At 39.7% G+C, this 288,358-nt stretch overlaps 2 protein-coding genes and 1 non-coding gene across 6 annotated transcripts; all 3 read right to left on the reverse strand.

The window, feature by feature from the left end:
- Positions 1-3,866: 3,866 nt before the first annotated feature.
- TRNAF-AAA (transfer RNA phenylalanine (anticodon AAA)) lies at positions 3,867-3,938 on the reverse strand. Its single transcript has one exon. It is a non-coding gene; the product is annotated as a tRNA-Phe (tRNA).
- Positions 3,939-51,709: 47,771 nt separating this feature from the next.
- On the reverse strand, positions 51,710-179,572 carry COX7B2 (cytochrome c oxidase subunit 7B2). Of its 2 annotated transcripts, XM_065907548.1 has the most exons (3): positions 179,491-179,565; positions 126,695-126,750; positions 51,710-52,124 (listed from the first exon to the last, which is right to left on the reverse strand). In XM_065907548.1, exon 3 carries the CDS (start codon positions 52,063-52,065, stop codon positions 51,826-51,828), a length of 240 nt encoding a protein of 79 aa, XP_065763620.1. In that variant the 5' UTR covers positions 52,066-52,124; positions 126,695-126,750; positions 179,491-179,565; the 3' UTR covers positions 51,710-51,825. The 2 variants fall into 2 exon arrangements, with proteins under 2 accessions (XP_065763620.1, XP_065763622.1); XM_065907550.1 differs by lacking the exon at positions 126,695-126,750 and having other exon boundaries at positions 179,491-179,572.
- A 31,721-nt stretch (positions 179,573-211,293) lies between these two features.
- On the reverse strand, positions 211,294-286,998 carry GABRA4 (gamma-aminobutyric acid type A receptor subunit alpha4). 3 transcript variants are annotated; one of them, XM_065907317.1, is made up of 9 exons: positions 286,862-286,998; positions 286,355-286,473; positions 271,980-272,047; positions 270,828-271,048; positions 270,580-270,662; positions 268,058-268,201; positions 266,467-266,619; positions 256,639-256,898; positions 211,294-211,827 (listed from the first exon to the last, which is right to left on the reverse strand). In XM_065907317.1, exons 1-9 carry the CDS (start codon positions 286,945-286,947, stop codon positions 211,294-211,296), a joined length of 1,668 nt encoding a protein of 555 aa, XP_065763389.1. In that variant the 5' UTR covers positions 286,948-286,998. The 3 variants fall into 3 exon arrangements, with proteins under 3 accessions (XP_065763389.1, XP_065763390.1, XP_065763391.1); XM_065907318.1 differs by having other exon boundaries at positions 286,930-286,958; XM_065907319.1 differs by lacking the exon at positions 266,467-266,619 and having other exon boundaries at positions 286,930-286,958.
- Positions 286,999-288,358: the final 1,360 nt, after the last annotated feature.

The raw sequence follows: 288,358 nt of genomic DNA on the forward strand, positions 1-288,358 counted from the left end.
GAGGAGTCAGGAAGTGATCCACCAGAGTTAAGCAGTTGTGATGCACTCCTTTGGTGGCAGAGGAGAGAAAAGTAGCCAAGCTGAGGTTATTAAAATGTAAAATAGTTATCTGAGGGTCGGTTAATAAGGAAAACTTCATGGGCGGTAAAGTGGCTGGCTAAGAAGTGTTGAGTATGTTGAAAATTAGGAGAGCTTCTACGGCATGAGGTACAAAAGTGATTAAAGGGGACAATTTTCTCTGCGGTCTTAACCAAAAGGGCAGTGGCTGAAATGTCTCTAAGTAAGTGGAGTGTCCCTGTGCTACAGGGCCCAGGGAGTGACCAGAACACCCTGTGGACTGATGGTGGTCTCCTGAGATTTTGGGTATGTACCCAAAGTATTCCCTTTCTTTTCACATATAAAAAGGGAAAAGGTATCTAATAATTGGGATACCCAGGACAAGTGGGTTCATCAAACTCTCCTTTAAGGCCCTGTAGGCTATGTCTTTCAATTCTTCCCATAAAATTGGATCAGACTTGTTATTGTTGAGTAAAACATATAGAGATTTAACTGTAAGAGAAAAATTTGGAATCTAATTTTGGCAATAATCTACTAGCCTAACGAAAACTCAGAATTGGCATTGTTTTGAGTTTGGGGAAACAGGACACCACGAAGTCTATCTGGATCTAGGAGTAGACTTTGTTCTAAAATTGCCCTAAATATCAAACCTGAGTTTGGGCAAATAGCAATTTTTCCTTGGCAGCGCTATAATTTTTAAGACTAAAAGTAAGCAAGTGGATGCAGTTTTCCTGTGAGGAAGTTTGAGAAGGAAAGCAGAAAAGCAAATCATCCATATACCGCAACCAAGTAGAACCTCTAAAGAACTCTTTGTCATCTGGGTTAGCCTTCAGGATTTGCAAGAAATAACTCTCAGTAAAACCCTGAGGCGTTTCCTTCCAAAATGAAAGCCAAAAGGTATTGTCTGGATTCATCAACTGGAATACTAAAGACTGTGGTGCATGAATCAATTTAAAGAATTTACTTCCAGTAGGCATGCATATTAATTAGTAACATATAAGGATTAGGAACAACAGGCCATCAAAGGATAACAGTGTAACTCATTGCTTAGAGGTCCCGGACAAACGTCCATTACCAGCCCTTAGGTTTTCTCACTGGTAAAATTGGAGTGTGTGTGTGTTTAGGTGGGCAGTGGTTTCATTTCGGAGCCTTCACTTATCGGAGTTGAAGAAGAAATATTTTTGTGATTTTCTTTAGCGATAACTCATTTAAAGCTCCAATAGATGCAAAGAGCCGACTCACTGGAAAAAGCCCTGATGCTGGGAAAGATTGACGACAAGGGGAAAAGAGGGCGACAGAGGATGAGATGGTTGGATGGCATCACCGTCTCAATAGACTTGAGATTGAGCAAACTCCGAGAGATAGTGAAGGACAGGGAAACCTGGCGTGCTGTAGTCCATGGGGTCACAAAGAGTCAACACGTCTCAACTATTGAACAACAACAACATCTAAAGTACAAGAGAGTTAGCTTACCAGATGAACTCAACCTGAAGTGGGCACAATTTCCCATCTTCCCTGGTCCTTTTCACTAGAGGGGAAAGGTCCCAGTCCATTCCATTAATAAACATAGAGTTGAAAGTTACTTGGGTGGAATCAGCATTTGAAGGAAAATCAGAATTTTCTTTAAAAATCATCTGAAGTCAATTTTAACAATCATGACTATATTCATCAGACTTTTGTGTGCAGGCCTGAATTTTGTCCTAATCACCATGCTTTGGAAAAGCTCTAGGAATTTCTTGATGAGATCACTCAGTGCTTGCCTAAGCCTAATTTTATAAGTTAGTCAACTGGCCTCCTAGCTTTAATTCCAGAGACCTTTCAGAACTTTCCCAATTAGTGGTTTTCATCCAGTGCTAGGCTTGGTCTTACAGACTAGTGTGTGAATTAGCTGATATAAGTCCGAGAAAAGAAGCTGATAAGTTTGAGTGACTGTGTTAAATCCCTGAGAAACCTGTGAGAATCTTCTATTACTTTAGGAAAATCTTTGACTATGGCTTATAGTCCAGCTTTAGTCTGGGGAATATAAGAAATTAAGAGTTTAGTCTCTGGAGCCTCAAAAGGATTAACTTTAAATGAATAGGTTCTGACAATTCAGAGGAAAAGGGAATGGGGCAAACTCCAAGAAAAGGGGAAGGTTGGTGAGATGGTTTGGAAGTTTTTACGGGAGGATAACGAAGGCACAGGTGGTGTAGAAGGAGAGGAAGAGGTGGCGTCAGTGATGGTTTCAGGCCGAGAGAGACAAGATGGTGCAGGGGACCGAGCCGGCACGAAGAAGCCAGGAAAGGCCGGTCTGAGGCTTCGGGACTCATTCTACCTTTCTTTAATTGTTTGTTTGCCTCAGTAAATATTAACACCTTATTTTGCAAAGAGGCAATTTTAGACTCTTGATAATGTTAGGAAGTCTCAAAATACCAATCACAAGAAGCATTCCACTCAGTTCTGGAAATTTTTGAGTTACTGTGGTTCAACCTAGTAGTAAGGAATTTAAGTTTGGGGATTTACCAAATTCCCCGTAATGACCAGTGATATTCTAAGTTGCATTTGGTGAGGTTGGTCCATTTAGTTAGAAATGCACGTAAGGAAGGACCACAGTTTTTAAGCATAACATTAGCCAGAGATTTTGTGGTGGTGTGGGTGGGTGCGGTCCTCAAAATATTTAGATAACTGGGGCTCCACTTTCAGGAATTTTTTCTTCTAGAGTAAAAACAATTTTCAAACAGCTCAAACAGCTTACAGCACAAATGACTCAGTTCAAACAGCTTGCAAGTCAACCCCAGGCAGTCCTAAGAAGACTGCTTGGTCCAGCAAGAGCCAGGGCAAAGGCTGTGTTTTGTTTTTTTCCCTCAGTCTGCAGAGAATAGTCTTTCCAAAGGAATAGTCTGAAGGCTAAAAAACTCAGCTAAAAAACTCAGCACAGTTTCTTTTGAAGTAGTTCCTTCCTAAAGGAATTGGGCCAACAGCAATTCCAACCTCTATCAGTTGAAACAGTCTGACCTCAAAATCAGATGGAAATGCCAAAACAGTACTAGGACACAGAACAAGGTCTTAATGAGAGAGTCAAAACCCTCAAATAGACCCCAAATAACACCTGGAGAGCTTCAAACACAAGCAGGTTGTAAACTTAGATCCAGGAGAAACGCATACGTTTGAACCCCAGGGTTGGTAAGAAAAGCAATGAGTGACAAAGGGTTCAGATCTGCTCACCAGTCCCAGGGCCCTCAGAGTATTTTCTAGTTCCCAAATGGGTGACCAAAATGCTGACCTGAAACAAACAGACTGCCAGATATTTCCCCAGCAATGGGGGGATTATACGCAGGATCAGCAGAGAATTGTAATTCAGGTTCTGCAACGTGACAAGCCATGTACGTGTTCCCACGGGGCAAGGGAAGGCATACACCTTTATAGAGGGAAACAGGAAGTTGAGAGAGCGCTAGTAAGCAAACAGCCTGTGGTTTTCATTGGCTGAGTCCTTGCCAGGAAAGAAGATGCGTCTTTCTTCTCCCTGCTGGGCTCTGCTTCCACAGTACACAAGATCTCCCCCTTCTGCTCTTTTGAGTCTGTTTAGTGAAGGTTTCTCATTGTTATTATTATTTTCTTTTTCTTTTCTTTCTTTCCTTTGTTTTATTTAACAGCAGACAGAAAACCAAGGATTTCTGGTTAAAGTTAACAGAATCGAAGAAATAAAGTGAAGTTGCTCAGTCGCGTCCAACTCTTTGGTACCCCATGAACTGTAGCCCACCAGGCTCCTCCATCCATGGGATTTTCCAGGCAAGAATACTGGAGTGGGGTGCCATTTCCTTCTCCAGATCTTCCCAACCCAGGAATTGAACCTGGGTCTCCCACATTTTAGGCAGACGCTTTACCATCTGAGCCACCAGGGAAGTCCCTTACAAACACACACGCACACACTGGTCTACTATTCAATTATCCCTAGAAATAAAGTACTCTCAAATTGGAAACTATATACATATATATAAACTACTAAATTTTGAGTTGCCAAACTTTTCTAATTTGATAGGTAAAGAATGGAATTTCATGTTAATATTCACTTTGGAGTAAAGTTGAACACTATACTTTTTTTTTTTTTCCCTGTAAAATATTTACTGGCTTACTTTTCCATGTTTGAAAAGAGTTGCTGGTATTCCCTCTTATGAAAGCATTTCATGATTAAATAAACCTTGTCAATTATGTTGGAAACACTTCATCTGCCTGTTACCAGAAGAACGAATCACTAGTTTTTTCTTACATATTCTTTCAGAAATCTTCTATACATACAGAGCCAAATCCGTGTGTGCCAATTTCATGAGATGTACACTCTTTAATATACAGAGGAGCTTACAATTCTTCAGTATTTGCTTATATCATTAAAATTTTTTTCATTTATAATATATTTTCATAATATTTTTCCTTGTCAATACTTATTTAAATCACTCTTTTTAAAGGCTGATAAGATTGCCTTTTATGTATGTAATATTTCATTTTAAAAGTCCCTTTACCCCTGATTGTTTGTTTCTGGACTTTTAATATTGTACATATCACACTGTACTTATATTTTTTTAATGTATACCAGACATCTGTAGGAAATTATTGGGTTGAAAGATATGTATTAGACTCTTGAGAGTCCTTACCAAGTGGTTAATCAAAGAAAACGTGCCAGTTTACATTCCATTAATGGTAAGGGAGTACCTGTGTTAATCAAACATTTCCAGTTTTGCCAACATAATAGACCAAAAAATGGAACATCACTGGAATGTTAATTTGCACATCTTTGATTATGACTGAAGTTGGGCATGTTTCAAATTTTCATAAGGCATTCCTGTTTCTTTTTTTTTTTTTTCTTTGTTTTTCAGTGTTACAGCTCTATTTTATTTAGAAGATAGCAGGAGAACGCATCCTGGGAGAAGAGCGTGGAGGAGCGTGCCAGCGCGCGGCGGGCGGGAGAGAGAGAGAGAGAGAGAGAGAGAGAGAGAGAGAATCCACGCCAGAGAGGGAGAGCGCGCTTCCCCCCGGGCCGGTCCTATGCAAACTGGGCTCAGCCAGGAGTGCTGTTTGTTCTACCTGAAGTCTTCACGCCGGTCCTCAGACCTTCCTTTGACCTTCTTCTGTTCTATTTTTGCGGGCTTTTCTCTTCCTTGTCTTTTAGCTATCGTCGTTTTGGACTCCTCTTCCCTACTCTAACTACCTCCCACCTCAGGAGGTGGGAGGCCCAATTCTTTGGGAATAGGGGCGTCGAGGTCTCTCTGGCTACTTCCTGGTGAACTGGGATGGCGAGGGGCATTGGGCCTCCCCCTCCTGTTAGTCTCAAGCCTCAGAGTCTCACAGCGGGGTCCATCTAACGGTGAGTGATGTTTTCCATGGTCGGCTGTAGTTTTGTATCTTTGGTGAACTGGCACTGCATGTTGTAGCTTGTTGACCTGAGCAGAGACAAAACAGGCTAGACAATCGCATAGAGCAATCATAAGCAGCATGAGTATGGTGTAACAAGGACTAGCAGGGGCATTAGCCAATTCTAAATTCTCATCGCCAGGATGGCTCAAGTCCCTCCTTGTTCAGGGATCAGGAGATCTATCTCCTGTCTGTTTTGGAGTACAATCTCCATCAAGCCGTGTTGGCTCTTTAGAGGTATCCTGAGAAATATTATCCTCTGAAACCAGATTTTGGGGCTGTTCATTAGAATGGCACTCATTTGTAGTTCTGAATAGGTATCTGAGATCTCCCAGGGGCTCACAGGTGGATTGAGTGTCCTCTTCTGTTTTCTTCCACGGTTTGACTCGTGAGTAGTGAATCCAGGAGTCATGTCCCGGCACCTTGACCGCTGTGGGGGTAGAAAGCATTACAGGGTAGGGGCCCTTCCATGTGGGCTGGAGTTGAGCCTTTGGGGACCCATCTTTGGGACTTTAATTAGGACTTGAGTCCCTAGAGCATATAGTGGTGACTCCTTAGAGTCTTTTGGGTCCTGGTTGACACTACAAGCGTATATCTGTTAGAATTGCCCAATGGCCACGGTATAAGACTGGAGGGTCTGAATCTCTGGATCTAGGAAGAGGTCATTGACATAAACAAAAGGTCTCCCATATAGCATCTCATAAGGACTAAGGCCAACCTGTTCCTTAGGGGCAATACGGGTGTGGAGGAGAGCTATTGGTAAAGCCTCCTTTCATCCCAGGGAGGTCTCCTGGGTTATCTTTTCTATCGCTGATTTTAAGAATTGATTGTCTCTTTCTACTTTTCCTGAAGACTGAGGCCTCCAGGCACAATGGAGATAATAAATAATGTCCAAATGGTCAGGAGGGGCGGCCGTGAGAAGATACCATTCATCTAAGATAAGGAGCAGCGGCTGCGCTTTGCTGGAGCAGTCATGAAGAGATACCCCACGTCCAAGCTAAGAAACCCAAGTAAGACGGTAGGTGTTGCGAGAGGGCATCAGAGAGCAGACACACTAAAACCATAATCACAGAAAACTAGCCAATCTGATCACAGGACCACAGCTTGTCTAACTCAATGACACTAAACCATGCCGTGTGGGGCCACCCAAGACAGTCGGGTCATGGTGGAGAGTTCTGACAGAATGTGGTCCACTGGAGAAGGGAATGGCAAGCCGCTTCAGTGTTCTTGCCTTGAGAACCCCATGAACAGTATGAAACGGCAAAAAGACAGGACACTGAAAGATGAGCTCGCCAGGTCGGTAGGTGCCCAATATCCTACTGGAGCTCAGTGGAGAAGTAACACCAGAAAGAATGAAGGGATGGAGCCAAAGCAAAAACACCACCCAGTTGTGGATGTGACTGTTGATAGAAGCAAGGTCAGATGCTGTAAAGAGCAATATTGCATAGGAACCTGGAATGGTAGGTCCATGAATGAAGGCAAATTGGAAGTGGTCAAACAGGAGATGGCAAGAGTGAATGTCGACTGATGATGAAGCTGAAACTCCAACACTTTGGCCACCTCATGTGAAGTGTTGACTCATTGGAAAAGACCCTGATGCTGAGAGGGATTGGGGGCAGGAGGAGAAGGGGATGACAGAGGACGAGATGGTTGGCTGGCATCACCGACTCGATGGACATGAGTGAGTAAACTCCAGGACTTGGTGATGGCCAGGGAGGCCTGGTGTGCTGCAATTCATGGGGTCGCAAAAAGTCGGACATGAGCAACTCTGAGCAACTGAACTGAACTGAACTGAACTGAATGCTTTAGAGACCCCTTGGGTGACCTTAGAAGTAAATGATGTCCCATTGTCACTTTGTAATGACTTGGGCAGACCAAATCTTTGGAATGATTTCATGGAGCAGTTTTTTTACTACCTCCTCAGCCTTCTCAGTCCAGGTGGGAAAGCCTTCAATCCATCCTGCGAATGTATGTATCATGACTAATAGGTATTTATACCCTTGAGAAACTGTCGTCTGGGTGAAGTTCATCTGCCAGTCCTCTCCTGGACAGGCCCCTCATCATTGGATGGGCTTGGCCAGCTGGGGTCTTCGAGCTCCTTGGGGGTTGTTTAATTGGCAAGTGGGACAAGAGGAGACCACTTGTCTTATAGTTGTTTGGAGGCCTGTTCCTCTGAAGGACCTTTCTAGTAATCCTTGGAGGGCCTTTTCTCCTAAATGAGTGGTGGCATGTAAGGAGTTAACCAACTTCCATTGGAGGTTCCCAGGCAGAAAAAGGAGTTCCTCCCTTTGGAACCACCCCATATGATCTTGAGAGCCCTCACTCTTAGCGTTAGGAGTCTCACCTTCAGTATATGAAGGAGTTTCTGGCAAGTTATTCTGTGGAACTAAGGTGGCAAGCCCTATTAGGTCATGGCTCTGTAACGCTGCTCTCTTAGCTGCCTGATCGGCTGCTTGGCTCCCTGGTGCCACTTCTGTGCTCCCTTTTTGGTGTCCTTTACAGTGGGAGGCTGAAACCTCAGTGGGCAGATGGACTGCCTCCTAGAGCCTAAGGATTTGATCACCATATTTGATTGGGGACCCTTGGGTGATCAAAGTGGTCCCTTTCTTTCCAAATAGCAGCGCGTGCCTATTGCACCAGAAAGGCATACTTGGAGTCAGTGTAAATAGCTATTCTTTTTCCTTTTCCCACCTCTAGAGCTCGGGTCAGGGCTATGAGCTCAGCTAATTGGGCTGAAGTACCTAGTGGAGAGACTTAGCCTCTATGGTCTCAAAATTGGAGACTACTCTGCATACCCGGCTCTTCTTTTTCCATCCAAGACAAAGCTGCTTCCATCAGTGTACCAGATTTCCTCAGGGTTGGTCAGAGGATCTTCTGACAATCCCTCTCGGGGTTTTGTCCAGTGGTCCAAGGTTTCTAGACAGGAGTGACAGGGGAGAGAGCCCTCCGGGGGTAGGCAGGAGGGTGGCTGGGTTAAGAACCTCACAAGGGGATATAGTGAGTCCTGGATTTTCCATCAGCATTACTTGATATCTGAGGATTCTTTGATCAGACATCCATAAATGGCCTTTCCCATTTAGGAGTTGTTTTACTTGGTGGCTGGTAAAAATACTTAGTTTGCCCCTAACGGAGAGTTTTAAAGCATCTTCTATCATGATTGCAATAGCTGCAAGATTTCGAAGGCTGGAGAGCCAGCCTTGGGTGGTTGGATCGAGTCTCTTGGATAAGTAAGTTACAGGCTGGGGCTCAGACCCCAGCCTTTGAGTTAACACTCCCAAGGCTATTCCCTCTCTTTCATGGACATAAAGTTGGATTGTTTTTTCTGGTTCTGGCAACCTCAAGGCAGGTGCCTGAGTTAAGGCCTGTTTTAGTGTAGCCTCTGCCTTCTTCTGAGGAGTTCCCCACATCAGTGGCATTGAATCATCCCGTCCCTTTAAACTTTCATGTAAGGGCTGGGCAATTAGACCATAGTTGGGTATCCAGATTCTACAACACCCAGGAAAGCTCGCAATTGTTTTTGAGTCATGGGGGAGGGCAACTGGGGGGTTCCTTGTACCCGATCCAAGGACAGCCTCCTGGACCTATGGGTAATCTGAACTCCCAGGTAAGTGACCTTTGTCTCAACCATCTGTGCCTTAGCACGGGAGACTTTATATCCCCTTTCTGCCAAAATGTCTAGAATCTGAATTGCATGTTGTTGGGGCATTTTTCTCATCTGGAGAGCAGATTAGTAGGTCATCTACATATTGTAATATTTTCCCATTAGGTCTCAGGTCCAGATCTAGGAGATCCCGGCTAAGGGCCTGTCCAAACACGTGGGGGCTGTCTCTGAATCCCTGAGGTAATACTGTCCAAGTCATCTGTTGGTGTTTTTCTCCTGGAGCTTCCCACTGAAAGGCAAATAGATACTGGGATTCTTTAGCCAGTGGTATGCAAAAAAATGTATCTTTGAGATCCAAGACTGTAAACCACTTGGCACTGTGTGGGATTTCTCCCAGGAGTACATAGGGACTGGGTACTGTGGGATGGAGGGGGACTACAGCTTCATTTATGATCCGGAGATCTTGACCATCCGCCAGGTTCCATCCTTTTTCTTTACTGAGAGGATTGGGGTGTTATATGGCGAACTGGTGGGGACCAATAGCCCACAAGCAAGGAATTTATTCATTAAAGACTGTAGTTCCTCCCGAGCCTCTCTTTGAGGGGATATTGTTTCCAGTTAGGAAACCGAGTGGGATCTCGGAGGACAATGATGACCGGTTCAGCTTGGTGGGCTCGTCCAGGAGTCCCCTGGCCCCACACCTGGGGGTTAACTTTACCTTCCCATAGTCTTTGTTCCCTCTCTATTGGAGAAGGTGTGATGGGTTCCTCAGTAGTAACCAGGAGCTGTAGGGCTCTGGGGGCTGATAAACTTCCCATCACAGGGTGGGCCCCAGTTTAGTGAGTATGTCTCTTCCCAACAAGGGAGTCGGACACTCAGGGACCACCAGAAACTGGTGGGAAAACATTTGCCCACCCCAGCAACAAAGAAGTGCTTGGGTGAATCTTTTAGTAGTTTCTGTTCCTGTAGCAGCCAAAATGGTACAGTTTTGGGAGGAGAAGGCTCCAGAGTAGGAGATCAAGACAGAGTAGGTGGCCCCTGGGTCAACCATGAAATTCTCAGACCTACCTGCCACATCCAGGTGCACCCTTGGCTCCAGCCCCGTGATGGTTATCTGTGACAGGCGGGCTGGCTGGAGCGGGCCGCTTCAGTCCTCTTGAACCATCGTGAGGGAAGGCTTGGCGCTTGACCTTGAGGCTCTTGGGTCCCGGAGGCAGAGTGCACCCAGTGTCCCAGTTGATGGCATTTGTGGCAAGCAGTTCTAGGAGACTTGTCACGGTTTGGACACTCTTTGGCCCAACACCCCGCCTGTCTACAGATTAGGCATTCGTCTCGTGCCTTGTCCTTCAAGGAGTCAGGTGTGCCATCGGGCCTCCCTGGAGGCGGCCAGCAGCTGGGCAGGCCTTGTCTCTTTCCTTCTCTCCCTCTCCTGGGCCTCCTTCTCCTGTTCTCTGTTACAAAAGGTATTGGTGGGTGTCTGGACCATCTCGTCTAAAGAGGAAGCAGGGTCCTGCTGCTGTAGCTGTTGTAACTTAATTCTGATGTCTGATGCACATCGGGACAGGAATTTGTCCTTTAAAATCACCTGTCCCTCGTAAGAGTCCAAGTCCAGATTGGTAAACTTTTGGAGGGCCTCCTTTAGCCTTTCCAGAAGGGCAGTGGGGTTCTCACTGGCCCCTGAGTTACTGCTGAGACTGGGCCCCGTGCCACTAGTAAGAGGCTTCCTTCTGTTTCCACGGGCGGGCTTCCTTGGCGGTGAGTGTTTCTGAGGCTCATCCTGCCCAGTACTGTTGCAACCCGAGAGCCAGGCGTGCCCGGTCAGGGTGCAGATGCCCCGGCAGGCTGAGGCGTGACCGCCTCCTGGAGCTCGAATCCCGGGCAGGCCGAGTAAGGACAGAGGAGCCCCACCGGCCTGGGCGGCGGCTCCTGGGGCCCCGCAGACGGCGCCCCTGGGACACCCGGAGCAGCCTCTGCAGAGTCCCTCTGGCGCCCAGGCCGCCCCCTGCTCGCGGGGTTCAGGGAGACGGTAACGGAGTTAGGGTTTCCCTAGGCACGTCCCTCCGGCCCTGGGAGGAGGCCCTCCCGCCCAAGCGGAGGCCTTCCGGAGCCCGAGGCTGAGCGCGCGGGCTCCCTGCCGGGTTCGCCTTTGGCTGCCGGCCCTGCAGCCCGGCCTGCCCCGCGCTGGCTTTCTTCCCCGCTTCTCGGCTCCCGCGGGGCTCGGCCTCCCGCGCGGAGGCTGCTTCCGGGTCACACCCGAGTCCCGGCCCCACGGGGTCAGGCGGCGGTCGCGCCTCGGCCCCGCTCGGCACAGCCGAGATTCCGCGCGGACAGTGACGGCCGCGGCGGGCCTCGCGCTCGGGCCTGGGCGGACCGTGTGGCGGCTCCCAGACGGGCCAGCGTCACAGCTCCGCTCTGTTCAGAAGACAGCGAGAGAATCCGCCCTCGGGAGAGGAGGGTGGAGGGCGCGCCGCGCGGGGGGTTAGCCGGGGGCGCGTGTCTGCCCTCACCTGTGCACAGACTGCTGGGTTTACGGATGTCTGCGTACAGGTATGTGTGTTTATATAAAATGTGCATGATACTTTTAGCCACATCTTTCATATTTCAAAGCTTTTGTTCACTTGGCCTTCTGTGGTGTGAGAAATGTAGACAGATCACAGGAGCAGGATGGAGAGCGCAGAAACAGAGGCACACGCACGCGGGATTCAGCGACAGCCGAAGGTGGCGTCTCACTTCAGTAGGAAAAAGATGGATTATTTTTCTTCCTTAAAGTGTTCACAATGACTGCTAGTCACCGGGAACACATAGAGCTATATTTCAACGTTATCATTTTTAACAAAATATACTTTAGATATATCAAAGTAGAAAATATGAAAATCTCATAGGAGATAGAAAAAAATGAGCATGTTTATTCATTATATTAGAGTTGGTTATGACTTTCTTCATGAGAAACACTAGAGAGGAAAGGACCACAAAGGAAAATATTGCTAAATATTTTAACAATCTTTACCAATTTAGAGGAAGCTATAGAGGAAAATGGGTTCCCTGGTGGCTCAGATGATAAAGAATCTGCCTGCAATGCAGGAGACCTGGGTTTGATCCCTGGGTCAGAAAGGTCCCCTGGAGAAGGGAATGGCAACCCACCCCAGTATTCTTGCCTGGAGAATTCCATGGACAGAGGAGCCTGGTGGGCTAGAGTCCACGGGGTCGCAAAGAGTCAGGTACATCTGAGTGACTAACGCTTTCATAGAGGAAAATGTTGTTAAAGTTGTATATAACAAAATTACTAAACATCAATCCAGGAAAAATATCATTAAAAGGTAAACATAGCAAGTGATAAACTAAAAATAGGGCTATGTTTCCTAAAGATATAAAACATTTCTATACATTAGAAGAAAAACTCAATAACCCTACAGATACATATATAGATTATATAAAGAAGAAATATCACCAATTTATAAACCTCTTTCATAATCAATAAGATGCACTTTAAAACAAAAATTTGTTACCACCATTATCTCCCAAGATGAAAAAAGTGAGAATATTTATGAACATTCATCTAAAAATTTCAAATCCTGGTGAAAATTGGCTACGTCTCTTTGGAGAACAATTTGGCAATCACAAAATTTTAAGGGCAGATATTTTCTGATTTAGAAATTCTACTTTTTGGAATCTATTCTTATGTATACATGTGCACACAAATGTATGCACGGACATTTATTAACAATGCTGTTTTCTTTCAATATGTTGTTAGTGAGGAAATTAAAGCACTGGCCAAAAGGCAGGTGAGGTTCCTGTTTGTGTTGATATGTGGAACCCAGACCTAAAATAGAATAGAAAACTTCTTTCATTGCACATGTGTTCAAATGCTACCATTTGAATTTATTTAGTTATCAATAATGCAGGTAATAATAGGACTTTTACTATTTAATCCTGGTACTTCATATTATGATGGGGTTTCACCAGCATCAGTTGGACTGATAATCCAGGAGTACTGAAATTTTAGCCTATACTATATCACCCTTCTCATGAGGCTATACACAATGAACAATGACAAATGGGAGAAAGAAGCTTTGGGCAAAAGCTATATTTGTCCCTGGACCTCAAAGCTTGTAATCATTTTATATTGAGACTTCTGAAGTTTAACCTGTCACCTTCTCTATTTCAAACTCTCCTCCCACACATACCTCCTCAACCTAAGGCAGATTCTCAGTATTATCACTTTCTAATTTCATGGCAGGAAGATACAGAAGATATTCAAAGAAAGAAAAAGAAAGTAAAGTCAGCTCCAGGATTGTTGAGATGGCCAAGTTCATGAACTCTGAGTTAAGGAGGCATGAGAGAGACTCCACAGGGAGCTAGCCACTTGACCCGCTGGTTAACTTCATTCGTCGCTTGTTATGGCCCTTTCAGTATCTGACATCTGATGAGCAGATTTCTCCTCTAGAAGAAAAAGAAGAGTGTGAGGGCAGAATCGTGAAATCTTCCTTTTCCCCCGGAAACTACAAAGCTAACAGCTTTTAAGTCTACATTGCAGGTTCATTCCCATATTCAGAGGCCCAGACTACATTTCTAACTCAGCTAAATTTCTTAGTTTGACTATCCCACCATCTCAAAATTAACTTGTCCCAAACTGAACCTATAATTTTCTCCTAAATCTGTTCCTCTTGCTATGATAATCCCTATCCTGCTTAAGAACCCGCCAGAAGCCTAGACACTTAAGGTAAAAATGTCACGGTGGTCCTCCAAGCATCACTGAGCCAGGGCAAGAGAAACATTTATTCTGATCCACCCACTGCAGCGTTCTGGCCTGGAAAACTCCAGGGACAGCAGAACCTGGTGGGCTACAGTCCGTGGGTTGCAAAGAGTCAGCCACAACTGAGCAACTGGGCACACACATCTTAAAAACATTCCGGGTTCTCTCTCTCTCGCACAAACACTCCCTCCTTCAAAGAAGTCATGGCATCTCTGTCTTCCTGGGTCTGGCACACAGACTGGCACCAGGTGAATTGTGCCACTGATACCTTTTCTCTTGGCTAGGACCCTTCAGTTTCCACGACAACGCTTCACATATCTTTTGTCCTATATTCTTGAAATCAAAGGGAATTACTTCTGAATGATGGGAAGGTGTGAGAACTGTGTCACTACTAACTTCAGAAAGGGGCCTCGCCAAAGAGAACGATGAGGATTTAAGCTGTGGACGTGCTAAGGTAAGTGAGAAGACAAATTAATGGACTTGTCAAAATGTTCCTTCAGCAGGCATGGGTACAGTGGTTTCTCGCAATAACTTCTCGGGCTAAGCATCCATAGTCATGTTCCCTTCATGTTCCAGTTTGCAGCTCCACAGGTGTGCAGGATTAGCATCGAGTTGCTAACTGTTCAGTGGAGACTGTGGAACATTTATCAACGTTAAGAATTCTTAGTATTAAATTTGTATGAGTAAAGGTCTGGAGGAAATTGGCAACCAGGTTGACATTAAATGCTAGAATTGACCTTAAGTAGAATATTCTTTATAATTTACATTCCACATCTTAATTTTAATAGATGATTGGGTTGCTTTAGGTGAAAAAATCCTTCCCCAAAATATGAAAAGTAATTTTTTAAGTTTATAATTTTATCAAAAATATATTAAATTACATACACTTAGAGCACAATTACATTTTAGCTTTTAATCCCTTAAGCCATTATTTTCATGAAAAAATGCTGACAGAAACACTCAGATATGCACTATATAGTAATTAAATTAATTAACATTGATATCTTACCAACACTGTTGTATTAAAAACCATAAATTAGCCCTATAGTTAATCTGTCATTACAGATTTATATTTTTCAAGATGAGAGGACAGGATGTGTTTTAATTACTGGATTGTCAACTTAAATGAATTTAAAAGCCTGTGATTATGTTGACCTACATTGACTCATGCACTGGGCCCTAAATGTCAGAGGCCAGTCTGTTCTTTCTAGTCCCCTCCGATTCTCTCACCAGCCCCTCACCACGTTTTGCAGGCCCAGCTCCTTATTGCTTCTTGAATCCTCTCCCTCTCTTTGTCTACACACTCATGGATTTAATTTTAACAGTTCTTTAACAGTTTAACTTTAAACTGTTAAAGATTTAACTTTAACAGAACTTTAACAGTTCTCTAATTTATTTCATTTCTGCTCCTCTCATCCTAATCAAACCTATTTCTCGTAATACCAAGAGTGTATTTTCTACATACATATCAAATAAGTGATGTCACTACTTTGCTTTAAATACTTGCCATTTCCTACTCCAGGGCATCTTCCTGATACAGGGATTGGACCTGTGTCTCTCATCTCTTGCATTGGCAGATGGATTCTTTACCACTGCCCCACATGGGAATCCCATGACAAACACAGACAGTGTATTAGAAATCAGAGACATCCCTTTGCCAACAAAGGCCCACATAGTCACAGCTATGGTTTTCCAGTGGTCCTGTATGGATGGGAGAGCTGGACCATAAAGAACACCGGGCGCCAAAGAACTGATGCTTTCTGACTGTGGTGTTGGAGGAGACTCAGAGTCCCTGGGACTGCACGGAGACCCAACCGGCCCATCCTCAAGGGAAGCGCCACAGAATGTTCATTGGAAGGACTGATTCTGAAGCTGAAGACTGAGGGCAGGGGGAGAAGCGGGTGGCAGAGCGTAAGACGGTGGGATGGCGTCACTGACTCAGTGGACATGAGTTTGAGCAAACTCCCGGAGACAGCAAAGGACAGGAAGCCTGGCATGCCGCACGCCACGGGTCATAGAGAGTCAGTCATGACTTAGCAACTGAACAACAAAAGCCGGTTTCCACTGCGGCAGCCGCGGTTGTGGTCGTAGTGGATGATGGAGCTATCTTCTGCCACTTTTCTCATATTCATTATTCTCGGTAATGCTCGGTTCTGCCCCCACCCCCAAAGGCTCTATTTTTTACAACAGCTTAGTTTCACAGCAAGTTGAGCAGAAAGTACATTTCCTATATACTCCCCGACCACACACATGCAGAGCGTTCCTAGTCATCAGCCCTCACCAGAGTGGTACGTTTGTTATGATTAGTGAACCTACATTGATATAATATCACCACCCGAAGTCCATAGTTTCCATGAGAGCTCTCTCTTGGTGTTGTGCATTCTCGGGGCTTTACACACATAGAGTGAGAAGCATCCAGCTCTCTAGTATCTTACGGAGTAATTTCATTATCTACAATTCCTCGGGCTTTGTCTGCTCTGCACTGTCTTCCCTAATCCCTGGCAATAACTGATCTTTTTACTCTCTGCATTGCTCCGCCGTTACAGAACATCATACAGTTGAAATCATACATAATGCAGCCTTTTCTGATTGGCTTCTTTCATTTAGTAATATGCATTTAAGGTTCCTACATGTCTTTTCATGGCTTGATTTCTTATTTCCTTTTTAGTCCTGAATAGTATTCCATTTTATAGATTTACCATAGTTTATAATCTGCCTGCAATGCAGGAGACCTGGGTTTGATTCCTGGGTTGGGAAGATTCCTCTAGAGAAGGGAAAGGCTACCCACTCCAGTATTCTGTACTGGAGAGTCCCAAGTACTGTATAGTCCATGGAGTCGCAAAGAGTCGGACAGAATTGAGTGACTTTCACTCGCCATAGTTTATTTTCCATTCACTTACTGAAAGACACTTTGGCTACTCCCTCCCAGGTTGTGACGACTGTGAATAACGCTGCTATAAACATTTGTGTGCAAGTTTTTGTGAGCATGTTGTCATCTCATGTGGGCAATAACCAAGGGATTGTGATTTCTGAATCACACGGTAATAGTAAGTTTAGTGTAAGGTTCCCCCTAAGCCTGGGTCTCCTTTAGTTTTTAAGTCTCAGGCTTGCCTACACTGAAATGCTAGCATTTTTGTCAATTAGTTTAGATTTCTGCTCTAGTAAATTGTGATTTTCTGTGTCCTCTTGTCTATCCTTCTAATCTGAGGGGCAACAATTTGCCCTATGACCTCGGTTCTCTGGTGGATCTAAGAGCAGTGGGTATGCAGTTTGCTCAGCTTTTCATTTGTTTTTAGAACAGAGTGACAACTTCCATGCTCCTTAGATGACAGACCTAAGCCCCTCAAACTGATTTGCCTAATGTGTCCTAGCATCTCTCTTACCTCTATGCCTTTATCCAAGTTGCAGACACGTCTGGGCTTCTGTGCACTCACTGCCACCATCTGCAGTAACCCACACTGGGTGACAAGGGTTTCTTTTTGTTGTTGTTCATTTCGCTTGAAGATGGAATCTACATACTCAGAGTCTGCATAAGGCACCAGCACACAGTTCCTTAACAAAAAAACAGAAACTCAATCCCAATTAGCTTAAGCTAAAACAGAAACCTATTGACTCATTTAATAAGAAAATATATGTGGTTGTTTTTGCTTTGGACTTGGCTGTATCCAAAGGTTCAAATATTATCAAGAAGCTGCCATCATTTCATTCTCAAATGGACTATTCATATCTTAACAAAGATGCATAGTCTGGGTTTGCTGTCTCCTTGTACCAAACATTCCTGCCACAGAAATAGAATATTCCTTTTACTATTAACATCTATATTAATCCTTTGAGAAGTTTTGGAGTAGTTACTGTTCCTAACGGTAAGGTCTGTTCTTACAGGTCAGCCTAGATTATTTTTTTCTTCTGTAGCCAGGAATGCCTCATAGAGAAGAGGAACTCACCCAAAGGAAGGAACACAGGCAAGACGTAAAGATCACCGATAAATTCCATGGTTTGTAGCCAAGAGTCTCAAAAGAATATTTATATAAAGACTTTTGGCAATAAAAATAGATGACTTACATGACCCCTAACTTCATTTTTTAATTTAGTTTTTGCATATAGAGTTCAAGTTCACTGAAAATTTATTTTCTCATACCTAGTTTGAAGTGTCTACAACAGCTTCTAGCAAATATATATCCCATTAACAGTTAGGAAAATGGAATGTAAATTAACAACAGGTGCACTTGCAATTTCCCCTGAATTATCTTTAATATGATTCTAATATTGCTTTTACAATTAAAAAGTTTCAAAGGAAAAAATTCTTGACAAAAGAGAATTTAAAACATTTTGAAGGTTGTTTTATTGCTACAGGAACAATCATAACACCTGCTATTTAAAGAAACACTAACTTTTGCAAGCCTATCTGTCTTGAATGTGAATTAATACTCTTTCCATTATGTGTGATATCTTGATAAGAACTGCCTGTGTTTGCCTAATTCTGTCTTAAAGCGTTCAGACCACTTTTGAAAACATTATCAATCAATGCGTCACCTTGGAGTGTTGTGGATATGATTATTTTCAGCAGTACAGAAAACTGGAACAAAAGGAGAGTTCCTTATCGGCCTTTATACTTATCAAGCCACAGAAAAGACTGACCGGAGGAAGAGATGCCGTCACCAGCTGTGTCTTCAGTCCTCTGCTTGGCCATAACTCCCTGACTCATTCATTCACCAAACATGTATGTGGGGACAGACTCTAAGCAGGCGCTACGTAGAGACTGCACTTCTCTGCATTCTTTGCAATTGTCTTCCCTATTCCTTCGGAGCTAATAATGTAACTAGGCTTCCCTAACGGCTCAGGGGGAAAGAATCTGCCTGCAATGCAGGAGATGTGGGTTCAATCCTTGGGTCAGGAACATCCCCTGGGGAAGGAAATGGCAACCCACAGTGGTACTCTTGCCTGGGAAATCCCATGGACTTGGCAGGAGCTTGACAGGCTACAGTCCTTGGTGTTGCAAAGAGCTGGACATGACTTAGAGACTAAACAACATTTTGTTTAATAAAACTATTATTATCGTTGCTACAATTTTCTTTCCTTTATGCTTCTATTGTGTTTATGATTTAGCTTTAAAATTTGGCAACATGGAAAACCATAAATAGATAATAACAGTATTCACAGAAAACTAAAAGTTGACTGGACATTCTAGGCATGGTCTCCACTACAACATTTCTAAAACAAAACTAGTGGTATGTAGAAGTAGCTTTGATATGGAACACATCTTGATTTATTATAAAATTCTAAAATGCAACCATTACATACCATGATTTCAAAAATCAGCAAAAGATCCAAGCAGATAACTTGTGAAAAAATAAACAAAAATAGACAAATAAAATTTTAAAAATTCAACCTTGTTAATGATGAAAGGAAAGCCAAGTAAAATAAGATGCAGCTTGTATGTACAAAATTGGCATTTACAAAAAGTTAGTATCATGTTATGTGGAGACAATGGTGTGATAGTTCTCTTATATAGCACTGATGAATACATTTTTTGGTAAAACAATGTGGCACATGAATTGTGAAATTTAATATTTTTATAGACTTTGATTCAGAATATTTACTATGAAGATGAAATCCCAAGGAAGCAATGAGGGATGGGGGCAGAGATTATGTAAAGAATTCTCACTGTGGCATTATTACAGTAGTGATTAAGGTGAAGGCGTTTTACACTTTAACCGTGAGGGAACAGTAAATTATATTATGATATATTCATGTACACAATGGAGAAACTTTTCCTTCAAAATTTGTTTATGAGTAATTATTATGTACATGAAAAATCCTTACCATACAATACTGTGGTCAAAGCTGGACCAAAGCTACAGTACAGCTATAGATACAGAAGTAAAAATGCAGATTTGCAAAAAGTAGCAAAATGTCATTATAGTTAATAGTGAGATGATTCTTTATGGTTATTTCTTTCTTCATATGTTCCTGAGCATTATGGGTTTTCTTCAAAGATCGCTGTTGTTGTTCAACCGCTAAGTCATGTCCAACTCTTTGTGACACCGTGGACTGCAGCACACCAGGCTTCCTTGTCCTTCTCTATCTTCCAGAGTTTGCTCAAACTCATGTACATTGTATAAATGATGCCATCCAACCATCTCATCTTCTGTTGCCCCCTTCTCTGCGTGCCCTCACTCTTTCCCAGCATAAGGGTCTTTTCCAAAGGGTCGGCTCTTTGCTTCAGGTGGCCAAAGTACTGGACCATCCGCTTCAGCACCAGCCCTTCCAATGAACATTCAGAGTTGATTTCCTGTAAGATCAACTGGCTTGGTCTCCTTGCAGTCCAAGAGACTCTCAAGAGTCTTCTCCAGCACCACAGTTTGAAAGCATCAATTCTTCAGCTCTCAGCCTTCTTTATGGTCCATCTCTCACATCCATACATGACTGGAAAATCCGTAGCTTTGACTATATGGACCTTTGTTGGCAAATGATGTGTGTGTGTGTTAATTGCTCAGTTACATCCAATTTTTTGCAAACCCATGGACTCTAGTTACATTATGTTCCTCTGTCCTTGGAATTCTCCAGGCAAGCATACTGGAGTGGGTGGCTATTCCCTTCTCCAGGGGATCATCCCAACTCTGGTATCAAACCGGGGTCTCCTGAATTGCAGGCAGATTCTTTACCCTCTGAGCTTCCAAAGTGTGTTGGCAAAGTGATGTCTCTGCTTTTCAATACACTGTCTAGGTTTGTCATGGTGTTTCTTCCAAAGAACAAGTGCCTTTTAATATCATGGCTGCAGTCATCATCTGCAGTGGTTTTGGAGCCCAAGAAAATATGATCTACCACTGTTTCCATTTCCATTGTTTCCCCATCTATTTGCCATGAGTGATGGGATTGAATGCCATGATCTTAGTTTGTTGAATGTTGAGTTTTAAGCCATCTTTTTTTTTGATTACTTGTTTTTTAAAATAAAATGCAGTAAAATTTATTTTAAAAAGTAACATGATTTCTGGTTCAGGACAGCTGATAAAATGCAAACACTTTTCTTCTCTTACCTTAAGATCTTCAACAAACGTCAATAAAGAGTAAAAAATATGTAGATGACTATAATAAAATGAGATAAGAGCTTCAGCAGACAGATTTACCAAACATGGACAAACAGAAGAGGACACACCCACCCTAGAATTTAAGAAGAACCTAGAAAAGCAGGGAGCTGACCTTCTAAATATAACATCTCAGTGTTAATTTTTAGAAATGTCAAAACAATCCCCATTTATCCTGACTTCTAAATAAAGCAAAATCACCCAAAGTGTTGGGGTTAGGAGGAAGAGGACTTCATTCAAGTGAAACTGAAGGGGCTGTCTGTGGGTAAACTGAGATAAGTGGGTATTTGCCTCAAAAGCAAAATTGCTCAAATTCTACTATTCAGAAAAATTCCAGTTCTCTGCTCAATTATTCAAAACGAAGTCTGCCAGTTCACAGGCCCCAACCACACACCTTACATTGACAGTCATTCTCACTATGAAAGAAATATGCTAGAAACTGAAGAGAAATCTGTAGCAAGGGAAAAATCAAGCTAAACAAATTTGAAAATTTTCCCAAAGGAGAAAGACCAATCATCAGGAAACTGAAGTGAGCTTTTTAAAAAAACAAAGAATTTTAACCCTAGTACACAGATTTGAAAAGATTTTCTAATCCCCCAAATGAAAACAGAAAATATTGCTAGATACTCATTTATCATTCCCAGGATACTTAGGGGTGAGGACTCCGCCTGCCAATGCAGGAGATGCAGGAGGTGTGGGTTTGATCCCTGGGTTGGGAAGATCCCCTGGAGGAGGAAGTGACAACCCACTCCAGTATTCTTGTCTGGAAAATCCCATGGGAAGAGGAGCCTGGTGGGCTACAGTCCATGGGGTCACAAAGAGTCAGGGATGACTGGCACGTGCAGCATCCATCATACAAAGATATGCAGAGACAAAGGCTGAAATAAATTAATCAAGAAATATCAATGCAAATTTATGATGTAGAGCTACAAGAAAAATTAGCAAACAGAAAAACAATTAGAAAATGGTAAAAAGGTTCTAATGAAAGAGAAACTGAAGATGGAAGGAAATTGTGTGGGAGACTACTTTTTTTTTAAGCCCTCTACATTGCTAGAGTTTAAAAAACCATGTACTTGTACTGTTTTGTTACAAATAAAAAATAATGTTAAAAAAAGGAAGAAATCAGTTTCACAATGTTCTTTCTCAAAATAACAAGATTTCCAAACAAAAATCAGGTTTCTAAATTCACACTTGTTTTAACTCTCATTCTGAGTAGTGAAAACAGAAATGGAGAATCATCTCTGAAGTTTTAATGGAAATGATTTATTTTGTTGCCGTCACTGAAATTCTTTAGTCAAATATGTACTTGATGTGAGTTAAATATTGGGATTTAACTTTGGAATTTCAGTGCTTTAGATAAAGCTATGTCTCTGAATGAAAATCTCCAAGCATCTTGCTAAATATCTCCTATGCCATCGTAAGACAATGTATGTGGAGGGGTCTGGCTGTTTGCTGCTCAAAATGCCAATAAACAGGCCAAGTTGGTTGAAATGAAAGTTTGCTTTATTTCAAGTGTTAGCAACTCAGTGGGGAGGGGGAGGGCAAGCACCTGTCTAGGGGCTGGGGGGCCACATGCAGAGACGGCACAGTCATCCCTAACAGTCACCTTCCAACTGGTCATCGGCGGTCTATGTTAGGTACAGTCAGTCTTCAGTTCCAGGGTCTATTTGCTCCCATTTCTTGCGGCCAACGCTCAGAATTGTGGCAGCTCAAGTCCTGGGCATAGTCTAGTCAACACGTAGTTAACTTGTCCACCTGGGGTTTCAGTATCTGCAGGATAGCTCACAGGATATGGTTCAGAATATTATCTACAGGTCTTTGTGCTTAATGACTACATTATTATCATTTAGTCTCCTTTGACTGTTTTCCTTTGTTTCCTCATTTCTCACGTCTCTGATTAACTTTTTCTTCGACTAGACAAAAGGAAGATAGCAGACACGGAGCAGGTTAGAGGGGCAAGGACCACAGGATCCTGCTCCATCTCAGCAATGCCAACAAAAATTAAAACTTGCTTTGAAAGTGTTGATTTTTTTCAATTATTTCTCCTCTGTCTTTTCTACTGAGAACCTATTTGCATCCAAACCAAGGGTTCACACTGAAAGGTGTTGGTGATTCTCTCCTCTCAAGCTGAATTCCGCAGCCTTTAGACTAACAGTGCTCCTTGACTCAACGCCAGGAACCTTCCTGCAGTGATCAGGTACTTTGACAGCCAGGATTCTTCAGCCAATTCGGACGACAAAACAGCCTTAGAAGAAGTTGGTCCAGCTCCGCACTGCCTAGAGAGCAGGGGTTACGACAACATTTTCCCAGCATAAATTGGAAAAGAGCTTGGTAGATTCGAGGTTCTGAAAGGAAGTCAGTTGACTAGAGCCTTTGGGGCAAAGTGGAGAAAAATGGCTCAAAACCTAACCCACTAGTGCACAGTCTGTGAATGCTTCTCTGATGTGATCCCCAAAGACTGTCCAAGTGAAAAGGCTCATTGGAAAAGGTAAAAGGAAACGATTGATTAAATAATTACATCAAAATTGAAAAAAAACCATCTCTCAGAAATATCATGAACAAATATAAAGAGCAAACACTAAAGTAAGAAAATATTTGCAGGACATATGACTGAAAATAACTGGTATTCTATGATTATCAGAAGTCTTAGAATTTAAGAAGACAAGAATGTCAGTGAAACAAACAGAGGCTTCCCTGGGAGCTGGGTGGGAGAGCATCTTCCTGTCCACACAGGAGACATGGGTTCCATCCCTCATCTGGGAAGATTCCCTCACGCTGGGGAGCAGCTCACACATATGCCACAACTACTGAGCGTGTGCTCAGGAGCCCAAGCTCGGCATCTACTGAGCCCACGGGCGCAAATACCGAAGTCCGCGCTCCCTGCAGCCTGGGGTCCACAACAAGAGAAGCCACGATAACAAGGGACCCACACACCGCAAGGAGAGAGTGGGCCCTGCTCGCTGCAAGAAGAGCAAAGCCCATGCAGCAGCTAAGACTCAGCACGACCGAAAATAAATAAATCTTTATATAAAAAAAAACAGATGACGGAAACTAATGGACAATACATATACACACATAGTCACACAATACAAAATTATCTTACTTTAAACTGTCTTATACTATTAACAATTAAAGAAATGAAAATTAACATAGAAATGGCATGAAATGGCTCAGGTTTCAACTGGGCTTTTTAAAAACTGAGATTACTGAGTGGAACTCAAGTGGACTGAACTCCACATAATACTGGAATTGTTATGTACAACTGGTGGAAGTTGACCAAGTTTTTCTGAAAAAGGATTATTAACCAATATCCATATCAATATATAACTAAAGTTTCAAATGTTTATACCTAGTAAATTTTTTCTTTTAAGAATCTTCTTAAAAACACCAAAAGTGAAGCTTCAAGATTTGTGTATAAGACTTCCTCATACCATATTATTTCTAATAGGAACACATGAGGAATTTATAGGTCTAACAGAAAATAAATGTTTAAATAGATTCTGCATAGGAAACCCTGAAATCACACAAGCTTTCCAAGCATGATAAAATGCATTTAGCTAATAAAAGTTTTACTTCTTAGAATAGTCAAAGATGTCAAATAAATACTCAAAGTCTTTAGAACAGTGCCTGGTACATAATGATAACAGACAACCATTATTATTTAATAATCATTAAATATTAATATCAAAAGAACTTATTCACTGACAAACTTGAAACTGAAATTTTTATCACCTTTTACCAATAATTAGAATGGCGAGAAGCAAATAGTTGTGAGGATAAAGGCTTTGAAATCAGGCAAAATGGAAATACTTATACAAACATCACATATTTACTGAGGAAATTTAAAGAAATAAAGCATTTAAAGTACATTTAAGCATCACAGTTCTCAAATGAAATGTTCATTGTCATTATTATTAATCACTATGATTATCAGCAAAGATACTATAAACACACTAAATGTATTTACTTTTAATTTTGAAAAATGTAAAAATAATATATAAATATACAAATAGAATAAGAAAATGAACTCCTATGCACACAATTCTAAGTTTTAATAGTTTTCAACAAGTGTCCATTTTCATTTCATTTATGCCTCCCTGCCCCCAGTATGCACACTGGATTATTTTGAAGCAAGTTCTAGGTAGCAGTTTACTTAAAAGTGTCTCAGGGTATATTTCTAAAATACAAGCATTCCTTTACTTGCAACACAACCCAAATATCATTGTTACATCTAAAAAAAAATTCCTTAAAATCATCACATGTTCAGGCCAGTCAGTGCTCAAATTCCCAATTGTCTCGTATATATTTTGTTTGAATCAAAATCCAAGGAAGGCCCATACATTGCAATTTGCAATTCTTTTGCCTCAGGTTTCACTTTATATGTTCCCACCCACTCCCTCTTTTTTTTCTCCCTCTCTCCTTTATTTTCCTTGCCAATTATTTGCAGAGGAAACTGGGTATTTGTCCAAGTCTTGATTTTGCTTAGTGCATCTCCCATGGTGATATCCAAAATGTTTCTCTTATTATTTCCTGTAAATCCGTAGTTAGAATGACATTCAACTCTGGGAGTTTTATTGGCAAGAGTAGTTCAGCGATAGCGTCTGTACTCTCGCCAGTAGGTGTAAACTGTCTGGTTTTCTCTTTTTTTGTGATATAGCAGTCACTAATTACTTTGTTTAGATCCATTCTTCACTGGTTATATTCTAACTCATTTTTTTCTTTACTCATTAGCTAGAATAATATGAAAAGAGACTTCTTGCCATTTGTTTACCCGCTAGTTGAGTTCACAGAGAAGAGGCAGGATGAATACTAAAAGTTTTTATTCCAGTCTTTGGAAATTATGAGATGGTTTCCTGAATTCTCCAAAGGGAGCATTTAGCTCCATTTTCGAGGTTTCTAATTCTCATAGAGGGACATTTACTAAGCTATCACGGATACCAAGCGGCCCATGCCTGCTGCTCTCCCCTCTCTGGAGGTCTGGGTGCCAGCTCCACAGGACCCCGGGATCAAAGACGCCGGCGCCGCCCAAGCAGTGCCCTCTCTTTAGAGGTCTGGGTGCCAGTTCTGCTACCTCCCTTTTCACGCTTCCAAGTTCTCGCAGCTGCAGATTGTTCGCGCCTTTGTCTCCCTGGTCATAGGTGTTGTTTTTCCCTGTAGTTGCTACCTGTGTGGCACAGAAGTGTTCCCATTTTCATCCAGTTATACAACTTCATTCTTAACATATTTAAATCTCAGAACAATCTGGAATCAAATCTTTGGAGAGGGTCATAAATAAAATCAGTTTTATCTATTTCTCCTGTGGTTCACCAGCTAGTCCAACACAATTTATTAAGTCCAGGTTTTCCTGGATGTTATTTGTTCTTCCAAATGAACTGTACTACCAACAAGTGAAGCTTCAGCCAAAGCATCTACCATGTGACAGGGGCAGCATCTGAACCAGTGGGGACCAAGTTCTTGTTGTCAGAGGGAAGAGATGTTGCTGTGAGACGCTCAGAGAGACCGGAGGCAAAGCACCTCCAGACGCCTCGGAAAAGTGAGCATTCCTTATTTCCTCTTCTGGGTTTCTGGTTGTTACAGGGTCCCTGCAGACAGAGCCTCACAGAAGCGATGGAGCAAACAGGACTGTGGTCAGCAGAGGCCCAGACTGCAAGTCTGGTCCGTTATACAAGTGTGGATTTTGAAGCTGAAAATAAATAAATAAGAGTTCAACAACAGGCTATTTTTTTTTTTTCTCTTTCAAAACTTTTCCCATGAATAGCATTCTGCTTATACTTTTTCATGTATTTGTCAGTGCATTTTGAGATCGATTTCTAGAACTGAGATCTCTGGATCAAAAGATAAATGCAAAATATAGCTAAATTCTCCTTCAAGGAATGTTACCATTTTCCATTCCCAATAGCAATCTATGAAAGTGCTTGTTTTCCCTCATCCTCATCAACATTTAGTCTACTTTGGGATTTTTGTCAATCTGATTGATGAGAAACAGTATCTCAGCTTAGCTGTAATTAGCACGTTTCTCTTATGGAAAGTTGTGAATATTTTCATATATAAGAGTTATTTGCATTTCTTCTTCTGTGAACTATCTGTTCATATCTCTCTTGTAAATTGGCCTTTTATCTCTCTACTTTCAGAAGACTTTTATTTTTAAATTTTTATATTGAAATATAGTTAACAATGTTGTGTTAGTTTCAAGCGTACAGCAAAGCAATTCAGTTATATGTGTACATGTATCTATTCTTTTTCAAATTATTCTCCCACTCTGCTCAATATTATGTAACAACCTAAGTGAGCAGAAGACTTTTTTTAGGGATAATAGCTCTTTAAAATGACATAATTTTCAAACAATTTTCTCCTATTTGTCATTGTAATTTTTACTTTATTGGATTGTTTGGCAATGTAAAAAGTTATTTCTTTATATGATTAAATTTATCAGCATTTTTTCTCATTGTATATGGATTTTGACTTATTAAACTTTTATCACTCATAATATAATTTCCCCATGTTTTCTTCTTGATTTATATTTTCTTTTTTTATTTTTTTTTTTTGCATTTACAGACCCAAACCAGTTGGAATTAATTCTGTATTAAGTATCAGAAGTGGACACACTTTTATCTGTTTTCCTTGTGAGTGACTAGTTATCCCAGACTATTCATTAAAAACTCATCTTCTCCCCACTGTTTAAATGCTACCTTTGTCAGATATTAAATTTCCACATAAAAAGTCTATTTATGGATTCCCTATTCCATTATATTGGTCTGGCTTCTATTTATATATGATGGAACAGTGCTTTAGAAATAAAGACTATGAAAAATGTTTCAATAACTAAGAGAGACAGTCACTACCTTCCAGGATATTCATGTGTCCTGATTATTATTTGCTCTGCTAAATGAATTTTATAATTAACTTGCCAAATCCTAAGGAAATACAGTTTACTAATATTTCCTGGAAAATCTTTAATGCTAAAATTATATCAGGGAAGATTAAACTCTATATGACTTTGAGGTTCTCTGTCTAAGAACATGGTATGTGTTTTCATTCGTTCATACAGACACACACATATAGGCTGTACATTTTTCTACATATGGGTGTTCTATGTGCTCATTATTTTTCCATGGTAAGTGGAATTGTCTCAACCACATTATCTTTTCAAATGTTGACTCTGATTTTATAATCTGATCTCACCTGGAATTCTTTTATTGTTTGTAGTTACTCCATCAGATTTTTTCCCCCATTTTCCACATACACAATTCTGTCATCAGCAAATAGGAATTAACTTTTTCCAACTCCTAAGCTTCTAATTGCATTTTTACTAACTGTATATACTACTTCCTGTAATTAAAATTTTAAATAATAATAGAAGCTGAGAACATATGCGCTTTTTGCTTTATTTTAATCAGAATGTCCCCAGTGCTTTTCCATTATGTAAGATGCTGACTGGGATTAAGCATTGTAGGAACGTGTGTGTCTGTGTGTGTGTGTGTTCACATACATGAATATTTGTGTTATTTTTAAAATGAAAATAATTTATACATTGTTCAGTATCTTTATACATCTTTGAACCTGAGGATATCATTTACCTCCCTAGTTTCATTAATATAACATGTTATTTAAATGTCAATATTTAATTATCATTGCACATTGCATTCCTGGAATAAATCCACATGATCATTGTGCATTAATCCCATATTGACATTGAGATTGAATTTTAATTTAGGTACATTCTTTTTTAATTTGAGGGTCTATAATAACTCATTTATTTCCTAAAATGAATTTGGAAATTTCCTTTTTTCCTGTTCTATAATAGTTTAAATAGACTGAGGATTTTCTTATTTTTAAAGTTTGGCAAAATTCTCAATTGGGCCTATTCAGGGTTTTCTTTTTTTTTTAATTGGAGTCATCTCTTTATACTGAGGTAATTGGTCTGTTTATATGTCCTTTAGAATAAATAAACTTTGATAAATTATATTTTGCTAGAAAATTATTCATTTCATTTAGATTTTTAAATATATTGAATATAAATATATATAAATGATATATCTAAATATAAATAATATATATAAACAGAATACAAATAATGTTATTTTTTTCAATTTGAATAAAATATTATCATTTGTAAATTTCAGTATTTGTGTCCTCTCCCACACATTTTAAACAATTCATATGATTATTTATTGATTAGTGGTCGCTTGTTTCAAATGAGTGAGTTCACGTTTGGATTATTAGCTATTACGATGCTTCGCTGCGGTTCGGTTTTAGCGCTGACTTAAGCCTTCTGACTTGAGTTTTATATAATCTCTAAAGTTTCCTGTTTACCGAGCTGCTAGGTGTTTGATTCACTTTTCAGTTTTACTTTTATGAATATTTAGTCTAAAAATTGTCGTCTAATACGTAATCTAGCTGTATCTCATCAATTCTGACACGTTGTGTGCCCTTGAACTCTGAGGCAGATCTGAGATTCGGGATTCTCCTTCCTGGCGAAGCTGAGCAGGAGCCTGCGACCCTCGCCCCCCTCGCCCACCCGAACCACAGCGCCCTGCGCCTGCCTTCTGCCGGTGGAAACCTTTAGTCAAAGAATAGGCTTAATCAGAGAAGTGAGAAATACTGAAACAAAGGAGAACAGCCAAAAGGGGTTCAATAACAAACGCAACATAAATACAGTCACTAAGCACGGTCAGGGCCTGAGTCCTTCCCTGGGTCTGCGGATGACGTTCTGGGCCGTATCCTGTGGGCCGTCTCCCAGACACCGAACGCCAGGTGGAGGAGGTGACCCCACCAGGACCGGCCTGCACCCAGGACCTGAGCTGCCACAACTCAGAGACCTGACGGCAAAGAAACGGGAGCAAGTGGACCCTGCAACCGAAGACTGCTTAACTGTACCTAAAACAAGCAAGACGAGGCGGCTCAGGCCACCGATGCCCGGTTTGCAGATGATGATGGAGATGACAGTGCTGTTTCTGCAAGTACCCCCCACCTCTGCCTATAAAAGCTGACACCCCCTGCTTGTCAGGGGCGAGTCTGCCTGTGCACAGACGTCTGCCGCCCTCCCCCAGCCCCACCCCAGCTGCCAGCATCTGAAATTAAGCAAACGTTCCTCTCCACCAACCTCACACGTTCATTGGCTTTTAAGCAGTGAGCAGCCAAACTGCAAACACATGCTCTTTCAGTAACACTCTGACCCATGAGAGTTAATAGTGTGATAGTTAGTTTTATGTGCCCAGATATTTGGTCAAGTAGCATCATGGTAGGTCTGAGTGGCTGTTTTAGAGTGAGATTAACATTTCAAATTCGAAACTCATAGGTTGAATAAAACTGACTGCCCTCCCTAATGTTTGTGCCCTCATCAAATCAGTTGAAAGTCTGAAAAGAATAAGAAGCTGACCTTCCTGCAAATAAAAACTCCCCTTGTTTGAGCTGGGACACTGGCCCCTGGAATCAGGCTGAAATATCTGCTACCCTTGGGTCTAGAGCCTGCCTGACTTTCAGACTGGAGATTACATCATTAGCTCTGCTGGTTCTCAGGCTGTTGGAGTTTGACAGGAACTACACCTTTGCTTTCCTGGGTCTCCAGCTTGCCCACTCACCCTTCAGATCTTGGGATTAGCCTTCATCATTGCATGAGCCAAACTATCCAATTCAGTTCAGTCGCTCATTTGTGTCCAATTTTACTTTGTGATCACATGGACTGCAGCACGCCAGGTTTGGCTGTCTATCATCAACTCCCGGAGCCTACTCAAACTCATGTCCATCGAGTCAGTGATGCATCCAACCATCACATCCTCTGTCGTCCCCTTCTCCTCCTGCCCTCAATCTTTCCCAGCATCAGGGTCTTTTCAGATGAATCAGTTCTTCGCATCAGGTGGTCAAAATATTGGAATTTCAGTTTCAGCCTCAGTCCTTCCAATGAATATTCAGGAATGATTTCCTTTAGGATGGACTGGTTGGATCTTGTTATACCAAGGAACCAATCTATACCTGATACACATACACCAGGTGGGCAGGGCTTTCTGTTTTAAAATTTGAGGAGTTTTTGTTTGTTTGTTTTGGTTTTAGCTGCAGTATGGTCATAGAGTTTGCACTAATACAATTATGCACACACACACACACAATCTTCCTGCTCCTATAACCACACCATTTTGGGAGAAAACAGGGAACCTGAGCTGCTTTGGGGTAAGAGGTGTGCTAGCCCCTTCTTCCAGTGCATGCTTCCTATCTGTCCTCGAATCTCCAGTGGCTTCTGCTGTTGCTATGGTGTTGCTTACCGCCCTCAACTGTTTGCCGGCCCAGAACCGCAAAATCAGAGAGACACAAATTTCATTTTTCCCGAAACCGCGTTCTTTAAGCTTAGCTTTATTTTATCTAACTAACTACAGACAAATTCACCAAGTTTATAAAGTTTATCTCTGAAGAGAGACTGGCTTAGCAACAGGTTACTTTACAAAACAGTCAGTTCCAACTAACACAAATAAAGTGTGGCATGCGTTTTGGACTAACTCATAAAAGAAGATACTTCTTTTTGTTACTTTGCCACTCTCTTTCCCTCAATCATTTCAAATGCTAATAATTCTGTCCTACAGACTATTTAATTATATTGTATTCTGAGGAGATATACAGTACAACCCAATAAATTGATAATTTTGAAAGAGTAAAATATACAAAACATCTGTCTTAGTATATTCAGGCTGCTATAACAGAATCCCAGAGACTGAGTGGCTTATAAACAGCAGCAAAGCATCTCTCACCATTCTGGAGGCTGAGATGTCCGAGATCAAGCTGCTGTCAAATTCAGTGTCTGATGAAATCCTGCTTTCTGATTTAAATATAGGTTCTTCTGATAAAGTTTTCACATGTCAGAAAAGGCAAGTAAACTCTTTGGGATCTCTTTAGTAAAGGCACTAACCCCATTCACGAGGGCTTCATCATCATAATCTAATCATTCCCCCAAGATCCCACTGCCAAATAACATTACACTGGGAATTAAGTTTCAAAATGAATTTGGGAGAGATACAAACATTCACTATGAGAGCAGTCTATTAATTAAAGAACCATCACGGTCTTGTTATGGCAAAGAAGCTTGTGTGATGCAATGAAGCTATTAGCCGTGCTGGTCAGGGCCACCCAAGGCAAACTAGTCACAGGGGACAGTGTTGACAAAACGTGGTACACGGGAGGAGAAAACAGCAAACCACTCCCGTATTCCTGCCGTGAGAATCCCAGGCACAGTACGAACACAGAAAAAGATATGACACCAGAAGTTGAGCCCCCCAGGTTGGAAGATGTCCAATACGCTACTGGGGAAGAGTGAGAGGCAATAACCCATAGGTCCAGAGAGAATGAAGCAGTTGGGCCAAAGCAGAGATGACACTCAGCTATAAATGTATTTGGTGGTAAAAGGAAAGTCTGATGCTGCAAAGAACAATACCGTGTAGGAACCTGGAATGTTAGGACTGTGAATCAAAGTAAACTGAATGTGGTCAAACAGGAGAGGGCAAGGGTGAACACCAAAATAAGTGAACTAAAATGGACAGGAGAGGGCAAATTTAATTCAGATGATCACTATATATGCTACTGAGGGGAAGAATCCCGAAGAAGAAATAGAGTAGCCATCATAGTCAACAAAAGAATCTGAAATACAGTATTTGGGTGGAATCTCAAAAATGACAATGATCTTGGTTCACGTCCAAGGAAAACCATTCAACATCACAGTAATCTAGGTCTCCAGGCAAGAATACTGAAGTGGTTTGCCACGCTCTCCTCCAGGGGATCTTCCAGACTCAGGGATCGGATTCATATCTCTTGCATCTCTTGCCTTACAGGCAGATTCTTTACCTGTTGAGCATCAGGGAGCCCATAAGACCATTTAGAACCGACACACACAGTTACACTTTTCATCATAGAGGATTGGAATCACGAGTAGAAAATCAAGAGATACCTGGAGTACTGAGGCAAGGCTGAGTTTGGAGTTCAAAATGAAGCAGGAAGGAGGCTAACAGAATTTTGTCAAAAGAAGACACTGGTCACAGCGAACACCGTCTTCCAACAATAGATGAGATGACTCCACACATGGACATCACTAGATGGTCAACACCAAGATCAGACTGATTATTTTCTTTGCAACCAAAGATGGAAAAGCTCTATACAGTCAGCAAAAACAAGCCCGGGAGCTGACTGTGCTCAGATCGTGAACTCCTTATTGCCAAATTCAGACTTAAACTGAAGAAAGTAGGGAAAACCACTAGACCATTCAGTTATGACCTAAATAAATCCCTATGAGTATACAGTGGAAGTGACAAATAAATTCAAGGGATTAGATCTGCTAAACAGAGTGCCTGAAGAAATATGGATGGAAGCTCATAATGTTGCACAGGAGGCAGTGACCAAAACCATCTCAAAGAAAAAGAAATGCAAGAAGGCAAAGTGGCTATCTGAGGAGGCTTTAAAACAGCTGAGAAAAGAAGAGAAGCAAGAGGCAAGGGAGAAAGGGAAAGATACACCCAACTGAATGCGGAGCTCCAGAGAAGAGAAGGAGACACCAGAGGGCCTGCTTACAGGAACAGCGCTGCTAGCGGACAACAACTGAAGGGGAAGGCCACAGGGCTCAAGAAAACTGGCGATATCCAGGGAACAGTTCAGGGAAGAATAGGCATGATAAGGGACAGAAATGGTAAGGACCTAAGAAAAAGAGAAGAGATTAGGAAGAGATGGCAAGAATAAACAAAAAAACAAAAAAATACTATACAAAAAAGGTCCTAGAGACCCAGATAACCATGATGGTGTGGTCACTCACCTAGAGCCAGACGTCCTAGAATGTGAAGGCCAGTGGGCCTTAGTTCAGTTCAGTTCAGTTCAGTTCAGTCGCTCAGTCGGACTCTTTCCGACCCCATGAACCACAGCACGCCAGGCCTCCCTGTCCATCACCAACTCCTGGAGTGTACTCAAACTCATGTCCATCGAGTCGGTGATGCCATCCAGCCATCTCATCCTCTGTCGTCCCCTTCTCCTCCTGTCTCCAATCCCTCCCAGCATCAGGGTCTTTTCCAATGAGTCAACTCTTCACATGAAGTGGACAAAGTATTGGAGTTTCAGCTTCAGCATCAGTCCTTCCAATGAACACCCAGGACTGATCTCCTTTAGGATGGACTGGTTGGATCTCCTTGCAGTCCAAGGGACTCTCAAGAGTCTTCTCCAACACCACAGTTCAAAAGCATCAATTCTTCAGCACTCAGCTTTTTTCACAGTCCAACGCTCACATCCATACATGACCACTGGAAGAACCATAGCCTTGACTAGATGGACCTTTGTTGGCAAAGTAATGTCTCTGCTTTTTAATATGCTATCTAGGTTGGTCATAACTTTCCTTCCAAGGAGTAAGCGTCTTTTAATTTCATGGCTGCAATCACCATCCACAGTGATTTTGGAGCCCCCCAAAATAAAGTCTGACACTGTTTCCACTGTCTCCCCATCTATTTGCCATGAAGTGATGGGACCAGATGCCATCATCTTAGTTTTCTGAATGTTGAGCTTTAAGTCAACTTTTTCATTCTCCTCTTTCACTTTCATCAAGAGGCTCCTTAGTTCTTCTTCACTTTCTGCCATAAGGGTGGCGTCATCTGCATATCTGAGGCTATTGATATTTCTCCTGTCAATCTTGATTCCAGCTTGTGCTTCTTCCAGCCCAACGTTTCTCATGATGTGCTCTGCATATAAGTTAAATAAGCATGGTGACAATATACAGCCTTGATGTACTCCTTTTCCTTTTTGGAACCAGTCTGTTCTTCCATGTCCACTTCTAATCTTTGCTTCCTGACTTGCATACAGGTATCTCAAGAGGCAGGTCAGGTGGTCTGGCATTCGCATTTCTTAAAGAATTTTCCACACTTTATTGTGATCCACACAATCAAAGGCTTTGGCTTAGTCAATAAAGCAGAAATAGATGTTTTTCTGGAACTCTCTTGCTTTTTCAGTGATACAGCAGATGTTGGCAATTTGATCTCTGTTTCCTGTGCCTTTTCTAAAACCAGCTTAAACATCTGAAGTTCACAGTTCACATATTGCTGAAGCCTGGTTTGGAGTAATTTTTTTTTTTTTTTTTTGGATTCTGTTTGCTCTTTTAATATCATCATTTTTTCAGTGTCAAGGAAGTGATTGACATGGTATAGTTCATGAGGTAGCAGTACATTCTTAACACGGTTGACCCAGGGTTTCATTTGGGAAATCTTAAGCCCTGATTTGACAGCTATTAAATTCCAAGTTTGTGCTTGAACAGGTGACTGAAAGAAGAATGATACGACCAACGGCACATAAGCTTTTATTAATAAAGCAAAAAACTAAGTTCAACCAACTGTTTTTTTCTTCCTTGCATTTTAAATCTGACCACATGCCAGAGAAATTACTTTTTATGAGAACTTAGATGAGAACTGTCAATAAGCCAGTTCTGTCAAAAATGGCACACTGGAATATCTAATAAAGTTAGGTAAATGAAATTAAGAAGAGAACAAATTAAATATTAAAAATCTCAGGAATTGCTCCTTCAAATATCAGGGGCCTCCTTTAATAGTCTTCAGTGTAGCTCACTGGCAATCATCAAAATAGTTCAACCATACTGCACAACTCCCAAAGGGAAAAACTGAGGGAACTCATGGGTAATCTTCACAGCCTCATTGTAAAGTCCAAGATCAAAAGGATGATTATCTTCTTTAAACTGGACATAAGATGTACACATAATGGTTGCCTTGGCCGTCACTCTTCCAATTACTTGGTTTGGAGTAATTTAAGCATTACTTTACTAGCGTGGGAGATGAGTGCAATTGTGCGGTAGTTTGAGCATTCTTTGGCATTACCTTTCTTTGGGTTTGGAATGAAAATGGACCTTTTACAGTCCTGTGCCCACTGCTGAGTTTTCCAAATTTGCTGGCATATTGAGTGCAGCACTTTCACAGCATCATCTTTCAGGATTTAGGAAGCATTTAACCAAATAAAGCTAGTGGAAGTGATGGAATTTCAGCTGTGCTATGTCAAATCCTAAAAGATGTGCTGTTACAGTGCTGCACTCAATGTGTCAGCAAACTTTGAAACTCAGCAGTGGCCACAGAACTGGAAAATGTGTTTTCATTCCAACCTCAAAGAAGGGCAATGCCAAAAATGTACAAACTACCATAAAATTGCACCCGTTTCACATGCCAGTAGGGTATGCTCAAAATTCTTCAAGCTAGTCTTCAGCAGCATGTGAAATAAGAATTTCCAGATGTAGAAGCCTGGTTTTGAAGAGGCAGAGGAACCAGAGATCAAATTGCCAACATTCATTGGATTATGGAGAAAGCAAGGGAATTTCAGAAAAACATTCTGCTTCATTTATTATATGAAAGCCTTTGACTGTGTGGATCACAATAAACTATGGAAAACTCTTACAAAGATGGGAATACCAGAACACCTAATTAGTCTCCTGGGAAACTTGTATGCTGGTCAAGAAGCAATAGTTAGAGCCAGATGTGGAACAACAGACTTATTCAAAATTAGGAAAGGAGTATGTTAAGGTTGTATATTGTCACTCTGTCAATTTAACTTATATGCAGAGTATTTCATGCAAAATATTGGGTTGGATGAATCACAAGTTGGAATCAAGATTGCCAAGAGAATATCAACCTCACATACGCAGATGGTACCACTCTAATGGCAGAAACCAAAGAGAAACTAAAGCGCTTCTTGATGAAGGTGAAAGAAGAGAATGAAAAAGCTGATCTAAAACTCAATATTCAAAAAACTAATATCATGGCAACCAGTCCCACCACTTCATAGCAAATAAATGGGGGAAAAGTGGAAGCAGTAGTAGATTTTATTTTCTTCAGCTCCAAAATCATTGGATAGTAATTGTATCAATGAAATAAAAAGATACTTTCTCCTTAGGAAAGCTATGACAAACCTAGACAGCGTATTAAAAAGCAGAGACATCACTGTGCCAACAAAGGTCCATATACTCAAAGCTATGATTTTTCCAATAGTCATGTATGGATGAGAGAATTGGACCGCAAAGAAGGCTGAGCACCAAAGAATTCATGCTTTTGAGCTGTGGTGCTGGAGAAGACTTTTGAGAGTCTCTTGGACAGCAAGGAGATCAGACCAGTCATTCCTAAGGAAATCAACCCTGAGTATTTACTGGAAGGACTGATGCTGAAGCTGAAGCTCCAATACCTTGGCCACATGATGTGATGAGCCAACTCGCTGGAAAAGACCCTGATGCTGGGAAAGTTTGAAGACAAAAGGGGAGAGGGTGGTGGAGGATGAGATGGCTGGATGGCATCACCGACTCAATGGACTTGAATTTTATCAAACTCTGGGAAACAGTGAAGGACAGGCAAGCCTGGCATGCTGCAGTCTATGGGGTAGCGAAGAATCAGACACAGCTTAGTAACTGAACAACAACAACATAAACATGTGACACAGTTAAAGACAGAGCAAATAATCTTGCTTAAAATTTTTATGTAATATACCAGAATAGTTGTGTAAAATATAAAACCTCTTTGCCCAGTTCTCTTCGAAATTGCCTTTTAAAGGCTACTAATAGCTTTTTTTTTTTTCATTTTACAGAAGCAAAAACTGAAAGTACTAGTCGCTCAGTCCTGACCAGCTCTGCGATCCTGTGGGCTGCAGCCTCCAGGCTCCTCCGTCCACGGGATTCTCCAGGCAAGACCACTGCAGTGGGCTGTCATCTCCTTCTCCAGGGGATCCTCCCGACCCAGAGACCAAACACAGGTCTCCCGCATTGCAGGCAGACACTTCTCTGAGCTGCCTGGTTTCTTCACTTGTCAGGTAATAACTCAAGAATTGAACACTGAAGTTGGATAACATTTAGCAAATAAAGAAAACTCTATTTTTTTCTTGTTACTTTCATTCTTTAATTAGTCAAGTTGTAATGCTATTTGTTTCAACACAGTAAAACTAAATTATTGCTATTTTTAAATTTATGGAATAATTATCATGCTCAACAAATCATTCTATGTTGTCAGATTAGGAAAACAACAAATTTATTTGTATTTGTTATAATATTATGAAAATACATTGAAGATTTTCATTCATATATGAAGTGGGTAGTTTCTTACTTATAAATTTAATTTATAAGTAACTTTTAAAAAATAAGTGTATAGTCAGAGGGCTTCCCTGGTGGCTCAGAGGTAAGGAATCCACCTGCAGTGCAGAAGATGCAGGAGATGCAGGTTCAATCCCTCGGTCAGGAAGACCCCCTGGAGAAGGGCATGGCAACCCACTCCAGGATTCTTGCTGGGAAAGTCCCATAGTCAGAGCGGCCTGGCAGGCTACTGAAAACAGGGTCGCAAAGAGTCAGACATAACTGAAGCGACTGGTATTCACTTGTGGTCAGAAGCCATTCTATTCCACCGGGGATAACAGCTTTGAGTGCTGTAATTTTCAGTATCATTAGAGAGTAATTTTTAGAGCTATCAGAACAGAACATTTTCTTGATATCACAATTTAGAGAATGCATGAAGTAAACAAACTTTGGCAGGATGTCACATAATCCTAGCCAGCATTCTCATAACATTAAGTGATGTAAAAATTAAGTAATGTCTTTATTACTGAAGTCCTAAGAGTTAAAAACTCAGATTCACAAATTATTTAGTAGGTAGGGGAGGTAGATATATAAAGAAAAAGAAAGAAATTGGAGTGGATTTAAGGTTTTCCTAGCATATACCTTTTACACATATTAACATGTAAATTTATTTGAGATAAAAAGGTGTGTGGTCAAAGGCAATGCACTGGAAATTGTAACATAACTGAAAGACTATCTTAACCTAAGGTAAGCAAAATTTTTTAAATGTAAGTCTTTAATAAACATGCTGCTGCTGTTGCTAAGTCGCTTCAGTCATGTCCAACTCCGTGCAACCCCATAGATGGCAGCCCACCAGGATTCTGGGATTCTCCAGGCAAGAATGCTAGAGTGGGTTGCCATGTCCTTCTCTATTAGTATACATGAGGTAAATATAAATTATTATACAGCTAATGCATGTTTATTTCCTTAAAAAGTTTGATCATTCTATAATCAATGAAATTTTGTGTGTTTAAAATACTTTTATGAATATCCATGACTTCTTAACTGACTTAACATGCAAGTTAACATGCATGCTCCTTTTGCTTTTCTTATTTTTGGAAAAATAAAATTCTGGACACACCTATAGAAGTTTGTTTTATATCACTCAGCATGTGTTGCAGCATAGGAAGTTTACAACCTGCTTAATTTTAATATCGCTTCCATGGTAACACAGTGGAGTCACATCACACATGTGTTTAATCTAATTAGGTTCAGCTCACAGGCTTGGAGACAGCAACGGAAAGAGGCGTGGGGAGAGGTTAGAGACTGGAGCACAGACACACACAGACACAGGGAATGCGGAGCAGGACACTCCGTCTGCTGTTCTGCTCAGGAAGTCTACGTGTTCCTGAGTGGTTTTTGGTATCACTTTGCTCTCATAAAAGGACACGCCCTCACACTCTGTGGAGGTATATTGTACAATTATATTTGTCCTATATATGTCTTCGTTAATGTGTATTATTGTGTATATTCTTTATGTAACAGACCCCATTAAATGGACACTGAATTTTACATGTAATTTAAGATACTTTTGAAAATATGATTTTTAACTTACGGGCTTATTTTAGGGCTCACTCCTATAATATGATGAAGTCCCTTCTCCACCCCATTCATATGACCCAAGCTCCAAACAGCAATCTTAAAAATAATTGTTTGGAGATTATTCAAATTTTGAATTAGGAGTAGTCATTGTATTATTAGAATTAAATCATGGTCAGAACTCCTGACATTCCTATTTGGTCTCTTTTCACCTTTCATCTCTTAACCATTCATTAAGAGGCTGATATAATCCTCAATCTCACCCTCATCAATACTTCCATCACTCATTTATTCATTTAAACAGATAAAAATTCATAATTGCTTATTAAACATTTAGCATAACCCATTAGCAAGCAAAACCTATAAATCAGGTATTATTTTCCTCAGCTTTATAATAAGAAAATTAGGAGTGAGAAGCCAGACAGCTAAAGGGCAGAGTTACGCTGTGAATACAGATCTTTCTGAATTTGAAGTCCATACTATTTTAGGAAGTTGTCTTTTATGCAAAAATCTAGAAAGAACAATATTTAAATAGAGAGATAGAACGTTGTTTTCAAAACTGTATTTTTATTTCTTTAGTTGGTATCACACTTACCATTTATGTCCTCATTTACGAAGTAGTTTTAAAACTCTTCCAAATGTATTATCTAATAAAAATATCCATGTACTTTTTGTTGGTGGTGGTATATTTGTCAGACACACATCAGTTATGGTTGTGTTTGATTGGAATATCTTTCATTTCAAGAAAATGTGAAATGTTTCCATGGAGATCAGCTTGAGATAGCCCAGTGACGAACTTCTTAGCTGTAATTTCGCATTGGTTTCTATGGTTTCCAGATAGGAGAAAATGAAGTTGCAGATATTTTTTTGTGTGTGTAATGTAAAAGGTTATTGGCAAATAACAAATAACTGCTCAAATTAATGTACACCCCCCCGCACTAAGGAAAGCAACTGCTGTTATTGCAAAACATGAAAGATTTTATGATGTAGGTCGAGCATCTATGCTATTTTCTATGCTTGTAACTAACATGATACTTAAAACAGTTCTAAACTTAGCAGAAATTTCCCTTAAAAGGGGGAATTTTCTACTGAAATCTGTTTTAACAACGGCTGCTAAGAACTAGCTTGCCGTCTCCACTTCATTTTTCTTGCGTCACATCTTTGAAGATGGCACACGTTGCATCTGTTACATTGATTAGTGATGTGAGTGAAAAATTTAGCACAGGGATATCTCTTCACTTGTTCATACTTTCTGGATAGCTTCTGTCATTTCTACTGATTAGTAAATGTTGGTCCTCATATTCAACTCACATTAAAGTGGGTGCGTGCACATGAATTAGACTGATCACACACACCACCCTCTCAGTCCCGTTCTCCAACCTGACTCTAACTTACCAATCTTCCCAATAGTTGGCATGTAGTCACTCCAGTTATTTATCAATTTACCATCATCCCAAGGGATGAGATCAGGGTTGTCTTTCCTTAGAAGCATGTGAAATTCTAATGGAACAGTAGACCAAAGGCCAAGAGATGTGGGTTCTATCTCTATCTTTAATTGTGGATGACATCCAAACTTAACCAACCCATGGCTAATCACGGATATAGATTTATTCAATAGGATACATGACAAGCTTAGGTGTTCTACAAACTTCAAATAAGAAACATATTCAAAGCTTCAACAACTATAAGAGCATGTAGATATAGAAAGCTTTAATTATTCTAGCTTCACTCATTATTCATACTTGAGCCCAGGAGCAAAGTGTAGCCTTACTAGCCCAGTTTTTCAAAATAAAGAGAGAATGTGTCAGAGTGAAGTTCTCCTCCTTTGATGGCAGCAAGCAAATATATTCAGTAATTTCCAAGCAGTATTTTCCTCATAATAATTTATACAAGACGGTGGCGTGGAAGAATGTGTGCTCACTTTCCCCCGTGAGAACACAGAAGTCCCAACTAGCTGCTGAACAGTCATCAGTGGCAAGATGTTGTTACCCACCAAAAACGATACCCCATGTCCGAGGGCAAATGAGAAGCCGCAAGGAGACAGTAGGAATCACAGCAAGAGGGTGTTAAAATCACACCCCATATCCACCAGAGACTCTTGGAGAACACAAACAAAACCTCACACGCACCAAGACCCGGGGAAGGGGGCAGTGACTCCCGCGGGAGACTGGGCCAGACTCGCCGGTCCGTGTCTGGGGTCTCCCGGGGAGGCGTGGGCCAGCAGGGGCCGCCGCAGCCCTGGGAGGGTCGGTGTGTGGGCAGAAGTCCTTCGGGAGGAGGGCGCCATTAGCCCTGCCACAGAGCTGCAAGGTGGGGGACTCAAACTGGAGAATAACTCTACTACAGAAGCTGTCACATACCCGGAGCAACAGGCAAGCTGGCCTTGGATTAAAAAACGAAGCAGAGCAAGGATTAACAGAGTTTTGCCAAGAGAACACCCTGGTCATAGCAAACACGCACTTCCAACAACACAAGTGCTGACTCTGCACATGGACATCATCGGATGGTCAATACCGAAATCAGATTGCTTATTATCTTTGCAGCCAAAAATGGAAAAGCTCCATACAGACAGCAGAAAACAAGACCTGGAGCTGACTGTGGCTCAGATCATGAGCTCCTTGTTGTAAAATTCAGACTCAAATTGAAGAAAGTAGGAAAAACCACTAGGCCATTCAGGTATGATCTATATCAGATCATTTATGATCATACAGTGCAGATGACAAATAGACCCAGGGGATTAGATCAATAGACACAGTGCCTGAAGAACTATGGACAGAGGTCCATAACATTCTAAAGGAGGCAGTGACCAAAACTATCACAAAGAAAAAGAAATGCAAGAAGGCAAAATGGTTGTCTGAGGAGGCCTTACAAGTAAGATGAGAGAAAGAAGTGAAAGGCAAAGGAGAAAGGGAAAGATAAACGCAACTGAATGCAGCGTTCGGGAGATGAGTAAGGAGAGATAAGAAAGCCTTCTCTGGTGAATAGTGCAAAGAAATAGAGCAAAATAACAGAATGGAGAAGACCAGACAGAAATAGCAAGGATCTAACAGAAGCAGAAGATATTAAGAAGAGCAAGAATACACAGAACTGTACAAAAAGGTCTCAACGACCCAGATAACCACAACGGTGTGGTCACTCACCTAGAGCCAGCCATCCTGGACTGTGAAGTCAAGTGGGTCTTTGGAAGCATCACTATGAACAAAGCTAATGGAAGAGATGGAAATCCAGCTGAGCTATTTCAAACCACAAAAGATGATGCTGTTAAAGAGTTGCACTCAATATGCCAGCAAATTTGGAAAACTCAGCAGTGGCCACAATCCTGGAAAAAGTCAGTTTTCATTATAATCTCAAAGAAAGGCAATGCCAAAGAATGTGCAAGTGAAAGTGAAAAGTTGCTCAGTCATGTCTGACTCTGCAACCCTGTGGACTGTAGCCTGCCAGGATCCTCTGTCCATGGAATTCTCCATTCAAGAATACCAGAACGGGTAGTATATCCCTTCTCCAGGGGATCTTCCCCACCCAGGAATTGAACCCAGGTCTCCTGTATTGTAGGCAGAATTTTTATCATTTGAGATACCAGGGAAGCCTAACAATACTGGAGGGGGTAGTATATCCCTTATCCAGGGGATCTTCCCAACCTAGGGTTCGAATCAGGGTCTCCTGCATTGCAGACAGATTCTTTACCAGCTGAGCTACCAAGAATGTTCAATCTACCTTACAACTGTGCTCATTTTATATGTTAGCAAGATAATGCCCAAAATTCTTCAAGTTAGGTTTCAACAGTAGGTGAACCAAGAACTTCCAGATGTTCAAGCTGGACTTAGAAAAGACAGAGAACAAATCGCCAACATCCGTTGGATCATAAGAAAAGCAAAGGAATTCTAGAAAAAGATCAACCTGTGTTTCATTGGCTACACTACAGCCTGTAACTGTGTCGATCACAACAAACTATGGGAAATTCTTAGATTTAGAGATGGTAATAACAGACCACCTTACCTGCCTCCAGAGAAACCTATATGCAGGTCAAGAAGCAACAGTTAGAACAGACATGGAACAACACACTGGTTCAAAATTGAGAAAGGAGTTTGTTAAGGCTGTATATTTTCACCCTGCTTATTCAACTTCTATGTAGAGTACATCATGTGAAGCGCCAGGCTGGATGAATCACAAGCTGGAATGAAGATTGTCAGGAGAAATATCAAAAACCTCAGATACACAGATGATACCACTCTAATGGCAGGAAGCAAAGAGGAACTAAAGAGCCTTTTATGAGGGTGGAAGTGAAAGTATTAGTCACCCAGTTGTGTCTGACTCTTTGCAACCCCATGGACTGTAGCCCTCCAGTGTCCTCTGTCCATGGAATTCTCCAGGCAAGAATACTGGAGTGGGTAGCCATTCCCTTCTCCAGTGCATCTTTCGAAGCCAGGGGTCGAACCCAGGTCTACCGTGTTGCAGGCAGATTCTTTACTGTCTGAGCCATCAAACGGGACAGTGAAAAAGCTGATTTAAAACTCAACATTCAAAAAACTAAAGTCATGGCATTTGGTTCCATCACTTCATGCAAACAGATGGGGAAAAAATGGTAGCAGTGGCTGATTTTATTTTGTTGGGTTCCAAAATCACTGTGTATGCTGACTGCAGCCATGAAATTAAAAGATGCTTGTTCCAAGGAAGAAAAGCTATGACAAACCTAGACAGCATATTAAAAAGCAGAGATATTGCTTTGCTGATGAAAGTCCATACAGTCAAGCTGTGGTTTTTCCAGTAGTCATGTATGGATGTGAGAGGTGGACCAAAAAGAAGGCTGAGTGCCAAAGAATTGATGTTTTTGAATTGTGGTGCTGGAGAGGACTCCAAGAGTCCCTTGTACAGCAAAGAGATCAAACCAATCAATCCCAAAGGAAACCAACCCTGAATGTTCATTGGGAGCCAGGATGCTGAAGCTGAAGCTCCAATACTTTGGCTACCTGATGTGAAGAGCTGACTCACTGGAAAAGACCCTGATGTGGGAAAGAGGGAAGGCAATAGAAGAAAGCAGCAGAGAATGAGATGGTTGGATGGCCTCACAATTCAATGGACATGAGTTTGAGCAAACTCTGGAAGGACAGGGAAGCCTGGAGTACTTCAGTCCATGGGGTCTCAAAAGAGTTGGATATGACTTAGCGACTGAAACAGCAACATTTCAATAATATAAATTAATTTTCTAAGAAGTGTATGAGATACTATAAAAAATTACATTGTGGCTGAAAATTTGATAAATGTATTCAAAAGTTAGTTTTAAGACATATGGAGAATAATAAAACAGCCTGAATCTGATGTTTTATGTATGAACAGATTACAATAATCCAGTGGGAAAAGATAGAAATAGCAAAAATTTCAATATTTCAATTTCTCATAAGCGACCAGTGGGCACAAATTTTAATATTAAAATAAAGCTTATTTGTATGTATGAAAGTGAAAATGAAGTTGCTCAGTCGAGTCCAACTCTTTGGGATCCCATGAACGATAAGCCTACCAGGCTCCTCCGTCCATGGGATTCTCCAGCCAAGAACACTGGAGTGGGTTGCCATTTCCTTCTCCAGGGAATCTTCCCGACCCAGGGATTGAACCCGGGTCTCCCACATTGTAGGCAGATGCTTTACCATCTGAGCCACCAAGGAAGTCCATTTATGTGTCTAGACATTCCTTAAAATAAAATTTTAAAATATGTATGTGTGTATATCAATATACATGTGTGTCTATATCTGTATACCTAAATATGCACACTCCACACACCCCCACACACACATTCCCATTCATGCGTGCCCATACTTACATATGCATATATAAGTCTAAAGAGGTAGGCTTTCATTCTCATTTCAAATTAGAAAATATTCTAGGTGAACATAAAGTAATTGCCATTTTAAGATACAGTATCCATGGCATACTTCATGTATTCCCTATACCCGCTTCCTTGTTGACGTGTGTGCTTGTGTTGATACGTGTTTCAGACACTCAGTCGTGTCCCACTCTCTGCGACCCCCGGACGGCAGCCCACCAGGCTCCTCTGTCCGTGGAACTCTCCAGCCAAGAACACTGGGGTGGGCTGCTGTTTCCTCCTCCACCTTGTTGATATACTCTCTTGATGGTTTTCACCCCCATGTTTTTCACAACAATCTATGATAACTCCCTATCTTCTCTAGCTCCAGTTTGAGCCCTTCTCTGGAACATCCAAGCTGTACACTTTAAGAAACATTGAGAGACAGTGTAACTTGGAAGTAAAATAACATATTCTAAAGTTTGACTCCAGGTTCCACTGTTCACACATTGTACGTTTGGGAAAGTCTCAAGTCACTTCAAAATCTAGGATTTATAGGTTCATAAGCTATTTGAATGAGGAAAAAAGAATTCAGATCTGGTTCTACAAAATATGCTGGCCCTTCCTGAAAGCAGACAGCTTCAGCATAGAGTTTAATCACCAACTGTTCCTGAAGAAGGGAACTCTTCTTTGCAGGCAGTACATGAAATAGTACCCAGAGTTGTTTAGTTGGAGGTACAACCGCACGCCTGGTCGTGGATCCCACCTAACGGTTTGGCAAGCTGGTCAGGGAATGAGAAGCAACACTATTGGAAAACTGGAGGCAAGTCTGGGAATGGGCTATGTAACAGATCTCCCTAAACGAGCACGAATAGGAAGACATTCAGGTCCTGTACAGACGCTCGCCAAAAGGATACTTATCAGAAGTGCATCTGTCTCTACGCTCAAGTGGACAGGGTGCTCCCTTCTGGCGATCACGCTCGGCCACCCTGTGCTTTCACGACGGCTCAGAGACCAAGTGGCCGTGAGAGCAGCGAGGGAGACTGGGCGTGCTCAGCAACGCGCACCTGCGCTCACCAAGGCTGGTCTGGCTGCAGTCACGGCTGAGTGCCCAGATGAATAGACCAACACTGCTCCTGCACTGGACACTGATTCCTTAGAGGAAAGGAAGAAGTCCGCTAGCTATCAGTGCTAGGATTAGACATTTCCATCATGGAATAGGCAGCCTTTTGCTCTCATTTGAGTACACACTTGCTAGCAATGCAAACTCACCTCCTCTCCCTGTGGCTGTCCCGTGAATACCATCATCCATGAACTCACCAGGTGTCTTACTCAGTACCATGGAATGTAAAACAGCACTGATCTGACCGGGAAGCTTCCTTTATAGCAAATGTAGTACAGTAATGGGCTTATGCTTCTGGGAGTCAGTAATATCACAACGCTTCCCGTCATCTATAAAATGGTAACAGAACATTTCTGACGTGTTAGTGACTGCAACAGCTGGGCCACACTACCTCACCAGGCTGAAGGAATGTCTCCCAAGATGTTGGGCGTGTCTAAATAACCAACAAATATATGGCGCTATTTCCCAGAGCTGAGATTCACAGGCCTGGAAATCAAGAGGTGGAGATTAGAGCTGCTTTTCCACGATCACCCCCAGCGTTACACCAGAGAAGCACTTGTTTCTTGTCCCTGCAACTTTAGAGTTTTGCTGGTCTAGGAGTCTTAAGTTTCCAGTAGAGGTCACAGCAACGGTTCCACTAAACTGGAAGCTGAGGGTGCCAGCCTGCCACAGACAAAGGGTCTTCGTGGTGTCCTCTTTTGAGGACAGGATCAGTGTACTAGTTTTAAGACAGACAGTTGCATTATATTAGGTGAAAGCTTAATTTTGCTACTGTCTTTATTTGAAATACAAGTACTGGCACGGATGGCAAGTTGACAAGTGGTGGATTACCGTAGCTTTTTAAATGTCAACTTAGCTAGGATTGAACTACTTTTTGCAGAATTCCCTCCCCTCTATGGTTTCAGGTTAGGACTGGCTACAAGAGAGACATGCTTGAGATAGGGAGAGTGGACATGAACCAGCATCCATTTTACACTTGGAAGATTGGTGTAGAGCAAATCCTGAAAGATGATGCTGTGAAAGTGCTGCACTCAACATGCCAGCAAATCTGAAAAACTCAGCAGTGGGCACAGGACTGGAAAAGGTCAGTTTTCATCCCAATCCCAAAGAAAGGCAATGACAAAGGATGCTCAAACTACCACACAATTTCACTCATCTCCCACGCTAGTAAAGTAATGCTCAAAATTCTCCAATCCAGGCTTCAGCAATATGTGAACCGTGAACTTCCAGATGTTCAAGCTGGTTTTAGAAAAGGCACAGGAAACAGATCAAGTTGCCAACATCCGCTGTATCACTGAAAAAGCAAGAGAGTTCCAGAAAAACATCTATTTCTGCTTTATTGACTATGCCAAAGCCTTTGATTGTGTGGATCACAAAAAACTGGAAAATTCTTCAACAGATAGTAATACCAAGACCACCTGACCTGCCTCTCGAGATATCTGTATGCAGGTCAGGAAGCAACAGTTAGGACTGGACATGGAACAACAGACTGGTTCCAAATAGGAAAAGGAGTACATCAAGGCTGTATATTGTCACCCTGCTTATTGAACTTATATGCAGAGTACATCATGAGAAACGCTGGGCTGGAGGAAGCACAAGCTGGAATCAAGATTGCCAGGAGAAATATCAATAACCTCAGATATGCAGATGACACCACCCTTATAGCAGAAAGTGAAGAAAAACTAAAGAGCCTCTTGATGAAAGTGAAACAGGAGAGTGAAAAAGTTGGCTTAAAACTCAACATTCAAGAAACTAAGATCATGGCATCTGGTCCCATCACTTCATGGCAAATAGATGTGAAAACTGTGGAATCAGTGGCTGACTTTATTTTCCTGGGCTCCAAAATCACTGTGGATGGTGATTGCAACCTTGAAATTAAAAGACCCTTACTCCTTGGAAGGAAAGTTATGACCAACCTAGACAGCATATTAAAAAGCAGAGACATTACTTAGCCAACAAAGGTCCATCTAGTCAAGGCTATGGTTTTTCCAGTAGTCATGTATGGATGTGAGAGTTGGACTATAAAGAAAGCTGAGTGCCAAAGAATTGATGCTTTTGAACTGTGATGTTGGAGAAGACTCTTGAGAGTCCCTTGGACTGCAAGGAGATCCAACCAGTCCATCCTGAAGGAGATCAGTCCTGGGTGTTCATTGGAAGGACTGATGCTGAAGCTGAAACTCCAATACTTTGGCCACCTCATGCGAAGAGCTGACTCATTTGCAAAGACCCTGAGGCTGGGAGGGATTGGAGGCAGGAGGAGAAGGGGACAACAGAGGATGAGATGGTTGGATGGCATCACCAACTCAACGGGCATGAGTTCGGGTAAACTCTGGGAGTTGGTGATGGACAGGGAGGCCTGGCGTGCTGCTGTTCATGGGGTCGCAAAGAGTCGGACGTGACTGAGCGACTGAACTGGCCCTGCACTGTGGCAGCTTGCGTATGCTGTTACGGATCCTCTGGCTTGACTGATGAGAAGCAGCATCTGGGCCTGTAGCCACTTAAACGTCAACCTGTTTTTCTCCAGCTCTTCCGAGTCCCGAGCCAGGTGAAGGTGCAGGTCTGATGTGTAGGGCTCTAGCGTCTCCCAGAAGGCATCCTTGTCATCTTAATCAAGAGACAGTGAGGAAGAGGCGCAGTTTTCAGTTTACAGCCATGGTTTCAGGGCATCCTTCTCAATTCCTGCTGGCTCCACACTCCCTTAATTGATGTTCAGCTTTCCCCCTTTACTGAGAACTTGTTTAGTACCAAAGACAACAGCCTTGTAAAACTTCTCTTCTAGCTCCTAAAGTCTATTCTATTCACACTGCTTCTGTCTCTCTGATTCAATCCTGACTGATACAATCATTAATAGCATGAAGAATATACAAAATTTTCTACATATGATTAAGATAAATAACAGAAAAACAGCAAAAAGGAACATATAGAAAGTTTATATACACAAAAAAAATCCCAAACACAAAAAGCTAACACAAGATGTTTGACCTCATCAATTATCAGGAAAACATAAAGTATGAGCTATGATTTCATGCTCAGCAAAGCAGAAAATATTAAAATGTATGAGAACTCCAAGAGTGAGTTTGGATGTGAAACAACAAGTTGTACATGTCATTGCTTAGAATGTAAACTAACCACTTTGGGGAATAACTTAGTAATACTGACAAAACTAAAAATGGGCATTCCTCAAAGACCTATAAATTACACACTTCAGAAAGATTCTAGAAAACCCTCAAATAGTAATAACGGGGAGGAATGTGTCCTTTATCCAGAGAATGATACCAAGATGCACGTGAGCTTGAGGAACAGTCCACTTACCTTGAAGTTGATCATCCAGGAGTAGGAGGTGGTCCAGTCACTCTAGTAAGAGGTAGTAACTCTCTCATAAGATAGTTCCAGTGATCCTTGCCTTGAGGCAATCATGGCCTTGTAAATTTCCCTCCCCTTTTGTACGCCTTTGATTTAGTGTTTCAGCTCTAATAAACAAAATAGGGTGCAAGTGATGGAATGTTACTTGCAAGATTAGGTAATAAAAAGACTGAAGCTTCTGTCCTGGACACCCTCTCTTATTCTGTTACATTATCAGCTCTATGGAGAGACTGATATGACAAGAAAGTGAGGTGTCTCGCCACAGTCCAGTCAGGCCCTCAGACTAGTAAACAGCCATTGGAGTGAATTTGGATGTGGATCCTCCCTCAGTTGTTGTTTTAAAATAATAACAGCCCTGTCTGATACTTTGAAGAAGTCTAGGATCCTGGACCTGAGATATCCAGCTAAGTCATACCCAGATTCTTGACCCACAGCAACTGTGAGATAATAAATGCTTGTTGTTTCAAATCACTAAATTTTAAGGCACTTTGTAAAGAAGCAATAGATACTAATAAAATCTCCAATAATCACTGCAAACCCACAGTGGTAAACAAATGTATTATTTTCAGACCAAGAAGAAGACTTCGAATTATCTCAAATCAGTCATTAATTCAACCAGTAATTACTGAAGACTTAATTTATCAGGCCCTGTTGTAGGATAAAGTTATGAAAAAAAAAAAAAGTTCCTGACCTATGGTTTTATGGAGTTTTATACACAGACAATAAATAATAAAATATATCTTACATGTCAGATGATGAAAATCCTATAGGGAAAAATAAAGCAAGTAGACAGGATAAACAAAGTTGGTCTAAGCAGGGTTTGCAATTTTCAAAAGTGTAGTCAGAGGCCTGCTCTGAAAAGACAGTATGCAAACAAAACCAAGGAAACGTGTGGTGGAGCGAGCCATACAGGGTCTGGAGGAAATGCATTCCAGGAAGAGAGAAGAGTGAATGCAGAAGTCCTGACCAGGGCTGAGCCGAGCAGTGCAGCCTCCAGGGTCCCGGGTGCTCTGGAGGGAAGCGGGACCTCGGGGTTCTAAAGAAAGGAGCAGGATCACTGCGTGCTGCTCTGTCGCTCAGTCGTGTCCAATTCTTCGCGACCCCATGGACTACAGCCTGCAGGCTCCTCCATCCGTGGGGATGCTCCAGGCAAGAATACTGGAGTGGGTTACCTGTCCTCCTCCAGGAGATGTTCTTGACCTGGGGATTGAACCCAGGTCTCCTGCACTGCAGACAGATTCTTAACTGTCTGAGCCACCACCAAAGCCCACCTAGACTAATGTTTTAAAATGATCACTCTTGCTGTTGTCCTTAAAATAGTGTGTGACTGGGTTGGGGGGTGCAGGGCAGGCTTGGGGGTCATCAAGTGTAAAGAAAAGGAGACAGGCTAGAAGTTTTTATAATAATCCCAGAAAAAGTATGGTGGTTCAGATCAGGGAAGGAAAAATGGTCAATTATAAATTGTTTTAAAGTAAGATTTAATAGGATTTGCCAGACAATTAAACTTGTAAAGTGTATGTGTGTGCTTAGATGCTCATTCATGTCCTACTCTTGCGACCCCATGGACTGTAGCCCAGCAGGCTTCTCTGTCCATGATATTCTTCCAGCAAGAATACGGGAGTGGGTTGCCATTTCCTCAAGATATCTTCCAGACTCAGGAATCAAACCCAAGCCTCCTGCACGCCTGCGCTCGGCAGGGAGATTCTCTACCACTAGTGCCGTCTGGGAAGCCTCGTTGTAAAGTACCTGTGTGTGTATATCTGCTGAAGGATACGTAAATCATTAAAGCAGAAAGTACATGTTTCACTAATTCTACTTTCACATATTTATTATTCATAATGTCCTGGAATCTATACATACCACTACTGCCTTGCTTTCACACACAAGAATGACTATTTCCAATGACTTTTCAAAAGTTTCACATGCATTTTATTTCTTCAAGCATGCTATATTTTAATGAGCAGCAGAGTGCTTAATTAACAAGTCGATCTTGAAACAATTCTGTATTACAGTAACTGTGATGGCTACTCTTCATTCCACTCTTGTGGGGTAACTCTGCCAACAGGGGAACGGCCCCACTGTATGCCAATCTGTGTGACTAGAAATACCCATGTAACCAGACAGAAAGAGGCTCCACTGGCTAGTAGGATATCACCATATTTGTCATGAAAATCTGGTGAGTGTTTCGAGTGACTCTGTCTAATTTGCTGAATCCTTCGGATCCTGAGAGTACTTAGTGCATTTCTGACCAAGGGAAACATCATGAAGGTATGACAGAGTTGAAGTTGATTGAAGCTGCTGGTTTATTTCCTTGCAAAGAAACCTGAAAAAACAAAAAATGGACAATGACATCTGACCTACATTTAGTTCTTCCCAGTTTGAAGGTTCTACCCACACCACCTCTGGCAGTGTGGCCAGGCAGGTGAGTTTTGATGTCATGATGTCTGGGTCTGAGTCTTAGCTCTGCCACTGATCAGTTATATGAACTTGGGCAGTTCATATAGTTCTTTTTGCCTTAATTTCTTCAATGGCAAACTGAGACAAAAATGTCCAGCTGATAAAATGGCTAAGATTTCCAACATGCCCCACTAGTCCAATGACCTGCCTGTGTCTACAGTAAAACTCTAGGTTCCGTCAGAATTATAAGGCATTCACAAGTACGTCATATCTTTTTTCTTGCTCCTCTCCTCCCTTCTAAACCCCTCCTCCTTTCTTCACCTCTGCCTGTAATTCTTGCCTTGCACTTTCCTACAGGGCAACTTCCATTTACCTTTAAATCCTGGTCTAAAAGCCATCGGTTCTACGGAGTCTTCCTGAAACCCCCCTAGGCTGAATAAGCCCCTCTTCCCTGGGCTTCTACACTTCTTACAACCCTTCCTTCATACCATCTGGCATGATGCACTGGTTTAATCATTTTTAAAAACAAACTTAATTTCTTTAGTTTTAGGTTCACAAAAAATTGAATAGGAAGTATAAAGTCTCCATATAATTCCTGACTCCACACATGCATGCCTTTACCATCCTGTACCAACATAGCCCATTCGTTATATTTGCTGCAATGAACCTACAGTCCTTTATCATGTATGTCTTTTGCAAATATTTTCTTCCAGCCTGTGGCTTGTCTTGTCATTCTCTTAAAGAATTATCTTTCTATTCTCCTCCAATAATCTGAAAAATCTTAAAGAGCAAAAAATGTAATTTTGCATACCCAGTAGCTGACATGAAAATTAAGAAAAAACATTTTTGAGTCAATCTGAAATATAAATGAACATTGATTTTCTCATAAGAAGTTGAAACCAACTGAGAACAAGACCCCAAATCATGGAATCAGATGCACATGACCATAATAGCCCTAATAATTCTACTTTTCAAACAGATAGTTACGCTGAACAAGAGCTAGAGAAGCAGAAATGCAAGGAGGAGTCCTTTCTGTTAATTTCTCTTCTCTTTCTTTGTGCAAGCTGTCAAACAGTGCTCAGTTTCTAGCAATGACATATGTTAACTGTACCCCAAACGGAGGCAACACGGATGCAAAAGGGCCTGAGGTCAGCACTTGTAAACTTTTAACTGTTCACTGAGACTTTCCAACTCAAATTATTTTATTCCCAACTTAGAAAACAAGACCCTAAGGTTCTCTTTTATTTCCTACCAGATGGTAAAGTGGTACTCTTCGTGACTGTGACAAACAGTGTAAAAACAGAACCAAACGCATTTCCTCTGATGTTTCAAGCATTCATAGCTTTTTTCCTGTTAGTCATGACTCTCTTCACCAAAAAGCACTGCAGCTTTAATTTGAAAGGCGTTCAGAGAGGTGGTTGAAGGTGGGATGGATCAGAGTATGACAGGCACAGCCTTAACCCAACACAGAAGCACTGGTACCAGACAGAACTTCCAGTCTTCACGAAGGCTCGGAGCTAGAGAAGGATTTGTGCGATCACAGGTGTCTCCGGGGGTCATCAACTCATGCCTGCTGCCTTATGACAGACTGCTTTCATTGTTCCCATCCTCTGAACGCTAAGCTGAAACTCACATACTGTGTCTCTAGTGACACTGGTTGCATCCCTTTGCCGCTTAGTTCATCCTTTGGCTATCACCATAGCTGTGAAACTTTTTTCCATCTAGTCTGAATTTTCTTGTACCAATAAGTGTCCATTATTAAGAATTTCATATTAGGAATGCTTTCTGTAGGAATGCTTTCTGTAGCTTTATGTAGTTATAGTCATTTCATTCTATAATAAAAAACAACTGCCACCTTTTCATTCTTTTTTTTGTTTTTCCTTGTAAGCACCAACTAAATCAAAATCCGTCACTTTCATATCTAGCTTTGATCTATTTTTGTTTATAAAACACATGTAAGGGCTGGGAACCCACTGATTATAGAAATTTTCCATGTTCCTGAACTCCACATGACTTACTTTTACAATAAATTTTGTGTTATCTAAGAGCCTTAAACCTATTACCCAAAGAACTGAAGCTATAGATTCCAATAACTGCATGAAAGCAAAAAAAGGAAAATTCAATAATATAATGCAGGTAAAGAAAATGCTTCTCAAAGTAGATGCTTTTTGATGAAAATGGACTGCAAAGAGAAGGAGAAGACAGATTTTTCTAGGTAATAAAACAAAGTAGAGGTTCTCTCATGCCTGTGGCAATAAAAGAAAAAAAATATGTTCTGAATAAATATAAATAGTTACAGGGAGTGAGGTATCCTGTGAGGATGAGAAGGAAAGATGGATTGTCCCATCTATTGTATACAGTAAAGCAGAAGCACAGCTCAGGAAAAATAACTAATACTGGACCTCAATCTAACCGTAATAAGGAGGTATATAAATTTGAAACTTCACTGCTAACAATAATAATTTTAAATAACTACAGCCCATAAAAATAAGTAAAGCAATAACATAGAAAACTAATATTTATGGCATATTATGCCTGTTTGACAAACATTATGCCACAATTTTGCACATCTGTAAAAAGCATGTGAGACGGTGATTACCTATCTCCATCTTACACACAAGAACAAGTGACAGGGCAAGACGTGAAATCAAGTCCTCTGGTTTTAAATACTATGCATTTTCAGCTATGCCACGTTGTCTTAAAGTGCATTCAGCTCTGAGCATTGGAAACACACATACATACAGAGAAACAAAGCCAGCCTGGTTACCAGAGACAGGTCTTCATTTGAAAATGGGTCAAACCTATGTATTTCTGGAGTGATTCCTGCTGTGACAGGACCTGGGCTAGTGGTACCATCTCTGCTCTTATTACAGCTCTGACAGGGGGAGGGGATGGACAGAGCACTGTCCCAAGGGAGGAGGCAGTTTAGGGAAGGTCGCTGGGTACCCTTAATCCACAGAGGAGAGGCACCTCTCACCCTGGGGTTCTAGAAATGGTTTTAGAGAAGACACCTAGGCTTGATCTTGAAGGATGATTAAGAAACATAAGAAACAAAACTGGCAGCAAAAGAACGCAGACCGAGTCCCACCAGCAGAAGCGCAGGGCAGGGGGACAGGACGGAGCGGGGCGTCTGAGCGCTCAGCAACACCAAGTGATGAGGACTCAATCAGCAAACACCACGGCTGAGCCTGGAGGGAGGAGGGAAGGACCGCAGTGGACACTGAAGACGTCAATGCCTTGCTGGGGCATCTGGACTCAATTCTATAGGTCAGTCCTTCCCATTGTTGAGGAAACAGTGCTCAAACACAAAGTCTTTCCTGTAAGTTAAACAAGAACTCTTAATTCTGTGATTTTTCCCCTTACAATAATACAATATAAAGAAATACAAGAAAATAATATGAGAACTGGCTGATGTAGCTTATCAATTTCTAGTACTTGTGTTTATCCTTGCTTTGCATTTCGATTGCACTAATGTACATTTATCTGTCTTGGGCTAATATGAAAAGAATAGAGGCAGGTTTTATATTTAAATAATGCACTGATTTCAGGGACAGAATAAAGAATTAGATGAACAGAGTCATGCCACAGCTTACCATGTAGCACAGGCACCTGAGAATAATGAACACAAGGCCGCTGAGAGCAATGTTACCATTTCAGGACAATACTAACTGTCTTACTGACTTATATTGCAAATCTGAATTTTCTCTGTTGAACAGTTTGGTTTCTTTTTTAATTTGAAAATTCGTTTTGGTTTCATAGTTGTGTTAAACTTTAAACATAAAGAAGAATTTGATTTTATGTTTATACATAAATACATGTGATTTTACAATCAAATAATTTAAGCAGATACCAGTTGAGATAACATGATTTCTTTCCTCTTTAAAAAGATTCCATATGTAATCCACAATTGAGAAACATTCTATTGATGCAGAGAAACTACATATTGGTTTAATCAGGAAAATTTTAAGGTGGGGGAAAATCCGGAGGAACAAACACTTTACAAAATAGATTAGGTGAAAAAATGGTAAGAAAACAGCAAAAGTGGCAGAAAAGTTAAGAGGTTAGTTAAGTGTTTCTTTCAGTGGTTTACTAAAAAGATGATGAGGATCTGAATTAAGTACTGACAACAGAGACAGAGAGGAAATAGAATTGAGATATATTAGGGAAAAAAATCATTGATTTTTTTGAAATCAAATACTGATTTGAAAATAAGTCACTCTACGTAAATCGTGTATTCTATTCACTTAGCCTTTAGGTTAAGATTATGCCCAAAACTGTCTCAATTTCTGTTAAAACTCAGCAGACACTGACACTGTAGCTTTTAGCTGATCCCATGGAATTAGAATTTGGGTGATCTCGATAAGAATGCAGAAAGGTCAAAGCAGACATAATTGAGGTGTACTAGGAATGACAGGTATAGATATTTGAGTAGATGAAAGAGGAAGAATCCTAAAAGGATTTTACTGCATGGTCCTAAAATTAAAACAACAACAACAACAATTTCACCCAGCCTAAGAATAGCCTGACATGGGTCAATAAATGACCTGCTTAATTTTGGTATAAGGCTTTCTATTTAATTTCAGGAAGAAGATTGGAAACTGTATCCTACTTCTCAAATGTGCCCAGATAGGACTATTAAGTATCTCAAAGGGAGATAATGCTCAAGAAGCAATTAACACCAGGGTTTCCCAACTTGGACACTAAGGACACTGAGGTCCAGATAACTCTTTGCTGTAGGAGGACGTCCTGTGTGTGGCAGGGTGTTTAGGAGCATCTCTGTCTCCATACACTGCACACCAGTAGTACCTCGTTTGCTTTAGCTGTGACACCAAAGTCTATCTCCAGACATTGTCAAATGTCACTTGTGGGGCAAAATCATTCTTGAGTACCATTGTCATATACAGAGTCAAGTGTCTTCCATCACTACTGTCACAATCTTCTAAATAGCATTGTTCTATTCAATATAGAAGGCTTAAATTATAAATTACATTCTCTACTATGAGATGCATGTAAGTTGCCCATCACAACTTTTTTCCTCAACTAATCTCAATTTTTCAAAATATTCTGTGCAGTATAACTTAGATGAATCATTTAATCTATCTAGGCATCTGCTTCTTCATCCGTAAAATTAAAAAGTGGAACTAATTTGGCTTTTCCCAAACCCGCCTTAGTTATTTGGAATCTTCATTACAAAATGTAGATTCCTGGGCCCCATGTCAAATATATTGTAACAGAGTATCCAGGGAAGAAGCCTGAGAATCTCTACTTTTGAAAACAAGTTCTCAGGAGAATCTTGTCATCAGACAAGTTTATGGAACACTGAATCAGATAATCTCTAAGGTCCTATTCAGCCCTAACACTCTAGACCTTTCAAAGAGAAAAACATTTTAGGAAGACATTTCTTCTTTTAGGCCACTGAAAGAGTACAGTACTAATTGAATTCAGCACCAGGGTAATTTAGAAGCAGTACCTGAGTGACCTGAAAGAGTTGCAGGGAACCCCTGGGAACACGTTAGTCAACAAAACATTCGGCAGCATTTAAAAACATTAAAAGCACGAGTAACACGGGCATTCTGCTGTATAGTGAATAATATTCTTTCAAAGTGAAGGCTCCTAGGCTCCATTACTCAGCTGCAACAGTTTTATTTCCACCTTTTATTTCTACTCTTCTTCAACAGCTTCAGAATGCTGACGCAAACTAAGAAACAGTAAAAAGGTAATTGTCTTGAAATGAAAATGCAGCGAATCGGCAGTGTCTTCGTTCATTTATGTATTTCTCAGAAAATTAGGCTGCTCAAGGAGGGATTAAATGTACACGATGTGGTGTCACCCATCAGAACTACTTAAGCCTTCAGCCTTTTTGTGACAGATCCGGGAACCCTACATGAAGCAATGCCACTGAAGGAAACGCTGAACAACCGTTCGACTTCACGTGTAATGACATCGTCTCCTGAGTCACTCAACCAGTGGATGGTGCAGCCATTCGTTTAAGGGTGTGGATTATGTCACTGTATTAAGCCTAGCAGTGACACAGATGGGTGTCACCTGAACAAACACAAAGGCAGATGACAGTGGTGGATGATCGTGCCGGGAGGGAGACATGAAGATTGGACAACTTGCCAGTCGATGCCCGCGAACGGCAAACGTTGCCTGAAGAGTGAAGGGACGGAAGGCCTGTACTCTCCCCCAGGTGGTACTTCTCACAGCCAAAGTGAACAGGCTGCTTCTGTCTTATACAGGATGCTGAAAGGATTCAGTTCCACCCATCCTCAGAACAACCACAGCATCCATTCAGGCAGCTCCTTTTGTGTACCTGATCTCATTAGCGCGCTTCACTCCTGGAGCGCCCCTTATATTCTCTGCAGTCACAAGCCCTCTCCCCCACCCTCCTTCCTCCCTTTCTGACAGCTACCTGTAACAACAGGCTGCTGCAGAGGGGCCGGCGGCTCTTCTCCACGCCACCCAAGTCAGTGGCATGACTGTTCTCTGCTAAGCTTCATCTGGTTTTCTTATTAAACTTTAGTGGGTTGCAATTTCCTCTTCCAGGGGATCTTCCCAACCCAGGGGTCAAATCCAAGTCCGCCACATTGCAGGCAGGTTCTTTACTGCTGAGCCGCCAGGGAAGCCCTTAACCCTAGTAGTTCCAGAAAAGTCCCATGGTATTTTTACATTACGATCCATTTCAAACATGGAAACAAGTGACCTTGCTATTTCTGGCAATGTATTAATGTTAGAAAGAAGGCTGCTGTGCTTACTCCCAAAAGATTTTATATTAAATGCATTCCAAGGCTTGTAGTTTGCTGTAGAGTCAGGTCCAGCTAAAAGAGTCTATGGATTCAGTAAATCAAAACATCTGGAGAAATGTGTAGCATTTATCCAACTTAATCTTGGAAAAGAAAAAGTGTGTTTTTTTTTTTTATGTGGTTTTAATAAATTCCAGAAACTTTGAAAATTTTATCTAGAAAATGAGCCACTGAGAGACAATGGGAACATGAGTTCTGGGGTCAAATTTGCACCTTAGACGTTACTCTGGTGTGGGGAAGAGTCTGCAAGGGGACAATGCAAGTGTCAGTGATGATGATTAGAACTTGGACAGTTCACCCGATCAAGACCTTAAAACAGGCCAGTCCCTTGCTTCTGCAAAGCCACCAAACTTCTGTACCCAACCCTTCGCTCTGCAGCTCTAGACCACAGTTCTTTCGGTTGCAAAGGCTGGAAAGATGAGCGTTCACCTTATGCCAATGGAACTCCCAGAACTTGACAGAGAAACCGGAATGTGAGAATTTATTTTCTAAACTTTAAAAGAATATTCCAGTCCAGTGACTGGAATACATAATTTATCTTTTAACTCAACTTGCCTGACACTGATTCCAGTAGTAAAGTGACCTTCTATCAGCATTTCCCCAAAGATATGCCGATTTCAGTAGCTCTGATGCTAGTGAGTGTTATCTATTTAAACAACTTCAGTGTCATCTAAGTTTGGTAAATATGCAGGTAATAAAGTCGAACTCTTTTCTTACTGAAGTATTTCCTAAACCTGCATGGTGCTAACGCATACCATGATTCTCTGAGAGGAACACCATGTGGAGATTCCCAAACTTAGCTGAGCCAGCCATACTTTCTTCCTCTGGAGCTTATTTCCATACTAGTGTTTTCCAGAACACACTTTGGGGAACACCAAAGGATGTCTCTGGTTTTCAGCTGTTACATCACTGTCCTCATTTTAAATGGTTTAATAGCTTCAGGAGGCACCTTGCAAGCTAAATCACTTCCTTGTGGGGACTTACAGCATATGATTCAGAGAGTATAGAGTTTGTGGTAAGCCTGGGGGTATCTTAACACTCTCAGCAATTAACTCTAGCTTTCATTATGTGAGTCTGACTTCTGCAGTTTTAATATTTTGTGTGTATGTTTTTCTCCTTTCTACATCTACCTTTATTCATTAAACGTTCTATGAACAGAAAGATTGTTAAGATTCTTAAATGGCCATTAGAGTTGCATCAATGACCCCTCTTTGCATAATGTGAAACTTTCATTTAAGTCTTGAAATAAAAACTTGCAAGGTATTCTTGTCTTTATTTATTCATATTCACGTAAAAGTAGAGAAAAATTAAAATCTTAATGTTTAACTTTTAGATATCAACCACATTTTAATTTTGAAAGAGTGTCTCTATTTTTCATGAAAATTGTTTTCAGCTACTGGTCAAAAATTAGGGCAGTAACGGTCTATTCCAGAAGTTAATTCAGATCATATCCACATTTAGATTGGAAATATTGAGTGCTGCGAAATAATCCTTTCATCCTTGTTTCTGAAAAATCCAGATTTTATTTCCTACTTGGACTATCTCTGTCCTCCTAAACTCTGTTCAAAATATATCTGCAAATAAAACCTTTATGAAAAAGACTTTTGTTATTGCCATTACCTGGGCAACTTACGGAGCATTTGCAGAGAAATATCATTTGATGAGAAGAGTACTTCACAGCCCCCAAGGAGTAACTGTGATCACTCTGCAAGTTGTTTTTTTTAACCAGTCCTTTCAGTATTATTTATTTTTGCTTTCATAAAATTTTGGAAACTTTTAACAAGATGCTGGTATTCTACTTTTTTCCCTTTCCATTTAGAATTCATTATTTGGAAGTGAGAAAGACTTTGACCAGAGGGGCTGACTTTAGTAAACTGATTTTTTTTTCCCCTTGCAGATGCCTCAGAAGACAGGATGCATTTTGCCAAAACTTGGGGCACGGTGCCTGCTTTAGTGAACTGATATTTCATTTTAGTTTTTCTTTTAAATCCCTGAAGGAAAAAGGCTAAAGAAGAAAGCAAGTCAAGGAGGTTACCCATCTAAGCACATGCAACAGAAATTCAGAACACAGATTCTTGTTTTGAAATCTAAGGTTTCCAATTAGAATTCTGGTTTCAAAGAGGTTACTTTCACTTTCTTTTTCTTTAATCTAACAGAGTCTAAAATTTCATAGACTAAGTGGGCATTCTTAAACTAACCTGGGATAGTTTAAATTATTTGAACATCTGTTAACTCGAAAAGTAAGATTAATATGCAAATAGGCCATAATTTGATTATACATATAATTTATGTGGGCTTCCCTCGTGGCTCAGCTGGTAAAGAGTCTGCCTGCAATGCAGGAGACCTGCGTTCAATTCCTGGGTTGGGAAGATCCCCTGGAGAAGGGAAAGGCTACCCACTCCAAAATTCTGGCCTGGAGAATTCCATGGATTCTATAGTCCATGGGGTAGCAAAGAGTCGGATAGGACTGAGTCACTTTCACTTCCATAATTTATATATAGCTTAGAACCTAGCTGATGAGAATCTGTGGGCTTCTTACATAGACTATGTATTTTATCACATTCATCGAATCCAGATCATAAGATCTGAAAGACCCAGACATCACTTTAAATTGATATTTAATGCTTAGAGTCAGCTTTTGGTGATTGGTCATTCATGACTTAGTACTATAAATAAATGTTAAGGAAAAACATGGGTAGAAACAGGAAGACAGAGTGGAGTAAATACAGACATTAAGCTACTCCTTTCCTGAATCCACATCTAACTGAGGGAGAATAAACACATGTATGCATTTTTCTAGTGTAAGCTATTTACAAAAGAGGCACAAAGATCAAGCATAGACACAGGAATGAATCCTTTGCCCTCCCTTAGATCAGGACACTGAGGAGGCAACGGGATGCTGTTACCAGAAGAAGGTGGAATGCATACTGAATGGGCAACGGCACACCGAAACAACAAGCAAACAAACCCAAACCAAACACCACCTCCACTCGGCTGAGAGAAAACCTGGTCCAAATGCAGTCCACGGGAAAGGGAGTGGAAACAGCAATGTAGTCATTAAATGGCAGGGATCCATGGACTAGATTCTCTCTAGCTTTTTCCATCTATAGCATTTTATTTCTATTATCAAACGTTTCAAATAAGTGTGTTGCACTGGCACAGAGAAGTCAGTGAAAGGAGCAATGAGGCTGTGTGAGGACGGGAGCGTGTACACTCTTCTTTCTGCTGCTTGTTTACAGAACTGAAAACTTCCATTTCAAGATTTCTGCATAATGAAATGATCCTCTAGAAAATCTTAAATAGTATTACCACTATTTTGTGCTTAAATATGATTCAGTTAAGCTCCTATTATGTGACTGCAGCCTGCTATACACAGGAGTTACAAAAATGGATCAGAAAGGTCAATTCTTCCCAAGAATGCTCAGTGGGAAAGACAGATAATGATAAGGTTTCAATATGAAAAGTTCTATAACAGATATGATCAAGATGCTAAGTCACCAAAAAAAAAGGCATCGACGCCAGCCAAAGAGCTCAGTAAAAGCTTCCTGGAGTAATGGACGAGTGAGCTAAAATTCATAGATAAGCTCAACTAGATGTAAAGGATTGGTGGTAGAAAGCTTTATTGAGGGTTTTTCTCCAACTAGCAAGACTAAAATTTAGTTTTCAAATACTTCCTCTTTAAAGGTGATCTTCAGGTCTGATCATATACAGATTAAATTCCATGGAATAAAGATCTAGTTTCAAACAATTAATGAACCCTGAAAAATTCCTGAGTTTCCAGTTTTTTCTTTTGTACCCCATCCGGTTTCCCCTCATTCAATATAAATAGATATTACAAAGAGCAATAATGGCTCCTATGTCTCTAAAATGATCTAGTAAATCCCCTTTCCTGACTTTTCTGCTACAATAAAATCCAATGATGCACCCCTCTTCTGAATACCTTCTCTTTCATTAGCTTCTATAATATCGCTTAAGTTTTCCTTCTATTTCTATGGCTATTTCTTCTTTACAAACTCGTTGTTCTCTAATAGGTCCTTCATGAAGGAGTACTTCAAGGATCTATATGCTCTTTCTCACTTGCGAGGTACTCCTAGGCACACTAATAAACATACCATCAACGGGCCATTAGATGACTCCCAAATTATGTCTCCACATATAAGCTGTCTTCTTAGATACAGGGCAATGCATTAAACTGCCTTCTTTATATCTCTCCTAAGATAATTCAAATTCAAAGATATTATGAAATAATCCAAAAATAATTTGATGTCTACAAAATCAACAGGTATAAATGTATTCCCTTCCACACTCAAACCTGGTCTTTATTAATGCTTTTCCTAACCTAGCAAAGATTACCTCCACACATGTGGTGGCGCAATTTAAACTTAGAAATGAGTCTTGATACCTTCAACTCCCTTGAAACATTTAATACAGCACAGGATTCTTTTAAATTTTCATTCTAAAAACATCTCAAATTCATTAATTTCTTTCTATCCAAACTGCCTCTATCATAGCTCAACTTTTCTTCATAGGATCTCCATAAACGGTGTCTCCACAATGCCTCTGCCATCCCACATCCTCTGTCTATTCTCCCAACTGCTCATAAGTGATTTCTTTCTGCTTGAGATTTTTTTGTGATTTTGCCTTCCCCCATTTTATTGAGGTGTAAGTGACATATGGCATTGCATAAATTTAAGTTACATAGTGTGACAATTTGATGCATGTATACTCTGTGAAATGAACTACAATAACGAAGGTTGTTAACACATCCATAACCTCACATGGTTGTCATTGTGTGTGTGTGTGTGTGTGAGAGAGAGAGAGAGAGAGGAAGAGAGAGAGAGGAGGGCATTTAAGACCTACTTTCAAATTTCAAGTTTACAGTACAGAATTGTTAGTATACACAACAAGCTATCAATTAGAGCTTCAAAACTTACAACTGGAAATTTGCATCCTTGAATACACATCTTTCAATTTCCCCCATCCCTTGTCCCTAACAACTACCAATCTACCCTCCGTTGCTACGAGTTCAGTTGTGTGTGTGTGTGTGTGTGTGTGTGTGTGTGTGTGTGTGTGTTTTCCAGTTTCCACTTATAAGTGAGAATATGTCTGTGTGTGTGTGTGTGTGTGTGTTTTCCAGTTTCCACTTATAAGTGAGATTATGGAGTATTTGTTTTTCTCTCTCTCGACTTACTTCATTCAGCATAATGCAGTCTAGGTTTATCCATGTTGGCCCAAATGGCAGAATTTCCTTTTTTGTTATGGCTGAACACACAACATGTTTTATTTATCTATTAATTTGTCAACAGAAGGGTTATTTCCACACTTTGGCTATTGTGAATAATGCTACAGTAAACACAGGGGTACAAATCTCTCTTCAGAATACTAATTTTGTTTCCTTTGGACGTCTACCCAGAAACGGGGCTTGCTGGGTCATGTGGTATTTCTACTTGTATTTCCTGAGGAGCCTCTATAGTGATTTCCAACCCAGTGTGTATCCCCTCCACCAGTGCGCTGGTGCTCCCTTCTCTCCAAATCTGCCAAGACACTGGGTCTCTGCTGCCCTACTGACAGCAGCCATCCTAACGCGGGGCTTCTCTGGTGGCCCAGACGGTAAAGCGTCTCAGCAACTTCTCTCTCCTCCTAACATGTGTGAGGTGATATCTCACTGTGGTTCTGATTCGCATTTTCTTGAGTAGCGACGCTGAACACATTTTCATGTACCTACTGACCATCTGTACATCTTCTTTGGATAAATGTCTATTCTCATTCTTTGCCCATTTTTTAACTGGGTTATTTATTTGCTATTGAATTGCATAAATTCTTTATATATCCTGCGTATTAATCCCTTATCTTGTATGTGCTTAGTCACTCAGTTGTGTCTGACTCTTTGTGACCCCATGGACCGTAGCCCGCCAGGCTCCTCTGTCCATGGGGATTCTCCAGGCAAGAATACTGGAGTGGGTTACCATGCCCTCCTCCAGAGGATCTTCCCAACCCAGGGATTGAACCCAGGTCTCCTGCATTGCAGGCAGATTCTTTATTAACTGAGCCACAAGGGAATCCCTTATCCTGTATATTATCCCTTATATACATATAAGGGATATACAGCCTTTCATTTTGTTCCTTTTGCTTTATTAACTGAGCCACAAGGGAATCCCTTATCCTGTATATTATCCCTTATATATATATAAGGGATACACAGCCTTTCATTTTGTTCCTTTTGCTTTGCAGAATCTTTTTATTTTGATATAGCTGTATTCTTTTAATTTTGTTGCCTGTGGCTTGGTGTCAAAATTTAAAAAGCACTGCCAAGACCAACAACTTGGAGCTTCTTCCATATGTTTTCTTATAGGAGAGTTTTATGATTTCAGGTCTTACACTTAAGTCTGTAATCCATTTCAAGTTAAATTTGACAAGTGATATAAAATAGGGTTCTAGTTTAATTCTTTATGATGTAAATATACAGGTTTCCCAATACCATTTATTGAAGAGACTATCTTTTCCCCAGTGTGTTTTTTGTGCCCTTGTTAAAACTCTGTGATCATATATGTGTAGGTGTATTTCTGGCTTCTCTGTTCAGTTCCCTGGTCTGATGTGTGTTTTTATGCCAGTACATATTGTTTTGATTACTATAGGTTTATAATACAGTTTGAATTAAGTGAGTGTGATGCCTCCAGTATTGTTCTTTCTCAAGACTGCTTTTGGTAATTATGGTCCTTATAGTTCCATAAAAATTTTAAGATTATTTTTCTATTTTTTTGAAAAATACTATCGGTATTTGGGAGGGATTGCCTAAATTATATAGATCACTTGGAAGGGCAGACATTTTTATAATATTAAGTTCTTCCAATCCATAAACATGTGATATCTTTCCTTTTATCTGTGTCTTCCTCAATTTCTTTCTTCAATGACACAGTTTTCGGAGGTCTTTCACCTCTTTAGTTAATTTATTCCAAGATATTTTATTGTTTTTAATGATATTGTAAATGGGATTGTTTTCTTTATTTCTGTTTCAGATAGCTCATTTTTTTTTTTCATTTTTAATATATAGAAATGCAATTGATTTTCACATGTTGATTTCATATCCTGCAACTTTACTGAAAAAAAATTAGGGGAGAGAATGTCAGAGGCTCAATACAAAATACTGGATGTTTCATGAAAGTTTGAATTCATGAATAAATCTTTTGCAAGTACTTCAAAAAAAAAAATTAGGGGAGGATTCCACAGGATTTTCTACATGAAGTACCATGTTATCTGAAAATAGAGACACTTTTACTTCTTGGTTTCCAACCTGGATGCCTTTAATTTATTTACATTTCCCGTCAGATTGCTTTGGCTAGGACTTCCAATACTATGTTAAATTAAAGTGGCAAGAGAGTGCCCCCTTGAGCTGTTCCTGATGATGAGGAACACTTTCAGCTTCTCGCCTTTGGGTGTGACAGCTGCGGGCTCCTCATACATGGTCTGTATTATCTTCAGGTACATTATGCTATACTCAATTTTTTGAGAGTTTTTGTCATAAAATGATTTTAAATTTTGTCAAATGCTTTTTCTGCATCTATTGAGGTGATCATATGATTTTCATCTTTCATTTTGCTAATGTTCTGTATCACATTTTTTTACTTGTTTATGTCAATCCCTCCTTCACAAGTGATCTCCTAAAAGCAGGAACACGACTGGAGCACATCCACACTGACAAATCTTTATTATACTCTCAGATGATTTACTTTTAAAATGTCTAAATAATAATAGTATAATATATATCTGAATAAATTAACCTCAGTTTATATCCAAGGGATGTTATCATTTGAACTGTGTTAATAATAAATGCATGGGCTTCCTAGGTGGCGCTAGTGGTAAAGAACCCACCTACCAATACAGGAGACATGAGAGACGTGGGTTCGATCCCTGGGTTGCAAAGATCCCCTGGGGGAGGACATGGCAACCCGCCCCAGTGTTCTCGCCTGGAGAATCCCATGGACAGAGGAGCCTGGCGGGCCACAGTCCACGGGGTCACAAAGAGTCAGACACGACAGAAGTGGCTTAGCATGCATGCAGTCAGAAATGCACATTTCAGGAATAGTTACATATGCACCCGGCATATAACCACAGAAATGTATATCAGAGGGCTTATTTAGAATAAAATATATTAGAAATAATTTTTCAATAAAAATATGAATTAGACAGTGACTGCTGCCATGAAATTAAAAGACACTTGCTCCTAAGAAAAGGTATGACAAACCCAGACAGTGTATTAAAAAGCAGAGACATCACTTTGCCAACAAAGGCCTGCAGAGTCAAAGCTATAGTTTTTCCAGTAGTCATGTACAGATGTGAGACTTGGACCAGAAAGAAGGCTGAATGCCAAAGAATCAATGCTTTTGAACTGTGCTACTGGAGAAGACCCTTGAGAGTCCCTTGGACAGCAAGGAGACCAAACCAGTCAACCTTGAAGAAAATCAACCCTGATTATTCATTGGGACAAGTGATGCTGAAGCTGAAGTTCCAATACTTTGGTCACCTGATGCAAAGAACTTACTCATTCGAAAAGAACCTGATGCTGGGAAAATGGAGGGCAGCAGGAGAAGGAGGTGATACAAGGTGAGACGGTTGGATGGAATAACTGACTCAATGGACATGAGTCTGAGTAAACTCCAGGAGACAGTGAAGGACAAGAAAGCCTGGCATGCTGCAGTCCACGGGGTCACAAAATGCTGGATAGAACTTAACGGCTGAACCACAACAACAAGACACACGGTTCACTAGAAATGTTATATTAGGTCTAATAATACTCTTGCATTGATGAAGAATGAAATTCTGGCACACACAGTAGCCTGATAAACTGGAAATAGTCCTTTAATCTTAAGAGTTCTATTTGCCCTGACTCTATCTACTGTATACAGAATTCTCTTCTCTAATTAAACTATCTGGTTGGCTGTTCCCGCCTTTAAAAAGACTATCACCCTTGTTTTAATGTAAGAAGTGTGCCAAAGTGCCTAAGGACATTGCCCTGAATTTCTGTTCTCATAGCTTCTTTCTATTCAATCCATATATGAGAATATTAAGTTAAAGAATTTCTTTCCTCATAATACCACCCATGTGAACAACCTACTGAAACTATTAGTGAATAGAAATATTTACCAAAGGGACCTGACAGTAGGGAGGCCCAACTGTCTTAGGCCAGAACACAGTGTCAATGGCCACTCACTGTTTTTAAGATAAAGATTTACATTGGATATGACTATCCCAGCCTGCGCAGGCTGCCATGAAAAATACCACAAACTGCCTGACTTACGCAGAGTTTTATTTCTCACAGTTCTGGAGGCTGGAAATTCTAAGATCAAGGGCAAGCAGGGTTTGTTTCCTGGTGTGGGCCCTCTTCCTGGCTTACAGACAACTGGCAGAAAGAGAACAAGCTCTGCTATCTTTTTCCTCTTCTTATATATATATATTTTTTTTTTTTTTTACTCTCTCTTCTTTTTCCTCTTTGACCAGTTTGTTGGTATGCATGTGAGCTCATCCGCTCAGTCATGTCCTACTCTTTGTGACCCCATGGATTGTAGCCCGCTAGGCTCCTCTGTTCATGGAATTTTCCAGGCAAGAATACTGAAGTGGATTGACATTTTCTACTCTGGGGAATCTTTCCAACCCGAGGATTGAATCTGTGTCTCTTGCATCTCCTGGATTTGGAGGCAGATTCTTTACCAACTGGCCATCTGGGAAGTCCTTTTATAAGGACACCAGCCTTATCATATGAGGGCCCCACCCTTATAACCTGATTTAACCTTCTTACCTCACAGGTCCTATCTCCAAAAACAGTAAAATTGAGGATTAAGGCTTTCATGGGACACAAGTATTCAGTTCATAACAATGACCTATAAGGCTAGTATGATACTTGATTATTTAATCAGCAACATCTCACATCACTGCTTTATCAACATCTTCTATTCACTGCTTGCATTCCAGTGACACATAGACTTCTTTCATTTTTTTGAAACTCCTATTCATTCTCTCTACTGAGTTTCCTGATTTTTCTCCTCTTACTTCAGGTAGCCAGTTTTAACTCATCCTTCTGTTATAAACTCAAAGTATCCTCAGAAAGACCTTTATATTTTCTCACTGACCATTTCAACTACTTAAAAACAAACAAACAAAACTAGCTCTGTGATATGACTCACTGGAATTTTACTGGAGCACACATGCATCTGTGATTGGTGGTGGAGTTCATGGCAGGCCATTTCGTGAATATTTGTATGTCTCCTTTAGAATCTACTCCTTATGCCAAAATTTTCCTTTAACTTCCACTAGAAAATGTAAAAGTTAATTATTACTATTGTTTTAGAGCATACAAAACTGAAATTTTATGCTATGCTGTTATCTGTAAATTTGAGTATTTATTGAAATACCAGTAAAAAACTGACACATTATCTGGCCTCAAGGAGCTTACATAAGTCAATGGGAAAGAAAATCATTAGACAACTGCAATCAGATGTGATTTTGATATATGATGGATCCTATAAAAATGCAAAGTATTAATAACTTAAAAGTTATTTTAAATCGGTGGGGAGGAAAAATGTCTGAGCAAAAGACATTTATGGCGAGACTGGACAATGACTGGAAATGCTCCAGCAGAAGAGAGCCAAGGGAATTCTAAGAAGGCTCAACATACATGGAAGCCTAAGGAGGAGACTGAAAGCTCAGGGTGACTCGAGGATTGTGAAGCGGGGGAAACCAGCACATGAAAGTTAAAAAATGCTGGCAGAAGCCAGTGACGCAGAACTCTGCATGTCTCAAGGGGATTTTGAATTTAATTTATATGTACAGTATTTTATTTTATAATGTAACCATTTGCTATAGTATTGTTCCCCCCAAAAATGGGGTACTATTCAATCAGAATTCAGCGATACTTTTCATATAGCAATTAAGATAATCTAATCTGAATACACTGCTATCTAATGTTCTAAGTTGAGAGCTATAGCACACAAAATATCTAGAGAAGGGGTGGCTGTCAGGGCCCTTGGAGACAATCAATCTTTCTCAAGAAAGCCATTATCTCAGCCATTTATTAATATTTGCCAGGAATTAGATAACAAGTCCATTCATGTCTCTGCATTCAGGCAAATGCCTAAACATACAACTAGTTTGTATGTGTTTTCTGATGAAACATTAATATATTCTCATCTCTAGAAGTAGAGATAACAAAGCTGAAACCACATGAAGGAAAGAATAATGAAACATTCTACTTCAGCAAAAGAAAAGGAAATTATAAAAATAGATGCATGTTGAGTCAAAATTTCTTTCACAGAGTGTTTTTAATTGATTCATGTTTTCAGTAATATGGCAGGATACATGGAAATGTATACAATTCAAAGCAAAGGTTTAATGATAAAGGAACTCAGTCAAATAAGCACAGGAGGTTGGGCAGCATTTATTCTGAGATCTTTTCCCCAAAATGTGAATTTGAATTTCAGTTTTTATGGTTTCACTGTGTATGGAAACTCATATTCAAAGCCCAAACCTGTCCCAGGGAGAAATTTATCTTCTTACAACTGAGATTCTAAAGGGTTTTATATTCAGGGAAAGGGTAGGCCAGAAATAATCCACACTGCTGAAAACTAAAAGAAAACTAACTCACTTAACTCTTGAAACTAGAGGGCACTGGTTAGAAATGGTGACTAGGATTTCAGAACCACAGACTGGCTTCCTGCAGGTTTACAGCCCAGTTTCACATGGTCTTGGTAGTCTGAAAGTCCACAAACTGAGCATATAATTTAGAGAGCCGAGACTCATACAAGTAAATATAAATCCTTTCTGGAAGAACACACATGTCTCCCAGATCCCAGAGGTTTTTCACAATTAAAAGTCTAAGGAAAATGAGCAGTTCATAAACAAGTACAAATCACAAAGGAAACAAGGAATCACAGGCAAGAACCACAAGAAATGATAGAAGAAACTGACTCATGAGCACTTCAGATGAGGGAATTATCAGAGACCGTCTCCATGGTAAACATATTTATAACACTCAAAAGAATTTTTTGAATCTTCAAGTATATACTGTGAACAAGAAACTATGTGTTGTAGGATGACTAAGAAGATTTGAAAAGAAACCGAAAAGAATTTCTAGAAATATAAATGATTAAAAACCCAGTGTATGGATTTAATGGCAGTTAGTCACAATTAAAGAGAAAATCAGTGAACAAGATGATAACTATGAAGAAATCATTCAGAATTCAGCAGAGAGAAACAAAGAAAACAGTATGAAGAAAGGTTTTTTATCTGTTTAGATGCCTAGAAGAGATCTCAGAACCACACTGGTGAGTGTACAAGCAGTAAATTGTAGTAGAATACATCTCACAACTTGGCCTCTCAGAAATTTGTTCCTTCTTTTGACCCTTAAAACCACTCTGACCCTTAATTTCTCAGTCACTTGAGCTGCTTGCAAATCAAACACAGAAAAACTTCTTGGAAGGAAGGTGAGTTACTTATATAGCAAACTAAGTATTCTCTTAGCAGGGCCTTAGCCTTTCCTCAATAAGAGCTTTTTTTTTTTTTTTGCCTTTTTTTTTTTTCCTTTTAGGGCTTCCCTGTGGCTCAGCTGGTAAAGAATCCACCCACACCGCAAGAGACCTAGGTTTGATCCCTGGGTTGGAACGATTCCCTGCAGAAGGGAGAGGCTACCCACTCCAGCATTCTGGCCTGGAGAGTTCCATGGACTAGAGTCCACGGGGTCGCAAAGAGTCAGACACGACTGAGCGGCTTCCACTTTCACTTTTTTTTAAGTGACTAGAAGCAGCTTTAAAAAGAACACTAAGCCGACAGAAGCCAGAGCTCCCTGAAAAACAGCCCTTCCTTCTCTGTACACAACTTGCTTGTCAAGAGAACCAGCAGCAGGGGGCCAGCAAAATGGTGGCATCTGAGAGCAGTCTGGTCCCTGCTGCTCTCGCGGAGCCGTGGTGTCCATTAAAGCTCCGGGACAGCTCCCAGAGGCACATTAGAAACGGCCTTCACTAGGCACAGCCTCCTCGTCCTTCCACGTATAGATCACACTGCTTTAATCGGTCAGTCATTCCAGCTGTGCTCTCCTGGTCCCAAAGAGGGGAGAGAGACGAACTGTTCCTGTATGCGTTTTCATACCACTGCTTCTTGCTGAGAAAGTATGCACAGAATTAAGGCTGAGAATGTATTTTCCAGAGACTATTAGTTCCTTTTAGTTTTACGTCTGAAATCAGAATGCTTGGACTCAATATGCCAAGCAGTTTGAAACTCAAAACTTCATTGTTTTGCCCCAGGGAAATATGGATCTCTGCTGGCCAACATGATGAATTGCTTTCTGTTATGCCCTTCTCAGACCTCTGGAAGCATTCAGGATTAAAAATCGCGAGCACCCAGGAGAGATCAGAAATTCTAACTATAGGTCAAAGTTGTTGAGAAGAGTGAATTATAAAAAACCTAAAAATTCCATCATTTATTAAGGCACCTTACTGATATCTTTAATCATGACTGTCATATATTTATCTACTGCCTATTTTTTTAGACTATCTTGCTGAGACTGCACATAGCCACATGAATAGTATGATTCTGGATGAAGGATTCAGGAAATTCTAGTCTCAACTCTGCAACTTTATTAACTATGTGACCTTGGGAAGGTTGTAAACTTTCCTTGCTTAATTTTCCTAATATATAAATAAAGATAATAATAACTGTTGCAGTCTTAGTGGAAAGAGTTTATAAGAGGTTTAATTAGCATAGAAATAGGTGACAATGGAATACAGTGTCCAACAGAGAACAACAAGGCTCTTAGTTCTATAGTTACACATTCTAAACTTTATTAATAAGGCCTGCCCTCTGGTATTTTCCCACTTAATAATAAACTTACTGATAATAGGTAGTTTTCAACTCATATCTGAATTACTACCACCTATGGAGTATCTTGCATATAAAAGTTCTCAATAAACCCTTGCTGAGTGAATAAATTCTGATAGAGTTAGGTCAATAAAGGCGTCCAACTATAGCACCTTAACAGAGGTGACCAGAAGTGGGGATGTATACATCACAGTTTACATGCCATATCAGGAAAATGGAAACATGCGCATACAGACATATATAACAGCTTTCTTCAGTTTCCTTTTCTATAAAGTTTATAAGTTCATGAGCTTAAAAAACATGTCCCATTTCCTCCTTTTTGTGCACATGTGATCCGTTATACCAAATGGTCTTAGAGTAGACCCAAGGACAGAATCTTATTCCAACCAACAGTGACTCAGGTGGTCTAGTTGGACTTCAAACTGTCTTTGATATATTTTCTAAAGGACTACAATATTTACATCTTCAAGGACAAAATAAGGTCTCTCATCCTTCTCCTGACCATTTCTATCAGAGTCCATGAACATGATCTTAATCCAACCAAACTTCACGCTAACTTACTCAGACTCCATGTGTACCTCAGTAATTATGTCTCCACCCCTGCCAAAGCATAGGAACTTAAGAGGCAAAATATTCAGCCCAAGACAGGTATGAGGTGTACACACTATATGATTTCTTAAATGGAAAATCAACATTTCAATTACATGAACTAAATATGAAACCATCAGAGAATTCAAATATCATTTATATTTGAAGTTACACTCATATATGGGTTTAGAGTTAAAACATATTAATACATGCATATACACATACAAACAAAATAGATAAATGACTAATGACATCGGCAACAAATTGATTCTCTAGCCAAGTTATATTTGAGTGACTATCTGAATGTCTTCACATAGTCTGAATATAATTTGGCTACACAAAGAAGGTATAATTCAAACACTTGTGGTATGTTAGGGAAGACAAAATAGTTTGGAGATAAAAATATAGCCAATGATAATATCTCAGGTCAGCCTCACTCAGGAGTAGGTAACCATCTACATAATTGATTTAAACTGCTCTGAAAGATTACCTTTCCAAAAAATGTTTCCTTTTTTTAGCTACTGCTATGTCAGAATTCTTTAGCATTTTTTTTTCTTACTATTTAGGATCTTTAAGTGTATATATTAAGGCAATGAGCATTTTTATAATTTCCTCTTTGCTTCGATGGTCATCAAATTCAATAACAATTATTTAAAGATTAAAAACAATATTGCCACATCAAATGTACACATTGATGTTCAGATAAACTTAAAATTCAAAACATAATATGCATTTTTTTTTCACTTAAAGAAATGTCAAGGAACAGAATAACTGTCAGCTATATTATGTGCTTAAGTGGAGTGATCACAATCCAGTACCTTATTTTCATTTGCACAGGTCTTTTTTTTCCAACAACGTATTCAGATTGTTCAGGTTTAAGATGTTCAGGATGATTCATTGCCAGTGCCTCCTTTGTGTACTATTTAGAGTCCCTGACTCAAGGACACTGAAATCACCTAATGACTCTGTGTCGTGAACTTTAAGTGAGATTGTTTTTTAAAACTTTAGACTATTGAGACCACTACACAAGGCATAGACTTAAATGTCCACAGAAGCTAGAAAAATAACGGAAACATGACAAAGAGTCTAAAGATTTTCATACGAATTAGGCACAACAATTTTACATTTCAACAAAAATAAGTGCAGTGGTGGTGGTGATTTAGTTGCTAAGTCATGTCCGACTCTTGCAACCCCATGGACTGTAGCCCGCCAGGCTCCTCTGTCCGTGAGATTTCCCAGGCAATAACACTGGGATGGGTTGCCATTTCCTTCTCCAGGGGGTCGTCCTGACTCAAGGATCAAACCCGTGTCTCCTACATTGCAGGTGGATTCTTTACCACTGAGCCACCGGGGAAGTCCCCCAAATATACATATTCTCCGTTTCCTTGTAACATATGAAATACAATGTTCATTTTTACACTGATTAGATTTTCCATTCTAAATAGAGATGTGGGCACAGAAAAATATTTCTATACTGTTACAAAGAAAACCCATGGTATAAGCATGATTCAAATTGAGAACTGACACCAAGTTTTAGTGTTGCGGAAAAATAGCCTATATTGGAAACCATGGTAAAGTAATGAAATCAAATCCTTCCCACAAATGGAAACTGTATTTCACTGTTGCCTTGTTAGGACTTGAGATGGTTTTCCAGATCTCCTTTTTTTAAAGAGAAGCTGAACATCCAGATTATGAATGTGAAATATTCTGACTTTCAAGAGTAGGTTTAATTTTTAAAAATGAGGTGTAGGGCAAACAAAACACATTGGCGGGCCATATTCAGTCTATGGACTGCCTCCGTAAGACCCTATCTAGAGAAATGTTGCTATGGTCTATGTGCTTGCATCCCCCAAAATTTCATGTTGAAATCCTAACCCCCCAAAGTAACAGTACTGTAAGATGGAGCATTTCGGAGGTGCTTAAAACATGAAAGTGGAGCCCGCATGAATGGGATTAGTACCTTACAAAAGAGTCTCCAGCAACATCCTCAGCCCTTTCAGTATTTGAGGACACAGCAAGAAACTTGCAGTCTGCAATGCAGAAGGAGGTCCTTACCCAACCATGCCTGTACCCTGATCTCTTACTTTCGACCTCTACAACTGTGAGAAATAAATCTCAGAACTTCTGGTCTCCAGAACTACTATTTATAAGCTACGCCATGTGTGGCCCTTTGTCATAGCAAGCCGGATGGACTGAGATGGATGTTTCAGTCAGACAGCGAGTAAGCTTAATTTCATGATCCTGAGAAGGCTATATTTCCTATAGTAAGTGGAAACATGTACCCTTCTAATTTCCTCATCCAGTTTTTCTCTTTGAACCAATCTGGATATTTGCTCTTAAGCATTGCTCTTTCAGGAATCTAGCCCATTAACAGTTTCTAAAAAGTCTGTTACAGATTTGGTTAGGTTATGCTTTTCATGGCTGTTTCTCAGTTAAGGCATTCACCTTTTATTGTTTTCAATAGCTCAAATAGCCAATAATCCCTTCTTGAAAGATGCCTCCAATTTTTGCAGATGATTTTCTTTAAAAATGCATCCTTCCTTACTTGCATTGGCAAACCACACAATTATAACTCATTATTTTAGGACTCAATTCTTCTATTAATGGCTACTTTCAAAGATTCTGTACTGGATTTCAAATTTGCCTTACCATGCCCTCATATCCAGAGAAATTATACTAACACCCCATTAGTCTATACAAATGATTTGTTACCTCAATTACATAATTAGCCCTACTCTAGATATTATATGTGATACCACTTGATACTTAAAAATATACGGCAAATATACATGGTTTGCTAGTCATTCTTTATTACTATTAAGGACAATGAGTAAGACAAGACAAGGTATATTCTTTATAGGAAAGTACCAAGAGGATTTCCAGTGTGTTACGCAAAGCCTACCTTGTAAGACTGTATTTTGCAAACCAGAGTGTTGGGCCTTCTGGAGCTAAATGTTGGCACCAGAGTCATGTACTGTTAAAGGGATCATCTCTATTCAGTTTGGTGCTCTGATGCAACTGCAAAAAGCCACTGTACTTTAGGATGACTTTAAATCTTTCATCATGGAAATCATAATGTCCATTTTTCAGAATCTTACATTTCCCCCAAATATACTGCACACAACTGTGCACTACTTTTATTAGCATAACCTCTTACTGTTCAGTGACAAACATGCTATTTAAATGCTTTGGTCTAATTGGGTCATCCTGCAATGAACAGTCCCGTGCATTACGTACCAATGTACGAATGCTCCTGAATAATGTCATTTTCTCCACATACAAAGTAAAATCTGTTACAGCAGTAAGATACACAGAGAGCCAAAACCTTCCATTATTTATGAGGTCTGCAAAAACAGTAGATGGGCTTCAATGAGGAAAAAGTAAGACAAATTAGAACAGAACTTTAGAGATAGATTTTGGCTCAACACAAGGAAGAGAATTATAAACATTAAAGCTATCTTATGAGGAAACAAGAACCTTGGGAGGTAATGAGATCCCTGTTTTCTAAGGTGTTAAAAGAAGCTTGAAGTTGATGGAAAACCCAAGCACTAAATAGGACAATGGCTATCACTATTTCCAAGTTGTGGCAAAAGACAAGATGCAATTATTGGCAATTTTAGAAAAGACAGTAGAATATTTATATTATCCAAAGATATATTTACTTCCCGTTAGGAATTCTCCCGTGCCCTGAAGATAAAACAGTGCTACAAGAGAAAATAATGTGAAACCTTCTTGCGGGGACGCAAGGAATGAGCGAGTGAGTGCAACAGTATAGTGTTTCACAGATTGTATATTTGCATTTAAAAATCAAGACTGGATGAGATCATCAAACGAGTGCAGCAAAAGAAGTTAAATTCTTAGGAACTGAGCCCAGGCTCATGTTACCATTAGAAGGATGGCCAGATGAAGAAAAACGGACACAAGAGACTGAAAAAAGGCTACCACTGAATAACAAAATAGATGAGTGCATTCAACTGGAAACTAACTGTAGAAGGAATTTCAAGGAGAAGAGAGTTATTATTTGTGTCAAGTGTCAATAATTTGTGTCAATAATGACACAAATGTCATTGTGTCCCAGTCAATGGGAACGGACAAATGACAACTGGATTTAGGAATTTGGAAGCCTTTGGACTTAACACAAGGACACTTCAGTGTGAAATAAGAGTGATAGCTTGAATGTGATGGTTTTAAGAAAATGTGGAAGAAGTGCAATTGAATACAACTAGTATGGATTACTCAAGAGAAATTCTGCTTTTAACAAAGAACAGATAAATGAACTGGTGACTGAAGGGTAAACTGAGGTAAAGAGAATGTGTGCCCATGTGCATGCATGCCCATGTGTTTTAAATAACAGAAAATAATAGAATTTATGGCTTCTAACTGGGAACGATCCAGTAGACAGAGAGAGAGAGAGGAAAACACTAGTGCAGGAAGGGAGGGGAACTCGTGAGAACAAGGTCCCCAACCAGACAAGAGCAGAGGGCCCTGGGCACACGCAGGGGCTGGCCCCAGACGGCCCCAGAAAACTCATCTCTGTCCTAAGAGTGCAGACAGAATACGTGAGCAACAGATGCTGCCAGGGAGGAACTGCAGTGTTCTCAGGAAACCAACAGGGCTGTAAGGGACGAAGCAGTAGGCGAGGAAACACAGAACACCATGGTAGAGCAAGGCGCCGCAGGGCTTCAGTTCCTGCGTTCAGTCCTAAGACAGCCACTGCCTGAAAGATATGCAGAGCACATCATGAGAAACGCTGGGCTGGATGAAGCACAAGCTGGAATCAAGACTGCCGGAGAAATATCAACAACCTCAGGTATGCAGATGACACCACCCTTATGGCAGAAAGCGAAGAAGAACTAAAGAGCCTCTTGATCAAAGTGAAACAGGAGAGTGAAACAGTTGGCTTAAAACTCAACATTCATAAAACTAAGATCATGGCACCACTTCATGGCAAATAGATGGGGAAACAGTCACAGACATTATTTTGGGGGGCTCCAAAATCAATGCAGATGGTGACTGTAGCCAAGAAATTAAAAGATGCTTGCTCCTTGGAAGAAACATTATGACCAACCCACACAGCATGCTAAAAAGCGGGGACATTACTTTGCAAACAAAGGTCCATCTGTCAAAGCTGTGGTTTTTCCAGTAGTCATGTATGGATGTGAGAGTTGGACTCTAAAGAAAGCTGAATGCCGAAGAATTGATGCTTTTGAACTGTGGCATTGGAGAAGACTCTCGAGACTTCCTTGGACTGCAAGGAGATCCAACCAGTTCAACCTGAAGGAGATCAGTCCTGAATATTCATCGGAAGGATGGATGTTGAAGCTGAGACCCCAATACTTTGGTCACCTGATGCAAAGAGTTGACTCATTTGAAAAGACCCTGATGCTGGGAAAGATTAAAGGCAGGAGGAGAAGGGAAAGACAGAGGATGAGATAGTTGGATGGTATCACCACCTCGATGGACATGAGTTTCAGTAAACTCCAGGAGTTGGTGATAGACAGGGAGGCCTGGCGTGCTGCAGTCCATGGGTTCACAAACAGTTGGACACAACTGAGTGACTGCACCAAACTGAACAGAACTGTATCTTGCCATCATTCCTACTCTTTGGGACCCCACAGTACAGCTACAGGCCCACCAAGCTCCTCTGTTCATGGAAATCTCCAGGGTAGAATATTGGCGTGGGTAGCTATTCCCTTCTCAGGAGGTCTTCCTGGCCCAGGGATCAAATCTGGGTCTCCCGCATCACAAGAAGATTCTTTACCATCTGAGTCACAGCACTGTGGGTTTTTTTAAACCTCCATTTCTTCAGTGGTAGAAGAAGATAATACTGGAGCCAGATGAATAATGCTGAGAAGGATTACATGACACAGCCATCTACTTTGCAATAAATTCTCAATGAAATATAAGCTCTTTGAGGACATGAATTTCCATCATTTTTCCTTTTTTATGTTATATTCCTAGTTCTTAAATGTCCAAAACTTAGTAGGCACAGAACTAATGAATAAACAACACCTGAAAAGTGCTTACATAGTACCTGACATACAATAAGTATTCAAAAAGGGTGACCTATTACTATTACCACCAGTTACTAATTTTAACACTATCTTCATTGATTCAGAGTGAAATGATTCCTTCCCACAACAAAGACAAGGGACCTTCCCTGTGGTTAAAGTGGCTATGAGGTGAGGGGAGAGCAGGTGTGAGAGATGTGATCTAAAAATCAAATTTTGTAATAGATTGAAAAGGTCCAGACTCCTTCTCAGGAGTATCCATGAACAAGGCTAAAACCTTTCCGATCACTATCCTAGTGTTCGTATTTCTTCTAAAGGGACTTGCAAAATCTGCTATTTTCAATAATTTTTCTCTCTCAATATAAAGTAACCATGACAATAACTTGTATTCTGAATCCTCTGTGCTATCAGTATTTTCTCCTAGTAATACCATAGTTACAGGTAAATGCGTGCAAATTTTAAGTTCCATTATTTTTCATGACTACCCTACCAAAATATTTGTTGACTAGCAGAACAAGAAAAATAAGCACTATATATCAAATTCAATTATGAATGACATATTTAAACAGCTTGCCACTGTAACACTCAAATTTAAAAATGTGTGGTGTTAATGTGTGAGATGAAGCATATAGAATTAGTAGACATTTTTAAATATCACTTACATCTTGCATATTTAATCACATCAGCTGATGATCCATTGAATAGTTTGATATATCAATTAGCTCCATCAGCATTAAGATACCTGCTAGTATTTATAGCATCTGTTAATTCAGCTAGCAGAATAATCAGTGAAACCAAACTTTCACTGTAGTAGTTCAGTGGTCCCTGTGCCTATTTTATTAAATTACAAGACTCATTCTTCTTATGTAACAATATTTTATGCAGTAGCATGTGTTCTCATTCAACAACACTGCGTTTTTATAACTGTATACATTCAAAAATACTATATCACACACAAGATAATACTCTTGCATTGTAGATACTGGAAATATTTACATTCATTGATAAAAATTTTTAGACCAAAAAGAAAATATGGCTTTTACCAAGAAGAATTAAATAACCATTCACTTAAGAAGCCAAAAATGTTTATGGGATAACCAATACTACTAGCTATATTTCATCTAAAATTTATATGTCAAAACTGTGATTAGAAATTTATTTACATTATCACATCTAATTCTCACATTACCCAAAGAGGCAATGTTATTCCCAGATCACATATAAAGATCTAAACAGACATTTCTCCAAAGAAAACATACAGATGGCCTACAAACACATGAAAAGATGCTCAACATCCCTCATTATCAGAGAAATGCAAACCAAAACCTCAATGAGCTACCATTACATGCCAGTCAGAATGGTTGCTAACCAAAAGTCTACAAGCAATAAATGCTGGAGAGGGTGTGGAGAAAAGGGAACCCTCTTACCCTGTTGGTGGGAATGCAAACTAGTACAGCCACTATGGAGAGCAGTGTGGAGATTTCTTTAAAAACTGGAAATAGAACTGCCATATGACCCAGCAATCCCACTTCTGGGCATACACACCGAGGAAACCAGGTCTGAAAGAGACACGTGCACCCCAATGTTCATCGCAGCACTGTTTATAATAGCCAGGACATGGAAGCAACCTAGATGCCCATCAGCAGACGAATGGATAAGGAAGCTGTGGTACATATACACCATGGAATATTACTCAGCCGTTAAAAAGAATTCATTTGAATCAGTTCTAATGAGATGGATGAAACTGGAGCCCATTATACAGAGTGAAGTAAGCCAGAAAGAAAAACACCAATACAGTATACTAATGCATATATATGGAATTTAGAAAGATGGTAACAATAACCCTACATGCAAGACAGAAAAAGAGACACAGATGTATAGAACAGACTTTTGGACTCTATGGGAGAAGGCGAGGGTGGGATGATCTGAAAAAACAGCATCGAAACATGTATATTAACAAGTGTGAAACAGATCACCACTCCAGGTTGGACGCATGAGACAGGGGCTCAGGGCTGATGCACTGGGATGACCCAGAGGGATGGGATGGAGAGGGAGGTGGGAGGGGGGTTTAGGATGGGGAACACATGTAAATCCACGGCTGATTCATGTCAATGTATGGCAAAAACCACTACAATATTGTAAAGTAATTAGCCTCCAACTAATAAAAATAATTGGGAAAAAAATAAAATAAAATAAAAATGAAATAAGCATGATTAGGGTCAACAATTTACCCCTGGTTACATGGCTTGCACATGGTAAATCCAATAATCAAACAGCTTTCCCTAAAGCCAAAACTCATGTGGTATGTCTGTGACCATTATGTTCTGTGTTGTCACATCCTGAAGTAAAGAGCAGATTATGAGATATATAAATGAATGACAGTCTCTGCCTCACTGTGTGGTAGGGGGACAAAGAACATAAAACCAAAAATTTCAGAACGAATACAATAAATTACTCTAAGGAAAAAGTACAGAATTATACAGGCATATAATCTCTGGCAGAATTTTGTTGGTTCCCTAAGAATTAAAACATCAGATCTATGATTACCTATACCTGAAACATAAATACAGCCCTAACTGTTTTGAGTTTTTCTTTGTCTTCAGGTTAGCATGCTTACACAGCTATGTGCTATATAGAGACCCTCTTTTGCTCCCATTTATCATCTAGTTGAACAACTGCAAAATCTTTGTTTATACATTATAAGTAATTTGGAGGCAATCCATACTCATCTTCTCTATAAAATTAATAAAATTAAAATAGCACATTACTCCAGAAATTCGTATCATTTTTATTATGTTAAGTCAATGTCTTCATTTATTACACTTAGGAAAATAAACATAAAACATATGAAAATATTTTTACTGTAAATTATCCTTCCAAAGGAAATTTTATAGCTTATGATGAATTTCAATATGATAGACAAAGGATGACTATTATCATTTTCAAATTAGAAACAGTCACCCCAGTAACAGCCAGATTTGCTTATCAATAGCTCAGATCATATGTTCAACCATAGAGCTAGGAGAACAGACTTTCTATTATTAAATGATTGGCAGCAGGGAAAATGGGAGACACAAAGGAAACATCCTGAGGAAGCAAAAGTAATAGCTACTACAGTCCAGGCCTTGGATGCCTGCTATTTAATACACTTCTTTCTCCCCACATTTCTCACAGGAGGAAGCACAGACCCACACTAAGCCAACCAGATTCTCCCCTCCAGAAAGGTTAGTCTCTGGAAAAACACACACACAGAGAAACCAGAATTAGAGCTGAGACTCTGATGACAGTGCCTTAGAGATTCAGTCAGCATCACCTACTGTAGACAAAAACAGAACTGCTCTAGTTTCTGAACATCTCAAGGCTTGGCTTTCAAGTCTTCCCTTCAATCCTTTCCTACATATTCTGTTTAGTTCAGTTCAGTCACTCAGTCATTTTCGACTCTGCAACCACATGGACTGCAGCATGCCAGGCTTCCCTGTCCATCACCAGTTCTGTGTTCAACTTAGTTCTTTTTGCACTACTAAAACAGCTATAAGTTCTAACCTGGTACCTCAAGTGGGATTCATGAAAAGACTAGGGAACCCAAGGCCTTGGTCCACTACATCCCTTGTTCCACTGTGAAGTGAAACAGAAGATGAAAGATGATTTGTGTGGAATATTCTGATAATATTTAGAACATTCAGGAAATCCATGAATAACGGATCTGACAGAAACATTACAGGTAGGAAAACAAAAGCAAATTCAAAATACGTATTTTTGAGATTGTAGATTGTTGGCATTTTAAAATGAAAGAAATTCAATGTAGTTGACCCATAACTAGGTAGCTGGCTGATCTCCTAGAAAAATCATTTCAAATTAGGGCCCTGATGCTTGTCAACAATTTGGGAAAATTAGGCTCTCTCAGTGGTTTGTATCCAGGTCAGTCTGGGTAAGGGGTAAGTCCGTATTACTGAGCACACCAGTGTCTCCATACTCATTCTGTTTTTCCACTTTGTAAATGAGCCTACTGATAAACCCCGAGGTGACAAAGGAAGCAGAATGACTGCACCTACAAAGTAGGTCATTCTATTTACCTTTCTTTGAAGCAGGGTCTTACTAATGAAAAGTCACATATATCGGGGATATTTAATGAGGTCACTCACATTTTGTGTGCAAATAATATGAAACAAGCTAAAAAATAAATTACCAATTTACTTCACTGGGAAGGTTAGAAATGCTACCTATATCAGACACAGTGATAAGATAGAAATGCCAGGTCTCAGAGTGTGTTAGCTTTGCTTCTCTCCTTAGTTTCCGCACTCTTTATCTTTTCTACTAATGGCTGGAATCCTCTCTCTGGCAGGACATGACTGAGACAATATCATAACTTATCTTCTATTTCCCTGTGTTTGTATATTGTATCTCATTCAACGTTAGGTTAAAATTGTCCTCATTGTAATCACAGCCAGATCTCCGGTACCTGACAAGCCTCCTACGCTATCAAATTGCCGTGGAGAAGAGCAGTCCCCTCAGAACCTCATGGAGCAGAGTGGTAAAATACAAAGACGACGGTGCCAGTATCGGCAAAGCTGATACTGGGTAGACAAAAATAGAACTGGGGATTAAAAAACATACTACACTGCAAAGTTTATACTTTACTGTATAGTATAGTATAAAGTATACTTAAACTGCAAAGTATACTTTATACTTATAGTACCGTATAAATTTAGGCTTACTCTCACACCCATCCATGACTGCTGGAAAAGCCATAGCTTTGACTATACGGACCTTTATTGACAAATGATGTCTCTGCTTTTTAATACACTGTTTAGTTTTGACATAGCTATTCTTCCAGGGAGCAAGCGTCTTTTAATTTCGTGGCTGCAGTCACTGTCCACGTTGATTTTGGAGCCCAAGAAAATGAAATGTGGAAGGATTGATGCTAAAGCTGAGTTCCACCTGATGAGATGAGCTGACTCACTGGAAAAAAACCTGATGCTGGGAAAGACTGAAAGCAAGAGGAGAAGGGGGCGATAGAGAATGAGATGGCTGCATGGCATCACTGTTGTAGCTGTGAACAACAGCAGCCGTATAAATTTAGGCTCAGGTAGTAAAGATAGCTTGCATCACCGGCTCACTGGACATGAATCTAAGGAAACTCCGGGGGATGGCGGAGGACAGAGGAGCTGCGCGCTGCAGTCTGTGGAGCTGCAAAGAGTCAGACACAGCTTAGCAGCTGGGCAACAGCAGTGAAGACTGAACAGACTCAGGCAATAAAATGAGCTGTGCGCATCAAGTAAATGACCTATTTCTATATATGAAAAACCAGCTGGAGTGAAATTTTCAACTCCAAGATCTACGTTAGATATACAAGGATCAATTAGACCATGACAGGCTGTAATTCTCATGACTCAATGGGTATCTTATCCATATGCCTTCCCTTCTCCAGGGGATCTTCCTAACCCAGGGATCGAACCCAGGTCTCCTGCATTGCAGGCAGTTTCTTTACCATCTGAGCCACCAGGGAAGCCCAGTATAATATGCTTATTAAGGTACATGAAAAGAATTTGGCATAAAATTATAAACATAAAAGAAATTTAAAATATTGCAATAAATTTTCAGAATCTATTACTCTTATTTTTAAAAATCTATTTCAGTAGAATTAAAAATCATCAGTTAAGGCGCATACTTTATCACTTTATGTCTCACTGCTTGTGCGGCTTTTTGATTCTCCAATCAGTCCAGCTTCACTCATATGCCCACTAAATGAGTGGATGATACATTGGTAAGGAAAGTTATACCCATCACTGATTCAGAAAATACCGCCAAAGGTGTAGAACTAACACAGTGCTGCTTTCCTGAGAAATCTATCCTCTTGCTGGGAACAAACATACATGAATTCCATAAAATCTAATGCAGCCATTGGTGTGGAAATTCCTCCACTATTAAATTTTTAAAAATTAGACTTCTTCTTCTTACTCCATACTTGGAAGTCCATTTGCTCTCCCTTCATCACCACATTCTACCCAAATTACAGCAACAGCAAGTATGTTAAGATAGAAATCATAGAGAAAGGAGAAAGGAAAGCCGTGGGTGGAGGGTTCTTCAACTAACCACATGGATGGAGCAGAGGAGGGGTGGCCTGTGACACAGCAACCCTGCCCAGAAGTAAACAGGGCTTTCCCATCTACCAGTCTGATTAATAACTCCTCTTCCAGAAACAAATAAAGGAAATGAACAGGAAAAAATTCCATTTTATACCAATTCTTAACACTGGGGACAAACAGAACTAATCTATGTAAAGTGCCTACCAAAGGGACCACACACAATGAAGAATTACTAGATGGAAGCAATTAGATCTTTTTGAAATTCAAAATTGTTCATTAGTTTAATTTTCATGGTTAAGAGAAAATACACGTTCCTTGGAGAAAAATTTTTAAATGCAAGAAAACAAAAAAGAATAAAGCTGAAAACTGCTGAATTACCACTAAATGGACTACTTAGTCATAAGCACTGGTGTAACATGGGTATGTATCTTGTCAATCATATTCTTTGTAAACTGTATTTTGCATCTAAATATATATTTCATTTTCTAATGTCAATATCAACATCTCTTTAACGCCCATGTACCCATGCAGTACGTCCTTTTACAGATATCACTATCTGAACACTCTCATTACTGAGCACTGATATCTATGCCTTTTTCTCACAAGTGACTCTCTGACAGGCACGCCAAGCCGAGCATGCTAAGGCTCTTCCGCTGTGCCCCCTCTCTGTGACCCCTGGACTGCAGCCCACCAGGCTCCTCTGTCCATGGGACTTCCCAGGCAAGAACACTGGAGTGGGCTGGTGATAGACATAAATGTAACTAAATACTAGTGTGTGTGATTGCTTGGGGGAAACAAATCTTCCAAATTTATTGGGTAGCTATAACTAAAATTATTTTTCTCATCTATAATAGTCATTTGTTCAATATCTGTCTGGCAAGAAAATTTTTGAGAACTTCAGCTATATTTTCTCTTTTCTCTTCCCTCATTTTACTGAGATAATCTGGCTCTGTAATTCTCCCCCTCAGGGTTTACATCTGGGTAGAAAGTAGAAGCAACCTAAGAAGTCTGTCCTTTATAAAAAGCCTAACATCACTCAGGAGACTATATGAGATACCCTAGGGTGGAAAACATTAAGGTAAGAATACCTGCTTGTAGAAAAAGTTGTCTGTAGCCATAAATTAAAAGACGCTTGCTCCTTGGAAGAAAAGTTATGACCAACCTAGACAGCATATTAAAAAGCAGAGACACTGCAAACAAAGGTCCGTCTGGTCAAAGCTATGGTTTTACCAGTAGCCATGTACGGATGGGAGCGCTGGACTCTAAAAAAAGCTCAGTGCCGAAGAATTGATGCTATTGAACTGTGGTGTTGGAGAAGACTCTTGAGAGTCCCTTGGACTGCATGGAAATCCAATCGGTCCATCCTAAAGGAAATCAGTCCTAAATATTCATTTGAAGAACTGATGCTGAAGTTGAAACTCCAATCCTTTGGCCACCTGATGTGAAGAACTGACTCCTTGGAAAAGACCCTGAAGCTGGGAAAGAGTGGAGGCAGGAGGAGAAGGGGACGACAGAGGATGAGATGGTCAGATGGCATCACTGACTCAATGGAAGTGAGTTTGAGTAAACTCCAGGAGCTGGCGATGGATAGGGTGGCTTGGCGTGCTGCAGTCCATGGGGTCGCAAAGAGTCGGACACCACTGAGTGGTGAGGTAACTTTGGTATTATAGAGCATAGTCGGTCCCCAAGGTGACCATACCTAAGAGGGTATTGCTGCAGGACAGCATACCTTAGAAACTTGAATCCTCTAAAAATATATGAAAACAGATAAAGTTTCTAGATTTCAAGTGTTTGCTGTGGGCTTGGAAAAGAAGATGATGCTAACAATAATGACAAAGAGATCAGTCAGAAATCTTCTTTCATTTTCTAATAAGTGCAAATTCTCCTTTTTGATGTTAGGAGGGAACAATGTGCATGTGTACTCGGTCATGTCCAACTCTTTGTGATCTCATGGACCCTGGCCCACCAGGCTCCTCTGTCCATGGGATTCTCCAGGCAAGAATACTGGAGTGGGTTGCCATTTCCTCCTCCAGGGGATCCTCCCAACCCAGGGATCAAAGGTCTCCTGCATGGCATGCGGATTCTTTACCACTGAGTCATCTGGGAAGCCTTAGGAGGAAATGGGAATTCAATAAAAACTGACAAAGTATTTCCTAGCACAATGTCTGAAACATTGTAGCCACTCAATATTTATTAACCTGAATTAGAAAGTGAAAATACAACGGGAATATTGGTGGAGTGTTGAGGGGATATATTAATTGTAGCTTAGGGGATACCAAAGAGATTTCATCGAAGAGAAACCGTCTGAGATGAAAATCGTAGAAGGCAGAGTCTGGCTGAGCCAGATCTCAGTAGAAGCAGAACTCGGTGCCTGCTCGGCAGGACTTCACTGAGCTGCAGGGACGCTAGAAATGAATTCTGAAAGTACTTTCACACCCTGCGCTGGCTCCATGCATCTGGTGTCCTCCCTATTTTCTTTCCTGGGATTTTAGTTTACTCTAGTTCTAGTGGCTTCAACCTAGCCAATTCCTGACCACCTAGGTAATTTCATCACTCGAAGTGTATCTTTCTCTTTCCAACACTCTTGAATGGTTTTTTAGTCCTGACATGTGATCCCCAAATCCTTTTTTTTTAAAACTCTCTCCCTCCTGCTTTTTAAAAACTACCGTGCTAAGAATATTTAACATGATATCTACCCTCTTAACACACCTCTATGTGTACCACACAATATTGTTTACATATGATGTCAACTCTATTCTACAGCTATCTCTCTTATAGCTTAGGACTTCAGAGACAAGGCTTTCAACAAATTGAGCCGGGTACTTGGACTTAGAATATGCCCAAATTGTGAAAACAGCACAAACAAAAGCCCAGGAAAGAAAAGGAAAAGTTATCAACAACACTGTAGAACAAAGTATCTGATAAGAGAGAAGCCCCCAATTCCACAGTTTAACATGTTCCATATTCTTGGTCACATATTCAGTCTAGTTATATTTAAATCAATACATATGAAACCAAGCAAGGCTGGATAGTACATAATACTTAAAAACTGAACAGAAAAACCAATTTTATTTCTATGTCATACAGTAAAAACATTATACATAACAGATAATAAAATGCAGAAGTTGCCTTTAGAGAGTTTTGATGATATTAATGTGTCCTTGAAAAGATTTCTCTATTATTTAACGCTATTCTTTAAACACCAAAGAGTCATTTCTTACCTAAAAAATCCATATCAAGTGAAATGGCTGTTTTTAAGGAGTCAAAAATGTAAAATAGGGAGTCAGAATTTCAAAACAGAATTTCTAACCAGCATGCTTTGACATAAATGATACTTTTTAGGATCCTAAGAATCACCAGGACTGATTGATTCTTGTCATGTTAATTAGTAAATAAAACTTACTAACAAAGTCACAAAAAATAATATATTAGCAATCTATTAATAAATTCATATTGTTCCAATATGATCTAAATTCCAAATTGATCCAATATGTTCCAACTCTAATAATAAATTAATATTGTTTCAATTTACTGAAATGATGCTCCCCACCCCCCCAAAAAAATGTGTTCATGGAGAACATGATTTTGCCTATTCCCAGGTGGTGCTAGTGGTAAAGAACCTGCCTTCCAATGCAAGAGAGACGTAAGAAATTTGGGTTCGAGCCCTGTGTCTGGAAGATCCCCTGGAGGAGGAAATGGCAACCCACTCTAGTACTCTTGCCTGGAGAATCCAGGGACAGAGAAGCCTGATGGGCTACAGTCCATCAGGTAGCAAAATGTCGGACACGACTGAAGTGACTCAGCACACACACAAGTGCAAAGCAGAGGAAAGTGGTGACCTAAGTCAGCCCATGAATGATCCATGGAACAAAACTGTTTATCCTCAGGGCTGCAGAGAGACTTTGGTGTGGAGGCTACCATTTCTAATAAGCACTGTGCTGACTCAGCTAGTTTCCCCAAATATCTGCTTTTCTATTTTCTGCTTTGTGTTCTAAGTCATCTCTGGTGTGTTCTAACTTAGTATTTGATTTCTGAACTTCACAAAGTTTTTTACTGGAAAGCAAAAATAAGTTGAAGTTCAGTTAGAAAAACTTTACAGGACTCTATTTCACGCCCTGTGAATCCAATCAACTCTCCAAAATTAGGTGGATGATTAGCTAGTGTATGAATTATCAAGGCCATTTACCTTTCTTCCTCTGGTTGCCTCTCCTTTAACTATTCAATTGTCTACTTGCATTTCCACCAGATAAGACCGAAATACAGAAAAGTCCAAAATAAGTAAACAAGACAACTGAATCAAAAAACAGATCAATACTGGGCCTCTCCTACCTGTTATGTAACTACTGTTAAAAACAATCATTACAAAAAGCAAAATCTCACAACAGAAAAACAGGCTTAAAAGCTGTATTCTCTAGGAATGTTGAAATTGTTTATTGAATAAGAAAACCCTCTTGAGTTACCTGTCAATTTCATTGATCTAACAATGTTTACCATTACTCTGAAAACTCTAGAATGAACTATTGCCAGTGGGCATATATTACTGTTCACAGCTTTAATAATGTCATGATCCTGAAACACTGGGGAAAACTATATAAAAAGAAATGAAACAATATGTTCCATCCAATCCAAGGGGGCAGCAATTGTCATCCAAATGAACCACGGAAGCTTAACCCCCTCACTTTTTCCTGTAAATATTAAGCTGAGTGAAAGAAGACTTGCAGTTTTTCAGCGTTGTTGCTGTTGTTTTCCTCTCTCTCTGTAAACCCTGAATTGGTTTCTGTAAACTAGTTGTAACTATACTCTAGGGGAATTGCTTTTATAGATCCAATTAAAGCACATCCTACTAGTAGAAGTTCAGGTTTAGCAAGCGGAAAAGTGACACTTCTTGGAATTTTAAAGAAACCTGAGGAAAGTGAGACCCTCTGTGTAACTGTCTCTTAGTAACTAAAATAAACAAAGGTTATCATATATTTTGCATCTAAAAACTATTTTTAGGTTTGCTTTAAAAGAGGTAGCAAATAGATATTGGTTTGGACCAATACTATATCTTAAAATCAGATATACTTTTGGTGAAAAGATGTAATGTCTTTAACTTTTGTGTCTGTCATCTAAGCATCCTTTATACATTGTCTACTTACAATCAGGAACATTGGGACGTTTGAGGCAGAAACAGAGTAAACAATTTATCTGTCTTAGGTGTGTTCTTTGCGATTCTATTAACTTACTCTGCAAGTATTTATTAAGCCCTGGCCTACGGCTAAGCTCTATAGATGACTCACAGTTTGTACCCTAAATGTATGGGTTTATTTCATTTGGAGGGGGCAGCTAAATAGCCCCTGAAGAGCCAGATTCCTGAATCTTCTAGGTATATACCTAAAATCTGTAGTGTTCTGAATAACATTTTGATCAGTAGTTTGGTGCTTCATGTTCAAACTCACGTCACATATGCACTGTTTTATTACTGCTGTGCTTGTCTTACTTGCGCTCCTCTTTCACTGTCACTGCTTGATCCCAGATCAAGACTGTGCCATTTCAGACAAAGACAAACAGGGTCACCCCAAACTATATTTCTCTGCCTTTGGTATCCCACTTCCCAATACATTTTAATTATTTTCAGCCCATGTCTGTTCTAGTTCCCTATATCCTCCTGGAATTTCCAATAAGCTCAGACTCTCACTAATTCCTAACAAATCTGTCCAAAGAAAGCAATGCATTATCAGTCTCAATAGGATCTGCTGAGATAAAGTCTACCAGATGAGCTCTGGGCACATGCCTGACCATCTATCATGGTTCCATCTACCATGTGGAACCATCTATTATGCCCCCACTCTATTTATTAACACACCCTATTTTTGTGTGGGAGACCTGGGTTCAATCCCTGGGTTTGGAAGACTCCCGGGAGAAGGGAAAGGCTATCCACTCCAGTATTCTGGCCTGGAGAATTTCATGGACTGTATAGTCCGTGGGGTTACAGAGAGTCAGGCATGACTGAGCGACTTTCACTTTTCACTGTCATTCTTGTTGCTTATTAAGCATCAAGCCCCAGCCTATTCTCATTTTTCTGTTCTTTTTTTTCCCTGAATGTCCTCAGTGAGAGTGTAATTCCATTGTACAAAAAAAGTTCAGTTTGTTTCAGAAGGATACTTCATCCCACCCTCAGTCCAATGGGGAAAAAAAAGTGAGAAGTGTTAGTCTCTCAGTTGTGTGAAACTCTAGACTATGCATTAATTAATTACCGAGTTTTTTAGTAAAAATGCTTCCCCAGTGGCTCAGCAGTAAAGAATCTGCCTGCAATGCAGGCCACGTGGGTCTGACCCCTGGATGGGGAGGGCCTCCTGGAGTAGGAAGTGGCAACCCACTGCAGCACTCTTGCTGGGAAAATCCCAGAGAGAGAGGAGGTTAATGAGCTACAGTCCACGGAGTCACTAAGAGTCTGACGACTGTGTAACTGAGCACCTTTTCCAGTGGAAACAGAATCAGGAGATACACATAATGCTTCATAATTCTAACTGATACTACTTTGAACAAGAGTGGTGGATTTTAAGTAGATCTGTAGGTGAGTCTTGACTAACCTGCAGATATCCATTTGTCTCTTTTACTTCATGTTAGATAGGATAATCTAGTGAATGACACTGGGAGGTTCCTCTAGACTGCTTTGCGGTTAGGTAGCTAGGACCAAGTAGCTCTCCTTCTTCCAAATTAAACTCCCAAGGGGACCAGGAGCTTCCTAGATCCCAAAGGACTGGGCATCTGGCTTTCTAACACTCAATTAAATGCCCAGCACCTAAGTCCAAATTGTCCATTTCTTCCCATGCAAAGTTGTTCTCACATTTGCCCAACAGAAAGAAAACGACAGCTGTTAAGAGTCTCTCTCCTGGAATCCAAACCCACGGAGCATTACAGTCGCACTCATACCCAAGTATTCCTTTTCACAGGACTCTGAAAGAACAAGAGACCTCTCTATCTGCTGACCCTCCTGCCTGAATTCCAGCTTGCACCCAGGGATGGTTACTGGTATCACCCAAGTCTTCAGACACAGCAAGAAAAGATGATATGACAACTAACAGCTGTTTTCCACTCTGATTTTAGAACATACCAATGAAATGCAATAACACTGTTCAAATGCATACAAAGAGCACCTCAAATTCCCCCAATATTTCAGCTATCACAAAGATCCAATGAAACATGCCTGATTAACTTCCAGAAGTAGGTTTCAACATGAGAGTCAGAACTCCTATGTGTGCTTGATAGATCAGGGATCCTTTAAGAGGTCAAATACTTTGCTTAGAACCTTCCAGTTTCCCAGATTGCCTAAGACTGTGACCTTCAGATACTTAAACAAGAATCTAGTAAGAGTCTTGAATCTATACTGACCCAGAGATATCATTGAAGTTGCTTCTATATTTTTTTGAACCAGGTGTTTTTGCAAGACATTCCCAAGACCTATAGTTCCTATCCCAGATTCTAAGAAGACAAAGAGAATATGATTTATTAGACATTGTAATCTTTAATATATTGCATGCATGCATGCTATGCATGTATGATAAGTCATCTCAGTCATGTCTGACTCTTCACAGCCCCATGCACTGTAGCCCGCCAGGCTCCTCTGTCCATGGCATTCTCCAGGTAAGAATACTGGAGTGTGTTGCCATTTCCTCCTCCAAGGGATCTTCCGATCCAGGGATCAAATCCACGTCTCTTACACTTCCTGCATTGGCAGGCAGGTTCTTTACCACTAGTACCACCTAGGAAGCCCCATGTTTTAATATATCGCATAACTCAAATGAAGCATTTGGCATGGCCATCACCCAAATCAGATTTTAAATACTCTAACATCCATTGCTCTACCAGATAGCAATGAGTTAGTCACTTTGGAAGTTTAGTGAATTTTCTAACCTTCACCATCCCATCTGACATAATCAGTTGAGAAGGCTGAGGAACAACCCAGGCCCTAAATTAAGTACTTAGTACTTTCGTTGCCTCTGAGTTCCCCATTTGTTTCCTTAACATAAAAGTATTGGGGCCTTTGCCAGGAAGATCAAAAAACTCATACAAAATTTGCCTCAGGAAGCTCTAAATATATCCCTTGTATGCACAGGTCTTTAGAGCTTAGAGTAGATATATTTATTCTAAGCACTGTGAGTTCCATACATGATGTTAATAGAGAGCCCTTTTTTGAATATAGTTCTTTCCTACTTTAAGAGGACCTCTTGACAGAAAACAACCAGCACAGGAGTTACCTCTGTATTAGAGCTGAGAGCTCAGTCTGAGATGGTTCCCATTCATTTGGTTGGAACAAACCAGGCAGCTCTGTCAGTCTAAAGAGCCAGCACTTAGATGGAGAGGAGAACCCCAGGAGCTCAAATGACTGCTGCTACTGTTTAACTGCTATGGCTGTGTCCGACTCTTCTGTGACCCGCATGAACTATATAACCTGCCAGCTTCCTCCGTCCATGGAATTTCCCAGGCAAGAATACTGGAGTGAGTTGCGATTTTCTTCTCCAGGGGATCTTCTTGACCCAGGGATAAAATCTGCTTCTCCTACTTGAAGGTGGATTCTCTCTGCTGAGCCACCAGGGAAGCTCAAATGATTGTTAGGGTTATATTAAGTGATTTTGGCTACATGTTACACGAAAAAGTCTGTTAGTTTAAAGGAGACATGCAGGAGTAGACAAGGGAATTAGGTTGAATGTGCATGAAACATCTTGGGAAGTGTCCTTCAATATGACAAAAACTTGCTAATTTTAGCTAACTTTTATGACTTCTTTCATGGAATGAGTAAAATGGTTTTATGGAAGTGCTGACATTGAAAAAAATCATACATAATAGAAAATTTTGCAGGATATTTTAAAATGTCCTTTTTCAGGCACATGGCTTTAATTATAAGCCAGATTATTCACCCCACCCTCATGCCCAGCAACATTACTATCATTTTATATGTTATTCAAACAACAAAGAATGAATTACATTTTGCAATCTATTGAACAGAGAGGGGAATGGCAACCCACTCCAGTATTCTTGCTTGGGAGATTCCAAGGACAGAGGAGCTTGGTGGGCTAGAGTCCATAGGGTCCCAAAGAGTCAGACACTGTTCAGTCAGAGTGACTGAACAACAACAATCTATTCAAGGGATTCCTCCTTTGAGTCAGTTCTTCAAAGGTTAGCCACAAGAGCGTCTAACCCCAGGAGAGGCTGAAAACCAGGCTGTCACACTTACAAAATGTCCCACGCTTGGGTTATTTTGTAAAGTTGTGGAAAAGGAAATTGGGGGGAAATGGGACTTGCTTAAATTATCCCCACAACTATCTGTAGTGAAGTTACTGGAACTTCAGGGATCGATGAGCTGAAACACTTAGTCCTACAAAACTGTGAAGGGATTATACCTCAGGGGAATTCTGGTAAGGCTTAAAAATAGGCAAAAAGGTACCTGGAAGAGTTTATCTTCCATTCCCACAAGCACAAGAAGGATGAATTTTAAATGGTTTTGAATCATCTACAATAAAGGAGAATCCATAAACTTTCTTAGCAACCAATAACTGTGGCAAACAACTTTCTATATCATTATGTTCTGTCTTGGAGAAGCCAAATCATTCATTTTCCTCTTAAAATTAAGGGATTTTCCAGATTTCACACAGGAGTTCCTTTCAATTTTGTGATTCTAAGGATTCTAACTTAATACACTTGCGAAAATGCCTGAAGTCAAGTCTGTAAGTACTGTTGGGCTGTGCTGCGCTGGTAATTTCTTTATTCCCTATTTCTTGTGCAATAGGAGAGGGGGGGAAATGGACCCAGAGAGTCACTGGGGGAAAAAGGTCTAGAAGAAGGCTTTCTAGGTAAAATATCTTATATATACTTATACTAAAACATTATTCATTGTTTATCTAAAATTCAAATTTAACCAGGCGTCCTGTATTTTGGGGGCTTCCCAGATGGCTCAGTGGTAAAGAATCTGTCTGCCAAGCAGGAGACACAGGTTGGGAAGATCCCCTGGAGAAGGAAATGGCAACCTCCTCTAGTATTCTTGCCTGGGAAACCCCACGGACAGAGGAGCTTGGAGGGCTACAGTCCAAGGGGCCACAAAGAGTCAGACATGACTGAGCAAGTGAACATAACAAACTACTTCAACTTCAGGTCCACTCAATAGTGATATTAACGATGTGACCTTTACTTGAGCACCTCTAGAGATGGAAGTTTCACTACCTTCTGGGCTAGACAACCAGATTTTCAGTGACTGAAAATTTATACCACGTTCCACCTTTCATGGTGCCTCTTTTGGGGTAACTTTTCTACTGGTTCTAAATATGCTGTGTGGAGAAAAGGGATTCTATGTTTCAACCACTTCTACTTACTGGAGAAGATGGAATTCAGATAAAACCATGGTGTTATCACTTTTCGCTTCATGTGTTAACATCATGACATCCATACCTAGAGTTAGAATCCTGTCCAACTTCTCTTATTACAAATAAAACTTCCTGCTTCTTGTATTTAGCACTCTTCTCAAACTGCAGCTCATTCTGAGCTGTTTGGTATTCTTTCACAATGCTGTGTGGTCAACTGAGCCTCCTTTAGTCTTTTCTCTGGCTCTTTATTAAAAATGTGAGTTCAATGCAGTTCCTTGTCCAGTTACCGAGCTTCCCATTTCTTCATCCAATATTTGATTTTGTTAGACTCAACAATTTTAAGACTCTCACCTGACCTGGGTCAGTGTTCCTTTAAGAATCTGAGGCAATGGAATCCTTTCTTTACCTTTTCTCCCAGCGCCCCCTGCTCCAGATGCGCTCAGCGTTTATAAACACGGTACGGACCTTCACTCTCAGACAAGCTGGGCACCTTCTTCCCGTTTTCTCTCTTTGCCCAGTGCTTTCAAGTCACAATCACTCTTGCTCTTTGTCCAAAAATTAAACCTCATTTACTTCACTGCTTTCTCTACTTTCTAAAATATAAAGCTGTCCACAAAGTAAAGTATTCATTATAGTTTACACCCCCCTCGTTTAAAAAAAAATCAGAGTGAGACTTTCTTAAGCTATCTTCCCTGTGAATCTTGCCTTTGTGCTACCTTGGAGGTCTCTGTTTGGAAAATATCACTACACTCCTCCCAAAAAAACTCAAGATGTATATGTTAACCAAATAATATACTCCAAAACCTACCTATGTAAGACTTTGTTATAGGTTGTAAAGTTCTTTGACACCCATTATCCTATTTCACCTTCATTACAATCCTACAAGATACATACACCAAGAATTCTGGTTTCCTTTTCACAGACAGGACTCCTAAAATTAAGAATGGTGAAATCAAAGGTTATATGACCAACAAATGGAAGACGTAGGGGCTAACCCTAGAATTTTTAAGACTTCAAATATTGCAATGGGATATTACTCAGCCACAAGAAAAGAATGAAATAATGCCATTTGCGGCAACATGGATGGATCTAGGGGTTATCATACTAAGTGAAGTGATCCAGAGAGAGAAAGACAAGTATCATATGATATGCTTATATGTGGAATCTAAAAAGGATAATACAAATGAACTTATTTACAAAATAGAAATAAGACTCACAGACACAGAAAATAAACCTACGGGTACTAAAAGAGAGGGCAGGACGAATCAGGAGTCTGGGACTAAGCGATACACACCGCTGCAGATAACACAGATGAGACCCACAAGGGCCTACCGCACGGCCTGGGACTAAGCGATACGCACCGCTGCAGATAACACAGATGAGACCCACAAGGGCCTACCGCACGGCCTGGGACTAAGCGATACACACCAGTACAGATAAGACAGATGAGAACCACAAGGGCCTACCACACAGCCTGGGACTAAGCGATACGCACCGCTGCAGATAACACAGATGAGACCCACAAGGGCCTACCGCACGGCCTGGGACTAAGCGATACACACCATTGCAGATAACACACATGAGACCCACAAGGGCCTACCGCACAGCCTGGGACTAAGCGATACACACCAGTACAGATAACACACATGAGACCCACAAGGGCCTACCGCACGGCCTGGGACTAAGCGATACGCACCGCTGCAGATAACACAGATGAGACCCACAAGGGCCTACCGCACGGCCTGGGACTAAGCGATACACACCATTGCAGATAACACACATGAGACCCACAAGGGCCTACCGCACGGCCTGGGACTAAGCGATACACACCACTGCAGATAACACAGATGAGAACCACAAGGGCCTACCGCACAGCCTGGGACTAAGCGATACACACCGCTACAGATAACACACATGAGACCCACAAGGGCCTACCACACAGCCTGGGACTAAGCGATACACACCGCTACAGATAACACACATGAGACCCACAAGGGCCTACCACACAGCCTGGGACTAAGCGATACACACCGCTACAGATAACACACATGAGACCCACAAGGGCCTACCACACAGCCTGGGACTAAGCGATACACACCAGTACAGATAAGACAGATGAGAACCACAAGGGCCTACCACACAGCCTGGGACTAAGCGATACACACCGCTGCAGATAACACACATGAGACCCACAAGGGCCTACCACACAGCCTGGGACTAAGCGATACACACCAGTACAGATAAGACAGATGAGAACCACAAGGGCCTACCACACAGCCTGGGACTAAGCGATACACACCGCTGCAGATAACACACATGAGACCCACAAGGGCCTACCACACAGCCTGGGACTAAGCGATACACACCGCTGCAGATAACACACATGAGACCCACAAGGGCCTACCGCACGGCCTGGGACTAAGCGATACACACCGCTGCAGATAACACACATGAGACCCACAAGGGCCTACCGCACGGCCTGGGACTAAGCGATACACACCGCTGCAGATAACACACATGAGACCCACAAGGGCCTACCGCACGGCCTGGGACTAAGGACTAAGGATACACACCGCTACAGATAACACACATGAGACCCACAAGGGCCTACCGCACAGCACAGGGACCTACACTCAGTATCTTGGAATAACCTGTAATGGGAAAAGAATGCAAAAATATATATATATGTATATATATAAAATTAACTTGTGTACCCTTGAAACTAATGCCTGAAATATGGCTGTAAAACAACTATATTTCAATAATTTTTTAATTTAAAAAAGACTTCAAATATTTTAATGATGTCATTTTTGTTTCCTTCTCCTTTTTGTCATTTCATGTTATCTTCATTTATCTTCTTGCAATGTCCTCTTCCCCCCATATTTCCAGCCACTTTTTAGATTTTCATAGGTAGATAAGATCTTTTATATGTTCTAACTCTTTTATGCTTCTATTAGACATTGTTTCAAAAAAATAAAAGGAAAAAAAAAACCTTCCATGTCTTCATGTAATCTTTAAATATCTGAAGGAATGGGAAGATACAAGCTCATTACCAGATGTCTTGAATAGCCTTATAATTTGATCACCTGGAGTCCTGATCTTTTTCTTCTGCTTCCTTTATATTTCTATTTCTTCATACAGCATGTATGCTTAATCAATACGGACAGGTAGGTGCAAGCATGCACATATCCACATGTACATACATGCATGCACATATCCACATGTACATACACGCATACACATATCCACATGTACATACGTGCACACACACGTCTCAGAGGCATGCACATATCCACATGTACATATACGCACACACACATCCCAGAGGCATTGTCTGTGCCTTTGTAATTTGCCTCATAAGAAATACTTGTTTAAAAAAAAAAAAAAGAAAGAAATACTTGTTTGGTTCAATTTCAATCTTCTTGTCACTGCGTATTCATCTTATTTCTTTGCTGCTATTTTATGTTACATGGGTTTATGCTAGTCCTTAATGTACTGACCCTAACTATACCCGTGAAATCATTCTCCTTTCATTCATCTCAATTGTAACAGATTATATTTTAATACACCATTTTAATATTTCATGTTCTAATAACCAACCAAATCAAATGACAAGAAGCATGGCTCAGGGCCTTAATTGGAAAAATAAAATCACAGTGCTAATGACTGACATGAAAAATAAAAGGAAAAGTAAGAGGAATACCCTTCCATATTTTCATGTAACCATCATGGGCTAGATCTGTTTGTTGTTATTGTTGCTCCTTTTAATAAATGTGGACTTAAACTGGATGGCTCCCCTATCTTCAGTACTCAACCAGAATAACATTCTATTTAATTACTATAATACATATTTATATAAGTTAGGATAGTCTAATGGCTATTACAAACATACTCCAAAATATAGTATCAGTGAAGCATATCAGAAATTTGTTTCTTGTTCACATAAAAGCATTAGATAGGTAAACAGCAAGGCTGACCTCCCATGCAAAACGGAGTCTCAATTCCAGGCTGTTGAAAAGGGTCATAAGCAGGGAATCACAAACATGAGAAGTTTAATTTCATTTTCAAGTGAGTAAGTGACATGTTTTACTTTTGCTCCCATTCCACTTGGTGGCACTCAGTCACATGGCACGCCTATTCACAAGAAGGTTTGGCAAACACTGCCAGTGTGACTAGAAAGATGATTAAAACATGGATTCTGATTAGCAACCAGCAATGTCTATAACAGTATCATTAGCTACATGTGAATTTTGAGGTTAATTTGATGATATTTCTTTAACCACATGACAAACTTTAAAAAATATTTCTTATTGCCTATTAGTCTGTCATAAGATACCAAACTGGTAGCACTGCAGATTTCAGAAGGAAACTTCCATTTTGCTTTCTGTAGTTCACCAGAGAAGTTGCCGTGTGCAAAGAAATACATCATCTGTTTTCCTTTAGGTGGATCAACCTGGGGAAAGTGACATGCAATATGTATCTTTAAGTGCATCCTCCCTGGACAGAATCATCTTCCTACTGAAAAATTACCACTAAAAATGTATAGCTGATTTCAGTGCAAATTATGGAACATTTATAAAATAACATATTCCCTTTAGGAAATGAACTAAGCCGATAGCGATTTTTCAAAGAAAGCAACTTTAAGAGCTTACTTCTTTAAATGTATGTATATGTAAAGTTCAGCTCAGTTCAGCCGCTCAGTCGTGTTCAACTCTTTGTGACCCCATGGACTGCAGCATGCAAGTCCTCCCTGTTTATCACCAACTCCTGGAGTTTACTCAAACTCATGTCCATTGAGTCAGTGATGCCATCCGACCATCTCATCCTCTGTCATCCTCTGCTCCTCCCACCTTCAAGCTTTTCCAGTATCAGGGTCTTTTCAAATGAGTTAGTTTTTTGCATCACATGGCCAAAGTATTGCAGATTCAGCTTCAACATCAGTCCTTCCAATGAATACTCAGGACTGATTTCCTTTAGGATGGACCAGTTGGATCTCCCTGCAGTCCAAGGGACTCTCAAGAGTCTTCTCCAGCACCACAGTTCAAAAGCATCAATTCTTTGGCGCTCAGCTTTCTTTATAGTCCAACTCTCACATCCATATATGACTACTGGAAAAACCATAGCTTTGACTAGATGGACCTTTGTTGGCAAAGTAATGTCTCTGCTTCTCAATATGCTGTCTAGGTTGGTCATAACGTTTCTTCCAAGGAGCAAGAGTCTTTTAATTTCATGGCTGCAGTCACCATCTGCAGTGATTCGGGAGCCCAGAAAAATAAAGTCAGCCACCGTTTCCTCTGTTTTCCCATCTATGTGCCATGAATTGATGGGACCGGATGCCATGATCTTGTTTCTCTGAATGTTGAGCTTTAAGCCAATTTTTTCACTCTCCTCTGTCACTTTAATCAAGAGGCTCCTTAGTTCTTCTTCACTTTCTGCCATAAGGGTGGTGTCATCTACATATCTAAGGTTATTGATATTTCTCCCAGCAATCTTGATTCCAGCTTATGCTTCCTCCAGCCCAGCGTTTCTCATGATGTACTCTGCACATAAGTTAAATAAGCAGGGTGACAATATACAGCCTTGACGTACTCCTTTTCCTATTTGGAACCAGTCTGTTTTTCCATGTCCAGTTCTAACTGTTGCTTCCTGACCTGCATACAGGTATCTCATGAGGCAGGTCAGGTGGTCTGGTATTCCCATCTCCTTCAGAATTTTCCACAGTTTATTGTGATCCACACAGTCAAAGGCTTTGGCATAGTCAATAAAGCAGAAGTAGATGTTTTTCTGGAACTCTCTTGCTTCTTCAATGATCCAACGGATGCTACCAATTTGATCTCTGGTTCTTTCGTCTTTTCTAAAACCAGCTTGAACATCTGGAAGTTCACAGGTCACATAATGTTGAAGCCTGGCTTGGAGAATGTTGAGTATTACTTTACTAGTGTGTGAGATGAGTGCAACTGTGGGGTAGTTTGAGCATTCTTTGGCATTGCCTTTCTTTGGGACTGGAATGAAAACTGATCTTTCTCAGTCCTGTGACCACTGCTGAGTTTTCCAAATGTGCTGGCATACTGAATGAAGCACTTTCACAGCATCCTCCCTCAGGATTTGAAATCGCTCAACTGGAATTCCATCACATCCACTAGCTTTGTTCATAGTGATGCTTTCTAAGACCCACTTGACTTCACATTCCAGGATGTCTGGCTCTAGGTGAATGATCACATCATTGTGATTATCTGGGTCATGAAGATCTTTTTTGTACAGTTCTTCTGTGTATTCTTGCCACTTCTTCTTAATATCTTCTGCTTCTGTTAGGCCCATACCATTTCTGTCCTTTAGTGAGCCCATCTTTGCATGAAATGTGCCCTTGGTATCTCTAATTTTCTTGAAAATATCTCTAGTCTTTCTCATTCTACTGTTTTCCTCTATTTCTTTGCAATGATCACTGAGGAAGTCTTTTTTATCTCTCCTTACTATTCTTTGGAACTCTGGATTCAAATGGGTATATCTTTCCTTTTCTCCTTTGCTTTTCACTTCTCTTCTTTTCACAACTATTTGTAAGGCCTCCTCAGACAACCATTTTTTTTTTTTTTTGCATTTGCTTTTGCACTTGCATTGTTTTTTTGCATTTCTTTTTTGGGGGGATGGTCTTGCTCCCTGTCTCCTGTACAATATCACAAACCTCCATCCATAATTCACGAGGCACCCTGTCTATCAGATCTAAATCCCTTTAATCTATTTCTCACTTCCACTGCATAATCTTAAGGGATTTGATTTAGGTCATATCTGAATGGTCTAGTGGTTTTCCCTACTTTCTTCAATTTAAGTCTGAATTTGGCAATAAGGAGCTCATGATCTGAGCCACAGTTAGCGCCCGGTCTTGTTTTGCTGACTGTACAGTTTCTCCACCTTCTGCTGCAAAGAATATAATCAATCTGATTTCAGTATTGACCATCTGGTGATGTCCATCTGTCATAGCAAACACCCTCTTTGCTATGGGAAGTTATATTTATACTATTGAATGGTGATATGTTACAAGGTTGTTGCCAATGAATAATTTCAAAGCTTGTATTATGTTTTGTCAGTCGTTTTTTACGACTGTGTATTACTGATGTACTGCCACTGGATTCTTTCATTGAAAAGATATCAGCATAAGTTATGATTTCCTACAGTAGTTATCATATTTTAGACGTTAGGGAATTTGGATGCATTGGTAAAACCAATTCTGCCAATCCTATCGTTCTTCTATTTATTAGTATATAAATTTGGTTTTTAAAAACGTCATTGAGAGGCATATAAATTATTCAGATAGTGAATAAAAATCATCTCCAGTTGGGGCTAAGGGTAGACTCTTCTTTTAAATGATAAATAAATGGTCAATTAATGTTGTAGAATAAGTATGAGTGAATTTATGCCTATTAAAGTGAAATTATGCAGACTCTATTTAGATATCAATGGAAATCATGATAATCACATTATGGTTTCCAAAGTGATCATTAACAACCCTACTTGCTAGCAATTCCACTACAGCCTTTCCCCATTTAGTGTACATTTTGTATATCTGAGCTCTGGCTTCCCCATGTTCCTCTTCAGTGCTAACCAAGAAGATGTCAGAGCTTGGCTTTTGAAATGAAAGACTGCCCTGACTCTAGTAAAAGAAATCTCAGCAAAGTAAGAAAACGGACACGTTCTGCCTTCACTTACAACTGCAGAAATGCAGATTCAGTTCTGCTTAAACAGTGAATTAAGAACTTAAAAATTTTACTTTCTTGTTTAGGTGAGAGGAAGTAATCATGTTCTTCTCTGAATTCTCATAGTATGTTATTAGAAACTTTGAAATGATCTAGTCTGGCTTATAATTATTTAATAGTTATCCTGTTACTATACTGTAATCACCTTGAAGTCATGCTTGGTATCTGTACTTTTATTAACACTCTGTGAAATATCCTGTACATGGCAGAAATGCAAATCAAATGTTGAAAATATCATTTAATTTTAAGAAATATTTAATTTCAAAATAATGTATTATTTTCATTAGGATGATTTTCCACAACTAGAAAAATTAGTTTATTGCATAATAATAAAAATTCATACAATAGCACAGGGTTCCCTTTCAGTAGAATGCTTCATATCTCACTGATCCATCTTCACCATAACCCTGGCTGTGTGTGGGCTGGAAGTGGACCTTCACATGCGGCATCTAGTGTATTATTTGCTGTGCTGTTGTCAGTTTATTGGCAACCTACTTTGAATAGCTTTTTTTGAGCCTCGGAGAATTTTGTTTTTTAAATGGGATTAGATTCAAGATTTTGCTTCACTTTGCCCTTTAGATTTAGTGTATGGAGAGAGAGAGAGAGTGATAAAACCTTAGCTCAAGGCTTTAAGCTCATAACATAAATGGGAAATTAAAATAAGACAAGAAGAAAGGGGATAGAGGGGAAGCAAGTAAAGTTTAAACCTCAACTACACAGATTAAGTGGTTAACTAATAACATGTCATCATTCTTTGCTAGAGTCTTTGCTAGTGTGTGTGTGGAAGGAAGAGAGGCATAGTAAGAATCAGAGAGAAGTTAACATATTAGATATTACCAAGAGCCAGGCATTCTGCTGAGTGATTTACAGGAATCATTTTATTCCATTCTAACATCAGATAGAATCATTTTCCTTCTTCTCATTGTTGAAGAAACTGAGGCACTAGGGATTTAAGTAGACCTACAAGATGAGCAGACAAGCCAGGTTCACAGTTCATCCCATCAGTTCCTCAAGTTCATGATCTCGCTACTACAGTATGCTGAAAAACTCAAGTACAGCCTGAGTGTCGACATTTTCACTATCACTGTGCTTTTTTTCATTACTTCTCTCTGACATTCTTTAATTGGGTGGCTCTAATTCACTAACTGCAAGCTCTAAACATTCTGAATAATCACATAATCAAAGCATAATCCTAGGTCACAGAGTAAAAAGCACTTTCTGAAATACTTTCCCATCTTGAGGAAACAGGATGAAGTTAAAGAAGCCTCGAAGAGGCTTAGAGTCTGGTTGCAGAGTCAGGCTCAATGAAATTTAAAGAAAAAGAGGAGATGGGGGGGACCCTCAAATGGGGCAACTGAAGAAGCCCAGACACTCTAATCATCTCAGCAGATTAGAGTTTCCATAGTGAGCAGAGGTGGAGGGTCATCTTACTGAGACCTTCTTCAAACACATTTTATCCCTCAACTTCAGAACTTGCTTTGCACATGAGATGTCTGAATAACTCTTTGAACCTACGCATTTCTCAGTAGAACAAAGAAAAAGAACTGATTAGAAATTTAAATTTCAGAAAAATTCAAAATTGCAGAAGATAGACTTGTTCCCAAAATAGTGTGCAGTGGCTTCCAGTGTCTTCTTAAGCCCCTTACAAAGGATAACTGCACTGGTACCTGTGCCAGGACAGACTGTTTGAAAACACCCAGAAAGCTGTACAAGTGAGAATAAATAAAGAGAAAAATTATGCCATTCTCAAATTTTTCAATGATCTTGTACTGTACTCAGTAACCTTCTCCAGGTGATCTTCCGACTCAGGGATTGAACTTGCATCTCCTACATTGGCAGGATTCTTTACCACCGAGCCACGAGGGAGGCCCTTGTAAAAAAACACAAGCGCGTAAGGCTCAGCGGTAAAGAACCTGCCCGCGGTGCAGGAGCCAGGAGACACGAGTCTGACCCCTGGATCGGGAAGTCCCCTGGAGGGGGAATGGCGACCCACTGCTGTATTCTCGCCTGGGAAATCCCTTGGGCAGAGGAGCCTTGCAGGCTACAGCCCATGGGGTCGGAAAACAGTCAGACATGACTGAGTAACTAAACAACACCAACATTCTGTACGAAGTTCACTGGAATACTCTGAACAGAGTGGAACTCCAATAAAACAAATGAAAGCAAAACAAAACAAAAACCCAAACTGGCCCTTCCTACCTTCTGCTGGAAGTGCAAAGGACCAATAAGACAGGAGATGCAATAAAGGTTACTGAGTTCTACAAGATCATTGAATAATCTGAGAGTCAACATAATTTTTCCCTTTACTTATTCTCCTTGCACAACTTTCTGGATGTTTTCAAACAGTCCATCCTGGCATGGGTACCAGTGCAGGAGAAACCACATGGACAGAGGAGACTGGCGGGGTTGCAGAGAGTCAGACGTGACTAAAGTGGCCCAGCAAAGCATGGCAGACCTTAAGCACCTTTCAGGGTGATGGAAAACAAGTACACAAGAGTGTCCTCATTACTAGTAGCAGCTCTCTTAGACATGGCATACATATGTGTTATCATCTCTGTGAAGCAGACCACAGATTCCGTATCTGTCTTATCTATGCCATAAATCTGGAGGCTCTGTTCTGTGATGCTTCAGACATCTCAATGTTGCAGAAAGCCTCTCCTTTGCTTTACCTACTCATGTGGCTGTCTTTCTTCCTCCAAACAAGCTTCAAAAACGAAGTGACCATTATTTCTACCTAATAATTTACATGTGTTGATTTATATAAGTGCTCAAAAACTATTTTTTAATGAATGACTGATAAAATGAATACAATGTCCTCAGAGTCACTTTGACATGTTCACAATCACTTCAAATTTGCCCTTTTTAAAACAAAGTTTTTTTAATAGCATGTTAGCTTCTCTTGGCTGACAAGTGATAAGAGTTCCTTGCATAATAGTGATTATTAAATGAGTATTTTTGATAGAAAAAATTGCAAAATGAGGGCAAATTTGATTTGGAAAACTTCTCCATTGAACTTTTCATCAAAAATTCCTTTGGTGGTACCATTTCACAGTCACACCTCATTCATTCTTTCTACATATGAAATTAAAGCTCCCATGCTAAGGGCTGAAAGGAGAACAGTAACAAATACCTCAGTCTCAGGAATTTTACAATCCACAGGTCTAGAAATCAATCTAAGCAACAAATAAGAGTTACAAACCATGATTAAATGCTAAAGTAAAGCAGAGTAGTGATGGAAAATTCTGATCTAGTCCCAGATAGAAACTATATCAGGGTAGAATTCCAGATCTTTCATCTGTCTGCATTTCAAAAGGCAATCGCACTGATTCTGCAAGATTGATTGCTAGCTATTCAGCTTAAAATAATTCTCTATCTAAACTGATGACTTGCTTTTTGTTTACTTGCTTTTGGTTTATACAGAAGAGTAAGTTAGGCAGCACATCTCTAAAAGGTAAAAATTTAGATGCAATAGCCCATCACAGAAAGCCAACCAGAATTACTACAGCTGAAGGCTAGGAATCTGAATTTTAACAGGTCTGTCAATTAAGTTTTCCACATGCTAAAATTACATCCACTACCGTATGCTGACTTTGCTTACTTAAAAATCACCTCTGAGTTTCATACCTAGTTGTTCTTGTTGAGGTTCTTCTGCTCTAAATTCAACTCAAATACAGATTTCTAATTATTCTTTAACAAGATGTCATAAATACAAAAGGAAAATGTGAAGTCAAAGTCATGAGAGGTACTTTGAAAACTGTACCAGAAAGAATTCAGTCACTCTCATCAAAGAAAGTAACATCAGTTAGCATAGATAATCCCTTCTGACAGAAATTACTTTTCCAGAAGAAAATATGAACTGTATTTGGCAGAAACATTCTTTGAAGTTTTCAGTGAATCCTTAAGTATTTTTGACTCCATGTTATAGCTTGTATCAAATGGGCAAATTAAGACACAACGTAAACAGGAAAGAAGGGTGATCACATGCAGCAGTTTTTTAGCAATACCAGGACTGGGTTTAGAATATAAAGATCTGGTGGTTGCTCTACCATTTACTTTCTTATATTAGGGAGATCATTTAATCCCATCTGAACATCAGATTCTCTAATCTTAGATATGCAGACAACAGTATCTTAGCTCACACTTGCAGAAAAGAGAATCAACTGAATGTATAAGTAGTATAAAACCTGAAGTGTTACTTAAATGTAGGAGCTGAATAATAATCACTGTCACAAATATTTATTATCAAGGTCAAATACTTGGGATGATAATGGAATATGGAGGAACCTCTGTTGATTAACCACGTGTGTGTGCCAAGTCGCTTCGGTCGTGTCCGACTCTTTGTACCCTGTGGACCATAGTCTGCCAGGCTCCTCTATCCAGGGGGTTTTCCAGGCAAGAATACTGGGATGAGCTGCCGTGCCTTCCTCTAGGGGATCATCCCACCCCGGGGACAGAACCCCCATCTCTGACATCCCCCGCACTGACAGGCAGGTTCTTTACCAGTAGCGCCCCCGGGGAAGCCCACCAACTGAGCCTAGGAAACAGAGATCACGAAGCGCGTCTCTCCCACATTGCCAAAACAGATGTCAGGTGCTTAACATACTTCAAGAACTCAGTCTCCTCTATTTATTAATAGAAATTACGAGAGATTCTGTCTTTCAAGGAAAAGGCCACTAACATGAACTAGATCCCGTCCACAAAAACAACATGGGATAAGCTTCAAAAATGAGAAGGAAGGATTAAAAGAGCCCATAATATAGCACGAAAACTACAAGAAACATCTAGGGAGACAAAAGATAACATGAAGGAGGTGCAGGTGGAGAGAGGACTATGGGGGGGTAGGGAGAAATATCTATTTATGTGTAATTTTTCTTCCTTATGATGAAATTTTTGCCCAACCCCATCATAGGCAGGAAAACAGGAGCACTGTGTAAAATTGGAACAAAAATAGAAAAACTTACACAAAATGAAATTTTATTAAAAGGAATGCTTTCCCTTATAAAAATTTTAAAAATCCTAGATTTTTCACAATCATATTTTTAAAAACAGATAATATCTATGTCACATAAATTCCTACAGAAAAAAAAAATGATGCTACCAACTTATATTATGGAACGACCTGTAGCCATGAAATTAAAAGATGCTTACTCATTGGGAGAACAGATATGACCAACCTAGGCAGCATGTTAAAAAACAGAGACATTACTTTGCCAACAAAAGTCCATGTGATCAAAGCTATGGTTTTTCCCATAGTCATGTATGCAAGGAAGACTTGGGCTATAAAGAAAGCTGAGCACTGAAGAACTGATGCTTTTGAATGGGGTGTTGGAGGAGACTCTTGAGAGTCCCCTGGATAGCAAGGAGATTCAACCAGTCAATCCTAAAGGAAATCAGTCTTGAATATTCATTGGAAGGACTGAAGCTGAAGCTGAAACTCCAATACTTTGGCCACCTGATGCAAAGAACTGACTCACTGGAGTAGATAGACCCTGATGCTGGGAAAGACTGAAGGCAGGAGGAGAAGGGGATGACAGAGGATGAGGTGATTGGATGGCATCACCGACTTGATGGACATGAGTTTGAGCAAGCTCTGGGAGTTGATGAGGGACAGTGAAGCCCTGGCATGCTGCAGTCCATGGGCTTGCAAAGAGTCATACATGACTGAGCAACTGAACTGAACTGAAAACATATATTCTAAAACAAGATAAGGAAAGTATTTATGAAAGCAAATATAGATTATTGGATATAATCAGCTCAGTTCAGTCATTCAGTCGTTTCCATTGCTTCCCCACCTATTTGCCATGAAGTGATGGGACCAGATGCCATGTTCTTGTTTTTCTGAAGTTAAGTTTTAAGCCGACCTTTTCACTCTCCTCTTTCACTTTCCTCAAGAGGTTCTTTAGTTCTTTGCTTTCTGTCATAAAGGTGGTGTATCTGCATATCTGAGGTTATTGATATTTCTCCTTGCAATCTTGATTCCAGCTTTTGCTTCATCCAGCCCCTTATTTCACATGATACCCTCTGCATATAAGTTAAGTAACCAGGATGATAACATACAGACTTGACATACTCCTTTCCCAATTTGGGACCAGTCTGTTGTTCCATGCCAGTTCTAACTGCTGCTTCCTGACCTGCATACAGGTTTCTCAGGAGCCAGGTCAAGTGGTGTGGTATTCCCATCTCCTTCAGAATTTTCCACAGTTTGTTGTGATCCACTCAGTCAAAGGCTTTGGCATAGTCAATAAAGCAGAAGTAAATGTTTTTCTGGAACTTCCTTGCTTTTTCTATGATCCAACAGATGTTGGCAATTTGATCTCTGGTTCCTCTGCCTTTTTTAAATCCAGCTTGAACATCTGGAAGCCCATAGTTCACATATTGTATAATATACTAGTATATTAAAAATAATAGCTTAGAGTTCAAGAGAACTAGAAAGAGTCTCACTCCTAATTTACATGGGGGAAACAAAAATAAGACAAACAACAAATTAAAAATTATCTTTAATCCACCAAAGAACTGAGGTCTCAACACAAACAGTTACAGGAATACCTCAAATATATTGATGATTTGGAGCCAGATCACCAGGCAAGCAAGTAGACAATAGAGTGATATCTTCTTGTGTTAAGAGAAAACAGCACAAGCAGACAAAAACTTGCCAACAAAGAACTCTATAGCAAACAAAAATATCACATTACGAGTGAAGTCACATACTGCAAGTGCGTGGGCTTGTGTCTGGGTTTTTCATCCTGTTCCATTTAGCTCTGTCATATGGCTGTTTTTGTACCAGCGTTTGCACCTGTGTCTGCACCAGCACCACGCTGCTTTGATGACTGTAGGTCTGTAGTGTCGTCTGAGGTTGGGAAGCTTATCTCTTGCATCTCTATTCTTTTTTCCCAACACTGTTTTGGTTATTTGCAGTCTTCTGTGTTTCCACAGAAACTGTACATTTTTTCTTCTAGTTCCATAAAAAATGCCTTTGAAGCAAAAAGAGTACTCATTCATTGACAGTGGGAATTCAAAATGATATAGGCTTTTTGGAAAATGGTTTGGCATGTTCTCATAAAGTTAAACATATATTTACCATATGATCCCACAAGTGTTAAACTAAACAAAATTTTAGAATTTTAGAATATTACTAACAATATACAAATTTTGAATGACTCTATTAATAAGCTGGGCTTCCCTGGTGGCTCAGAGTGTAAAGAATACGCCTGCAATGCAGGAGAACTGGGTTTGATCCCTGGGTTGGGAAGATCCCCTGGAGGAGGGCATGGCAACCCACTCCAGTAGTCTTGCCTGGAGAATTCCATGGGCAGAGAAGCCTTGCAGGCTACAGTCCAAGGGATCACAAAGAGTCAGACATGACTGAGAAAATTTCACTTGATCTAGATGACATTTATGAAACTTTCTACCTAATCATGTTTTTAAAAATCATCTATTGTACCATAAAACTAGTCATTTAAAGGGTTCATATCACAAATATAGTCAGTTCAGTCCTTCAGTCTCATCTGACTCTTTGTGACCCATGGACTCACTCAGGGACTCTCTGTCCATCATCAACTTCCAGAGCTTACTCAAACTCATATCCATCGACAGTGATGCCATCCAACCATCTCATCCTTGTCATCCCTTTCTTCTCCTGCCTTCAATCTTTCCCAGCATCAGGGTCTTTTCCAAGGAGTCAGTTCTTTGCATCAGGTGGCCAAAGTACTGGAGCTTCAACTTCAGAATCAGTCCTTCCAATGAATATTCAGGAATGATTTCCTTTAGGATGGATTAGTTTGATCACCTTCCAGTCCAAGGGACTCTCAGGAGTCTCTCCAACATGACAGCTCAAAGGAATCAATTCTTTGGTGTTCAGCCTTCTTTATGGTCCAACTCTCATTATTGGAAAAACCATAGCTTTGACTACATGGACCTTTGTCAGCAAAGTAATGTCTCTGCTTTTTAATATACTTTGTCATAGCTTTTCTTTCAAGGAGCAAGTGTCTTTCAATTTCATGGCTGCAGTCACCATCTGCAGTGATTTATGAACCCAAAACATAAAGTCTCTCACTGTTTCCATTGTTTTCCCATCCATTTGCCATGAAGTGATGGGACTGAATGCCATGATCTTCTCTTTTTGAATGCTGAGTTTTAAGCCAGCTTTTTCATTCTCCTCTTTCACTTTCCTCAAGAAGCTCTTTAAATCCTCTTCGCTTTCTGCCATAAATGTGGTGTCATCTGCATATCTGAGGTTATTGATGTTTCTCCTGGCAATGTTAATTCCAGCTGTGCTTCCTCCAGTCCAGCATTTTGCATGATGTACTCTGCATATAAGTTAAATAAGCAGGGTGACAATATACAGCCTTGACGTACTCCTTTTCCAATTTGGAACCAGTCTGTTGTCCTATGTCCAGTTTTAACTGTTGCTTCTTGACTTGAATACAGATTTCTCAAGAGGCTGGGAAGGTGGTCTGGTATTCCCATCTCTTGAAGAGTTTTCCACAGTTTGTTGTGATCCACATAACCAAAGGCTTTGGTGTAGTCAATAAAGCAGAAGTAGATGTTTTTCTAGAACTCTCATGCTTTTTCAATGATCCAATGGATGTTGGCAATTTGATCTCTGGTTCCTCAGGACTACGATACAATTAACTCAAAATTTGTAGTAAAACTAAATAGCCCTATATATACTACGGAAATTGCATTTGTAACTTAATAACTCCCCACAAAGACTACCATAGGATAAACTCCTTTACTGACAATTTTACCAAACACATAAAAAAGAAATAACAGCAACCCTGCCAAAACAGTATTACAAAGAGAGGAAGATTCATTAGGTCCCATTTGTTTATTTTTGCTTTTATTTCCAATATTCTGGGAGGTGGGTCATAGAAGATCTTGCTGTGATTTATGTCAGAGAGTGTTTTGCCTATGTTCTCCTCTAGGAGTTTTATAGTTTCTGGTCTTACGTTTAGATCTTTAATCCATTTTGAGTTTATTTTTGTGTATGGTGTTAGAAAGTGTTCTAGTTTCATTCTTTTACAAGTGGCTGACCAGTTTTCCCAGCACCACTTGTTAAAGAGATTGTCTTTTTTCCATTGTATATCCTTGCCTCCTTTGTCAAAGATAAGGTGTCCATAGGTTCGTGGATTTATCTCTGGGCTTTCTATTCTGTTCCATTGATCTATATTTCTGTCTTTGTGCCAGTACCATACTGTCTTGATGACTGTGGCTTTGTAGTAGAGTCTGAAGTCAGGCAGGTTGATTCCTCCAGTTCCATTCTTCTTTCTCAAGATTACTTTGGCTATTCGAGGTTTTTTGTATTTCCATACAAATTGTGAAATTATTTGTTCTAGTTCTGTGAAAAATACCGTTGGTAGCTTGATAGGGATTGCATTGAATCTATAGATTGCTTTGGGTAGAATAGCCATTTTGACAATATTGATTCTTCCAATCCATGAACACGGTATGTTTCTCCATCTGTTTGTGTCCTCTTTGATTTCTTTCATCAATGTTTTATAGTTTTCTGTGTATAGGTCTTTTGTTTCTTTAGGTAGATATACTCCTAAGTATTTTATTCTTTTTGTTGCAATGGTGAATGGTATTGTTTCCTTAATTTCCCTTTCTGTTTTTTTTGAATCAGTTCTAATGAGATGGATGAAACTGGAGCCCATTATACAGAGTGAGGTGAGCCAGAAAGATAAAGAACATTACAGTATACTAACACATATATACGGAATTTAGAAAGATGGTAACAATGGCCCTATATGCAGGGCAGAAGAAGAGACGCAGAAGTACAGAACAGACTTTTGAACTCTGTGGGAGAAGGGGAGGGTGGGAAGTTTCGAAAGAACAGCATGTATCAAGTGCTCGGGCCTGTTGGGCTGGGAAGATCCAGAGGAATCGGGTGGAGAGGGGGGTGGGATGGGAGACCGGGATGGGGAATTCGTGTAACTCTATGGCTGATTCACATCAATGTATAACAAAACCCACTGAAAAATAAAAAAATTTAAAAAAAAAAAAAACAAAGAGAGGAAGAAATACATCTTTGCTCATTTTTTACTCCATAATTATCTTGAAAATAAAAGTAGATTAAGACATTATTAGAGGGAAAAAACTACATAAAAATCAACATTAATACTTTAACAATATATCAGTCAATCAAACCTAGAAGTACATAAAAAGGAAAACAAATCATATATAAATGGATTTTATACTCGAAACCAACCAATGTAATGCACAATGATAAGATAATAAAGTGAAAAAAAAATTACGTCAATAACTAAAGACAAACTAAACAGACTAGTAAAAAGCTAACAGAGCCCCAGAATCTGAGTATAAACTCTGCACATAAGATATTTGATTAATTACTAAACTGCATGCTCAGGTTAGAGCTGGGAGGTTAGACAAAAAGAGGAAAAAAGAAAAATGAAGGAAGAGAAAAGGAAGAAGAATAACGAGGAGAGAACAAGAGGACAAAGATGCAGTAACAGCTGCTAGAAGCTAAGAAAAAATCAGCTGCTGCTGAACATTGAAGGAGCAATAGATTTCAAAATTTGATTCCAAACAAATTAACTTATAAGGGCTTTCTCCATTTTTTCTGCTGTACAAAATCATAATCACCATCATCATCATCAGGGAAAGAAAAAAAGGAGCTTCTGAGTCATTAAAGCATATTACTTACAATGTCCACTTTTCTACCAAAAATTACTAGGCAAACAATAAAATAATAAAAGCAGGAAACTATGACCCCTGTTCATGAAATATTCATCTAATGTAATCTGACTTTGAACAGGCACAGATGCTAGACATACCAGGTAAAGAATTCAAGGCAGCTATTACAAACATGTTCAAAGAATTAAAGAGAGAGATGGTAAAGAATTCGCCTTCCAATACAGGAGACGTGGAGAACACAGGTCTGATGCCTGGGTGGGGAAGAGCCCCTGGAGAAGGAAATGGCAACCCATGCCAGCATTCTTGCCTGGGCAATCCCATGGATAGAAGAGTCTGGCAGGCTACAGTCCATGGGGTCACAGTGAGTCAGACACGACTTAGCGACTAAACACCATCATTCAGAACTTAAAGGAAAACACACTTCAATGTGTGAACAGATATGGAAACTTAGCAGAGAAACAGAAACTATCAAACGATTGAAATGGAAATTCTGGATTGAAAAGTAAACTGAAATTGAAATTTTACTAAATGTGGTGAACACTAGTTGAAGAAGAATCAATGAATTTGAAAGTAGATCATTAGAATGAATACAATTTGAAGAAATGAGACGAAACCTTTAGAAAATAAATAAAGGCTCAGAGACTCCGAGTAAGTGAAAGTCACTCAGTCATACCTGACTCTTTGTCACCCCATGGATTGTAGCCCACCAGGCTCCTTTGTCCATGGAACTCTCCAGGCAAGAATACTGGAGTGTATAGCCATTCCCTTCTCCAGAAGATCTTCCCAACCCAGGGATCAAACCCAGGTCTCCTGCATTGCATGCAGATTCTTAACTGTCTGAGCCACCAGCAAAGTCCCAGAAACTCTGGGGTAACACCAAATGATTCAGTGTACCAGGAGAATAGAGACAAAAAAAAAAAAAAACAAATGAAAGAAAAATATTTCAAGAAATAAGGGCTGTAATCTTCATAAACTTAATATAAAGGAAAAAAGAAAGAAAAAAGTAATATTAACTTATGTATCCAAGAAGTTTAACAAACTCCCAGTGGGGTAAACACAAAGAAAATCACACTCAGGTACTGCATAGTCATCTTCTGAAAGCTACAGATAAAAAAAAAAAAAGAAAAAAAAAAAACTCTGGAAGCAGGAGGAAAATTGACACATTCATAGATTTCGATAGTGATTCAATCAACAAAGGGTTTTATATCAAAAACAGTGGATTCCAGAAAAGAATGATGGGTCCAAAGTACAAAAGAAAAAACAATTCAGCTAAGAACTAATCTATATCCAATGAAACTACTCTTCCAAAATAAAGTTGAAAAACATTTTTAATGAGTTAGCAGCAGATGTTCACTAAACTCAATGCTAAAGGAAGTCTGAAGGATTAAAAAGAAATGATATATAAGATACACAAGAAGAAATATAAACTGTACATAAATGGATAGTATGTATACATCTAACTCTGTGTATACGTACACACATATATATATATGTATGCATCCATATATATGTGTGTGTGTGTATGTATAGATACATTTTCTTCTTTTAATTTCTTTAAAAAACATTATGTTGAGTATAAGAAGTGAAAAAGAATGCTTTTCTTTTGATCCCATTTACATGATATTCTAGAAAAAGCAAAACTAATCTTTAACAACAGAAAAGAGAACATTAGTTGTCTGGGGCTGGAGACACAAGGAAGAAATTGACTGCAAAGGGTCACAAGGGCAGTTTCTGGTGTGGGGGAAATGTCCATGTCTTCGTTGTCATGGTAAGCACACAGACGTATATACTTGCCAAAATTTCCATACTGTATCCTCAGCATGGGTGCATTTCACTATATATAAATTACACCTTACTAACTTTGATTAAGATATATATAAAGCAAAAAACTACTGAATTTGACAAAATATGCAGAATTTCTGTTCAATGAAAAATACTATAAGCAAAGTTAAAAGATATTAAAGACTAGATGTTTCAAAGTATTAACTGAGAATATATAAGAATCTCCTAAAAATTGTCAAGGAAAACACAAGAAACCCAAAAGAAAGAATGAACAAAGGCTACATATGTGAAAAAGAGGCTCATCTTCACTATTAAATAATACAAATTTCAAAATACCAATTTTCAAAGTGACAAAAATCAGGAAGTTGCAAAGTACAAATGTTAGAAAGTATAAGGGTGAAGTTAAGCTTACAGGTTTTACTGCTAGGCCTATAAACTATTTCAGGAAAGCAATCCAGAAGTACTTAGTAAAATTATATGCACATGTGACCTACAGAATCCTCTTTTGGTAATACAAAGTGTCAATCATAAGAGATAAGATGAGCAAAATGTGGTATATGCATGAGATGAACCAAAGGCAACAATCAGAAGAATAAAATTAGATGAAAACTAATAAGAGGATTAATAAATCGCAAGCAAAAACAGGACTGACCAGAAAACCTATTAAATACAATAAGTAAGTAAGTGAACGTCATTGAGTCTTGTCCGACTCTTTGCAACCCCATGAACTGAGTGACTGACTTTCATTTATTCTCTAGGCCAGAATACTGGAGTGGGTAGCCCTTCCCTTCATTCAGGAAATCTTCCCAACCCAGCGACTGGACCCAGTCTCCAACATTGCAGGCAGATTCTTCACCAGCTGAGCCACAAGGGAAGCCCAAGAATACTGGAATGGGAAACCTAGCCCTTCTCCCGCGGATCTTCCCGACCCAGGAATTGAACCGGGGTGTCCTGCATCGCAGGCGGATTCTTCACCACCTGAGGCATCAGGGAAGCCCGCTGGTGACAGTTTATGTAAGCTAAAAACACACGACCACAGACACACAGAGTAACACTATACAATTTTCAAACGCACATTCCACTCAGAATCTAACCTGAGAGTGGAGGGGAGTGCCAGTGGAGACGAGGATCCAGTAAAGGCAGTAAGAAGAGAGGCCTGACGCGCACCGCTGCTTTAAAGGTACGTGATCTGTAATTACCTACTGATGAGCTTGTTTCTTTCCTACCTGACGCTAAAGCACCCTACAATGGTTCTGACAGTTTGCATCTTTAGCACTACTTTTTTTTAACTCATAAAATTATTTTTTTTTTACATTTGAAACCTATTTATAAAATCATATTTTTTTAAAAAATCAAGTGTTTTTTAAAATAGGTTTATGGGATAAAACGCAAGTCTCCTACTGTTTCTGCCCTGTTCCTGATTCTCACTCCTCTGAGTACACTATTTTGATAATTTTAGTACTCCTTTTTTTAATCTCTTCCATGTTTTAAATTTAGCACTTTATTTCTGAGAGTTCTATTAAGTTTTAATTTTCCTCAAGTTTTAGAACAAGCTTAACTAACAACAGCAATAATAATAATAAATACAGTATGTTCCAGTTGATAATAAAATAGAGCAATTTTGTTTACTATTGCTCTGAACACTCACATCCACATACAAACACACAAACTCATGTCAATTTCACAAATATATCAATTTGCTAGGCTGTTACAGAAACTAGACTATATATATTATACAGCAATGAGATTTTACGTGTATGCTTATACACATTTAACTCAATGCCCAGCACAAAATAAGTATTTAGTACTGCACAGTGGTATGTGAAGAACATAAACTATAGATAGAGCTCCATTTAGACCTCCACTAATTTTAAAAAGTAGTGTGCAGAATCAGGATATATCTTTAAATATTTTAGACTATATCAATCTCCTAAGTCCTCTTTTACAAAATTCTTTGTCTAAATTAATGACTATTATGATGAATAAAAACCTGTAACAGTTAAGATTTAAAAGCTTTTTCAATAAAATCAACTTGAATTATTTATCTAGACTTCTCTATATTCCATTAATAACATAATGTGGCAAATCACACAAAGGTAATGTCAGAGAGTCCCATTACAAACAACTATGGCTCTTAATCCTCATCCCTTGATAGTACTGTGGAATGAGAACCATGCTTCAGGGTAAAGTTTCCAAAAGCAAACAATTCAATTCTGATTACATTAAGGGAGAGCAGATAAGGATAACATTTTACTGATGATAAAGTTGTCAGCAATGACTGAGTCACAAAGGACATTCAGCTCAACTTTTATCAAAGATCCAATTAAATTAGAACAATGTCTCTCTAGGCATTCTGCTTAACTATGTTTTTCCATATTTAAATTTAGCTATAGGATATATCTGCACTACATTTTCCAAACATTCTGTTTCCTAATGGATCATCTTTTCTGTAATGCCTACTACTGGTCGTTTGGTTACATTCTTTATTGAGGCAGCTCTAAGTTTAGTAGTCAACTTTAGTTAGAAAAAGATATTTAAATTTTCAATTTATTTCTGGCTTCCAATTCATACCATATGAATCTGTTCAGAGCACTGTAACACAAAGTACATAGACTGGACTGCTGGAACGACAGAATTTCCCACTTCGGGAGGCTGCAAAGTTTAAGATCAAAGTGCTGGCAGATTTGGTTCCTGGTGCGAGCTCTTCCTGGCTTGCGGTGGATCACAAATCACTGTGTCCTCACAGAGAGCTCTAGTCTTTTCCCCCTCTTATATTAATTATTTTAATTATATATTAATTATATTAATTATCTTTCATTGATAATCTTCTAACATCTATCACTGTTCCCACTATGGGGTCTCCAATCTCATGACTTCATCTAAACTAATGACCTCCCGAAGGCTCCACCTCCTAATACCATCACATTAGAAGTTAAGGCTTTACCAAATGAATTTTGGGGGAACACAAACATTCAGTCCACAACACATACTTTGCAATTATATTTAATTTGAAGTCAACACACAAACCTTAAACATATTTTTAAGTGTCTTCTCATTATAGTTGTCACTCTGCATACTTTTATTGAATATTTTTAAATGTTCTTATATACTGGTGTGCATCAAACTCGCCTGGGGAAGCCTGTGCAACATAAAAATGAGATCCAACCCAAACACACAAGTAGAGGCACAAATAAATGGAAACATTAACTGGGGTTTTCTATAGGTGAAAACTCTTGAAAAAAAATATCTTCCTATATAAATAATCTAAGGAAGATACTGAGAGGTTAAAAACAAAACACTTCTTTAAATAAAACTTCTTTGCAAATTCATAATTAATTCCTGATTATTATATGACCTTGATCTCTTCTGGAAATCTAACATAATTTTCAAGTTATATTCATCAAATATTAATGATTCACTATAATCATAACCTTGTTTATCAAAATCAGGAATATATAATCTGGAGATAGGTTTCATCAGCAGGAAGAGATAGTGCTCTTAGAAGAGCAATGATGATTAAATACCCACCAAGAGCTATTATAACATTCTGGCTTTGTGTTTCTATGCAGCCTCACAGGCTTCCCAGGTGGCTCAGTATTAAATAACCCACCTGACAGTGCAGGTGATGCAGGAGACCAGGGTTCGATCCCCGGGTCAAAAGGTTCCCTGGATGGGGAAATGGCAACCCACTCCAGTATTCTTGCCTGGATATCCCATGTATAAAGGAGCCTGGCAGGCTGTAGTCCATGGGGCCACAAAAGATCAGACATGACTGAGCAACTGAGCATGTATGCACACATACAGCCTCATGCTGTTTGCTGCATTTCAGAAATACTAAAAGCAAGGGAAGGCTTGGTTAAGGACAATAATAATAATAAGCCAGAGAACAGATTTATAAATGAAAAAGACACCACAGGTCAAAACTCCTCATTCTGAGACTGAGGTTGAAATAACTGAAGCTACTGCAAAAAAAGAAGATATGAATAAAGTGAACATAGGCATTCACCGAAATCTGGACGCCTGGAACATAAATTAGAAAATGGTTCACTCTCTGAAAGCGCAGTAGTGTTTCACAGATGGAGCAAAGGGGCCTGCCAACTACAAGCAAAAGAGTTCCTAGAAAACCTAGATGGATTTGCATATTCTAGATAAGCGTCAAATTATGAAGAAAAGGGTAAAAGGTATTCAGGCCAAACCCTTATTCTGTGGCATTTGACATCATGCAAAATAATCATGCTTCCTTAGAGGCAGAAGCACTTTAAAAGTTATTAAAAAAAGCAAAATCATGAATGAACTATCTATATGTCTTACATTAGAAATAATTTAATTTGTAATAAATGATTTAATATATTTCAGATACAAAAACATATAAAAATGAAATACACACACACACACACACACACCAGAAAATCACTCTTGATCAAATTTCATTACACAAGGAAATCAGCATCCTTCATTAGATGAAGAATGCAGATACGATATGGTCATAGAAGCCAAAATATCTGTTATTTTTGTTAGTTATCCTCCTTTTTCTTTTTCAGGAAGACTGGAATTGTGCCACAAAAAAGTGTCTATAATTTTTTATCAGACTCTGGGAGTCATCTATCAAAGCATAACTTGGTCCATTAATCCTGAGTAGAGCAAAAGTGTGGAGCATTCTGTGATCACACAACATGCCTTGTCGCCTTATTGGTATTCACAGCTTCTCTCAAGTGTGTGGTAGACTAGAGAGGGCCAGTCCTCATTATTCAAACCTGGATCACTGGCAGCTTTCCTGTCATTCATCTTCTGGGAAAACCCTGTGTCACAGTTAGATGAAACCGTAACGTGCTCAAATTTCCTTCTGTAGTTTAGCGCAAGACCTGAGAATTCTGAATGGCATTTGGCCCAAGCCCAGAAATGTTATTCCACATTGATTTTTGCCTTTCCTGAACATTTTTTCATTTCAGAATCTGCACCAAATAAACATCACTTCTAGACTGAGCCCTGAAATCAGTGCCAATGCCCCTGGACTCTCTTTTTGAAGCAAGTCCTTTGAGTGTTCAGTGCTTTTCAAAACATTGACTGATTAAAATTTTTATGCTCTGTTTTGAGACCATTTTCTCATTCTAACTCCTTTGAGCTGCTGTAATTTTATAAATAGTGTCCTTAGTATGATCTGCTGCTGGCTTCCCTCACAGACTTTGCCGAGAGTCCCGGAGAAGAGCAGCCTATTTTTGTGCTCTCGAGGAGGCTCGTTCCCTAGCCCTCGCTCATTGTGAGTCTGTTCCGGGCCGCTGGGGGCCTGATGCTTGCATGTCTCTCTCCATTAGCTAACTCTTGCCTTTCAGCCACTGAGCTTCAGCTCCTTGTTTACTGCCATCCTCGTCACAGCTCTTGGCTTACATTCTGCGTCCATGGAACCCTCGGCAACTTCCTGTGTCATTTCTTGCCCCTCCTTCTCCACAGAGGGCTTTTCACCAATTTTGACTTTCCAAAGATAGCCTGTCAGTAATTCAAACTGGGGATTTTTATCTCCGGCTTCATAGACTGTGTTCATTTTAATTGCTAGTTAAGAGTCAGAAGGCAGACACATAAAGGTAAGTAACCACCCACACTGTCCTGTCCAGGGTGCCTGAAATCCCAGATTAGAGGTTCATTTCTCTGATTTCAAAAATTGCAGCTTTATTTTTAGGACAGCTTGATCAAACTGTAAACACTGTCTTCTGTATACACTTAGGCTTTCTACATAAACTGCTGAGGAGTTTACCATATTATATATTCTATTTCATACTCTACTGTCATAAGTCATCATAGTTCATAGATAACATCACAGCTAATTGTGTGTTTCTGTGCACTTATGAGACCGTGAGCCACTGCATAGGAATGGTGTGTCAGACCTTATATGTTAGTGTCCAGGGTAGCACATGGTGACAGCAGGTCTAAATACACGGCTGCTGACTTACCAGATACAAAGCGTATGTGGAATAGGTGGAAAACTTATACTACTAACTTCCAACGCATTCATTTCAACTGTAAAAAGTATCAATTTGGGGACTGAGTCAGTTGATGCAACAGAAAATTCAAATAACAATGACTTAAACACAAAATGGTGAAACCTGTCTCACATAATAAGTTCAAGAAAAGAAAATTACTGATATTGATTTGGAAGTTCAAGTAAGTCATGGCTAAAATTTCAGTAATATTCCTAATCTTTCAAGATAGTAAGGTTCCAGTCATCATGTGCACCTTCCAGGAACAAGGAAGAAAGAAAAGGCCAGAAGGAAGACAAGATAACATCAACATCAAGAATGCAGAAATCTCTCAAGAATTTCATCAGATTTCTGCTTATATTTCATTAGACAGAATTATGGCAGATTGTTTCCCACAGCAACAAGGCGAATGAGATAATGGGGAATTTGTGAGGTTTTTCTCTTTCTCTTGACTCCACAAGTAAGAAGAAGAGAATGAATACTGAACAAATCACAAGAAATTGCTGTCACACAGGGGTACTGAGAAGTGCATGAGTGCTGGGAAAAAGTCAGTTTAAGTGAAAATGTGAAAGATTCAATGTAAATGAAAGAGAGCATATAAACTCAGCGGACGGCTGCTTCACCATCCTGCCCGGCGGACAGAAATCAATCAGATCCACAAGCCCGAAAACCTGACTGAGGCTGGGGATCTTCATGGGAATCCTAACACAGTATTTATTTTTCATCAAGCCTCTTTATGGACTTTATAAAGTAGTCCTGAGCATTTTCTAAATATCTGGCTCTGTGGTATGTTGAGTAATATAACACAATACTTGCTTTAAAGCTGCGCACCCTAATCTAAACTTAATAACAACAGAAGTGAGCATAGTATCTTGCAATAGTCCACCAAAGAAGCATTTAGACTCGCTATGTGCTTGTGGGGTGAGTTTTGAGAGGGAAGGACTGTCAGAGAAGAGAAAGTGGAGCTCACCAGATGAAACGCAGAAGGGTGCTACCAGCATAAAGGCAAATGCATTAATGCATAAAGGCTCAGGGAGACAAAGAAAGTAAGAAGCATTCTGGGATGTGTGACCTTTTCAGTGGTGCAAAGCAGAGAATTCAAAGGGTAAAGACAATGGTAATGAGGCAAATCAGAAGACAGGTAAGCAAGAACCAAAGAGTCTTTTTGAACAATGAGACAATGAATAATTTTAAGCTGCTACTAACTCTAAGTTTTAAGAAAATTATTCTGGTGCTGCTAGGGACAGTTTATTGGAGATAGGTAACAGTGGAGAGAGAATTCAGTTAAAGGAGCATTCTGATTGCTCCAATGAAAAATACGAAAAATAAAGGAGTGTTCGAAGTGTTACAACGAAAAATATGTTCTAGACAATACTAGAGGATTTGGGGGAAAAAAGAGACTGGATTCCATGAACATTAAACAAGTCAAAGAACAAACTCACCAAATGCTGTGTGTGTGTGTGTGTGTGTGTGTGTGTGTGTGTGTGTGTGTGTGTGTGTTGAACATTAAACAAGTCAAAGAACAAACTCACCAAATGCTGTGTGTGTGTGTGTGTGTGTTGAACATTAAACAAGTCAAAGAACAAACTCACCAAATGCTGTGTGTGTGTGTGTGTGTGTGTGTGTGTGTGTGTGTGTGTGTGTGTGTGTGTGTGTGTGTGTGTTGAACATTAAACAAGTCAAAGAACAAACTCACCAAATGCTGTGTGTGTGTGTGTGTGTGTTGAACATTAAACAAGTCAAAGAACAAACTCACCAAATGCTGTGTGTGTGTGTGTGTGTGTTGAACATTAAACAAGTCAAAGAACAAACTCACCAAATGCTGTGTGTGTGTGTGTGTGTGTGTGTGTGTGTGTAATAGGCGGGCAGAGAACTAAGTTCAGAAATGGGACAGAAATGAGGGTAGAACTCTAAAACAACTCCCATTTCTTCACTCATTCATGGATTCAATAATGATGATTTTCCTAGAGACAGTGTTCCAAAAGAACAAGCCTGTTCACACCGTTTCCTTAGTGAGTTATTTAGTAGTCTTCAAAACAATTTATTAGCAAAATGAGAAACTTATATTAGCTTCTATAGCAATTAAAGAATAAAATCTGGTATCTAAAACATGAGGGAAAATTCTTAAACCATAAGGAAAATGATGCAACCTTCACAAAGCCATTCCTAGTAATTAGATACTTAAATACTAATAAGAACAATAAGGCACAAAGGAACAGATTATGGTTCCAGCTCCAGAGAAAACCAGCAGAAATGGTGAGTTGGAAGCAGGCAACAGTTCCTAAATTTAGCATTTATTACTTTATAGTATGCATAAAAGTACCTTAAAGTTCACTAAGCCAATAGTCCTTGTCACTACTATCAGCTCAACCATACTAATAACCTCTTAATGCATTGCCCGGTTTGAAAAATTTGTGTAGAAGAATAAATCCCCAAAGTAATTCTGTTTTCCAAATATGAAAAGCATCCATATTAAAAGATCCAGCTCTTCTTTTTCAAAAGATTGGATTCTTGTACATGTGTATATTGAGAGATAATCTGACCTTAAGGACAATAAAATCAATGAATAAACAGAAGTGAGTAAGTATGATTAAAACAAATACAAAGCATAGTGTTTACAAGCTCATTTTAAGTCAGAAAGACAGCAATTGAAATCTTGGCCTAAGCCTCATCAATAACATAAAAATAATAGCACCCACTTCACAGAATTATTCTGAGAATGAAATGCTCACGAGGCAGCCAGCCTTAAATCTGGCAGATAGTAAATCTTAAATACATATTAATATAAATGATGAATTAACAATATTCTGCAAAGTAGCAATCTGCATTCCCGTTTTACAGAGAGATTAAGGCTCAGAGATGGATACTGACTTATTCGAGGTCACAATGCTAGTAAATTTCAACAACAGATTCAAATACAGGTTGACTATCATAGGTTCACTGTTCCGATTTTTTCTTATTCTATATTTCAGAAAATATCCTTTTAATAGGCCAGGACATAATATAAATCCTGTGCTGAACTTATGACTTCAGAATTCAATGAAAGCAGTACCACATAGAAGAAAATGAAAGCAAAACCAGTCTACTCCAAAGGGTTCAGTGTGAGAGCCCTGTAAATGATCATGTTTAGAACACAGAACCTACAAGAAATGGTTAAAATCATCATGACAATTTAAGTTTGGAGAAGAGACAGTAGGGGGAATATAACTGCAATTACCAAATTTACAGAAATGTAGTTTAGAATATTATACCCATTTTCACTTTGCAAGGATGGTTTAATTATTCCCCAAGGACTAAATATTAAATGCAAGGAAAAATGAACAGTTATAAAACAGACAATCTGGTGCCACATTTGAATGATAATTTAAAGGAGTGAGGGTGATTTCAAGGGACGGGTAAGAGTTCTGTTTATCATTCAAGGATGAATTATTATGTTTACATTTGGAATTTCTATGGTTATAGGAGGGTGCTAGAATATAAAAACAACTTAGAACTTAAGATCAATTTTTTCACACAATGAATATTTCAAAACCAAAATGTAATGTCTTAATTCTCATATTTAATTATAAAACTGTTCATGAGTTTACCAAAAAGAAACCGTTCATAGAAATTTGGCACTTAACAAAGCTATCACCATCAAAGAATTTGACTATCCTGTAAAATTTTATCTCAGTATATAACTTCATATTTACCAAAGCATATACTACTGATCATCAACTTTAACTTAAGGATTTTATGGCTTAGTATTCGCAGATGCTACATTCAGGTTCACCACTGATTCCAGATATAATAATGGATAAGGGGGCAAGGAAAAAATCAAATTCACATTTCTTCAGATAGTTACACACCATACTGGTCTGGTTGGCATAGCAGGAAAAGAAGTCCTATCACCATATAATAGAAAAATGAGATTTAAAAAACAGTATATAAAAAGGTAACAAAGGATATTGTACAGGACATGGAATTTTAAGTTTTATCTTTTAATAACTTATAATGGAGTATAATCTACAAAGATTCTGAATCACTGTACTGTATACTTGAAATTAATATAATATTAAAAATCAACTATGCATCAATAAAAGGGTATGCAATAAAACATTTAAAAATGAAAAACAGTGCCTAAATTTCTCATAAGCATGATTATACAGTCACACCAGGGGGCGCTCTTAACACTGAAATGATGGATGGCATTTTAAATGGTGGTCTTAGCTGGCTAAAAAAAAGATTTTTCTAAGCCTGTACAGTACTTGCAATAAGTGTTTACCTCTCCAAACTGTTTGCTGGCAATAAACACATTTTACTTTTCATCCAATTGCTTGCATTGTTAAGATTATCAAGTTAATCTCTCAAGTAAAACATTTTTGACTGATAGGAAGTAAACTTATTTTGGAAACATTTACCTATTTGCATATGCCCCCATTCTTTCTGTGGTTGGACTACTTTTGAATAATAAATACACTGCTTAGGAGTACATACAACTTTTCACCCTGGCTTTGTTGTCAATTTTATTTGTTTATAATTTCTTACTAGCAGTTCAGCTTTTTTTTTTTTTCCATAAAAAAAATGGGTTCCTTAAAATAATCTAAAATTGATACTCATAGTGAAATTCTAATCTTGGCACTTTGGGCCTTTTCCATATCTTGTCATTACCTGACAGGAACACTGAAGCTCAGATGCTCTCCTCAGAAAGTTCAAGATTCAGATTCCTAAAAATATAATTAGAGAATTAGTGTGAGGTTTCAAGGAAACAGAAAAAGGCAAAAGGTAAAGAGTGAGTTATATTATATAGAGAAAATCACCACAGACTACTCCACCAACAATAAATATTTTACACAAGTGACACCTGATTAAATAAACGTGAAGAAATAAAGTACAAAGAGAAGAATTGCAAAGCATATGAAAGGAAGGGGACATGGTCCCTATCTTCCTATGGAGATACAGGAGGAGTCTGTAAAATTTTCTAAACCCATGTAGTCAAGATCACACTCTTTTATCTGTCAGCTGCCTCCATGAGTCACCACTTCGCTGTGTCCAAGCTCAGACAGGCAGAGTTCTGACCCAGGCTCACCTACCGTGCGCACAGCACACGCAGCAACCTCGTCCACCAAGTTCAAGGAAGCAGCCGTGAGCGCCCCCACTGTCTGTGCCCTAACCAAACTCACCATCACGTGAGTGCCCCAGACTCTAGTCACAGGAACACTGCTCTTCTGTTCTATTAAGTAAAAATACACCTGGAGAAAATGATGCACTTATTCACTGCTTTTGACCACAGTGTAAGCAGATGATGGGAAGCCCTACCTAACCAGAAACAGATAATAAGACAGTTTTCCAAAATGTGGGTATGAAAGAACAAAAAGAATGTTGGAAGAAAAGCAGGAAGGCCCGAGAAAAGAAAACCCTGCAGAGAGAGTATGTTAAACAGGAGGTGTGTGACTCCCACTGCCTGCACCACCTACTCTTTGTACTGAGAGGTTCATTAAGGCAAAAACAGATGTGCTTTGTGAGAGACAACTCCGGCACATTGTAAAATCACAAGAGTTTCCACCAGCAGCAAAGTCAGAAAGCTGAGGGGTTGGACTGTCACATGGTCAGTCCATCCTGGTAGAAGCAGGCTGGTAGAAAACACAGATAGAGGTTACTTCTCACTACGGCTCCAGCTGCCAGAGTTGCCAAGTGACCTGTATTTTAGATCAGGTCCCAGTGCTACCTGAACATAAGGATCAGGCCCAGATATTTGTGACCCCATGAACCACAGCACATGAGGCTTCCCTACCCATCACCAACTCCCGCAGCTTGCTCAAATTCATATCTATCGAGTCGGTGATGCCATCCAACCATCTCATCCTCTGTCGTCCCCTTCGCTTCCTGCCTTCAATCCTTCCCAGCATCAGGGTCTTGTCCAATGAGTCAGTTCTTTGCATCAGGTGGTCAAAGTATTGGATCTTCAGCTTCAGCATTAGCCCTTCTAATGAATATTCAAGACTGATTTCCTTTAGGACTGACCTGTTAGATCTCCTTGCAGTCCAAGGGACTCTCAAAAGTCAAAAAGATTATTCTTAGCACCACAGTTCAAAAGCATCGAACTTCAGTACTCAGCTTTCTTTATAGTCCAACTCTCACATCCATACATGACCACTGGAAAAAACTAAAGTTTTGACTAAACGGATCTTTGTCAGCAAAGTAATGTCTCTGCTTTTTGATATGCTAGGTTTGTCACAGCTTTTCTTCCAAGGAGCAAGCGTCTCTTAATTTCATGGCTGCAGTAACCATCTGCAGTGATTTTGGTGCCCAAGAAAACAAAATCTCTCACTGTTTCCACTGTTTCCCCATCTACTTACCATGAAGTGATGGGACTGGATGCCATAATCTTAGTTTTTTGAATGTTGACCAGGTTTTTCACTCTCCTCTTTCACTTTTATCAATAGGCTCTTTAGTTCCTCTTCACTTTTTGCCGTAAGGGTGGTGTCATCTGCATATCTGAGGTTACTGATATTTCACTCTACAATCTTGATTTCAGTTTGTGATTCACCAAGTCCAGCATTTCTCATGATGTACTGTGCATATAAGTTAAATAAGCAAGATGAGAATATACAGCCTTGACGTACTCCTTTTCCTATTTGGAACCAGTCTGTTGTTACATGTTCAGTTCTAACTGTTGCTTCTTGACCTGCATATAGATTTCTCAGGAGGCAGGTAAGATAGTCTGGTATTCCCATCTGCTTAAGAATTTTCCACAGTTTCTTGTGATCCACACAGTCAAAAGCTTTAGTATAGTTAATGAAGCAGAGGTAGATGTTTTTCTTGAATTCTCTTGCTTTTTCTATGATCCAACAGATGCTGGCAATTTGAACTATGGTTTCTCCGTCTTTTCTAACTCCAGTTTGAACATCTGAAAATTCTCAGTTCACATACTGTTGAAGCCCAGATTGGGAAATTTTGAGCATTCACTTGCTAACATGTGAGATGAGTGCAACTGGGTGGTAGTTTGAACATTCTCTGGCATTGTGCTACTTTGGTATTAGAATGAAAACTGACCTTTTCCAGTCCTGTGGCCACCGCTGAGTTTTCCAAATTTGCTGGCATGTTGAGTGCAGCACTTTTCACAGAATCATCTTTTAGGATTTGAAATAGCTGAACCGGAATTCCATCACCTCCACTAGCTTTGTTCATAGTGATGCTTCCTAAGGCCCATTTGACTTTGCGCTCCAGGATGTCTGGTTCTAGGTGAGTGATCACACTATTGTGGTTATCTGGGTCATGAAGATCTTTTTTGTATAATTCTCTGTATTCTTGCCATCTCTTCTTAATATCTTCTGCTTCTGTTAGGTCATACTGTTTCTGTCCTTTACTGTGCCCATCTTTTCATGAAATATTCCCTTGGTATCTCTAATTTTCTTGAAGAAATCTCTAGTCTTTCCCATTCTGTTGTTTTCTTCAATTTCTTTGCATTGATAAGGATATTAATCAAGAAATGGCCAATTAAAAAGTAAGAGATTTAATAAATTGGGTCTTGGATAAGAGAGAAGAGTTTCTTGATCTGAGAACTGAAAGCACAGAATATAGCTGCCATTCAGTGGGACTGTGACACCACCGGTGAAGCAGGTATTTTTACCATTAGGGGAATGATTATTTTGACTTTGGGTATTTGAATTTTGAGATCTCTACCAGACATACGCCCGAGGAACAACATGCAGAACGCAGAGTCTCATCAGCGTGGTGCTCACAGAAGGATGTGCGTGCTGTGTGCGCCAACTCGGCCACGTGTGCCTCTTGTGGCCCTGCAGACGGCCAGCCTGTCAGTCTCCTCTGTCCGCGAGGCTCTCCAGAACACTGGACTCTACTGCTGAGCTACAGGGGAGCCCCTACAGAAGGATACCAAGCTTTAAATATAAAACAGGGCTGTCAACTCACTGATAGTATAAAGACATGAGATACAAGAGGGAGTGAGCACAGACAGGGAAGAAAGAGGACAGGGACTAGCCTCGGGGGTGAGGAGATTCTCAAGGTGCCTCGCCCCTTCCTGCCTCCTGGGAATCACGCTCTGGTTTGATACCCATCCCTAGAACGCGGGCAGGGCCTGTCACTTGTTTCTACCAAGAGAAAACACGGCAGCATGCACATGCCTGGCACTGTGCCCGCAGTATTACAATGCAGTCTAGGGTGCCCAGTGTGGAGTTCGTCCCTTGCGAGGCGATTCCTGTGAAGCAAGAGCCATGCTGGGGAACCCTCTAGGCAAAAAACTGAGGGCAGCCTCTAGCTGGCTTCTTGTCATGTCTCTAAACTTCAGCCGAGAAATGAAGCCCTCACTTCCATAGCCTTAAGAAAATATATTTTGCCAACAACCTATTTAGCTTGGAAATAAATTCTTCTCTAGTAAAGATTCAGATGATACCTCCACACCAGTTGACACCTTGTCTGAAGTCTTTCAGAAGACCTAGCTAAGCTGTATCTAGACTTCTGACACAAAGAAACTGTGAGATAATACATGTGTGCTGTTTAGAACAACTGGAGAGTGTCAGCTCCCAGTTTTTTCTGAGTCTTTTGGCACACAGACCAAGGACACCAAACAGGGCCCACCATGCTCCTATGTCCACAGAGTTCTCCAGGCAAAAACACTGGAGCGGGTAGCCATTCCCTTCTCAAGAGGATCTTCCCCACCTGGGGATCGAACCTGGGTTTCTTGCATTGCAGGCAGATTCTTTACGATCTGAGCCAACTTTGAGGGTTTTTTTTTATGCATCAGTAGAAATTTCTGCAAGTCCTGAGTTACTACAAAATTTAGAGGCTAGGGAGTTATGAAAAAGCCAGGGAAAAGACAAAGGAAGAGAGACCAGTGAGGTAGGAGGAAAACCAAGAGAAAATCATTACTCCAAGAGAAATTTCTCCAGATTCTTCAGACAAACCTGACATGAAGATAGAGCAAAGAGAAAGTTGAGTCCTCTGACCTACTAGGGGTGCAGGGGTAATCATCACTTGTAGGAACGAGGAAACCAGGTGGAGCCATCTCCATTCCAGCCTTGGAATCCTCTACTTAACCCCTTGCCAAGAGGCAGCGATTCTGTGTGGACAGTGGTAGAAGCCAGTAAACATCCAGTTCCTTCTGCCTTAGGAGGTCATTCACGAACAACACTAAGACCTTTCAGTGAAAGAGTAACAGTTTTTTAAGCAATAAAGAGTGTCCCTGCAGCTGTTTCTGAGGAGGTGGGTCTCAGTGTTCTGGCCAGCTTACAGGGGATCACCACTGGAAGGGACAAGCCGAGTCCCAGCCACGCTCCCTGCAGCCTCGGCTGAGCAGAAGGCGCTACGTAGCATTGCTGGGTAAAGACACTCAGCCTTACTAGGCTCCCAGGAAGGCCCAATCAGTGCCAGAGCTGTGCTACTTCACTGCTTACAGGGCTCTGAAAGTTGGTGTTTCAAAACTGGTCAACACTTAATATTAATCAAAGTCAGTTCACTTTAATTACTAAGTAGCTAACACAACATATTTTTAAACTTCTGCTTTTAGACATGCTTAGATTAGCTTTTAACGTGTTTTTAAAAATTAATACAACCAAATCTAATGAGCATGTACGATGTGAAAGGCCCTGAATTAACTAGGTATGGCTCAGTGAAGAAGCTGCCCTGCCACTTTTTGAACACCTATAATCTGCAAGCAGACTTATACTATTTATAAAACACTGCCACATCATCAAAGCCTATGGCGTGCCCTAGTGTGATCAGTATTCAGCTTTTATCTACATTTATCTACAGGGAGCACCCTATTTTCCTACGATGCTTTGAAAGCAATTTCTTTCTTGTTCATTTATTCACTGAAGATATATTGAGCACTTACTTAGTTAAACAGAGAAGCAAACTGTATAAAAGATACACAAGGACGCCTTATTCCTGTTCTACTAGAACAATACTATCCACAATGTGCAAAACGTTTCCCTTTTCTTTTACATGTTCAATATGTGGTATCTACGTATATGTGTGTATACATGTGTTATGTATGTGGGTATATTATACAGAGTTGGCTCTCTTAACCAACACAGGAGTTAGGGTGCCAACCATCAGCCCAAGTAAAAATTCTTCTATACCTTTACAGTCTGACTTCTGTATGAATGGTTCCACCATATTCTCAATTTCACATCTGTGGATTCAACCAAACTCAGATTATGTAGTATTATAGCATTTACTATAGAAAGAAATCTGCCTATAAGTGGATCTGTGCAGTTGAAATCTGTCTTGTTCAAGGATCATTGATATCTGTAAACATATACATTATATATGCATTTACTCTGCCTAACCTATATATATGTGTGTGTGTGTGTATACATGTATTTATTTATAGCATATTTCTCTATAGATATTCTGCTAAGCTAGCAATACATCTCCCCACCTTGCACCATCAGCTCTTCCTAGGTTTTACTCTATTATCAATGCTAAAAGTTCAATCAATCGCTGATATACTTCATTTTGTTCAGGTTAGCAGGTTTCATTATTCTCAGTAATGTCCTTGGCACTATGAAGCAAAGGGATTTATATCATGGCATGGAGGAGTTTTCAACTTATTACTAATAGATTTCCTAACCTTTTTTGTCCAATCCTCAGTAGAATGTATGTCCCTCCATAGTATTTACTCCTATTAGCTTTCCATTGAAACGCTTTTGAACACACAGTATGCGCTCAGTAAGATTTACTTGACTGGAAAACTACTTTCCAAAATGACCGAGGTGGCTTGCATGAAAATGTAAACATGCATTCACACAAGCACCATCAGATCCCACTACACCACTAGACAAACACATACAGACTACAGCTAAATGGGGGCCTACAGAAGGCTCAGCCCACAGTTTTGTTCACTCAATAATCTGTCTAATGAATTGAAGACAATAACTGTTTTTAAAATTATGCCCATATAATTATATTTGAAAACTAAATCCAGCCCTGTGCCTTCTCACAGCTACTACAAAGACAGAAATACAAGTTCTGTAACCTTATTTCCAACAAAAAGAAGCATTTCATTTTCTGAAAGAAAACATTTTCCCTAGGTGATTAATTCCAAGAATTTATTGCAAAGATAATTAGATTAAAGCAAAAATCACAGCACATATTCCTTAATGATCTAAAGAAAGATGAATAAATGGACATAGCATTGTTAAAATGAAGATGTAGAATTCAGTGGGTATATAGCTTTTTCCAGAAATTCTATCAACTATGTGATTCTATCAACTATCATTCTTGGTGTTAATTACTGATACATCCAGGGGTAATTATTATGTATTAGAACAAGTTAGTGAGCATTTTCAAGGGAAAAAAAAAAAGAACCAGATTGCTAAATGAACATAAGTATCTTGTAAATTTCCCAAATGTAGAATAATCTGTATAGTATAGATATCACACATGGAAAACATATCTCAATATTAAGATCCATTTTCTATTCCCCTAAAATGTAATATGAAGTATCACATGAAATTATAAGTGAACACAATTTTAGCCTGTGAAACACTGCAGAAATGTAAATTAATTACTAACGTTGTAAAAAAAAAAAAGTATAGTTTACTTACCAAGTCATATATTAGTGAGAATAAATTGCTGTTCTCCATAGGCCAAATGCATTGCTTGCCAGTACCACAGTAAGCTGCTAAAACCATTATCCCTGATGAGTGCAATTATTAGGCACCCAGGCTTTGTACCACATTTCCATGTCCCCATAGAAAAAGATGTCAGTGGTCTTGGGCCAGGCATCTAATCCAAGGGGAGTGAATCCATTGGGTTGGCTTGTGACAATAAATGAGAACTGGTTCAAGTTTAAAAAATGCTGGAGTCAATGTACATCTTTCTCTTTGGATTCAAACTAAGAAATAACAAGGAGATTGAGCAGTACCAGAATTGAAAATGACAGAGGAATAAAGAAGCAATAAATGTTACCTGGGAATATAGGCATTAAGGATAGCAGAGCTCCCATTTGAGGTGTTCTGGTTTATGACAGGACCCAACAAAGGAGGTAGCCCCAGGAGCACCTGCTTTGCAGTTCAGTACAAATTTGTCTACCTTCTAATAAGAAGATACCTTTTTCCCCCAGCTTTGCTGCTGCTGCTAAGTTGCTTCAGTCGTTCCCCCAGCTTTAGTGAAATATAACTGACATATAACAAAGTGTAAGTTTAATGGCTACAATGTGCCGATTTGATAGACACACATATTGCAAACCCGGTGTGTGCAAAGAGCTGGAGATGACTGAGCGACTGAGCAACAACAATACCTTGCAAAATGATCAGCAGAGTAAGGCCAGTGAGCGCAGCCATCGCCTCACACAGCTGCGTGCGTGTGGGGCGGAGTGGGTGCGGGTGTGGGGCGAACGTTTAAGGTTCACTCTCAGCAATTTCCAAGCACATGATCCAGTATACCCCCTGATACACTCATCTGCTAACTGGAAGCGTGCGCCTTTTGACCATGATCACCCAGTCCCCTCCCCCCACTGCGACTCCGCTCTGTTTCTGAGTTTATGTTTTTTCTTGATCTCACATATAAATGAGATCATTCAGTATTTGTTTTTCTCTGACTTAAGTCACTTAGCCCTCAAGATCCATCCCTGTTGTTTGAAATTGAATTTTCTTCTATTTATAGCTGAATAACCGTTTATATTATTTAGAAAATATTATATAATAATTATATTACACATCAATGTTTATATATTAATTATGAGTATCAATAATCAACATACTATATTAGTGCATACTGTGTGCTAAGTCGCTTCAGCTGTATCCAACTCTGTGCTACCCTATGGACTGTAGCCCACCCGGCTCCTCTGTCCATGGGATTCTCCAGGCAAGAATACTGGAGTGGGTTGCTATGCCCTCCTCCAAGAGATATATATCCACCAGGATACGTATATATCTCCTGCCTTTTCAAAGGTTTGCTTTACACCACTTGGCTTTCAGTACCAGTTTTTGTTAGTTAAAAGAAATTCAGAGAAGACTTTTCACATATATGAAAAATGGCAAAAAGTGAAAATAGCATTCAGCATCTGCTTTGCACTAAGGCAGTGTGTACCTGCAGCAAGAGGGGCCCCACCAAGCTTCTTCCCCACTAACTACACTCAGTATCTCAGATCAAGTCACCATAGTTTGAACTGTGTGCAAGCATCTGTGCTCTATCTAGATTTATTTCATGCATCTGTTAGTGAGATGTGTATATCGTAAGGTAATTGCTGCTTCACTTTAGGCCATTTCAGCTTAAGAAAGGTTTCATAGGAACATTTTTCTTTCGAGTAGTGAGAGAAACCTATACAGAATATTTTCCTTTTCCATTCATCCATCAACAGATACCTATCTCCATACCTTGGCTATTGTAAATAATGAAACAATGAACATGAGGGTGCAGCTGTCTTACCCTATGGAAATGATTTCTTTCCTTTAGGATATACACCTAGAAGTGGGTTGCTGGATCACGAAGTGAAGTGGAGTCATTCAGTCATATCCGACTCTCTACGACCCCATCAACTGTAGCCTACCAGGCTTCTCCGTCCATGGGATTTTCCAGGCAAGAGGATTGGAGTGGGTTGCCATTTCCTTCTCCAGGTTATATTCCCAACTCAGGGATCAATTTTTAATTTTTTGAGGAATCACTAAACCTTTTACATATAACTGCACCATATACAAAAATAAACTCAAAATGGATTAAAGACCTAAATGTAAGACCAGAAGCTATAAAATTCCTAGAAGAAAACACAGGCAGAACATTCTCTGACAAAAATTGCCGTAATATTTTTTTTGGATCCACCTCCTAAGGCAAAGGAAACAAAAGCAAATATAAACAAATGGGACCTAATTAAACTTAAAAGCTTTTATACAGCAAAGGAAAACATCAACACAACAAAAAGACAACCTACTGAATGGGAGAAAATATTTGCAAATTATATGACTGATAGGGATTAATATTTAAAACACACAAATAACTCATACAACTCAATACCAAATATAAACAGAATAAAAATGGGCAGAAGAACAAATAGGCCTTTTTTTCAGAGGACACGCAGATGGCCAACCAGCACATGAAAAGATGCTCAGCATCACTAACATCAGAGAAACCAAGTGAGACCACACGAGGCGTCGCCTCACACCTGGCATAGGTTCTCATCAGAAAGAATACAAGCAACAAATATCAGCTATGACATGGGCATAAGGGAACCCCAGTACACCGTCTGTGGGAATATAAACTGGTGTAGCTGATACGCAGATGTATGGAAAACAGTATGGAGGTTCCTCAAAATTTATCTACCATAAAAATGAAGCTATCATATAATCCAGCAATTCCATTCAGTTCAGTTCAGTTCAGTCGCTCAGTCGTGTCTGACTCTTTGCGACCCCATGAATCGCAGCACGCCAGGCCTCTCTGTCTATCACCAACTCCCGGAGTTTACTCAAACTCATGTCCATCGAGTTGGTGATGCCATCCAACCATCTCATCCTCTGTCATCCCCTTCTCCTCCTGCCCTGATTAATAGGTATATATTTGAAGAAAATGAACATACTAATTCAAAAAGATACACGCACTCCAATGTTCTTAGCAGTGTTATTTACAATTTGCATCATATGAAAGCAACCTCAGTTTCCATCAACAGATGAATGGATAAAGAAGATATGAGATATATATAGTGAAATATTATTTAGCCATAAAAAAATGTAGCCATTTATAAAAATATGGATGAAACTGGAGGGCATTAGGCAAAGTGAAATATGTCAAGAAAGAAAGATAAGTATTGTATCATTTATATGTGAAATCTAAAAAATAAAATAAATAAATAAATAAAAATGCATTAAAAAAAATAAGTGAATACAGAAACAAGAAGCAGAAACAGAATCACAGACACAGAGAACGAACTAGTGGTTACCGACAGGGAGACAGAAGCGGGAGGGGCAAGGCAGACACAGGACTGAGTGCGGACTATCATCCACGGAGGGACTGAGATACAGCGCAGCACGCACTGCCATTATAATGATTTCAAGTGGAGTACAATCCACAAAGCTGTTCAATCACTATGTCATACAACTAGACCTAATATAACACTATAAATCCACTATACTTCAATTAAAAATGAAGAGAGAAGCTGCAGCAGCAGAACAACAGCACACTCGTCACCACAGAAGAAAACATGGCAAAGACATTAAAAACCCCTTTGAGCAAAATACTAAACACTGAACGTGTGCAAACTCGTCACGTATTTCATGCTCCTCTGACTCCTAGGCTAAGTGAGAAAAAGTGACCTAAAAATAAACAAATCGCACATAAACAATATGACCCTGAGTTTGTTGAACATACAAAGGAAACACAGAGGTGGTCAAACAGTTAAGCACACAGACCTGGGAAAATAATCAACTGCTTGCAGTGAGCTTCTCTGGGTGTTGGACGACAATACTCTGCTTCATACTTTTTATAGTTTTAAATATTCACAGTTAAGTCTGGTTTTGTTTTCTAGTCAGAAAAATAGTGTCACACAAAAGATAGCCCAGAATCTGACTTATGTGCCTCCTCCAATTTCTTACAGATCAGTAAGAAATGAAAGCCAGGCAGAGAACACGACTACAGAACCAGAACCGGACGGTACTTTTTTCCAAAGCCCGTGATTAACATCACCTGACTCAACTGTGCTTCACTTCACATGCTCTCTTTAGAGGGTGAAGAACACTAGAGGACTCAGCACTAGAGGACTGAACGCGGACTTTCACTGCTCACGGTCACCTGATATGGATTTAGGTTATTTAGCCAATTGTTCATATGTTTTAATTCTCAACTGTGAAGCCCAACTTCCAATCCTGTGGTCTCCTACACAGTGCCTCACCCAGCACTGGATATAGCTTTTGTAAAAACGAGGACATTAGAAAGTTACGTGGAAAGCCCGCTCTTGAATACAAAGTACACAGCTTTGCATCCCATCAGGCACTCTTTACATTAAAAAGGGTGAAATTAAAAGTTGAAAATCAAAACTACTTCTACGGGAAATGAGATTTTTTTGTGCAATCAAGAAAAGGCTTCAGGCATACTTATTAAAAGAATTATTTTGCTCATCCAAAGTCATCATAGCTAAAGTGTTTTAGTTTGCTTGTTTTTAAAGTGGTAAACATCAGTAGAGATATTTGCAGAGGAAGAAAATCACCACTATAGCAATTTCAGAATTTCACAGGTAGGTGAAATGGTGAATCAGAACAGTAGAGATACAGTTTGATAGAACTGTGTAATGAAGGTAAAAATTTTTAACTTTAGAAGTTAACATTCAAACAATCACAGATGACTGAAAACTTTGTCGTTGTATCAGTTCTTACACATGGACATGACAAATGCAAGAGAGAATAGAGAAAATAAGCACAAGACAAAGTAGGTGGCGTAACGGTTACAGACGTGGGAGCTGAGGTCTGATGGCCAGAGTGGGTAGCTCACACCCACCATCACCAGCTGTCTAACTCTCAAAGAGTCACTCAGATTTCCCTGCTGTAAGATGAGATAATAACAGTATATTATCTATAGTGAAACAGATCACCAGCCCAGGTTGGATGCATGAGACAAGTGCTCGGGCCTGGCGCATTGGGAAGACCTAGAAGGATTGGGTAGAGAGGGAGGTGGGAGGGAGGATCAGGATGGGGAATACATGTAAATCCATGGCTGATTCATGTCAATGTATGACAAAAACCACTACAACATTGTAAACTAATTAGCCTCCAACTAATAAAAATTAAAAAAAAGAAAGCCATAAAAAAGAAAGAATACACACCCAAATATCTTAGGTGATCTAAGAAATCCTTTTCAATATTTAAATAAATTTAAGCAAAGAAAAAAAAAAGTATATATCCCACACAGCTCTTGTGAAAATAAAACGAAACTACATAGTAAAGCTTAATAAATACTAGTTGATTCAGACTATGAGGTTGAGAACATAACTATTTCAGTGAAATCCATTTTATTTGCTTCACATCATCATAAAAAGCTGAATTACTATTTAAAATGTAAACATTAGTTGGAACAGGAGTCTGGTATGCTGGGCCCTAGTTGAGGCTCTTCAATCTAGAGGTGAGCTGTGGACATTTTCTTTCCAGAGCCCCAGTGGAGTCATGAGGAGGTCTGCTGGTTTACATTCTCTGGCTGCTTTCAAATTCCTATGATCTAAAACAGCTAAGAGGAAAAAAATGTGCTTTAATACCGCTGCTTACAAAATATTTTCACAGTAGGAACTGAAATAGTGGAGCATTTCAACATATTTATGTAACAGCTAAATTAAACAAAGAGCAAGTACAATTTCCCAGTGGGAGAGCTACAGAAGTAAAAACTGATCAAAACAAAGAATTTTCAGAATGTATGCATACTAAAGTTTCAGTGAACAGAATTAAATCCCTGAAAAACCAATCCTGGTGCTGAAAAGAGACAAAAATAAGCTTTTTTCCCCTCTGCATGTATCTTCCTTCATAGTCTCAGAGAGAGATGGAAGGTATACTGATGATAGATAAAATTAATTCCACGGACACATTACATCTTTACACCTTTTAACCTTATACTATAATTTAACCAGTATCTATTAACTTACGATGTGACGTAACAACTAGAAGCTGGTAGAGTTTTGAAGATTTTTTAAAATCTCGGATGTGCCATCTAGGAATTTATTTATGTATGTCTGTGTGCTCGGCACTCGGTCGTATCCGACTCTTTGCGACTCCATGGACTGTAACCCGCCAGGCTCCTCTGTCCATGGGATTCTCCAGACAAGAATATTGGAGTGGACTGCATTCCCTTTTCCAGAGGATTTTCCCGACCTAGGGATCAAACCCTGGGTCTCCTGTACTGCAGGCAGATTCCTCACCATTTGAGCTACAGGGAGGTCATTAAAATTGCTCAGTCATGTCTGAGTCTTTGCAGCCCCATGGACTGTACAATCCATGAAATTCTCCAGGCCAGAATATTGGGGTGAGTAGCCATTCCCTCCTCCAGGGGATCTTCCCAACCTGGGATTGAACCCAGGTGTCCCACATTGCAGGCAGATTCTTTAGCAGCTGAGCCACAAGGAAAACCCAAGAATACTGGAGTGGGTAGCCTATTCCTTCTCCAGGGGATCTTCCCAACCCAGGAATCAAACCAGGGTCTCCTGCATTGCAGGTGGATTCTTTACCAGCTGAGCTATCAGGGTAGCCCCATTTATATATTTATAATATATAACAGAGTAAGGCAGACAATATACATTATATATAACAAGGTACATTAAAATTTATGGTATTTTTATACACTATGATGGGCATCGCCGTTGGCTCAGTAGTAAAGAATTTGCCTGCAATACAGGAGACCAGTGTTCAATCCCTGGATCAGGAAGATCCCCTGGAGAAGGAAATGGCAACCCATTCCAGAATTCTTGCCTGGGAAAACCCATAAACAGAGGCGCCTGGGGGGCTACAATTCATGGGACTGCAAAGAGTTGGACATGACTGAGCAATTGAGCATACATGCACAGACTATGAAATACATATATACATATAGTTAAAGATGAAAGGTAGAATATATTCAAATACAAAAAATAAATGGCTTAACACCAGGATAGCAAATTCAAATGATGATCAGACCCAAGAAAGGCAAGTAAGTGAGCGTAACGGGCAAAGTAGACAGTGAGCTGCACTGAAACGTTCTCTCAGAAAAGCTGCCATGGACTGCTGCCACTTACTAACAGGTCCAGGCTTCCCAGATCTGCAAAGTTTCCAAACAGAAACAAGAATTTAGAGGCTTATTTAAAATATCAGTGGTTTTCTAGTGCTGGGAATTAATGCAAACATTATAAAACAGGGTAAATCAGACAGACAAGCTTTGAGCATACGCATCTTGTGAGCTGCTACTCTGGGTTATTAAGTGGTAGAGAAAAATATGTTAACACTTTGTGAATCTTCAGATGTTTAGCATGTTGTAATATTTTTCTCATGAAAAGTGAGGCAATTATTACACCAGCTTTTATGGGGAAATGGAGGATCAGAAAAGCTAAAATTATCTACACAGTCACATAAATAAGCAGATTTGGTTTCAAACTCAAGTTTCAGTTCAGCTCAGTTGTGTCCAAATCTTTGTGATCCCATGAATTGCAGCATGCCAGGATTCCCTCTCTATCACCAACTCCCAGAGCCAACTCAAACTGCCCATTGAGCTGGTGGTGCCATCCAGCCATCTCATCCTCTGTCGTCCCCTTCTCCTCCTGCCTTCAATCTTTCCCAGCATCAGAGTCTTTTCCAACGAATCAGCTCTTCGCATCAGGTGGCCAAAGTACTGGAGTTTCAACTTCAGCATCAGTCCTTCCAATGAACACCCAGGACTGATCTCCTTTAGGATGGACAGGTTAGATCTCCTGGCAGTCCAAGGGACTCTCAAGAGTCTTCTCCAACACCATGGTTCAAAAGCATCAATTCTTCACTGCTCAGCTTTCTTTATAGTCCAACTTTCACATCCATACAAGCACACTGGAAAAACCATAGCTTTGACTAGATGGACCCTTGTTGGAAAAGTAATGTCTCTGCTTTTTAATATGCTGTCTAGGGTGGTCATAACTTTTCTTCCAAGGAGCAAGTTTTAATTTCATGGTTGCAGTCACCATCTGCAGTAATTTTGAAGCCCCCCAATATAAAATCTGTCACTATTTCCACTGTTTCCCCATCTATTCGCCATGAAGTGATGGGACCAGATGCCATGATCTTAGTTTTCTGAATCTGGAGTTTTAAAAGCCAACTTTTTCACTCTCCTCTTTAACTTTCATCAAGAGGCTCTTTAGTTCTTCTTCACTTTCTGCCATAAGTGTGGTGTCATCTGCATACCTGAGGTTATTAATATTTCTCCCAACAATCTTGATTTCAGTTTGTGCTTCATCCAGTCCAGCATTTCTCATGATATACTCTACTCATGACGTACTTTAGCATATAAGTTATATAAACAGGGTGACAATATGCAGCCTTGACGTACTCCTTACCCAATCTGGAACCAGTCTATTGGTCTATGTCCAGTTCTAACTGTTGCTTCTTGACCTACAAACAGATTTCTCAGGGGTTTGTCCACCTCTAAAGTCCATATCCTTTCTAATAGGCAATATTTTTTAACTAAAAAAAAAAAAAGGATGCATGAAAAAAGAGAACCTTATTTTAGACTCTGGAGAGTAGGAAAGATCTGTGTATCCAAAGGGGAGACATGAAATGGTTTTAGTTATAGGCAATATGTGAATACTGGAGGAAGGAATGAGCATGGTATTTTTAGAGATAAACTTGGAAACTGGACTGGTAGATGTTTCAAAGTTGGAACTAGGAAAAGTAGATTATATATAATACATAAATAAAATTTAATTTAACATTTGATACAAAACAGAACATCAAAAGCTAATAAACTTAAATTATTCTTTTCTATTCCTGCTAATCTTCAGTGTCAAATAATGATCAACAACATATTTTAATGTCATTACTATTTTAAAGTTACATTTCTATATTTCATCTAGCAATTACTCAGTCTCCCTACAAAGTGTCTGACAATGGTAGCTCAAGAGAGTATGATTTTTCCCCAGCCAAAAGTTTAAGAACTGCCTTGATCTCCACAATGAAACAAGTCTACTTTCTTAAACAAATAATGTTAATTTCAAAACCACAAAAAGAAGGCACTGATCCCTTTAAAAATCAAATTATACTATATTCCTTAAAATTACCTAAACTTTGTGTGAAAATCTAAAATAATATTCTCATGAGTAATTATTTATCTCAAATCTAGCCTTGGAGAGATAGTCTAGTGTTGTTAGAACTTCTGATATTCTTCTTAAGAAAAAAAAAAAAAAAAAAAAAACTGGAAAGCAGGGGTTACTAAATGTGAAGTCTCAATTTTTAAAATCTTAGCCCAGTTAAGAAAATAACTTATATGATTAGAAAAATCAAAAACCAAAAGTCTGCAGACTCCCTAAAGGAAATTCAGAAATTAGCCATGGCTGGGTCAGAGCAGGGAAGATAAGGAGTAACATTCAAGCATTGCTATAAGAAACTTTGTGTAGGAATGCACAGGTATATTCTTAGACCTCACCTTATGCAAAGGCACACCTTATACCTTATAAGATGTATATAAGGTGTATACCTTATACCTCACCTTATGCAAAGGTATACCTTATACCTTATAAGGTGTATATAAGGTGTATTCTTATACCTCACCTTATGCAAAGGTGAGGAGGAAAGAGACTGCTAATTACATTTGGGAAACAGAAAAATCACTTGTTAAGCTTCGTTAATACAATACTCTGCACCCCTTACCCAATCTCCCATCAAAATGAAGAAAATACTGTAGCATCACTTAGATTTTAAGATATTTTAATATACCAGTCCAAGCACCATGTGGGTTTCAGGCCATTTTTCATTCATAAAAAGATTAGCTCTGTATTAATACATTTAAAACAGAGAAAGAGAAAAGATATAGACATTATTTTAGAGTTTTAAAATACTGCATCATAAATACAAAAGCAAGACTCATACATATGATATCTACAAGAGACCCACTTCAAGCCTAGGAACACATACAGACTGAAAGTAAGGGAATGGAAAAAATATATTCAATTCAAATGGAAGTCAAAAGAAAGTTGGAGAAGCAATACTCATACCAGACAAAACAGACTTTAAAATAAAGACTTTTGTAACAGACAAGAAAGGACACTACATAATGATCAAGGGATCAATCCAAGAGGAAGACATAAGAGTTGTAAATATATAAGGATCCAACATAGGAGCACATTAATATATAAGACAAACGCTAACAGCCATAACAAAGAGCAACCAGATAGGAATTTAATAAGGAAATGCAGGCCTTAAATGATACATTAGATCAGACAGACTTAACTGATGTTTATAGGACATTCCATCTGAAAGCAGCAGAATACACTTTCTTTTCAAGTGCACATGGAACATTCTCCAGGACAAATCACATCTCCAGGATAGGTCAGAAATCAAGTCTTGGTAAATTTAAGAAAACTGAAATTGTTATCAAGCATCTTTTCCAACCACAATGTTGAGATGAGAAATCAATTATGGGGGAAAAAAACTGTAAAAAACACAAATACATGGAGACAAAGCAATGTTATTTAATGATCAATGGATCACTGAAGAAATCAAAGAGGAAATCAAAAAGTACCTAGATACGAATGACAATAAAAACATGACAACTCAAAACCTATGGCGCACAGCAAAAGCAGTTCTAAGAGGCAAGTTTACTGCAATACAATCTTACCTCAAGAAACAAGAATAGCAGAAAAACAACCTACCCTTACACCTAAAGCAACTAAAGAAAGAAGAAGAGCAACAACAAAAAACCAAAGTTAATAGAAGGAAAGAAATCAGAGATCAGAGCAAATCTACAGTGAAATAGAGATCAAGAAAACAACAGCAAAGATCAATGAAATTAAAAGCTGATTCTTTGAGACAATAAATAAAATTGATAAACCTTTGGCCAGACTCATCAAGAAAAAAGGGAGAGAATACAAATCAATAAAATCAAAAATGAAAAAGGAGAAGTCATGACAGACACCACAGACATACAAAGTATCATAAGAGATTACTACAAGCAACTATATGCCAATAAAATGGACAACCTAGAATAAATGGACAAATCTTAAAAAGATACAACTTTTCAAGACTGACCAGAAAGAAATAGAAAATATGAATACATTCAATCACAAGTATGAAATTGAAACTGCAACTAAAAATCATCCAACAGGAGGTTCCCTGTTACCTCAGTGGTAAAGAATCTGCCTGCCAATGCAGAAGTTACAGGTTCAGTCGATTTGGGAAGATCCCACAAGCTGTGGAGCAAGTGGTCTATGTGCCACACTATTGAGCCTGTGCTCCAGAACCCAGGAGCCGCAACTACTGAGCTCATATACCACCACTACTGAGCTCATGTACCACAACTACTGAAGGCCATGTGCCTAAGAGCCCAAGCTCCACCATGAGAGAAGCCTCAGCAATGAAGAGTCCACAGCGCACAAGCAGAGGGCAGCCCCCGCCCACCGCAACAGGGGAAAGCCCACGCGGCAATGAAGGCCCAGCACAGCCAAAAACAAATAAAGTTATTTTAAAAATCTTCCAACAAACAAAAGTTAGGATTAGATGGCTAATACAGGACTAGATGGCATCACAGGCAAATTCCACCAAACGTTTAGAGAAGTTAACATCTACCCTTCTGAAACTCTTCCAAAAAACTCCAGAACTCCAGAGGAAGGAACACTTCCAAGATTATTCAACAAAACCCTGATACCAATACCAGACAGAGAAATCACAAAAAAGTAAATTTGCAGGCCAATGTTACTGATGAACATAGATGCAAGAATCCTCAACAAAATACTAGCAAACTGAATTCTCCGGTCTCCCATATTTCAGGCAGATTCTTTACCATCTGCTGCTGCTGCCAAGTCGCTTCAGTCGTGTCCGACTCTGTTCAACCCCATAGACGGCAGCCCACCAGGCTCCGCCATCCCTGGGGTTGTCCAGGCAAGAACACTCGAGTGGGTTGCCATTTCCTTCTCCAATGCATGAAAGTGAAAAGGGAAAGTGAAGTCACTCAGTCATGTCCGACTCTTCGAGACCCCATAGACTGCAGCCTACCAGGCTCCTCCATCCATGGGATTTTCCAGGCAAGAGTACTGCAGTGGGCTGCCATTCCCTTCTCCACTTTACCATCTGAGCCACTACCAAAGCCCAGTTGAACCCAACAACACATTAATAGGATCAAGTGGGATTTATCCCAGTTATGCAAGGATTCTTCAACATGCACAAATCAATGTGATACACCACATTAACAAGGAGCATGGTATCGGTAAAACAACAGAACAGAATGGAAAGGCCAGAGATAAAATACAGGTGATTATTATCACCTGATACAAGACAAAGGAGACAGAATATACAACGGAGAAGACGGTCTCTTCAACAGGTGGAGCTGGACCAGACAGCTACATGTAAATCAACAAAATTAGAACACATCCTGACACCATACACAAAAATAATCTCAAAATGGATTAAAGTATATAACACTTTTAGAGGAAAACAGAGAGAGAACACTCTCAGATATAAGTCACAGCAAGATCTTTTTCAATCCACCTCCTAGAATAATGAAAAAAAACAAAAATAACAAATGGGACCTAATAAACTTACAAGCTTTTGCATAAGAAAGGAAACCATAAACAAAACTAAATGAGAACCCTCAGAATGGGAGAAAGCATTTGCAAACAAAGGAACTGGCAAGGGATTAACCTCCAAAATATACAAACACCTCAAGCAACTCAATATCAAAGCAACAAACAACATAATCAAAAATAGGTGGAAAATCTAAATAGCCATTTCTCCAAATAAGATACACAGATCGTTTAAAAGTGTATGAAAAGATGCTCAACATCACTAATTATTAGAGAAATGGCAATCAAAACTACAACGAAGTATCACCTTGCACAAGTCAGAATGGCCATCATCAGAGTCTACAGTGACAGCTGGAGTGGATGTGGGGAAGAGAGAACCCTCCCACGCTGTTGGTGGGAACGCAAGCTGTCACAGCACCAAGGAGTTAACAGAGTTAACTGTGGAGTTAGCAATCCTGTTCCAACAGTATGAAGGCTGCCTTTTGTTGTTCGTCGCTCAGTCGTGTCCGACTCTTTGCAACCCCATGCACTGCAGCAGTCCAGGCTACCCTGTCCTTCACCATCTCCCAGAGTTTGCTCAAACTCATGTCCATTGAGTCAGTGATGCCATCCAACCATCTCATCCTCTGTCATCCCTTTCTCTTCCTGCCCACAATCTTTCCCAGGATCAAGACCTTCTCCTATGAGTCAGCTCTCCACATCGGGCAGCCAAAGTATTGAGCTTCAGCTTCAGCATTGGTCTTTCCAATAAATATTCAGGGTTGATTTACTTTAGGGTTGACTGATTTGATCTCCTTGCAATCCAAGGGACTCTCAGGAGTCTTCTCCAACATCACAGCTTGAAAGCATCGATTCTTTGGCACTCAGCCGACTTTATGGTCCAGCTCTCACATCCGTATGTGACTGTTGGAAAACCAGAGCTTAGACTATAGCTATAGTTAAACTAAGTTAAACTATAGCTTAGACCATACAGACCTTTTTCAGCAATGTCTCTGTTGTTTAATATGCTGTCAAGGTTTGTCACAGCTTTTCTACCAAGGAACAAGTGTCTTTTAATGTCATAGCTGCAGTCACTGTCCGCAGTGATTTTTGAGCCCAAGACAAAGAAGTCTGCCACTATTTCCATGTTTTCCCATCTATTTGCCATGAAGTGATGGGACCAGATGCCATGATCTTAATATTTTGAATGCTGAGTTTTAAGTCAGCTTTTTTCACTCTCCTCTTTTACCTTCATCAAAAGGCTCTTCAATTCCTCTTTGCTTTCTGCCATAAGGATGGTGTCATCTGCATATTTGAGATCATTGATATTTCTCCCAGCAATCTTGATTTCAGCCTGTGTTTCCTTCAGCCCAGCATTTTGCATGATGTACTCTGCATATAAGTTAAATAAGGAGGGTGACAATATATAGCCTTGATGTACTCCTTTCCTAATTTGGAGGCAGTCCATCGTTCCATGCCCATTTCTAACTATTGCTCCTTCATCTGCATACATATTTCTCAGGAGTTAGGTAAGGTGGTCTGGTATTCCCATCTGTTTGAGAATTTTCCATGGTTTGTAAAATCCACACAAAGGCTTTAGTGTAGTCAATGAAGTAGAAATAGATGTTTTTCTGGAATCCCCTTGTTTTTTCTATGATTCAACAGAGTTGGCAATTTGATCTCTGGTTCCTCTGCCTTTTCTAAATCCAGCTTGTACATCTGGAAGTTCTTAGTTCAAAAAGCTAAAAAACAGAATTATCATAAGGAATTGGCAATCCACTCCAGTACTCTTGCCTGGGGCCATGGCCAGAGGAGCCCAGTGTGTTTGCAGAGTCAGACATGACTGAGCCATTATAACCTAGAAATCTCACTCCTGGGCATATACTCAGAGAAAAACCCTAATTTGAAAAAATACATGCACTCTAATGCTCACTTCAGCACTATTTACATTAGCCAGGACACGGATAAATATCCATCAACAGAAAGAAAGAGAAGCCACTCAGTTGTATCTGACTCTATGCATCCCCATGAACTGTGGCTGACCATATTCCTCTGTCCATGGGATTTTCCAGACAAGAATATTGGAGTGGGTTGCCACTTCCTTCTCCAGGAATCTTCCCAATCCAGGGATCAAACCGGGGTCTCCCACACTGCAGGCAGAATCTACCATCTGAGCCACCAGGGAAGCCCCCTCAACAGAAGAAAGGATAAAGAAGACATGGTACATATGTACATACAATGAAATATTATTCAGCCATGAAAAAGAACAAAATAATGCCATTTGCAGCAACATGGATATACCTAGAGATTCTCATATTGAGTGCAGTCAGTCAGACAAAGACAAATATCACATGACACAACTCAGATGTGGAGTCTTAAAAAAGGCTACAAATGAACTTTCCTACAAAACAGAAACAGAGTTAGAGATGCAGAAAGTAAGCTTATGGTTACGAGTTACGGCAGGGACTGATAAACTCAAAGACTGGGACTGACACAGACACACTCCTATCCATAAAACAGTAACTGCTCAGGACCTATTGGACAGCACAGGGGACTGTCCTCAGTGCTCTGTAACGGCCTATATGCGAAAGAATCTGACACAGAGTGGGCGCATGCACATGTGTAGCTGATTCACTCAGCCAGACACCTGAGACCACCACAACACTGCAAATCAACTACACCCCAGGAAAAATCTAACAAAATATAGACCTAAGAAAGAAAATAAAATAAAATGCTACATCTCAAAGTCATCTACTTGTTTGGTCTGGTATAGTTAGACATGCTGTGCTTAGTCACTCGGTCACGTCCGACTCTTCTGTGACCCCATGGACTACAGCCGGCCAGGCTCCTCTGTCAATGGGATTCTCCAGGCAAGAACACTGGAGTGGGATGCCATGCCCTCCCAAGTCTCCCGCATTGCAGGCAGATTCTTTATCAGCTGAACCACCAGGGAAGCCCACACACAGTTAGACGTGCCCAAGGGAATATCTAAGAATTCCCTGGGACCAGGAGACTTTTCCAAACAATACAGCTCTGTTTCCCCCAATTCTTGAAGATTCTGATGGGTGTTGTGTGTGTGTGTGTGTGTGTGTGTGTGTGTGTGTGTGTGTGTGTGTGTGTGTGTGTGTACCTTTGTTTGGGTTCTGTAGGTTGTAAGGATTGACAATCACTGTCCTAGACTTAAGTTAGTCATGACAGCAACTAACATGTATGACATGTTGATGACATGTTGATGACTTTCCTAAAGTCATTTCACAAACATTATTGATTGCTCCTTACTTCAACCTTGAAAGATGAATGCTGAAAAGTGTGTGTTTATGATATTCCTCATTATTATATAGTAGCTGGCAGATTCAGAACCTCATCTTAGATTTGCTGACTTAGGGTGGAAAAAATACTCATAGAGAGTGTGTTGTCTTTAACACATGTGAAGGGCTATGTTGAGGAATGCATGGTTAGATGAATTAGCCCTCACACTGGACTCTATAAAAGGGTGAGATTACAAAAAGCCACTGTCTCACCAGAAATGTCTCTTCCTGCCAATGAGATTTGTCTCCACCCTAACAATCCATATTCCAGATCTATCAACCTCCTCCTTTTCCTTACTGCCCTTGCCACAGATATAGCACCTACCATTTTTCCTAAATCTTTATTCAGCTCCTTTTTTTTTGGACTCAGGTTCCTATCAAAAGGAACACAGATTTCTGGAGTCAGAGATCTGTGTTTAAACTCTGAATCTGACATTTACAAGCACTGTGATCCTGAAGAAGGTATATAATGTATCTGAGTTCTAGTGTCCTTATCTGGAAAATGGTGCTGGGGAAAGAAAATAAGTAAAAAGCTCTTAATTAAGTATGATAACCTAAGAGGTATGTCTAGTAGCTATTGCTGTAATATTCTATGTCTTTAATGATATTTTGTATCCTCAGGTTATCTGATTCTAGGTAATACATATCTGTGTTTCTTATTTTTATCTCAGAAAGGTAATTCTTCACAAATTATGTCAGACAGAGAAGTTCTATAGCATGAGAAAAGAAAATGAACTCAGAGGTCAGAATGTCAGAGTTTCAGTCTTCATCTGCTCCTAGCTGTGGAAGCTTAGACAATTTACTGACTCACTCTGTGCCGAGAATAGCGACAGCAATGCTACCCACCTCATACAGTTTTGGTGCTAATTTAATTAAATAGAAAATAAAAGAATAATGATAATAAAAATGATCCAAAATCTTGAAAACAAAATGGAGTTACAGATAAATAGCCTGGAGACAAAGATTGAGAAGATGCAAGAAATGTTTAATAAAGACCTAGAAAAAATAAAAAAGAGTCAATTAAAAATGAATAAAGCAATAAATGAGATCAAAAACACTCTGGAGGGAACCAAGAGTAGAATAATGGAGACAGAAGATAGGATAAGTGAGGTAGAAGATAAAATGATGGAAATAAATGAAGCAGAGAGGAAAAAAGAAAAAAACAATCAAAAGAAATGAGGAAAATCTCAGGGACCTCTGGAACAATGTGAAACACCCCAACATTCGAATCATAGGAGTCCCAGAAGAAGAAGACAAAAAGAAAGGCCATGAGAAGATACTCGAGGAGATAATAGCTGAAAACTTCCCTAAAATGGGGAAGGAAATAGCCACCCAAGTCCAAGAAGCCCAGTGAGTCCCAAACAGGATAAACCCAAGGCAAAACACCCCAAGACACCTATTAATCAAATTAACAAAGATCAAGCACAAAGAACAAATATTAAAAGCAGCAAGGGAGAAACAACAAATAACACACAAAGGGATTCCCATAAGGATAACAGCTGATCTATCAATAGAAACCCTCCAGGCCAGAAGGGAATGGCAGGACATACTGAAAGTAATTAAAGAGAATAACCTACAACCTAGATTACTGTACCCAGCAAGGATCTCATTCAGATATGAAGGAGAATTCAAAAGCTTTACAGACAAGCAAAAGCTGAGAGAATTCAGCACCACCAAACCAGCTCTTCAACAAACGCTAAAGGATCTTCTCTAGACAGGAAACACAGAAAGGTTGTATAAATGCGAACCCAAAACAACAAAGTAAATGGCAACGGGCCCATACCTATCAATAATTACCTTAAATGTAAATGGGTTGAATGCCCCAACCAAAAGACACAGACTGGCTGAATGGATACAAAAACAAGAGTCCTATATATGCTGTCTACAAGAGACCCATCTCAAAACAAGGGACACACACAGACTAAAAGTGAAGGGCTGGAAAAAAATATTTCACGCAAACGAAGACCAAAAGAAAGCAGGAGTCGCAATATTCATATCAGATAAAATAGACTTTCAAATAAAGGCTGTGAAAAGAGACAAAGAAGGACACTACATAATGATCAAAGGATCAATCCAAGAAGAAAATATAACGATTATAAATAAATATGCACCCAATATAGGAGCACTGCACTATGTAAGGCAAATGCTAACAAGTATGAAAGAAGAAATTGATAGTAACACAATAATAGTGGGAGACTTTAATACCCCACTCACAACTATGGATAGATAAACTAAACAGAAAATTAACAAAGAAACACAAATTTTAAATGACACAATGGATCAGCTAGACCTAATTGATATCTATAGGACATTTCACCCAAAACAATCAACTTCACCTTTTTCTCAAGTGCACACAGAACCTTCTACAGAATAGATCACATCCTGGGCCATAAATCCAGTCTTGGTAAATTCAAACAACTGAAATCATTCCAGTCATCTTTTCTGACCACAGTGCAGTAAGATTAGATCTCAATTACAGGGGAAAATTGTTAAAAATTCAAACATATGGAGGCTAAATAACACGCTTCTGAATAACCAACAAATCATAGAAGAAATCAAATACGTGTAACTCTATGACTGATTCATGTCAATGTATGACAAAACCCACTGAAATGCTGTGAAGTAATTAGCCTCCAACTGATAAAAAAAAATTTTTTTTAAGAAAATTTAAAAAAAAAGAAATCAAAATATGCATACAAATGAATGAAAATGAAAACATAATAACCCAAAACCTATGGAACACTGTAAAAGCAGTGCTAAGGAGAAGGTTCATAACATTACAGGCTTACCTCAAGAAACAAGAAAAAAGTCAAATAAATAACCTAACTCTACACCTAAAGCAACTAGAGAAGGAAGAAATGAAGAACTCGTGTTAGTAGAAGGAAAGAAATCTTAAAAATTAGGGCAGAAATAAATTCAAAAGAAACTAAAGAGACCATAGCAAAAATCAACAAAGCTAAAAGCTGGTTTTTTGAAAAAATAAACAAAATTGACAAACCATTAGCAAGACTCATTAAGAAACAAAGGGAGAAGAACCAAATTAACAAAATTAGAAATGAAAATGGAGAGATCACAACAGACAACACTGAAATACAAAGGATCATTAAGAGACTACTACCAGCAGCTCTATGCCAATAAAATGGACAACTTGGAAGAAATGGACAAATTCTTAGAAATGTATAACTTTCCAAAACTGAACCAGGAAGAAATAGAAGATCTTAACAAACCCATCACAGGCAAGGAAATTGAAACTGTAATCAGAAATCTTCCAGCAAACAAAAGCCCAGGACCAGATGGCTTCACAGCTGAATTCTACCAAAAATTTAGAAAAGAGCTAACACCTATCTTACTCAAACTCTTCCAGAAAATTGCAGAAGAAGGTAAACTTCCAAACTCATTCTATGAGGCCACCATCACCCTAATTCCAAAACCAAAGATGCCACAAAAAAAGAAAACTACAGGCCAATATCACTGATGAACATAGATGCAAAAATCCTTAACAAAATTCTAGCAAACGGAATCCAACAACATATTAAAAAAATCATACACCATGACCAAGCGGGCTTTATCCCAGGAATGCAAGGATTCTTTAATATCCGCAAATCAATCAATGTAATACACCACATTAACAAATTGAAAGATAAAAACCATATGACTATCTCAATAGATGCAGAGAAAGCCTTTGACAAAATTCAACACTCATTTATGATTAAAACTTTCCAGAAAGCAGGAATAGAAGGAACATACCTCAACATAATAAAAGCTATATATGACAAACCCACAGCAAGCATTACCCTCAATGGTGAAAAATTGAAAGCATTTCCTCTGAAATCAGGAACAAGACAAGGGTGCCCACTCTCACCACTACTATTCAACATAGTTTTGGAAGTTTTGACCACAGCAATCAGAGCAGAAAAAGAAGTAAAAGGAATCCTGATAGGAAAAGAAGAAGTGAAACTCTCACTGTTTGCAGATGACGTGATCCTCTACATAGAAAACCCTAACGATTCTACCAGAAAATTACTAGAGATAATCAGCGAATATAGTAAAGTTGCAGGATATAAAATTAACACACAGAAATCCCTTGCATTCCTATACACTAACAATGAGAAAACAGAAAGAGAAATTAAGGAAACAATACCATTCACCATTGCAACAAAAAGAATAAAATACTTAGGAGTATATCTACCTAAAGAAACAGAAGACCTATACATAGAAAACCATAAAACATTGATGAAAGAAATCAAAGAGGACACAAACAGATGGAGAAATATACCGTGTTTATGGATTGGAAGAATCAATATTGTCAAAATGGCTATACTACCCAAAGCAATCTATAGATTCAATGCAATCCCTATCAAGCTACCAACAATATTTTTTACAGAACTAGAACAAATAATTTCACAATTTGTATGGAAATACAAAAAACCTCGAATAGCCAAAGCAATCTTGAGAAAGAAGAATGGAACTAGAGGAATCAACCTGCCTGACTTCAGACTCTACTACAAAGCCACAGTCATCAAGACAGTATGGTACTGGCACAAAGACAGAAATATAGATCAATGGAACAGAATAGAAAGCCCAGAGATAAATCCACGAACCTTTGGACACCTTATCTTCGACAAAGGAGGCAAGGATATACAATGGAAAAAAGACAAGCTCTTTAACAAGTGGTGCTGGGAAAACTGGTCAACCCCTTGTAAAAGAATGAAACTAGAACACTTTCTAACACCATACACAAAAATAAACTCAAAATGGATTAAAGATTTAAATATAAGACCAGAAGCTATAAAACTCCTAGAGGAGAACATAGGCAAAACACTCTCTGACGTAAATCACAGCAGGATCCTCTATGACCCACCTCCCAGAATATTGGAAATAAAAGCAAAAATAAACAAATGGGACCTAATGAAACTTAAAAGCTTTTGCACAACAAAGGAAACTATAAGCAAGGTGAAAAGACAGCCCTCAGATTGGGAGAAAATAATAGCAAACAAAGCAACAGACAAAGGACTAATCTCAAAATTATACAAGCAACTCCTGCAGCTCAATTCCAGAAAAATAAATGACCCAGTCAAAAAATGGGCCAAAGAACTAAACAGACATTTCTCCAAAGAAGACATACAGATGGCTAACAAACACATGAAAAGATGCTCAACATCACTCAACATCAGAGAAATGCAAATCAAAACCACAATGAGGTACCACTACACGCCAGTCAGGATGGCTGCTATCCAAAAGTCTACAAGTAATAAATGCTGGAGAGGGTGTGGAGAAAAGGGAACCCTCTTACACTGTTGGTGGGAATGCAAACTAGTATAGCCGCTATAGAGAACAGTGTGGAGATTTCTTAAAAAACTGGAAATAGAACTGCCATATGACCCAGCAATCCCACTTCTGGGCATACACACTGAGGAAAGCAGATCTGAAAGAGACACGTGCACCCCAATGTTCATCGCAGCACTGTTTATAATAGCCAGGACATGGAAGCAACCTAGATGCCCATCAGCAGACGAATGGATAAGGAAGCTGTGGTAGATATACACCATGGAATATTACTCAGCCGTTAAAAAGAATTCATTTGAACCAGTTCTAATGAGATGGATGAAACTGGAGCCTATTATACAGAAAGATAAAGAACATTACAGCATACTAACACATATATATGGAATTTAGAAAGATGGTAACCATAACCCTATATGCAAAACAGAAAAAGAGACACAGAAGTACAGAACAGACTTTTGGACTCTGGGAGAAGGGGAGGGTGGGATGTTTTGAGAGAACAGCATGGAAACATGTATATTATCTATGGTGAAACAGATCACCAGCCCAGGTTGGATGCATGAGACAAGTGCTCGGGCCTGGTGCACTGGGAAGACTCAGAGGGATTGGGTAGAGAGGGAGGTGGGAGGGGGAATCGGGATGGGGAATACTTGTAAATCCATGACTGATGCATGTCAATGTATGGCAAAACCCACTACAATACTGTAAAGTAATTAGCCCCCAACTAATAAAAATAAATGAAAAAAAAAAAAAGAAAATAAAACAGAAAGCATTTAAATTATGTTAAGAATTCAGTAAATTGCTATTATTTGTTAGTAGAGATATTACTTCCTTGTTTACTTACACCACAGCCACATCTTTTTGGTCAGATTGTCAGGAGACTGATACCCAGTTGGTAAGTAAATTAAAATATTATAAACTATAAAGAGAAAAAATATATTTTCCTTTCAGATTACATTTACTTTGTATCCCAACTCAAACAGAAGCAAGTCTTTTCTTAGTTTGGAAACTGTAGCTTATCCATCTATTTTGTTGCTTTAAAAAAAAAAAATTGGCTTATGTTTCAGAGAAAGCTAAATTCAATGTATAATTTACAACCTACAACCGAAAGCCAACATTTAATTTTATGTTTTATTCAAATAAGAGCAACAGACCCGGGAGGGGGGAAAAGTTGGAATTTGCTTAAATTTATGATACTTTTAAGATTCACAGAATATACTTAAAGCAAATATGAGGTTATTTTAGTTGCAGTCAAGATACAATAAGAACCGAATGAAATGCAGCAGTGAGTAGAATTTCACCCCTAAAATCTTCACTGAAAATATATTTTTTTCAGTTGCAACATTCAATATATATAAAACTAAAAAACAACTGAAAACTAACTAGCCTTCATTTTATGTTTCATTTTATAACTACCAAATAATATATGGTCCATCATATTATTTCTTTTTTTTCATTTATTTTTATTAGTTGGAGGCTAATTACAATACTGTAGTGGTTTTTGCCATACATTGACATGAATCAGTCATGGATTTACACATATTGATTCTTTGGGTGTTATTTTTGTTCCAAGAATAGAATGTATTTTCAGCTATATTAATATTTCAAAATAAAGGTTATGCTTTGATAAGTAGGTTTTATATAGTCCCTGATGCCCTCTGAAACCACAGTACTTTTTGTCTATGTAGACTTCTATACGATGTTTAAAAGAAAGAAAAAAAAAGAGAAAATTGTAAACTTAGCTGAATAGCTGCAAATAAAGAAGATGCTTCTTAAATTTTCTCTCAACACTGATATTTTTCTGTATTTTGTAAGACTGACACATGCAATTCTATGCTGGTTGCATCTCTTCTGTGTTTGTTTGTACACAGTTATAATCATATTACCATCTACCAAAGGGCTCCCGTCCTGATACATCAGCTGGTCTCCTAAGTATTCTCCAAAAATTATGGGTTCAATCCTGCCTCCAAATGCTTATTAAAAATATTTCAGATCTCCCATCTGCTTCTAAGACTATGGCTGGGAACTAAAGCTGCATAATATATCTTGAACACGTACCTCCTATGAGTAACTGCTACACTGCATATAGACAGAACTTCTGTTCATGTATGTGTTTTGGATCATTCATTACTGATTCTTTTTAATTTTCCTATTTTGCTTTTTAAAATGAACATTCTGCAGATCTTCTGGAAAGTCATGGATTAAAATAATTACTAAACAAGGAAGTTAAAGAAAAGCATTTAAAACCCAACAGCAAGTGCACAATGCTAGATGTCAATGTTTCTTTCAGAGGATGCACTGTCCTCTGATGTCTTCCGAAGCTGCTCTCTGACCTTCATTTTTCCATTTGTTTCACTGTGTTCTCAGTTGTTCTTGAAAAGAGCTCTGAGTTGTTTCATCTTTTCCATCCTCAGTCTCATAGCTGAATTTTAGGCTTGGGACATTCCCAATTCATTTTTAACTGCCTAAGTGACAATTTTCCCCAAGTCTAATCCACACAACGTAGAAACAACCTCTAGATTAAATTTCCTAAAACACAACTTTCATCATAATATTGCTCAAGATCCCCCTGTGGTGCTGCTGCTGCTGCGGCTGCCAAGTCGCTTCAGTCGTGTCCGACTCTGCGACCCCATAGACGGCATCCCACCAGGCTCCCGTCCCTGGGATTCTCCAGGCAAGAATACTGGAGTGGGCTGCCATTTCATTCTCCAGTGCTTGAAAGAGAAAAGTGAAAGTGAAGTCACTCAGTCGTGTCCGACTCTTTGCAACCCCATGGACTGTAGCCTACCAGGCTCCTCCGTCCATGGGATTTCCCAGGCAAGAGTGGGTTGCCACTGCATCCTCCGACTGTGGTTCTAGTGATTATGAAAAAAGACCATAGTCTTTATACTGACAGGTTCCAAGGTCTGGGAAATAGCCCCCATTTTAGTTATCAATCTAACCTCCCATGACTTCCTCCTTCACTGTTGCTCCCATCAGAATAAATTTATTTGCATCCCCCATGAGCCATGCTTATTCCACCTGTGATTTTCCTCATGTTCGCCTCTTCTTTTTTCTCCATCCATTCATCACTATGAATCCCATTTACTGTTCATAATCAACTGAAGTGATGATCCTTTAGACATTTCCTATAAGAAAATTCAACTGCTCCAGGTCACAAGTCGTATTTTTCTTGGAATTTACACCATACTTACCAACTAAGTTAGACTAATTAGAAAAGACCCTGATACTGGGCAAGATTGAAGACAGGAGGAGAAAAGGATGACAGAGAATGAGATGGTTGGATGGCATCACCGACTCGATGGACATGAGTCTGAACAAGCTCCGAGAGTTGGTGATGGACAGGGAAGCCTGGCGTGCTGCCCTCCATGGAGTCGGAAAGAATTGGACACAATTGAGTGACTGAACTGAACTGAATCTTTTGAATGCTTTTGATATAGTGGCCTGCAGTAAAGAATAAGAATCAAATTGTAGACTCTGTTCATTTCCTTGAAAAGTCCCATAACTTTGGTTCTTAATCATTTTTTGTATGCAATTATCATTATTATCACATATCTGTACTATTCCTAGTTTTGCAGTGGGGGAAAGACATCTAGTAAATATCCTTTACTCAGGGTTTTATGGGCTTCCCTGGCAGCTCAGACACTAAGAATCTGCTTGCAATGCAGGAAACCTGGATTCAATCCCTGGGTTGTTAAAATCCCCTGGAAAAGGGAATAGCAACCCAGTCCAGTATTCTTGCCTGGAGAATTCCATGGACAGAGGAGCCTGGAAAGCTACAGTTCATGGTGTCCCAAAGAGTTGGACAAGACTGAGTGATTAACACTTTCACTTCACTCAGGATCTTGGGCAACCAAATCTGAATATTATAATAGCATAAAAATTAAAGTCAATTTCCTCTTATTTTTGATAGGTAGTAGGAAATAAAATTTCCATTTTAAATTTTTGGTAAAGAAAAAGTCAAGGGGTATTATATTTTCATACTCAGTTAAATCCTAGATAAGGCTAGTACTTAATCATGAGTATAATTAAATTGATATTACATCTGAATTAAAATTTTCAATTCTAGAAGAAAAATTTTAACCACGTGAAAGATGTTATCAATTGCTGTGAATTCTGTTTATTTTCTTCATGCTTTCTTCAAATTACTTCACAGATTTAATGTCTTGGCATATATCTTGGTTTTTTCACTTAATTTAGAAAATAGTATCTCAGATTTGTTCCTTTCAGAACTCCTCATCATTCCACATTTTTTCATGCTAAAAATTTTTTCTAAAAATAATTCTTATCTACCAATTTATAAACATTTAATTGCACTGCCTGAATATCAGCTTAAAATTCCTGTCAGGATCTGTCTTAGCCCATCTGGGCTGCTACAACAGACTACCATAAACTGGGCAGTTTATAAACACTAAACATCTATTTTTCATGGTTCTGGAGGTGGAAGTCCAAGGTCAGGGTGTGTGGCTGGTTGAGGGTTCTCTTCCTGTTACAAACTTCTTATTGTATCCTCACATGGCGGAAGAGGCCAGGGTGCTCTATGGGGGCCACGTCTATAAAAGCAATGATTTCATTTATGAAGGCTCCACCCCCATGACCAAGCACCCTGCCTAAGGGCCCACATCCTAATACATTCACATTGGGCATTAGGATTTCAACATATGAATTTGAAGGGGACTCAAACATTCAGATAGCATAAAGGTCTCAAAATTTAAATCTGCTTTCAGAATGAAGTTTCCAGCATTATCTTTTTTCTTCTCCCTGTATCATCCTAGAACAGGATTATCATAACTAGTATGGAGAATTTTCTAATCCCTGCTTAAAGTATAGGAAGGCAATTTCAGTGTTATATAAAAGAAATCAGAAGAGCTAGGTTTGAATTATTTTTGTAGCATATTATTGGATAATTTATATAATATCTTGTTCTTGATTATTTTTAAGTATTGTTAGTCCCATTTTAGAAACTGAGAAACCTGAGGCTCCAAGAGGTTCGATGACTTGTACAGGGTCAGGCAGCTAATAAAAGGTGTCATGAGTCAAAACTGTACCCGCCTGTCTTAAATATCTGTGTGTGGGTTTAAAAAATATTCTGTTTCTATAATGACATCCTTAATTATTCTGCTTAATAGAAGGTTCTAATTCAAGTTATTTCAATTTTTGAAGTGACAGAACACATTCTGTTCAGCTATACCTTCAGGTTTGATATCAGATCCTAAGATAAATATAAAGACGAGTAAGATACAACTCTTTCGACAAATTTATAAGCTAGAATAAGACAGCAAAACTGGTCCCGATTATACAGGAAAAAGGTGGTCTTTTCTTGACGGGGCACTCTCCCGGTGCAGTGCGCCTTAACCCCTCCGCGGTCCCAGCCTCAGTTTCCGCTGCCAGCTGGGTGCGCCTTGTGTCTGTTCTGGGGAGCTGGTCTCTAGTTGCGACCTTCCCGGCGGACGTCAACCATCCAGAATCTCAGGAAGTCTTTGGTTAGAAACTGGAAGCCTGTCTGCAGTTTTGTCTTTTCTTTTTCTACTTATCTTTGACATTTTCATCTTTCACTGGAGGTGGAACATATAATATATGTAAAGGCAATGAATTACTAGAGAAATTTGGTTTCAGATCACATGTTATCCTCGCTGGCTCAGTCAGAGAAAGAGCACACAAAGGTTACCTAAATGGAGCTTTTCCTAAATTGGATTTCCATTTCAAAAGATTTCTCTTTCATGTTGACATAAAAGTATTAAACCAACTACTGTAACTTTCATGCATACAACATCTATGTCTATAAGTGCATGATATGATAAGATTTTCAAAGAACAAGGTAAGAATTGAGGGACAAAGAAAGACATAACTTAAAATTAGAATTTGCAGTTGTCCCAGAGGCCATAGAGAAACTGCTAAAAACACCTGACTTCAGATCAGCCTAGGGGCAGTAACTAGTGGAAGTTTCAGGGACTGGCTTAAAAATGACCCAAGTGCCAGATTCCTTGTTGAAAAAAACCATTATAAAAAGTATTTACCGCAGAACAATGTGAAGAAAACAACTATGGAGACTTTAAAGTGATTTAATCTCATAACAAATGTAATTACTAGCCCTTGGTGTCAATTTGCATTAATCATATATTTGCATACTGTGGTGAATATAAGCACAGAAATGCAGTTTAAGAGAATCCAGTGACGATGAAGTTTAGTTACTGCAAAGAAGGTCTGACTTATAAATAAAAAATGTCAAGATATAGACTAAGACAAAAATGAAATTTAAAAAAATAACTAAAGATGAAGTCATTTCTCAACAGGAGTAGGCAGCATACCAGAATCTATTTTCAGCCTTTCAGAAAATAAACTGGTGAAATCAAAAGTTCAATATGAAGAAATGCTTTTTCACAGATTTAAGAAACACTTGATTAGAGGAAAAAGAAAATCCCTATATGTGCATGAAGGAGTCCACCTACTGGACAGAACTGTTAATTGGTGTGGGGAAAAAACTCACAAGTGTCTTATACTAGAGGCAGAAATCCTCTCAGCAACATGAAAATATAATTGGCTTTTAAAAAAACAATAAGCATTACAATTCTAATAAGAGGTAGGAGCCATGAAGTGTACCTCAATTTAGGAGGGTTTAATATACATCAAACTGAGAGGAAGAAAGGGAGGGAGGAAAGAAGAGAGAATAGGAGGAGAGAGGGAAGGAAGGAATGAATCTCATCTCTTCTTTCTAGACTGTTCAAGCTTCATTTTGTTCATTTTTTGCTGAGAAGCATCTTAGGGCATAGATTTTCATGTGCATTTTCCACAAAAAGATACTATGTCCTCCCAGCCCAAGAGTTATTAACAAATAACAACATCAAAATGCAAATACATTCATTTAAGAAGCAAAAGTTCATTCTAACACTAACCAGTTTGACGTTTATGAGAAAAGGTTCTTATGTCCTTCATCTGTACACTGTCTGCCACCTAGGACTCCAAAGTTTCGTCTAAGATCATGTGTGTAAAATTACTTTACAAAGTAAGTATCTCATACAGATACCAGACAGCTGAGGCTTGTGTGACAATTTTTACCAGCTAGGAAAGCAGTCTTACTATCTGACTATTCCCTAATTGCCTCACCAGAGCAGAGTTAGCCTCTGCATACTGGAGGCAGCTTGAAGAATAAAAACAAAGGAAGCACTTAGCCTGGTCCGGGGATTCTTTGGCCACCACTTGGAAACAGCTCACTTCTGTTTGCAACTATTAATCAGGTCAGAACAAGTGGGCTGCCGAGCCCTGCGGAAGGCACTGATGTTCCAAAACGGAAGGCTTGCTTGCTGTGCTGACATCACTCTTAATGACTCAAACGTCTGGAGAACATTCCACAGTGACACTAAGAGCTTCTCCGATACGCAATAACTCACAAGCTGGGTGCTGTGAATTCAGAGCACAGTGAGAGTGACAAAGTGACAAAGTGGCCCCTTAGAAGGCGCCACAAGAGCCCATCGCTTTCCTTTGAGGCAAAGACTTAGGTGTCTCAGAGGGTACCCTCAGGGATTAGACACTGCATTCCACTAAGATTTCAATGAATTCTTTTAGAATTATAGGAAATAAGTAGCATTTAAATTTTGGTCTATTTCCAGCTTGTTAATGCCAGTTTAAGAATTTAAGTGTTTTTTTAAAAGTAATAGATTTGACTCAAATCTCAAACTAATACATAACAAGTCAAGTAGTAGGGATGGACAGGTTACTATATTTATAAAGATGACTGATTACTATTTCTTTCTGAATGATTATATTGCAATGATGTATCTCCCTATTCATTTCTTGTATACTGAAACTTGCTCAGTCATGTCTGATTCCTTGTGACCCCACAGACTGTAGCCTTCCAGGCTCCTCTGTCCATGGACTTCACCAGGCATTAATACTGGGGTGGGTAGCCATTCCCTTCCCCAGGGGATATTCCTGACCCAGGGATCAAACTCATGTCTCCAGCATTGCAGGCAAATTCTTTACCATCTCAGCCACCAAGGAAGCCCTACTTCTTCCAATTTCCAATCCTCTCTTTCTCTAATCTCCACCCTAGACATACTAATATCACAAAGCAAGCACCAAAAGACATTTTCAGATAAGTGGACAGCTACTTAACTGCACTTTCTAGTGTTTCTATAATGAGCATCTATTAATTTAATAAACCCAAGGAGAAAAGTCCATTTGGTAGAACTAGTTCATCTACCTCTATAAAATGTCCCCACATTTCCACTATCCATTATGTTTACTATCTGCATTCTCTCTGGCTAGGACTTCACATCGTCTTTGTTAGGTCTGGCCTTAAACCTACTATCTGCTCCCAGAATTTAGGTTCAGTCACAAATATTCCTTAACATTAAACTCTTCTCCATATCCACCAAGCCTGACACCACAATACTACTTGACTCTTCTTCAAGTCAGCGACACTCTCACATACTTTTCTCCTGTTTTCACTGGAATTCTGTTTTCCAACACTGCTCCAATATATCTGAGCAGGCTTCTAGTGGTGTTACCTGTCAGAGAGGGAGAGAGGATGGATAGATAGATAACAAAAAGGACAAGTGTACATTCAGCACAGGGTAATGATAACATGGAAAGACTAAAGTCTAACTTCATGTGAAAGGAATGCCTCCTGAAGAGTATTCATACTGAGGACAGAAAGTCAAGCCCCTCATTTTTTATTAAGATCATCAGGACAGGGACAGAACACTCTGAACAAATGTGTGTGTGAGTCACTCAGTCATGTCCGGCTCTTTGAGACCCCATGGACTGGGTCTTGCCAGGCTCCTCTGTTCATGAAATTCTCCAGGCAACAATACTGGAGTGGGTTGCATTCCCTTCTCCAGAGGATGTTCCCAACCCAGGAATTGAACCCAGGTCTCTCTCACTGTGGGCAAATTCTTTACTGTCTGAGCCACCAGGGCAACAAATCGTGCTCAGTAAATACTGCTGGCTTACCCCGACTGTGTAAATTTACATACAAACATACACACATACACACACATACACACACAAATATAAACAAACACTAAAATAGAGTTAATGAGAAACACATCAAGTAGTGGAATTTTGAATAATTATTTCTCTACTTTTTTCTACAATTCTTGCTTTGCCAATGTTTCCTCATTCATCTAGTCAGTGTTACTTTTATAACAAAGGAAAATTGATTTACACAAAGGAATAAATCCCAGCAACATTTCGTACAGAAAGTCACCTAAGCCTTGAGACCTCCAACCCACACAGCCAGCTGTCCCTGCTCTGAAACTATGACTTCCAGCTGAAGATAGTAGGACAGCAGACTTAAACCTCCATTAAGAAGAATCTGTAATGAGCTCTGAAGCTTTATGTTACTCTAGTGTGTCTGGGCAGAAATGTAGCCTAAGTCTAGGCCTTCCTCAGTGCATGCCATGTTTTCACAATCACTAGGATTTGGCATCTGTTCTAGAAGAGATCAGCTACTAAAAGCCAGAACTGGAAACTGGCTGGGAATGATAATGGACCTGACTACAGAGCAGAAAGGATGCTGCTCTAACACAAATGGAGCCCCCCAAGAACATTAGTGATGACTTATTCGTTCACTCTCCAGTATTTACTTACTGACTACACTATGCCCGGACATCTGACACTTCGGGCATACAAAAGAAGACAAATCAGACCACAGCTCTTTCCACATAGACCTCACATTCTACTGGGAGATGCAGACAACAAAGATTTAAAGAAAAATAAAGCAGGATGAAGCTGCTTCCTCGAGCAAGACAAGCAGTGAAGTTTTCTCTGACAAGCTGACAAAGACTGAAAGAAATAAGAGAGCAAACCACATGGACTGAGGCCACTCTGGACAGGAGAACAGCGAGCACAGAGGGGCAGCAGAGCTGCTGCAGGACAGGAAGTGAGGACGGAAACGAGGGAGTCTGGAGGCACAAAATGTAAGGCCTCTGGGTGAGCACGGATTTTCCACTTCATTGAGTATGACAGCAATGCACTCAAGGGCTTTACTCAGAGGGTCGTAGCATATTTACATTTTAAATGGAACTTTTGGCAATGTAAGACATATAGCTAAATGGAGGCAAGGGAAGACATAAGGGGTAGGAGGATTAAGTAAATGTCCAGGCAACAGATGATGGTGGCTTGAATGAAAGTGGTGACAATAGAAATGGAGAGAAGTGGTCAGACTCAAAAGTGTGCAACCAACAGCTTTGCTGATGTAGGATATGAAACAGAGTGATGTCAAGGATGATGCCAAATTTTTTGACCTGAGCAACTAGATGTTATCATTTGCTTGAAGGGGAGTACTATGAGAGAAACAGAGTTGGCAGGGAAAAATTGAAAATTCAAATTTGGTTACATTAGGTTTAAGCAGACATTTGGATATGGGGCTGAAAGATTCAGGCCACAGAATGAACCTAAGGAGCCTTCAGCGTCAGAGTGGTAATTAAAAGATCACCGAGCGAGTGACTGTGTCTGACTGTGTCTAAAGAGGTGGCGAGGTCGAGGGATGGAGTCCTGGGACACTTCAGCATTTAAGGCCGGAATGAGGAAGAGGGTCCCAGAGAGGACTGAACGGGGAGAGCAAGGAGACGAGGAGAAGATCAGAAGATGCCCCAGAACCAGCTGAGAGGGTCTAAGAGGATGCACTCTGAATAACAACTATGTGAAACTCCCTTGTCTCATCCTGACCTCAGCGCTTTGGAGAAAAGACAGTAGTTTACATCAAGTCTCAGTTTCCCCCAATTCTTATGGAGGGAATCTATGTAGTAAACTAGTAAATACTGTGCCACCTCATTATGGATTAGTTTGCTTACTCTGAGCTCACTCTTGTTTCTTTCCCTTCTCCTCCTGCAACTAGAGAATGACTCTGGATTCAGCAAAAGCTGAAGAGACCACAGATTTTTCAGAATAACACGTCCCGAAAGCCAAGCTTGATTGTGAGCATTGTAAAACCAAATTAAATTTCAGGCATGTTATTCTGATGCAGTGAAGAGAAAATGAATCTCAGATGTAAGTAGCTTTCTTTTGTTCCAGTTCTGTGCAATGGACCTCTTATGTGTTCATTTTATTTCCTTACTCTTTCACCCTATTCAGTTAAATTTATTTTTAGCTATTGTTGGGCATCCTTTAGGAGAGGCAAATACTAAGGACTGTAATTGAGTACAACCCAAAGGTTCCAAAGAACAGCCTACTTAATGCATCAATGTCAAAGGAAAGAATACCTTTCCTCTCGGGAGGGTCAAGGACTTCCTGCTAACTCTGGTGGCCTGAGTCTCCCTGACTTTGATATTAACTGCAGGGACTGTTGGTATTACTGTTACAGGTTAGAATAGAGGCTAAAAAGAAAAGAAAAGCAGTATCACATGTGGTATCAGACTTAAGTGGTAACTTTTCATAATGTTACTGGGAGAAGTCTATTGGAAATGTCACATATGGGTAAACATATAGGTGAGCATCTTTGAAATCACTGTCATGTTATCATTATTTCTATACTTCTTTATGGACTTTATGATACATCTTACAAGCAGTGTTTATTGGCGTGGCCATGACTCAGGAAGTAAGGCAAAGACATGCACTCCTTGCACAGGAGTTACTTGGGGACTTGCCACCAGCTTATAGGAAAGGTAGGGCTTAGTGCTCTTGAAGAGGTGACTTACTCAATGGCGCCTGACTCATCCCAAATTTTACCCATCTTCCCCACATCAGTTTCCATTATCAGAAAAAAATGACTCATTAGGAGGAGAGAAAATCAAAGTAGTCCCTACATCTTCAGAAAATCAGAATAGGTCACTATATCCCAAGACCACTTGTTATTTTGGGAAGGTATTCTTATTGTTGTTGTCATAGAAAAATTTTTACGGACAAATATGATTGGTGAATGCCCAGTAAAATTTATTTTCCTGAATTTTGTTGCATTTGTCACTTATAAAGTGTAATTATAAATATTCACTTTATTACCTAAATGTATAGACTCCGCTTTGTATTGTTCAAAAAAGAGTCCTCTAAATTGCATAAGCTCAAGGTGTACCAACACCTCATCTCCCTGAGGAAGACATCATTTATTAAAATCACATAGATGGAAAATAATAAAAAGTGGACTTGAAACTAGGGCTGCTTGGTCTCACAGAACCCCCTTAGCCATTTAAACTCCAGTGGTAATGCATCTCATCTCCTCTTGAGAATAAACAATTTTGGAGGGGAGAGAAAATAAATGAGGTTTCTGGAGAAAGAAATATTAATAGGTACACAAAAAGGAGTCTAGAAGCACCTAAAGTTCAACTATTCCTACTTAAAATTTTGCCTGGACTTGTGCTACCCACCTATTACAGGGCTAGCAGTAAAGAATTATTTTGAGTGTACATGACTATGAACTTTTATTTTGCCCTTACCCATTTATTTCTATAAATTTGACTATGGTTTCACAATCATCACGCCCATGAGATGTCTGATGGGGGAAAAGAAAAGTTTGCAGCATGCCCTTTATTTATGGAACTCTCTCTCTCAGAGGCACCAACCTACGTTTACTTTTGGATGCCTTTTATCATTGTGGTGGTTGTGCTATTGGTAAACGTACCCAGTGGCAATTTCATGACTTGCATACCCAATAAATGCAATAAATAATTAAAGCTAGCATTAAGCATGTTAATAAATTTACAGGGTTGTTTCCTAAAATAATTACACCAGTAAATGTAAAAAGGTTACAGTGAGCAGATAGGCAAGGCAATCATACTTGAGATCTGATCATATTTCTGGAAAATTCACAGCAGCTCTGCTGTTAAAGCTGGCGGGAAAACCTTCCTCTAGGGACTGTTTTCGTGGCTCACTTTGCACCATGCTAGCACTGACCCAAAAAAGCACTGAAAGCACAAGGTTCTGCAGCAGGATAAACCATAGCACACCTGATGCATAGTTTTGGGCAACTGAATGTTGTATATTTGCCCCTTTGGCTTTGATTAATGCAGTTCAGCTGATATGAGCAGATAGAATTGAAAAGAGAGGAGAATACGCTTTATCATCTGTTGCCGAATTTCAATTTTCTCTTTCAAGTGCAGTTGAATGCATTTTCTTTGCAACCCAAAGACAGAAGATCTTGATTACTGTTGCTAGAATAATGTCAGCATTCGTGTGAAGAAGATAGGAAAAATAAATATTCTCTCTGGATGATGTGTCAGCTTGTGAACTTACAAAACAAGATATATTATTGGAGGTAGGGAAATTAAATTAAGGTGAAATGGTAGACCCATTAAAATGACAACTGAAGGCTTATTTCGTGGGCCAGGGCTGGCTTCCCAACTGTCCTTTGCCCTTAGCCTCACCCCAGGGGCACAGACAACAAACCAGAAACAAACAGGTCTAGACAGGGGCAACTGTCTGGAAACACAAGCCACTCAAGCTGTGGGCCCTGTTAGGAAACGCTAGCTTTTTTGTAAAATTAGGTTTCCAGCTCTTTTCTCCCCTGCCTTCACCTACCCCCATGCTTGTTTCAGGTCTTTAAAAAGAAAAGGAGGTGATGTCTCTCCTGGCTCAGTTGGCATTTTTTCTCTCTATAACAAGAAAATGCTAAGACAGAAAAATACCACTTGGACTTCTGCTAAGAAACAAAGTAGTTATTTACCTCCAGTAGTACTAGAAGACACTAGTACTAGGAACCAGCCTAGTACTGTCCACTCTCAAGTGATGGGAGTCAAGGCAGGCCATCCCAAAATACAAAATTAAATTTTATAATTTTAATTTTTATAATATTTTAATATTAAAACATTAATGTTTACATAGGGATTTTTCCGCTGTATATAGGCACTGACCAATATCCAAATGTATATCAAGATGAATTTAACTACTCTCTTCCAAATTTCTATACCTTTTTACAAATCCTGAAGCTCTGAATGACCTCTTTCATTCATAAATTAAACCTATAAGAACTACTGATTCTTTTGAATTCTCTGTTGAAAAAGTCAAAATTAAATTAGGTGTTATCATCATTTATTGCTTAGATTATTCTACTATTTCCCTAATTGACTGACTGACTTACGTCTCTCTCCATTCAATTTACCAATGACCAAATTTCCTAAAGTATCATTTTTCATGCTTTCATTTTCTGGTTTAAAATCTTTGTTGATCCTACATAATGCATAGCATCTATCCTAAACTCTTTGGTCTAACCTGGTAGGTTCATTGCTGACAGCATATCTCCTTTGTCCCCTAATCATAGGAATAATCAGTAAATCACAGTGTATGGTAAAACTACCATACTGTAAAATCACAGAAAAGGGGCTGTTCATAACTTTTTGTTTATTGCTCTACTTCTCTACAGCTGGAGAAAAAAGCCATTATATGTTCATGAAATGGCTTTAATTCATACTAATATCCATACCCGATATGCTTTCTTTTTTACTTATAAAAGGCAATGTCCAAATTATGTACCATCTCCTCCAATAAATATTATCAATACTTCAACCTGTATTTATCCTTCTCTTTTTTCAACTACTATAGCCTTACAATATCCTATATTACCTCACCTGAAGTAGCTTTGTTTTTCTAGCTAGACATCATAGTACCCTACTTGAAGAGTTGTCATTATATTACACAGGAATAAAATGAACTTGAAACCTTATAAGTAGAGCTTAAAAAATCAGTCAAGAAAGGCAAGTGAATAAGATATCATCTCCCAACTATGAGGTTTAGCTATCAGTAGAGAATAAAGTCTCAGTGCCTAAGAAAGCACAAAATCCACTGTAATTAAGCTGTACAAAGACCAAAAACCTAAGTGCAATTGAAGGCATGCCCATGTGTGTATAGGTGTGTATGTGACATTTGTACACATATGTATGTTTGTGGGGGTGGGGATACTCTTTTACCAAGGAGAGAAAGTGAGCTGTGAACCAAACAGCAGTCTTCCATGAGGAAAATGTTGATTCCTCTCTGCAGATTTTGAAGCTCATGACAGATACCATTCCACCTAACTTTCAACCATAAATTCATTTTATAACTGAAATAAATGACTTTAAAAGTTATTTCCACTTCAATGATTCCTTCTGCAACATACATATAGGCATTTTTAAGATCTCAAATCAATAAGCATAATTATTCTAATAGCTATCATTTATGAAGCATTTCTTATGCCCCAAGTACAGTATTAACATCTTTATCCAGCAGAAATGACAGAAAAATCATGTAAGGGATGTATGGGGAAATAAAACATTTATGGATTTCTCATATTTCCTATGAAAAGTCCAAGCTTCCTACAACAAGAAAATGAATTCACTATAAAGTTAGAGAACCTTCTTTCATTTTTCCTAGAAACATTTTCATAAATCACAGGATTAAATCTGTAGCCATTATTCCCCTAATGATGGTGCTGCTGCTGCTGCTAAGGCGCTTCAGTCGTGTCCGACTCTGTGTGAGCCCATAGACGGCAGCCCGCCAGGCTCCCCCGTCCCTGGGATTCTCCAGGCAAGAACACTGGAGTGGGTTGCCATTTCCTTCTCCAGTGCATGAAAGTGAAAAGGGAAAGTGAAGGCGCTCAGTCATGTGTGGGACTCTTAGCGACCCCATGGACTGCAGCCCACCAGGCTCCTCTGTCCGTGGGATTCTCCAGGCAAGAGTACTGGAGTGGATTGCCACTGCCTTCTTCTCTAATGATGGTACTAAACTGCCCTTATCCAGAAGGATAATAACACTTATCTTCTCCAAAGCCAAAGGTTACATCATAGGATAGGTATGTAAGTGCTAGATGAAAGTACTGTGGGGACTACTCCTAGGTATTTACATTTCAAGGAGGAAAGAGACCCACTACTTAAAAGACATCACCTCCATGTCTGAGCAGTACAAGGCTATCTGACTCCTGCAGAGATTTTACTGACAGACCAGTGTTTTATAGTTGAGTCAGGCGCAGTAAGTTTCCAAGCAGACTCCTTTAGGAGGGGAGGAAGACAGCTACTTCCTTACATCTTCGTAAGTAGAAGAAGAAACATCTTTTCATGTTCTTCACCTACGGACAAATTGGTGACTTGACTAAAACAGCTAACTTGGCTCTTACTGTGTCACAAATGTTAAGGTCAGGGGTAGGGGCAGTGCTTTTATTATTTACAAAAATCTGTCACTGATGAAAAACATCCAAGTGCTCATTCAGAACAAAATTAATAAAGATGAGTATTAAAAACCCAAAGCTCAACATGATGTGACTTCATAGTCTTGGCAGTTCTAAACACTCAGGTGTACAATATATAACTTACTTTATTTCTACGTCTCAGTATTTCTGCTTCTGAGAATGTAGTCGAACACAAAACTTCAAATTTAGTTTTAAATTTAGACTTTTCTGTTATTTCACATTTCAGAAAAATTATATGCAACATTAAGTCATCAAGGCTGGTATGCAAATGACCCTTGTTCATTTTTCTATACATATCTTATGGAGATATAACTCATATATATTCCCTCCACACAGCTACTAAACAGGCTGCTACTGAGCATGTATTGAGTGTGCTGAATGGTGGTGTCCTTGCTGACTCGATTCTCAGTTCAATTATGAGGCAAAATCCAGCATCTGAAATTTCAGTTCAACCATCCCATTATCTTTATCATGCACTTTTCACCTTGATGGAGTTGGAGGTGAGGAAGGTCAATAATTGACATTTCTACTCAGTTTGTGAAGAATTACAAAAAGGCTTACTGAATTGGCTTAATTGAGAGATCCAAATATTACCTTTGGGTCTGATTAAAGCAAATAGTGGAGACTGCAGTTTATCTATTCATGTTTTCTAGTATTGAATCCAGAATTACGCTGTTTCCCGTTTAGTCTCAGGAATAAGGTATTGGCGACAGTACTTCCTCCACCCTTGTTTCTTGTTTTCAAGAAAGCAGAGCAGCTTCCTGAGGATAGTTCAATTCCAAGAACAAGTGAAAATAAAGGGGTTCCTAGTTTCTCCTTCTCAATTCAACAATCAAATAACTCCCTGAACGGCTTGGTAGAAGTTAAGTTGAAAGATCAGACATGTTATGACAACGGATCTTTTACATAAAGGAAACATCAGAGGTGGGCAGAAAGCATTCTACTGTCCCTTCCATACACCAATATTCTGCAGCATTCTTTCTAAACCTCTAAGCTTCATCATGAAGCTTCAGCTCAGCTTAAGGAGTGACTTTCCCCTAGAGAAAGGAATGAGTATCTTATCAAGACATTCCTGCTCCCACCATTGAGTCACCCACTCCAACTATGACTTCGGGAATCTTTCTAGAGCCACTGTGGCCAATTTAGATTTTCAAGCCCAGAATCCTTCAAAACAAGTCAAAACCCACATTAACTGAAGTAAATCTGTAGTCATTCTAAATCTAAAGCTGCAAGTTTAATCCCAATTCTATTTCTTATCCCAAATTTTGACCAGCACATTCATCATTTTCATCAACAGTCCTGTAATTATATCAAAAGGCTTAAATTCTAAGAATAAAATTCTGACATTATAGACATATTCCAAACTTGAAAATAACCTCTTTAAATTATTAAATTCCCAAGGGTAAATTAAAGTCCAAAAATTAGATCACCTTGAAAATTTAAATACAAGAAATTTTAAGGTTCAAAGAAATTTAATGTCTATGGTCAAATTCTCAGGCCTTTGTGAGCTGCAGTTTGAAAATATTAAAATCAAATTGCTGAATGAAGACAAGACAAGCTTTTGGGAAAAAAAATAAATAAATAAAATAAAATAAAATTGCTAGTAGAAAGTCCAAAACTCATGTTGATGAATTTATTCTACTTTTTCTCAGCCAAAGGTATTCTCAGTGTCTGAAATGGGTATAGTTTCTTCAAGGATTCATAAATTGTATCATGTCAAAGACAGGTAAAAAGACATGCTTTTACTACATACATCTTAAAGAGTCCAAAAAGTAGTCATCTGAAAAAAAATAAAATTGAATCTGTATCTTACTTCATGACGACTGACAAACTCAAAAAGAATCAAAGATTTAATGTAAGGAAAAAAGGAAAAAAGGGAACCATGAAAGTACTAAAGAAAACAAATTTCTTTATAAACTTGGAGAAATACATTTCCAAATATGACTCAAAATTCATAAAAGAAAATATTGATATATTTTGCTACATTAAAAAAATAAGTAGGGTCAAAAGACAAATGACTGACATGGGAAAAACATGTGAAACTCACATCAGAGACAAAAGTAATATCTTCTTCATATAAAAAGAGCAGCTGGATACCAAACAGAAATAAAACACTAAGGTTTCCCTAGAAAAAGGACAAAAACCAAAAGCCAGTTCACAGAAAAATTCAAGTGGCCCTTAAACAAATGGAAAGATATCAAACTCATTTGTATTCTATTATTATACACTGAATGCAAATTAAAACAACACTGAAGTAACATTTTTCACTTATCAGATTGGCAAAAATCTCAACATTTCATAATATTGTTAATAAGGCTATTGTGAAGCATAAAAGCAGAATGCAAAATGTAAAAGTCTTATGAGATTTGGCAATATATAAACAATGATATCTACATGAAAATACTGTAGGAACATCTATGAAATATAATTTTATTGCTCATACTTCATGAGAAAAGTTCAACAGTGGTCCATCAGACAAAAAAATTCATGTGAAGAATTGGATATTAAGTGCTTAAGCGTTGCCAACATTGGTCTCTTGAAATGGAGAGCATTAGTTTCTGAATAAAATTCCATATGTAAGATCTGGATGAACTTGGTAGCCAAGTTTAACATATATCTGATGAATAATGGAATCTGTAACTGATTAGATATATGGTCCATTGGCAATATTTGAAATCGTTTATTCATAGCTCAGTCGGTGGGGAATCTGCCTGCAATGCGGGAGGACCTGGGTTTGATTCCTGGGTTAGGAAGATTTCCTGGGGAAGGAAATGGCAACCCACTCCAATGCTCTTGCCTGGAGAATCCCATGGACAGAGGAGCCTGGCAGGCTACAGTCCACGGGGTCACAAGAGTCAGACACAACTTAGCGACTAAACCACCATCACCAAACAATGTTACATAAGCAATTAACTTCTGATCCAAAAAATCAAGTCTCAGAATTTATACCATAGATAACTTGCCAAAAATGACAAGTATATAAGCTTATTACCACACTACTATTTTTAATTGCCAAAGAAGAGAAATCACAAAAGTGTCTATCAACAGGGGAATATTTAAATAAACTATGATACATTCACATAGCAAATATTCATGCTACAGCTATATTAATATTTTATACCATGAGAAAGAAGCTCTCTACCTATTGATATGGAAGTATTTCTAGAATGAGCAACTAAGGGAAAAAACAGGGTGTAGAACAGCATATAAAATTTGATTTCTTTTGCAGAGAAAAGGCAAAATTAAAAATATGTATTCATATATGCATGCATTTGCATTTAAAAAATGACACAGGAAACATACATAACAAGGGACCTAATAAAGAGTTTAGCTAACTTGTTCAGTCACTCAGTCGTGTCTGATTCTTTGCAACCCCAGGGACTGCAGCACACCAGACTTCCCTGTCCTTCACCATCTTCCAGAGCTTGCTCAAACTCATGTCCATTAAGTCAGTGATGCCATCCAACCATCTCATCCTCTGTCGTTCCCTTCTCCTTCTGTCTTCAATCTTTCCCAGCATCAGGGTCTTTTCTATGAGTCAGCTCTTTGCATCAGGTGGCCAAATTACTGGAGTTTCAGCTTCAGCATGTCTTTCCAATGAATATTTAGGATTGATTTCCTTTACGATTGACTGCTTTCATCCCCTTGCAGTCCAAGGTACTCTCAGGAGTCTTCTCCAATACCACAGTTCAAAAGCATCAATTCTTCAGCGCTCAGCCTTCTATATGGTCCAACTCCCACATCCATACATGACTACTGGAAAAACCATAGCCTTGACTAGACAGACCTTTGTTGGCAAAGTAACATATCTGCCTTTTAGTATGCTATTTAGGTTGGTTATAGCTTTTCTTCCAAGGAGCAAGCGTCTTTTAATTTCATGGCTACAGTCACCATCTGCAGTGATTTTGGAGCCCAAGGAAAAAAAGTCTGTCACTGTTTCCACTGTTTCCCCATCTATTTGCCATGAAGTGATGGAACTGGATGCCATGATCTTAGCTTTTTGAATGGTGAGTTTTAAGCCAGTTTTTCACTCTTCTCTTTCACTTTCATCAAGTGGCTCTTCACTTTCTGCCATAAGGGCTCTGTCATCTGCATACCTGAGTTTATTGATATTTCTCTCAGCAATCTTGATTCCAGCCTGTGCTTCATTCAGCCCAGCATTTCAGATGATGTCCTCTACATATAAGTAAAATAAGCAGGGTGACAATATACAGCCTTAATGCATTCCTTTCCCAATTTGGAACCAGTCTGTTGTTCCATGTCCATTTCTAGCTGTTGCTTCTTGACCTGCATACAGGTTTCTCAGGAGGCAGGTAAGATGGTCTGGTATTTCCATCTCTTTAAGAATTTTCCACATAGTCTGACTCAAACAAAACTGCCTGGGTCTGTCTCTCGCACTTAAAAATTAATTCAACTTCTTTAGACAATCAATAAAATGGGAATTGTAGGAATTCTTACTTTATGGGATTGACGCACAAAAATAATGAGTTAACAACTACAAAGTACACAGGACAACACTGGGCATTCACGAACAATTATCGTGATGTCTGTTAAACAGCTGCTGCTTCTGTGCAGTGGCTAAGTCGTGTCTGACCCTTTGCGACTCCCTGGACTGTAGCCCACCAGGCTCCTCTGTCCAAAGAATTTGCCAAGCAAGAATACTGCACTGGGCTGCCATTTCCTTCTCCAGGGCATCTTCTCTACACAGGGATCAAATCAGGGTCTCTTGCTTGGCAGGCAAATTCTCTGCCACTGAAACACCTGGGAAACCCATGTTAAACAAGTAAATATTATAAGTACAACTTGCAAAGAATATAACAGAAGCGAGATTTATAAATGTATATTTTTTTAGTTTTTGAATTACGAGTTTTTGAGTTTGGAATGTATGATTCAAAAACAATAGTAAATTAACATATAAACTTAAAACTGGCCCCACAGCACTAAATTTTAAATATAAGATATTCCCAGATTCTAGACTAGATATCTCCCTAAAACACTGTGTTCTTAAAAATCAGAATTGGTGGCACAAGTGGTAAAGAATCCACTTGCCAAAGCAGGAGACACAAGAGATGCAGGTTCGATCCCTGAGTTGGGAAGATCCCCTGGTGTAGGAAACGGCAACCCACTCCAGTAGTCTTGCCTGGAGAATCCCCTGGACAGAGGAGCCTAGCAAGCTACATACAACCCATAGGGTCACAAAGAGTTGGGCAGGACTGAGTGACTGAGTATGCACGAAAAGGAAGAAGTACACCTGGAAATACTCTTGGTTTTAGCTTCATCTGGATGCTTGTAAGTCTGTATGAGCAGTACAGATTCCAGAAAACTATTAGTACACTAATTATGACACTATGGGCTCATCAATCTAGGCACAAAAATGCGTTTAGCATACCACTGCCTCTCTTGGACTGACATTTGAGACATTCCTGACTTTCAGAAAAGTTTAAAATTCTTCAATCAAGATCACCAGATTTTATTTGAAGTATAATTTTTCCATCTGCAACATACTTTTAAAACCTCTTCATTTCTGTTCTCTCCTTTAACTTCCAGTTTTTTACACTCTGTTACTACTGGAAGTGAAAACTCTATCTCATGAAATAAGCCTTACTCTCTCCAAAAAGCAGGTATTTTCAATCCTGTATGACAGTGGCTCTTTCCACTGCCTCTTGCCACAGAACGGCTTAGCTGGTGAAACCTGTACCTCAGAGAGGGTTTCCTTTTTATCTTATTTATTTCGGCTGAAAAATCACTCTCAACAGTTGATTCCTGAAGTGAAGCTGCAACTGATGCTTCTGAAGCCTGAGAGCCTAGGGGCCCACTGAGAACTAATAGCCCTTCCATGTGCTCCCGCAGGCAGTACCTTTCATCACTGAAGTGTTCAGGCCTTGAATAGTATTTTTTTTCTGCTACACATTTTTCTACAGCAATAAAATATGCCTCTACTTTTTATTTTCCTATACCTTTCAGAAAGTTGTAGTTAATTTGCTAACCATTTAATCTGTTTCAAAAGCAGAGTTTCTAACTGCTTAACCTGCTTATTAATTTGGTCTCTTCCCCAAAATATAAAGGATTATTGTCGTTTGCTAGAAATGAATACTTGCCTTCCTTTTTATCTTTTCTAGACATCAGGATTTGTTTTTTTTTTCTTTCTCTAATTTCTTCCCCCATTTCTTAAATTCCAAAATCATTTCAACTATCAATGATGAAATCACTATATTGTGAGTTTACTAAAAGAATCTACTGTTTAAGCAAATTTCTTATCCCCCACTTCTCTGAGATGGATAATTCCACAAAAAAGACTTTTCCCCCATCAGACTGATACCAAGTCCACGCAAACTTAAATTTAACTCATGTTCTTGCCTTGCTCCTTGCAATATGCCTTATCTGGCTGAGCCTTGTCTTGAGTCCTAATTCTGGGGCACATTCCTTTAAGGCACAAACCAAGTACATCTCTCTGCAAACCTACAAAGACTACAGTACCTGAAAATCACCTAATAATACTTTGTATATTCTACAGATCTTCCTACTTTTCTGTTTAAGATTCTGTTCTAATGTACTTAACATCATTTTCTTACCTCAATTGTTTCTTGACTCTCTTCGAAGGAGACATTTCATTTGAGACCCTGCCTCTTTCTCTTTTTGATTAATTTGGGACCTGGGGACCTATTTCAATCTAGTAACAACTAAACACCTCTCCCTTTTCCTATACTCTATGGTACAGTATTTACATCCCCTTGACTCTCTATTTCTCTCTTAGAGATGTCTATTGGAACTTCAAAGTGTTATTTTCTATGTCACCTTTGTCAATTCACTCCATAATTTCTCAAGTTTTCTTCCAAAATAAGTTTTATTCTCCTCCAGTTTTTTGTTTCCATGGTTCATTTGTTTCCATTGTTCTATATTAACCTGAACCACAAATTTTAAATTACTTGAATACCTCAAGCTAAGCAAATACAATCACTAGAACCAGAGAATCCCAAGCACAAGCCTATCTGACTTGTTTTCTTAAGACACTATTTTTGCAATAGTTTTATCGAGTTAGTTTTATCGAGTTATTTCTCCTTCTGAATTTAAGAAGTTATATGCTCTTTATCAGCTTCCCTAGTGGCTCTGCTGCTGCTGCTAAGTCGCTTCAGTCGGGTCCGACTCTGTGCGACCCCATAGACGGAAGCCCACCAGGCTCCCCCGTCTCTGGGATTCTCCAGGCAAGAACACTGGAGTGGGTTGCCATTTCCTTCTCCAATGCAGGAAAGTGAAAAGTGAAATGGAAGTCCCTCAGTCATGTCCGACTCTTCGTGACCCCATGGACTGCAGTCTACCAGGTTCCTCCATCCATGGAATTTTCCAGGCAAGAGTACTGGAGTGGGGAGCCATTGTCTTCTCCGTTCTGGTGGCTCAGCGGTAAAGAATTTGCCGGCAATGCAGGAGACCAAAGTTCGATCCCTGCATCAGGAAGATCCTCTGGAGAAGGAAGTAAGAATCCACTCCAGTATTCTTGCTTGGGAAATCCCACAGACAGAGAAGACTGTCACAAAAGAGTTGGACATGACTGAGGGACTACACAACAAGATACTCTTTACAGTAAGGGGTCCCTTTTTTTTTTTTTTTTAATTTTGATACCCATCAACCTCCTATTGGTGGAGTCACAATTTGAATCTCAGCAGTTAAAAGTCATGGTCAGACTGTATGAAATTATCAAATTAAGAACCACTTGAGATCAAGAGATAAGTGGTGGTGGCTTAGTCACTAAGTCCTGTTGTATCTCCCCGAAGAGACAGGAGCAACTTTTAAACACAGAACAAGTCACATGACTCCTAGATTTGTCCCTCTGTTTCCTCTCTTGACTCTGAAGGGGACTCAAAACAATATAAAAAATAACCAGAATTTCAGCATATTTTCTCTGCCACAACCTAAGCCTAGCACTAAATACATCCTGCAGATACTGCTGATTACAGTAGAAACACTTTGAGACCTAAAAAAGGCTGGTACACAAAAAGACTCCCTATAATCAAACCCTTGTCTCTGACAAGGCTACTTAGAAATAATCAAATATGCAGAATTTAAGGTCAAGCAGCAGCAACTATTTGGCAAGGGCGCATTTAATAAGGATATCTCAGTGGTACTGATCAGATGTTCTTGCTGAGTCCTTGAAAGCTTGCCTACCTTTGCTTACACCCCAAAGTATTCAAACTTGCCCGCTACAGAAATCGGCGTCTGCTTATATAAAAGCAGCCACTCTCCTGTAAACAAAATTGCCATAGGATAGAACAGCACCTTACCACTGAAAACATGCGGTCACAGCTCCCTACGGCCGAAAATACGTGGTCAGTGCCTAGTCCAACACTGACCAATACCGCCCACTCCAGCCACGCCATAAGCATGCGCCCGAAGTGTCACTTCATAAACATTCTAAAACACAGAATTTCTCTTTTTCATTTTCTCTTTACTCCCATTCTATATTCTAGATGTCTGCATGTGAGAAGGCTCCCGTAAGTAACGTCTCTCTCGTCCCTTGAGAGAAATGAGGGAAAAAAAAAAAAAAGTGGCAGGAAAACCAAAATATTTGCTTACAACTGCTAGAGAAGGTACTTCATTAAGTGTGGCTTATAACCGTAGGCTTACTGACACTGAACTCCAGAATCAGACTTACCAACCACTGCCCAGACAGCACCCAACGGAAGATGGCGCGGAAGCAAACTCGCCGCCTGCCACCTTCACCGCCTGGGGGCCCGGTGCCGAGTGAGGTGCGAGCCTACTAGAGCTCGCTCCTCCCTAAAAGGAAAGGAAGGGGCGGGTCACATCCCGACTTCCTCTTTCAGGACTGACCAATCAGACGGCTAATTGCTGCAGGCTATACCGGAAGACGCCCGAAAACAGAGAGCCATTAAGGGTGGTGTTCTCGTATGTGTCCCTCCATAGTAAAGGAAACAGCATTGAGACAAGAGTTACTGTTCCTCAGCATAACGCATGGTCTTTCCAGGGGGAATCTTTTCCTTCTTTGTCACAGTGATCTTTTGGCAAACTCTCTGGTTCTTTCTTTCGGTTACATCTTAATCCCACCTGGCCGTGAGGGAAATTTGAAAGTGCCTGTAATCAGAGAATGAGCCACAACTCTTGCAGTGAATCTGACCTCTCCTAAGCATGCCAGGTTATTACCGATGGCAACCATGTGCTTTCCAAGCTAGGACCCCTGAAAGTGAAAGGGGACAATAAAATAAATTTATAATTTTTTGAGATTTTATATTGGTGAATATAGTATAGAGAGCAATTCAAAATTCATTTTTTAAAATAAAATTATTTCTCAAAGTTAAACTATATTTAAGCAAAAACTTTAAGATGTCTTCATTATAATATGAATATTAAAAACAGCAAAATGGTAATTCTTGACAAACCTTAATGTATTTTAATTAGTTTCAGCCTATATAGTCTGTAATACTGTGTCACTAATATTTTACTGAAGAATACATTTTTCATATGGTGTTACTGTTTTAAATTTTTTTAATTGCCTACAGTCTTGTCAAATATGTGTTTTATGGTTGATATATGGGAAATTTTGACATCTTTAATTTAGTCCTCACTGTAGATAATATTTTAAATTTAGAAAATAAACTCAGAGAAATTATGCTAAACAGAAAATCTCATTTCCAGTTTTTCTTAAAATATATAATTTTCAGTCCAAATATTTTCCCAAGTACTGTCTTTTTTGCCTCTACTCAAAGTAACATTCTTCAGCAAACATTTGTATGACACACGCAAAATAAGCTTTCATAAAATAAGCTTTCCATTATTTATAATCTTTTTGAAGGTTTTGCCAAACTTAGATGCAGCAAATTGGAAAGCCTCTTAAATTTCATTTACTTTCTATAAGAATGCAAATTTATCCTGTTTTAATAGGCACTCCATCAAAAGATTCTTCATATGAGTTAAAATATCCCAAGGAATAATTATAGAATGTCAAAATTAAATATTATATTATGCATCATTTAAAATTCATTAGAACTTGATTAGGTTATTCCTTTATCTTGAAGAGGTAAATATAAATGTCTTTCTTGCGTCACAAGCTCTTTTTCAATAACTGTAATATCTTCAAAATCTGAATTCCATTAGCACAGCTTTTGAACTGTTTAAAATTTCTAAATGAATTTTAAATAATGCAATAAAATTTTTAAATTTGGTTTACAGAAAATTGAGTAGCTTTGTAGATAATTAAATTTATTTAAAAATGTATTTTTAAAGAATTAAATATTCATAAGGAGAAACTAAAGAGAGAAAACATATGCTATTGTGTTTGAGTGGTTTTTTTTTTTTTTTTTTGGTAACCAATTCTGATTTTAATCACAAAATGTTTTGCAGTTTAATTCATTAAACTGCTATACACAGTAGTAATTCATGGATGCTCTAGGTCCTCATATAAAATCCCATAGTATATGCATATAACCTAACCTATGTACATTCTCTCATATACTTTAAATTATCTCTAGATTACTTATAATATTTGAAGCAATGTAAATGCTTTATAAATAGTTACCTGTGTATCACAAATTTAAGTTTTACTTTTCATAAATTTCTGAAATTTTTTTTCAAATATTTTCAATCTGTGGTTGGTTGAATCTGTGAATGTGGAATCTGCAGATCCTGAAGGTCAACTATATACAGGCATATCTCAGACATATTGTAAGTTCAGTTCAAGACCACCAGAACAAAGCAAATATCAAATAAATCAAGTTACACACATTTTTTGGCTTCCCAGCACATATAAAATTTATGCTTAAGTACTCTGTAGTCTATTAAATGTACAATAGCATTATATCTAAAAAAGACAATGTGTATACCTTAATTAAAATTTAAAGATACACCTTAATTAAGAAATATTTTATTGCTAAAATATGCTAGCCATCATCTGAGCCTTCAGATGTAGTAGTAACATCAAAGATCACTAATCCAGATCACTATAGCAAATATAATAAAATGAAGAAGTTTGACATATTCCCAGAATTACTGCAATGTGCCACAGAGACACGAGGTGGTCAGATGTTGTTGGAAAAATGTCTCCAATAGATTTGCCCAAAGGAGAGTTGGCGCAAACCTCCAAGCTGTAAAAATCTCAGTATCTACAAAACACAATGACATGAAGCACACACCCACAGAAAAAACCAAGGTATATGTGTACCTAACAATATTTGTGAAGTTTGACAATTAACAGCTTACAAGTCAGTTGCAGTTTGGATGCATTTATGAATTATGTACATACCACAGCCAATTCTGAGGATATAGTCATTGCATATATTTCTCAGTTAAGAATTTTTATCTTTTACTAGGATCTTCTGACTTGCCCAATTTAAATTCATATCATTGCAAATAATTTTATTTTAAAAATAATCCTTTTAATATAAAATAACATTCACAAAAATAGCAGATGTTTTACTTTTGAGGAATGAATTTTCAAGTTTTAATGTGATTCCACAAGCTGAATAGTAAAGAAAAAGCATGGGAATTTACTTATTTTCTACTTGAAGCACCAGAAAGTAATAAAATACAAAACCGGCCTTATGTAATAGCCAATATATCAAACTGCATACACTAAAAAATTTGGGATTAAAAATAATAAAAACTAACTAGATAAATAGTCATTTGCTCTAAAGGAAAATATCTATTTTACAATGAAATGTGTGCATGCACATTCTGAGACCATCTGTGGGTTAATTTTTTATCTTCCAGTACAGTCTTCTTAAAATAACTGTAACTAGACATGGAACAAGAGAGTGGTTCCAAATAGGAAAAGGAGTACATCAAGACTGTATATTGTCACCCTGATTATTTAACTTATATGCAGAGTACATCATGAGAAATGCTGGGCTGAAAGAAGCACAAGCTGGAATCAAGATTGCCGGGAGAAATATCAATAACCTCAAATATGCAGATGACACCACCCTTATGGCAGAAAGTGAAGAGAAACTAAAAAGCCTCTTGATGAAAGTGAAAGAGCAAAGTGAAAAAGTGGGCTTAAAGCTCAACATTCAGAAAACTAAGAGCATGGCATCTGGTCCCATCACTTCATGGCAAATAGATGGGGAAACAGTGGAAACAGTGTCAGACTTTATTTTTCTGGGCTCCAAAATCACTGCAGATGGTGATTGCAGCCATGAAATTAAAAGACGCTTACTCCTTGGAAGGAAAGTTATGACCAACCTAGACAGCATGTTAAAAAGCAGAGACATTACTTTGCCAACAAAGGTCCATCTAGTCAAGACTATGGTTTTTTCAGTGGTCGTGTATGGATGTGAGAGTTGTACTGTGAAGAAAGCTGAGCGTGGAAAATTTGATGCTTTTGAACTGTGGTGTTGGAGAAGACTCTTGAGAGTCCCTTGGACTGCAAGGAGATCCAACCAGTCCATCCTAAAGGAGATCAGTCCTGGGTGTTCATTGGAAGGACTGATGCTGAAGCTGAAACTCCAATACTTTGGCCACCTCATGCAAAAAGTTGACTCACTTGAAAAGACCCTGATGCTGGGAGGGATTGGGGGCAGGAGGAGAAGGGGACAACAGAGGATGAGATGGCTGGATGGCATCACTGACTCGATGGACATGAGTTTGAGTAAACTCCAGGAGTTGGTGATGGACAGGGAGGCCTGGCGTGCTGCGATTCATGGGGTCGCAAAGAGTCGGACACGACTGAGTAACTGAACTGAACTGAACCTTTGAAATAAATGCTGATGATTCTTTTGCAAATCTATCACTTCTGGCTTTGGTAATGATATCACTAATGTTCTCATTATGGATGATAAATGGTGACAAGTATTTTGTGTACTTAATATTTATGAGCTTTCTTAAAAACAGAAATTTAATATTTAAAATCTCATTTAATATGCACTCTCCTTTTTTAAGTCTGATTTTTTTATGAAAAGCCTTATTGCAAATTAAAATTTTACTAAATAATAAAGTACTTTATATATAACTATATATATTTATATATACATATATATATAAATATTTTATATATAATATATAAAAATATATAAACATAAATTATATAAATATATAATATATTATATATATTATATATAATATATAAAGTACTATATATAAAGTACTTTATATATACTATATATATAATATATATATTATATATATGTATATATAATATATAATAAATGACAAAACTACTGTAACAAGAAAATTCAGCTTATTATGCAGGAGCTCAAGAGTAGTATAAGTTAGTCTCAGTTGCCCAGGCTTGTTTTGTGTACCTTATCTGCAACGTTTCACTGAGTACATCCTTTGGCATCTAAGGGAGGACCCCTGTCTCTCAAAGGCCTGTTGAACCAGGTCACAGCAGGATGGTACCCCAACAGAACAGTAAGCAGAACAGCATCAGAAAGCTTGCTCACCATGACCCAAGACCAGAAGAAGTTGGTTCTCTTAGCTGCCCTGAGCTGCTAATGTCCCATATCATGTTGCTTTATTAGTATCTTACCTAATATTCTTAATGGAAAGATGTTGATTATATTAGGTCTAGAAAGACAAGAACCAGAGACAATCTACTGCTGGTTGTTTCTGAGGTTCAATCATGCATAAGAAACAAAATCAGAATTTTGTTTATCATACATGTTTCACATTTCTAAATGAGACCATGGTAGAAGTCAGAAGAATAAGGCTAAGATCTAACAAATCACTGACTTATTTTAGCACAAACAAAAAGACTAATTTTTAATCAAAAATTAAAAATCTGGGATAAACACTATTTTGGACAAGGTGTCATGAAATGGGATATACAGTCTTTTCTGTGGCACACTTCTGCGAGCCTGACACTTTCAGAAAGTCTTCAGAAAAGGTGTGGAAGCAATCCCTTTTGAAAAAATCTTCTCCAACTCAACTACATATATTTTGTGTACGTTCCTCCCTTTATAGTTATTTCTAACCATGTAGATTTTTTGTTCCATCATAGAGCTTAACTTCAGAAGTGAAAATTGGCACCCTGTATTACCTCTCTTCTTTTCCTACATTTTTCTTTTCTCTATCTCTATGACTAACCTAGAATATAAAAAGCAGAGACATTACTTTGCTGACAAAGGTTCATCTAGTCAAAGCTATGGTTTTTCCAGTAGTCATGTATGGATGTGAAAGTTGGACCATATAGAAAGCTGAGCACTGAAGAACTGAAGCTTTTGAACTGCGGTGTTGGAAAAGAATCTTAAGAGTCCCTTGGACAGCAAGGAAATCAAACCAGTCCATCCTAAAGGAAATCATTCCTGAATATTCATTGGAAGGACTGATGCTGAAGCTGAAGCTCCAGTACTTTGACCGCCTGATGGGAAGAACTGACTCGTTGGAAAAGACCCTGATGCTGGGAGGGATTGAGGGCAGGAGGAGAAGGGAATGACAGAGGATGAGATGGTTGGATGGCATCACTGATTTGATGGACATGAGTTTGAGTATGCTCTGGGAGTTGGTGATGAACAGGTAAGCCTGGCTCCTGCAGTCCATGGGGTTGCAAAGTGTCTGACACAACTGAGCGACTGAACTGAACTGAACCGAACCTCCAAAACCAATTAAAAAATATCTTTGTTTCAAATTGCCACTTTAACCGGTTCAAGTGCCCGTTCACTAAGGTCTGGAGTCAGCTAGTAAAACAAAGGGCTGGTTAAGGGGATGGTGCAACAGGAGCAGAAAAACACATCTCCACTGTCGCAATCCCAAACTCTGATGTCCGTTTCCTTAGCTGTGCTGCCGTTTTTAGCTAAGGTTTAGGAAGAAGCCACCCTGCCCCAGTAATTCTTTTCCCTGGGACCTGAATGACCTCTAATTTCTACACCCTGTTGAGAGCAACACATGTGACCCAATTCTCTCACAATCTTGTTTTGTGTTTTAAAACAAAGATAAGTACCCTGGATGGATTTTATGAAAGAACAAGTGTTCCTTCCTCCAGGTCCTCTCTGGAGTGATCTTTAACTACTAGGTATCGGTGGTATATGTAACAGCACTCAAAGATGCAAGCCAGTGGGGAATAGAGCTGGGGTGTCTTCTTCATAGACTGGAATTCTCCAGTGAGTATAACGCTAGCTGGTCAAATGCCATTTCTTTTTAGCCTTGTAATATTGAGAATCTAGGGCAAATGTATCTAAAGTCCACGGAGGTCATCAACTGCCAAGAAGACATGAAATGTTGGGATTCCTTAAATAGGCCCCTGAATAGTGTTAATATATGTGACAGATTAAAGATGGCTGTAATCCTCTGACACAGCCCCCACTGAGAGGCAAGGTTCGAGTCGCCTCTTCTTGAACCTGAAAGGACTCCACTTTGACCTAGAGAATAGGGCAGAAGCATCATATCTGTGCCAGTTTGTAGGATGGAGATGGATAGACTTGCTGCTTCCACTTCCCACCTCTTGGAATGCTTGCTCCAGGGAAAGCTAGCTGCCCTGTATGAAATCTGATTTATGAGACTGCCTTGTCACGGCAAGGCACAGAATGGCCACACACAGAGAGGAATCCTCCAATAAGCACCGTAATCGTGGGCCTGTCAGTGCAGGCATTAGGCCTGTGAGTACGAAAACTTTCCTACGGCCCCATCTCCACCCGCCGTGTGACTGCAACTGTATCTGAGACTGCAAGTGACAACTACTCGGTTGAGCCAAATGAACAGCAAAGGTAAATAATAAGTTGATGTTTTCAAGCCACCAAATGTCAGGGAAGTTTGTTAGCCTCAGTTGATAACTGAGAATAAAACCCATCATTTACTGAGCATTTAAGTATGAACCAGGTATGTTTCAAAACATACTCACATGAATCAGCGCATGAGGTGAGTTGATTCACATCAGAACCACTCTTCAGGTGATTATTCTCATTTGACTGATGAAGAAACTAAACAGCAATGAGATTAAACAATATGTCTAATGTCACACACTACTAAGTGATCCAGGCACCTAGAGCTCCTGAACTAGCACTATATTAACCTACTTCTAGGTAGTAGATTGTCACTTTAAATATCTTAGTTCGTTGTCTCTCACTTACAAGATTGTGTTTGTATGTATATGTGGGTACCTGCTTAATAATTTGTGCCAGCATGGATTGACTTGATTGAAAATATTTTCAGCTTCATTATATCAGAGGACAAGACATATATAAACTCTGAAGACACTATAAATCCTAAATTTAAAAGTAAAATCAATGGTATTAATACAAAAATATATCTATATCGTACACATATGTTTCCATTACTCACATAGTACCAGACATGTTACTTTCCTTAAGTGAGTAGAGTAAGTGAATAAAAATCATGGGTATAAAAGTGCCATCCATATATCATGTAGACTTAAAAGTAATATTAACACATTGAAAGTAAAATACTGGATCAGCCTGGCAAGCTACAGTTCATGGGGTCACAAAAAGACGTGACTGGGAAACAAACATTTCATTCTATTTTCATCTCTGCCCTTCCTCTGTTTTTATTTCCACAGTTTCTATCTTTGTGTGTGTATGTTCTCCGTCGTGTCTGACTCTTTGCGACACCATGGACTAGAGCTTGCCAGGCTCCTATACCTAGGCTTATCCTGGCAAGAATAATGGAGCAAGTTGCCATTTCCATCTCCAAGGGATCTACCCAACCCAAGGATCAAACCTGTGTCTCTTGTGACTCCTGCATTGTAGGCGGATTCTTTACCACTGAGCCACAGGGGAAGCCCAGCTTTCTATCTTTAAATTGTTATTACATAATAATATAAAAATCAATTTGTGTTCCTATAAAGTCATTTCTTGCCAATCAGGCAACAGGTTGGAGAAACTATTGATTTAGTTTTCCATTTATATCCACAAAGCCAACAACACCCAATACAGATAGCTAGGTCAGCAACAAGTTGATTTTTCCATAGCACACGGGCTTCCCTCGTGGCTCAGAGGTTAAAGCGTCTGCCTCCAATGCGGGAAACCCGGGTTCGATCCCTGGGTTGGAAGATACCCTGAAGAAGGAAATGGCAACCCACTCCAGTATTCTTGCCTGGAGAATCCCATGGACGGAGGAGCCTGGTGGGCTACAGTCCATGGGGTCGCAAAGAGTTGGACACGACTGAGCGACTTCACTTCACTTCTTCAAACATCTATATCTCTGTGCAAACAGTTCAGAAATAAGAACAACAGCAAGCTTGAATATATATCATGTTATATTAACTGAAAGAGACTCTTCTCATTTTATCTTCTCCAACTTATTGCTGTGGCCCAAGATTAACTTTTAATTTTGTAAGATTTGAAAATTGATCTAAATGTAGTAGAATGGCATCCCTGCTTTATAAAGTATTTCATTTTGCTCCTGGCCAATTTTAAAAACTATTGTTGAACTTCGTTCAGAATGCTTCTTACCAGTGTTTCTAACTTATTTTCACTCTCTTACCTCTTTGACACCACTTTTCTCATCCTATTCTCATCATAGGAAGGAATTTGGTACACTCAATGGGTAGTGCATAAAGTAAGGTTTTCATAGAATGACAGTGTATATCAGTGTTCTACTTCTAAAACCAGTGGAATCAACCTATTCCACTGTTAGTTAATAGAACATTCATGTGTGTGTGCATGCTCAGTTGCTCAGTCATATCCAGCTCTTTGTGACTCCGTGGACTGTAGGCTGCCAGGCCCCTCTGTCCATGGGATTTCCCAGACAAGTATACTGGAGTGGATAGCCGTTTCCTTCTCCAGGGAATCTTCCCCACTCAGATATGAACCCAAGTCTCCTGCATTGCAGGCAGAATCTTTGCCCCTGTGCCACAAGAAATCCCATTAAAATTTACAACCAAGAAATGAGTGTGAAACTGATGCTCAACATCACTAAACACCAGGGAAATGCAAATCAAAACTGCAATGAGACACCACCTCATGCCTGTTAGAATGACTATTGTCAAAAAAAGAAAAACCAGATAAAACGTGTTGACCAAGATGTAGAGAAAAGGGAATCCTCTTGCTCTGTTGGTAGGAATATCAATTGGTGTAGCCACCATGGAAAACAGTATGGAGACTCCTCAGAAAAGTAAAAATAGAATGACCATATGATCCAGCAATTCCACACCTGGGTATTTATCCAAAGACATGAAAAAAAAATCAGAAAAGACATACACACTCCTCTGTTCTTATAGCACAGTTTATAATGGCCAAGACATGGAAGCAACCTAAATGTCTATCAACAAACAAATGGATTTAGAAATTTGAGATATGTAATTATATATAGATACATATATCAATCCACACACAATGAAATGTAACTCAGCCATAAATGATAAAAAAGAAAGAAATCTTGCATTTGGTGACAACATGTATGGACCCAGAGGATATTATGATAAGTGAAGTAACTCAGACAGAGACAGTGAAAGACAAATACTATATGATTTAATGTATGTGTAGATTCTGAATGACAAAGCAAAAGATAAAAAAGAGAGAGAAAAAAAGCTGTACAGACAGAGAATAAAAAGGTGACTGCCAGAGGAGAGAAACATGGGGAGAAAGGTCAAATTTCCAGTACAAAATAAATGAGTCATGGTTATAAAATATGCAGTATGGGAAATATAGTCAATAACTTTGTAATATCTTTATATGGTGACATATCTTAACCACACTTTTCATGGTGATTATTTTGAAATGTATAGAAATATCAAATCACTATGTTGTATAATAGAAATTAACATGTTTCAGGTCAATTATACTTCAAAACAAGATTGAGAAACAAGATCAAAAGAAGGCAGAAAAAGAGGTCACATTTGTGGTTACCAGGAGTGGAGAGTGTGGTGGAGTGAGAATTGGGTGAAAGCATTCAAAAGGTACAAACTAGGTACATTATAGAATAAATAAAATAAAAAAGTACTAGGGATATAATGTAGAACACAATGAATATAATTAACACTCCTACTAATTCATTATATTTAAAGAAAATTCTTAAAGAGATGGGAATACCAGACCTCCTTACCTGCCTCCTGAGAAATCTGTATGCAGGTCAAGAAGCAACAGTTAGAACTAGACATGGTTCCAAATTGGGACAGGAGTACGTCAAGGCTGTATATTGTCACCCTGCTTATTTAAATTATATGCAGAATACATCATGCAAAATGCAGGATGGATGAAGCCCAAGATGGAATCAAGATTGCTGGGGGAAATATCAATGACCTCAGATATGCAAATGACACCATCCTTATGGCAGAAGGTGAAGAAGAACTAAAGAGCCTCTTGATGAAAGCAAAAGAGGAGACTGGAAAACCTGGCTTAAAACTCAACATTCAGAAAACTAAGATCATGGCATCGGGTCCCACCATTCATGGCAAATAGATGGGGAAACAATGGAAACAGTGACAGACTTTATTTTCTTGGACAAAATCACTGCAGATGGTGACTGCAGGCATGAAATTAAAAGATGTTTGCTCCTTGGAAGAAAAGCTATGACCAACCTAGACAGCATATTAAAAAGCAGAGACATTACTTTGCCAACAAAGGTCTGTCTAGTCAAGGCTATGGTTTTTTCAGTAGTCATATATGGATGTGAGAGTTGGACCATACAGAAGGCTGAACACCAAAGAATTGATGCCTTTGAACTGTGACATTGAAGAAGACTCTTGAGACTCCCTTGGACTGCAGGGAGATCAAATCAGTCAACCCTAGAGGAAATCAATCTTGAACACTCATTGGAAGAACTGATGCTTTAGCTGAAACTTCAATACGTTGGCCACCTGATGCAAAGAGCCAACTCATTAGAAAAGATCCTAATGGTGGGAGAGAAATAAGGCAGGAGGAGAAGGGGATGACAGTGGACGAGATGGTTAGATGGCATCACCGATTCAATGGACATGAGTTTGAGCACGCTCTGGGAGATGGTGAAGGACAGGGAAGCCTGGCGTGCTGCAGACCATGGGATGGCAAAAGTCGGACACGACTGAGTGACTGAACAACACTGCTATTTGTTGTAGATCGACAGTATTAAGAGTTCTCATCACAAGTAAAAGGCTTTCCTATTTCTTCAGCTCTGTGTCTTTATGAGATAATGGCTATTCATTAAAATTGCTGTTGTAATCATTTAATGGTGTATGTAAGTCAAATGATTATACTGTACACCTTAAATTTATACAGTCCTGTACATCAGTTATATTTCAATAAAACCGTGGGGAGAACTTCTCAACATTAAAAAAGGGTGTTTTCATCATAGTACACAACCTTAAGTTGGAATTACATGAAGGAATTTGTTTCATACTATTTTTTTAGATAATTAAATATTTTATCATTATGTATATAAAAAGCGAAATCTACTGTTGGCCTACTGTCCACTTTGGCAATCAACTAATGCAAATTACTGAATGAAAAAAAAAACAAACCTATCAGTTGCTGCGAGGAGCGCTGGCAAATCCCAGGGGTTAGCAGTGACTTCAGCCTCTAGTCTGAGGAGCTTGGCAGACACCAGAGCAACGCTCCTTCATCGCTTAAGTTGTTTGAGTGCTACAGCAACTGCAGCCTCAAGGACTTGAGAGTGAGGCGTGTTTTGTGGCACAGAATGCGGTCTATCTTGAATCAAGCCCTGAGCCTTTGGAGTGGAAGCACAGACTCCAAGACCCTAGACTACCAGAGAACCCCAGAACTAACCCTAGGGAGTATCAGATAGTGAGAACTCACAGAAAGGAAACCACTTGAATACAAGACCCAGCATCACCCAGCCACCAGTAGCACCCTGTGCAGGACGCCTCATCTAAACAACAAACAAAAGCACAAACCCAGTCATCAGCAGACAGGAGTACCACCTCACTCAGCCTTGCCCATCAGAGGAAAAACAAACAAACAAACAAAAACTCAGCACAAATCTCACCCCATACAAAGCTCACACAGACACTGCACCAACCTTAGGAGGGCAGAAACCAAAAGGAAGAAAGAATTGGACTTTGAAACCTCGGATAAGGAGACATCAAACACAATAAGTTTTAAAAAATAATGAAAAGGCAGAGAAATACTACACAAATGAAGAAACAAACCAGAAATACAGAAGTCCAAATAAATGAAGAGGAAATAGGCAGACTCCCTGGGAAAGAATTCAGAATAATAATAGTAAAGATGATCAAAAACCTTGAAAACAAAATGGAAAAAAATGCAAGAATCAATTAACAAAGACCTAGAAGAATTAAAGGATAAACATACAGAGACAAACAACACAATTACTGAGATTAAAAATACTCTAGAAGGAATCAATAGCAGAATATCTGAATGAGTGGAACAAATCAGTGAGCTGGATGATAAACTGGTGGAAATAACTTCTGAAGAGCAGAATAAAGTAAAAGAATGAAAGGAACTGAGGATAGTCTCAGAGACCTCTGGAACAATATCAAATGCAGCAACATTTGAATAATAGGGGTCCCAGAAGAAGAGGAAAAGAAAGGGTATGAGAAATTTTTTGAAGAGATTATAGTTGTAAATTTCCCCAATATGGAAAAGGAAATGTCAGTCAAGTCCATGAGGCATAGAGAGTCCCATATAGGATAAACCCAAGGAGAAACACACCAAGACACACCAATCAAACTAACAAAGACTGAACACAAAGAAAGAATATTAAAAGCAACAAGGGAGAAGCAAAAAGTAACATACAAGGGAAACCCCATACGTTTAATGGCTGATCTTTCAGCAGAAACTCTGCAGGTCAGAAGGGAATGGCAGGATATATTTAAACTACTGAAAGGGAAAAATCTACAACCAAGATTACTGTACCCGGCAAGGATCTCATTCAGAGTTGATGGAGAAATCAAAAGCTTATCAACCAAGCAAAAGTTAAGAGAATTCACTACCACCAAATCAACTTTACAACAAATGTTAAAGGGACTTATATAACCAAGAAATACAAGAGAAGAAAAAAGATCTACAAAATCAACTCCAGTTAAGAAAATGACAATAGGAACATATACATCAATAATTACTTTAAATGTAAGTGGATTAAATGCTGCAACCAAAAGACACAGACTGGCTGAATGGATACAAAAACAAGACCCATATATATGCTGTCTACAAGAAACCCCACTTCAGATCTCAAGACACATACAGGCTGAAAGTGAGAGGATGGAAAAATATATTCCATGCAAATGGGAAGCAAGAGAAAGATGGAGTAGCAATCTTCATATCAGATAAAATAGACCTTAAAGAAGATTACAAGAGATAAGGAAGGACACTACATAATGATCAAGGGATCAATCCAAGAGGAAGACATAACAATTGTAAATACCTATGCATCGAACACAGGAGCACCGCAATACATAAGACAAACACTAACAGACACAGAAGGAGAAACCGACAGGAACACAATAATAGGAGGAGACTTTAACACCCCACTCACACCAATGGACAGATCATCAAACAGAAAATTAATAAGGAAACACAAGTCTTAAATAATACATTACATGAGATGCATCTCACTGATATCTTCAGGATATTCCATCCAAAGCAGAAGAATACACCTTCTTCTCAAGTGCACATGGAATATTCTGCAAGATAGACCAAATCCTGGGTCACAAATCAAACCTCAGTAAATTTAAGAAAATTGAAATCATAACATGCATCTTCTCTGACCACAATTCTATGAGACTAGATATCAATTATAAGAAAAAACTGTAAGAAACACAAACACATGGAGACTAAACAACACGTTTCTAAATAACTACCAGGTTACTGAAGAAATCGAAAGGGAAATCAAAAAATTTCTAGAAACAAATGACAATGAAAACACAACAATTCAAAACCTATGGGATGCAGCAAAAGTAGTTCTCAGAGGGAAGTTTATAGCAATACATTCCTACCTAAAGAAACAAGAAATACATCAAATAGACAAGCTAACTTTATACCTAAACAACTGTTATAGATAGACAGAATGCCTGATGAACTATGGATGGAGATTTGTGACATTCTACAGGAGACAGGAATCAAGACCATCCCAATGGAAAAGAAATGCAAAAAAGCAAAATGGCTGTCTGAGGAGGCCTTACAAAGAGCTGTGAAAAGAAGAGAAGCGAAAAGCAAAGGAGAAAAAGAAAGACATACACCCATTTGAATGCAGAGTCCCAAAGAAGAGCAAGGAGAGATAAGAAAGCCTTCTTCAGCGATCAATGCAAATAGAGGAAAACAATAGAATTGAAAAGACTAGAGATCTCTTCAAGAAAATCAGAGATACCAAGGGATCATTTCATGCAAAGATGGGCACAAGAAAGGACAGAAATGGTATGGACCTAACAGAAGCAGAAGATATTAAGAAGAGGTGGCAAGAATACACAGAAGAACTGTACAAAAAAGATCGACCCAGATAATCACAAAGGTGTGATCACTCACACTCACCTAGAGCCAGACATCCTGGAATGTGAAGTCAGATGGGCCTTAGGATGCATCACTATGAACAAAGCTAGTGGATGTGATGGAATTCCAGTTGAGCTATTTCAAGTCCTAAAAGATGATGCTGTGGAAGTGCTACACTCAATATGTCAGCAAATTTGGAAAACACAGCTGTGGCCACAGGGCTGGAAAAGGTCAGTTTTCATTCCAATCCCAAAGAAAGGTAATGCCAAAGAATGCTCAAACTATTGCACAATTGCATTCATCTCACACCCTAGTAAAGTAATGCTCAAAATTCTCCAAGTCAGGCTTCAGCAATATGTGAACCGTGAACTTCCAGATGTTCAAGCTGGATTTAGAAAAGCCAGAGGAACCAGAGATCAAATTGCCAACATCTGCTGGATCATTTTAAAGCAAGAGAGTTCTAGAAAAACATGTATTTCTGCTTTATTGACTATGCAAAAGCCTTTGAGTGTGTGGATCACAAAAAAACTGGAAAATTCTGACAGAGATGGGAATACCAGACCACCTGACCTGCCTCTTGAGAAACCTGTATGCAGGTCAGGAAGCAACAGTTAGAACTGGACATGGAACAACAGACTGGTTCCAAATAGGAAAAGGCTGTCAAGGCTGTATATTGTCACCCTGCTTATTTAACTTATGTGCAGAGTACATCATGAGAAATGCTGGACTGAAAGAAGCACAGCTGGAATCAAGATTGCCGGGAGAAATATCAATAACCTCAGATGTGTACATGACACCACCCTTATGGCAGAAAGTGAAGAGGAACTGAAGAGCCTCTTGATGAAAGTGAAAGAGGAGAGTGAAAAAGTTGGATTAAGCTCAACATTCAGAAAACTAAGGTCATGGCATCTGGTCCCATCACTTCATGGCAAATAGATGGAGAGACAGTGGGAACAGTGGCTGACTTTATTTTTCTGGGCTCCAAAATCACTGCAGATGGTGATTGCAGCCATGAAATTAAAAGATGCTTGCTCCTTGGAAGTAAAATTATGACCAATCTAGACAGCATATTAAAAAGAAGAGACATTACTTTGCCAACAAAGGTCCATCTAGTCAAGCCTATGGTTTTTCCAGTAGTCATGTATGGATGTGAGAGTTAGACTATAAAGAAAGTTGAGCACTGAAGAATTAATGCTTTTGAACTGTGGTGTTGGAGAAGACTCTTGAGAGTCCCTTGGACTGCAAGGAGATCCAACCAGTCCATCCTAAAGGAGTTCAGTCCTGGGCATTCATTGGAGGGACTGATGTTGAAACTGAAACTCCAATACTCTGGCCACCTGATGTGAATAGCTGACTCATTGGAAAAGACCCTGATGCTGGGAGGGATTGAGGGCAGGAGGAGAAGGGGATGACAGAGGATAAGATGGTTGGATGGCATCACTGACTCAAAGGACATGGGTTTGGATGGACTCCAGGAGTTGGTGATAGACAGGGACGCCTGGCATGCTGCGGTTCATGGGGTCGCAAAGAGTCAAACCTGACTGAACTGTACTGAATGGAACTGAATCAAGGAAAAAGAGAGAAGAATCAAATCAACAAAATCAAAAATGAAAAAGGAGAGTTTACAGCAGACAGTGCAGAAATACAAAAGATTATAGAAGACTATTATGAACAGCTATATGGCAATAAGTGGATAACCTGGAAGAAATTGACAGATTCTTAGAAAAGTTCAATGTTCCAAGATTGAACCAGGCAGGAAGATATAGAAATCATGAACAACCCAATTGCAAGCACTGAAATTGAAGCTGTGATCAAAACTCTCCCAAAAAACAAAAGTCCAGAACCAGATGGCTTCACAGGAGAATTCTATCAAACATTTAGAGAAGAGTTAATGCCTATCCTTCTAAAACGCTTTCAAAAATTGCAGAGGAAGGAACACTTCCAAACTCATTCTACAGGATCACCATCACCCTGATACCAAAACCAGACAAAGACAACACAGAAAAAGAAAACTATAGGCCAATATCACTGAGGAACATAGATGCAAAAATTCTCACCAGTATTTTAACAAACTGAATTCAGCAACACATCAAAAAGCTCCAACATCATGATCAAGTTGGGTTTGTTCCAGCAATGCAAGGACTCTTCAATATATCAAAATCAATCAATATGATACAACATATTAACATATTGAAAGATTAAAAACCATATGAGCATCTCAATAGATGCAGAAAAAGCCTTGGACAAAATCAGCACCCATTTATGATTAAGACTCTTCAAAAGATGGGCATAGAAGGAGCCTACCTCAACACAGTAAAGGCCACACATGATAGATAGAAAGAAAGAAAGTGAAGTCACTCAGTCATGTCCAACTCTTTGCGACCCCATAGACTGTAGCCTACTGTGCTCCTCCATCCATGGGATTTTCCAGGCTAGAATACTGGAGTGGGTTACCATTTCCTTCTCCAGGAGATCTTCCCAAGCCAGGGTTTGAACCTGGGTCTCCAACATTGTAGGCAGATGCTTTATCATCTGAGCCACCAGGGAAGTCTCATAAATGATAAGCCTGCAGCAAACATTACTCTCAGTGGTGAAACACTGAAAGCATTCCCCTAAGATCAGGAACCAGACAAGGGTGTCCACTTTCACCACTATTATTCAACAAAGTTCTGGAAGTCCTAGCTTTGGCAATCAGAAGAAAAAGAAATAAAAGAAATCCAGATCAGAAAAGCAGAAGAAAATCTCTCACTGTTTGCAGATGACATGATACTGTACATAGAAAATCCTAAAGTTAGTATCAGAAAATAACTAGAGCTAATCAGTGAATTTAGCAAAAGTTGCAGGATACAAAATCAATATACAGAAATCATCTGCATTTCTAGCCCCCTGCCTGGAGCATATGGCAGCCCCAGACCTGCCCATGGGGGTTGCAGGCTGCCCCCTTCCTGCCAGACCGGAGGGGCTGGGGGGATCCCAGCAGGGGGAGGGCAGTCCCTTCACCCCAGTTGCCAAACAGCCCCCCCACCCCCACCCCCTGGACCTTCCTCCTCCCTCCACCCCTGATGGTTCTGGCCTTCCCAAACTGCTTTTGATCTTGATTCCTCTTGGGTTGAAACAGACCAAGTTCCCCCCCCCACCCAGGAACCCCTGTTTGGGGGGGCACCTGTATTTTTTTTAACGACACCCCAGTCCCCCACCTGCTCCTCCCCTTTCCCATGCTGCCAACTTCTAACCGCAATAGTGACTCTGTGCTTGTCTGTTTAGTTCTGTGTATAAATGGAATGTTGTGGAGATGACCCCTCCCTGCGCCGCCTGCTTCCCCTCCCCCCTTTCCTCTGGTCACAGCCACTCATGGAAGCAGGACCAGTAAGGGACCTTCAATTGAAAAAAAAAAAAAAAAAAAGAAAAACCACAATAAAAAGGCTCACTAATGGGGAAAAAAAAAAAAAAAACAGAAATCATCTACATTTCTATATAGTAACAATGAAAAATCAGAAAGTGAAATTAAGGAATCAATCCCATTCACCATTGGAAAAAAAAAAAAGAATAATAATTAAATATATAGGAAGAAACTTACCTAAGAAGACAAAAGAACTGTACACAGAAAATTATATGACACTAATGAAATAAATCAAAGACTACATAAACAGAAGGAGAGATATTCCATGTTCCTGGGTAGGATGAATCAATATTGTGAAAATGAATATAATACCAAATGCAATCTACAGATTCAATGTGATCCCTATCAAATTACCAATGGCAATTTTCACAGAACTACAACAAAAAATTTCACAATTCATATGGAAACACAAATGACCCCAAATAGTCAAAGCAGTCTCAAGAAAGAAGAATGGAGCTGGAGAAATCAACCTTCATGACTTCAGATTATACTACAAAGCTACATCATCAAGCCAGTATGGTACTGGCACAAAAATAGAAATATAGACCAATGAAACCAGACAGAAAGCCCAGAAATAAACCCATGCACCTATGGGTACCTTGTTTTTGACAAAGGAGGCAAGAATATTCAATGGGACAAAGACAACCTCTTCAATAAATGGTGCTTGGAAAACTGGACAGCTACATGTTAAGGATGAAATTAGAACACTTCTTAACACTATACATAAGGGTAAATTCAAAAGTGGATTAAAGACCTAAATGTAAGACCAGAAACTATAAAACGCTTAGAGGAAATGAAAGGCAGAATACTCGAAGACATAAATCAAAGGAAGATCCTCTATGACCCACCTCCTAGAGTAATGCAAATAAAAACAAAAGTAAACAAGTGGGACCTAATTAAACTTAAAAGATTTTGCACAGCTTTTAAGCTTTTAAAAACCTTGCACACCTACAAGCAAGGTAAAGAAACAGTCCTCAGAATGGGAGAAAATAATAGCAAATGAGACAACTGACAAAGGATTAATTTCCAAAATATACAAGCAGCTCATACAACTCAATGCCAGAAACACAAACAATCCATCAAAAAGTGGAAAAAAGACCTAAACAGACATTTCTCCAAAGATACACAGATGGCTAACAAACACATGAAAAGATGCTCACCATCACTCATTATTAGAGAAATACAAATCAAAACAATGAAATATCACCTCACACTGGTCAGAATGGCCATCATCAAAAAGTCTACAAACAATAAATGCTGGAGAGGGTGTGGAGAAAAGGGAACGCTCTTGCACTAATGGTGGGAATGCAAACTGATACACCAACTATGAAAGATGGTATGGAGATTCCTTAAAAAACTAGGAATAAAACCACCATATGACCCAGCAATCCCAGTCCTAGGCATATACCCTGAGGAAACCAAAATTAAAAAAGACACACGTATCCCATTGTTCATTGCAGCACTATTTCCAATAGCTAGAACACGGAAGTGACCTAGATGCCCATGAACAGATGAATGGATAAAGTTGTGGTGCATATACACAATGGAATATTACTCAACCATAAAAAGGAACACATCTGAGTCAGTTCTAATGAGGTGGATGAAACTAGAACCTATTTTACAGAGTGAAGTGAGTCAGAAAGAGAAAGATAAATACTGTATTCTAACACACATATACGGAATATAGAAAACAGTACCAAAGAATTTATTTTCAGGGCAGCAATGGAGAAACAGACATTGAGAATAAACTTATGGACATTGGGAGACGGGAGGAGAGGGTGATATGTATGGAAAGAGTAACTTGGAAACTTATATGACCTTATGTAAAATAGACAGCCAACGGGAATTGCTGTGTGGCGCAGGAAACGCAAACAGGGTCTCCTTATTAACCTAGAGGGGTGGGGTGGGGAGGGAGATGGGAGGGAGGATTAAGAGGGAAGGGACACATGTATATCTATGGCTGATTCATGTTGCGGTTTGACAGAAAATAACAAAATTCTGTAAAGCAATTATCCCTCAGTAAAAAAAATTAAAAGAAAAGAAAAAAAAAAAAAAACCAACCTGTGAATTACCAAGCAGTGTGCTATGATCCTGTTTGTTTAAAGCAGTAAGCGTGTGTGATGCTCAGTTGCTTCCGTCGTGTCTGACTCTTGGCCAGGCTCCTCTGTCCATGGGGTTCTCCAGGCAAGAATACTGGAGTGGACTGCTGTGCCCTCCTCCAAGGGATCTTCCCGACCCAGGGACTGAACCCACATCTCTTCTGCCTCCTCCATTGGCAGGTCGGTTCTTTACCACTAGTGCCACATGGGAAGTCCACAAGGCAATACACACATTAATTTTAATCCTGTTACACCGATGAGATAAGACTGAACTTGTGATCAAGGAGCAGAGTCTCTCCACACCATTATCTAAATACAGTTACTTTATAAATTAAACACAGAGATTAAAAGCAAATATTATCAAATAATCATAATTCCATATGAAAGTTTCTACAAAAATAGATGTAGGAAATATGGGGAGGTGCCACATGAATTCATTCCACTAATGAGAATGAGAAAAGGACATCTTCGTGTTTCCTACATCTATTTTTGATATTACTTATAAGAGGCCATCAATAAGACAAGAGCATAAGAAAGGCAATCAGAACACAGGATTTAGGTTGAAACGACACCAGTTGTCTGCATTTATGTCCAGAGAATTCCATGTTGTCCTGGGTGGCTGGATGGTAGAATAGGTGGAAGGAGAGGATAAAGGTGACATCAGAACTGGATCCTGAATGTCATGGTCAGGATTAATATTTTATCACATAGGTAACGAACCAACCAATAGAAACTTGAAGTGAAAGTCGTTCAGTCATGTCCACCTCTTTGCGACCCCATAGACTTTACAGTCCATGGAATTCTCCAGGGCAGAATACTGGAGTGGGTAGCCTTTTCCTTATCCAAGGGATCTTCCCAACCCAGGGACTGAACCCAGGTCTCCCGCATTTCAGGCAGATTCTTTTACCAGCTGAGCTACCAGGGAAGCCAGAGGTAAGTGTAAAATGAGCTGAAATATTCTGACATCAGCATGTAGAAGGGTGAGACTACACAGACATTACAGACTAAACAGACATTAAGATCAAGGAGCTTAAATAAGGCCATCACTTAAGCAGAAATGCAAGGAGTAATTGTGTAATGAAAAATGGATTACACATCACTCAACTTTGATGATGAATGCCAGCATTTTAGATCTGCTCTTTAAAGGATGTATTTGAATAATTCAGTTAGCACAAGTCTCTACAGGGCATTTTCAATTCTATGGTTTATTCTTAGAGTGGCCAGAAGGTATTATTCTATTCACAATGCAACCTTCTCCAAAATAAAAAGAAATAGCTTTTCCCCTCACATTTGCTTTTCTGCTAAAAGAAACATTAAACTAAGTTTTACTTCTGAGTAAGAATGTATTGTTCTCATTTATGGGGGAGTATTATATGATGTATTGGTTAAACAATTATGCACACAAAAATAGAATGATGCCTATACCCTTTCCATTTTGTATTCAGGAGAAAAGGATATTTTTTTTTAATCTCTTTTCTCTATGACACTAGTAGGAACATCATAAACTATGAGGGAAGGAGTTTGGGTACAATAAGTTTATAGTAATGAGCAAGGAGGCAAAATGTAGGAGACTGAAGGAAGAAATGGAAATGTATGGGAATGTTGGAGTAAATGCCAATTCAGATATTTCCTTCTGTTAAAAGTACCTGTGTATCAGTTTGTTTAGTTTTCAGCTGATAGATGCATGTGGGCATTTTAACAGTGTTATTATTTCCAAAGCAGACATAAGGGTCTTACTTAATAAATGATACCACTGATTAGCATTTATCTTAATGCTAATGATAACAGATTCCTGAATTCATTTGCTTCGAATACCAAGTTGATGAATGCTACCCTGAAGAGTTTTTAAATGAGAACATAATCCAAAACAACATTAAATGAATGACATTATTTTACATCCTCTGGAATAAAATGAGAGGGATAACATTTAAGAACTCACATGATGGATGCATATTTGACATCAAGAAAACATATGAGAATATAATAGCAAGAATTTAATGTAATTTTCCTCAGGAGAGAGATTAATTTTCAAAAGGCACAGAGAATGATAATACAGATTAGGTAATATTGTAAACAAGCTCACAATTACTGAATTGCCCCAGGGTATATTTTCATATCCACGTGGCCAGCATTGAGCTTCTGCTTCCAATTAGTCAGAAAGGAAATTAACCTTTAAATATAAGCTATGTAGAAATTTTTCATAGAAGTTTCAAACAAACAAAATAGGTATAATTTAAACAACTGATGCCATAACAATTGAAAAGTCATAAACTCTATATGTGGCATCATCACCTTGTGTTTCAGAATAGCTTTGTTTGTTTGATTTTGACTTTGACTTTCTTTTGCATTAGCTGTACTTCTCTATGATCAATATTAACTCTAAAAGACAGGTATTTTCTAACAAAAATTCATTTCAATTGCAAATAGGATCTGGTGACCAATACAACTTTCAGTTTTTTGTTTTTTTTTTTAAAGCAGAACACAAATCACTACACAATAAAGCGGCTACATATTTAAATATTGGGCTTCTTGGCTGGCTCAATAGCGAAGGATCACCTGCCAACGCAGGAGATGCAGGAAACATGTGTTCACTCCATCCCTGGGTGGGGAAGCTACCCTGCAGAAGGAAATGGCAATTTCCAATATTCTTGCCTGGAAAATCCCATGGACAGAGGAGTCTAGAGGGTTACAGTCCATGGGGTCACAAACAGTCGGAAATGATGGAGAGACTGAACACCCACTCACACATATCTAGATATTAAAATTTTAATAGAAATATTCTCCCTAAGGAATTGCCTTAGTCAGACTAGGCAGCCACAGCAGAATAACATAAACTGTGTAAAGAACCTGCATACAATGCAGCAGACCCGGGTTTCATCCCTGGGTCCCCTGGAGAAGGGAATAGCCACCACTCCAGAATTCTTGGCTGGAGAATTCCATGGACAGAGGGGCCTGGCGGGCTGTAGTCCATGGGGGTCACAAGAGTCGGACATAGTTGAAGGACTAACACACGACACAGTGGGCAGCTTAAACAACAGAGATGTGTTCCTCACAGTTACGGAGGTTGGAAGTTCGTGATCAGGGGCCCACATGGTCCAACAGACTGCCGAGTTCTTAATGTATCTTCATGCAACAGCAGAGAGGAAGCAAACTCATCTGACTCTGATAAGGGCACTAATCCCATTCATAAGGGTTCCACTCTTACAACCTCATCTAGTGAAATTCTCTCTCCATAGCCCCATCTCCTAACACCATCACATGGAAGGTCAAGGTTCAACATGTGCATCTTGGGTGACACAAATATTCATTCCACAACAAGAATCACATATAACTAAATACAGTTAAGTACGAGGCGACTAAATTAATATCTTGTAAAAGTGAACAACCAAAACAAAAATACTATGTAATTTATTAGTATACATTCAGATATGCACATGTGCTTGTACATCGTCAAAAATCTGTGGTCAACTTTTTATCTCTCGGGTGTGTTCTCCTTTTTAAAAGGTATAATTCAGAAAGCTGAATTTTTCTTCAGAAAACAGTTGCTTTAGAGTAAGAAGGGTTACATAAAAAGTGCTTCAAAATACATTATATTTTTAAAAAATTTCATTAAAGACCATCAGAACGTTCAAAGTGTTTCATCTCATCAAAATAATTACACTATTATTCTGAGCTAAATATTTAAAAACACAAACACACATATTTTTATAAGTTGGCATTATTTAGTTTCTCAGAATTTTACTGTTTTCACAAGTTAGAATTAAACCATAGAGAGCTATACTTTATTTTGACTTATCAGAAAAGTTGATACCTCTTTAATCAAAACCAACTAGTTATTATTGTGCTAAATCAGATCTCATGGCCTTACAAATTTTCTTCAACCACATCACCCACAAAGAAATTCCCCAATTATGAGAGCTTGGCAAAACTACAACCTAGATGATGGTATGAGTTATGCAGGGAATTAAAGGTAAGAAAAACTAGAAATACTCATGACACGGGCAGGGCTTCAAAAGTGACATACCATGTCACTAACGATACTATGACCAATTTAAAGAAAAGATATTTACAAACAGGAGAAAGTTCTTAAGCACCCCCCAAATATTCCAAAGGTATTTACATTTATTGTTTTAAATTTAAATAGAAAATTGCATTAGAGAGATACAATGTTTGTATTTTAGTGATTGCAGAGTTGAACTCCAAAATATGTCTCTTAAGATGTAAGTATCTGTGATCAAATTTTATGAAAATGTTAATCCTTAGCATTTTAAAACTCACTCTCCAGTGGAAATTGAAAACTGAATTATTCTCTATACCATGCTCAGGTATATTGTTTTTTAGAAGCAAAGGAAAAGTACCACTAGTAACAAGTTAAACTTTGAGATGCAAGGGAAGTTTGCTTAAAGAGAGTTTTAAAAACTCATCTCCTGATGAATTATTTAAAAATACTAAACCAATATTTGATATCCCCTTTTTCAAAAGAAATCTGCCCAAACAAAATCATAATGACTATGTGCTCTTCCTTGTATTGTGCTCATTAAAATATATAACACGCTTACAGGAGTAAAATCATCAGTTTCAAAGGGGCAAATGTGGTTGCTATAAGCTCCAGAACTGGGTACTTTGTAAGAAAACTGCATCCCCATGAAATCAAAACATATGTATCTATTACAGAATTTTGAGCTGTTTTAAATACCACACTTAACTATCTGCTATTCTGGTTAAGAAAGAATAATGAAGTTCAAAGGAGGACAAATTTAGTTTTTTATGATAAAATAAAATACATATTATTACTACTCTTTACTTTCATGATAAGAAATATTTTCAATTGTATAATTAAGGAAACAAAATCATTCAGAGAACAAGCAGATAAGCTTTTATTCCTCAATTTGTGCAACATTTTTAATTGAAAAACCAGACAGAATATTTAATTTCTTCTTCAGTTAATTGTTAAAAGGTTTTTATCATTAAGGATAAACCAATGGAAAATTTAGCTTCTTATTTACTATGGCCATTCAATGTCTTATAACACAGAGTATGGTTTGGCATGAACACTTTGGATTTTAATTCAATTCACAGTAACGCTTCCTTAAAATCATAGACTTTTACCTCATTGACCAATACTAATTTATATGTGTGTTAAAAAATGAAAGCTCTGGTTTATTGTATATTAAACTGGAAAACAGTATATGGAATCAGTAAAATGACAACAAACACATTCCGTATATCAGCAAACATCTGCAAAGCTGGAATGCAGACTACTGTTCATAAATATAAACGGCTGAGAAAGACTGTCCGTGAACGGTTAACTGCAATAAAGCTGATTTTCTAGCATTACAGTTTCTTTTCCTTCCCCCATAGGGAAGTGTTTTCTATCAACACTGTCATAGCAGATTTAATCTAGGTTGAATACCTGACTCCAATGACACCTGATAAGCAGAAGGGGAAAACCAGGTAGCTCTGGTTGTCAGTAAATGATATCAGCAAAAGGTAATCTGGTCAATCTTGATCTAATGGAAATAAAAATGATAGATGGATTCAATTTAAAAGGGTGAAATACAGACATGTATAATGCGCTTTGCTCCTAAGAAATCCTTCCAAAAATAACATAATCATGAAAAATTGGGATGAAAACCATGTCTATAGTTACAAGTAATTGACCATAGACTATAATAAACAGCTTTCAAATGGAGAGACATTTGTACTCACAGGAGAAAGAATATTGACTGGCACACATATCTTGACGGGATGTGCATTTCACTGAATGTTACAGTCCTACAATGTCCTCCAAAGACTGAAGTCACCATAATATGGAGTGTGAAAAGGTAAGAGAAAAACAATCCTGTCTCCGTAAGTTTCCAGGCGTTCAATCCCAGATGGTGGAACACGGGGGCAAAGACGAACTGCTGGGAGACTGATGGCCGTGACGCTGACCGCGGCGGAGTGGGGACCACGGGCTCCCGGGGGACGGGGGAGCGGCGATGACGCTACAGCGACAGCAACACGGAGGGCACAGCCGGGGCCGCACCACGGGCCGCGCGGGCCGCCCAAGCGGCCACAGCAGGCGGGCCACACGGTCTCTGGGCGGAAGGAAACAAACCTGCGAGAGGGCTTCAAACCCGAGATTTAAAAGCTGGCTCACGGGGGACGGGGGAGCGGCGATGACGCTACAGCGACAGCAACTCGGAGGGGCCAGCCGGGGCCGCACCACGGGCCGCGCGGGCCGCCCAAGCGGCCACAGCAGGCGGCCCACACGGTCTCTGGGCGGAAGGCGAAGCAAACCTGGGAGAGGGCTTCAAACCCGAGACTTAAAAGCTGCTGTGGGCCAGTCGGACTCATTCTCCCACCACCTCCCACACTGTAGTTTGGTAAACAGCTGACTTCATTCAGTGATTAACAGAAATCAGCCCAGAAGACAAAGAACAAAAGCACAGTGAAAATGCAGATGAAATTCATACTAGAGAAAACATTTTTGGGGTGGAAATGAAGGAAAAGTTTATGTAAGTAATTCTCTATAGCCTCAAATAAATTATAGACGTGATCTCATTAAGAGAGCCTGAAACTAAAAAGAAAAAAAAATTAACAGAGACTACAAAAACAAGAAGAGAGAAACGAAGAAAACGAAATGACACAGAGTGGAAAAGGAAAGGAAAAGAAGAAAACCAAAACCATTATAAAGTTGAAAATTGTAACAGAGGGTTAAAAAACAAACACAAACAGAACTAAACACTTTTAGAGAAACAAAAAACACTTTGAAAAAACACAATTTAGACACATAATAGGGGAAAAATTCCTGAAATAAAGTCTGAAACCTGGGGTAAAATGATATGGTATCTCTCAAATCTTTTGCTTTGACTATCTATATTTCAATAATTTCTTCAGTTTTATCCTTGTATTTCTATCTTAAGTTGAGATAAATATAAATGGAATATTTTTTAAATTATTTAAAAGCATTAATTTATGAAACACTTGGCTCAAATTTACAGAATTCTGTCTTTTAATCAATCAGTCTATTCTTCAATACAAATACTTGTATAAAAGTATCTGGCACAATATTCATGAAATATTAACAATTTCTCTGCAGTGGGATTTTGAGACAATTCCTAATTTTCTGTGATACCTATATTTATTTTTTAAAAATCATATATTTTTATGAATGACAATGAACTCATTGGGGTAAAGAAAAAAACAATTAGACGACAAAGATGAGAGAGAAAAGAAAAATGAGATATCACCATTCTGTTAGTAATTCTAGATTTATGGTCGTCTATTCCATAGCTCATACGGCAATCAGATGATTTCTCTGAAACAGAAGCATAGCATGTTCGTTTTCATCTTACTACCCTGCAAGGTTTTCATTAAGCTGCCACTAACTCAGGATCGTATCTCTTCTCTTTGGTAATTTGCACAAAACCCTCTCTCCCAGCAGGTCTTTCCAACTTCCTCATGTTTATCTGCTTCCCAACACTGTCAACTCTGTTGAAAGTTTCCTCTTGAAGTTCAAAATCTGTATCTCTTTTCATGCCTCAGATGGTGGTAAAAATATGCTTTTGTTGTTTGTGGGAGTCGGCAGAGGGATAAGAACTCCCAGTTATTCTATAAAACTCAGTTTAAGATCTCTATGAAGCCTTCCTGCCATCACTCTTTTTTCTCCCCATCAACAGTCAAACAATTACATGCATTCTTTTCTCACCGTGTACACCAGTGCCATGCCAAGCAATATTAGTAAAGCCGCACAGTGGTGTCCAACTCTTCCCACCCCGTGGACTGTAGCCTACCAGGCTCCTCTCTCCATGGGATTCTTATTAGAGGCTGATGCAAAAGGATAAATTATTGATACCAATCCCATATTTATTTAAAATTTAGGAATTTTATTCATCATCAATTTTTGCATTAATTTTGATTTTAAATGACGGAAAAATGACCTTTCAAAGTTCTTTTCAGCTCTTTGCTTTCATCTTGGTCACTAATTTCTCTATGATTCACGCCCATTTGTAAAAGAGGCTGATTCTACTCTCTGCCAACTCAAATTCAAGGTTTGTGAGCTTCAATTTAAAGTACACATTATTCAAATATTGTGTATATACACAAAATGCAAGCCCTTTTCAACTGTGGATTAATCATGTACGTATATTATCATCCCTAGTCATACCTGGAAGTTGGAAGTAATTACGTAGCAGCTAGTGAATATAGACCCTGGTACTGAAGGAAACAATTCTGAATTTCATCTTTAAAGGGCAGAGACAAGTACTTCTTTGGTGGTCCAGTGGTTAAGAATCTACCTTACAATGCAGAGGACGTGGGTTTGATTCCTGGTTGGGGAACTAAGGTCCCACAGGCTGCAGTGCAATGAAGCCTGTTTGCCACAACTGTATACTCTATGCACTGCACCAAAAGTTCCTGCACGATGCAATCACGATCCTGAGCGCCACAACTAAGATGCAGCCAAAAAAAAAAAACAGAGAGAGACATAAAAAGGTGCCACTTATAGCCACTCTTTCCACAAACTGCCAGGATTTGGGCTATCCTGATTGCAGCCATGAAATTAAAAGGCGTTTACTCCTTGGAAGGAAAGTTATGACCAACCTAGACAGCATATTGAAAAGCAGAGACATTACTTGACCAACAAAGGTCCGTCTGGTCAAGGCTATGGTTTTTCCAGTAGTCATGTATGGATGTGAGAGTTGGACTATGAAGAAAGCTGAGTGCTGAAGAATTGATGCATTTGAACTGTGGTGTTGGAGAAGGCTCTTGAGAGTCCCTTGGACTGCAAGGTGATCCAACCTGTCCATCCTGAAGGAGATCAGTCCTGGGTGTTCACTGGAAGAACTGATGCTGAATCTGAAATTCCAATACTTTGGCCACCTCATGTGAAGAGTTGACTCATTGGAAAAGACCCTGATGCTGAGAGGGATTGGGGTCAGGAGGAGAAGGGGACGACAGAGGATGAGATGGATGGATGGCATCACCAACTCGATGGACAAGAGTTTGAGTAAACTCCGGGAGTTGGTGATGGACAGGGAGGCCTGGTGTGCTGGGATTCATGGGGTCACAAAGAGTCGGACACGACTGAGAGACTGAACTGAACTGAACTGAATAACGTGATATTTTCTCATGGTGAAACATGATTGGTTCTTCACAAAAGTGTTCCATTAATGCAGCTCTGAGTTATTGAAAAGATAGAAAAGATCATTTTAAAAAGATAGCTTTGAATTAATTTGATGGAATTGAGTTAAGGAAAACAAATTGTATATTTTTACTACTAACCTTGTGGGCAATAGAAATAATTCCTTTTCACAAGAATGATTAAACATTCTGGTCAATTTATTCTTCTATTTAACAACTAAGAATCCTTGGTTAGTTTTGTCCATTCTCTTTGCTTGACTACCTGAATTATTTTAAAAATCTTCGCATACAAAGGTAAAGACAAAATTATGAACCCACCTGTATCACTGATTTACAAATCTAAAATCATTTCTTTTTATTCTGTAAAAATCTGCAAGAATTTATAGAAGAAGAATTTCTTTTAAAAAAAGAAAGCCAATGAGCTATTCTTAAGAATAGACCAACAGACAAGCAAGGAGCATTTTCCTCACCAAAGAAATAAGGTCATTTTGTTGGAATAAAGAACTATCATAGCTTCTGACCACTTCAAACATCATCCTGAAGGCTAGAAATCTACTCATATTCATGAAATAATTTATTATCAGCTTTTTTGTTATAAGTATTCTTTATTAAATATATACACATATACAAATTTTACTGGGCTTCATACTACTGGCATCAATTTGTAAATGAGGAGTTTGGACTGGATGATTTCTAAAGTATTATTCCGCCTGAAAATTATTGATGATTCTAAGAAACACCTAGAGACATAGCCAAGAAGGAATTCTCAGATATGATTCAAATTAATATTTAGTATTTGCATGTTTTATAGGTTTCATATACAACCACTTCAAGGCAATTCAACAACTAAAAAACTAATACCAGTTAATATATTTTTTTCTAAAAAAATAAAAAATACTGTTGACAAGGTGGCCATTTTTATCAAATATATCCCCCAAACATCCAGAACACATTCATTCACATACCCCAGATCAGGAAGAGAGAAGTACAGAAGAAAAATCTTGGAAGCAACACAACAAAAAAAAACTAGGCCTAGATTTAGAGGCATAGGACTGCTGAAAGAAAATTAAGCTGTTAACCCTACCTAATAAAAAAAAGAAAAATCGCATATGAGAATCCTGATAAACAGATAACAGCCTCAGCAGCATCCTACCCCCAGTCACGATTTTTTTTTCCTTTACTCCATTCTTTTACTCTTCTTTAATTTTAAAATACTCACCTTTGTTATGAAACTGTACAAAAACTCTCCCAAGAATAAACATAAAACTGCCCAGAAATAGGAACTATGGACACAAAATCTCCCTAGAAGCTTAGTATTTCACCAGCTGATACAGCTCTATGTTGGGAAAAGCATCTAAAAGGCTTTGTACTGAATTCCTGATTCTGATGATTCTGTGATTCTAATCAAATTCTATTCTCATTCTATACAAATTCTATATGTGATTCCGATCAAGTTTGAGACAGGTCATCCATAAAGTCTTACAGTGCCCAGATTACCACTTTGAGGTACACAGTGCTTTTCACTAAGAGAGCAATCTTTACCACATTTTCATTATACATTGAATTCACTTGCTGAAATTGCGTCAACACGTACTAATCTCAAAAGTGGCTACGTAAATAATACAGTTGGTATCCTCTATCAGTATAGCAGAAACAAATATTGTGTCATCAGACTCTAAATAAACCTCCTCCACTAAAGAATGCAATGGCCTCTGCTAGCTGATGGTTCATGAGCATGCACTCACTCTCCTATTGAGGAAAAGTGCAGGTAAAGGGGAGAGAGCTTTTCTAGAGAGACAGGGTCTAACACAGCGCCTGGAACACAGGAGGCTCTGAATAACTGTATGTTGAAAGGATATATAACTGAATGAACCGTTATCAAAAGGAATTCATACAATAAGTTAAACTTTGGCTCCAAGTACAGATTTTCAAGTCAACTGTTACCTCTGTTCGGCCAGCACATGGCAGGAACACATTGCTCCTGGCCTCTGCCTTTGCTGCAGCAGAGGTTTCATCTATTGGTCAGTATTTGCTGTGTTCCGTTTTCCTCTTAAAAATGTTTCCTATAAGAGGAAAGGTCCTTTTCTTGAAGATACTAAGAGGATCTCCAAAAGTTACTGTGGCATATCATATCCAAAAATTCTGGTTAAGAGCAGTGCCACTGGGAAATTTAGGGTGGTTGGTTGATATTCATAGTGTGTATTAGAAAATATCATAGACTGTTTTCAAAATTCAATGCATAAATATGCACCATGGATCTCTAATAGCCCTGTTTCACTTGTCCCAACTTTTCAGGGTAGTCTGTATTTCATCTAATTTGAACGCTGAATTGATTCTATTTAAATCATCTTTCTGAAATGAAAGATGGCTCACTTTCCCTTCACTAAGGAATTAATTAACTCTTCCAATGACTGGCTTGAATTTTTTAAATGGAAAAATTACATGGAATTTTTATTTTAGTAAAGAACAATTGTTTATCTTTAAAAACATTTAAAAAGACATTCTGTGTGAAGTTCATCATCTTTTAGGAAACTACTATAGCAACAAAATTACATTAGACTTTCTGATTTCTCCATAGTGTCCTTAGATAAGTAAACAACCCAATAGACCATATTAAATGCCCCAAATGTTACTGGAAAGAGAATGCGGGCATATTTGTCTATTTTACTCGTGCCAGATCCAGACGGTGGTGGAGCAGAGGGGGTAGTAGTGGCTGACAGCTTCCCAGAAGTCCCTATGCTATTAACTGTGGTCTTAATTCGCTGCAGTCTTGATCCAAACACAGGCTGGGTAGAAGCAGATCCAGCTGGGACCTGTCGGGGCACACGCCCAGTTCTTCTAGGAGTAGAAGGAAGAGCAGATGGAATCGCTCTTGCGGCAGATATAGTTTCAGCTGCATTTGCACGGCTAAATGGGTTTGGACTGGAAGCTAAGTAAGACTGTGGTGTGGCTTCAGAAGATCCTTGAGCAACCGTGGAAGACTTGCTAGAATGGTTTCCCACATCAGCTCTGCTGCCAACATCAGATTCAGAGTGAACCAAGGCGTTGGCTCTTTTTCTCATGTTCAAATTGGCATTTGTGTTCTGAAAAGGTATATCAAAAATTATATTGGTTACATAATTTTATGCAGTTATACAAAATTTAAATGGATCAAATACTTACAAATTAGCTGTTTTCAGAAGCCTTTATTAATGTGCTACAGTCATTCAGCTTTTTGTGTAAGCTTAATATCTAACTTAAAAAGGACATATAGATACTTGAAACTCTGAATGAAGCATCATCTATTTCAAAATATTCTTATGAATAATTAGAATTTAAATCTATGGAAAGATTAGGCTTTTAGAACTTTGATCTAGAGTTATACTTGATTTTACTTTAAGGGTTCATGATGATAAATACAACATCTTTCTCCAGTTTTACTGATATGCTGTATACATTTCAGTGAGTTTAGTACATGTTTGCTTTATGAACAAGAATGATATCTATTTTTGTGCACAGAATAAAAACAATAGCCATCTATATGTGTATAACATTCCTTTAAAAAGACAGGAACTCCAAAACCTTAATTTCTAAATCCCTGGGAATTATTTTCATAATCTTACATTGACATTATTATATACAATCCAGAAGTCCTAATGCATTTTAGTTTTTCACCACAATTAATAATGTGAATAGAAAGGAAAATCATTTTTAAATAAACTGTTGTATTATAATATAAATATCATCCCCATATCATTGCATAAATATCTGAGTTCAAACTACTTGCCAATAGTGTTTAAATCAAAATGGAATTCACCATTTTCCATAAAATGATTTTCTGTATAGAACAAGACTGTATCTGAATACAGATGGTAAGCGTTAAAATTCTTATATTTTGACAGGCATGATAAATAACCACAGAGCCAACTATAGATTGTCCATACTAATGAAGGAAGGCAATTGCTCAAATGATTCCCAAAATAATCATGTCTATCTTTAGAAGATACTGTGACTTTTTGCAACAATCTTTCCTCTTTAATTATGTTTATTCTAAGTTATATTAAGGGTATATTGTAATTGCTTTTCCCACCCTCTTTTCCCACCATTTTACGAAATACATGGGTGGGTAAGGAGATGGATAAGTACAGAGGAGAGAGAGACATGATGAAGAAAAGCTCACACGTGGATGACTAGAAGGAGCCAACTTGCAAGGAATTTTATGGATAATATTATACAAAACTACTTGTGAGCTCCCTTTACAGAGAAATGCTTATTCTACATGTAAAATATTTTTCCAATACTACACTTATTGAACAGGTTGAAAGCGTTCAGTCCACACATATCTCATAGACTTGTGAATTATGGCCTCAAGTTCCCTGAGTAGAGAGAGAAGAAAAAGCCTTGCACCATGCAGAGCCAAAGCAGGATCTGAAAAGTTTTAGGAAGTATTTCTCATGTCAGCCTGGAGTATTCTTTTACAGAGGCTGCAGCTGGGCTCATGAGAAACTGTAGGCTCACATATGTTACAGAATTTGAGTGGAAACAAGTGAAACCAAAATTAACATCAACCTAAAAGCTAAAGGTATCATTATTTGTCTTGTACTTTTCCTATACAAAATACATTATAAACATCACCTGATTAATCCTCAGATTTTGAATCCCTCTTTACAGAGTTAATTTTAAGATGTTATATTCAAGATGAAAAATATACAGAATGATAAGGTATATCCACAATATTTAAAGAGTTTACACTACCATTGGGAAGACAGTATGCACTCACACACATGATGCAATCAAAAATACAAGAAAAAGTAAAATAGAATGAAGGGTCAAACTGTGGCAAAATATTAAATATACTAAGACAAGAAGTGAAGAAAGTAATAAAGGGCTGATTGGATAAGCAAGAGAGAAATACATATTTTCAAATACAGCATGATATTTGCCTACTGCCTTCTTCCACCAAAAGTTGGGTTGCCCATAATCTTTAGAAACTCCTATTTTCCCTCAGACTAAATTCTAAGAATTGGAGATTTCTGCTTCTGGCCGAAATGGAGAAACAGGAACTGAATTTACTGTCTCACAGGAAATGACAAAACACACACACACAGACACACAAAAACCTAAAACATTTGTAAAACAACGTTTTCACAGAGATTGAGCGTTGGAGAACACAGGACTCAACCAGAGAGAGAAAAGCGAAACGCGGTCTGCAGGCTGAGGCGGAGGCAGGAGCGCGCAGGGCCAGCTGAGGAGGCGGAGCTGAGAACGCGGGGAAGCCAGGGTGGCTAGAATTCCCGGGAAAAATAGCAGAGAATTTGATACCGGGGGGGGGGGAAAGCCGAAAATTCTGGAGAGTCCCCAGTGAGAGTTTTGCTAAGCACAGGCCCACTTTTGAGTACGCGCTAACTCCCCAAGGCGCAGAGACCCCTGACAGGTTAGAAAAGGCAGTGCCGGCGCAGGCCGGCCGGGGACGCGGCGGGGAGCGCGACACTCCCGCTGCCTCCGCTGGGGTCCGCGGGGGAGCCTCGCTCAGCGGCTCGGAATAGACGCGGGTTCAGCTCCCGGGTGGGGAAGAGCCCCTGGGGGAGGCAGTGGCAACCCACTCCAGCATTACTGCGGGGAATCCCGCAGCCAGAACTGCCCGGCGGGCCGGTCGCGGGACACACCCGGGCTTCCTGCCGCGGGACACACCCGGGCTTCCGGACCCGAGCTTGCGGCCGCGGGACACACCCGGGCTTCCGGCCACGGGACACACCCGAGCTTCCTGCCGCGGGACACACCCGAGCTTCCTGCCGCGGGACACACCCGAGCTTGTGGCCACGGGACACACCCGAGCTTGTGGCGGCCACGGGACACACCCGAGCTTGCGGCCACGGGACACACCCGAGCTTGTGGCCGCGGGACACACCCGAGCTTCCTGCCGCGGGACACACCCGGGCTTCCGGACCCGAGCTTGCGGCCACGGGACACACCCGAGCTTCCTGCCGCGGGACACACCCGAGCTTCCTGCCACGGGACACACCCGAGCTTGCGGCCACGGGACACACCCGAGCTTGCGGCCGAGGGACACACCCGGGCTTCCGGACCCGAGCTTGCGGCCACGGGACACACCCGAGCTTGCGGCCACGGGACACACCCGAGCTTGCTGCCACGGGACACACCCGAGCTTCCGGCCGCGGGACACACCCGAGCTTGCGGCCGCGGGACACACCCGAGCTTGCTGCGGCCGCGGGACACACCCGAGCTTGTGGCCATGGGACACACCCGAGCTTGCGGCCACGGGACACACCCGGGCTTCCTGCCACGGGACACACCCGAGCTTGTGGCCATGGGACACACCCGAGCTTGCGGCCACGGGACACACCCGGGCTTCCTGCCACGGGACACACCCGAGCTTCCTGCCATGGGACACACCGGAGCTTGCGGCCGCGGGACACACCCGAGCTTGCTGCGGCGGGACACACCCGAGCTTGCGGCCGCGGGACACACCCGAGCTTCCGGCCGCGGGACACACCCGAGCTTCCTGCCGCGGGACACACCCGAGCTTGCTGCGGCCACGGGACACACCCGAGCTTGTGGCCACGGGACACACCCGAGCTTGCGGCCACGGGACACACCCGGGCTTGCGGCCATGGGACACACCCGGGCTTCCTGCCATGGGACACACCCGGGCTTCCTGCCATGGGACACACCCGAGCTTGCGGCCGCGGGACACACCCGAGCTTGCGGCCACGGGACACACCCGGGCTTGCGGCCATGGGACACACCCGGGCTTCCTGCCATGGGACACACCCGGGCTTCCTGCCATGGGACACACCCGGGCTTCCTGCCATGGGACACACCCGGGCTTCCTGCCATGGGACACACCCGAGCTTGCGGCCACGGGACACACCCGAGCTTCCTGCCACGGGACACACCCGAGCTTGTGGCCGCGGGACACACCCGAGCTTGTGGCCGTGGGACACACCCGAGCTTGTGGTGGCCACGGGACACACCCGAGCTTGCGGCCACGGGACACACCCGAGCTTCCTGCCACGGGACACACCCGAGCTTGCGGCCACGGGACACACCCGAGCTTCCTGCCACGGGACACACCCGAGCTTGCGGCCACGGGACACACCCGAGCTTCCTGCCACGGGACACACCCGAGCTTCCTGCCACGGGACACACCCGAGCTTGCGGCGCGTCCCAGCAGGAGAAGAGGAAGGCGGAAGAAGGGTGATGGGGGTGAGTCACGGAGCGAGCGGGTGACCGAGGGTTCTGCCACGTACAGTCTCTGGATATCAAACATGGGGAGGCATTCAAGAACCTCATAAACCACACCTATAGGAGTCAGTCAGTATTTGTAATAGTCAAGTATGCTGTCTGAAAATTATTCAAGACTTGGAAATCAGAAAGGAATACAGCATGTCCCTGCAATGTCATTGTGGAGCATGGTTTGAAAGTCTGCCCAAGGATTATCATGTCTCTAGGAGAGTATACTTGAGTTTGATTTTGCTATTTAATATTGGATTTGACCCCAAACACTGTGAGTTACATATTAACTTATAGATTACTGTTCACTAGAAAGGAGCACCAAAGGTTATGGTTTTGACTCCCCAAAGGATATTAACTACTTCTATATCTAATCTAGCAGTCTCACTCTAGTATTCTTTTCAAATAATAATAATAATGGTTACTTATAGGCATTGCCCCCCAAAAGATTTTGAGTCAATTTTATTAATAAGTAGTATCCTCCTTAATTAATGAATTAGATAAAACCTTGACATAGATTCATTCCATATTTGTATGACTCACATTTTTGACGTTTTGAAAATTATATTGACACTATCCACTACTAGGCAAGTTTTAAATATCAAAGTAATGTCAGCATAGACTTGAAGAATATGTCTTGAGAAAACAGTGACTCCAAGTCAAAGAGGCGGGATCAGTCTGTGATTGGAAAAAAGAAGCAATGAAGCATGAGGCTTTATGAAAGCAGAGGGAGCAGTATGAAGCATGTCACTCAGATTACCAACTGAAAAAAAATCTAATCTTCTTATTCCGAGTTTCACAGTATTAGTGAACTTCTGGGATAGGAAGCTATCTTATTAATCATAGTAGGCTAATGCACATAACAGGCATCTACTTCATTTTTTAATAAATTTCACTGAAGTAGATATAATACAGAGTCAAGATTCTTTTTCAGATTAAAGAGGAAATTTAAGAAACTTTCTATCTGACCTTCAGATGACTATTTCTTTGTTTATGGACATATGTCTCTAATATTGCAGATAACACCTAAGGTGTATAAATCATCTGGACTTGAACCCAGGTCTGACTAAGAATGCCTAAGAAGTCTCAATACTCTAAATATCATAACCTACAAAAGCAGAGAGGAATTAGACTGATTCAAGGCTTAACTCTTTGCTCTTGGCCAGGCAGTCAAATGATACTGAAGTTATTTTGCATTGCTGTCTCAAGGTCCTCGCTGTAAAAAGTAGTTGTCATTTTCCCTGATGACAAACTCTAAAAGGATTGAGAAATCTGCTGACCTAACTGGCACAGGACTCGCCAGGGATAATATCCACCCAGCCTTCAAGCATTGGAGTCACTAATGTGGCAGTCAGAGCGATGTCACGTTGCACACACAGGGCTGAGTGTCTCCATCAGTATTCAGCAGATGGACAGTGGTTACAAACAAGAAAAGCACCTAAGCTTCATTTGAATTTTAAAAAATGATTTAGTTTGAGATCATTTTGTCATTAGTCACAATAGCCTGAAGCAAGGGAAACTGTCGGATAGAGATGCGAGGTGGCAGATTTAAACATTACCAACAAATTAAAGCAGCAACAGGCAAACAGGAGCAAATCCAAGCAATTCGTCAATCATGACTGTGATCTGACACGATTTCTAAAGAAGTATTATCAACTGCAAAGAGAAGATTCATCTCAACTTATTACTCTAGCAGCAATGAGATAAAGTGACTATGCAGAACGCAAGCTACATTCATCTTGCTTATTTGAAAAGCTAATGAAGTTTAATAAAATGTAATTTAACCCTCCTAAATTAAAAACAAACAAGGCTAATAATGAACAGGTTTATCTTCTAGAATATCAATGAGTCACATACCAAAAAAAAAATTTAAAAATCCAATAATGCAAAGACATTTATTCAAGGCCTGTTCTGACAGGGCTTCAGGGGTTCGGCACACATCTTATTTAATAAGGAAATAAACAATAAATGGTAAGAGCAGATGAAAAACTAAATCCCAAAGTAATAATTCATGGAAGACCCTCAGTAGTGTTTTTTTTTTAAATGTTACCAAATAGAAATGAAAAACATTCCCTACAAATAAACATGCTAAATATTTCATCAGTTGTTACCAGGGGATTCCAACACAAACTGAACAACAAAATGTAGAAATGAAAATGCCAAGTTCTCTATTTATTGTATTTCATTTCCTCCCAATGTTAGCTTTTAATTCAATGTTTGCATTTCCATAAGCTGTAGAAATATTACTTTCAATATCAGGCACTGGGATAAGAAATTTATGTCTTCAATTTGGAATCACCAAAGAACACGGTCTTACAGAATTCATTCATTTTGTCTTGCATATTTAGAAGTTGAAAGAAGTAGGGTTTCTTGAAGACAAGTGATCTTTGGTTAGTTTTATTTCACAGTGATTCCTAGTGCTTCTTTTTATTTGCCAGGACTTTGTAGGTTAAATAGATGGCTGTAGGAGAGGAAATTTCTTGGTCAAACACTTCACCAATCAGAGCAGAAGTTCTCTGCTTGATCAAGTGGTCTTGGACTTGACCAGAATGCTACCTGGAATTGCTCCAGATGTGTTCATCAATACTACCATCATAAAAGTGGAGAGGGGAGAGGGCAAAGCAGCCTCCGCTCACTTTTTCCAAATGCAAACACCGAACTGGATAGATCTTCTCTCGCTCAATGATGAAAGTAGCATTAAAATCACTCCAACTGTTCATAGGAATAACCTGGGATCTAGATAAAAACTCAGCATCAGGCCCTATTTGGAGGAAGTGTTATTTATTAGTTATGCTACCGCCAGTCATCAGGGATCAGAAAATGGGAAACGTTGGCTAAACTGAATTGTGAGCCATCAGACTGTCCTGGACTTGAATACTGAATTTGCCATTTAACAACTGTGGGATATTTGACAGCTTACTAAATCTCTTGAAACCTCAAAGTTCTTATTAAAACAGGAGTAATAATGGTACTTCCTCATAAGGAATAAATAAGATAATGCATGCAAGGCACTCAGTGCCTAGTAGGCATCAAAGGATATTATATAGAAATAATCCAGAAGGCAGATAACAAGATCCTGTCTCTGAAACAAAAAGATATGTCATTCAAGAACACAATATAACAGACAACAAGATTTTAGAAAATTTGTTCTATGTTTCTTTTTTTTTTTCTTTTTTTTTCTTTTATTAGTTGGAGGCCAATTACTTCACAGCGTTTCAGTGGGTTTTGTCATACATTAACACGAATCAGCCATAGAGTTATACGTATTCCCCATCCCGATCCCCTCTCCCACCTCCCTCTCCACCCGACTCCAAAAATAATGTGCCTGCTTTGAATAATCAGAAAGGTAGAGGGAGCTAAAGACAGTCTGTGATGAAATCAGCCATGAAAAGGATGTTGTTGGCAAAAATAAGAATAAATACAAGGAAATATAAAATGCAATAATGAAATTAAAACACATTTTAAAGAATTAACACTAGAGTAAATCCTATGGTGTAAGACAAATATAAAAAGCTCACCTAGGAAAAACAGCAACAGCAGCAATAATGGTTAATTTTTACTGAGTGGTTCTTCTGCACCTGACGCTCAGCTAACATGCTTTTAATTAACCAACTACCACAACCAATCCTGGGCTTCCCTGGTGGCTCAGACATAAAGAATCTGACTGTAACGCGGGAGACCTGGGTTCAATCCCTGAGTCAGGAAGATCCCCTGGAGAAGGGGATGGCAACCCATTCCAGTATTCTTGCCTGGGAAATCCCATGAACAGAGGACCCTGGTGGCCTACAGTCCATGGGGTCACAGAGTTGGATACGACTGAGTGACTCACACTTACACGACCAATCCTAAAGGAAATCAACCCTGAGTATTCATGGGAAGGACTGATGTGCAAGATGAAGCTCCAATACTTTGGCCACCTGATGCTGGGAAAGATTGAAGGCAGGAGGAAAAGGGGGCAACAGAGGATGAGTTGGTTGAATGGCATCACCGACTCTATGGACATGAGTTTGAGCAAACTCTGGGAGATGGTGGGGGACAGGGAAGCCTAGCATGCCGTAGTCCTGGGGATTGCAAAGAGTCAAAAATGACTTAGGGACTCAACAACAACAACAACCACAACCATATGTCAAAGCTATATGTAAGTAAAACAATAGCCACAAGTATTTCAATGTCCAGAAAAGATGTGAGTTATATTTTTTAAAATGCATCTCATATACTAACGTATCAGGTCACTGATCTCTTTCTGGAACATTCCAACTACCAGTGAAGTCTAGAAACTGGTAGCCAGGGAAAAGACCAGAGGAACTGTTGTAATCTAACCTATAGAATGATATTCACACTTCATTATGCTACGAGAAGACATACCCAGAATGTTGGCTCACAGTTAGAACTTTGGCAACTCAGTTTGGCTGGCCCACTTTCTCATTATAATGGAATATTAAAAAGAGTTGTATCTGCGGACATACTGGTCTGGCATGATAGTATCACTCTTTTTATTTTATCTTTTATTTCAATGACAGTAGCCAAAGGACTTTTTTCCACATTTAAATTAGAAGAAATGAGACAATGAAAGACACCAAACCGGGGATAGCAGAAGGCAACAAATGTCAAAAAAGGTAAAGAGTGAAACATTAAAAAGTTTTAATCATTGCTATGGACTAAATTATGGCCCCTCAAAATTCCTATGTTGGAGTCCTAACTCCTCAAGGTGCTATTCTGGAGATGCAATTTTTAAGGAAGTGATATTAAATGAGGTCATAAGAATGAAGCCCCGATCAGACAGAACTAATATCCTTACGAAAGAGAAAGAGACACCAGCAAACCCTTTCTCTGTGTCATGTGAGGACACAGCAGGAAGGCAGTCATCTGCAACCAGAAAAAGAGCTCTCATCAGAAACCCGAATGGCCAGAACCTTGGTCTTGGATTTTCTAGTCCTTAGAAATATGAAAATAAATTTCTTTTATTTAATCCAACTGATCTATGTTATTTGGTTATAGCAACCTCAGGAATCTAAGACAATCATCTAACTTTAATAAATTTAAGACATACATCTTAATATTTTAGAATAATAAATGTTAACTTTCTCATAGGAAAAAAAATAAACAAAACCTAAACAATTCTCTCTTCTCAGGTGTTTTGTTTCTAGTCTGTTCTCTCTTCTCCACTGAGTGAGCATCCTCTTTTGATAACCCTCAAAATCCTAGGTTAAGTTAAGATACTAGATATGTAGAGAAATTGAGATGCTTTTAACAGGAATTAAGCATCGATTTCTTTGTAACATTTAAAATTCTGTCCTTAATGAATGAAAACACTTCGGTAATATCCACCAGGGGGGCATCTACATCATCTTTGTAAACTGTCGAAGTTGCTTAGATATGAGTTTTCCAGGATATCTCTTGAGTTCCTTTCAGTTTTCCTTAATCCTAATCAGAGGACTTGAGTCAACCAGGATTTTCATTTAAGCTTCTAATTTGGATTTAGCTCCAGGTCCTTCTTTAACTACTCAATATTTTTCCCTAAATATTTTTGTTTTCCTTTCAGATTATGATTTTCACGTGACAATGTATGTACCTGTATCATGGATTTCAAAACATACATTTAAGTGTTGAAAAAATGTCATTAAAATAATTTATAACATATTTTATATTAAGGATAATTTTCATCCTTAAAAGTAAAGGTAATATATGTAGATATCTGATAAAATATTGCAAAAAAAATCTTACCATGTTTTTTAATTCCTAACTTGGGTGTCCAGACAAATTCATTTTTTTAATCAATCACATCATCCTATGAAACTGATTTGGTTCAGCTTGAAAATATTCAGAAAATTGTATTTGAACTTAGAAAAGATTTGGACAATGGTTTTCTTAATATAGACTTCATATGATTTGATCAAAATGAAATTGTGCTATAATAAATAGCCATGCAGAAAAATTCAGATCCCTGCCAACCCTATGGGAGGCTGGCACAGCAAGCAGTCGGAGTCTCAGGTTTATCTGCACCAGCAAAGGCACCAGGGGCAATGTCTGAAAGAAGAATCTATCAGGCCTAGATCTGCAGGACACTTCTGTCGGGGAGAGAGTCCTAAAGCCGAAGAATTAGGAGCCAAGTCATTCTGCACAATCACAGCCATTCTGCATTAGGACGCCTTAGATGAGCCAGGAGCCTTACCTAAAGCAAGACGACTTTCTTTGGAACATTAGATAAGGTTTACCCACTGAATCTAAACATTCACTATGACTTTAATAGATTTATTTTTAGGAAAAAAGGCTCAGGTTGCATGCTTCCTCTCTTGTTGGAAATGAGTAACAGAATATCCACATCTAAGTTGAAAAGCAATGAAGGGCTTATTAAAGGCACTGATTTACACCATTCATTCATTCATTGAACAATATGTATCGAGTGTCTAGCTTTTCAAGTATCTTGTTGGACACCAGGAGTACAGAGGTGAAAAGGCACAGGCCTTACAACTGCTACCAGGAATTCTTAAGAAGTTATAACAAACAATAAATGCTACCAAGGACAAATTTTAAATGAGGGAGTACATGATGTAGCCTGACTGCTGGGAAAATCTCTTTGTGAAAGTAACACATAAGCTGAAATTTAGGGATGAGGAAGTCTCAACCACATTCCTAGATGGCAGTTAAGACTTGGTAAACTTTAGTAAACAATCCACCTGTCAATGCAGGAGACGCAAGCTCAATCCCGGGGTTGGGAAAATCTCCCGGAGAAGGAAATGGCAACCCACTCCAGAATTCTTGCCTGGGAAATCCCACAGATGGAGGAGTCTGGCGGGCTACAGTCCACGGGGTCGCAAAGAGCTGGACAAGACCGAGCACGCTTGCACGCACAAGTATTAACCATGGGGAAGATGGACACGGGAGGAAGGAGCAAAGTGCCCGGTAGCAGGAGGACAGTTTTCAGAGATTTCTCTCTATGGTGTAAGGATAAAGAAGGCTGATGACCTTCTCCATCAGTTAAAATCTGAAATCCCTTGAGGATGTTCTAAAATCTTCCTTTTCTTTTTTTACCCTTGTGTTTTCTTGAAATAGACTGTTAAAGCAATGCTTCACATTCACGAGCTACTCGAATGTCTGATATTAGCACTTGCCAAACAGATCTTGAATCTTTATCAACATCTCTTCCATGTATTGAGCACTTACTATGGACAAAGCCCTACACTAATAACCTCACACATTATCTACAACCACCCAGGTAATAGTATTAATATTCTTATTTTCCCAATAAGGACACTGAAGCCTTGGAAAGTTGGTTACTTCTAAGACCAGACAGTCAATATGAGCTACAGTCATAATTTGCGTCCCAAACCAACAATTTTAGCCACTTCAGGAAGTTGCTTACAGCATATATGTTAATTTGCCATGTTAGAAAGCTACCCTAACGGAGCTGAAAGAAAGCATAACTTACCTGAAATATGTGCACACACCCTAACCAGGTTAAGTGACTTTTATAAGCAGCTTGCTTTTTCATTTTGGATTTTAGTTCCATTAATCCAGTTTATATTATAAGATAACTACTGTACTAATGTTTGACCCACATTATCCCACAAAAAAATCTTCTTCTGATTAATCCTTCCTTTCCAGCATGTGTAAAAATTGTAAAATTCTTATGAATTTTTCTGTTCTTCCTAATATTTGTCCTACTTCTTTGGTGCTTAGTTGTCATAAAATGCTTACAGATATTACTTTATTTTCCATATACCTTCTAGAGTCTACAGTCAGACCTAAATAAATATTTACAAATAGGTTCACATTTAGGTGATTTACTCTATAGAAAATTTTATCTTAACCACAAAGGTAAACTAGCAGTGCAAAGCTTCTTTTTAATTGAAGAAAACTTCTCTTTGGGTTTCGTGAAAATGAACCATCACTATCATTCAAAATACACATCTTCTGTATGATGAACCATTTTTATGAAGTTCTTCTGCAAAAAGGAAGCTATGTTTCAACTTTCTTCCATAGACTTTACCTTCAGTTTGAATATATAATTTTCAAAAGATGCTTATAAAATTGCTACTAAAAATTATGGAAAAACTAAAACATCTCCCCCCCGGGTTCATAGGACACTGCAGTTTCAACTTTAATTGTAATCCAGGGAAGATATCAACATAAACACTAGCTCTATTTCTGACTTGAAAATGATTCTCCAAACTGTGCTTAGTCGCTCAGTCGTGTCTGACTCTTTGCGATCCCACGGACTGTAGCCTGTCAGGCTCCTCTGTCCATGGGATTCTCCAGGCAAGAATACTGGAGTGGGTTGCCATGCCCTCCTCCAGGGGATCTTCCCAGCCCAGGGATCAAACCCAGGTCTCCCAAGTTCCAAGAGAATTCTTTACCAGCTGAGCCACCAGCGAAGAGAACATGTAATTATCTGCAAATAATTAAAGTAAATGAAGTTCAACAATGCATGTGCCAAATTAAATTATATATAAAGTAAATGCGTGCACACATGTGTATGTAGCAGAAAAGGACTCATTAGGTACCTACTGCATATGCTCTTGTATTTTAAACATCAATCCCATTCCCTAGACTTTACGAATGGAAGCACAGTCAATTGGTCATAACGTGTATGTTGAATTACCTTTTTAACACAGTTCATTACAAATCTCCATCCATAGTAAAACGACATATTCAGTCAGCAGAACAAATTGGTAGTCTACCACAACACCAGTTGTCAAACAGATAACCCCACAAATCACTGACACCATTTTGACTTTCTCCAGGAAATAATGTGACTTGTCCTGAGGAGGAAGTGCCATGTTATTATCTGTATTTTCCAATGAGACATTAGCAAGACAGTTTGGCATTTAATAAGGCTCTCAAGTTGAAACAGCTGTTCATCCAAAGTGAAAATTTTAAAATTTTCTCTGAGCCTAGATAATCTTACTTGAGCTAGAAAATAAGGTATCAGACTCTTTTGCATGTTCTACCACTTTAGGACAAGAAAGCCAATTTTGTGCTTCAGTAAAGGCAGATTGCAAATTTAGCAGGAATTAAACCGGTAGCTGACTGGCGATGTATGGTAAATGGCTCGTCGGCACACTAATCTATATCACCAGCGTAACCGCTCAGCCCGGCAGGCCCGGAAACAACAGACGCACAGAGCTGGCGCGCAGCGAGGGAAGCGGGCCCTTTAGCTGGTGTTGCCTGGCTGCTAAGACCTGCCCAGCTGTTCTGGGTCCCCATGGACTGCACCCACCACATTCCTCTGTCCATGGGATTTCCCAGGCAAGAATACTGGGGTGTTGCATACTTCTCCAGGGCATCTTCCTGACCCAGAGTCGGAACCCACGTCTCCTGCATTGGCAGGGAGATTCTTGACCACTGGGCTACTAGAGAAGCCCTTGCCCTCTACAGACATCTATAAAACAAATTCTAAAACTGGAAGCTGCCAAATATCTGTCTTCATTTTTATCCTTGTTAGCAGCATATTGAAAGTTAAAAACCAATGGCAGAACTGTAGGTTCTAAACTCAGGTAGATTCCAGTTTCTGGACTCTGCTAAATACTAGCTGTGTTACCTTGGGGAAGTTATTTAGCCTCTCTGTGCTACATATTTCTCCTGGGTAAAATGAAGATGATAATGATAACTTCTTAGAGTTATTGATGGAGTAGTATTCATAAAGTGCTTAACACTTTACCTGAAGTTGGTAAGTGATCATTAATTGTGAAATATCATTTTGATATTGCTATTCATATTCTAGAACAAAAATGCAGATAATCTCTGTGAGATAAGTTATTATAATAGAAGTTTCCATTATTTCTATACTCAGATATCCATTGTATTTTTTTCAATAGAACTAAATGTTGAATAAACACTGTAAATATCTACCTCAGAAAATGTTGGGAATATATGGGAACACCACATTGGGTGTTCTTGTCAAAATTCATGTTATTTCCTATTCCTCGGTGAAGACAATCATCTCCATTCCTTGGAGCAATGCTAAGAACCAGCTAAAACCCAACTTCCCTAGACCTGACAGTTGTAGGAAGAGATAAGTAAGGACTCCCATTTAAAAGGTTTCTTGGCTGATGGATGTTTGAGGAGAGCATAAAATCAACAATCCTGGAAATAGTGTTCGACTTAATCGTGCTAGTAATTAAAAACTATTTGCACTTTCTCAACATAGAACATACTAAAATTTTCTCATGTTACAAAGAAGGGGATGAAAATATCAAGTCCCACAACTCCTTAACCTTTGATCCCTTTCAGCTTCCACTCTATCATTTCCAGTTTAGGGAAACATCGTCTACACTTAACGTTTCCACTTCTCCCTGGTCATTTACTCTTCAACCCACTGTTTATTTATTTCCCTTCCCATCTTTCCCTTGCAATTTTTTTTGTTTTAATCGAGTAAGTACTTTGAAAAATCTGCATCTTACATACTGTCTTGGCAGCATCTGACACTGCTGATTATTTCTTCCTCCGTTAAATGGGTCCAATAAATTCCACAATCCAGGCATGTACCATTTACCTACTATCTCCAGTGTGGAATGCTCTACCTCTACTGAATCCTAAAATGTTACCTTTCCACAGGGCTCAACCGTCAGACATTTCAGTACTTTCAGTCTTCAGGTAAATGAATAAACCTGTCCAGGAGCTTAGATTACCATCATTACATCTGTATCATAAAATCAACGTCTACATCTCAGATTTTTCTCCAACCTGAAGACCCATCTATCCAGCAGACAGGAACCAGAAGCATAACAAAGTTTTAATTTATTCATTCATATATTCATTCAATTCAGTCCAGTTCAGTCGCTCAGTCATGTCCAACTTTTTGCGACCACATGGACTGCAACACTCCACGCCTCCATGTCCATCACCAGTTCCTGGACTTTACTCAAACTCATGTCCATTGAGTTGGTGATGCCATCCAACCATCTCATCCTTTGTCCTCAATTCTCCTCCTGCCTTCAATCTTTCCCAGCACCAGGGTCTTTGTCATTTCTTCACATCAGGTGGCCAAAGTATTGGAGTTTCAGCTTCAACAACAGTCCTTCCAATGAATATTCAGGACCGATTTCCTTTAGGAAGGACTGGTTGGATCTGCTTGCTGTCCAAGGGACTCTCAAGAGTCTTCTCCAACACCACAGTTCAAAAGCATCAATTCTTCGGCAGTCAGCTTTCATTACAGTCCAACTCTCACATCCATATATGACTACTGGAAAAACCATAGCCTTGACTAGATGGACCTTTGTTGGCAAAGTGATGTCTCTGCTTTTTAATATGCCATCTATGTTGTCATAACTCTTATTGCAAGGAGCAAGTGTATCTTAATTTCATGGCTGCAGTCACCATCTGCAGTGATTTTGGAGCCCCAAAACATAAAGTCTGTCACTGTTTCCATTGTTTCCCCATCTATTTGCCATGAAGTGGTGGGACCAGATTCCATGATCTTAGGCTTCTAAATGTTGAGTTTTAAGCCAACTTTTTCACTCTCCTCTTTCACTTTTATCAAGAGGTTCTTTAGTTCTTCTTCACTTTGTGCGATAAGGGTGGTGTCATCTTCATATCTGAGGTTATTGATATTTCTCCTGGCAATCTTGATTCCAGCATGTGCTTCATCCAGCCCAGCGTTTCTCATGATGTACTCTGCATAGAAATTAAATAAGCAGGGTATACAATAACAATACAAAGACAATATACAGCCTTGATGTACTCCTTTTCCTATTTGGAACCAGTCTGTTGTTCCATGTCCAGTTCTAACTGTTGCTTCCTGACCTGCAAACAGGTTTCTCAAGAGGCAGGTCAGGTGGTCTGGTATTCCCATCTCTGTCAGAATTTTCCAGTTTGCTGTGATCCACACAGTCAAAGGCTTTGACATAGTCAATAAAGCAGAAATAGGTGTTTTTCTGGAACTCTCTTGCTTTTTCAATGATCCAGCAGATGTTGGCAATTTGATCTCTGGTTCCTCTGCCTTTTTTGAAACCAGCTTGAACATCTGGAAGTTCACGGGTCACATACAGCTGAAGCCTGGCTTGGAGTATTTTGAGCATCACTTTACTAGCGTGTGAGATGAGTGCAATTGTGCGGTAGCTTGAACATTGTTTGGCATTGCCTTTCTTTGGGATTGGAATGAAAACTGACCTTTTCCAGTCCTGTGGCCATGGCTGAGTTTTCCAAATTTGCTGACATATTGAGTGCAGCACTTCCAAAGCATCATCTTTCAGTATTTGAAATCGCTCAACTGGAATTCCATCACCTCCACTAGCTTTGTTTGTAGTGATGCTTCCTAAGGCCCACTTGACCTCGCATTGCAGAATGTCTGGTTCTAGGTCAGTGATCACACCATCGTGATTATCTGGGTTGTGAAGATCTTTTCTGTTCAATTCTGCATATTCTTGCCACCTCTTAATATCTTCTGCTTCTGTTAGGTCCATACCATTTCTGTCCTTTATTGAGCCCATCTTTGCATGAAATTTTCCCTTGGTATCTCTAATTTTCTTGAAGAGGTCTCTAGTCTTTCCCATTCTATTGTTTTCCTCTATTTCTTTGCCTGATCTGTAAGGAAGGCTTTCCTATCTCTCCTTGCTATTCTTTGGAACTCTGCATTCAAGTGGGTTTATCTTTCCTTTTCTCCTTTGCTTTTCACTTCTTTTCACAGCTATTTGTAAGGCCTCCTCAGATAGCCATTTTGCCTTTTTGCATTTCTTTTTCTTGGGGATGGTCTTGATCCCTGTCTCCTATACAATGTCACAAACCTCCGTCCATAGTTCATCAGGCACTCTATCAGATCTATCAGATCTAATCCCTTGAATCTATTTCTCACTTTCACTGTGTAATCATAAGGGATTTGATTTAGGTCATATCTGAATGGTCTAGTAGTTTTCCCTACTTTCTCCAATTTAAGTGTGAATTTGGCAATAAGGAATTCATGATCTGAGCCACAGTCAACTCCTGGTCTTGTTTTTGCTGACTGTACAAAGCTTCTCCATGTTTGGCTGCAAAGAATATAATCAGTCTGATTTCAGTGTTGACCATCTGGTGATGCCCATGTGTAGAGTCTTCTCTTGTGTTGTTGGAAGAGGGTTTTGCTATGACCAATGCGTTCTCTTGGCAAAACTCTATTACATTTGCCCTGCTTCATTCTGTACTCCCAGGCCAAATTTGCCTGTTATTCCAGGTGTTTCTTGACTTCCTGCTTTTGTATTCCTGTCCCATAAAATGAAAAGGACATCTTTTTTTGGGTGTTATTTCTAGAAGGTCTTGTAGGTCTTCATAGAACCATTCAGCATCTTCAGCATTACTGGTCATGGCATAGACTTGGATTGCTGTGATATTGAACTGTTTGCCTTGGAAACGAACAGAGATCATTCTGTTGTTTTTGAGATTGCATCTAACTGCTGCGTTTCAGACTCTTTTGTTGACTATGATGGCTACTCTATTTCTTCTAAGGGATTCTTGCTCACAGTGGTAGATATAATGGTCATCTGAGTTAAATTCACCCATTCCAGTCCATATTAGTTCTCTGACTCCTAGAATGTCAATGTTCACTCTTGCCATCTCCTGTTTGACCACTTCCAATTTGCCTTGATTCATGGACCTAACATTCCAGGTTCCTATGCAGTATTGCTCTTTACAGCATCGGACCTTGCTTCCATCACCAGTCATATCCACAACTGGGTGTTGTTTTTGCTTTGGCTCCGTCCCTTCATTCTTTCTGGAGTTATTTCTCCACTGATCTCCAGTAGCATATAGGGCACCTACCGACCTGGGGAGTTCCTCTTTCAGTGTCCTATCTTTTTGCCTTTTCATACTGTTCATGGTGTCCTCAAGGCAAGAATACTGAAGTGCCATTCCCTTCTCCAGTGGACAACATTTTGTCAGAACTCTCCACCATGACCCGTCTGTCTTGGGTGGCCCTACACAGCATAGCTCATAGCTTCACTGAGTTAGAAAAAGCTGTGGTTCATGTGATCAGATTTGATTGTTTTCGGTGATTGTGGTTTTCAGTCTTTCTGCCCTCTGATGGAGAAGGATAAGAGGCTTATGGAACACAAGAGGCATTAGTCAAGAAATATTTAAGTGCCTATTTATATGTCAGGCACTGTCTGACTCTGGTGATACGAAAGTTGGAAAAAAGCTCCAAGTTCTTACCCTTAAGAAACCCTCTTGACCAAAGTCAAACCTAGGTACAAATTTATTCATATTCAATGAGTTTAGTTATATTTATCCAAACAAACACAACCTTTCTACTCTATGCTAGATCTTAGAGACTAGCACACAATCCAGTTAACTTTGCAAGCCACAAAACTTGGATTTTTGCCTCTCTCTGTGTTATTCCTTTCTATCCAACTTCCTCAGAACTTTTCCAACCTGCCTATTCTTCTTCAAAGGCACAGAATGGCATTCAACATTCCTCACTTAGCTATCACACAGGCTCTTAAAGTTCTCAGAACTAATATCCTTATGAGCCTATTGTTTTCCTGAAACACGCACACTTATATAACATAACACTCCCCCTGGCCTGGCCCTGCCTCCAAGCCCAGGCGTGTCTCCCCATTTGTTCCCAAACCCTCCCCTTGACCCACTCCAGGGATCCTGGTGGAGGACAGGCTGTGAGAGCCTGGTCTGCACTCGCTTGGCTGACCCAGACATCACTGACGCCTTACTACCTTCTCCTGCTCTAAGTAATGCTCTGCCTACAGGAGCTTGACTGGAATGCGGGAGAGGGTTTAACCAGAAGTAGAAGAAAGTTAATATCTCCTGAATAAACTTAATGAGCAAGAGGCAGGAGCGGATAAATAAGGGCCTCAGCTTCTCCGCCGCCCAGCAGGACAGTCCTGAGGTGTGTCCCACACATCCCCTGGGAGAGCCTGGAGTGTGATGAACGCACAGCAGTGAATCTGCTCACTAGTCAGACTTTATTGGATTGTCTTCCCTGCCACCTCACTTCCTTGCAGTGCTTCTTGGGATCACCTCAAACATGAATTGCTTGCACACAAATTCTTGAAAGAGTCTGCTCTGGGGGAAACCCAATCAAAGCACCTGGGCTCTAGCCAGGATGCCTTCATTTAGTCCTGCAAGGATGAGCTGTATCGTCTTGCTCCTGGGTCTTGGCACGTTCTCTTCTCACTCGCTGCCTCATCTCCTTCCCCTCCACCGTGTGTTTCCGATATCGTCCTTAGTCGTGGCTTCCTCCGAGAGGTCCAAGCCAACAGCCCCACCAGCCTCTTCAGAACCCCCCGCACAGAGGTGGCTCATCTGCCGGGACGGCTTCACGCGGCATCCGGCGCGCCCTCCCAGCCGAGCCACGCAGCGTGCGGAGAGCGTCCCTCTCTGCTGGTCCTTTGGGGCGGCGGTACCGACTTCTCATCTGCTTCCCCCCAGTGACTAGCACCGTAGCAAGCACGACGAATATTCAATAACTAAGCCCAGTGAAGAAATAATAAATAAATGATGAATAAACTGTTGGAATAAATCAACACAACCATTCCCTCCTGCACACTCGAAACAGCAAAAATGAGTCTAACAATACGTCTCTAGAGACAAGTAGTTGGCAACGCTACACAGCCAAAAGCAGCCTGTTTAAATCCACTTGAAAACCAGATGACAGCCATTTATTCCACCCAGATTATACTTCCTGGGCCACTGCAGTAGTTAATGGACTGCTTAATGAGTCAACCCTGGAATATTAACTGATAACCAGAATTAAATGCCTTTCCTCTCCCATTCCGTGAACTCGCCTGGTTAAAAGTGTGGCTGAGAGATTCCTGTGGAGCAGAGTCATCTCCCAGACCCAGCCCCACCTTCCTCTCGCCTTCTGCTGCCAGACAGAAAACGCACGAGGGCCACGGGCACCAACCCGCCTCTCTGGGAGCAAAGGGATGAGGTATGTGAGCCCTCTTTCTTCCAACGGTTTGAAGCATGCATCCAGAAGCTGAAATAGCTTGTTTAACAAGGACTGGATTTTTCCTCTCAATCATGGTTCTAAAGCTATCAGTTATTGAAAAGCTGATTTTCAAAGCACACACGAGAACAGCTTTTCTGTACAGCTGCAATGCTATTTAAATCTTCCATGAATATATCCACAAATCCAAGAAAATTCTAAGCTAAAACATTGCTCTTAGAGAGGGACATAGTAAAATAAGACCCTAGGGAAGAAGAATCCAGGAAGTGAAATCTGGTTTTTAATTTTAATGCTGAAATTATAAAATCAGCCATATGGCTTTGACTCCTTAGAGCTAAAAGAACACCTGAAATCACTATTTAGTATAGTCAGCCTAGGCTTTTCTTGTGAGATTCTTTGGCAGACACTAGCTGTCTACTTCATAGTCATTCTTTAATAGGTCTCAGAAATGTGGATAAATGCCTCACCTTCTGCTGTGATGAGGTAGGGAGTGAATATAGAATTAGCAGGAAAGGCCACGTTCTGCAGATACTAGGTAGATTAATAAAAGGCAAGATCATCTGGGAAAGAACTGACTCTGGAATCCAGGTTTCTGTTCCACAGTCCTTCCCTGCAGCACCATTGTGGACAAATTCCTAGGAGCCCCTTGGTGATCCTGGCGGCATCAGCGTCAGGGTTTAATCTCATGTCCCCCGTGTATCGTTCTCCTGCAGTGATCAAGCCGTCTCACTGCAACTGTGCTGGCTGCCCCTGTAGCATTCTATAATGTGGATACCTCTTTGGATTTCATCAAGGTGGAAACTACAACTCTAGCCAGCTATATTGCAATCTGAATTTCCTTCATTGAAGACATTCAATTTAATCAAATTACCTACCAAATGAAATTATAATCAGCATGAGTCACTATCATAAATATTTTTGAGCCATTGATGAAAACAAGCTGACTGCACCTAGGAAACTTCCCCGAAATCACTGAGAAAAGAAAAGGCATGGTGAGATCCCATCAATAGTGTGAGACCATGTGGTTCATTTCTGCTATCTCCTAGCTCCTATGTAATAATAAGCTCTCCAGGCTGAGGCTAAATGAATGCTGGTTAAATTATTGAGTCACTTCAAAGAACCACCACGATTGTCCTGAATATGGCAGGATAATGTCATAAGATGTAAGGCAAGCGGTTTGTGGAGCCTCAGTCCCCAGCACAATGCCTGGCACAAATTAGACACTCCACAAATATTTGTTGAATGAGTAGATAAATGAACATGAATAATGCTGACATCCTAATGCTTACGAAAGACTGACTACACACCAGGGCATTGAAAGTCCCACACAAGTGTTTGGAGTCATCATTTGATCACAAAGCATGAATAAAAAGTTCAGTGTGGTCAAAACAAATGTGGACCTCACCCATATTCTAAAGCACCAAGGAATGAATATACGAAAATGTAGTGCCATTTTGAGTTCTGGTTCTGCTGTGGAAGCCTGCTGGCCCCTCAATCTTAAAATACTTTCTCAGCATACTAAAATCAGAACTCTTTCTCTCATGTTGCTCTTTCCTTTTGTTTCCATAGGAAACAGTGACTTCCAGGCTTCCGAGACGACACAACAGAGAGGGCCAAACCGCACGCCGCCCGCAGTTGCCAAGGAGATAATGTATGTCATTCCTGCAAATAACACGCTGCTCACGCCTTCATTTCCTTTATCTAACTTTTAAAGATATTCTTCGCCTGAACTGAATTCAGATAATGTTCACTGTGAACTGATGGAAACATTCCTTTTTTAAAAAATGTGTTTATCCCACTCCCCCAAGGCACTTGCTCATACCACACACACTGTCTGTGGAAGGTCTGAGCATATTTTCTGCCAATTTTTGGAACCAGTGATTCAGCAGTTTTCACCAAAAAAAAAAAAAAGCATCCTGAATTCTGCCTGCTTGCATTTTAAGTAAGGGTCCAATTAAATCCACACCTGGCACTAAGATATTCCAATCTAAAATGTCCTACCACCAAAGCAGCTGCATTCCATTAAATTTACATGGGAAGGAAGGGAAGGAAAGGAGTAAGCAAGCAAAAAGGAAAAGATCGAAGGATGAGAAGAAAGAAGGAAGGGAAGGAGGGAGAGAGGGAGAGAAGGGGGAAGGGAGGGGAAGAAGGGAGGAAAACCAGTAGGGAGAGGTGGGGGAAACTCATGTTCATTGAACACCTGCAATATTCCAGATTAGACATCTGTAAGAGGAACAAAAAGAACGAGAGAAACTTGAGATCTTGGCTGACGCATCTCACTAGCAGGAAGTAGAGTCAATATTCAAACTTGGGTAGGTCTGACTTAAAAGCATGTGTTTTCCAGCCATCTAGTGCTGCATAACAAATCACTCCAAAGGATCGTGTCTTTAAACAACGGCGATCATCTTAACACCATCTTTCACAGGCTTGGAGGTTGGCCGGACTCAAGCTGCTGTGTCATTCAGCATCCCTCCCCTGGCTTTAGTCCAAGCAGCTGGTACTGGGGTCTCCTTCCTCACGTGTCTGGCCCCTGATGCTGGCTCCCTGTGCTCTCTGCCTGTGGCCTGGACGTCCTTCGAGCACAGCATGCTGGCTGGATCCAGACAGCCAGCCTCAGAGTCAGAAAGCGCCACTTCTACTGTGGCCGAGGTCCACCCAGGTTTTGAGGGTGTGGGAGCAAACAGCCCACCATACCTTGTAAGAAATGCATGTGGGATGGATGGCCAGTAGCGGGAGTGGGGAGTGGGGTTCTCATTACAACCATCTTGAAAAATGATTTCTTGCCCAACACAATTTTTGCAATATTCATTAATGTCTCAAAAAGCCTGGGAGTGAGGCTTCACAGGCTCTTTTTGTCTGCATGGTGGAGTAATTAAGGACGGAACAGTTAAAATGATCAGTCTAAAAAGAGGAATGGAACAACTTTTAATGCCATCTTGATGAATTATGGGGGATAAAAAGCTGAACATTGAAATTAAACTTTGGAATGCGTTTCTGATTAATTTTTTTGTCCTTAACAGAGAGTCTTTTTGCTCATGCATTGTCAACTTTCAAAGCATTTGGATATAAACACTAACTGCACTAAAATTATATTGTGGCATGTTTATATATGTTAGCACTCTATGGCCTTACCAAAAAGTTGCTTTTACCTAATTTAGCTTTTTGGGCTAAATAGATAGAATACATGTGAATAGATGTGAGTTTACTACATGAATTACAGGGATACCTGCTTGGCATAGGGCTTCCCTGGTGACACAGTGGTAAAGAACCCTCCTGCCAATGCAGGAGACACAAGAGATACAGGTTCCATCCCTGGGCCAGGAAGATCCCCTGGAGGAGGGCATGACAACCTACTCCAGTATTCATGCCTGGAAAATGTCATGGACCGATGAGCCTGAAGGGTTGCACTTCATGGGGTTGCAGAGGATCAGACACGACTGAGCGGCTGAGCATGCATACACTGCTGAGCTTGGGAGTGCATTCATGGACACGGTATCACCAAACGAACAAAGGATTACGTAGTCTGCTCGGTCATTTGTTCTTGTCATCTTAATCTGTCATCTACCATTAACATATCAGGAGGCTTCTAGCTAATGTCTTTGTCTTTTCAGCACTCTTTAACATTTCTCTAATAGTGAACCTGGCTGGGCTAAGGCCATGGACATATCCAGCTGATCTGAAACAGCCATAAGACTGCCACTCAACACCAATGTGTACTTGAACCATTAAAGTATTCACATTTGTTTATCTTTTAGGAACCTAACAAACTATTATCATAAATAAGAGAACCTCAGCCAGAAAATAGGCTACTACTGACACCAAGAATGAATACCACGGAGGAAACACAATAACCAGATTGCAGAAAGCATTCAAATTGGAGAAGTACATCGTGGCAGGCTAGTGAAGAAACAACACATTCTGTACCATTGCTTGTCTTGCTGAGAGTGTATGATTGTGCCTGCTTTACTGCGCTTGTAGATTGGCTGAAAAAAAAGTATAGAGTGGCCATATTTAATACAGTTATTGCTAAGATGAGCAGCTCTATAACTGATCAGGCTATACTACTCAGGCCACACTCAGGTCTATCTGACAGAATCCCAGAATCCCAAATAACAGCAGTGTTCTACCCAGAACCTGACAACTGGATCTGTGCCCCCTCTTCCCAGTACAAGTCCAGCATTCCATCCTCATTCAGGTCAACACATATGCTGAAACTTCAGGATTTCCTCAGTTAGTGCTTCAAGGGGAAAAAAAATAAAACTAAAAATTGAAGTGCTCAGAGGGTGAACCATCTGCCTGCAAAGCAGGAGACCTGGGTTCAATCCCTGGGTCGGGAAGATCCCCTGGAGAAGGGAATGGCAACCCACTCCGGTACCCTTGCCTGGAAAATCCCATGGACAGAGAAGCCTGATAGGCTACAGTCCATGGGGTCACAAATAAGTGGACACAACTGAGCGACTTCACTTCCACTTTAGGGGATATATGGGCTGCGGAGCCCAGCAAGTGACGCAGAAGAGAAGACATTTTATTCAGCATTTCTCTTCTAATTTTCACACTTCTGATTTCACCCCACATATTTCAGCTCCAAATTTTACATCTTTCTGCATCTTTTTTTCCCCCTAAAATGAGGAATATACTCTGTTAACAAAATCCCTGAGAATAAAGCCACAGTATCTTTTAGGACAATTGTTACCTACCTTGAACCAACAATGAAGATTTGAGATTTTTTTTCCCTCTGTTTTCTTCAATTCTTAGTTCTTGGAATATAGAACTAAGAATTTACATCACTTAGATGCTATAATTTCTAATACTCTGAGTACCTAGTTCTACTTAATGGCTTTAGAATGACTGGATAGTAACCAAGAAGTTAACTGTAGCCAATGATTATCTCAAACCATCTCATCAGATTCTGAAATTCCTTACGGGTTGTAACTTTAACTCCATTTTAGCATGCCTATTATACTTGTTATACTGCAAGATCAAACCAGTCAACCTTAAAGGAAATCAATCCTGAATATACATTGGAACAACTGAGGCTGAAGCTGAAGCTCCAATACTGTGGCCACCTGATGTGAAGAGCGGATTCATTAGAAAAGACCCTGATGCTAGGAAATATTGAAGGCAAAAGGAAGAGAGGGCGACAGAGAACGAGATGGTTGGATGGTATCACTGATTCAGTGGACATGAATTTGAGCAAACTTCGGGAGACAGTGAAGGACAGGGAAGCCTGGTTTGCTGCAGTCCATGGGGTCGCAGAGTCAGACACGACTTAGCGACTGGACAACAACAAAATACTTAGTCAACATATGTCACATATACTAAGACTGCCGTTTGGAAACATTTGACTGAAATGCTTTACCAGTTTTCAATGCTAAAGGAAGACTGCTCTTTATATTTGCTCTATCATTAGGGTAACTATCCACTCTATTGGACAAAAGCCAGGAAACTTCTGTCCTGAATGAATGTTAGCTGGTAGGTCAAAGGGTATAAACTTGGGTAGTTACATGCAAAGATGACCTATCCATCATAGGTTAACTGCAAAAAATAATCAAAAATTCCAATCTGTCACACAGGAACTTGAAGGTCACACAGTAAATAAATGCAAGTTTCACTTTAAAAGTTATTTTTAAATCATCCCAAATTTTATCTAATTTGGTGCTTCTGTACACATCTTTAAAGTATATGTAATAATGAATTTGATCAAATAAATATGGCTATAGTACAAACCCATCACACATGTGCAAAAATGAATGATTTATGGAGTTTTGAAGGATGAATGCAATTCAATAAAGAAAACTGAAAAAATAAGAAAAAAATATTGAAAGCTACTAAAGGAGAAAGTCTTTAATTAAAAAAACAAATAAGAGTCACCACATAAAAATCCCTTCCTATTTTTATGAATTGCTCAGGGATACTAATATAACTTCCTGTCAGCAGATCAAGTCTCCATTGACCATAATCTATTTCAGTCCCGAAATGTATTCTTGTTCTGTGGATAATGGGTAGCCTCCTTGCTGCCATTCTTAGATCAGCCCGTTGGCAAACATTAAGCAGAGAGCATGTTAACATTTTCAGGATCAGCTAAGGCTTTAGCAAAGTGGTTTCTCGCTGCAGAAGCAGCCAGAGTGAGCTCAGCATAGGGGAAAGTGCCTGTCGAACCGCCTCCTGTGCACAGGCCTGAACGGCTTCAAGTCAAAATCAAACAGACCAACAGAACAACCCACTGAGAGGATTCAGAGGCCCAGAGGATGTGCCCCCACCAGCCCCGGGCACGCCGAGTACGGCTCCACGGCTTTGGCATCCTTAGCTCCAAACTCAAGCTCTGTCTTGAAAACAGACTACTAAATTTTAAAATGCTAAGCACCATAATCACTAGCACAATTTCTTATTAATTACCTGTTTTGCTGTCAGAAAGAGACAGCTGGTAAAGGAAATTAAAAGTCAGATCTTGGCCTCATCTTCACTTCAAAAGATCATTTTTGACTTGCTAAAAATCGTTCTGTTTTTTAAAATTTCTTTTTAATTGAAGGATAGTTGCTTTACAGTATTGTGTTGGCGTCCCCTATACAACAACGTGAACCAGCCATGGGTAACACACGTCCCCCCCCTCTTGAGCTTCCCCCAACCCCTCGCCCAATCCTACCCCTCTAAGTTGTCTAACCTGCAGACAGGTTCCTCGGTACCATTTTTCTAGATTCCATATGTTTGCATTAATATAGGAAATTTGGAAATATAGGAAATCTTTCTCACTTACTTCACTCTGTATAACAGGCTCTAGGTTCGTCCACTCATGAGAACTGACCCAAATGTGTCCCTTTTTGTGGCTATGAGTAATATCCCATTGTATGCATGGACCCATAACTTCACCCATTCGTCATCCGTCGATGGGCATCTGGGCGGCTTCCTAGCTGTCCTGGCCATTATGAGCAGTGTTGCTAGGAACTCTGGGCTACCTGTGTCCCGTCTCAAGTCCAGTTTTCCCAGGGGACATGTCCATAGTGAAACTGCTGGGTCACATGGCAGCCTTGTTCCTAGTTTTCCAAGGATTCTCCATACTGTTCCATTCCCACCAAGAGGACACCCTTTTCTCCACTCACTCTCTAGCATTTATTGTTTGTAGATTTTTTTTGATGATGACCATTCTGACCGGTGTGAAGTGAATCTCAATGTAGTTTTGAAAGCTATAGCAATCAAGACAGTATGGTGCTGGTGCAAAAACAGAACTATAGATCAATGGAACAAGTCAAAAAGCACAGAGATAAACCCATACACCTATGGGTACCTTATCTTTGACAAAGGAGGCCAAGATATACAATGGAGAAATGATAGCCTCTTCAATAAGTAGTGCTGGGAAAACTGGACAGCTACATGTTAAAGGATGAAATTAGAACACTTTCTAACACCATACACAAAGATAAACTCAAAATGGATTAAAGACATAAATGTAAGAACAAAAACTATAAAACTCTTAGAGGAAAAGAGAGGCAGATCACTTGAAGACATAAAGCAAGATCCTCTGTGACCCACCTCCTAGAACAATGGAAATAAAAACAAAAGTAAACCATGGGACCTGATTAAACCTAAAAGCTTTTGCACAGCTTTTAAGCTTTTAAAAACCTTGCACACCTACAAGCAAGGTAAAAAGACAACCCTCAGAATGGGAGAAAATAATAGCAAATGAAACAACTGCCAAAGGATTAATTTCTAAAATATACAAGCAGCTCATACAACTCAATACCAGAAACACAAACAACCCAATCAAAAAGTGGGAAAAAGACCTAAACAGACATTTCTCCAAAGAAGACAGACAGATGGCCAACGAACACATGAAAAGATGCTCAACATAGCTCATTATTAGAGAAATGCAAATCAAAACAACAATGAGAATATCACCTTACACTGGTCAGAATGGCCATCATCAAAAAGTCTACAAACAATAAATGCTGGAGAGGGTGTGGAGAAAAGGGAACGCTCTTGCACTGTTGGTGGGAATGCAAACTGACACAGCCACTGTGGAAGATGGTATGGCGATTCCTCAAAAAACTAGGAATAAAACCACCATACGACCCAGCAATCCCACTCTGAGGCGTATACCCAGAGGAAATCAAAACTGAAAAAGACACATGTATCCCAAAGTTCACTGCAGCACTCTTTACAATAGCTAGAACATGGAAGCAACTTAGATGCCCGTCAATAGATGAATGGATAAAGAAGTTGTGGTGCATATACACAATGGAATATAACTCAGCCATAAAAAAGGAATGCATTTGAGTCAATTCTAATGAGGTGAATGAACCTACCTATTATACAAAGTGAAGTAAGTCAGAAAGAGAAAGATACATATTGTATACTAATATATATATTATCTAGAAAGATGGTACAATGAAATTTATTTGCAAGGCAGCAATGGAGAAACAGATATAGAGAACAGACTTATGGACACGGGGAGAGGGGAGGAGAGGGTGAGATGTGTGGAGAGAGTAACATGGAAACTTACATCACCATGTGTAAAATAGATGGCCAACGGGAATTTGCCGTGTGGCTCAGGAAACTCAAAGAGGGGCTCTGCATCACCCTAAAGGAGTGGGATGGGGAGGGAGACGGGAGGGCGGTTCAACAGGGAGGGGACATACGTACACCTATGACTGATTCATGTTGACGTTTGACAGAAAACAGCAAAATTCTGTAGAACAATTATCCTTCAATTAAAAATAAATATTTTTTTAAAGAGAATGAAATTAGAACATTTTCTAATACCATGCACAAAAATAAATTCAAAATGGATCAAAGACCTAAATGTAAGACCAGAAACTATAAAATTCTTAGAGGAAAACATAGAACACTCTTTGACATAAATCACAACAATATCCTCTTTGATCCAACTCCTAGAGAATGGAAATAAAACCAAAAATAAACAAGTGGGATCTAATTAAATTTAAAGGCTTTTGCACAGCAAAGGAAACTATAAACAAAATGAAAAGACAACCCTCAGAATGGGAGAAAATGATTGCAAATTAAACAACTGACAAAGGACTAATCTTCAAAATATACTAGCAGCTCATGCAGCTCAATACTAGCATGGAAAATCCCACGGACGGAGGAACCTGAGAGGCTGCAGTCCATGGGGTCACGAAGAGTTGGACACGACTGAGCGACTTCACTTTCACTTTTCACTTTCATGCATTGGAGAAGGAAATGGCAACCCACTCCAATGTTCCTGCCTGGAGAATCCCAGGGATGGGGGAGCCGTCTACAGGGTCACACAGAGTCAGACACGACTGAAGCGACTTAGCAGCAGCAGCAATCAAAAAGTGGGAGGAAAACCTCAAGAGACATTTCTCCAAAAAGGGCATACAGATGGCCAATGAACACATGAAGGGATACTCAACATTGCTCATTATTAAAAATCATTTTAAACCAAGGAAAATGTTGCTTTTACATGGTTCAAATAAATAAAACCTGGCTTTTCTCAAAACAAACCACAGGCTCATTGCTTCTTGGAAGAGACAGCCAGGGAAGGTCAAGTGCCCAGCTGTCAACTCACTGCTGCTGTGAATGCTGCTTTAGTTAAGGATCGGCTCTGAGACTAGAGCTAGCAAGTTTCTAAATGTTTGTTAGACTCTCGCTCACTTTCCAGGGGCGTACCTTCCAAGCTCCACAGAGGCTTCTTTTTACCAGTTTCCAAGCAAGATGCTCTTCCCAGAGCTTCTCCATTTAAACCGGTTCTCAGGAGAGTGTTGATTATTCCCTTTTTCCATAGGCAACCAGAGAACATGCCTAATATAACCTAAACAGGAGAGTTGAGCACGATTCTCATCTCCCTCTAGTAGCCCATCTACATTAGGACACAAAGATAACCCAAGAACAAAACTGAGCGTCAAACGCATGGACAATTCAAAGGCAGGATAAGCAGCTCCTTCACAGGGAAGAGTTCCAAAGAAACCAGGTAGTTTGAGGTCAATGTTATCCAGATTTCCTTCAGTAATCCCAAAGCTCTGCGTGAACCTCAAAAAATAAAAAAGCAATGCTGGGATGGGTTTATGGGATTTTTCTCTATTACCGTTATCATCTAGGACTTCTCTTTCCTATCATTACTAGTAGTAACAATATTTCGTAGAGACTATTGAATTCATTCTTTCGTTCATTAGCTCAGTATACAAATGTTGGAGGGTCATTTACTGGGTGCCAGGCTATGTGCTAGGCATTTGTCTTATGATTTCTATTCTTCAAATTGCTTCTTTAAAAGAAAATCTCTTCAATAGACTAATCCCAGATGTACACAAATGTCCACAGTTTGATAAGCTGGAGAGGATAACACACTTGTTTTTTTTTCTCTCTTTTTTTTTTTTTTAATTTTTCAGTGGGTTTTGTCATACATTGATGTGAATCAGCCATAGAGTTACACGTATTCCCCATCCCGGTCTCCCATCCCACCTCCCTCTCCACTCGATTCCCCTGGATCTTCCCAGCCCAACAGGCCCGAGCACTTGACTCATGCCTCCCACCTGGGCTGGTGGTCTGTTTCACCACAGATAATATACATGCTGTTCTTTCGAAACATCCCACCCTCCCCTTCTCCCACAGAGTTCAAAAGTCTGTTCTGTTCTTCTGCGTCTCTTCTTCTGCCCTGCATATAGGGCCATCGTTACCATCTTTCTAAATTCCATATATATGTGTTAGTATACTGTAATGTTCTTTATCTTTCTGGCTCACCTCACTCTGTATAATGGGCTCCAGTTTCATCCATCTCATTAGAACTGATTCAAATGAATTCTTTTTAACGGCTGAGTAATATTCCATGGTGTATATGTCCCACAGCGTCCTTATCCATTCGTCTGCTGATGGGCATCTAGGCTGCTTCCATGTCCTGGCTATTATAAACAGTGCTGCGATGAACATTGGGGTGCACGTGTCTCTTTCAGATCTGGTTTCCTTGGTGTGTATGCCCAGAAGTGGTATTGCTGGGTCATATGGCAGTTCTATTTCCAGTTTTTTAAGAAATCTCCACACTGTTTTCCATAGTGGCTCTACTAGTTTGCATTCCCACCAACAGGGTAAGAGGGTTCCCTTTTCTCCACACCCTCTCCAGCATTTATTGCTTGTAGACTTTTGGATAGCAGCCATCCTGACTGGCAACACACTTGTTTTAAATATGAAGAGTTGACTTTCTGCTCCTTGGCTGCAAAGGTCTCACCACCTTTGGCTAAGGCCTCTTCGGGAAGTTAATCCTCAGGTGGCAACAAACTAGGGGCTTCCCAGGCGGCACAGACAGTAGAGAATCTGCCTGCCAGTGCAAGAGACGCAGGTTCAATCCTTTTGTGGGGAAGATGCCCTGGAATAGGAAATGACAACTCACTCCAGTGTTATTCCATGGAAAATTCCAGGGACAGAGGAGCCTGGAGGTCCATGGGATCTCAAAGAATCGAACAGGACTGAGCTCTCACGCATGCCAACAAACTGGCCAAAGAGGAAATGCAGATGTCCTAAACAGTGCGGTACTCCCTCCCTCTTCCCTTTGTCTAATATTTTCATGGTATGAGATTTTTCTACTTTCAAGTGATCACTTAATATCCATACTAAACTGCCTGGACTCAGTAAAAACTTTTTAGGGAGGCAAATAGGAGCACTCTCAAGGAAACTAACCCCCATCCTCATTTGCAAACCAATCACAATAAACTGTGGGAAAATTCTGAAAGAGATGGGAATACCAGACCACCTGACCTGCCTCTTGAGAAACCTGTATGCAGGTCAGGAAGCAACAGTAAGAACTGGACATGGAACAACAGACTGGTTCCAAATAGGAAAAGGAGTACGTCAAGGCTGTATATTCTCACCCTGCTTATTTAACTTCTATGCAGAGTACATCATGAGAAACGCTGGGCTGGTAGAAGCAAAAGCTGGAATCAAGATTGCCGGGAGAAATATCAATAAACTCAGATATGCAGATGACACCACCTTTATGGCAGAAAGTGAAGAGGAACTAAAAAGCCTCTTGATGAAAGCAAAGGAGGAGGGTGAAAAAGTTGGCTTAAAGCTCAACATTCAGAAAACTAAGGTCATGGCATCTGGTCCCATCACCTCATGGCAAATAATGGGGAAACAGTGGAAACAGTGTCAGACTTTACTTTTTTGGGCTCCAAAATCACTGCAGATGGTGATTGCAGCCATGAAATTAAAAGACCCTTACTCCTTGGAAGGAAAGTTATGACCAACCTAGACAGCATATTAAAAAGCAGAGACCAACAAAGGTCCATCTAGTCAAGGCTATGGTTTTTCCAGTGGTCATGTGTGGATGTGAGAATTGAACTGTGAAGAAAGCTGAGTGCTGAAGAATTGATGCTTTTGAACTGTGATGTTGGAGAAGACTCTTGAGAGTCCCTTGGACTGCAAGGAGATCCAACCAGTCCATCCTAAAGGAGATCAGTCCTGGGTGTTCATTGGAAGGACTGATGCTGAAGCTGAAACTCCAATACTTTGGCCACCTGATGCGAAGAGCTGACTCATTGGAAAAGACCCTGATGCTGGGAGGGATTGGGGGCAGGAGGAGAAGGGGACAACAGAGGTTGAGATGGCTGGATGGCATCACTGACTCGATGGACATGAGTTTGAGTAAACTCCAGGTGTTGGTGATGGACAGGGAGGCCTGGCGTGCTGCGATTCATGGGGTCACAAAGAGTTGGACATGACTGAGCGACTGAACTGAACTGAACTGAACCTTCTTTTTGAATTCCTTATAGGCAGACTTTTCTCTGACTATGGAATCTACAACCGTTTTCAATTAGCCAAAGAAAGAGTAAGTAAAAAAGTTGGCTTCAGCCAAACTACTCCCAAAAGAGGGAGAGAGTTTGAGAGAGAAACAGAATTCACGGGACTATATTGTTAGGGAGTCATGAGACTGGAGGGGATAAAGAAATGCCAAAGCTAATTGTGTACATGAAAACATGAGATTTTTAAAACTTACGCACGAGACAAGTGCTCGGGCCTGGTGGGCTGGGAAGACCCAGAGGCATGGGATGGGGAGGGAAGCGGGAGGGGGGATCGGGATGGGGAACACATGTAAATCCATGGCTGATTCATGTCAACGTATGGCAAAAACCACTACAATATTGTAAAATAATCTGCCTCCAATTAATAAAAATAAATGGAAAAAAAATTACTCAAGTCATAAAAAAGAACAAAATAATTCAATTTACAGTAACATGGAGGAACCTAAAGACTAGTATACTGAGTGAAGTAGATCCAACACAGAAAGACAGTATATATGGTATCGCTTATATATGGAATCTAAAAAAAAGTGTATAGATGAACTTATTTACAGAAGTAAAATCACAGAAAGACAGTAGATATGGTATCGCTTATATATGGAATCTAAAAAAAAGTGTATAGATGAACTTATTTACAGAAGTAAAATCACAGAAAGACAGTAGATATGGTATCGCTTATATATGGAATCTAAAAAAAAGTGTATAGATGAACTTATTTACAGAAGTAAAATCACAGAAAGACAGTATATATGGTATCGCTTATATATGGAATCTAAAAAAAAGTGTATAGATGAACTTATTTACAGAAGTAAAATCACAGAAAGACAGTATATATGGTATCGCTTATATATGGAATCTAAAAAAAAAAGTATAGATGAACTTATTTACAGAAGTAAAATTTACAGAACAAACTTCAGGTACCAGAGAAGAAGCAGGGGGAAGGATAAATGGGGAGTTTGGAATTGATATATATACACTACTGTTTATATAATAGATAATAAGAACCCACTGTCCAGCAAAGAGCACTCTGCTCAATACTCTGCAATGGCCTAATGGGAACAGAATCTAAAACAGAGGAGAGAGAGATATACATATATATACACATCTGGGCATATCTGAGTTACTCTGCTGTTTACCTGAAACTAACACAACATGGTCAATCAACTCTAATCCAATAAAAATTAAAAACTAAAATAAAATTTAAAAACTAAAGATACAGCAAATGAAGGGGAAAGAATAGAGTTCTACAGAATAATTAAGCAAGAGGCATGTGAAAATTCAGGCTCACTAATAAAAGCAGCAAAAAAGACATTGGGAAAGAATTTGACACGTTATTCAAACAAAGAAGTTAGGTAGGGCAAGAGTCTCTTGGAAGATGAGATAGTAGCCAATACTAAGAAAAACACACCACACAATCTGAACAGAAAATGCTCTCTCCTTTAATTGGCCAAAATGCATAGCAATTTTCCTCTACCAAAGACATTTATATGCATAATATCTTCTGGTTTATTTAAATGAAATGAAACAAGTAATACCCAAACTGATGCATCTTGAAACTTCCAAATTATCAGAGGCTGAGAGAAAAACTGGAGATTTAGCGATGTATATTATGTTGTGGGAAAATTAGCCTCTCAAAATAGCAGAAGGGAAATTGGTAGCTTAGCCAAATAAACCAGAAGGAATGAATCCTCTTACTCAGTAGCTGAGGGAAGAGAACTTGATGGATAATATAGCCAAATATTGAGGGAATTTGTTTCAAGCATCTGCATATTTTTGAAGCTGACAATGTTCCCCCCTAAAAAGAGGTGCTGGCCCACTCACGTAGTAACACAGAAGACGATTCACCAAGTTAATAAGAATGGGAAACACCATTAAGAAAAAAACTGATAGCAAAAATTTCACCTGGGGAAACGGATGGCCCTTCACGTACTGCTCTCCCTGACAACTGAGCACCTATCTCAGTTATATGAGGAGTGAAATTAATCAGTAGCTGTTTCTTGAGCACCTGCTAGATTCTTAGCAAATCTGTGCCAGATGTACTGGAGAAGGAACGGGGTAAATGGAGAAGTAACAAAAATATCAACAACGTGATAGAAGTTTACTAATTATAGAGCAATTCTACAGCGGTCCTTAAGCTAACGCATAAAAATCACAAACCAAACTAATGATATTTACAGCAATGAGGTAGCTCATTTCCTTGATAATCTCATCTGCTGACCATCAGTAAAACACACCTCACTGCCAGGCTAGGTTCTCTCACCAGCCCCTCCCAAAATTCACCACTTTTTTTACATCTCTTGGTCCCTACAGAATACCTATGCTGTCACCTGATATAGTATAAATTCAGTAAGGGCAAAACCTCTCTTTTAAGACCCTTTAAAATTTTCCTCTCCACCTTTACAATAGAATTCTTTTGAAATATATTATAAATAAATATTGTTAATTGAGTGAACTAATACATTTCAAACCAAAAAATCAAAGACATACCTTTTAACATTTTTTAGATGTTTAAAATGTCAAAAAATTGGGAAAACTATGGATTAGTCTATAGTCAAAATGACTGAGCTAAATCAACTGGTGATTTTTAGCCTTGAGGAAATCCACATATATTTTATGCAAAGCTAGAAATTTGGAGAGTGTGGCTAATTTTCTGAGACTTTAGCTTCTATGTAAGCTGAACTGCCAGCCCTGAACTGCTTGGGCTTCGTTATAAATGGGATAGAGTTTTGCAGTTTGGCTCACACTTTCAACAATATAAACATTGACAACCTTCAGAAAAATGAGGAATGGGGTGGGGAGTGAGGGCGTGGGGATAGGCACAGGAAAGAGTCACCAATGTTGGTATTTTGTTTTAAGAGAGGGGAAACAATTTATACGGGTTGTATATCTAGACTTCGGAGCCAGACTTTTGGGCTTAAATCCTGGCTCAGTTATTTAGGAGGTGTGTGCTTGGACAAATCACTTCCGCCTCTGGTTCTCACTTAGCCATCTATAAAAGAGGGTGAGGCTGGAACAGAACCGCTGTGCCAATGATATAAGTGAATATATGCAAACTATTTAAAATACTCTCTGGTGCTACTAAACACAGGATCAGTTATGTTCTCATTGCTGTTGGAACAGTATGGACTTTTGCTATGTAAGAGTACATAAAATAGCCTGAATGTTTAGTTTGACCTGACTCAGTGAACCCAAAAAGAACCATCCTTCTCTGTAGCCATGCTTATGACAGTAAACATAAGCTAAAGAGTATAAAGCAAGCTAGCATTAGTTATAGATACGGATAAGTTTGTAGTAACGGGTTTTTAAATTAGAAAGGGATTTGGATATAATCTTGGTCAACATCGTCAGGTAACGGACAGAGAAATGGACACTCAGATATTAGTTTGTATGATCAAAGAAAAACCGGAAAACTGAGAGTAGAGACAAAAATCCCTCAACACCTGCCTGTTTCCCTAGCTGAGAGTCAGCACAGTGCATCTGGAAGCACCCAGAACACTCCGCTGCGTCCTCACCGTAAAACTGCATATGTAACAAGACGACCATCTTAGGGTGTCGGGGAAACCAGAGATCACGCAGGTACAGTAGCCAGCACAATATATATACACACGGTACGTGTGTGTGTGTGTGTGTGTGTGTGTGTGTGCTAAGTCGTTCAGCTGTGTCCCACTCTTTGCAACTCCACGCATGCCTCTTTCACGTCCCCTTCGTTGGAAGGTGGGCTGTTCACCACGGGGCCACCTGGGAAGCCCTGCATGGCCACAGAAGTGACAACGATGGGGACTTCCCTGGTGGTCCAGCGGTTAAGAACCCACTCCCCAATGCAGGTGATGTGGTTTCGATCCTTGGTCAGGGAACTAAAGATCCCACATACCAAGGGGCAACTGAACCCATGTGCCACAATTAAAACCTGACGCATCAAAAATAAATAAGTAAAATTTTTAAAAAGAAAAACTAAAAAAATAACAATGATGATTATGATGGTGACGAGCTGAATCCTCAAATTCTACATACTACGTAAATACACTTCCAGCTTCTTCCTTTATCATATTTGCAAACATAGAATAAGTGAAAATAAATGGACAATTTACTAGCAATCTACATCCATACCACATACCGCACTCCTACACTGTATTATACTAGGTTTACAAGATGCCTTAAAACTTCGTTAAATATCAGCTAACATATTAATATCTAGCATTCCTGGTATAGCATTGAAATTATGGCATGTCCCCTTTTGAAAAAGAAAATAGCCTAAATTTTCAATTATGATGCTAATGTTGGCATTTTTCTTCCCACATGATGTTATTACAAATAATTACCAAGATATGCACAGTATTACTTCAATAAGCTACTAAAACTGATCGCATCTCCTCCCTTTGTCATTTTGAATAATGTCTCTTACCTTGTCACTTTTTGCATTTCAAAGGCTAATCTCAAGTCTCAGCTTAAGTCTCTGATATAATTTATCATCACCCTCTCAAACATCCTTCAAAGCATTTTTCACATGTATTCATTCACGTTCACATTCATTTATTCACATTCACATACATATCACTATTTAAATTCCTGAAGTTAAGTGTTGAATGTCACCCCCACACTACCCTCAGAGTATTCCCAAACTACTACACTTAACGAGTGCTCCATTAATATAGCCATAAATAAGTAGGTTCCCAGGAGGTAACTGAGTTCATAGACCCGCATTGCAGCACACAGGTCTAAGGCAGCAGTGACTATTTGAGAGTAAGCTGATGCTATAACATACTTGAATTATTCTAAAACCAAGATTCTACATATTACACATAGTCAGAGTAGTACCCTGTCTCCTTCACTTTAAGACTACGCTCTGATGACTAGCCCATAGTAGTTGCTCTGGAAACACTTGTCAAATTGCTCTCTTGCTTTAGCAAAATGACAATGTCTCATGAGTCAGCATGTGACACATAATAAAAGTAACAGATGAAAAACATGGTCGGAAATTAAACATAGTTCTGATACTCATGACACTTAAATCATCCAGTTTAATAATTGTGCAATTAAACAATTACTCATTGCCTAAAGAGCATTACTAACTACAGAACATTCGGTACAGGAAAAAGTATGACTTCAGAGAGGTACAATTTATATAAGACTTAAAGAAGTCATTAAACTAGGACTGTCACCAACAAACTGAAATGTCAAGTGAAATGACAGTACCTCTTCACATCCTTGTTCAAACTGCCACGGAAAGAGATTTTAAAATAAGTTAGGAAATGAAAGAAATAAGGATAAATGAGAAAACGAGGTGTGGTTTCTTTGGTTTGTTTTTTGCATGCTAACTTAAACTATTTAAAGCACAGCATTTCTAAGAGGAATTCTGAGAATGATTGAGATGAAAATCTGACACCGGCCTAGTTTACGGAGCCTGGTAGAATGCAATGAGGCTTGGGTATCACCAGCCACCGGGAAGTCTTCGCAGTTAACACTGGTGTTGCTCGCAGACACCGATGTCTGTGTGGGCTCCCCGGGGGCTCAGCTGGAAAGAAGCCGCCTGCGGTGCAGGAGACCCCGGTTCAATCCCGCTGTGAACGTCCTCCAGAGGAGGCATAGGCTCTGCACCCCGGTATTCTTGGGCTCCCCCAGGGCTCAGCTGGGAAAGAAGCCGCCTGCCGTGCAGGAGACCTGGGTTCGGCCCCTGGGTTGGGAAGATCCCCTGGAGAAGGGAAAGGCCGCCCACCCCAGCATCCTGGCCTGGGGAACTCCAGGACGGTATAGTCCATGGGGTTGCGAAGAATCGGACAAGACAGCGACGTTCCCTTTCTGTGACCGAGATGACAAAAAGGACCCAGGACAACAGACTGTGCTGTCCTCATGACGCAGGGCTGTCCTTATAAATTTGCAGGGACTTTTCGTTTGGCTTGATTTTGTTTTCAAAGCGCCCTCCTCACTCCCCTGCGGTTGCCAACTAAGGCCGACTGCTGACATGCACTGTCTGCTGCTCCTGATCCTCGCGGTGGCCTGGCTCTAGCTCACCACTTAGCATCCACCTGAAGTTCACACCTAACCGTGGTAAGAGGAACGTTACATTAAAATGCAGGTGCTTTTGGAAAGTGCTGATAAACGTATTGCTCTTTAGAGGCACCACAGTTCCTACTGTCTGATTACTATAGCTGGCTGATTATAATAAACAACTGTGACTCTCAGACACTGGGCTATGTGCTGTATGGGAAGACAGAATGCAGCCATATTCAATTTTATCAAGGAGCTCACCATCCATGTAGGTAAATAGAGTAATCACATATGAAACAATTTATTCAAAATACTTTAAAATATTATAGACAATGAATTATGTGTGGTGCATGTGTTAGATATCAAAGATGCTTCAAGGAAATAAACAATAATAGTGATCACCGCTACAGTGACCATCAGGGAAATGCAAATCAAAACCATCTGAGGGAGCACCTCACACTTGTGAGATGGCCATCGTCATCAAGACCACAGAAAGATGCGGGAGAGGGTGTGGGGACCCTGCACGGTGAGGGGTCCTGTACACCACTGGAGGGGAGGCAAACTGGCACAGCCACTGTGGAGAACAGTAAGAAGCTTTCTCAAGAAACTAAAAACAGAACCACCATATGATCCAGTAATTCCACTCCTGAGTGTATTTCCAAAGAAAACAAAAACACTGATTTGAAAAACTATATGTACCCCCAGGTTCATTGCAGGTCTATTTACAGTTGCCATGATATGGAAGCAACCTAAACTGCTTCCACCAAGAGATGAAGGGATTGAAAAGATGTAGTATATATGTGTATGTTTACACACACACACACACACACACAATGAAACACTGCTTAACCATCAAAAGAATGTTGCCATTTGCTATAACATGGCTAGATCTGGAGGGTATTCTTAGTGAAATAAGGCATACAGAGAAACACAAATAGTCCCTATTTTTTCATTCTTTTGTCTATTGTTCTGTCATTGCTCCACTTTGCAGATGTGGACTCTTGCCTCCATGTTCTTGAGATCCTTAAGGTTGGTCAAAATGATCCTCATCTGGGAAATAGGGCTAGAGTTTGACTTTGAAGAATAGATGGTAAAGAATTACTAAATCCAAGGTTCATCTTGAATTATTTATACACTCTTTTAATATCACCTTTTTCTTAAAGATTCTAAGTGGAGCAAATGGCTATTTAATTTACAAATATCCTTGTAAGAATCTATGAGCACTTTAACAGTGAAAAGTCCATGAAGAAGAGCTAAGTGAAATGGAAACAGTCAAAGCCATCAGGTAGATGGGACAGGAAGGGTGCCCAGTGAAGTATGCACTTGTGTTCAGAAAAGTATCCATTTACACTCCCTCCTATCATGGGATAGGAGAAAATGTCTCGCTATGGAAAAGCCCACCTGTCTAAACTTGAACTAACTAGCTTCTTCATTAAACATGCTTCACTGCTCTTCTCTATTCTAATGAATGGTGCCACCACCATCTATCTCATCCTTCATTTCCCTGTCCCAACATCTAAATCAGTCATTAAGATGTGAAATGAGACGTTTGAAGTTTGCAAGCCCAGCCCTGCCACTTACCAGATAAATAACTTTGGGCAGATTGCTTGATTCCTAACTAGCAATATCCTCATTGGTAAAACATGGACAAAAATAGAACATATTTTATAAGCTGTTAGAATTAAAGTGTTATCTACAATGTCTGCAAAAGTTATTACTAAAAGCATTTGAAATATTTTGCTGTTGTGTTATCTTGAATACATCACTTAACAGCTTCGAGGGTCACTTTCTGCATCTATAAAACAGTTATTGTGAGTTTGCAATTAATTAGCACATGATTAGCATATCACACAGTACCTGACACAATGCAAAAGCCCAAGGAGTTTCAGTCATTATATCTTGGGATTTTTTCACAATATACAATGTGCATACATTAATGTATACTTTCTGACTGAACAAGAACTGCGGAATATATTTTCAAATAATTGTTAAAATATGATTTTATTAAGACATCTCCACATTCTATAGTTACTTATTTTCCAAACCATCCTATTTACCCAGATCACCTGTGTCAGTGAGCAAGCAGGCACTCTAAGAAGCAGTAAGCGTGCGGAAAGATAGAACCACGAAAACAGAGCTCAGCTTAAATAGTGGAAGGGCAAGGTCAAAGCCAGAGTCACAGTGATGTCGCAGAAGCAAAACACCCACTTTCCCTCCTGATGCCTAAAAACACACTCAGGCTGCCCCTGGCTGCTCTTAGAGCCTGCCAATCGGCCTTTTCTCCTTGCTTCATGAATATTCCATAAACCATAAGCTTTCCAATTCCCAAGAAATAAAAATGGTAACCATAAAACTCTGCTAGGGCATTAACAGTCCATAGGTCACATATAGTGACCATGAATCAAACGACTAGTGAGCTTTCCCAGAGGACCAGTGAATTATCAAATATTGTGAGGAGTTTAAACACATTTTAAACCAAGGCAGCATTATTCAAATAAGCAAACAGCTACACAAGTTGGAACACATTAGAATAATAAAATTTCAACTATTCGATTAAAATCTATACTGAAAATCCAAACTTACTAGGATGATTAGAATATTTCCTTGCAGCAACATATTTTAAACTCTTCCTCTTAACATACTCTTCCCTTCTTGATTTCCTTCTCCTTATTTATCTATGTTTTTCTCTGTCTCCTTCCCTTCCTCAATTTCAATGCATTCTCAACCTTCAAAGCTAAACTTACTGAAGGTATTCAATGACAACTGAAGCCCCAACGCCAGGCGTGTTCTGGCAGCGACATGAACGCTGGAGGATGGATGGCCAACTCATTCATCACTGTCCTCAGAACACAGATTCTTCAAGGAAACTGCTCTGGAGATCCAAGTTATAATACACACATGGTTACACGTTGGAGAGGATGTGAAACATATATTTTGATGAAATTTATTATAAATCCCTTCCAAACCTGTAAAGACCATGACTCTATGCCCTTCACAAACAGATTTCATCATCTGATTCTTTGTCAGGCTGCTTGCACACAGCGTGAGGCCAGTGCTGGCAAGAGGACTGGCGGAATCCAGGCGGACTTGGCCAACCGAACGCGCAACGCTAGCGTTCATCAGTGACAACTGTTACAGCCACAACACGTGCTTCGGGGGGGCATTACTTCTCATGCCACCGTGGGAAATTCTGCAGAATAGCTTATTGCTAGTTAAGCAGTACTTTCAAGTATATACAATAACACTATGCAAGGAGTCTTATCACCTTGCAAAAATGAAAAGAGAACCACATCAAATCATTATAAACAGAAAAAGACTACATATATATCTGTGTGTGTGTGTATATATATGTATATATATATACACAATGTCTCCAGATGCAGGATCTTTAGACTTTACCAATCCTGGGATCAGGGGGAGTTGATAGCTATAAGGAAAAGTCAGTATATTTAATAACTTCCACAATATTTGAAAGTGATAAGTTGAAATATGTTGTTTTAAAAGTTAAACACTGGTTATATAATAATAAGACAGATAGCTTTCAAAGTATATGAAAAAATAAAGAATGTGAAAATTTAGCAATAAAAATGTGTTATAAAAGTTAATATTAAGAAAGAATATAAAAGTTAATGAAATCAGACCAAATAGAATTCAAGGAGCATTATATGGAATATCCCCAAAGAGGTTATTTTATGACCAAATTCACAGAGTTAAATGAAAATAGAGCTGTTATAAATCTTTACATGTTGAGTATCATAACATCAATATGCACAAGACAAAACTAGTTAAAATGCAAAACTAACACAGTCTCATTTTTGGAGAATTTTTCTTAACTTTCTTGGTATTTGAAAGATCAAGAAGACAAGAAGTGACTTATAAAGTTATTAAGAGGTGACATAATAATGTTTCAGGTAAAATTAGTAATAGTCGACTCCTTAATTTCCATCAAACATTTATCAGCTTTAGTATAATTCAGACCACAATGAAAATATCAGTAACATTCAAATCTATACAGGTAACATTTCTGAACATAAGGTGGTTCAACTAAAAATACAATGAAGCTAGATAAACAAACAATATCCCTTTTGGAACTTATAATATTACCTTCCAAATAATTACGAACTTATATAGAAAAATAGCAGCATAATTGCAGAATATTTAGCAAATAATTATGATAATGTATCATTAAAAAAAAAAAAGTTATGAATTATGGCCAAAGCTGTATGCAAAAGAAATCTCATTGCAATGAAGGAAACTTTATTATTAAATAAGAAACAATGAAAATAGATTAAGAACTAAACTCAAAATGCTAGAAAAAGAGTAACAAAATTAACCTGCAGAAAGATGAAATTAAAGTAAATCTTAAGTCAACAATAAGAATAAAAAGTAACTAAATAAACACAGGATAGTTTTTTAAAGGAACGGTAGATAGAATTATTCTACCAAGGCCTCAATGCAACAAAGCAAAACAACAAACACAACAAAACACAATGAAAGGCAGAAAGGACACAAGATTACTTGTGGGGAAAGGAAAAGGGAATAAAGCTGTTGATAATGAGCTTTTTATCTGACAATAGGAAACAAAATTCATCCTAATAGTTTTGAAAATCTTGATGAAATTGATTTCTTTAGAAGAAAATGTAAGCTATCCAACTTACTTTAATGGAAGGACAGTAATTTTTCTATCAGCTCATCTGTCATTCTTAGAGAACCAGAGCCCGCATCCCTGTCCTGGGAAGGAGAGCTATAAACTGAAGGACCCTCACCAGCCCATACCTACCCGGTAACGGCTAACCTAATTTGGTCTACTGGCATCTTCCCTGGGAGGACCTCCTGACGGCCTGGTCTGGGAACTGAGTTCCACTGCTGCCACAAGGCCCTAACATTTCCTTCCCACCTTGGCGATTCAGCAGTGTCAAAGCAGCGCACCATCTAACGTACCTGTTTCGCTATATATGCACACTTCTCGTAAATTTTCTGCCTCCCCTGCCCTACATACTTACATGTCAGTCCATAGAGTAAGATAATTGTCAGAGGGCTTTGCATGCCTTTGTTCCTCAGATCATCAACAGTGCCTGGTGCATAGCTGGTATTACATGTGTATTTGGTGAATGAGTGAAAAAAAGAATGAATGCGTGTTTGAATGATTAAGGGGATGAGTTATACCTATAGAGAATAGTGTTGGTGACTTATGTACACTTTGACTTGGGCACATGCAGACAAAAGGAGCTTTGGACTCATTTGTGGCAGCAGCTACAATAAGGCTGTGTGTAAGCGACCACAGATACTGCTTTGATTCAGGAAAGAAAAAGAGAGAGAGACAGTGGAGTCTCGGAGGAGGAGGAGGAGAAAGGAGAGAAGCGGGAGGAGGAAGAGGAGGTGATGATTGCTTGCTTTCTCATTCTCATGATGATTTGCTATTTTTGTACAACTGGTATCCAAAAGTCACTTTTTAATTTTTTTTTTATTTTGCAGAATCACTTATGTGCCCAAAGTAAATTACAGTAGCTCTTATATACTTTCATATCCTTTTAGATCTGTCTCTTTAGGACAAGACTTCTCAATCTTGTATGGATATCACCTGCACCTATGAGTCTTCTTGTTTATTGGTTTTCTTTTCTTTTTTCATACAAGGGCACAGCCCCGTGGGGGCAGTTCTAATGCAGAGCCATGCTAAGAATCGCTGCTTTATTTTGTTCAATGAACTCTACAAAGATGCTTTTCCAACCTGCTTAAGGGTATCCACAGGTTTCTCTTAAGTGCATACATAAGATTTTGCTCCCTAAATATTAAAAAGTTTTAAATTCTGAACTTTCATTTGAACTATCTCTGAGTACATCTGTCTCATCCAGAGCTGTTTAATTTTTAAGCCATTCATCATAGTTTCAAAGTTGAAATTTATGATTATCCTTTAATATTTTTTTTGAATTTTTAAATGAGTTACAAGTTGGGATTTTCAACTTCCTAGCTTTTCCCCTGGCAATGGAAATTTCACCAAGATGCTAAAATCATGAGCTAAAGGATATTAAGTCAAATACCTGCAGAGGTGTTTCAAGATGCTTTTCTCTCAGCACTGGAGCAGCTGAAATTTCCTGGGGGGCTTTAGATGTCTTCCTTTTGGCTTTTTCCATTTGAACATTGGTAAAGTAATTGACGGCAGCAAACTCAATAAGGGCCGAAAACACAAAAGCGAAACAGACGGCTATGAACCAATCCATGGCAGTCGCATAGGACACTTTGGGTAAAGAGTGCCGTGCGCTGATGCTCAGCGTGGTCATGGTCAGGACTGTGGTTATCCCTTCAAAGGAAAAGAGCAAAGAGACAAAGTACTTTCTGGTTACTTCTACACAGAAAAAACAACCAACAAAAAGATCTGGGAATTTGGTGGGGTGGCAGTAACAAAGTTTACAATAACTCGAAACAAACCATCTTTGATATGACTCCAATCCTAAAGGTTCAGTGAAATTAGCACAGGCTTTGGAGTGAGAGACGGATGTGGTTCAAACACTGACTCCTCCAAGCACTGGCTCAGCGTGAGTCGGATTAAGTTAGGAAAACACACTGGGTTTCACTTGATACCCACTCACTGAGTTTACTATGAACTTAAGGTATGTAAGCAGCTAACACACGTTGGGCTGACATTAGCACCCAGGCCAGTACACCTGAGAAACTGAACTCCTAACAGGACGTGTGAGCCACTGAAGCACCGGTTCTCAGCCAGCAGTGGGAAGGTGGTAGCACTGGAAATTAAAGGATCAGAACTTCACGCCTGGGGTAGGCATGGCCCATGTGACTGAAACTCTCTACCAGAAAAACCACAGGTTATATACACTCAAAATCTTTACCTGACTATTACCTATTGAATTAAAATAATAAATGTACTAGTTATAAAATAGCTCAATTTATATAAAACAGAAGGAATGCTCCCAAGAAACAGATTTCTAGAACAATTTGGTTTTAAAAATATTGGACATCTCAGTTCAGTTCAGTCGCTCAGTCGTGTCTGACTCTTTGCGACCCCATAGACTGCAGCAAGCCAGGCCTCCCTGTCCATCACCAACTCCTAGAGCTTATTCAAACTCATGTCCATTGAGTCGGTGATGCCATCCAACCATCTCATCCTCTGTCGTCCCCTTCTCTTCCTGCCTTCAATCTTTCCAGGCATCAGGGTCTTTTCCATCGAGTCAGTTCTTCGAATTAGGTGGCCAAAGTATTGGAGCTTCAACATCAGTACTTCCAATAAATATTCAGGACTGATTTCCTTTGACTGGACATCTATAGCCCTTCAGTTTATGGTTGGCAGGAAAATTCTGGTAACAAGAATAACAGTATTTCTCTCCCATCAATAAGCTTCTGAAGCATATCATCTCCAGAAAAACCTTTTCTGCAGAGCCTGGAAAAATGTCAATCCCCATTCTCAATGGAAAAATCCCACTTGCCACTGCAACTATAGAGAAATGCATGATTTAAGGATGTTAAATATTTGCACAATTGCCCCTCTCTGCATCTCTGTTTCTCTGTGGATCTAATCCATGTTATGCAGTTAAGTTTGGAAAATTTATTTGGAGATTTATCACATCCATTTAAACCATTCTATGTAATACTTAGGAAATCTCTTGATTTGATACACTGAGATGTTTGGGAATGATGATGATGGTGAAGGCAATAACAATGATGAAGGCATAAAATGTTTATTCTAATCCATGCCAATCCCTAGCCTAAAGTCACATATTAAACTGAAGGGACAGTGAGCCCCATGCAATAATGAAGGAATAAAAATATTTTGATGCAGGGAGAAATAACATTGTCTCTTCAACTGGGCACTTCATTATATTCTATCTTGTATTGTTCCCTAATTGTTCCACTTGTGTGAGCTTTGTTTCCACAACTTCATTAAGCGTTGACTCCTTAAGGGCAGAGATGTTTAACACCGCTTTGGGATTTACCATATTTCACATAGTGCCGAGCACATGATAAATGTGTAATAAATAAAAACACATTTTTCAGCTCCTCACCAATCCATTTTCTTTCTAATCCTTTCTGAATTGTCAGTTTTAAAATGAGAAATTAGAACAACCATGTAGCTTCTGAGCTATGGATCTTTCAAAAATATCCCATAAACTATACAGAGGGAATAAGTTGAGAATTTGGTTGTATTCTCTTTTAAAAGAAATGTTTGTGATATTTTTAACATTTTATAAGTTTAAAACAGACTTAAAATACATTTATTCAATCAAATATATAAATACCTAAATGCCTATGAAAATGCAATATAGTGAATTTATTAGACCTTGTTTCAGAAAGAGACCTCAGGACTTCTAGGCCTCTATTTTATTTTTATTTTTAGGCTTCTATGTTAAATTTCAGGAAAATGGCACCATCCCCATGGTCATTGTGAGATAGTGAATAAACCCTAGATTAATTCTGAAAACTTCTAGCTGCAAAATTTAAATATAAATCAAAGTTTTTCTTCTTATTCATAGCAAGTTAAATGGCCTATTAAGAATTCAAAACTGTTCTACAACTTTATTAGGTATATTTCCTCTATTAGCATAGAAATTATACTGAAAGAGCTTGAAAACAAAATATAAACAATGCCATTTAAATAAGAATACTACTCAGAAATCAGAAAGTTTTACAGAGACCATAATGTAATCAAAAAGGAATCTGAAACTCAAATATAAACAACTTAAGATTATCCATGTTGCTTTGAAGATATTTTTGGTAATAGAACAATTTCTCCTGAGGATAAGCAGTAATGGTCTTTATCTCTCCTGCATTATGAGAAGAAATTCCATCATTAATGACAAGTAAGCAGAATATTAATTCAATTATCAAGCTGTGAATCCAAAAATGACTTTCTGATTGTTAAGGAGGGTAGATCACCAAGTTTATGAATATGTTCAGCAATATATGGCTATGTGGCTGCTTTGCATTTCTTTTCTATTGTCTAGAGTACACTTCATTTAAAAATTTGCAGAAAAGTCTTTCAGATATTATGGGTCCTATTTTAAGACTGTTGGCAAAATTAAGAAAGTAACTGGCATAAACAGTTGGCTGAGTGTTTGAAATTGCCATCCCTTCAGACGTTAAGAAGTTTCTCTGTCTGGAGTCCAATTTTAAGAAAGAACTAGCACGACAGGAATGGGCTTTCTGCACCTGTGTCTAGTGAAGTGGTTGGTTAAACGGACACCAGCAGAGCAGCAGACAGATGCTAACCTCTCAGATAAGAAGCCATGCTTCTTCTGCATCTGGGAAGACAGTCCACCTGTTACCACATCTACCCCGAAAATACTTCAATAACCATGGAACTTTTTTGACAAGTTCAGATATTGATGCCAGGCCCTGTTTTTAGAATGCTGAATATGCACCATATTGGCTGGCCCAGGAGCTGGAAGAGGACATTTAAGAGTAGGCTAAGACTATCCACAGGAGTGAATTTGGGCCAGCCACTCCTGGAAAATGAACTAGTAATGATGTAGACATGCCAGCTAGCATTTACTCAGATTTCATGTTTTACTCTACTGGAATAACTAGAAAACTTAAGAGGCATACATCTTTAGAGATAGACCTTTCCAGAGAATTTGGCATGCTCTACTTCTCATATTTACACTAATTTTTATTCATTTTTGTTTTTGCATGACCTCGAGTGACATCTCTTACTCAGCAAATTCTTTCCTGAGTAAAGAGAAAAGTGAGAATTGGGACAGATAAATGCTAGCCCAGAATTATTTCTTTTTATTTGAATCTCATATGAAATAGACTGTTCACCACCCTCCCTCCCAGCCCACATACTTAAAACTTAAATTCCATCGAAAATTTCAACAATTAAATAGCTACTGTTCCGGCACATCTTAGGTCTTAGAAGACTTCAATATTGGGCATAATTCTCCTGGTCAATCCAAGCCAGTATCTCGGTGCCTGAGCACAATCAGAAGCAAACGGAAGAGTCCCCGCAGTGCGCAGCGCACACAGCCATCCAAGCCCACGCAGCAGCTCCGAAGTCGTCCGCAAGCTCCCGGGCCCCCAGACGGCCGCCCCCAGCCCAGCCCCAGCACGTAAAGGCGGAGTGGCGGATGGACATGAGGGGGTTCTCAAAGTGAGGCATATAAAATCAATGTATGATCTGATACAAGTTTCTTAACCTCTTTGTGTCTATATCCTTATCCACATAAAATTACTAATGCCTAACTTGCTGAGTTATTCTGAAGATTAAATAAGATGATCTCTATCAGTACATGGCAAATTTTATTATTATTATTATTATTAGTGTTACCAGTATCCTTACTGTATGATACATAATTTCCTTATGTTAGCTTATCTGGATAGGAAATACTGAATGGATACAGCTATAACCAACGCTCTCGCCCACACATACCACTGGGAATTTCTATTATTTGGGGACAAATGAGACAGAACAGTGGCTATGAGTTTGTAATCAACCAAGAAAGCACTCAAAGCTCATCAACCAATCACAATAAACTATAAAATAAAGAGAACAGTCACATGGTAATATCAAGTAGCAAGTCTCAAAATGAGAGAGACAGCAGCTTGGACTGTCAAAATAGCATCCAAATAAGCTCACCCCATCCTCACAGCGACCTTACGCAGCAGTGACAATTCATCCTGTTGGAACACTTGAGGAAACAGGCAGGAATAACTCACTGAAGGCTCACAGCTAATCAGCGGTAGACTTCAGGTTACAGCCTAGGCCCTCTTGCTCCAGAGTCCGCACTTTTCACGTGGATGCCTCTTAATCAAAGGCGTCATTAATGGGGCAATATTTTCTGCTGCAGAAATTATTTAGGAGCATAGGATAAAGATGGTAATACATGTGGAAGTGATTTTATTTTTATTTTCAATGATGATAGTTCCCGAAACATTAATATTATTTGTACAAGGGAAAGTTAAGGGACTTTGATCTGCTTCTCAGCCTCTAACTTTCTGCCCAGTCAGGCTGTCTTTATACATGATGCACACACCCGAGGTTAGCTGAGTGTTCACTGCACTGAATGAGACAAGGAACACCGAGCGTTTAGCAAATGGATCTTTTGTCCGTAACACGGATGGACGTAGAGATTATCATACCGAGGGGAAGTAAATCAGACTGAGAAAGAAAACTATGTATTAACAGGATATCACTTACATGCAGAATCTAAACACCGATAAAAATGGACTTGTCTATAAAACGGAAACAGACACAGAGACAGAAAAGAAACTGATGTTTGCCAGAGGGGAGGATGTGGGAGGAGCAAGTGAAGAGTGTGGGGTTAGCGTCCGACCTACGTGCACAGCCTAGGTAAGCTGCAAGCGTTCGCTGCACACTCAGCATTTTGTAATAATCTGTAAGGGAAAAGAATCTAAAAAAATACATGTATGTTTATAGACATGTCTACACATATATACAGAGTCACTGTGCTATATAACGTAAACTAACACAGTGTTGTGATAATGCTGTAAAGAGCAAGACTGCTTAGGAACCTGGGATGTCAGGTCCATGAATCAAGGGAAACTGGACGTGGTCAAACGAGATGGCAGAGTGAACGTCGACATTCTAGGAATCAGCGAACTAAGATGGACTGGAATGGGTGAATTTAACTCAGATGATGACCATTATATCTACTACTGTGGGCAGGAATCCCTTAGAAGAAATGGAGTAGCCATCAAGGTCAACAGAAGAGTCCAAAATGCAGTACTTGGATGCAATCTCAAAAATGACAGAATGATCTCTGTTCATTTCCAAGGCAAACCAGTCAACATCACGATAATCCAAGTCTATGCCCCAACCAGTAACACTGAAGAAGCTGAACAGTTCTATGAAGACCTTCAAGAGCTTCTAGACTAACACCCCAAAATGATGTCCTTTTCATTATAGGGGACTGGAATGCAAAAGTAGGAAGTCAAGAAACACCTGGAGTAACAGGCAAATTTGGCCTTGGAATACAAAATGAATCAGGACAAAGGCTAATAGAGTTCTGCCAAGAGAACGCACTGATCATAGCAAGCACCCTCTTCCAACAACACAACAGAAGACTCTACACATGGGCATCACCAGATGGTTGACATTGAAATCAGATTGATTATATTATTTGCAGGCAAACATGGAGAAGCTCTATACAGTCAGCAAAACAAGACCAGGAGCTGACTGTGGCTCAGATCATGAGCTCCTTATTGCCAAATTCAGACTTAAATTGAAGAAAGTGGGGAAAACCACTAGATCATTCAGGTATGACCTAAATCAAATCCCTTATGACTATACAGTGGAAGTGAGAAATAGATTTAAGGGACTAGATCTGACAGAGTGCCTGATGAATTATGAACAGAGGTTCATAAAATTGTACAGGAGATAGGAACCAAGACCATCCCCAAGATAAAGAAATGCAAAAAAGCAAAATGGCTGTCTGAGGAGGCCTTACAAATAGCTGTGAAAAGAAGAGAAGCGAAAAGCAAAAGAGAAAAGGAAAGATATTCCCATTTGAATGCAGAGTTCCAAAGAATAGCAAGGAGAGATAAGAAAGTCTTCCTCCCCAACCAATGCAAAGAAATAGAGGAAAACAACAGAATGGGAAAGACTAGAGATCTCTTCAAGAAAATTAGATACCAAGGGAACATTCATGCGAAGATGGGCTGAATAAAAGACAGAAATGGTATGGACCTAACAGAAGCAGAAGATATTAAGAAGAGGTGGCAAGAATACACAGAACTGTACAAAAAAGATCTTCACGACCCAGAAAATCACAATGGTGTGATCACTCACCTAGAGCCAGACATCCTGGAATGTGAAGTCAAGTGGGCCTTAGGAAGCATCACTACAAACAAAGCTAGTGGGGGTGATGGAATTCCAGTTGAGCTATTTCAAATCCTAAAAGATGATGCTGTGAAAGTGCTGCACTCAATACGCCAGCAAATTTGGAAAACTGAGCAGTGGCCACAGGACTGGAAAAGGTCAGTTTTCATTCCAATCCCAAAGAAAGGCAATGCCAAAGAATGCTCAAACTACCACACAATTGCACTATCTCACAAGGTAGTAAAGTAATGCTCAAAATACTCCAAGCCAGGCTTCAGCAATACGTGAACTTCCAGATGTTCAAGCTGGTTTTAGGAAAGCCAGAGGAACCAGAGATCAAATTGCCAGTATCCGCTGGATCATCGAAAAAGCAAGAGAGTTCCAGAAAAACATCTATTTCTGCTTTATTGACTATGCCAAAGTCTTTGACTGTGTGGATCACAATACACTGTGGAAAATTCTGAAGGAGATGGGAATACCAGACCACCTGGCCTGCCTCTTGAGAAATCTGTACACAGATCAGGAAACAACAGTTAGAACTGGACATGGAAGAACAGACTGGTTCCAAATAGGAAAAGGAGTACGTCAAGGCTGTATATTGTCACCCTGCTTATTTAACTTATATGCAGAGTACATCATGAGAAATGCTAGGCTGGAAGAAGCACAAGCTGGAATCAAGATTGCTGGGAGGAATATCAATAACCTCAAATATGAAGATGACACCATCTGTATGGCAGAAAGTGAAGAAGAACTAAAAAGCCTCTTGATGAAAGTGAAAGAGGAGAGTGAAAAAGTGGGCTTAAAGTTCAACATCCAGAAAACTAAGATCATGGCATCTGGTCCCATCACTTCATGGCAAATAGATGGGGAAACAGTGGAAACAGTGTCAGGCTTTATTTTTTTCGGCTCCAAAATCACTGCAGATGGTGATTGCAGCCATGAAATGAAAAGACACTTACTCCTTGGAAGGAAAGTTATGACTATCCTAGATAGCATATTAAAAAGCAGAGACATTACTTTGTCAACAAAGGTCCGTCTAGTCAAAGCTATGATTTTTCCAGTAGTCATGTATGAATGTGAAAGTTGAACTATAAAGAAAGCTGAGCAGTGAAAAATGGATGCTTCTGAACTGTGCTGTTAGAGAAGACTCTTGAGAGTCCCTTGGACTGCAAGGAGATCCAACCAGTCCATCCTGAAGATCAGTCCTGGGTGTTCATTGGAAGAACTGATGATGAAGCTGAAACTCCAATACTTTGGCCACCTGATGTTTAGAGTTGACTCATTGGAAAAGACCCTGATGCTGGGAGGGATTAGGGGCAGGAGGAGAAGGGGACGACAGAGGATGAGATGGCTGGATGTCATCACTGACTCGAGGGACATGGGTTTGGATGGACTCCGGGAGTTGGTGATGGACAGGGAGGCCTGGCGTGCTGTGGTTCATGGGGTGGCAAAGAGTCAAACATGACTGAGTGATTGAACTGAACTGAACACAATGTTCCAATCAACTGTACTTCAATTAAGAAAAAAGAATTTTGCAGAGTGTAGGGCATTACATAATAGAAAGATGCATGGTTTCTTTTAAAAACAGTTAATAATCAAGGCTACAAAGTCAAAACAAAATTAATCCCCCCTGTATAATAGAGCATCTGGGAGTAACAAGTATGGCTAAGTGGGCCATATACCCTGTAATGAGGACCACACGTTATCTAAATCCTCACGAATCTCGGAAGGAGAGACGTGTTATCGCAATGTTATGGATGGAGAAATTAAGAGGCAGATGTGGGTTTTAAACCCTGACCTACTGGAAGATAAACTCGAATGTGTTGTTTTCTCTCCTTCATTCCCTGTCTATTTTCAGTAGCTAAATTTTTTCAACACTAGCAGTGTGCAGTGATTCTTTGATTGAACCCTCGCAACTCTATGAAGCAGACAGTCCCACTACACCTGCTCAAGGACTTCCTGGGGTCCCTCTGCCCGGAGCAGTAACCCTCCTCTAAGAGTTTCCCCAATAGGATTCCAAAGCTTTCTTGAGTAAACCTAAGATCAAAGCAGTGGGGGTGTCCGTGGACTATGTCCCCACATTCAGGTCAACTGAGACACTGAGATGGCCCTCATCAGAAAGTCTCTAAACGGATCAGGGTGGGATGAGAAGTTCCCACTCTCTTCAGTTCCTTCTTACCAGCATCCTTTCAGCTTTTATGTGATGAGGGGTATTATATCATGGCTTCAATCTGACTTTCTACCAAAGAGAAAAAAGCAATGGGAAGCTGGCCTCTCTCATGGGGACTATACCTCCATTCCAGAGCAATTCTGATCATTTTCATTCTTGTCCTACAACTGAATGCCTTTTCCACTCACAATCAATAGAAAAAAAAAATAGATATTAAATTAAATATCATTATAACTAATTGTAATATTTAAAAGCATGGCTGATATGCAAAGGCTTATTAACAGCTAAAAAAATTAAAACTCATGTGTTCTGGATTTGATACATTGACAAATGATACATAGGAAGCCAGTATATAAACAAAAAGAAAAAATGTGGCATATACAGAAAATAAGGTGTAGATAGACTACAACAATGAGTTAATAAACTAAGCATATAATACTTTCAATTCAATGCATTTAAATCTTTTGCTCCTCTTTATTAAAAGGCAAATATTTCTAAGGCTTTCATATTCATTCATCCATGACTTTTGTTTTATTTTAAGCTCCCAGTGCATTTCATTTTAACACCTGGACATCATTTTAATTCAATTACACAGCATTAAGCTAGGCACCCAAGAATATCACCCACAGTGAAATTATATTCAGATTCACACTTGGTCTTCACCTGCCAGTTCACAATAAAGGATATCTGATGGGGACCTAAGCGAAAGGATGGACGGCACTTACCCTCTCAAGCTTTACTACTTGGTATTAGCTGATAAAAATGAAATCTTACGTGACTCTTTACTTAGCACAGCCAGGTATATTACTGTTTAATATTTTCTCAGAGATGATATCTAAAGGCTAGTCCCATGAATCACAATCAAAATGTAAGGTGGACAAAAATAACCAAGAAATGAATTATAATTACCAAATACAGTCCTAGCTGGAACTGATTCCTTATTTATCCAGAATGAAACTTGAGAAAGAATTACTGTCATAATACAGGGAATGTATGTTTGAATCATAAAATAACCCATCTTCCGTCTGAGGTGAAAGTAAACCGTCATAACAATATATTCACCTGTGAACGAAGCGTGAGGAAAATTGTTATATTAATAGATTCTGTGAGCAAATATTCAATGGTTTTATAATCATATTTCAAAATAACAAACAGTATTCTAGGCAAAGAAAGTATCTGCTCTGCATGAGAGCACAGGCATTGAGAAGTATGAAGATCCCAGTGAGGGTAGAACAGTACTGAGCATCATTACACAGAAGAATATTTCTGTTGCTACATCGTGATTAAGCAATTTAGTAAGCTGGGCTATAATTTTATAAAAATCCTTGCAGTGCTTTCTATTTTAAAGATCTAACACTGCAAAAGCAATTAGACTTCATTTTCAGCATTTTTAAGAGCAGAATTTAGAGTTAGCTTTTATGGAAAATCACCAGGAAAAAAACATGAAAATACACACACCTGTATGAAAATATAAAGACTCATTTTAGAAAGAACTGTAATACACAACTATACATTATATATACATATATTCTTAGAGAAAGGTTGCCTTACTGTCTTAGTTTCAGGAAAAAACTTTCTTTCTAAATGTGATATATGGGAAAAAAAATATAAAGAAACACATATAGACCCATCCATGACATCCCTGAGTTCATGTATGTTTTATTAGCATTTAGACAAAAACCTGAAAAAGACAGTAAGTAAATATATCATAAGATTTCTGGCAGCTCTTGATAATATTTTTAATATTATATCTGAAAGTAACACATTAAGAAAGTAACTCAGGAAGCAGTAGTCTTATTCTCAGACTGAAGGCTCAAATCTTCCCAAAACGTATTTTTAATACTACTTACAGGTTGGAAAATAAATGTTTTCAAAAAATATTTTCCTGGTGATACATATACATAAGGAATAGTTTAATAACAAGCAATAATCAGCTATTTTTCTCCCATTGAATGTGACAAAAACTAAGTCCTATGATTCTTTCCATTCACATCCCCAAAACAAATACAGACCAAGAATCCTCAATAATAACCATTCATCTACTCACATGACAGCTTTAATATATGCCTGTAACATATTTTATAATTAAATTTTATATTTTGCCTTTATTTTTGAAAAGAAGATAGAGTAGCACCACAAAAATTAGGCAAGATGAAAAAAACAGATCTGGGGAAGGCACTGAAAAACAGAGAAAATTCAGTGCTCAAAAAATCAATGATCAGATTTCCTACCTGCGAATTCTATTGAAAATAGTTTTGATATATTTGATCTTTGACTTTTTTTCTGAAAAAGAAAACCAGTTCATTTCTTGCATCTCACCAACTCAGAATTTATTTTAAACTAAAACAAGACTTAAATATAAATAAAGAGAATTCTCAACTGTGAGCTATGCATCAACTCTATTTCTGGAAACTTTTAGCTGGACCCTGAAAACACAATATATTTCAATGAAGCAGCCAGTGCCAGGTTGCCTATTGGTTTAAATTACTGAATGTCTTACCCGTGATGGATTTGATCGTTTCACTTGATACGGTTTGCCCAATCAAGTCATACTGAACTAAGCTGGAAGACTCCTTTGGAACTTCTACTGACTTCTCAGGGCCTTTTGTCCAGGTGTAAATCATCTCACTCTTCGGATAGGCATCTGGAGGACAGCAGAGAAGGCGGTTAGGGTCGGGGCCCCTTTGCCCTCAGCACTGATAGGCAATGACTAAGAATGTTACACATGTTCAAGAAAGATGGAATAAATGAAAACAAGCATCATTATGATTTATTCAAACATGTTCAAGATTGAGAAAACTGTAGAGATAAAATGAGCAGTCTCGCAACTGGGCATATCTCTCATTTTTATGCCAAAGGTTTACAGGAGGAGAGATTAAAACTAAGGCAACTAAAATGCGATCTACACATCCGTGCCCTTGGTTACGTTTCCATAGTAATAGGATAAACCAGTGAAAAGGAGAAGCAATAACCCCTCCCAAAGTACTGGCCAACTGCTTTCCTTTCCCTCCTAACTCACTTCTAAAACTTGACTAATATTGACATCTTCCTTCCTCATGCAGCTCTCTCAAATACCAGATGCTGCCTATAATAATATGACAACAAAAACAAAAGCAAATCCGACTTTGGAAGCACTCTCCGTGGGTCACCTATTCCAGACTCTGCCTCTGGGCAATACCCATGCTGTCTGGGAGCCATTCTGCGGGTGACAACCGGCTGTGCAGTTTGTAGCGCTCTCCAGGGAACGTACTTACACAACCAATTCCACTACCTTCAAACTCCACAATTCAGAACACTTTCCCTTCCATCTTCAGCAAATCCCTCCCAGCGGCAATTCAAGCCCATTTTCTATCATTTGGTGATCAGTGCACATGCAGACCAGCTGCTTGCTTACCAGCCTCCCCAGAACAGACAGCTTGGCTCACACACGAATGAGTTCAGAAGAACCAGGATGAATCGTGTGCTGCCCTCTGCAAAGCTTCCTAAAATGGCCAGAGCACCATAGGCCCTCAGTGAAAATGTTTAATTCTACGAAAGGGGTTGGTATGTAGAGAGACCATCTCTACAAAGGACTTTGCAAAACAGGCTATAAGGCTTGCATTGTCATTTAGTGGTGTGCAATCAGGTCTAAAGGTTTATCTTCTGAAGTATATTCCTGCTTAAACCATGCACTTAAAGTCTCAGAATGCTATGACCCTGTCCATGATATTTTAAGTCAGGTATCCTTTCTGTCCGCGTATTTTTCTGTTTTTATCTTTTCTCATCAAATCGCTGGTTGGAGAGCAAAGGACCCACTCTAGTTTCAAGTTAACCCAACTTGAATGTTGTGATTACTGAGGGTTATAAAAAGAATGGTGACTGCCAAGCCTCATTAAGTTAAGCAATAAGCAATAATAACAGCAGGCGACAGTTTCACAATCATTGTGACTGGGAATCTGAAGCAATAGTAAAAGTCAGCATCTATTTTTGGTAGATTCTGATTGAGTCAAATATTTGAGGCAGACGTGAGAAGAGGCAAGCACATTTTGCTGCCGTCTCTGAGAGGGGAGCTTGGGTAAAAGAGACTCCTGTTCTGTCCTACCCATTCATTTCATCCTTTTGCCTTAACGACCACAAAATATCCCAAGCCCATGTCTTACACCTCCTCTAATCTAGTCTAAGTCACCACCATCCATCTATTAAGGCACACAGCCTCCAGCTCTTCCGTTTCTACAATCCATTCTCCCCAGAATGAGCAGAGTGATCTTACTGGGGCCAGAAGTGAAAACTATTTCTACTATAATAATTTAAGTTTCACTCAAGACAGCTCTAATCTAGGTAAAGTCCTTTCTCAACTACCCTTAGTAAAAGCTTCCAAGGCATCCAATAGCACTTAGAGTAACACCCAAACTGACTAATGTCCCCAAAGGTACGACCCTGCCGTGTTCTGCCTAGTATCAGAGCATCCCTCCCAAGGGCTGTGGGTCACGCTTCAGTCATTTTCATACTAAGCGTGCCGCTTATGTTATTCTACCCCAGGTCACGTCAGGAAGCCCTGCACGTTCTTTTGCTTTTTTCAAGTCTGCCATAAAGGTTTCTGCTCGTAACAGAAGCTGCTAAATTTAAAAAATGGAAACAGTCACTGACTCTTTCCCTGACACACTGCCAGCACAGGAGTCCTGCTGCCGCCAGGTCCGACTCTGTGAGACCCCAGCTCTGCCCCCCGGGATTCTCCGGCAAGAACACGGTGTGGCCCCCAAGTTTCACCACCGATCACCAACCTATTAACTATGCCTCAATCTACCTAGGCTTTCTAGGCAGCAAACAGAAATAGCTTCTGCTTCTGGTGAGGGAAAAGGGGTTGTTTTTACCTCTTAATTTAAATATATTAGGTAATAAACTGTCTCCTAAAAGTCAAACCTCGACAAGTCATTGTCAAGGACAATGATTTAAATGTTAGACTATGGAAAACCATGAACATACGAAAACATCAGCTTGCATGAGGTAATCATAAATCCTAACCACAATCTGATTGTAACTTACAACTCCCAAATTTCAAAGGGCAGGCATGGCCATCCATGGGGAAGTCCACCAATCTCATGGGACATTCTGCACTTATGGTGAGTCTATGATCGAAAAAAGGCAATTAAATAAAATCAGAACTTTAAAAAAAATAATTTTATAGATTCCTCAATGAGGAAGAAGGAAGAAAGGAAGGAAAAAACAAAGACAGGAAGGAAAGAAGGGAGGGAAGAAAGAAAAAACAGTTAAAAAATTTAAAAAATGACTACCTCATTGTGTATAAAATTGTGCCATTTCTCATAATTCTAAAAAGCTTATTTGGAGCTGTCATATTATGTGAGACAGATTTCTTTCCATTCCTGAAGAAAGTATCAGGAGTCCATACTTTTGTTACCATCATATTGTTCAATCTCAAAATTTCAATGGGGCCATCATATTTTAGTCTTTTGTCAATCCATGTCTGTCTGAAGAACACATCCATTGTGTATTCCTAGGGAAGTTAGATTGTGACATATTCAATCACAGATGATTACACATAAATATGCAGAAAAATGCATTAAATTCTAGATTTGCCCTCAGAAAAGACTACCCCAGATAAAAACAAATAGGAGCAAATTTTTTTAAAAAAAATCAATGGAGCAAAAGGAGTGTCAGCAATTAAAGCGTATTATGTCCATCTGATATGTTAATCTTCTACATTTGTTAGATAAATAAATTATCATACATGTTAATCATTCAAGAATAGTTACTCTAATTTAATAAAACTGCCAGCCACCAGGTAATTACAGTTGTACTTTGTTTTAAATCAAGTGGCAAAATTAGTTAATGTGTAACAAATAACATTGCATAATTAATCATAAAAGTGTAGGCATCTCTTTAAGACAAAAGTAAAGTATGTAAAAGAGAAATCTCATATCCACAGAATTTATTAACGTTCACCTAGGGTCATTTATTTGACCAGGAAACTGAAAATATTTAATATTAGAAAGAAAAACTGAATTTATCCTGAGCAGGGCTTGATGTTCTACGGAAGTTCTACGGGAGGAGGGGTGGTGAGCAAGTGGGCAACAAGGGATTCTAAATGCAATTAGGACTGCAATATAGTTTCATACCAAAACTAATGACACTCTCTAATTTTCTCCTCCTCAGTAATTTTCTAAGGGAAAAAATATTACATACAACATTGTATTGTGGGGAAAGAACGTTCTTTTCTTTGTTGAGAATGACTCCAAACCAGAAAAAAAAACCTCAAATATTACAGCTGAAATGCAAATTAAAATGTCTCACTTTTAAAAACTTTTTAGGCTGTTCTTTCACTTTGTAGCTCTGTGTAATCGATTATAAGATAAATGTTAATTGCCCTCTTTTATGCATGTTTTCTCCAAACCTCAAAAAGTACATTTAATTTCCCAAATACCTACCATTTCAACATCAGAAACAGGTCCAAAGCTAGTGACATATATGTCAGTTTTCACTTCTGTAACAGGACCTAGTAGGCATGAATTAAACAAGTGTGAAAAGATAATTACCAATCCTACAGGCAAGGAGGGTTTGATAATTAAAAAGTAAAGACAGATAAATCATGTTTTATAAGCATCTTATGTTTTCAGTGAGATTATGCATCTCTCCAAAAAATGTAGACAAAAGAACAACAAAACCAGAAAGCAATGTTTACTTACAGGCAAAAAGAAACCCCAAGTACTTACTGCGAATCTTAGCTCTTCAAAGATACATCACCCCGGGCACTGTTACAACAGGCAGTGCAGGGAACAAAAGCTTTTAGCCTTTGTGATTTTTTTTTATAGCCCAACATCTGATTGACTTTTAGTAAAGAAGTGAGCTGTTAAAAAGAGGGAACTTAACCACAAGAGTGAAGCAGAGAAAAACCATAATGGCTGTAAGGAACACATCTTCAGTGAGTTGAGGATATTGGTAAATAAACACAAAAATGATTCAGGTCACTTTTAACAATTGGAAGATCATCCACTGGTAATTAGGATCAAAGACAAGCTCTCCTAAAAGTCAAACCCATGTATGTTCTGCCATCTACTTGCTGTGTGATCTTGGGCAAGTTACTTAGCTCCTCAAGGGCAGCAACCTTACCTATCAGATAAGACTATTGATGGGGATCAGATGAAATTTCTCCTATGAGACCCTGAACACAGTTACACTTTCATGAAAGTATTTATCAAGTATTAGCTTTTCTTTGCTATTGAGATTCTTTCCTACATCTAAATAAGACTGTTTCAGGAACAAGTGTACAGGTGTGTTTGGCAGAAGCAAAACATGGGAGCATCACGGCAACAGGGCTGACACAGATTTCAGACAGAGGAAACTGCGGCGATCCAGGTTTAGCATGCTGCTTAAAATAGGAAATTCTGGAGTTCAAATTCGGCGCTAATAGTTTCTAATTGCATGATCTTGGTCAAGTCATATATCATCAGATACAGAGGAGGTTTTAATGTTTATTAGCTGAAATAATACATGTAAATCACTTGTCCCAGTCTCCAGAACATAACATGCTCAATAATGATAGTAATTATTATTGTACATAATAGCAATTTTAATTACTAATAAAAAGTTTAAATTGTTGCACTCTTAAACATCATTTCTTAAATGATGGTTTATAACACTGGATGGCCAAGGGCTATCTATTCCATACTGGAAAGAATAACATCTGTTATCAAGATGGACTGTTTCTCTTGAACACTGGGTAGGCAATTGGATTTATGCCAAAAAGGACACAGAGCAGTTGGAATAGCTTTATGCCCTAGGTCTAAAGTTATCCTCATAAAACAAATGAGAGTATTTCTCCCTCTACATGGTGAAGATTGAACCACAGAAAGAAAAGTCTTCCAAAGGAGAAAGAAAATTCTTTCTTGAATAAGTATCCTAAGAAAAATATATCCTTTGGAAGTACAGTGGGAGAAACAGTATAAATCTGGTTGATCTGCCATGAGTTTTCACTTTTTAAAAATAACATTTTCTAAAATGTTTAAATTTTTTTTCATTTTTAAAAAAATAACCAAAAAACAGAGAGGATAAGTGTAAGAAGTTGACTGAATTTTTATTTGAATGAGAAATTGAAAACAGCAACAACAAAAATTTGATAATAATAAGCTTATGAAAGTCAAAGTGCTTCAGGAATAGACAGATAATCCAGGAAGCAAATAATGTGTGCCAAACCCTAGTAGATGAAGATTTCATTCAAAAAAATTCAAAAGTGGGAGAAATCACTCTGCTAGCTTCTTAAGGACAATTGCTAAAGTGTTAAAAACATGACTTCAGTGCAAGTCAGGACAAGGAGTGATAAGTTACCCAGAACAATTAAGGCTGAATAGATCTTGACAATAAGACTGTTTGATGAGAACCTTAAGAAATTCAGTTACTTTGAAGATCAACTTAGGAAACTGGTTCTCAAACTTTAACAGGATTAGAACCAACCAGAAGGTTTATTAAGGCACACATTGCTCATGCCTAGCTCAGACTTGCTGCGGAGTAGGTCTAAAGTAGGGCTTGAAAATTTACATTTCTAACAGTTCCGAGGGGATGCTGTTCGCTTTAGTTCACAGAAAATGTTTATCTGTTTCCTAGAACAGTATTTATTTAGCTAACTGTGTCCTGCAAAATATTAATACCACAGGTGTTCTATTGACATGCAGGAAAGATAGGAAAGGGAGGGATTAAGCCAATCATATTTTTCCTTATACATTTATTTTAAGGTGCGTGGGTTTATACTAGTTCTTAAAGTTATAATGATTCCATGACAATAATGAATCTTTTCAAATTCTGACATAACATTGTTACTTTTTCAATGATTCTTGAAAAATGCTTTATGTTCAGAATTACAACCTTGATTATTTGTGACATGATTCAGTATTTACTTTACACAATCAAAAAGGTCTTTGAGATTGAATGAGAGCCTAAAAGTATATAATTGATAGAAAAATGGCATTTGGACACGCATTCATTCAACATTTATTGAGTGACCACCTAATGTACACCATTCCATGCTAGGCTCTGGTGTTACAGCGGTAAATCAGAAGTTTCCTGCCTCAGGCACTTAACATGCTATTGGGGGAGTCAAAGCATAAATAATAAGGAAATGAATTAAATGAAAGAATGCCATCATTCATAAGAGAAACAAAACAGGCTGGTAATAGTCTGGGAAAGCCACTGTAGATTTTTTAGCCACTCTTCAATGCAGTGACTTATTTTGAATTTCTAAAATTCTATTTTTCTATTAAGGTGTAGCTGATTTCCTATACAGTGGGCTTCCCTGGTGCCTCAGATGGTAAAGAATCCACCTGCAACGCAGGAGACCTGGGTTCGATCCATGTTGGGAGGATACCCTGGAGGGGGGCATGGCAACCCGCTCCAGGGTTCTTGCCTCGAGAATCCCATGGACAGAGGAGCCTGGTGGGCTACAGTCCGTGGGGTCGCAAAGAGTCAGACACGACTGAGCGACTCAGCACACAGCACACAGTTGATTTGTAATGTCGCACCGATCTCCAAAGCAGTGACTTTCAAACAGATCTGAAGAATGATCACAAGACATTGGAAAAGCTGAGAAAATGCATTTCAGGTAAGAGAATTTCAAGAGGAAAAACAGACAGAACACCTCCTTCGCTGTCCATGTTCTGAAAGTTGTATCTTTTAAGCAACTTATTTATAATACATGTTAAGTTCACTGTTTTAAACTTGTAGAAATTCCAGTGAAAGAGATTGTTATGAGCTGAATTATATTCTCCTAAACTCACACGTTGAGCATCTAGTACTTCAGAATGTGATTATATTTTGAGATAGGGTCTTTACAAGGGGAATAAACTTAAAATGAGGTCATTAGGCTGGGCCTGAATTTAATATGACTGGAGCACTTACAAGAAGAGGAAATAGAACACAGATACCCACAGAAGAAAAGCTATGTGAAGATACAAAGAGAAGACAGCCAACTAAAAGCCCGGGGGCAGAGCTGAGAAGAAATCAGCCTGCTGACGCCTTGATCTTGGGCTCCTAGCTTCTGGAATTGTGGAAAAACGGAACTTGCTGTTGCTGAAGCCACTCTGTCCATGGCACTTTGTTGTGGCAGCCAAGGCAACTGAATGCAGAGGTTAATCATTTGTCCTGTCGTTCCCCCCCAGGTTGCCCCCTCCGATAGGCAGTCCAGCTCTCTCTGTTTATAGGCTATGGTAAGAAGTTTGACTTGTATTCCTTAATCACTGGGAGACCATTGAAAAGTTTGAGGCAAGGAAAATATATGATCTGAATCACTCTGGCATTTGTATGGACACTGAATTATAGGGAAGCAAGAGGAGAAGAAGGTTCCCTGCTGGCTCAGGCAGTACAGGATCTGCCTTCAATGCAGGAGACCCAGGTTCAATCCTGGGGTCTGGAAGATCCCCTAGAGAACGGAACGGCAACCCACTCCAGTAGCTTTGTTGGAGAAATTCCTGGACAGAGGAGCCTGGAGGGCTACAGTCCATTGCATCACAAAGAGTTGGACATACCTGAGTGACTAACACACACACACAAGCAGCTGAAGAAACCCCTTCCAAGAGGCCGCTGAGCTAAGCCAGGTGACGGGTGACGGTGTCCTGGACGAGGGCTGCGCCAGCGGGGATGGGGAGTGGACGAGTCAAGGGGCAGGTGTGTGTGGCTGCTCCCGAGCAGTGGGGCTGTTCCCCAAACAATAAGCCAAGACACCAGCATTTATCGAAGGCCTGCTATGTGCCAGGGGCCCACTCCGGCGGCTCAGCGGCCAAGAAGCCAGCTGCAATGCAAGAGAGACGGGAGATGCGGGTTCGATCCCTGGGTCGGGAGTGCCCCTGGAAGACGGCACGGCAACCCACTCCAGACGCGTCTCCTGGAGAGTCCCATGGACGGAGGAGCCTAGGGGGCTGTGGCTCGTGGGTCACAAACAGTGACTGAGCAGGCTTGTCTGCATGCGCCAAGCAGGGTACTAAATTCTTCCCATACGCTATTTCATTCAATCTTCACAACATTCTCCAGGAATGGTGTTTTAAGAGGACTTTATGGATATGGAAACTGAGATCACAGAGGTTAAAGGCTATATTCCAGAGCCAGAATCATAAACTCCCTGGTTGACCTACAAGACATATTCTAGATTTACTATGTGAGTGATGTCATTAAATAGCACATCCACCATTAATGACAAACACATAATTTTCTATCCAGTACATAGCATGCCATGCCTATCTTTCTTGCTTTGTTTCATGAGTAGTTTCTGAACTACATTCCTGCAGCTCTTCTTACGCATTTGCTCCTCTTCTCATTACAGTCTGCTCCACTCTTTCTCTCTTTAAGAGCAAAGGTGAATCTTAATTCTCTCGGAAATCCCAAACGAGCACGGTGTTTTTCACAGACTAGGTGGTAAATAACGATGTGTTTGACTGTCTTCCCAGTATCATCCTAGCAGTGTTTTAAAACCTCCCCAAAGGAAAAAAATTCTGGGATTCATTTGTTACATCAGCTAAGCTACAAATATTTCCTGATTAAAGTAGAATCCATGTTTTATTTATATTTGAATCCTCTTCCTGAACAAATTTTAGGCCTTAAATGTAATAGATTTCCAATAAATCAGTTCTCAATGAACAACGGTCACTATGCAATTAAGAATAATTCTAGGAGACGCTTCCTCTAACACTGCTGTTTAAGATGTTCGAATGAACCTTCCTAAGAGTATAATTACATAGAATCCAGATGATTTTGATCTTGGAAGGACTTCGCATAATTTTATATGCATTTGTGTAACACAAAGGAATCTTTTATTTTAAAATCTTGCTTCTTTGATAACAAGGAAATAGTTGTTAATCCCCCCAACAGAGTGGATAATTCCTAGGGCAAAGCGATCTTCAACAGTTGTGCAAGGGACCAAGGTCACCAGGATCAAATTCGGAGGAATACTCCCATCTCATTAATGAATCGAACCTGCTTGGAAAGTGGGGAAGCAATTAACCATGTCTTAGACAGTTTCCCACTCTTTAGCTTTAGAGACCTGCACAAAAATATCACTTTTTAATTTCTTCTCTAGTAAAAGGGTTCAACGTGTTGTCACACCAAGGAAAAAAGACATAAGCTGTTTTGCAGACACTGAAATGAGTCCGCTCCTGTTCTCCAGATCGCCTTCTGAGCTAACCTAAATCCGTGCATCCAGCTACATCTCATAAAACACTATTAATGTCTCCCCAAACCAAGCGACTTAAAATATTTAAGATGTATGATAACAACAATGAATCTTGATGTAACATGTAAAGAAATCTCTAATTCTCTCTGTCACCTACAAAATATAGAAAAACTAGCCTTCCCGCATATTAAAGAAGGAACAGGTATCTATTGATACTGTTGAGAAAGCAAACAAGTACAGAGCTTTACTTTGACATTAAAGAGTAGTGCCTCCTTTATGCTATGATCCTTCTATGAATCCAGCTCTACTTTTTAAATATTGAAGCCATCAAATAAACAAATAAGAACAGTACCTAAACAACAAAAAATATGAGCAAAAGATGAAAATGCTGTTCATAGAAGGAAAATTCTTGCGAGCAATAAAATTTTGAAAAGATGTTCAATCAGAGTAGAAATCAGAAAAATACAAGTCATTTCACATTAAAATACCATTTCTGTTCTAAAGTGTTGAAAGGTTTGTGGATCCTGAATCTCATATTCACTGTAAATGGGTTTGAATTTGTAAAACTACCACAGAAAACAGTTTGGCATTATCTCATCAAATTGAACTCCCACTTACACTAAGATCCAGAAAAATCCACTCTTGGATATATATGCAAAAGCAACTCTTGCACATTTACAGCAGGGAATTTGGGCCAGAATATTCACAGAAACACAATCTTGGAAACAAGCAAAATGCCTACTGCCAACAGAGCAGCAGATGAATCAGCTAGTTCCTATGCAATGGGAATATCACACAGCAGTTAAAATGAATGATCTATAGCAAGACACGATGCTAAGAATAGATTTTAGAAATACACAAGTGAAAAAGCATCAAAAGATAATAGCATGTTCAAAACAAATGAAATTTTTTAAATTTCAATGTCCTTATTAAAAGAGTAAATTTGAGCTAAAGCAATATTCAAATAAAGCTATGTAATAACTTAAAAAGGTCTCAGAATCATGGTTATTTTGGGTGGGGAAAACATGTAAATAGGGTGAGGGAGACCATATAGCAGAGTAAGTTATCAAGGTTGTGCTGTTTAATTATTTAAATGGGTGTTTGTTTTATTATAGCAAACGAATGAATAGATGGATAGATATAAAGAAGTCTATCTGTGGACCAATAATGGAAATGTGTCATGAACCAAGGATTATTAATCCAGAACCTAATTATGTGTAGCAGAAGCTTTTTAAAACAAATACATAAAAAGGCTTAGACAATAAAGCAGCTATTTGCTTAATGATATACAAAATGCAAGTTGATGCAATTTTTCATCTAAGAGAAAATGAACATCTCAGTGAAATATCATCTAAATGTCCACCAAGTTATTAATAACCAAATTTTTAGTGCCTATCTTAGGAAACAAAAAAATCCATTTTGCATATTCTTGTCCTAAGGAACCTACGTGTAGATTAGCACCAGTGCATCCTTTTTGTTAAATCAAGAGCATAAGAAAGTAAATTTGTGATTTGGATTCTACAGTCTCTTGCTGTCTCAAGGGCATCTTTCTTTCAGTTATCCCTTCCCTCCACTCTAATATTAAATTATTCTCTCCTTGTCTGTTTCCAGTGGTACACAAACAGCTCATGGTATTTCTAATTCTTTGGAAAAGGTAATCTTCTCTCTTCCTCTTCTCTTTCATATGTAAACTTTGAGGGGAAAAGAAGACTATGCTGACTGCCTGGAATTTTCTTTTTATTCACCCCATCATCTATTACAATCTAGTTTTCATGTTTAGGATCCACTCAAATTCCTTTTGTCAGTATCATCAGTTTTTTTTTCCCTATCTACAGCATCCTTCCTTCAAAGTTTTAAAATAATCTTATTTCTCTCATTTTAAAAAAAGATCTCTTGATGCTACTTCTCCCGTTGACCAGCTCATTTCTCTGCTCCCCTGTACAGATGCCCAGAAAGAAACTCCTCTCATTCTTTCTAGAACACACTCAATCAGACTTTCACCTTCATCACGTCACCGAAGCTGCCTTTGTCAAAATCACTGGAGATGTAGATATTGCTAAATCTAGTGGTCCACTTGATGTTCTTATCTTTATCTGTCAGAAGCATTAGACATAATTGATCAATTTTACCTCTACTTTGAAATACCTTTTTTTCTTTACATCCAATCTAAACACTCTCTTTGATGTGTTCTTTCGACCTCAAAGGCCATTCCTTTTCAGTCTTCCTGAGACAGAAATTCCTCCTCCTCTCCCCTACCTCTTAACACCGGGGACTTTGGAGCTCAATATTTGTACTTCTTCTCTATCACCATTAATTCCTTGGTTTTCTCTGTAGTCTTATGGCCTTATATACCATACACATTGACATATCCAATATCCCTGCCTTCCAAGACCATCTTCATTTTGCATCCAGTAAGCAGCTCAAACGTAACATATCCACATGCAAATTGTTCAGCTACATCCCCAAGCTGCTTCAGTCAGTTTTGGCAGCTCCGTTCTTCTAGCTGTTCAAGTCTAAAACTCTTGAGTCAGACCTGATGTCTCCATTTTTTCTCACATCTCATAGTCTAGCTGTCACCAGTAGACTAGAACTTTGAAAAATAGCCAAAAGCCAGCCATTTCTTACAATTTTACAGGCTTCTCTGCCATCAACTTGGTCACAATGGCCATCAGCTTTTGCCTGCCTTTCTGCCCTTGACCCTGACTTACGTTCCCAACCCAGCAACCGAGTGAGCGTTTGAAAATTGGCCAGTTCAGGTCTCACCCCTAGTGGCATCCTTCCAGTTACTTCTGATATCATTCAGAGTAAAAGCAAAGCTCTCACCAGCCTGCAAAGCTTTGTACAACCTCATCCTTGCATCACACTGACCCCCTCACTCCTCAGTCTTACTATGTTCATGCAGGGGCACGTCTGTTCTCAGCAAGTTCCTTCTTAGCAGGAGGCCCACCTAAAGACAACTTAGGCTTTTATCTACTTAGAAGCACAGTGCAAATACCCACACACGATCTCTAAATTCCACCCCTCTCCCCTCACTGTTCCTCCTCCAATCCTCTCCAATCTAAATAACACTATTCTCCATCCGTTTTCTCAAAATAAAAAATCCAGGACTCTTTTTATTTCTCCCTCTCCTTTACCACCGATATAGGAATCCATCACCAATTTTTTGTTGAATTATACCTCCAAAATATATCTCACCTTTATCTATTTATATTCATCTTTGTTGCATCTACCATCTTATTCCAAGCCACCATTAACTAAATGGAGACAACCAGGGAATAAAAGGGTTTTTTTTCCCCCATTGGAGTCCTTGCTTCTAATATTGTCCCAACTCCATATCTAGGCCTTTCTTTTTATTATGCAGCAGCCAGAGATACCATATTACAATCTAAGTCATAATGTCATTCCCTCTACCTAAAAAACTCCAACGGCATCCAGGTTCGTAAAAGAAAAGTCCTTTACAAACGACCTTGCATAACCTGACCTCCTCGAACAACACTAAGCCTGTGAGATTCTTCCTCTTGCTTTCTGACTCCAGGCAGCGGGACCCCTTCCCTGTCTGAACCTCATTCATTTGTTACCCACCTCAGGCTTCGCGTTTGTTTCTTGTTTTTGTTTTCTGCCTGAGACGAGTTTTACTCACTCTCCCCATGTCCGTCACCTTTAGGTCTCAGCTTAAACATCTACCTCACCCACTGTATCTGAAATAGATCTCTCACCCAATTGATTCTTTATCTTAGCATTTGGATTGTTCCATAGCATTATCTTTAAATGTTTGTTTCCCTGTTATTTTTATCTCTCTACACTGCTTAGCCTGTGTCTGATTCAGAATTATATCTTTACAACTTCACATTGTTCTTAGCACATAACAATTTCTCACTATCTGTTGATTTAACCAATGAATGGAAGTGACAAGTTTGAAGAGAATGAAGCTTTATTTTTCTGTTGCCCTGTGGACTTCAAGCGTTCTTTTCATTTATATATTTTTAAAAATATATTCTCTGTCAACATTCAACTAATAAAGCTGGCATGATATATCAATTTAATTTTTAGCTTGAGATGTGGGGTTGCAAAGAGCCGGACACAACTTAGTGACTGAACAATACATCATTTTAAAACATTTCGAGGATATTTGCATTTCTGTGGGAAAATCATTCCAAATTTACCTAGGGTATATCAATCCTAAAAGATATCAATCCTGAATATTCACTGGAAGTTCTGATGCTGAAGCTGAAGCTCCAATACTTTGGCCACCTGACGCAAAGAGCCGACTCATTAGAAAAGATCCTGATGCTGGGAAAGATTGAAGGCAGAAGGGGGAAACAAAGGACGAGACGGTTGGATGACATCCCCAACTCAATGGACATGACTCTGAGCAAGCTCCAGGAGATGGTGAAGCACAGGGAATCCTGGCGTGCTTCAGTCCATGGGGTCGCAAAAAGTCGGACGCGACTAAGTGACTGAACAACAATATATTCCCCCAATGTTTGCTTTCCCATTTAAAAATGCTATTAAGTCTTTAAAGTAAAAGTTCTCATTTTACTCCTCTGGGAGAAATGGCGTTTTGCTTACTGCAATGACCTACTTAGTAACAGGAAGGTATGTTCATGAAAATTTGACTCTTGGTCAACAGAAGGATGCAAAAAATGTCTTAGAAGTGGTTGAAGCAAAAGACCAACTGCCTGACTAAGGTTTTAAAGAGTCAAGTGTGAGTTCGGATCTTGTCTTGTCAATTAGAAGATGCAGGATTCTTGGGTAATTCCTTGCAATTTTCCCAGCCTCCTCTCTAAGAGAAGAATGGAGCATGCCCTGCTTATCTTTTTGCATTGTTGTGATCATCTTATTAGAAATCATATGTGAAAATGTTTTCAAAGCTGCAGAAAACCTTACTCACATGAAGTCCTACAGTGTTTCTGAACATCCTTGCAAAACCCTCGTGTTCCACTGCCATTTCAGAGAGATTGTGGAAGATGAGCCAAGGCAATTATCTCTATCTATACGTCTCTGGAAGCATTTATTATTCCAGATCATGCGCCTCAATTATTCCAGATTTTGTGCAGAGATGCACAAAAAGATTGTGTAATCCTTCGATCAATGGAAGTGGATAAGGGCTGACTTCCCAGGCTACCTCCAGGTGGTTAGCACCTTAGCTATGCATTTTTTTTTTTAGGAGGTGATAATTTTTTTCCATTTATTTTTATTAGTTGGAGGCTAATTACTTTACAAAATTGTAGTGGTTTTTTGTCATACATTGACATGAATCAGCCATGGGTTTACATGTGTTCCCCATCCCGGGGATTAGCTATGCATTTTTAAGAACTTGTGTAACAGTGCTGAGGGGGATAGAGGCCAGGGGATGGCTCTCTAGCTCCTTTGTGGGATGGTTTACTGTGTGCTGCCTCTGGTTGGCGCAAGCTCCTTCCAGCTGGTAGCAGGCTGGAAGAACTCTGCCTGAAAAGATGTCCCAGTCTAGCTGCCCTCACTCACTCTGCCTCCATCCTTCCCGTCTCCCCTTTCCCCTTTCCTCTTCCAACAGAGACAAGGGAGAGGGGACCCTGGAGGGATGAAAAGAAAGAACCATTTCAGTTCCTTTTACCTCCCCATTGCAAGCTGTGCTGCTGAGTTAAAAATATGTAATTTCATTTCCAAGTCTATTTCAACCCTTGCCTGGCCTACTGAGCAATCACAAACCTTCCCATTTCAATTCAGATCTTTGCTTTTAGCTTTATTTTAAAGGGAACACTGCTAAGTTGTATAAACAGATATAAAGTAAACGATCTACAAAGAGCAGAAGTAGGATTAAGGGAACCAGGAAGTAAATCTGTATTTATAGCACAATGGTCAAATTCTGAATTATTTTCATTTCATTTCAAAAATGCCAAATTTTCCACAAGATATAAAATGTCAAGAAAGGCATCAAGCCTGTGGCATTCAAGAGTTTCTGCTAGCAATGAATTTTCTCATTTTTCTGTGATGCTCATTTATAACATCATGTAAACAGATTACACATTTTTCTGCAGGTGAGAATTACTCTTCCTCTGTTACATCTGGAATACTACATATTTACAGAGAATGACCCACTTCTAAATAATGAATCACATTCACCACAAATATTTATGAGCAACAACCCCCAAAATTGTGCTACATGGTAAATTATTAATAATGAATCAACTACTAACACTTAAAATAATGTGAATTCAACCCCTTCCCATAAAGCTATAAAAGAACCTCCAAGTGGGCAATGAATATCACTTGGCAGATACAAACAAGATGACTAATGCCCCTGAAACATTTTAGCAGTCCTGCAGCTAACCAAAATCCAGCAATGGCTTCTATAGGTGGATTTCATTTATTTTATTGTCTATATACTATCATGGGAGAAGGTAGTTGGTAAAAAAATGATGCATCTACAATGGATCCCTTCTTCCTTTTGAATTATAACTTGCATTACAACCAACTGGGCAGATGTGATTTCAATTTTCCACATTTAATCATAAAATCATACAGTTTCAATAACTTTTTGCTTTAATTTATGTTCAGGGACATCAGCTCACTAATGAATATTTAAACTACATGTGATTTGATACTTCTATTATTTTTTTCCTTTACTTAAAATGTCAAGTTTAAAAACTTTATGGGCAGATAAATCCTCTTTTATTGATATAATATAGCCTTAAATAGCATCACATCATCTGAAACCTTCTCCACAGAGTTATTTTTGATCTAAAGTGATAATTTCCCAGTCACTTAAGAAAGATCGTGCATTGACAAATGATTCACTTCTGTAAGGAAGTCTTTTTTCAGATCTGCATGAAGGCGAATGCAGAGCTAAGCATCCTACCCCTAGAGGGGCAACATGAGAAGAACTGGGAGAATCTTTCATCCTCTCACCCACCTTTATCACTGCCAAAATGCAAAAAAAAAAAAAACCCGAATTAAATCCCTCAATGGCTCCCAGTAACCTTCTCAGTAAAACCCAGGAATAAGGAATAAAGGGGGCTCCTGGTTCCAGAAGGCTGGATTCCAGTCTATCATTAATATGCTCTGTTAGTCATTCAGTCATGCTTGACTCTTAAGGAACCCAAGGACTGTAGCCCGCCAGGCTCCTCTGTCCACGGAATTCTCCAGGCGAGAATACTGCAGAGGGTTGCCATTCCCTTTCCCCAGAGGATCTTCCCAACCCAGGGGCCGGACCTGAGGCTCCTGTGTCCTTTGCATTGCAGGCGGATTCTTTACCACCAGAGAAGCCTGGTTTAGTATGTTCTGTTCCTCAGTGTAAATCACTTTCTCTTTCAAACATTCTCCTTTGTTACATGGGAAGAACAAGACTGGAGAGAGTCCTAAAACCCATCCAATTCTCTTTTATTTTCAACAATTCTTTCTAAGCTGGGACCAAACACCTCTGGAATAGTATCTAATTCTGTTCTTTTTCCCAGGAACATCCTGCTCCCATTTACTTTCTACACTCCCCATCCTTATCTCCTAAAACCCTCAAAAGGAAGCGCAAATGCCTCAGTGCTTCTAATACTATGATATTCATCAGAGAGTATCTGATAGCACCCTCGTGTTGTGTTTGTGGGTTTGTCTTTTAAGTACACAACTTGATCTGGGTTCCAATATTGCCCATGCCATTTATTAACGGTGAACTTGGACCAGTTGGTTATCTTCGCAAGCCTCAACTTCTGCATCTGTAAAACAGGGGTAGTAATTAACGCCTTTCTCTCGGGGTTGTTGTGAGGTTAAACAGTGAGGTTCCTTATCCTTGAAGGTAGAGCCTGTGTCTTACTCGACTCATTTCCCAAGAAGTAACTAGATCAGAATAGTGGAAAGAACAGGAACTCGGTGGTCAGAGACGTGGGCTGCGGCTTTAGGTGAAGACTGTCCTCACTGAACTGGACTGGGAGGGTGTTTGAGGTTAAGAATCGTATCTTGAGATTTCTGTGAACCCGGTGCCTAGCACATGCCTGAGGTTCTCATTACATAAGCAAAGGGCCTATGGATAGGAAAAGCGAGCAACAAGGCTGTGAATGGACGCGCCTCTGTTAAACCCTTGTGCATATTTCTGCAGGAAGAAATCAGGCAGAAGCGTCCCTGACTTCAAAGTCTTGGGAGGGAAGTGGACAGCCAGCTCTCCAAGTAAAGTGCAGTTTGGTCCCAGGGCAGAAAAGAACAGGCAAGGACGGCTTCTCCGGGAGAGCAGGCCGCTGCGAGCCCTAGATTCCCGTCCCGGCGGAACAGGGCCGCGGTTCTGGCTGAGGAGGCAGCGCCACGTGGGGGGACAGGGGACTCGGGGCCGGCTGTCCAGGCGCAGCCTGCCCTGGGCGCGGCGGCCAGGCTGGGAGAGCCGCTTCTCGGGCCGCGGAGCCCCGTCCCCGTTCCGACGCCCTCCCGCCCCGCCCCGCCCCGCAGTCGGGTCCCCGGAGGTGATTAGCGCGGGGGAGCCGCGAGCTGCCAGCGGCGGGGAGGCGGAGAGTGCCGCGGGGGCGGCTTCTCCTCGGAGGTCTCGCCAAGCGGGAGCGAGCGAAGAGGGGAGAAAGAGAGGGACTAACCGGTCTTTCATTTCGCGCTCCGGGCACCCCTAATGATAGTCCCACAGACAGACAGGCGGACGCAGACAGACAGAGGACACACTTGGGCGACTGAAACCGTGCATACCCCCAAATCCGGGACGCAGCCTGTTGTCATAACCATCGAGCAAACTGTCCAGGATGCGGGTAAAATTTTCTGGGCACAATTTCTCCTCCTTTTGGTTCTGTCCTGGGGATTCGTTTAAACTGCAAACGCACACACACACCAAAAAAAAAAAAAAAAAAACAGGCGGAGGGGTTATTTTAAGAATTGATCAACGAACAGGTGGAAACAGGTTCATGTTCTAGGAAGAATGAATCTCTTGCTCCAAACTAAAGGAGCCAGGGCCGAGGGATGGGGAGAGACGGCCCGGGGAGGCGCAGCCCGCGCACGCGGCCCCAGGACCCACTCCTCTCGGACCCCGCGCCCCCGCTGCTCCAGGCGGTCGGCGGTCCGAGCAGCGCCGGGCTCCGCGCCCCTGACGGTGCAGCGGGGACCAGAGGGTCTGGCTCGCCTTGGGAGGGCGGGCGCCAGCGGAGACCCAGACCCGGCCCCGTCATCTCCCCCCGGCCCCCAGCGCCCCGGGGGACTCACCAGGCCGCCAGGCACACGAAGTGCAGGAGGGCGAAGCTGACCCCGAAGGACAGCGCGATCGCCGGGACCTTCTTGGCAGAAACCATCTCTGCAACATGCCATACTTTAAGCCTGTTCAGGTTTCCGGGCTCTCCAGAGGCCCCGAGCAGGGAGCGCGGCGAGGGCAGAGGCTCTCCGCGGCGTGCGCACACTCGCGCTCACACTCGCCCGCGCTCAGCCAGCCCCAGCCGCGGTGGGCGCGGGTGTGCGCGCGGGCCGGGGAGGCGGCTCCTGCCTCTCCTCGCCCCCGCCTTTCCTCGCCGAGCTCCCCGGGGGATGGGGAGCTGCGGAGAGCGCTCGCACGCCTTCGCGCCCGCACCCCGCGGCGGCCAGAGTTGACGCCCGGGGCGCGGATGCCGGAGGGCTGAGCGGCGTCCGCTCCGACGTCCGACTCCGGGGCGCGAGGCGGGGGCCGCAGCCTCTTCGCAGCTCCCGAGCCCGGCGCCAAGTGTGTCCCCGCCCACGGCCAAGCTTTGCCTCCCGCGGCATTTGGGTTTAACCCCTGAAGCTCCTCTCTCTCTGGGTGGCCGAGGACCTGTCTGCACCCATTTCGAGGCTGGAGGTGGAGGAAGGGCGAGATGGATGGGCTTTCTGGGCGAAGGAGTGGGAGATCTTCATGGGGGCAGGAAATCGGGTCTGGACGGAAACAGCCTCTGGGACCGTCCCCTCCAGGGGCTGTGGGGCGGCGGAGGAAAGAAGGACCTTCCTGGGGAAAGGGCTTGCAGCAGCTGGCGCTCTCGCCAAACTGTTGGGAGGGAGGCTTGAGCCTCGCTGTGTTGTCAACTCCTCTGCCAAGCTGTTGCTGCAAAGATAACAAATTCCTTTAGCCACCCGCCGCCGCCTGGCACGCGCATGCCCCCTGCTTCGCTGCTCCCTCCTTTCTCGGGAGGGAAGGGAACACGTGGAAACACGGGACAGCAGGGCACAATCACTGTCACTTGTTGAGACCCTTGACACTTTTCCTTTCACAGCAGAGCTGACTCCACATCCAGGACTCCTCAGGGAGCAGGGAAGGGATGTCCGGGGAAAGGGAGAGGAGAGAGCGGGAAAAGAGCGAGCGTGTGTGAGTGTGCGAGTGAGTGTGAGTGTGTGAGTGTGTGTGAGTGTATATGTGTGAGTATGTGAGAGTGTGTATGTGTGAGTGTGAGTGAGTGTGAGTGAGGCTGTGAGTGAGTGTGTGTGAGTGTGTGTGACTGTGTGTGTGAGTGAGTGTGTGTGTGTGACTGAATGTGTGTGTGACGGAGTGTGTGAGTGAGAGTGTGTGTGTATGTGTGAGTGTGCGTGTGTGTGTGTGACTGTGAGTGAGTGTATGTGTGACTGTGTGAGTGTGAGTGTGTGTGTGAGTATGTGAGTGTGTGTGTGTGTGTCAGTGGGTGTGTGAGTGTGTGTGTGTGAGTGTGTGATTATGCGAGTGTGTGTGAGTGAGTGTGTGTGTCTGTGTGTGTGCATGAGTGTGTG

This window comes from Muntiacus reevesi, chromosome 16 (genome assembly GCF_963930625.1).
Source record: "Muntiacus reevesi chromosome 16, mMunRee1.1, whole genome shotgun sequence".
Taxonomy (NCBI): domain Eukaryota; kingdom Metazoa; phylum Chordata; class Mammalia; order Artiodactyla; family Cervidae; genus Muntiacus; species Muntiacus reevesi.

Bases quoted from the DNA above. Each gene is read 5' to 3' on its own strand.
- COX7B2 (XM_065907550.1), bottom strand. From the start codon at position 52,065: ATGATGTTTCCCTTGGTCAGAAATGCACTAAGTACTCTCAGGATCCGA.
- GABRA4 (XM_065907317.1), bottom strand. From the start codon at position 286,947: ATGGTTTCTGCCAAGAAGGTCCCGGCGATCGCGCTGTCCTTCGGGGTC. The intron at 286,474-286,861 runs GTGAGTCCCCCG...GTGCGTTTGCAG, and splicing joins TTCGTGTGCCTGGCGGCCTG to TTTAAACGAATCCCCAGGAC. The intron at 256,899-266,466 runs GTAATTATAATT...TTTCCTTTGAAG, and splicing joins TCCAGCTAGGACTGTATTTG to GGATAACCACAGTCCTGACC.